This window comes from Chelonia mydas, chromosome 18 (assembly GCF_015237465.2).
Source record: "Chelonia mydas isolate rCheMyd1 chromosome 18, rCheMyd1.pri.v2, whole genome shotgun sequence".
Classification (NCBI taxonomy): Eukaryota; Metazoa; Chordata; order Testudines; family Cheloniidae; genus Chelonia; species Chelonia mydas.
Window position 1 is genome coordinate 3,672,382 of NC_051258.2, and position 288,358 is coordinate 3,960,739.

The following is a 288,358-nucleotide window of genomic DNA, read 5'->3' on the forward strand; positions in this document are numbered from 1 at the left end:
GGTCTGTCCCTCCAGCAGATTCACAGCCCCCTTTACAAAGTCTCCCGCAATGGTTTTGAATTTAAAATCCTATTAGTCTTAAATTAATTGCCTTTTCTTGCTGAGCAACGGGCTGGAACTGGCAGCCGAGGTCTGCAATCATTAACTGGGACAGGGATAGCGCAGAGAAAAGCTGCCTTTCTCATGCTGGGCTTTGCTCCATAGTCTCAGCCTTCTGTCCTGCTTTCTTCTTTATCTTTTATTAACCAGCTCGTCCCCTTTTGCTGATCACCCTTTTATCTGGCCCGGCACCGGGGAGCTTTGAACCTTGGAATTAAATTCTCTCCAGAGCCATGACGAGGGGGCAAGTTTTGGTTCATTTCACTCTCCAGGAAAAAGGAAAAGCCCCACAGGGAATGGAGCCCTGTTTGTAGGGGCCCCTAGGGGTTAATGTGAAGAGGGGTGACCTCAGCACCTGCTGAAATGATCCAATAACTGAGTCTCCACAGGCAAGAAGGCTCCGGGGTCCCCTGGCTGACTCCCAGAGAGCAACCCTGGGTTTACACCAAGGGAACGGCCCCTTGGTATTCCATAGCAACACAGGCACTGGAGACGGGAACCCTTCCACAGCCCTTCTATTCAGCGCCCCGGCTGTGGGGAGCCAAGGGATTGGACGGGTGTCCCAGGGATGGCACTGCTGGGCCAACCACAGAGGCTGCTTTATGTCCTGGCCGTCTACGGGCCACTCTGTAGCACAGAACAGCCTGAGCATAGTGCCCTGTAAGCTGGCCACAGCCCCTTCCGACCCCAAGAGTTCAGAGGTCAGGAGTCAGGCGCCAGGAACTGTGAGATTGGCTTAAAAATAATGAGACTTCTAAAATATAATAACCAGTGAGTCCTTTTTCTTTCCCTTCTGGCTTCTGAACCTTCAGGGCACACCCAGGTCATGCTGTCAGGCTTTTCTCCACAACCAAGAGGTCTAGAAATTTACTTTTTAAAAAATGCAAGCTAAGATTCTCATGTAACCCCAGGACTCCAACAGCTGGAGCTTTAAGAGAAACACCAAATACTGTGAGACTCACATTAAAATCCTGAGAGTCGGCAACACTGCATCAAAACTGTCCTAGAGGCTGAGCAGGCAAAAAAGGAACTTAGAGCCTCCTTTCTCCCCTACTGAGTATGACTGCTCAGAGCTCAAGTATGAAACTGCAGAAAAACCTGAGTCTCTGGATTAAGTTTAGAAGTGTGAGCAATAAGGGTGACGTCGTGGTGCGAGTCTACTATAGACCACCGGACGAGGGGGATGAGGTGGACGAGGCTTTCTTCCGGCAAGTCGCAGAAGTTACTAGATCGCACGCCATGGTTCTCATGGGAGACTTCAATCATCCTGATATCTGCTGGGAGAGCAATACAGCGGTGCACAGGCAATCCAGGAAGTTTCTGGAAAATGTAGGGGACAATTTCCTGGTGCAAGTGCTGGAGGAACCAACTAGGGGCAGAGCTCTTCTTGACCTGCTGCTCACAAACCGGGAAGAATTAGTAGGGGAAGCAAAAGTGGGTGGGAACCTGGGAGGCAGTGACCATGAGATGGTCAAGTTCAGGATCCTGACACAAGGAAGAAAGGAAAGCAGCAGAATACGGACCCTGGACTTCAGAAAAGCAGACTTTGATTCCCTCAGGGAGCTGATGGGCAAGATCCCCTGGGAGAATAACATGAGGGGGAAAGGAGTCCAGGAGAGCTGGCTGTATTTTAAAGAATCCTTATTGAGGTTACAGGGACAAACCATCCCGATGTGTAGAAAGAATAGTAAATATGGCAGACGACCAGCTTGGTTTAACAGTGAAATCCTTGCTGATCTTAAACACAAAAAAGAAGCTTACAAGAAGTGGAAGATTGGACAAATGACCAGGGATGAGTATAAAAATATTGTTCGGGCATGCAGGAGTGAAATCAGGAAGGCCAAATCACAGTTGGAGTTGCAGCTAGCAAGAGATGTTAAGAGTAATAAGAAGGGTTTCTTCAGGTATGTTAGCAACAAGAAGAAAGTCAAGGAAAGTGTGGGCCCCTTACTGAATGAGGGAGGCAACCTAGTGACAGAGGATGTGGAAAAAGCTAATGTACTCAATGTTTTTTTTGCCTCTGTCTTCACAAACAAGGTCAGCTCCCAGACTACTGCACTGGCAGCACAGCATGGGGAGAAGGTGACCAGACCTCTGTGGAGAAAGAAGTGATTCGGGACTATTTAGAAAAGCTGGACGTGCACAAGTCCATGGGGCCGGATGCGCTGCATCCGAGAGTGCTAAAGGAGTTGGTGGATGTGATTGCAGAGCCATTGGCCATTATCTTTGAAAACTCATGGCGATCGGGGGAAGTCCCGGACGACTGGAAAAAGGCTAATGTAGTGCCCATCTTTAAAAACGGGAAGAAGGAGGATCCTGGGAACTACAGGCCAGTCAGTCTCACCTCAGTCCCTGGAAAAATCATGGAGCAGGTCCTCAAGGAATCAATTCTGAAGCACTTAGAGGAGAGGAAAGTGATCAGGAACAGTCAGCATGGATTCACCAAGGGCAAGTCATGCCTGACTAATCTAATTGCCTTCTATGACGAGATAACTCGCTCTGTGGATGAGGGGAAAGCAGTGGACGTCTTGTTCCTTGACTTTAGCAAAGCTTTTGACACTGTCTCCCACAGTATTCTCACCAGCAAGTTAAAGAAGTATGGGCTGGATGAATGGACTATAAGGTGGATAGAAAGCTGGCTAGATTGTCGGGCTCAACGGGTAGTGATCAATGGCTCCATGTCTAGTTGGCAGCTGGTATCAAGTGGAGTGCCCCAAGGGTCGGTCCTCGGGCCGGTTTTGTTCAATATCTTCATAAATGATCTGGAGGATGGTGTGGATTGCACCCTCAGCAAGTTTGCAGATGACACTAAACTGGGAGGAGAGGTAGATACGCTGGAGGGTAGGGATAAGATACAGAGGGCCCTAGACAAGTTAGAGGATTGGGCCAAAAGAAATCTGATGAGGTTCAACAAGGACAAGTGCAGAGTCCTGCGCTTAGGACGGAAGAATCCAGTGCACCGCTACAGACTAGGGACCGAATGGCCAGGCAGCAGTTCTGCAGAAAAGGACCTAGGGGTTACAGTGGATGAGAAGCTGGATATGAGTCAACAGTGTGCCCTTGTTGCCAAGAAGACTAACGGCATTTTGGACTGTATAAGTAAGGGCATTGCCAGCAGATCGAGGGACGTGATCGTTCTATTCGACACTGGTGAGGCTGCATCTGGAGTACTGTGTCCAGTTTTGGGCCCCACACTACAAGAAGGATGTGGAAAAATTGGAAAGAGTCCAGTGGAGGGCAACAAAAATGATTAGGGGACTGGAACACATGAGTTATGAGGAGAGGCTGAGGGAACTGGGGATGTTTAGTCTACGGAAGAGAAGAATGAGGGGGGATTTGATAGTTGCTTTCAACTACCTGAAAGGGGGTTCCAAAGAGGATGGCTCTAGACTGTTCTCAGTGCTAGCAGATGACAGAACAAGGAGTAATGGTCTCAAGTTGCAGTGGGGAAGATTTAGGTTGGATATTAGGAAAAACCTTTTGACTAGGAGGGTGGTGAAACACTGGAATGCGTTACCTAGGGAGGTGGTGGAATCTCCTTCCTTAGAAATTTTTAAGGTCAGGCTTGACAAAGCCCTGGCTGGGATGCTTTAATTGGGGATCGGTCCTGCTTTGAGCAGGGGGTTGGACTAGATGACCTCCTGAGGTCCCTTCCAACCCTGATATTCTATGATTCTATGATTCTACCGTCCCAGGGTTTGCCTCTGCATACAGCTCAGAATTGGGATCACGGACTGTTCTCATGTCATCTGAGAAGGGTGAGGTGTTAAATACACTGTCAGCTGCCATTGCTTCATTCCTTGGAGCTGCCCCCTGGGAAAGCCCCTCATGTAGGCACAGCTGGACAGAAGCAGGGGTTGGGTCCCATGGTCTGGAAGAAGCATGGGTACTTGCAGTGATAAGACAAAAGCCTCCTGGAAGGAGAGTCAACAGAGGCTGAACTGCACTTTGCACATCTCCAGGGAGACAGATCTCTGCTCTGTGCCAGGGTTTCCCAGAGAACCAGCAAGGGTGTGAGCTTGTGCCAGGCACAGAAGGCGGCAAAGGAGAAGCCAGGGATTTGGAGGGAGGAAAGCTGGCGAAGGAGGCTAGAACAGACTTGTAAGTACTGGCCGAGTGTGGGGCACAGGGCTGGCTAATGAGGAGTGGAATGAGAACTGAGCAGTGCAGAGATTTAAGGAGGTGATGGGATCTTGAGGCAGAGAAGGGATGGTGTAGAAGAGTAATTCCTAATGGGAGGATCAGAGAGGGAGACCGGAGGGACTGGGGTGAGTCCTGGAGCTGGTGGAACGATACCTAGGAGGGACAGGGGTTAGTAGCCTGTATATGGAAGTTGCTGGTGCTAATGGCACTGGAGGAAGACAGGCCATAGTGGAGATGACATCTATACAAGGCAGTGAGTTGGCCAGTGGATTATGGGAATGTTTCAGCTTGGGTGTGGTGTTTAAATCAATTCCACTGGCCAGGAAAAAGACATTGCATTAGGGAAGAGCAGAGAAGGGATGCTGCAGAGAGTATAGGGATGGACAGTCTGGCACCATGTCAGGTCCAGTGCAAGCACATGTATGTAACCTGTAGAGAGCAGCTCCACACTGAGAAAACAGTTCAGTCACAGACGGGTTCAGGGCAAACTTTACTGCCATTTTGCTCAGTGTGTAAGGGGAACTGCACCACAGCTCATCATAAGCACCCCTTCAAGAGCTAATTGCTATACATTCAGATAAACCAAACCTAGCCTGCCTATCTGCAAGACCGCCACCTTGTGATCCCCCAAAAGGGGAGCAGCTGTTTTATCAATATACCATATAGGTGAGAGGCAGGTCAGGGGCTGTTTAAAAGAGCTCTTTGATGACCCATTCCTGTGAGTTCCTGGGGACACTCAATTCCCAGTGATGTTAGTGGGAGTGAGGGGTGCTCAGAACCGAGCAGCTTGGCCCTTGGCTTGGAGGCCTAGTGCTGATGCTTACTGCACAGGGCAGCGGGTTTTCTGTTTACATTATCAGAATATTTCAGCCATTTTCATTTTTGGGTGGAGCTGAAGAATCTCTCTGCTCAGCGGGTCCCCTGTTCCCAGCAGTGATGCCAGCGTGTGCCCAGCTGGTGTCAGACTTACAGATCCACACCTAGACAGGGTGGGAGAACAGCAGCTGCTGCTGCTCTGTGCATGGTGAAGGGCTGTGTTAAAGCAATTCCTCCTTATATTTTGTAGCACTTGCTTATAAAATCACAGGGATTTATTGGGACACTGCAAATACTGGGTCCAGCACACCCCACAGGACTCAATCTCTTGCTAACCAACTCCTGATCAACAACTTAACACCAAGATATAGCACCACCTCCTGATGGAGGTGTTGTCTACATTAGTCATTACTAAGGCTATGATTCTGTCATGGAGCTCACGGATTCTGTGACTTTCTGGGGCCTCCTTGGCTTCTTCTGTGGCAGGGCTGGAGCAGCTGTCAACCCTGGGGCTGCTGGAGCAGTGGATGCAGGTCAGATGTTCCGCCAATCAGCTGTTCAACAGCCCCAGCGTCAGATGTTTGGTGGCCCTGGGCCTGGCCGCCAACCAGCTGTTCCAATCGCCAGCCCTGGGGCTGTGGGAACAGCTGACTGGCATTCCAGCAGCTGCCAAACAGCTGATCGCCAGCCAGCCCCACCGCTGGGTGGAGTAGCAGTAGTCAGCCCCTGCTGCAGGAGAAGCTGTAAGCTTCGGCCGCGCTCTGTTTGTCCCTCCATCCCTCCCACAGGGTACTTTCAGTAAAAGTCATGACAGGTCACAGGCTTCCATGAATTTTTGTTTATTGCCTGTGACCTGTCCGTGACTTTTACTAAAAATACTTGTGACAGAATCGTACCCTTAATCATTACAACCTCTGCCATCTAGTGCAGGGGTTCTCAAACTGGGGGTCGGGACCCCTCAGGGGGTCACGAGGTTATTACATGGGGGGCTGCGAGCTGTCAACCTCCACCCCAAATCACGCTTTGCCTCCAGCATTTATAATGGTGTTAAATATATAAAAAAGTGTTTTTAATTTATAAGGGGGGTCACACTCAGAGGCTTGCTATGTGAAAGAGGTCACCAATAAAAATGTTTGAGAACCACTGCTCTAGTGAAATAAGGGTCTCCTGGGAATGCAGGTAGCCTGCCATCCTTGCTGGTTTCCACGTAGGTCTCCCCCTCGAGTGCTATATTCATCCGTGGACATATCCCTTGTGGTTGGATCTAAATGATCAGCAAGTGTCAGGTGCACGTCCTTTCGTCAGACCCATCTGTTGTAGACAGACTGTTGGAAGACAGCAGCGTGTTGAGGTCCTGAGAACACCTCAGAAATTCCTTCTCCACAACTGGTCTCCCATTTCAAGCTATAGGAACTTGCAAAAATCCTTTTTTGCATCCATCTGGGATAGTTGTTGAGCTTCTTCAGTGTTTGCCCTCCCCTTTCTTTCAATGAATCTGCGAACCGGTTCTCGATGCACTACAAAGGGGCAAGATCTTGCTTTCTGTATCAGCAAGGGTAAGTTGTTTAATTTCTAAATCACTGTGCAAGGTCTCCTCCAAAAAGGAGTAAGTTGGGGATTTTTTTCCAGGCTGTTTTTTCTAGTTGCGTAGCCCCCTCTTCTCTCAATCCTGGATGGGCGCATCTTTCTCCTTTTTTCTAGCATCTTGTGCTTGGCATACTTGCTTTCAACTCATCTTCACCTTCTGTAATGCTGTCGTCAGGTCACTGATGTAAGACTCCACCTGCTTTGCTAGTTCTTGGTGCCTGAACATCAAGTCATAAGGAAGCATGGGTTTGCAGAGTCCAAAAAACAATCTCACAAGGAACATAATAGATAGTTGAGTGTTGGCTGGTGTTATATGTGTAAGCAGAGTCAGGATGAGCTCCATCCTGACATCTGGTGGTGAGGTGTGGCAAGTTGTGGAAAAGAACTTCAGGGGCTGATCTCATTTGCATAGGCACTCCCACCCTGCCTAGAATGAGCCCATAGCTGCCCAAATGGTCACTTTGGCTGCTGTGGGATCCCCAGTGTCTCTGTTATTGGGGCAGGAAGAATAAATTGTTATTATCCTGATTATGGGAATCAAGGACAGTGGAACTGTACTTGGCTTTTTATTATGATGGAGGGACTCGCCATCAACTGAATAGCACTCTCTAGGCAAGGGATATCGGTTCCAATTCTCTGTGAATTAAGAGAGGTTGGAGATAGGTATTAGTACCTGGTGGTGTGGGCCCTTTTGTGAGGGCCTGAAACATCAATTGTACCTCTGTCTCTCTCCACTGTGGAACATCAAAACTAATTTTGGGTCTATTAGGAGTCTTGATACAGGTGCTGAGCTGAATTCACTTTGGCTTTATGGTGTACCAGCACTGAGGCTCCCACTACTACAAGCTGAAGTCACTAAAGAGCTAAAATTACTAAGAGCTGAAATCACTGAGCACTATGTTAAGTAATGGGGAGCCTGAAGGCCTATTGCAGAGTGGAGCAGTTTGTGGGATGGCTAGAGAGGCTTGTGGATGGGATGGTAGAGCAGTTTGTGGGACGGCGGGAGCTGCTTGCAGAGTGGTTTGTGGGATGGCTGGTGGAGCGGAGTGGAGTGGAGCAAAGCCCTGTGGGGCAGTCAGATTCAGATTATGTAAGATGCCCCTTACCTCTTCTTCCTGTCCCCCCGCCCTACATTTTCACTCAGACTGAGGAGTAACACTCTGCAGATGAACTTTTGAACTCTGGGGCTGGACTTTTGGGTTGTTGCACTTTTTGGACTTTGGGTGATTTTTGGGTTGCTGGACTCAAGAGACGTTTGGGTTCTGGGACTCAAGAACCCGAGGGAAAGGATGTGGCCCAATTTGCTGGGGTGGGTCTTTGCTCATGGTTTGGTTAATGAACACTAGTTGTTGTGTTTTCCCAATTTAATGCTGATGTCGTTTACCTCATGTTATTAAAGATTCTCTGCTACACGGAGACTCTGTGCTTGCGAGAGGGGAAGTATTGCCTCTCTGAGGCGCCCAGGGGTGTGTGTAAGATTTTCCCAGGTCACTGGGTGGGGCTCGAGCCAGTTTTGCATTTGCTTTGGTGAGAGGGAACCCCTGTGTACTGAACCCTGCCCTTGCTGCTATCAACTTGGCCTGGCAGAAGGGTTACATATGCAATGATCATAAAAGGTGACTTTGTAGCCCAGTCGAGGGCGGATGGGCTCTGGGCTTGGAGCTCCAGCCAGAGCCGAGAGCTTTGCTGCGGTCCCAGCCAGGGCAGAGAGCTCAACCCCGGCCAGGGATGAGCTCTCATCCCCGCCCCTCCCCCTGAGACTCCACCCGAGCTCTCAGCCTCCCACCCCAGGCCATTGTGGGGGAGGGGCCGAACTCTCAGCTGGGACCAGGGAGGTGTGGAGGCTGAGAGCAATAAGATGGGGTGTGGCTTGAACCAAAAAAGATGGGGCCTCGGCTGGAGGAGGCAAGACAGGGGCCTAGCCTTCATCCGCTGGCCACGGATTTTCCTTTACAAAAGCAGTGGTGAATCTTCCCCCAACAAATCATGTTCATCTATGTGTTTGATAATTCTGTTCTGTACTATAGTTTCTACTGATTTGCCCACTGCTGAAGTTATGCTTACCAGCCTGTAACTGCCAGGATCGACTGTGGAGCCTTTAAAAAAAATCTTGCATTATATTAGCTCCCTTCCAGTCGTCTACCAGTGATAGGTTACATATCACAGTTAATAGTTCCGCAATTTCATATTTGATTTCTTCAGAACTCTTGGGTGAATCCCATCTGGGCCTGGTGACTTATAACTGTTTAGTTTATCAATTTGTTCTAAAACCTCCTCTATAGACACCTCAAATGGGACAGTACTTCTGATTTGTTGCCCAAAAAGAATAGCTCTACTGTGGGTATCTCCCCCACATCCTCGACAGTGAAGACTGATGCAAAGACTTCATTTAGCTTCTCTGTTGTGGCCTTGTCTTCCCCAAGTGCTCCTTCAACACCTTGGTCATCTACTGGCCCCATTGCCTGTTTGGCAGGCTTTCTGCTTCTGATGTCCTTAAAATTTTTTTACTGTTAGTTTTTGCATCTTTAGCAAGTTGCTTCTCAAATTCTTTCTTGGCCTGCCTTATTACACTTTTACATTTTACTTGCTAGAGTTTGTGCTCTGTTATCCTCACTAGGTTTTGACTTCCAAATTTTAAAGGATGCCTTTTGGCCTCTAACAACCTCCGTTACTCTGCAGTTTAGCCACGGTGGAATTCTTTTGGTCCTCCTACTGTCTTTTTTGATTTGGGGTATTCATTTAGTCTCAGCCTCTATCATGGTGTTTTTATGCTGTCTGCAGGCATTTTACCCTTCTGACTGCTCTTTTTAATTTCTGTCTAACTACTGTCCTCATTCTTGTGTTACTCTGGCAGGTTTTTTGGTGTTTTCTCCTCTAGAAGGATGCTAAATTTAATTACATTATGGTCACTATTACCAAGTGGTTAAACTATAGTTACCTCTTGGACCAGATTCTGTGCTCCACTTAGGATTAAGTCAAGAATTGTCTCTCCCCGTGTGGGTGCCAGGACTAGCTGCTCCAAGAAGCAGTCATTTATGGTGTCTAGAAATCTGCCAGCTCACAATTTATCTTCTTTTTCACTGCTCTAATATGCCAGGGAATCCAACATGGGGCTGCCTCACAGGAACCCTCCCTGGTTTAAGTACAATCCAATGTTGCACCCGATCATCTCTCCCAGCTCTTTGTTATTCCTGGAGAATACACTTGCATATCATTAAAACAGCTGTTCTAATCACTTCCTTTCACTGTCTTCTACATCTGCTTTTATCAGTTCAACCCCAAGCTCTTTTACTGACTGGGCTGCTTCACAGCTCTTGACCTTGCTCCTTGTGAGAGGCATTGAGTCACCAGTGACATTTGGACACTGTCCCCATTGTCTGATTTTTCGCTAGCTGCACTTCCTGGTCAGTCACATTAAATGCTCTTACCCAAAGCTCCCCCTCTGGTCCTGCTTGAAACAGAGTTCTGTAAACAACAATCCTGACTGGCTATTTGTAGCTTCAAACACTTCTACAGCTTCACTGTAGCAGTCTTTTACATTATTGCATGATGACCCGGCTTCAACACAACTTTATTCTGAGCCACCCCAGGAAATGGTTGTTCTTTGTCACCCTTTAGGCATGGTAGAGGCACCTCTAAAGTCCCAGGAGTTGCTCCCCAGGGTCCACACTTCTTCCTACCCACAACCAGGTAGAGTATCTGAATATGGTCCAGGGACAAGTGGGTTCTATTAACACCCCAGGAGTTCTTGTGATGCTCTTGGATGAAATCCACGCCTCATAAAACAGCACTAGAAATACTGTTCACCACAACAAAAGTCCGTTTAGTTTGCAGAGACCCCAAGGTCAGTGGGAGCTGGATTTCTCCTGCTGTGAGCACTGGCTCATGATTGCTAGTCACCAGTTTAACTCCTGCAGAACTTTTTTCTTCCCCAGAACTGGGTGTTCATCAGCTATCAGACATATTTCAGATCCTGACTCCAACAGCACTGTGATTTTCCAGCTGTTGATGTCTCCAGACACACTATAATAGGTAGCTGGGCAGCTCCTCACATGGGCCATTCTAATATCTACTGGTGGTGGCCATACTGCATCAGCAACTTCTAGTTTCCTTGGCGTGGCTGCCCTCTGCTTGGGCAATTCGATCTCCAGTGGTGTCAGGGTTCCCTCCCCACTCTGAACTCTAGGGTACAGATGTGGGGACCCACATGAAAGACCCCCTAAGCTTATTTCTACCAGCTTAGGTTAAAACTTCCTCAAGTTCTTTGCCCCTGGAGGGTACGCTGCCACCACCAAGTGATTTAACAAAGAATCAGGGAAAGGACCACTTGGTGTTCCTATTCCCCAAAATATCCCCCCAAGCCTTTACACCCCCTTTCCTGGGGAGACTTGAGAGACCTAACCAATTGGTTACAAAGTGATCACAGACCCAAACCCCTGGGGCTTAAGACAATAGAAAAATCAGTCAGGTTTTCATCTGCTTCCTGTTCAGCCTGGAACTGTTCCCTTGATGCTGGAAACATCAGTTCCTCACTGTATTGTAGACTTGGGCTTGGTCCTTCTGGAAGCGATGCAGGTGATGGGGCTGTTTCCGTTGACTGTGAACCGCTCTCTGCTGGGGCACTATGGGGTATTTCAGACTCTGGCTGAGCCTCTTGTGTAGGGTCATCTGCTGCTGCTGCCAGTGCAGGCTCGGTGGTGCCCTCTGGTGTTGGAGCTGCAGACGGGGTTGCAAACGCTGGACTCAGTGCTGGCAATGGTTCTGGTGCTGGTTGCTCCGCCAGTTCTGGTTTTGGGACTGGCTCTGGCTGGGTCTCTGCGACTGGATCCACTACTGCCGTCACAGACATTGGCAGGGGATCCGGTTCCACCACTTCAGTCTGGGTCTCTGGTAACACAGACGGGGCCCTGGTGGAAGGCTCAGGAACAGAGCTAGGCGTGACGGCTTGCTTAGCCTGGCTGCGGGTGACCATTCCCACCCTCTTGGCTAGCTTCATATGGTTGGCCAAGTCTTCCCCCAGCCGCTCCAATGGCTAATAATTTTTTCTTTTCTGCCACCTCCACCCATTTGGTTCCAATCTCCCCCTCCTCAATTACCATTTGAACCGTTCTGTTTCCTCAGGAACACGCTCTAAGAACTGCTCCATTTGCGTTAGGGGAGAGGCAGATCCTCCAGAGATTTGACACTTGCTCCTGATATCCAGGCATCCCAATTTCTTACAACGTGGTCGGCGTGTCGGGAAAATGCCAGGTCCAGTTTCCACTGTAGGGCTCTGACCTGCCGACCGGCCTGCTCGGGTGTTAGCCCCATTCTGATTCTGGCCTGTTTTTTAAAAAGTTCATAACTGTTCATGTGTTCCTTAGGCATTTCAGCTGCCACCTCTGCTAAGGGTCCACGGAGCTGCGGCCTCAGCTCTACCATGTACTGGTCTGCAGAGATGCTGTATCCAAGGCAGGCCCGTTCGAAATTTTCTGAGAAGGCCTCAGTATCATTGCCTGCCTTGTCAGTGGGGAACTTTCTGGGATAGGAAGCGGTACCTGGAGAAGGAGTGCTAGGGTTGTCTGGTATATTTTGCTTAGCCCTTGCCCTCTCTAACTCCAGTTCAGGCTTCCTCTCTCTTTCCCTCTCCTCCTGAGCATGCTTCTGGACCTCCTCTGGGCCTCCATAGCTCTCTCATAAGCAGCTTTTTCTGCCTCCATCCGTCTATCATGTTCTTTTTGTCTCTCATCAGCTTCAAATCTGGCTAATTCTAATTTCTTTTGAACGTCACTGTCAGTCATCCTAGCCTTTCTGTGTTTAATCTAGCCTAACCCAAGGGTTAGAAAGAAAAAAAAAAACTTGTGAATTCCCCTGCAGGAGGTTAACTACCCTGCCCTCAGGCAGAGAAAAAAAACTCCAGTTGCTCACAGCTTAAAAAAAAAATCCTTAAAAAACCCCCTCCGTGCTTTCCAAGCAGCCAAAAGGGAAAAAAAAACGGTCCTTTTAAAATCCTACTGTGCTTTTGGTTCAAAATGATCCTACTGCGCTGTCACCATGTCAGGGTTCCCTACCCACTCTGAACTCTAGGGTACAGATGTGGGGACCCACATGAAAGACCCCCTAGGCTTATTTCTACCAGCTTAGGTTAAAACTTCCCCAAGGCACAAATTCTTTGCCCTTGGAGGGTATGCTGCCACCACCAAGTGATTTAACAAAGAATCAGGGAAAGGACCACTTGGAGTTCCTATTCCCCCAAAATATCCCCTCAAGCCCTTACACCCCCTTTCCTGGAGAGGCTTGAGAATAATATCCTAACCAATTGGTTACAAAGTGGTCACAGACCCAAACCCCTGGGTCTTAGGACAATAGAGAAATCAGTCAGGTTCTTAAAAGAAGGATTTTATTTAAAAAAAAGGTAAAAATCACCTCTGTAAATTCAGGATGGAAAATAACTTTACAGGGTAACAAAAGATTCAAAAACACAGCAGAAGTTCCTCTAGGCTTAGTTTCAAAGTTACAAAAAACAGGAATAAACCTCCCTCCAGCAAAGGAAAAATTCACAAGCAGAACAAAAGATAGCCTAACATGCCTTGCCCAGGTTTTACTTACAATTTTTGTAATATGAGAGACTTTCAGGATGGTTTATAGGAGAAGGAGTTTTCTGACCTGATGCTTCTCTGCTTCCCAAGAGAACACACACAACAAAACCTTCCCTCCCCACAAGATTTGGAAGTATCTTCTTTCCCCATTGGTCCTTTTGGTCAGGTGCCAACCAGGTTATTTGAGCTTCTTAACCCCTTATAGGTAAGGAGGAACTCTAGGCTGTATGGTTATGACAAATGGTCTCCACATTGCCTGTAAATGTCATCTGGCCTCACACTCAGGAAACAGTCTCCTGAGACTTCTGGGAATAGCCGACACTTGGGCTTCTTCTAATTTTGTAGCCACTTTGCTAGCAATCATTTTTTGAAGTGTGGCATGTAGTATAAAGGAATCACCCTGAGGCTGGGAATTAACAGCTCTGATACCTTTAAGGAAATCCCAATTTCTGCTTCCATATTTTGAGCTCTGTGTAAACTCTGAGCCATAGGTTTATCCAGTATATTATCCTTCTTCACCAGCAGCTTATGAAGTTTCCCTGCTAAACTCTTTATAAACTGAGTGTTTACATAAGATTGTCTCATGGCTTGCCATTAGCACATTCCCCTCTCCACATTGCCAGTTTCAGATTTGGCACAGCAGATTCTGTTTCACTCAGACAGGATGGCACAGGGAAAGCCCTGTTGAACAGGGTTCTTAATGTAGGTAAATAACTGAGCAGAGGTTCCCCCTCCTGCCATTTCTTTTGGTACTTTGAAAGAGCCAATCCCCATCATAGCAGTCATATAAGCATTTCCTTAACTGTCTGTAAGACCCATGATCCACACTGGGAAGCTGCTGGTAAAATGCTTTGGCATCACCATCCAAAACCACTATGCTGCTTTTTCACCAGTCCACTCATTCACAGAGAGCAACAGCTCACAGAGCCTCAGCTGTATGACCAGTAAAGTTCTTAGGCAAAAGTGCTTTTACCATCTTGAAGCCATGACCCCCAGTTCTAACCCTCGCTCATTGAGTCACAGGATTTTATTGGGCTACTGCAAGTAGCAACTCCAGCACACCTGGGAAGAACTGAATCTCCTGCTAACCCCCAACGTGCCCCGCCCTGCCCCTCTGGTCAGATCAACAATACCATAACATACAAGACAGCAACTTAACGCTAAGATAAGGACACAGCACCATCTACTGGTGGAGGTGCTGTCTATACTAAACATTACAATTTAAATCCACAGCCTTTCCCTTTGATCCTATTCTCTTGTTGGGGGAAAATAGCAGCCTCCAATGGGCTGTCTCCATTTTTACCTCTCCTCTCACCTTCCCAAGGAAATCATCCTAGTCGTGAAATCTCACCTTGTAAGGACTCCCATACCCCGCCCCCAACACACACAGCTGCCATCCCAGTAGGAAACGGGGTCCTGGCCTTGGAATGACCCAACCTGAACAGTGTCCATTGGGGGAGGGATGTAACATTCATCTATACAAACCCCAGCTCATCCTCTCTTCCCTTCTTGAGGCAGATCTCATGGATGCTGCTCTGGCCTCTGGGGAAGAGGAATTGCCTGGAAGGAGGGCACTGGCCTTAATTCTTCCAGAACTTTTGATCCTGACTGCAAGTCTCACTTCAAGTCTGTGCATGACTGAAATTCATCCTTTCCTGTGTCAGCTTAGTGACTGCAGCCAGGGAGGAAGGGAGGAGATCCCTGGGCAGTGCAGGCTGGTTCACCCAGCCCTGCTGCAGGATTAGGCAGTAACCGCTCTCACAACTGCAGCCGATGGGCAGGGTGAAGTAGGAACGGCAGCTTCCCAGACAAGGTTATTTTGGTAGCTGTGTGTAAACCCCATTGGAAAATGTGACGTGGTTCTTATCCTCTTGTATTTGCTCACAAAACACTAATTAAGGCATGTAATGAAGACAGGAGCATCCATTAATAAAGAATCATTACAGGGCTGGATTAGTGAGCTTATCGGAAACAGGTGGAAGTGATCTGGGCGTCTGCTCTTGTGCGCCACACATGAGCTAACACTTTCCCACTCTTCCAGGACAATGTGCAAATCTGCAGGGAGCCTCCGGCCCAGACTGTGAAATCCCACTGTGCCTCAGCGCAGTGGGGCTTCTGGGGATTGGGCACCCAGTCAGAATGAGAACCTTCTTCTTCTCACTGATCATTAACTGGGCATTGCCAGGACAGGCCCAAACTCTGCCAGTCACTGAGGGGGCACTGCTGGGGTGGGCACTGACCCTGCTTGTCTCTCAATAGCATTGTTAATTTTACAGAGGAGCTGCAGCTATTCCCAAAAGCCCTTTAGCCACTTCACTCTAGCACAAGCACTAGAGTCATGTCTTTGGACCCAGGTTCCAAAACGTGGGGTGGGGAGCAGGGGAGAAACTTGGAGCAATTTTTATGGGGGGTGCTGATGAAAGAAACCATGCATTTGGTGTTTGTTATTACTACCCCTAGTTCCAGCACCACTGAATCCTTTAGGTAGGAGAAAATCAGCCCCTCCAGATGGCGTCTGCAGATGGAGGGAAGAGCTCTGGAGACCTCGTGCCTGTTGGAGCAATGTCCTCTGGGTCCAGGTCTATCCTTTCAAATGTCCCAGGTCCATTACCTATCCTCCCTGAGAGTCCTCTCTCTTGTGACTGACATGTGGGGCACGCCATCAGCAGTCACTTGGGGATGTTCCACAGTTCTTCCCCTGTCTCTTTAGCCCTTGGAAGCCCTGCTACAGCCCCGAACATCTCCAGGGAGATCACAAGGGGAATATGGATTCTGTGGGTTCATACCAAGATGAGCTTCAGGCAGAGAGACAGGGTCGCTGATGCCCTCATGGGAAGCCACATCCAGCCGGTGGAGCAGATAGGATCAGATGGTGGATTAGGGGACAGGAAGGCCTGTCTTGTCCCATGTTGAAAGGGGGCAGGAGCAATGAAGAGGGGGCTGTGCCTGGACATGGGGGTTATTTTATCCTTAAGATATAAACAGAGACTTTGTTACTACAGATGAGAGCAGGGTGTGTTCTGCCCCCTGTTAGCCTCTCATACCTCACTCTCTTCTGCCCCACTATAAATATCGAGCTGAGTCACAGCTTCTGCCATCCCTCGGTGCTGAATATAATCTGTGAGTCTCCTGCAATCGACAGGGACACAGCTGAGTTATTCTACAGTGCGTCACTCAAAGCTATTTCCGAAGTGTTTCATTAGGGGCAACAATGGGGAATGAAGTGTGGCTGCTGCTGGCCTTTGAGCGCGATGGAGGAAATAATCATATGTCACATTTAGGGCTTCTGTTTTACAGAGTTTATTCATTTAATCTTTCAGGGTTAATTTTAGCAATTTTTTTACTTCTGTATCAATGTCCAAAAATTGGAGGGTTTGGGGGCTTGCTCTTTGTCTATCCGTGTGGCGCTGTTTGAACGAGCCCTATGTTAAAGTGCACTAGCAGGGCTTAAATCCAGCTGGAGCTGTCCGAGATGAGCTCCAGTAAATATGTGCAAACCTGTGGGGCAGAAGCCCCGAGATCCTCCCACCCCGCAGCTGAAGCCCAAAGCCTTGAATGGGGGAGGAGGGGGCCTTCGGGAAATCCTGTCTGAGAATTGAAGCCCCGTGCACTAGGGAACCTTTAGTGCACAGCAGCAGACTCGACATAGACCAACTAACGCACAGCATGTTAGTGCTCTTTAGAAATCACCCCCCTGTAGTCTTTGTTACTGCTCCATGTAGACAAGCCCTGAGATACAAGCCAGGGAGCAAGGATATCACCTATATAAACAAACTGCAATGGGAAAGGGATGAAGATAACAAACTGAGTAACCATTTCTGGGGGTTTATTGGCTAAACACAGATTTTTTTTTCTTTGTATTGGGGGTGTTTTATTGGTTAAAACCTAAAATCTGAAGCCCAAATCATATTGTACCCTTCGTCCTTACCGCACCCTCCATTCCTACTGCACTGTTCTGCACCCCTCCTTATTTACCGATTGTCTCCAAAAGATCCCCAGGATTTGAAAAAAGCCAGTATTTGGGTTTTATCCATTTGTTTTATCCGAATTTTGGCTGTTCTGGGACCTGGCAATTTTTCAGAAAGATGGGCAGGGAGCCGGGTCCCGGCAGCCAAGACCGCCTGAGTGCTGCAGCATCAGGCCCATAAGGAGCAGAAGACTGAGTACTGGCCCCCCTGCTGACCTCGGCCCTTCAGCATGGCCCTAGGGCACAGATGCCCACCCGGACAGAGCCTGTACAGGGGAAGTGGACGGACCTTGCTGAAGGGCTGGGGTCAGCAGGGGGCTCTGCTCAGTAGCAGGATCAGTACTCACAGGGTGCAGCCTTCCATCCCCCTGCAGACCCTGACCCGTCAGCACAGCCTCATCCGCTTCCTCTGTGCCGCGGGTGGGGAATGAGAAGGGCAGGGTGCCAGGTCCTGGGCAGCTGAGACTGTCTGATTACTGCAGGGAGTGGAAGACTTCAACTGCCACATGATGACCCTTATGGGTACCGGGCATCCCTCTGCTGCTGAGTACTAGGCACCTCTCCTGTCTTTCCCTGGGGTCCTAGCTTCTGGTGTTATCTGTTCCCACCTTTCTTCCTTCCTGCCCCCTGCACGCTCTCATTCCCTCTGCATTTCCCTGTGACCCAAGTATCTCCACGCTCCTTCGCCATGTGCCCCTCACAGGTATCCCGGCATCCAGCCCATCCTCCTCCCCTGGGGTACCCTTTTACCACCCACAAGACTCCTCCCCCACAACCCACCACTCTTCCCTACTCTCCGGGCATTCTCCCTGCCCAGACCCCTTCACTGCCATCCCCTCCTTTATCCTTTCCTCCCTTTGTCCCCCTGGTGTCCTGCTGTCCCAGGCCTACCTGCCATTTTCCCTAGGACTACTTTCCCAGCAGGATCCCTGGCCCACTGGTATCTCCCACTGCCCTTGGCATCTACATCTTTATGCCTTACCAAAGAATCCCAGTCCGCTTCTCCCTGGCAGCCAATCTCTCTCCTGTTTCTAACAGATTTTAAGGCCAGCAGGGACCATTATGATCATCTAGTCTGATCTCCCGTGTAGCACAGGCCAGAGTGTGGGAGGGGGTGAGAGCTCCAGCTGGGGGTGCAGGCTCTGTGGTGGGGCTGGGGATGAGGGGTTTGGAGTGAAGGAGGGGTCTCTGAGCTGGGGCCGAGGGGTTTGGAGTGTGTGTGTGTGTGTGTGGGGGGGGACTCTGGGCTGGGACAGGGGGTTGGGGTATGGGAGGGGGTGAGGGAACCAGCTGGGGGTGCGGGCTCTGGGGCAGGGCTGGGGATGAGGAATTTGGAGTGCAGGAGTGGGCTCAGGGCTGGGGTAGAGGTTTGGAGTGTGGGCTCCAGGAGGGAGTTTGGATGTAGGAGGAAGCTAAGGACTGAGACAGGGGGTTGGAGTGCAGGCTCCGGGAGGGAGTTTGGGTGTGGGAGGGGGCTAAGGGCTGGGGCAGGGGTTTGGGGCACAGGAGAGGGTCCAGGGTGTGGGCTCCTGGCAAGGCTTACCTCAGGTGGCTCCTGAGAAGCGGCCGGCGTGTCCCTGTGGCTCCTAGGTGGAGGCGCGACCAGGTGGCTGCGCGCACTGAGCCTGTCCACAGGCGCCGCCCCCACAGCTCCCATTGGGTGTGGTTTCCAGCCAATGGGAGCTGCGGAACTGGTGGTGTGAGCAGGGGCAGTGCGCAGATCTCCCTGTGGCTGCCCCTACACCTAGGAGTTGGAGGGAGATGCCGGCCGCTTTATGGGAGCCATGCGGAGCTGACCAGAGCTGCCAGGGTCCCTTTTCAACCGGGTGTTCTGGTCAAAAACCAGACGCCCGGCAACCTTAGTCACCTCTGACCCTGCTGTTGGCTAAACTCGATCAATGGAGTTTCTTTAGGCTCTTGCTGTAACTGAGACGTCGGACGGGACGCTGGAGCCTGAGGGCTAGGTAGCAGATGGTCGCTGTGGGGAGAAGCAGCAGCAGGAGCAGGGAGGTGTTTGTGCCTCAGGGATGATGCCCCATGGAATTCAGGGGAGAGACCGAGACTTTGGCTTCTGGAATCAAAGGAGCATGACTGGAGCAGCGCCAGAGGCTGTCAGGGCTGACAAGAGGGAGTTAACCTTAGCCCCCGCCCCAGCGTCTGCACAGAGCGGAAGGAGCTCCTTTCTCACCAGTCTGCCCCTCCCCCAGGGCCTGCCACAAGCAGAGCAGTTTCCCCTGGGGAAAGGGGGGGCTCCCCGGAAAGGCACAGGGAGCGCTCAGAGTGAGGGCTGCAAGAGGAAGAGAATGGTCCTGACTGGCAGTGCTGGGGAGAGGGTTGGCTTGGGGATTCTCCCTCATTCCTGCCCTACACCAGACATTCTCTCTTGGCTTTATTATAAAGCTGAACAGCCCTAAGCCTGGTTAGCACAGTAGCTGATGTAGACATGTGGCATCTTTGGTGCAGCACTGGTTGCTGACGCAACAGTTAATTGCCAGACAAAAACCATGCTAAGGTGGCGTTGAGAGAACGTATCAGACATTTAGGGTAAAATGCAAGACAGGGGTGCTGTAATGACCCCCAAAACTGTACATTAGAAACCCAGAAAATTCACAGTTAAGGTTAAACTTAAAAATAATCCAAACTGAACATGTTAAGATGCGTAGCAATGAAAAGGGGAGGAAAGGGAGAAAAATGAAAAATTTTGAACAAAATGAAAATTTTCTGCAAAAAAAAATTAGTTTTGATTGTAAAACCATCGTTTGTTGGAAAAACGTGTCACCAAAATTTTATCCAGCTCCCTTAATGATAAAGAACCCTCCAGTATTCTGTCCTGGAACATGTCCTATGGTTTAACGTGACCCTGCCTAAAGCCCTGCTCCTGGGCTTCTCACAGGGGACCAGCTCCCACTGAGTTCCAATGCCTGTGACTATGTGTGAAACTGGGAGTTCTGCAAAAGTACTGCTCAGGCCCGTGGGCTGCAACAACATGAGACGCTGGGGAATAATTACAAACACTTGTCATTTCTGACTCAGTAGTGTGTAAACTTCTTTCATCCGGCACTTTCCAAAATCTCTGAAAAATTCTTCTCTGATTTAGAATAGTCTCTTCTGGCCTTAAAGTCTATGAGCCTAAGAGAATGGAAATCTGGAGTCAGTCCAACATTCTATTGGACCCCTCTGTGCAGTGGTGGAGATGCATTCTGTAACATGCACAGGTACCAGCTCTCAGAAGAGGCTTTGATGTTCCTTGCTATTTTGTTTATTTTCCAAAATTGTTCTGACAGCAAAGAGAGTTTGTTCCTGGGAGACTGAATGGGATCATCAGATCCAACTGCCGGAGCCTGGCTTAATTCATAAACCCTGACTGGTTGTTGCTGTCTCTTTGAGTCTGGAGGACTAAGGCCAACAGGGCAACTTACTGCTTCTCCAAGGTCTGGGACAGATGCAAGGGCTTTTTGCACCAGGCAGAAAATATATTTTCAGACGTATATGGTTTCAGTTCAGGTCCCCTGTTCATTCAGGAATCCTTAGTCCTGGAGCTGTGTGTAGTTTTGATTCACACCAAAAAGTGAGGATGTTACCAGGAGATAGTTGAGAACTGTCTGATGAGGAATCCTGGCTGAACTTTCTGGGAAAGCATGGACAATGAGAATGTCATCAAAAGTGCAAGAGCTTCAATGATTTACTGACTTTCTTTCGTCTCTTTGGGTGGATTTCCCTTTCTTCCTCTTGATTGTTGTTTTACTCCTTCTCGCCTGTCTGTTGGTGGTTTGCGGTTTCCCCCCGGCGTAATCTGAGGAGATGATGTGTTTATCTGCAATTACACGACATGGTCTGGCTGCCTCATTTGTTTCCGAATTTATTTTCTGATCCTCAGTCCAGGCCAGCCCCAGGCTCGCTGAGGGTCTCTGCATGCGGCATCCTGGAACGTTATTAAAGGGTTACATCAGCTAATTTCACAGTGAACAATTCTGTCCGACATCCCTTTTCTAAGCGTCTGTGTTGTGTTCATGCAGGAGACCCAGTGACATCCAACAGCTTCGCAGGCAGGGTGCATTAAGGTTAAATAGACCCAGATCCACCACAGTATCAGGGCCCCCCCCACTCCACTCCTCTCCCAGACAGACTCTTCCTCCCAGTCTAACCCCTTCTCCTCAGACAGACCCTGATACTCTCAACTTAACCCCTCCCCTCAGAAAAACCCTTCCTCCCAGCCCCCAAGATGGACTGTTGTCTTCCTCCCACTGCTCAGAGCTTGATCTCCCTGCCAAGTGAAGCAGCTGGCTGACACTACTCAGCTGTGTGCTGCATTGCAGCCTGCTGCTGCAGCTCTGTCTCATGGCTGCATCTATCTCCCTCCAGCCGGAACGCAGCCCTAAAGTGCCCCAGTTTTCAGGCAGGTAGTTGAGGCAGTTTGCTGCGGCATGGGTCCTGAGCCGGTGTGAGTGGCAGTGGCTGCCGGTAGGATGAGGCCGATGCCATGGGCAAATGGTGTGTGCTGCTTTGGGGAAAACACTGAAACAAACAGCACTCTCCCTTAGACTGCACAGAGCCATCAGCACCCCTATATACAGACAAGGAAACTGAGGCACAGTGGCTTGCCCAAGACCAGTCGGAGGCAGAGCCTGAAGTCTGATCCAGTGGCCCACACTCCTTGGCTGCTACAGAGCCCTGTGTTGTCAAGGACTGGTCCCATGCCAGTGCCAGGCCATGCTCCACAGCAGACAGTTGCTAATGGCTTCCCAATCCCATTGGTAGCCAGTTCTGCCTTGTGCGCAGCGAGGGGAAAGCAGCCTCTGAAATGCGTTTCCTTGCTGAATCCTTTTCCTAGCGCAGGTGGAGTCTTCTTTAAAGGAGCACCTGGGACATGCCCTTTGACTGACAGCTCTCTCACCCAGTCAGCCAGTCACCCCAAGCCCAGCAGGGGTGGAGCCTCACTTCCTGCACTGCCTGTTGAGGGGCAGCTCGCTCGCCCAGTTAGGCTGGGCCAACAGCCCATGGCAGTGAGCCTCCCGGCTGAGGCCGACGCCTTGCGCTTGGGGGGCTTGCGCTAGAGCTCTAAAATATCTCTGTAGAGAGCACTTCGGAGTTGCGGCTCAGGCTGGACCTCAGGCTCCGACACCTGGGAGGGGGATGGGCTTCAGCTGCAACTTCCAAGCACCAGCCCCGCTTCCTCACGTCTGTCGGCCGGGCTGGGAGGCTGCCTAGACAAACCCAGGAGCAGCCCACAACCCTCACCTGGGTCATGCAGTGCCTGGGTGCTGAACCCCGTCTACAGGAGGGCAGCTTGGACATTCCCTGCAGTTATCAGAGAGAAGGAGGCACTGCAGCACTGTGACAAGGAGGGAGTGTTTATACTGTGCTTGGCTATTCAGGCTTTGTCCAGGAGGTGACAAAGACACCTGTGGTGAGGCCTGCATCATTTTGTGGCATTGCTCATGCTACATTTGGATCAGCTTGGGGCCCTTTAGATCTTCATGGTACTTCGAAGGAGTCTTCAGGTCTCAGCAGAGAAGGGTTGTGAAGCAACTGGCAATGGCTCTTTTACGCCACAACCCAGCTAGTTAAAAAAGTTAAAGAAGTATGGGCTGGATGAATGGACTATAAGGTGGATAGAAAGCTGGCTAGATCATCGGGCTCAACGGGTAGCGATCGATGGCTCCATGTCTAGTTGGCATCTGGTATCATGCGGAGTGCCCCAAGGGTCAGTCCTGGGGCTGGTTTTGTTCAATATCTTCATTAATGATCTGGAGGATGGTGTGGATTGCACCCTCAGCAAGTTTGCAGATGACACTAAACTGGGAGGAGAGGTAGATACGCTGGAGGGTAGGGATAGGATACAGAGGGCCCTAGACAAGTTAGAGGATTGGGCCAAAAGAAATCTGATGAGGTTCAACAAGGACAAGTGCAGTGTCCTGCACTTAGGACGGAAGAATCCAATGCACCGCTACAGACTAGGGACCAAATGGCCAGGCAGCAGTTCTGCAGAAAAGGACCTAGGGGTTACAGTGGACGAGAAGCTGGATATGAGTCAACAGTGTGCCCTTGTTGCCAAGAAGACTAACGGCATTTTGGACTGTATAAGTAAGGGCATTGCCAGCAGATCGAGGGACGTGATCGTTCCCCTCTATTCGACATTGGTGAGGCCTCATCTGGAGTACTGTGTCCAGTTTTGGGCCCCACACTACAAGAAGGATGTGAAAAAATTGGAAAGCATCCAGCGGAAGGCTACAAAAATGATTAGGGGTCTGGAACACATGACTTATGAGGAGAGGCTGAGGGAACTGGGATTGTTTAGTCTGCAGAAGAGAAGAATGAGAGGGGATTTGATAGCTGCTTTCAACTACCTGAAAGGGGGTTCCAAAGAGGATGGCTCTAGACTGTTCTCAGTGGTAGCAGATGACAGAACAAGGAGTAATGGTCTCACGTTGCAGTGGGGGAGGTTTAGGTTGGATATTAGGAAAAACTATTTCACTAGGAGGGCAGTGAAACACTGGAATGCGTTACCTAGGGAGGTGGTGGAATCTCCTTCCTTAGAGGTTTTTAAGGTCAGGCTTGACAAAGCCCTGGCTGGGATGATTTAGTTGGGGCTTGGTCCTGCTTTGAGCAGGGGGTTGGACTAGATGACCTCCTGAGATCCCTTCCAACCCTGATATTCTATGATTCTATAGTCACACATCTGCAGCAACGTCAGACCACGTGACCCTGGCTTCCTGGAATAAAGGTCCGATTATCTTCAGACCTTATGCTGAGCACCTCCTGCCACAGCATGCCACCCTTTCACTCCCCAGAGTGGCTGCTAACTCATTGCTAGCAGCTTACATGTTTGAAAACCAACAGAAGTAGGGAAATATTTAGTCAGCCACGGTGATTCTGTGGCAGTTTTCTGCCAGTGCTGCTTCCTGAATCTTGTTGGGACTCCAAGTGCAAGCAAAGTGTCCTCTCAGTTGCTGCTGCTCCCTGGAACTAGAGGAACAACCAAAGATCCCAGGTGAAACCCCCTTAACAAAGGGCAGAGAAATCTCAGCCAAAGGAGCTGGTGCCTGTTCCACCCTATCCTCTGGCTCTTTCCTCCACTCAATCAGCAGCACTTGTGTCTTACCTGGACCAAGTCTCCGCTAACTGGCTCTCAGCCAAGTCATTTATCTCGAGTGGCCAATGGGAAAGTCAAGAGCCAGCACCCTGCAGATCTGTGTCCCCCAGCAGACTCACCTGAGACCAAGAGGAACGCACCCTATGGCGCCTGCACAAGGCAGCTCTGAGCAATTGACCACCAACACCGTCAGGGACGAAAGAACAGAGACACTTGAGCAATTTTATCTGTCCCTGCCAGGGTGCACGGACATGTTGACAAGTCATGGTCAGTAGTGTCACAGGCTATTAACAGCTGTATAAGAATCACCATAGGCACCTGATCTTTATCCATCACCAGAAGGAGATCATCAGCCACTGAAATCTCGCACACCCAGGTCTAAAACTGGACTAAAAGGGGTAAAGGAACCCTGAAGATTCTAGACAATAGCAGGGCTATCACCTTCCCTAAAAGAAGAAGGTTTAAAGCTGGTCATAAAATGGCAACATTATTTTGTGAAAAGATCAACTGAATAATTTCTACAGTAGAGCCTCAGAGTTACAAACCCCAGAGTTATGAACTGAGCAGTCAACCACACACCTCATTTGGAACCGGAAGTACGCAATCAGACAGCAGCAGAGACGAAAAAAAATAAAAAAGCCAATACAGAACAGTACTGTGTTAAATGTAAACTACTAAAAAATATAAAGGGAAAGCAGTATTTTTCTTCTGCATTTTAAAAATCAAAGCTGTATTAAGTCAATGTTCAGCTGTAAACTTTTGAAAGAACAACCTAACATTTTGTTGAGAGTTACAAACATTTTAGAGTTACGAACAATCTCCATTCCTGAGGTGTTCGTAACTCTGAGGTTCTACTGTATTGTTTTTTACAGAAAATTTTACCCTCTGTGGGAGGGTTGGAGCCTAAGCAGTAACAGGTAAGGTCATCAGCCTCCAGAGACAGTTTGGGCCCAAGAATCCAAAGGAGATATTGCATTTATCCTCCTTGATGTGGATCTGCTGCCAAGAGGCCAACAACCTAGCTCAAACCTTGACCACAAACATAGAAAACTCACTGCAAGAAACACTCTCATCTTGAGCAAAGGCAGACGTTTGCAGATGGTGCTGATCATCAGGACGTCTGCATGCCCACAAGGGCCAAGAGTGATCTAGAGGTTAGAAATACAGACAGGAAATCACAGTGTGGGAGTCAGGCTGGATTGCACACACCACTGTGAGCTTGACAGCATGGAGTGCACTGATGGTTGCCACACTATCTCACCGCACATAGATGAGTGTGCCCACACCCTACAGAAATGGCCGCCTCTCCCCCGCACCCAAAAATGTGACTACTTTCTGTCTCCAGATTGATACTCAGCATGGCCTGATTGTGGACTCACAGCTGATTTTTCTTTGGAAATGTCTTTATTTTATGTCTAGGTATTCGGGCTGTCGATTAATCACAGTCAACTCATGTGATTAACTCAAAAAAATTAATCATGATTAAAAAAAATAATCGTGATTAATCGCACTGTTAAACAATAGAATACCAATTGAAATTTATTAAATATTTTGGATGTTTTTCTACATTTTCAAATATATTGATATCAGTTACAACACAGAATACAAAGTGTACAGTGCTCACTTTATATTATTATTTTTTATTACAAACATTTGCACTGTAAAAATGATAAACAAAAGAAATAGTATTTTTCCATTCACCTCATACAAGTACTGTAGTGCACTCTCTTTATCTTGAAGGTGTAGCTTACAAATGTATATTTTTTTGGTTACATAACTGCACTCAAAAACAAAACAATGTAAAACTTTAGAGCCTGCAAGTCCACTCAGTCCTACTTCTTATTCAGCTAATTGCTAAGACAAACAAGTTTGTTTACATTTATGGGAGATAATGCTGCCTGCTTCCTATTTACAATGTCACCTGAAATGAGAACAGGCATTTGCACAGCACTCCTGTAGCTGGCATTGCAAGGTATTTACGTGCCAGATATGCTAAAACATTCGTATGCCCCTTCATGCTTCAGCCACCAATCCAGAGGACATGTTTCCATGCTGATGATGCTCATTAAAAAAATAATGCATTAATTAAATTTGTGACTGAACTCCGTGGGGGAGAATTATATATCCACAGCTCTGTTTTACCCTCATTCTGCCATATATTTCATGTTATAACAATCTTGGATGATGACCCAGCACATGTTGTTCATTTTAAGAACACTTTCTCTGCAGATTTGCCAAAACACAAAGAAGGTACCAATGTGAGATTTCTAAAGATAGATATCGCACTTGACCCAAGGTTTAAGAATCTGAAGTGCCTTCCAAAATCTGAGAGGGATGAGGTGTGGAGCATGCTTTCAGAATTCTTAAAAGAGCAACACTCAGATGCGGAAACTACAGAACCCGAACCACCAAAAAAGAAAATCAGCCTTCTGCTGGTGGCATCTGACTCAGATGATGAAAATGAACATGTGTCGGTCCACCCTGCTTTGGATCATTATCAAGCAGAACCCATCATCAGCATGGGTGCATGTCCTCTGGAATGGTGGTTAATGCATGAAGGGAAATATGAATCTTTAGCGCATCTGGCACGTAAATATCTTGCAACGCCAGCTACAATAGTGCCATGCAAACGCCTGTTCTCACTTTCAGGTGACACTGCAAACACGAAGCAGGCAGCATTAGCTCCTGCAAATTGTAACCAGACTTGTTTGTCTGAGCGATTGGCTGAAGTAGGACTGCGTGGACTTGGCTCTACAGTTTTACATTGTTTTATTTTTGAATACAGTTATTTTTTGTACATAATTCTACATTTGTAAATTCAACTTTCATGATAACGAGATTGCACTACAGTACTTGTATTAGGTGAATTGAAAAATGCTATTTCTTTTGTTTTTTACAGTACAAATATTTGTACTGTAATAAAAAATAAATATAAAGTGAGCACTGTACACTTTGTAATCTGTATTGTAATAGAAATCAAAATATTTGAAAATGTAGAAAACATCCAAAATATTTAAATAAATGGTGTTCTATTATTGTTTAACAGTGCGATTAATCACAATTAATTTTTTTAATCGCTTGACAGCCCTACTAGGAATGTAAAGCCACTTCCATAGAGAGGCTGACCCGTATTGTTACTTAATATAGCAGACAAAGGTATAGCAAGATCTAATGGCTGGAAGTTGCAGCTGGACAAATTCAGACTGGAAATAAGGTGCAAATTTTTAACTGTGAAGGAAAGTAACTAGTGGAACAACTTACCAAGTGTCCTGGTGGATTCGCCATTACTGACAATTTTTAAATCGAGAGTGGATAGTTTTTTAAAAGATCTGCTCTGGGGATTATCTGGGGGCAGTTTTCTGGCCCGTTACGCAGGAGGTCAGACTATGGCCTGTGTTATGCAGAGGGTCAGACTATGGCCACGCTAGATGATCACAATGGTCCCTTCTGGCCTTAGAATCTATAAATCTACAAGTATTTCTGGGAACACAGGCAGATGCAGAGCCCACAGGTCCGTGTCACCTAGATGAATCTGGGTGCAATTTGCTACTATGATATTAGTACTTCTATGAGGTCAGAGAAACCAAGGTGACAGCAAAGCAAGGAGTTGCCTCATGCACATAGAAGAGAAATTATACAGGCTGGCAGTCCCTATCTAATCCCTCTCCCCAGTGCCTGGGGCAGGGCTATTTTCTCGGGGTGCTTGTCACAGTATGTGAGCTCCCTGCATCAAGCTCACAGTCACGCTGCCCTGTTCCCTAGAGGACTCTAGTGCTCCTTCCAGGCCTGTTTTAACGGCCCTGAGGGATGAGGTGGCCCTCACCCTGGGGAGACGGTTCTGCCCTCTCACAGAGCTCACTCCTAGGGAGTTTTACCTCTTTCTTTTCACGTAGCAAGAAAAACTTCCTACCCATCACCCAGCTCCTGTTGTCAGGGCATGGGTTCTCTCTGGACTGCCAGAGGCTTATCTCCCTAGCCTTTCAGACCTGCCATTTCTCCCTCCTCCCCCACCCGCTCCTCTTTGCAGCCTGAGCTGCCTCTGCCCGCACTTTGAGGGTAACTACCCAGCTTTCCCCACCATGCGTGTGGCAATACAGGTTCTGCATGTAAGATCAGCCCTGGCGTGGGCGGAGGGTGAACCCTGCGCTTGGGGAGGCTAGCCCCCCTGCCCGGCCCACCCCTTCTGTCCAAGCCCCCCGCCCATGGCCGCCAGCCCTGATTCCAGCCACAGGTGGCTGGCACAGCCCCCAGCCCTGGAGCGCTGGGAGGGTGGGTGGCGTGGCCTCCCCACCATCCCCTGAACACCGGGCAGGCAGGCCACATGAGCACTGGCTCCAGCTGCCCGGACTCCCCGCAGGCCAGGGCTCCGGCCACGAGGGAAGAGTGCAGAGCGCCAGCGGGAAGCAGAAGGGGTCCTGGGGGCAGAGTGTGGGAGGGACCACACAGGGCTGTTTGGGGAGACACAGCCTCCCCCAGCCTTTGACACCTGCTGCCCATGAGCCCTGGCATCCTCTCTGTCCTGGGATGGCTCTGAAACCATTATAACGTGTGCTGCTGATTGTAAAGTATGTGCCACTCTGTGCTCCTAATCCCACAGCTCACAATAGTGTAACTCCGGGGCTTGGGGCCACAGCTCCCAAATACAGCCCCTCCCCCATCCCCCGCACTGCCTGAAGCAGCAGCTGCCAGAAGGAGGCGCTGCTGTAACAGCAAGGCTCTGGACCAGTCTAGCTGTCCCCTTTCCACCTTTAGTGGCATCTCACACTGCTCTGCTAGGTAACTGCAGCCTAGGGTGGCAGCGTGGCTGTCGCCCACCGTGGCAGGGGCCTAGACCCGAGAGAGGCAGCAGAGGGGATCTGTTCATTGGGCCTGCGAGCATGGGGTCTGCTGGGCATCACCACACAGCTCCACCCGGTAGGGGGTTGGGCCCCCACAGCCCTGACAGGCCGTCCCTCCACCTACCTGGAGGATATGGGCCAAAGAAAGACCAGCAGGACGCCTGAGCCCCGAGACAGGACATTCTTGGGTTATGTGCCAATCACACAATGCAGTGGCTGAGTGCCTGGGATCACCTCTGTCAGTGGCTGATACCTACACTAACTACAGGAGCCTGGAGGTATGCCCTTAGCTTGACTTGGGTTATAAGCACTCAGCTAGTCACAGGGTCTGTGTAGGTGGCCATGGTGGTGTACCTCATGGCGCTCCGGGGCACACTTGAAGCCCTGTGTCAGACCCTCAGGCCTGGCAGGTCCATCTCTACCCTCCAAAGGTTGCCCAGAGACATAAAGACACACCAAGCATCAACACCCAGGGCCTTCAGCACAAGTTACACATTTTTCCATAGGATGGTCAAGTCAAAATTTGCTTGGTGTGAATAGTCAGGTGCATCAGCCAATTCTTCACCTTGCAAAGGTTGGCCCACCAAAGTGAAATTCCCTTTGGAGTTCCAAGGAGAGCCGTAGATGGGGTTTGGCTGCTCAGCGCTAGGAAGAATCCATCTTCCATCTAACAGCTTTTCCTGCACTTCAGCATTTCCGTTATTCAGTTCGATTATCCAGCCAAAACCACAAAGTGCTGCCGGAAGTGCTGGGAAGAGGACCAACATGTGATGTGTGCGCTCACCACAGTTCACTACGGGACGGCAGGGCTCTCCTGTGTCCTTTGGGAGGCTGTCAGATTTTCATGGGCACCATGGATTTCACTGAAAATGTGAAATTGACCTTTCGCTGGGAGAAAAATTAAATCACGTGAAAACCGTGAAACTGAAACTTTTTTGCCCGTTTTTCACGTGATGGTAGTTTGTGTTTGGCTTTTACACAGATGCACAAAGAGGAGGGAAGGATATAGGGAGCCTCCTCCATCTTTGTGTCCCTTCTGCAATGAGACCAGTCACAATTCCACCCCGTATTCCTCCTCTCCCCACCTTCCCCACAATGCACACCAGCTGGTGTAGCTGGAGGAGCTGCACTGTTTAAGAGAACACTCCTTTGTGCGCTGTGGGATCCAGGAGGCATCGTGTCTCCTGGTGTTTGCACTGGGGTGGTGCAGCTCCCTCCATCCACCAATGTGGGCAATGTGAGCAAAATTGAGTGTGGATAAAACTGGCTACTGCAGTGTATGGATGTAGGAACAGGCATCTCCACTAAGGATACAGGGTATCAGCTCAGTATACAGCACTGTGGGACCATTACTGGACACTGTGTCCAGTTTTGGTGTCCACACTTTTAAAAGTTGTATGGAATTCAGAAAATTCCGAGCTGCGGGACTGATCTGAGGCCAGCTCCTTATGTTTCTCCTTGTAAGGCCAACAGGCTGTCATGTGTAGCCAGGGCTCTGAACATCTCGGAAATATTCAGACACTGCCCAGCTCCCAGGAAACCCTATTGGCACTCCCCATTCCCTGCCCAGGAGAAGATGGCTCGACTGCCTCGAGACACTAACCTAGGAAGAGGCAGAGACTAGAGCCGCCTTCTTGAGAGACCCCACGCTCCTCTACAGACTTCCCCTCCCTCCAGCAGACCACTTGCTCTTCCCTCCCACTATTCTGAGGACAGCAGGAATCTGGATGCCTTTTACCCCTCCTGATGTCTTCAGTGGACTGGCGCCTGGCCCCCTCTTATTGCTGGGCTATTCAGGAGCAACCACAGATGCACGCCTCTCATCCCTCACCATTGGGGGCAGCATTGGTCTCTTTCTCTCACTCATCGAGGTGCATGAAGCCGGCTTTCCCCCGTGCCCTGCCATAGCTGCAGGAATCGTACACTTCTGATCCCACTATAGCCACTGTCTCTAGCCCTGGGCATGAGACACCCAAAGCACCTGGCCACCCAGATATGCTTGGACACTGATGATTGGGAAGGTCCATCCTTGGCTGCAGCTGCCTGCTGCAGAAAGTCCAGGAGGAGCAGACACCATAGGTGGGAGTGGGTGGGCGGTGGAGACAGCCCTAAACTTGCCCAGAGCTCCATGTGTCACTCTCCATTACAGCAGCTACAAGATAAGACTCCCAGACTCTCCTAAATCCTATTAGAGGCACCTTGGTTAGAACAGACACCACCTTGTGACACACACAGGGCCTGGCTCCCAGGGGACGGTGTTACAGTGAAGGCAGAGTGCAATACCAAACAGCTGAGGCCGGAGCAGAGATGAAGGATTGTCATAACTAATAACTCTGTGGAGGTATAAAATTACTGATGGCTTTGGCCAGAGAAGCGGATGATTAATTGCACAGTGCTGCTTATCTGCTCCTGGAGCCCTTACTGCCCTCTTATTAAAAACATCCCCTGATCCAGCATGTAATCAGTGCCGGGGAGATCAATGCACACAGCGGGATGGGGAGAGACTGCCTGGGAAAAGAGGTGTTTATCACAGGCTGCATGGTGCAGCTTGCCTCTGCTAGGGCCCCAGATCTGGTTCCTGGGTTTGCGGGGAACACAGAGCTGGTTGGTGGCGACTCCACTGGGAATAATTTCAGACAGTTTCATGCTGCAGCCAAAGCAAATATCCCTTAGACAGCTGTACGGCTCCCATTGGTTTATATTGCAGGAACTGAGACGCGTAGTGGCAGTCTCTGATGCACTCCGTCTAGGGCAGGGAGAGCTCTTCCCCTGGAAGATGCAAGGCGCAGTACCCAGTTTACAAGGGAGTCACATGCGGGATACATATATATAAAATGCAGCCAGGTGAGGCCCAAGCACTTGGGGGGACGGCCTAGATGGAGGTGCAGGGCCTGGGTGCTGGGCCGTTCTCTGCTCTGCAAAGCTGCTGTATAAACAGGGGTGCCAACCCTCCAGGATTGTTCTGGAGTCTCCAGGAATTAAAGATTACTCTTTAATGAAAGATTATGTCATGTGATGAAACCTCCAGGAATATGTCCAACCAAAATTGGCAACTGTATGTATAAATGCCTTTAAGGCTGGATAAACGGCAGACAAAGAGGGCTTGGGTTTTAGTGGACCGGGAGCCAGGCAATGGCCAGAATAAATACAGGCAGCAGTGGGGGGCCTGTAGAAGAAGTGCTTGTCCTGTGTAGTCTTTGCCTGATGGAATTTAAGGAACTTTGAATACATCTCCTAAGCTGTGCACCAGAGGAGCTCTGTCCTCGGCAAGGGGAAGCTGGCTGGCTGGGGCCAGCTCTGCTCCGGAGTGCTTTAGGGCCTCTGCAGCTGGGATGTGCCAGACCTGAGGATTTCCTAGGCTCTGTCTAGGGTTGCCAACTTTCTAATTGCACAAAACCGAACACCGTTGTCCTGCCCCCTTCCCCGAGGTCCCTCCCCTGCCCTGCCGTTCTCTGAGCCCCCCTCCCTCCATCACTCGCTTTCCCCCACACTCACTCACTTTCATTGGGCTGGGGCAGGGGGTTGGAATGTGGGAGGGGGTGAGGGCTCCAGCTGGGGGTGCAGGCTCTGGGGTGGGGCAGGGGGTTAGGGTGTGGGAAGGGGTTCTGACCTGGGGCAGGGGGTTCAGGGTGCAGGGTCTGGGAGGGAGTTAGGGTGCTGGAGGGTGTTCTGACCTGGGGCAGGGTGTTCGGGGTGTGAGCTCTGGCTGGGCAGCGCTTACCTCAGGCAGCTCCCGGTCAGCGGCACAGCGGGGCTAAGGCAGGCTCCCTGCCTGCCCTGGCTCCATGCTGCTTCCAGAGGCAGCCGCCATGTCTGGCCCCTAGGTGGAGGTGCAGCCAGGCGGCTCTGCGTGGCACACGCAGCCCGTGCCTGCAGGTGCCACCCCTGCAGCTCCTATTGGCCACGGTTCCCAGCCAGTGGGAGCTGTGGAGGCAGCGCTAGGGGTGGGGGGCAGTGCTTGGAGCTTTCCTGATTGCTCCTGTGCGTAGGGGCTGCAGGGACATGCCAGCTACTTCCGGGAGCTGCGCAGTTAGCCCTGCTGCGCCGCCAACGGGACTTTTAACGGCCTGGTCAGAGGTGCCGACCAGAGCTGCCAGGGTCCCTTTTTGACTGGGCAGTCTCGTCGAAAACCGGATGCCTGGCAACCCGAGCTCTGTCAGAGCAGGGCCTTTGGCTTTTGGGAGCCCCACATGCTCCTGAATACTGCCACAAGCCCCTGGAGAAGGCTGGGCACATAGGGCTGGAGCTGCAGTGGGAGTAGCATTACTAGGGCCAGTAGAGCATTTTCCATCAACATTATTTTTCAACAGAAAATTGGGTTTTCAGTTAAACAACATTTTTCATGGACAGTGTCTGATTTCGATGAAAGATGATGACTTTCTGCCTGAAAAGTTTTCAGTTTTTCAATGAAAAGTCAAATATTTCCCTGGGTAAATGCACATTTTCTGCCCAGCTCTAGTGTCTAGACCTATGAATGGGTCCCTCTGAGCGAGTCTGTACCTTGCTAGTGCCCAGCTAGTAGGCAGGGGAACACGTCCCTGCTATCCCGAGGGTTCAGGCCAAGAAGCAAGAGGAGGGGAGAGGGGCTGGTCTAGGCTCAGGGAGCTCCCATAGTGTCTGGCTTTCCCTGAGTGGGAGTCTGGGGAAACCGATATTCCCTCAGACGAGACTTACATTTATTTTCAGGGAGATTCAGGGAAAAGCTGACTTTGGCCTTTGGCTGCACCAGCCATTTCAAAGCCCAGAGAGGTGACTCTGTGTAGTTAAGCAGAACTGTGGGCTGGACAGTAACCAGGTGTGTTAGAGGGGGCAGCTAGAACCAGCTTTAGGGTTTGGGGGAGATTATATTTTGGGCTCCCACATTTAACTGTTGGGGGGGGGGGCATTTCCAGCTGGCCCAGCCCCCTGTAGCTCAATGGCTTGTGTGATTCAGGCCTTGTGGTAGGTACAGCCAGGCATACCTAGTACAGCCCTCGACACCCAGCACACAGCAAGGGACGCCTACTACACAGCCATTGCACACCTACCACACACCTAGCACATGCACCCACACACAGGGCCACTGCACACCAGCACATGCACACACAGCCACCACACACGAAAAACTGCACAGCTAAACACATGCAAACAGCCAACACACATATCTCCACCACACAGCCATCATATACGCAGCACACGGGCACTGCACACTTAGCACACACACATGCAGTTGCACACTCAACCCAATGCACTCACCATACCACTACCACACACCCATCTCCTTCCTTCTCTCTCTCTCTCTCTTGCTCACACACACACTCACAGATCCCCTTCCTTTCCTCCCAGGGGGTGTGCACGTGTGAGAGAGGAATTCCTCTCCTGAGCTCCTGGCAAGCTCTAAGTGCCTGAAAATTGAAAGGACACGTCCAGAGAGATGCTTCCCGCTGGAGATTAATGCCACTGAAAAATGTAAATACGGGGCGGCTAATGCAGGCCCCTCTGGTGCACATTATGTGCGTGCAGCAAAGCAAGAGGGAGCTCCTGTTCTCAGTTCTGGGGTCCAGCTCTCTGGCTACAGAGACCACAAGCAGGAGGGGCCGGGCTCTAAGCTAGGAGAGCGGGCAGGCCTACCCCCTGTGCAGGAGAGGCTGTGAGCCATGAGCAGGAAAAGGCTGGCAACCTAAGCAGGGGAGCCTAGGAAGGTTGGGTGCCATAAGCCATGGGAGCCCAACTTAGGCCTAGTGAGGGAGGGAGGGGAGGCGTTGCAGACTAACTGTGTGTGTCTGTTTTGTGGTTCAAACTTCTCGGGGGTGGAGGGCCCTCACTGCTGACCCCTGCTCCTTGCATCTCAGCCACAGGGGAGAGCGTGAGGTCTCTGCTTGGTGCAGGCTGGTGATTGAGCCTGGCTGTTCATAATGCTGTTATGTTCTCATTATGGCCAACATCTAGTGTCCGGAAATTGAGCCAGGCCCAAAAATCATGAGATTGGTTTAAAAAATCTCAAGATTTTTGGAAATAATCAATTGTGGGTTCTTTGCTACCATCTCAAGACTCCTGATAAAATTGCAGGAGTCAGTAGCACTGTCAGTTCTGCTGATGGGCAGTAGATTGGCTGATGATGTATATTGCCCGTGCAACCTTGTGCATGTGAATAATTAATTACATGACCACAGACTATTTGTGCACAGGCCCCTACAAGGGGACATTCCACAGGCAAACTTAATTCTGATATTTCCAAACTTTGCAATCTTAGTAATGTTCTTTTAAGGTAGTTTGTGTGTGTGTAATAACAACAGTTGACTAAAGGCAGTTCAGCTCCATTTTAAACTGTCTTTGGTTGCTGTTCAAACCCGGCAGGTCTTGTCTATAAAGAACAGCCAAGCTGTGTTTAAGTAATTTGAACTAGTTCCAAGTGAGCGTTAGAAGGCGTTTGGCTAATTCAATTAAAGGCCTAGTGCAGATGGATCTAAGAGAGGGGAAAAGCATGAAAGAAAACAGAGAAAGAGAGATGCAAGTGATCCCAGCTAAGGTGGGGAGCGGTGCTTCTTGGATGCTAAATCCATCACCTAATTGCCCTCTGCTTGGCTGCACTGTGCTTTGAATCAAAGGGACAAAGACTAAGGAGGAGCTGCCCTCTGCCTCCTGCCCCCAGCGCAGCCTTTTGCAGGAGCGGGATTCAGTCGCATCCCCTTGGTGCATGCAGGGAGAGAACTGCTTAACTCCCCTTTGGTCTGAAAGGATTTCCCTCTAATCCGGAGCTCTCCGATCGCAGCTCAGACCACATTGTTGAGAGAGGCTGCGCAGAGGCCTGCTCTAATCCCAGCCCCGCCACCCTCCCCTCAGCAGGGGCACCCGCCCCTTTTCAGGCTCTTCCTTTGGAATTTAAAGGCTTGGAAATGCTTTTAGAGCTCAGTCAAGAGCCACATTCTTCATGGCAGAGCCAGTCCCTAGGGAGCCGGATTTCAACCGACAGGGTGGAATTCTCCTAGAAACACTTCTCCACTGTCACTTGGATACACACCCTGGCACTCACCCCACAGTTCAGTCTGGGGTTGGTTCTGAGGCCATCTGAGAGTTATGCCTCATGTGGGGCCTCAGGTGGCTAAGAAGCTCAAAGCAAGAGACGCTGATGTGGCCATGCCCACGGCAGACCCAGGCAGGGTTGTCTCAAGAGGAGGCCCTCGAGCACATGTAGTGTGGTTTCCTTCAAGCAATGTGATGCCCTTGTTCCCTGCATCTGTGCCGGTTGCATGCAGCTTACTTCCAGGATGTACAGGATATTAGAAGTTTTCAGAGTGAAGAGCTCCCCTTTGATTCCATGGGTTGTAAAGTCTTGTTCTAGACAGCCTCTCGCTGGGCTTGCTAGTGATATGGCCAGACCATCTCAGCTGTGCCTTCACGAACAGGAGCTGGGGGTGCAGGCTGAATGGATGGAATTGGCAGGGTTTGATTTCAGGATGGTCAGCTCCAAAGCACAGACCACATGAGTGATGGATTATCTCCCTTAACTGGCAACAGAAGATCTGTTCTCCTCTGTATGGGCTGGCCACTACAGTGGAATGGGGCATGCACTTTCCAGGTGTGTTACACATGCAGTGTCACAACGTGGCACCAACATGTTAATCCAAGTTTCACTGCCATCCAGCAGAGAGTACAAAAGCAGACAACAAAGAAGGCTGTTGTCTTGAAGCTCCTCGTGCCATGAACACCCCACATTCTGCTGCTGAGCAGCCAAATGCCCTGCCAGCCTTTGGATTCAGTGGGTCACTTTATGGAGGACTGGCTGGAGAAAACATGGGTTCAAGAAACATCAGCCCCTGTTTTTGCCCCAGGGCTAAGGGCCAGACTATGCCTACCAACTGTCAGCCCTAGCTACCATCACAGACTACGGTCAGGTTAGGTGATAAAACCTCAAACTCTTTTTGGAAAATAAATGTGGAGGTTTTCACGAAGGATCTTGGAACAAGAGGTACAACTCTTTCTGCCTATGCTACTGCCCTGCTTCTGCCGCTGCACATCCACCTGGTGCCAGCCCAGCCAACATCCTTGCCAGGGCTCTCCCACAGCTGCCTGTTCTGCCTCTACCGCTACCCCTGCTCCTTCCACTCCCCCATGCAATCAGTTGTGATGTTTCCATGAGTCTAGCTGAGCGCCATTGCCACCAGGTAACAGTCCACCACGACCAGGGGAGATGGCACCATGCTCCCTGGGACCAGCTGACTCACTTAGCATTGCAGGCTGGATGGGATGACCGACACATATACAAAAGGCATATCCTATTCTGAAAAAGGGAAAGGGACAGCGATGCGGACGGCTTGGACGATTTCCCGTTGGTTCTACAGTGGCCAGAGGACTTAAAACCTGCAAGATCAGCTTGCAGAGTGGCCAGTGGGAAAGCCTGCTTCCTCCAGCTGGGTCTATGGCTACGTGAGCACTGTCCAGGTTTCCAGTGCAGGCCCAGCTCATGTGGGTGATAAACTCATGGCCTCCATATTTCCTTGGGATAGTGCTTAGCCACAGAACACACATGCACATCTAATGTTCTGTGACTCCCGTTGTATTGCACAGTGGGTATTCTGTAAGTTCACAGGTTTGGGATGTCCCAGTGCAGGGAGGAATCCCACAAGAGATGTGTATTGCACCTTGTAGTGCAGGGGTGGGTAAACTACGGCCCGCGGGCCGCATCTGGCCCCTCAGGACTTTGGATCCGGCCTGCGGGATTGCCCCCTGTGGTGCTGCAGGCCCCGCACCGCTCTCAGAAGCGGCCGGCACCACGTCCCTGGGGCAGTGGGGAGGGGCAGAGGGCTCCGTGCGTTGCCTTGCCTCCAGGCACCACTCCCCCCCACAGCTCCCATTGGCCGGGAATGGGGAACCGCGGCCAATGGGAGCTTCGGGGAAGATACCTGGAGGTGTGGCAAGGGCAGCGCGGGGAGCCTGCCCTGGCCCCGGTGCGTGCCGCTGCCACCCCGGAGCCGCTTTAGGTAAGCGACGCGGGGCCGGAGCCTGAACCCCTCCTGCACCCTGCCCCCCAACTCCACGCCCTGAGCCCCCTGTCGCACCCTGCACCCCTCCTGCACCCCAACCCCCTGCCCTGAGCTCCCTCCCACATTCCGCACGCCTCCTGCACCCCAATCCCCTTCCCTGAGCCTTTTCCTGCACACCGCACCTCCTCCCACACCCCGCACTCTCTCCCGCACCCCAACCCCCTGCCCTGGCCCTGCATATAATTTCCCCATCCGGATGTGACCCTCAGCCCAAAAAGTTTGCCCACCCCTGTTGTAGTGAATGATGGAGCCATCATTAAACAGCAAAGTGTTCTGGCTAAATCTGGGGCGGGCTCCCTGACTGCAGGCCAGCAATCCAGATGAGAAGGAATCTGTAGGCTGCTGGCCAGTCTACTTCAGCCCAGGAAGGACCAGTGCCATGCCCAGAGTCTGCTTGGCTCTTCCTTCAGGGCAGTTTTATTCTTCAAACCCAACACTCATAAAATAACAAAGACAAAACGGTTTCCTGGATCAAAGCAGGCCTGCCATAACTTCTTCCTTCAACTGAGCTCCTCCAACCCTGTCTTGGAATCACCTCACCCCTTCCCAGCTGCATCTGATCATCACCTCTCCTATCCCAAACACCTGTTTTTAAAGGGGCTCTGCCTCCCCACTGGCTGGCTAGCTCCAGGCCCTCTGACCTTAAAGGGGCAGACCACCCTGTTACACATCCTTCACATGTGGAGGAGGCAGATGCAGGCTGAGGCACTCTGAGGTTTCCCTCCAAGATCCTGTAGGGTTCTGAGATGGTGCTTCCTGCTGGAGGGAGAGGTGGCTGGGTAATTCATCAGACCCAGGCTTAGAGGCTGCTCTGATTAAGAAACCAGGAGGAGCTGAGCACAGCTGGCAGACATGCCAATGCAAGAGGACTCTAGGGTGCATCATCTGCATTACTAGAAGCAGGGGCAGGTGAGCAGGGCAGTTGACTCAGATGGTCCAGGGGGCACCATCCTGCTGCGCAGCTTGGCTTTTCCCCCTTTGGCTCCCTACCAGTTGGCTGGCCTTTTTTTTTTTTTATTTAGTCTTTTTGCTTGGCTGTTCAGAGCAGGGAGGAAGAGAGGGGACACTGAAAACACTTTCCACCCTGTCTGGGGAAACGGCTAAGGACCGCCTAGCTGGGAGGCAGACAGTTCCCTTCAGCTGCCCCTGGAGTCTTCAAGTAGCATCTGGTTATATTGAAACACTGGATCAGAATCCTAGTTCCTTACAGTCGGGTTACAGTGCCAAGCAATCTCCAAGGCAGTTAACTCCCTCCGTGTGAAACATGAAGGTTGTTTCGCCTTCAAATTTATGAAGGAAAAGGCTCATCCTGTTATGGTTGTTCTTGCCAGAGCAGTGTAATCAGACGTCCTTGCTCCCACACAGACATGTTTGCTAAACCGGGGAATCTTCCCTGCAGAGTTTGGCATGAATTGTTCTGGTCTGTGAAACAGGAAGTGCAGATCAAAGTCCCACTTGCTCTTCAGCACCTTCTGTCATCTTTCTCCTGGTTTATTCCCAAATCTGAGAGCATTCGAAGCACTGGGGAGAGTGCTTTCATTTCTAGGAGACATCTGTCAGTCCCAGCGGCAGTCACACAGATTAAAGACATAGACACCAATACACACACGTACGCCCATAGATGGGTGGCTAAACATTTGCTATAGCTGTGCATGTTAGGAGGAAAACTGCTTCCAGGTCCATTCCTGGTAGTTTTGGCACATGAAAGGCATGGGGAGCCATGGTAAAGAGGGCATTCTCCTTACTGGTCCCTGATGGTTTGAGGGTTTTTTTTGTGTGGTCAGCTTGCAGGTACTCTACGAGGAAGAACCTGACTGCTAGCACTTTGTCTGCCTGCATCTGTGCATGCTCTGGCCACACAGGCATCCTGACCCTGGAGGCTTCTACCCCTGTTTTGGTCTTGACTTGCTGGGAAGGTGGCCTGCATGCCCCTGCTGATGAAAGCTAGGCAGGGGGACTCATCTGGTGTGAGAGGTGCCTGTTGGTGGAGTCCTTCAGAAAGTGGGTAAGGGAGCTGCAGAAAGTGGTGGCTCATCTGCACAGCATCCAGGAACACAAGGGCTCATCAACAGGATGCACATTGAGACAAACGGGATGGAGGATGCTAGTCAACTACAGATGACTACAGCAGGACCAGAGGAGAACTGGCTTCTCTATGGGGAGGAGACTAGCTGCTGGCCACTTTGGGCAGTAGATGGTGCTCCTCGTCCCATCTAGAGCCCCCATCCATTGAGGTAAAGAACTGGTATGCTGTACTGGCAGGAGGAGGTGGGGAGCAGACCCCAATGGGAAGAGGATCCACCTGCCACCAAAGCAGGGAGGCTCCTGGTCACCACCCCCAAGAGGAGAGGATGTAGGGTTCTGGTGGCTGGGGACTCCCTTCTGAGAAGGCATCTGTCTGCTGACCTCCATCCCGGGAGGTGCGCTGCCTGCCTTGAGCCCATGTCCAAGACATTATGAAAAGCTTCCCAAGATTCATCTCTCCCTCTGACCACTACCCCATGTGGGCTCTAGTGGTACTGCCAGGTATGACCCCAAGCAGATTGGCAATGACTACTGGCTCTGGGGCCAGAGGGGGAGGAGGCCCCTGTAAGACCAGGAGGGGGGCTGCTGTTGCCGAGCCTTCCGTTGCACCCCCTGATGAGGCCCAGCCACCAAATCTGGCTGGGGAAGTTGTGGCAGCAGCAAGGGGCAGTACCGCCCCCCTTCTGGAGCCTCCCCCTGTGGGGTCCTAGGATGGAGCCCCCCCACCCTCTTGTCATCTGTGCCCCCTGTTGGCACCCAGGCGAGTGTTACCTCGGTCGCTGGTGGGGATGACTCCAGGGTAGCGGGTGGGGATTTCTGCTCCACCTTTGAGGAGATCGAGGCCCTGGGTCTGACCCCGCTCACCTAGGGTGAGGACAACCCCCTGCCGGCAGGCCTCGATCTGGGCGGTGGTTACTTCACGCCGCTCCCTCCTCCCCTCTCTCCCCTTCCTTTGCCCACTGCCCCCATTCTGACTCCTGGGTGCCCCCAGCCTCATCCACCTGCCCGGCTGTGGATGGCACCTTGCTCATGGCTGCCAAGCCCACTGCACCGGCCGGGCCCTGAGCCACTGGGAACGCCCCCTATTGATGCGGGGCAGCTGTCTCTCTGTCCGTTTGGGGGCCCTACTATTGACATCCCGTTCCCTGATGCTGTGACTGCAGTTGCTCAGTCTGTTATGGCACCCGAGCCCGGCATCACCGAGGACCCCCTTCTTGTTCCTGTTCTCTTGACCCCATGCCTGGTCAAGAGGTGCCTCACCCTGGTGGCTTGGCTGCTGGGGCTCCTGGACCCGACCCAGACCCCGGCCCCATCCCCGATCCCAGTTCTGCCCCTGATCCCAGTTCTGTTCCCATCCCCAACAACACCCCTACTTCCTCTCCTTCCACCTTCCATGTTGTTGCCACCCCCGGGGTCATTTAGTTTCCCTGTTCACTAGATGATCCTCGGGAGGCGGCTTTAGTGTTCTCCCATCCTGACCCCTTAGGGGCTGTTATTTTCCCGCCATTGTCCCCTCCCACCCCTCTGCACTGGGGTCTGAGACGGCCTGGGTGGTGCCGGCAGAATTGACGCTGCCCTGGGGGTCTGCCCTCTGCCTGCCCATCTCAGAAGGCCACTGGGCTGTCAAGGGGACCCAACTGGGGCACGCCTGGGGCTCTGCGACTCCAACCCCGATGCACTGCGAGACGAGCTGCGCCTTTTACTCCTGAACACTTGTAGTTCTAGGAATAAAGTGCAGCTCACTCTCCAGTGCTGGGGGGAACTTCTATAGCATCCTCCTGGGGCACGAGGGCCATTTTGAGGGAGTGTAAAGGGACTGGGAAGCAGGGCGCTGTCGCCTACTAGCGGGCCCACAGCTTCCATGACTCCCTGATGGCTTTTGGGGTCGGTCATGGATTGCTCTGGAGCCCAATGGCAGCTGTTAGCATCCCTGCCCACAAGGATCCTCCCCAGCCCTCATCATGGCACCGATCACCTTTGCCGCACTAAACACCCGGGGCTGTAGGGTGGGTCTCCGCAGGTGCCAGGTGCTCTCCTTCCTTCGGGAGAGGGGTACTCCGTGGTCTTCCTGCAGGAGACCATTAGGGATCCAGCCGCCGATGCTAGCTGGCAGCTGGAGTGGGGGGACAGGGTGTATTTTAGCCACCTCACAGTTAGTATGACTGGGGTGGCCACTCTGTTCTCCCATGACCTATGGCCTGAGGCGCTGGGGGTTGCCAAGGTTGTGCCGGGTCACCTGCTGCACCTCCAGGCCTGCGTGGAAGGGCTGATGTTGAACCTTGTCAATGTCTACACCCCAACATCGGGCCCAGAGTGGGTACGTTTCTTTCAGCAGGAGTCGGCCTTCTTCGGCTCCTTGGATCCTCGCGAGTGCCTGATCCTGGGCGGGGACTTTAACACCACCCTCGAAAAGTGGAACCAGGTGGTTCCCAGCCACCGCAGGCCTCCTCCAGGAGATTGTGGATCATCACTCCCTGATGAATGTCTGGCATGACTACCACCTGGGTGATGAGTCCACTTTCACTTCTGTCCGGGTGGAGGTCGATCGGTCGCGCCACTTCTGGTTGGATCGCATCTATTGATCTCATCACCATCTCTCGTGGGCCCAATCCTCCAACATCCATCCGGCCCTGTTCTCGGACCACCACCTGGTGGCCATGACGGCCTCAACACGGTCAGAGAGGCTGGGGCCAGCCTATTGGCATTTTAACAATAGCCTGCTGGAGGATATGGGCTTTGTGGCTCCTTCTGGGAGTTTTGGCTGGCCTGGCGAGGGCAAAGGGGTGCCTTTCCCTCAGCACAGTGGTGGTGGGATGTGGGGAAGGTGCGCACCCGGCTCTTCTGCCGTGACTACACCTGGGGTTCCAGCCAGCAGAGGGATGCGGTGATAGAGCAGTTGAAACGGGAGGTCTTGGAGCTGGTGAGGCATCTGGCTGTCAGCCCCGGAGATCCATCCCTCTGCAGAGTGTGCCGGGAGAAGTGGGAGGAGCTCCAGGCCCTCAAGGATCATAGGACCCGGGGCATGTTCGTTTCATCCCGCATTCGTCTCCTTTGGGAGATGGATTGCAGCTCCCACTTCTTCTATTTCCTGGAGAAAAAGAGGGAGGCTGAGAAGCATGTCACCTGCCTCTTGGCAGAGAACGGTGCCCCCCTCACAGATCTGGAGGAAATGTGTGGAAGGGCCAGGGCTTTCTACGCCAACCTCTTCTCCCCAGATCCGACCAACGCCAATGCTTGCAGGGTGCTCTGGGATGCATTCCCGATGGTCAGTGAAGGCGACCAGGATGGGCTGGAGTTAGCTCTCATGCTGGAGAAGCAGCCATGGGAGGGATTTACACCTTCTTCAGGAACTAACATTCTGGACTTTGTAACCAACCTACAAAACACCCTCCGAAGCTCTTTAGCCCTTGCTAAAGAAAAACTACAGGATGCTCAAAAAGAGCAAAAAGCCTGGTATGATAAACATGCCAGAGAGCGTTCCTTCAAAGTAGGAGACCAGGTCATGGTCTTAAAGGCGCTCCAGGCCCATAAAATGGAAGCATCGTGGGAAGGGCCATTCACGGTCCAGGAGCGCCTGGGAGCTGTTAATTATCTCATAGCATTCCCCACCTCCAACTGAAAGCTTAAAGTGTACCATATTAATTCTCTAAAGCCATTTTATTCCAGAGAGTTAAAGGTTCGTCTGTTTACAGCCCAGGGAGGAGACACTGCTGAGTGGCCTGAAGGTGTTTACTGTGAAGGGAAAAGTGCTGGTGGTGTGGAAGAGGTGAACCTCTCCATGACCCTTGGGCGTATGCAGCGACAGCAGATCCAGGAGCTGTGCGCTAGCTACGCGCCGACGTTCTCAGCCACCCCAGGACTGACTGAATGGGCATACCACTCCATTGACACAGGTAATGCTCACCCAATTAAAGTCCAACCTTACCGGGTGTCTCCTCAAGCTAAAACTGCTATAGAACGGGAGATCCAGGATACGTTACAGATGGGTGTAATTCGCCTCTCTGGAAGTGCATGGGCATCTCCAGGGGTTCTAGTTCCCAAACCAGATGGGGAAATACGTTTTTGTGTGGACTACCATAAGCTAAATGCTGTAACTCACCCAGACAGCTATCCAATGCCACGCACAGATGAACTATTAGAGAAACTGGGACGGGCACAGTTCATCTCTACCTTGGACTTAACCAAGGGGTACCGGCAGGTACCGCTAGATGAATCTGCCAAGGAAAGGTCAGCCTTCACCACACATGTCGGGCTGTATGAATTTAATGTACTCCCTTTCGGGCTGCGAAATGCACCCGCCACCTTCCGAAGACTTGTAGATGGTCTCCTAGCGGGATTAGGAGAATATGCAGTCGCCTACCTTGACGATGTGGCCATATTTTCGGATTCCTGGGCAGAACATCTACAAAAAGTCTTTGAGCGCATAAGAGAGGCAGGACTAACTGTTAAGGCTAAGAAGTGTCAAATAGGCCTAAACAGAGTGACTTACCTTGGACACCAGGTGGGTCAAGGAACTATCAACCCCCTACAGGCCAAAGTGGATGCTATCCAAAAGTGGCCTGTCCCAAGGTCAAAGAAACAGGTTCAATCCTTCTTAGGCTTGGCCGGTTATTACAGGTGATTTGTACCTCAATCCAGCCAAATCGCCACTCCACTGACAGACCTAACCAAAAAGAAACAGCCAAATGCCGTTCAGTGGACCGAAGAGTGTCAGAAGACCTTTAACCAGCTTAAAGCGACACTCATGTCTGACCCTGTACTAAGGGCCCCAGACTTTGACAAACCGTTCCTAGTAACCACAGATGCATGCGAGCGTGGTGTGGGAGCAGTTTTAATGCAGGAAGGACCGGATCAAGAATTCCACCCTGTAGTGTTTCTCAGCAAAAAACTGTCTGAGAGGGAAAGCAACTGGTCAGTCAGTGAAAAAGAATGTTACCCCATTGTCTACACTCTGGAAAAGCTATGCCCATGTGTTTGGGGACAGCGTTTCCACCTGCAAATCGACCATGCTGCACTACGGTGGCTTCATACCACCACGGGAAATAACAAAAAACTTATTCGGTGGAGTTTAGCTCTCCAAGATTTTGATTTCGACATACAACACATCTCAGGAGCTTCTAACAAAGTGGCTGGTGCACTCTCCCATGAAAGTGTCCCAGAATCAACTGGTTAAAATCGTCCTTGAGATGTGGAAAATATTGTTAGTCTTTATGTACTTCATAGTATATTTAGAGGTGCATGTGTCTTATTAACTCTGTTTTTTCCTAGAGCTCCAGGAAGAAATCCCAGCCAGCGTTTCACCCTAGCTGTGATTTGGGGGGGCATGTCATAAATATAAAGGGAAGGGTAAACCCCTTTAAAATCCCTCCTGGCCAGAGGAAAAATCCTTTCACCTGTAAAGGGTTAAGAAGCTAGGATAATCTCGCTGACACCTGACCAAAATGACCAATGAGGAGACAAGATACTTTCAAAAGCTGGGAGGAGGGAGAAAAACAAAGGGCCTGTGTCTGTCTGTGTGATGCTTTTGCCGGGGACACAACAGGAATGGAGTCTTAGAATTTAATAAGTAATCTAGCTAGATGTGTGTTAGATTATGATTTCTTTAAATGGTTGAGAAATTAAGCTGTGCTGAATAGAATGGATATTCCTGTCTGTGTGTCTTTTTGTAACTTAAGGTTTTGCCTAGAGGGATTCTCTATGTTTTGAATCTAATTACCCTGTAAGGTATTTACCATCCTGATTTTACAGAGGTGATTCTTTTTTACCTTTTACTTCTATTAAAATCCTTCTTTTCAGAAACTGAATGCTTTTTCATTGTTCTTAAGATCCCAGGGTTTGGGTCTGTGGTCACCTATGCAAATTGGTGAGGATTTTTACCAAACCTTCCCCAGGAAGTGGGGTGCAAGGGTTGGGAGGATTTTGGGGGGAAAGACGTTTCCAAACAATGCTTTCCTAATAAATAAACCCAGATAAACGTTTGGTGGTGGCAGTGGAAGTCCAAGGGCAAAGGGTAAAATAGTTTGTACCTTGGGAAAGTTTTAACCTACGCTGGTAAAAGTAAGCTTAGGAGGTTTTCATGCAGGTCCCCACATCTGTACCCTAGAGTTCAGAGTGGGGAAGAAACCTTGACAAAGGCTAACAGCATTTTGGGCTGTATAAGTAGGAGCATTGCCAGCAGATTGAGGGACGTGATCATTCCTCTCTATTCGGCATTGGTGACGCCTTATCTGGAGTACTGTGTACAGTTCTGGGCCCTACACTAAAAGAAGGATGTAAAAAAATTGGAAAGAGTCCAGCGAAGGGCAACAAAAATGATTAGGGTGCTGGAGCACATGATTTATGAGGAGAGGCTGAGGGAACTGGGATTATTTAGTCTGCAGAAGAGAAGAATGAGGGGGGATTTGATAGCTGCTTTCAACTACCTGAAAGGGGGTTCCAGAGAGGATGGATCTAGACTGTTTTCAGTGGTAGCAGATGACAGAATGAGGAATAATGGTCTCAAATTGCAGTGTGGGAGATTTTGGTTGGATATTAGGAAAAAACTTTTTCACTAGGAGGGTGGTGAAGCACTGGAATGCGTTACCTAGGGAGGTGGTAGAATCTCCTTCCTTTGAGGTTTTTAAGGTCGGGCTTGACAAAGCCCTGGCTGGGATGATTTAGTTGGAGATTGGTCCTGCTTTGAGCAGGGGATTAGACTAGATGACCTCCTGAGATCCCTTCCAACCCTGATATTCTATGTTTACAGGCTTTCTAAATCTCAGCGACTAAGCATGGCACCAACATAACTCACCTATAAATAGATGCAATCTGGGGAAAGCAAAGGTGGTTGTGATTCTTCAGCAGCATGTGCAGACACTCCCATCCCATGGGCCAGGGCCTGCCCCGCTCTCTTCCTTTTTATTTCTGTGTCTGACAAACCCCCTCCCTTGCTGTGACATGTTGAGCTTCTAAATGCAGGAGAAATGCTGCAGGTAACATTCTTCATCCAGTATATTTGTTTAAAGCAGCTGGGAGGGAATAAGTCTCTGACTAATTCAATACAAATAGGTGAATATTCTAAAGAATGCCATTATGGTGAAGAACAAATATTTAAATATCTGAGACACATGGAGCTAACATTAAAGTACAAGCAGTATTTCTGGGGGCAGCTCAAGGTGACTTGGCCCCACAAGGCCCATTCTGTTTGCACCAGGGGCTCCCTTAGCAAGGCTCCTGAATAAAATCCAGCATTTCTAGTCCAAAAGGGATGACCTTCTCTTCTCTGTAGGTCTTTATACAGTGGTCATCACCATAGTATCTCAGCGCCCTCCAATAATGCATTAAAGAACATGACTACACATGTAATGTGTTTGTTCTCTCATCCTCTCCCCAAGTGGAGAAATATGTGGAGTGGAGTGTCTTGTTTTGGTAGAGTTGATTTTTTTGCTTTGTGTGTGTGTGTTAACTGTACCTATTGCTATGTGTTTATATTAGAGAAGGCAAGATCAAAGAAATGTGCCTTGCACTTGGAGTGGCAAGTGACGAGGTTTGTGATAGTCCTTAGTTCTCTGGGGCAATTCATTCCAGTCTCAAACCACCTCTGGAGAAGGTTCTGTCTCCTGCACTGATGAGCTTTATCCCTAGAGTTCCATTGTGCCAGAGGACCGAAGTTGTCAGTCATGACAGTATTTGTCCCAGAGTTTTAAATGGTCTTGTAAGTATCCTGGCCCAGGCAATGGAATGCTTTGCAGATAAGGACGGGGCTTCCTGGTTGGACTACATCTCCCATGATGAACCATGGGCAGGGACTCCCATGATGCAGCCTCTTCCCCTTTCCAGGAGGGGAGATCATGGGAGATGTTGACTAGGAGCCCAACCTATACAGGAGAATGAGAACATGAGGCACCAGAACTACAACTCCCATAATGCATTTCCAAATCAAAATACAACCACGCTGCATAAATCATGTGTCATTTTTGGGCTGAATGTTTCCAGTTTTCAGCCAATATATTTCAGCATTCAAATTTTCACAGTAAAAATGAAGTTTTCCATGGGGGGGAAAATATTCTGACCTGCTCTAATAACCTGTCTCAGTCAGGTCCTCAGTGATATTCATAGCGTGGGTTAGCAAAGTAAACAGAGTTGCTCTATGAACTCCTGCATGGTGTATTGTGGGAGAACTTATGGGCACTGTACTTTCTGAGCACATGGACTGAAGTGGTATTAGTCCAGCAACTGTAAATTAAAATGAAATTAAAATGAAGTTTTAATGTTACACAAATGTTACACACCCCTGTGTGGAGAATGGGAGGTATATGTATTATTTTTACAAACATTACATGTTCCTCTGTTATCTGATTGTTATTACACTGTTTGTTACATAGTTCAAAGGGTTAACTCCTACAAGAACTCACTGCAGGTCTCCAGGAAGACAGACATTGCTTTAGATAACTTTAGATAACTGGCACATAACTGACAATACAGGTGCCAATCTCTGTCTATTTCTGATGATGCTGTGCCTAACATCCCTGGGGTGGAATAGGAGAGAGGTTCTGCAGGGAGGAAACCTGAAAAAAAGAACTCCAGGATAAATAAAAATCTGAGCCGTGAGCTCAGCAGGGGACAGGGTGTGTTTTTAGGGCTCTGACATACACGGCTAGACCTTGTGGAATGGGTCTTAAACAGCTGAGCCTGCTTAGGTTTTGAGGGAAATGCTATGCTTTAGATAAGCCATATGTGTGTAGACCTTTTGTTGTTTTAACTCTTCTCTCTGATTGTGATGTCTTTATGGATAAATAAATAGCATTTTGTTTTGAAGAAGCTATTTTGAGTGAGTTACTGCATTTACCTACTGGTCACAACTCTCAAAGGGAAGTCTCTTTCAGGTGCCAGACCCAGTTGGACCTGCTGTGGAAATATGGAGGTAAACAGGGTGCTGTAGCCTGGGAACCCAACCCATGAGTGGGAGAATCACAGGATTCCACCCTGACAGGAGTGAAGGTGCAGGAGCTGCCATGTGAAAGGCTGCACTTGAGAGAGACAAAAGAGGGCTCAATGGGGCGGTTAATCCTGGGACTGTGACACCAGATGACTCTCTTTTTGGAAAGAGGAGGCTGTTGCAGGGCACGAGATGTGGTGGCAGGCATTTGGGCAGTGGCTAGTCGTTATGAGAAAGCAACAGCATTCATGCAGAAGTGGAGGAGTGGAAGGAGCTGCGGAATTGTGGGAAGGCTTTGGAGGACTAGAATCACTTGAGTGGTGCTAGCCTGCATCTACACTGCAGAGTGGCCATGTTAGCTGCAGACAAGTTGTGCTCACTTCTGTTTTAGCTAAAATCCCTCTTGGGTCAACCAACCTAAGTTGAGAGCACCACTGTGAATCAGAGTGAGGGTTTTTTTGTGTGTGCACAGGACTTGTGTTAGGGGCAACATTTGAGTTATAACTTGAGTTAACTTTGTAGTGAAGAAAAACACTGAGAGTGGAGAGAGGTGTCCCTAGCCTTTGTTTGCCAGAAGCTGGGAATGGGTGACAGAGGATGGATCACTTGATGATCACCTGTTCTGTTCATTCCCTCTGAAGCACTTGGCATTGGCCACTGTCAGAAGACAGGATACTGGGCTGGATGGACCTTTGGTCTGACCCACTAGGGCCGTTCTAATGTTTGGCCCCAGGAGGCCAAACTGCAGCAGGAAAGATTTAATATTAATAACTGTGAGGGGAGTGGGAGAGGTGATGTCTGCTGTGACCCTGGGCTCCAACCCATACAACTGTAAAGAACTGGGAGAAACTCCAGCTGATTGGAGGGTGGGGGAAACTGTGCAGGGCACAGGAGTGTCCAGTTGTGCATGTTGGCAAATACAGCCTGAGCTCCCCATTAGCGCTGTTGGGCTCGCAGCTCCTGGGATCTTCTTAGGAAAAGGCATGGGAGTGGTGGGTGTGAGTCATCTGTCTGGTGCCCAGCAGCAGCTAAGCGAACGAAGAGATGGTTTGGGGACATTAGAAACAGGAGAGAGAGGAATAAACTTATTGTAGCAGTGTGAAATCACACAGCTGGTGCTGCCGTTGGGTGCCTCGTGCCCAGGTTTGGGCACCTCACGCTACAAAAGACCTAGTGGAGAGAGTTGTCGTGAGAATGGTAGCAAAGAATCAGGGATCTGAGCAGAGCTGAGGATTATTTGGCCACCAGACAAGGAGGATGACAGGACATGATTTAAACAAGGCAGTTGAGATTCTGAACAGTCCAGCAAGCCCAGATGAGTCTCCCAAGAGAGTACTGTTCCTGGGTATGAGAACAAGGGGTCCTACCAGGTTCCTGGAGGGCAGTGAAAGAAGGAAATGCTGCTGCCCACAGCACAATGGTAGCCTGTAGCATCTGTTGCTGCTGGGAACCATTGAGTTAAATGCAATGGCCAGATTAAAAAGCCCTGTATGATTTGCTGAGACCACTGAAGACAAGCAACTGGTGAACCATGAGTCAGAGGATGATACTTTCACACTCCTAAGCCATCTCTCCCCCGCAGTGCAGTCCACAGCAGAGACATCCTCGACCAAGAGGCCTCCATATCAGAGAGCGGAGCATTTACCACACACCCTGATGCTGTCACATCCTGTAAACGGCTGGGGCAGTACGTAGATGAGGGCCCTGCGGTGTGCTGCAGGTGTTTCTGATACTGGTGGTTTGAGAGGTGGTGCTCTCCCCTAGGAGTCAGTCTGAACCAGGGCCCCATCAGCTGCCCCTGAAGAAGGGTAAGCAAGTCCTGGGCTCAGGTCTTGGCCATTTTTACCGTAGACAATTACATTTGCCCTGTAATGTCCACCTGCACTTTCTGTAGGCTGCCTGTAGAATTCATTGTCCTGTCCTGCTCTAGAGGATGAGGGCTGCTGGGGTCAGGTGTTGGCAGTGATGTGGGGTTCAATAACAGAGCCCTACATACAGAGTTGCTAGAAGCAGTGTAATTCTTCTGATGCCAGCTACACATTACTCCAAGAGAGCAGACCAGTAGTTAGAGACCCTGGGATTTTGGACCTGCTCCACACGGGCACAGTCAGCCGCAGATGGTTACAGGAGCTTTAAGCTGCCGAACAGATAACTGGTCCTGCAGAAATTCCAGGAAGCCTGATCCTCCTGGAACATAGATCCTATTCACATCGTCTGTAACCTGAGAGCAGCTCTCCGGAGCTGGGATTAGCAAAAGTATTTGGCTTCACCTGCCCTGCTCATACAGAGCTGGTGGGCCAGTGCTAACCCAACTGCCTCTGCCAGTGCCCAGCACAGCGCAGGAAATGTGCTTCAATGCAATAGCTGTCTGCAGGCTCAGCTACGGGCACGTACTAGGGGACAGGCTCTGCTCCTGTTCCTGTTCCTGTTCCTGTTCCTGAGGCTAACTCCCACTGAAGGCAAGAGAGGGTTTACCAGGAATTAACCCATTGTTTATAACCATGGTATAAAATCTTCCTTCCTCTCTCAACATGCAACATACACATGCTCTTGCAAAGACACACGTGTGCATTCGCAAACAGGCCTGCATGCACACATGCCTGCACATACATGTGCACATACACTCTCTCTCACTTCACTCCCTCACCACGGCCCATCTCCTCCAAAATGCCGACGCAATGACCTGTTCACTTGCTCATCACTGGGGCTCTGCCCAGCCCCTCTGAATGCACCTCACACCCACACCCTGCCTCACCTCAGCTTTGGCTCTCTGGACCACAGCAGATGTTGCTGGCTTTTGGAGAGAGGCTTCCTGCCCCGGCTCCAGCTCCCCAGACTCCCCTTAGGGTCTTTGGCTGGCTGTCGTGGTGCATACAGCCAATAGCTGAGACCTCTTAGCAAATCACCCCCACAGAAAACAGCCTGTTTGTGCAGCTCCTTTGCTCATTTCTCCTGCCGCTCCCTGGATTCTCCGATTTGAGTCTCGCTCATTTCTCCTGCCGCTCCCTGGATTCTCCGATTTGAGTCTCACTGGAGTCTCTGCATAATTAACTTGGCTCATCTGATTTGCTCAGTTTGTTGCTCTCGCAGCAGCTTAACCGCCACATATCTAATCTGCTGCGAGGTAATTAACTGTTTATCTCCTAGCTAGTCACTTATTCTCCATCTGATCATCTGCAGTCCTCACTGGCTGATTATCTGCCCTAGTCACCTAAAGAACGATCATTTGCTTAACTAGGTAATTCATTGCTTCCTCACCATCCTATCTGAACCCATCATCACGCTCCTCAGCTGCCTTGCTCCTGCCCCATATTCACTTCCCATTTGCTTCTTTCCTTACCTCTCCCCTCCACGCCTTTCACTGCCTCATAGAATCATAGAATCCTAGAATATCAGGGTTGGAAGAGACCTCAGGAGGTCATCTAGTCCAAGTCCCTGCTCAAAGAAGGACCAACGCCAACTAAATCATCCCAGCCAGGCCTTTGTCAAGCCGGGCCTTAAAAACCTCTAAGGATGGAGATTCCACCACCCTAGGGAACCCATTCCAGTGCTGCACCACTCTCCTAGTGAAATAGTGTTTCCTAATATCCAATCTAGACCTCCCCCACTTTAACTTGAGACCACTGCACCTTGTTCTGTCATCCGCTACCACTGAGAACAGTCTAAATCCACCCTCTTTGGAACCCCGCTCAGGTAGTTGAAGGCTGCTATCAAATCCCCCCTCACTCTTCTCTTCTGCAGACTAAATAACCCCAGTTCCCTCAGCCTCTCCTTGTAAGTCCTTCTCACCCCCTCCCTCATGCCACCTCAGCCTGTCCATATCTGGCTCCGCATTGTCCTCTGCATTCTCCTTTCAGCTGGTAGCATTTCCTCCAACCGTGGCCCTCCCTGTGGCATGTCAAAGCCAATCACACCCTTCCCCCCTCCCATCGCATCCCTGGGACCCCACAATTTTCTGCCTCAACCCATTCCCCACCCCTTCTATTGCTCCTTGTGGAACGTTCACTCCACACCATTCAGACCCTTTGCACCTCTCTCCTTGCACTCACTGAAACCAGGACCACTGCCGCACACTGCCTCTCCACCTGCTCTTCCTTAGGCAGTCTGTCCTTGCACACACCCTGCCTTGAGATATCCCCACAGGACCATGGGGGAGGTGTGGGACTTCTCCTGTCCTGGTGCTTCCAGTCTCCATTCCTTCTTCTCCTTTGAGCACCACACCATCCAAAACTTCTCTTCTCTGCCTCCACACAGTTATCAGCACTGTCCCCTGGACTCCTCCTCACCCATCTCTGAAGACCTAAGAACATAGAAACATAGGAACTGCCAGACTGGATCAGACCCAAGGTCCATCTAGTCCAGGACCCTGCCTCTGATATTGGCCAGCACCAGATGCTTCAGAGGAAGGTGCAAGAACCCTATGGTTAGTCGATTCCGCAGGGATAGTTTCCTCCTGACCCCACTAGCCAGAGGTCAGCTCACACCCTTAAGCAGGAGGGTTTAGATCCCTGCCAAAACTCTTGGTTATTTTAAATATTTATTAATATAAATCTGGATATTCATAAAATCATAGAGAGTAGGATTGGAAGGACCTCGATAGGTCGTCTAGTCCAATCCCCTACACTGAGTCAGGACTAAGTATTATCTAAACCATCCCAAGAATAGGTTTGCCTAACCTGTTCTTAAAAACCTTCAATGCCAGAGATTCCACAACCTCCGTTGGTCATTTGTTCCAGTGCTTAACTACCCTACTATTTCAGAAATGTTTCCTAATGTCTAACCTAAATCTCCCTTGCTGCAATTTAAGACCATTATTACTTGTCCTATCCTTATTGGTTAAAGAGAACAGTTTATCACCCTCCTCTTTATAACAATTTTTTGCATACTTGAAGACTGTTATGTCCCCCCTTGGTCTTCTCTTCTTCAGACTAAACAAACCCAATTTTTTCAATCTTTCCTCGTAGGTAATGTTTCCTAGACCTTTAATTATTTTTGTTGCTCTCCTCTGGACTTTCTCCAGTTTGTCCATATCTTTCCTGAATTGTGGCATCCTGAACTAGACACAGTACTCCAGATGAGGCTTTATCAGTTCTGAATGGAAGAATTACTTCTCGTGTCTTGCTGACAACACTCCTTCTAGTACATCCCAGAAGGATAGTTGCTTTTTTTACAACAATATTACATTGTTAACTTTTATTCAGTTTGTGATCCACTATGACCCCCAGATCCTTTTCTGCAGTACTCCTTCCTACGCAGTCATTGCCCATTTTGTATTTGTGCAATTGATTATTCCTTCGTAAGTGGAGTACTTTTCATTGAATTTCATCCTATTCATTTCAGACCATTTCTCCAGTTTGTCAAGATCATTTTGAATTTTAATCCTGTCCTCCAAAGTGCTTGGAACTCCTCCTAGTTTGGTATCTTCCTCAGACTTTATAAGTGTACTCTCTGTGCCATTATTCAAACGATTTATGAAGATTTTGAATAGAACCAGACCCAGGACAGATCCCTGTGGGACCCCACTTGATATGCCCTTCCAGCTTGATTGCGAACCATTGATAACTATTCTCTCAGTATGCTTTTCCAAACAGTTATGCACTCCCCTTATATTCGGTTCATATGGAGTGGGCTATATTTCACTAGTTTGTTTATGAGAAGGTCATGTAAGATAGCATCAAAAGCCTTATTAAAGTAGAGATATATCACATTTACTGCTTTACCCCAACTGCAAGGCTGGTTACCCTGTCAAAGAAGGATACTAGGTTGGTTTGACATGATTTGTTCTTTACAAATCCATTTTAGCTGTTACTTATCACCTTATTATCGTCTCGGTGCTAACAAGTTAATTGTTTATTTGCTCCATGATGTTTCCGGGTACTGAAATTAAGTTGACTGGTCTATAATGTCCTGAGTTGTCCTTATTCCCCCTTTTATATTTGCCCTTTTTCTGTCCTCTGGGATCTCTCCTGTCCTCCACAAGTTCTGAAAGATAATCGCTAATGGCTCAGAGATCTCTTCAGCCAATTCCTTAAGAATTCTAGGATGTATTTCATCAGGTCCTGCCGACATGAAGACATCTGTCTTGTTTAAGGTCACGTCTATATGTACAGCACTACAGCAATACTGCAGTACATCTGGAGAAGATGCTCTGTGCCGATGGGTGAGAGCTCTCCGGTCAACATAAAAAAACCCACCTCCATGCGTGGCAGAAGCTATGTCACTGGGAAAAACTCTCCCGCCCACTTAGCAATGTGCATACGAGCACTTATATCAGTGTAACTTGTGTCTCTCAGGGGTTTTTCACATCCCTGAGCACCATAACCTATGCCAACATAGGCTATACGCACACTACAGCCTAAGTAATTCTTGACTTGTTCTTTCCCTACTTTAGCCTCAGATCCTACCCCGTTTATACTCATGTTCACTATGTTAGTTGCGTGAGCACCGCTACACTTTTGGTGAAAACTGAAACAATAAAAGCATTCAACAGTGCTGGGTTTTCTGTTATTGTCTTTCCCTCCTCATTGAGTCTTCCTCTTGTTTCTAATATATTTGCAAAATGTTTTCTTGTTACCCTCTATGTCCCTAGCTAGTTTCATCTCATGTTGTGCCTTGGCCTTTCTAATTTTGTCCCCACACGCATGTGTTTTTTTAATATATATGCATCTTTTGTAATTTGACCTAGTTTCCATTTTTTGTAGGACTCTTTTTTGAGTTTCAGATCATTGCAGATCTCCTGGTGAAGCGAGGGTAGCCTCTTCTATACTTCCCATCTTTCCTGTGCATTAGGGTAGTTTGCTCTTGTGCCCTTAATAACGTCTCTTTAAAAACCTGCCAACGCTCCTGAACTTTTTTCCCTTAGACATACTTCCCTTGGGATCTTACCGGCCAGTTCTCTGAGTTTGCTGACGTCTGCCTTCTCGAAATCTATTGTCTTCATTCTGCTGTTTTCCTTTCTACCATTCCTTAGAATTGTGATCTCTTGTCATTTCATGATCACTTTCAACCACGATGTCTTCCACCTTCAAATTCTCAACCAGTTTTCCCCTATTCATTCGAATGAAATCTAGAACTGCCTCTCTCCTAGTTGCTTTCTTCATCTTTTGCAATAAAATGTTGTCTCCAATGCCTCCCAAGAACTTGTTGGATAATCTGTGCCCTGCTGTATTATTTTCCCAACAGATATCTGGGGAGTTGAATTCCCTTATCACCACCAAGTCCTGTGCTTTGGATTATTTTGTTAGTTGTTTAAAAAAGCTGCATCCATTTTTCTTCCTGGTTCAGTAGTCTATAGTAGACCCCTACCATGACATCAACCTTGTTTTTATCCTTTTATCCTCACCCAGAGACTGTCTCCCATCAAGTCTGTCTCCCACTTCTATCTCAACCTCAGTGAAAGCATATACATCTCTGATATACAAGGCAACACCTCCTCCCTTTTCCACTGCCTGTCCTTCCTAGGCAAGCTGTACCCTTCTCTCCCAATATTCCAGTCATATAAATTATCCCACCAAGTTTTTGTGATGTCCAATATATCATAATTGTGATTATACACTAGTATTTCTAGTTTTTCCTGTTTATTTTCCATATTTCTTGCATTAGTATTCAGACATTTGAGATGTTCATTAGATTTCCCCTCTATAATCCCTCTTGTATCTCCTTTGTCCCTGCTGTGGTTGTCCAGGTTACCCACAGATTCTGACCATTCTCCCAGGTTTCCATGTTTTGGACTTACCTGCAGACTTTTGTCTCCTGGCCCCATCGAACCTAGTTTAAAGCTTGCCTCACTAAGTTAGCCTGTCTGTTATGTGATACAGCATGGCCAGAAGGCAGCAGGAGAGTGGTTTGTTTTTTTTGAAGCAAAAAAGATGTTTTTATTTGCATAACACACTTACAAAACAAAAACAACAGCATATGTAATGTGTAACACAGCAACCAATCACAATTGTTTTCTCATTAGCTTCAGGGGAGGGAAGTGTTCAAGCTTGCCTGGGCCCAGAGCGGGGGGCTTCCTCGACTCTCGTGGTCTTCCACCCTTCCAAGTTACCTGGTGGCCCAGAGCGAGGGGGCTTCATCGACTCTCAAGGTCAGCCACCCCCTCGAGTTACCTGGTGCCACGCCCAGTGTCACCAACAATTCCCTCCTTTGAAAGCACCCAACAAGAGGGGCAGGCTGTGGGGTGGACAATCCGGGGCGGGGGCACGTGCACCCACGTGTGAAAGGACCCCTCTAAGGTGGTGGTGTCCGCAGCAGCAATGGCTGGGGCTGGGGTCCCTTACTCTCTCCCCCAATCAAAGGGTCAAAACAAAGGGAGCCAGATGGGGACACCGAGCAGAGAGCCTCGGACAGCGCCCACTGCTCCTCAAAAGCACCAGAGGAACTCCGCCCGGATACGTGAACGGACCGAGGATCGGAAAACGGCCCCACAGTCACACGAAACTCCATCGGCCAACCTCCTCTCTCTGGTTTTATCAGCAGGATAGTGTTTTGTTTTGTTTGTTTGGTTTTTTTGAAGCAGAAAAGAATTTTATTTGTATAACACTTACAAAGAATCACCAAAGAGGATAAAGCAAAACTATGCAACAAAACAAGAGCAAACAGAAGGTATAACACAGCAGCCTTCAGGAGAGAGAAGTGTTCAGGCTAGCCTGGGCCCAGAGCGGGGGGGCTTCCTCGACACTCGTGGTCTTCCACCCTCCTGAGTTACCTGGTGGCCTAGAGCGGGGGGGCTTCCTCGACACTCGTGGTCTTCCACCCCCTCGAGTTACCTAGTGCCACGCCCAGTGTCACCGATTATTCCTCTCCTGAGAGTGCCCGACAAGATGGGCACGGCTGCGGGGTGGGCGGTTTGGGGTGGGGGGGGATTACACCCACGTGTTATAGGTCACCTGCTAGGTGACAATGATGATGGTATCCACAGCGGCAACAGCTGGGGCTGGGGTATCTCGCTCTTCCCCTCAATCAAAGGGTCAGACGGAGGGAACTGGACGGGGTCACCGAGCAGAGAACCTCGGACAGCGCCCACCGCTCCTCGAAGGCGTCAAGGGAGCTGGTGGACACCACCCAGAGGAACTCCGCCCGGATACGTGAATGGACTGAGGATCGGAAAACGGCCCCACAGTCACACGAAACTCCATCGGCCAACCTCTTCTCTCTGGTTTTATCAGCACGATAGTGTTAGAAGGGAGCCTTATTTCCTGTAGAGGGAAGAAAGTTTGCTATAGATTAATTAAAGCACCTGAAGCCAATTAGAGCACCTGAAGCCAGTCACCTGATAAAACCCCCCTGCTTCAATCAGACAAGGAGATGAGTTGCAGCAGAGTGGATTGGTGTTGGAGCAAAGAGCAGTTTGGAGGGAAGCCGAGAAGAGTTTGAAGAAGTGCTGTGGTGGGCTGAGAAGACCAAGACCCTAGGTAAAGGGACACCTGGTTTGTGCGGGGGGGGGGCAGGAAGCCCCACAAGCTGAAGGGCAGGAGAGGGAAGTAGCCCAGGGGAAGGAACCGCTAGTTCAAGTGGTTTACTGCTATCCCTAGGGCCCCTGGGCTGGGACCTGGAGTAGAGGGTGGGCCCGGGCCCCTCCCTCTCCACTCCCCTCCTCTAGGACACTAGTGGGGCAGTTAATACCCTAGTTCAGGGCCGAGAAACGGTGCCCTGAACCCTCCCCAAGAAGACAAAGCGCGAGACCCATCAAAGTAGTGCCGGCAATTTGCCACGGTATCCAAAAATACTCTTCCCCTTCCTTTACAGGTGGACCTCATCTCTGCTCAGCAGTTCTTCTTGGAACAGCATCCCATGGTTGAGGAAGCCAAAGCCCTCCCTGTGACACCATCCACACAGCCATGTATTTACCTCCAGGATGCCTCTGGGCCACTACCCTTGATCAGAAGGATCGATGAGAACACCACTCCCTAAGCCCTATAGTCACTTCTGATCTGCTCAGGGTCATACCTTGCAGTATCATTTTGCCCACATGGATGAGCAGCATGGGGTAGTTGTCAGAGGACCCGGTGATCCTAGGCAATCCTTCTATAATGTCTCAGATATGGGCCCTTGGCAGGCAGCACATCTCCTGGTGTGCCAGGCTAGGCCAGGACAGAAAATGGATGCCTCTGTTCCCCTTAAAATGGAGTCACTGACTACTAACAACCTTTGTTTCCTTTTGGGAGTGGTGGCCACAATCCTCCCAGCCTTGGGGGTATATGGCTTCTGTTCTTCCACCTTTTGGAGAGATTCTTCATCCCTTATTACCAGGGCAGCAGATTAGTTTTTTTTATTTCTATGGATGCTGGGTTGGGAGCAGAGATGGAGCACTACCTGCTGCCAGGAGTAACCAGCAGTCAGCTTCCTCCCTTTGCAGGAGCGATTTACTCCTCCCCTGGTGGTGCTACTCCCATGCGCTCAAGCTGGATTACTTCCTCAGCCTTGGAGGTCTCCATACGCAGGTTTTCAGTGAATTCCTTGTGTGCACAGAGGCTCCTCAGATCCACCTCCTCCCCTAGCTCTCCCACCTGCTTCCTGAGAGAATCTACCAGCAGGCACCTCTCACACTGGATGGTCTCCCCAGCCTGGCTTTCTATGATGGGGAGATGCAGGCCACAGTCTCTGCAAATCCACACCAGGACCTGGGTAGAGGCATCCATGGTCTGGTTCTCTGTCTGGACACAGGTGCAAGCGGAGGACCCAGAGCAGTGTTGGCATTGGCAATGAGGCCTGTCTGAACCATGATGATTTTATTCTTTCTCCCTCCTACAAACTCCATCTCAAACTCCCCTGTTTGCTGCCACCTGCTTGCTACCCCCCCTTGGTTGCTTAACGTTTGGCTTTTAAGCCTTTCTGTCCTATGTCAGCCCTGCCTCCTCAACACACAGGGGAAGGGCGATTACAAGGATGATTAAGGGTGATCAAAAATCAAGGGATCAAAGGACAGGAGGTTAGAGCCTTGATAGTGCACACTCAACTAGCAGGCCTCTGGCCCCCACTCTCACATAGTCCCTAAACACACAGTCCCCAACAGACCAGACTGTAAACTTTAAGCAAGGCAAAAGGAAAAAAACAAAAACAAAAAACCACAAACAAGCATGCTCACTCACCCCAAGAATTTGTGCTCACTCCAAGAATTTGTGCTCACTCCTTCTTCACCCTAGAGACTAACAAATGTATTAGAGCATAAGCTTTCGTGGGCTACAGCCCACTTCATCAGATGCACAGAATGGAACATATAGCAAGAAGATATATATATACATGTAAGCAGAGTCAGGATGAGCTCCACCCTGACATCTGGGGGTGAGGTGTGGCAAGTTGTGGAAAAGAACTTCAGGGGCTGACCTCATTTGCATAGGCACACCCACCCCGCCTATAATGAGGCCATAGCTGCCCAAATGGTCACTTTGGCTGCTGTGGGATCCCCAGTGTCTTTATTATTGTGTCAGGAAGAATAAATTGTTATTACCCTGATTATGGGAATCAAGGACAGTGGAACTGCACTTGGCCTTTTGTTATGATGGAGGGACTCGCCATCAACTAAGTAGCACTCGCTAGGCAAGGGACATGGGTTCCAAAACTCTGTGAACAGGTATTAATACTTAGTGGTATGGGCCCCCTGGTGAGGGCCTTACATGCTAATTGTACTGCCTCCTCTCTCCACTGTGGAATATCAGAGCTAATTTTGATTTTATTAGGAGTCTAGTTACAGGCTGCTGAGCTGAATTCACTTTAGGCTAATGGTGCACCAGCACTGAGGCTCCCCTACTACAAGCTGAAATCATAAAAGAGCTGAAATCACTGAGTGTTGTGTTAAGTAGTGGGGGAGCCTGAAGCTATATGGTGGAGCAGTTTGCGGGGTGGCGAGCGGAGCAGCTGGTGGAGCGGAGCCCCAGGGAGAGGTGGGACCATCAGTGTTGGACCATGTAAGATGCCCCTTAAACCCCCCCCCCCCCAATCTCCGCCCAGGTTGGGAGGTAAAACTCTGCAGATAAACTTTTGAACTCTGGGGCTGCCCTGACCAAGGACAGAGACTTTTGGGTCATTGGACTTTTGGGACTTTGGGTGATTTTGGGTTGCTGGACTCAAGAACCAAAGGGAAAGGACGTGCCCCAAATTTGCTTGGGGTGGGTTTTGCTCATGGGTTGTGTTATGAATCCTGTTGGTGGTGTTTCCCCAACATAATGCCACATTGTTTCTCTCTGTTATTAAAAGGCTTTTTGCTACACTCAGACTACGTGCTTGTGCGAGGGGAAGTATTGCCTCTTGGAGGCGCCCAGCGGGGGTGGTATATATTTGTCCCAGGTCACTGGGTGGGGGCTCGAGCACGTTTTGCATTGTGTTATTGGAATGGAACCCCTAGATACTGAACCCGGCCCTTGTTGCTGCCAACTCAGAAGGGTTACATACATACAGAGAAGGTGGAAGTTGCCATACAAACTGTAAGAGGCTAATTAATGAAGATGAGCTATAGCTATAGCTCATCTTCATTAATTAGCCTCTTACAGTTTGTGTGGCAACTTCCACCTTCTCTGTATGTGTGTGTATATATATGTGTGTGTGTGTATATATATCTCTATATAGATATATCTTCTTACAATATGTTCCACTCTGTGCATCTGATGAAGTGGGCTGTAGCCCACGAAAGTTTATGCTCTAATACATTGTTAGTCTCTAGGGTGCCACAAGTACTCCTGTTCTTTTTTCAACCTTTAGTTACTGTTGTAACTATTCATGCCATTTCTGCTCCCAATTTCTGCTCTCAAGTGGCTTGAGGGGAGAAGCTGGCACATGCCCCTGGCTTTATCCTTGCCCCACCCAGCTATTAGTAACATGCAGGGAGCTGGCACATTCACCCTGGAGCCTGCTTGGATCCCTTCATCTAGTTGCAGATGTTTTTGCTGCACAGAATTTCCCCATCACTCTGACATCTCCTCCGTGCATCAAAATTGAGGGTCTTGTCACTGCCTTCAAAGTACAGCATGTCTCCGTCCCTGCAGTTCACTAGCCCTTGTCTCATTTCACATCATTCCTTCTGCTCCACCAGCTACACCAGCCTTGTCTAAACATTTTTCAGCTTGTCACACAGATGGTTCCATGCCTTCTCCTATGCTGCCCCCAATGAATGGGATTTCCTCTCTGAGCTCATCTGTAAGACCACTGCCTTCTCCATGCCAAAGACCCTCCTTTCTTGGAGACTCATCTCTGTAGAATGCTGATGGGGGGCCGACCTCCATCCATCCATCCCTATGCACACCCTTCTGTCTGTCTGTCTATCTACCCAACACATTGTGGGCACTACTGGAAATAAATAACAATCCCCATTTTATATATAGCTATACATCTACTTACACGGAGAAGAGAGTTCTTATAGCAGAGGTTCCTTAATCTAGCAGTCAAAAGCAGAACAAGATCCAGTGGCTGGAATATGAAGTGTAACAAATTCTAATGAGAAATCAGGAGTCCATTTTTAGCAGAGAGGGTGATTAACTACTGGAACAATTTATCTAGGGACGTGGTGGATAATCCATCACTTGGAATCTTTAAATCAAGACTGGATGTCTCTTTCTACAAGATCTGCTCTAGCTCAATCAGAAGTTACAGGCTGAATCCCTGGGTGAAATTCTCTGGCCTGTATTAAGCAGGAGGCCAGAGTAGATTACCACAATGATCCTTTCTGGCCTTAAAATTGATAACTCTGTATAAATACATGTACACAAGCACATACACAGAGAGAATCCAAGATGGTGTGGTACAAAGGTTGCATAAGCAAAACCTTTATCCCACCACTACATAACTTCTGAAAATGCCACAATTCCAGAGAAAGTAGTTTTAGAATTGCTTTCCAGTTTAAAAACAATGGCATTGGGACATTTTCCTGTCCCTCTGTCTGCAAAGCTGGGTTCCCTTTGCTACACAGAGGCCACAGAAAGAGAGAGCAATAAAACAATTAACATTTTAGAAACCTCTAAAAGAGAATGCAAGTAGCTTTGTCATGCAGAATAACGCTGTCATTTTAAGAGCCACTATCCTGGGAGCTTCCTGCTCTAGAGACAAATGCTGGGTGATCCCTCAGCAGGTAAGCTGGGAATCTCCCTTCCCATTGGTACAAAGTCCCTGTTTCTAACCCTAAAGGATAATGAGATCTGACCTCTGACTTTAAATCTGTCAGAAGTCCAGACTGGGTCTTGCCCATCCTGGGCTTGAGGCCAGTGATATTCTGGGGAGAAATGTCACATTTGGGGGAGCAAGAAGGAGACATTTCTCTGGCACGTTGTTTTAACAAATGATAGCTGCTATTGGAAGGTGCCCAAGGGTTTGCAATGTTCAGACAAGTCTTGCACAGGCCTCCCAACTGTCGAACCTGGAATGCAGGGCAAATGGCTGAGATGTGGAATGCCTCTGTTTTGCTGTGCACCATGCAGTAGATCTAATATACTTCGACTTCACTAAAGCACACACGGCACCACAGGGAAAATTATTAGTTAAATTAGGGAAGATGGGGATCAGTACAAGCATTGTAAGGTGGCTAAGGAACTGGCTAAAGGGGAGAAGCCAACGGGTTGTACTGAAAGGTGAATTATCAGACTGGAGGGAGGTTGCCAGTGAAGTTCCTCAAGGATCAATCTTGGGATTAACCTTATTCGATATTTTTACTCAATGTCCTTGGTGAAAAGAGTAGGACGTGAGCTAATGAAATGTGCTGCTGATATGAAGTTTGGAGGCATAGTCAATCCAAAGGGGGATCGGAATATTACACAGAAGATTTGGAGGATCTTGATGACTGAAGTGACAGAAATGGGATGAAATTTAATAGTACAAAATGCAAGACAAAGCCCTGGCTGGGATGATTTAACTGGGAATTGGTCCTGCTTCGAGCAGGGGGTTGGACTAGATGACCTTCTGGGGTCCCTTCCAACCCTGATATTCTATGATTCTATGATTCTAAGATCATGCACTTAGGGTCTAATAATAAGATTTTTTGTGATAAGCTGTGGGCTCATCAGTTGGAAGTGACAAAGGAGGAGAGAAATCTGAGTGCATGGGTCGATCACAGGATGACTATGAACCACCAATATGTTGCTGCTGTGAAACAGGCAAATGTATTGCTAGGATGTATCAGGCGAGGCATTTCCAGTAGAGATCTCTATCTCTATTAATGCCATTGTACAAGGTACTGGTAAGACCTCATTTGGAATACTGTGTACAATTCTGATCACCCATGTTCAAGAAAGATGCATTTAAATAGGAACAGGTGCAGAGAAGAGCTACTAGGATGATCAGGGGAACAGAGAGCCTATCTTATGAGAGGAGACTGGAAGATCTTGGCTTGTTCAGTGTAGGAGAAAGAAGGCTGAGAGGGGATAGGATTGCTCTCTATAAACATATTAGAAGAGTAAATACCTGGGAGGCTGATGAGCTATTTAACCTACAGAACAATGCTGACAAAAGAACAAACAGATATAAACTGGCCATGAACAAATTCAGGCTGGCAATGAGAAGGTTTCTAACTATCAGAGGAGTGAGGTTCTGGAATAGCTGCCCAATAGGAGTTGTTGGGCAAACAATTAATTTTAAGAAAGAGATGGACAAATTTATTAATGTAATTGTATGATGAGGCTGTGATGGTGGGGGCAGGGCTCAGCAGCTCTGGGACTCACTTCCTGTTTATGTCTTATGCTCCTAAAGCACATGCTTCAGGGTTTTGGTTGGCCACTGACAGAGGTCAGGAAGGAATTCTCTCCCTCAATGCATTCTGGGAGAGTTTTTTAATATCCTTCCTCTGAAGCATCAGGTATGGCCATAGCTGGAGATGGGACATTGGATGAGGAGGGCCAGGCTCTGAGGTGGCACCGAGCATTCTCCCTCTCAGGTGCTTCGCTGGCTGGTTCTTGCTCAGGGTCTAACGCTCGCCATTGTGGGGTCAGGAAGGAATTTCCCCCCAGGTCAGTTTTGCAGTGAACCTGGCGGTTACTCACCTTCCTCTGCAGCATGTGGGTGCGGTTCACTTGCCAGGAGACCTGTGTTGCGAACTGGAGGGTTCAGGTCTCAGACCCAGCTGATGATCCGCAATGACAACCCTTACTTGTGCAAAGGATGGAATTTGTTTTTTCAAACTGATTTATTTAATTCACACAGTGAGAAAATAGCTTTCACCTCGTGCAAGCCCTTCCTTTTCACTTTGGGCGTGTCTTTGTTCCGGTGGTGATAGCGAACTTGATGCGAAAGCTAGTGGCTGTCCCTTTTGAAGGAGTGTTCCCCCAAGGCCTGTCTCACCGAAGAGGTATGGCTCTTTGTTTACTCTGTAGTATTTCAGCTTTCGTATGTGTGATGGTAACATCATCTTCACACTGCATTGTCCTCAGGACTTTCCACACATCCAAGGAGCTTGGAGGAAATTTTGTCAGATAGTTTACAAGTCCTAATAGTCTTTGACCTGATCTAATAGCTCTAGCTGTGGGCATCTGCTATATTGCTTTTACCTTCTCAGGGTCAGGTCATGGCCCTTGGGAGGTCAGCCAGTGACCCAGATGTGATGCTGCAGTCAACTGCAATTTTATCTTTTAGATTTACTTCCCTGGTTCTTTCTAGCTGACAGATGAGGCTGTGCTCATGATCTTCCCTGACTTTTGCCATGCTCTCCCCGTGTCTGTACACCAGAATGTCACCAGTTGTGGCACTGATTTCTGTGAGTCCGGTTTGTACATCTTGCTGTGGCTGCTGGTATTCTTCTGCAGCAGGTTTGGTCCCAAAGGGCATCTTCAGCCATCTGTATCTACCTGCTGATGTCCTAAATGTGGCGAGGTGGCAGCTTTACTTATCCAGTAGCACCTTCCAATTATCATCTTTGGCATCAAATGCTGGGAATGTTTGTGTTTTTGCCAAATCAGGTCATATTTCTTCAATTGTAGGAATTTGGTCGTGGGCTCTTTTAAGTGGTTTGTTTAAGTTGCTTGGGTCTATGCAAATTCTCAGTGGCTGCCTCGCTGCTCATCCAACTTATGGGCTCTGTGAATTTAGCAATGAGGCCTAGTTTTTCCATTGGCTTTATTGCCCCCATTAGTTTTTGTCTTAATGCAATGGGTATTTCTGCAATGCTTGTGCGGTCCTGGCTGAATCGTTTTATCTGTTTCCAGGTGTAACATGCCTGGGAGACATCCCAGTCCTTCCAAAACATCCTGGTAATTTTTAGCAACTTTTCTGCAGGGATGTCACAGGATATTGTCTGATCGGGATTATGGTTTTGCTTTTGCCTTTTTGTTTATTGTGTGACTCATTTGTCCCAGATTTAGAGTCATTAGGTTCATGAATTTACCTTATGTTTTAGCTGAAAGAGTGGCTTCTCTATTGTCTGTACTACCTGAAATTTCAGCCTTTATACTTTCACTTGGTATTCTGCTTGTCATTTACATTGCTTTAGTGGTATCATGACTGTATCATCATATAATTTTAATTTGGCTTTGCTCGGTTGCAATTTCACTTTCTTCTCTTGCATAATGTTGAGGAAATGTTTGTAGCTTAACATATTCACTGCCTATTTGGAATCCTATTTGTTCTCAGGTGCTGTCTTGTCTTTGCAGGGACTACTTGTCTGAGCTTTACAATTCATTTATTTTTGCTATTTTGCACTGCATTAATCTCATATGTGTGCTTGCTTCCTCAATAGGGAGCATTTGTTATTTTGTTTTTCTTGTCTGGAAGCTTTGGCATAACGATTTATCTTGCCACAGTTATACAGTGACTCCATACACAGGGCATTTTCCATTATCATGTTTTTTCCACCCAGTACCCACAGGCCTTCCTTTGCATTTTGTTTGTTGCCTCTGCTTTATATTTGTGCACTGGCTTTTGCACACACTTTGGTGTATTTTTTCCCTGCATTTTCATGCTTTCTCTGTACTCTGTGGTGTATTATCTCTGTGCCTGCTTCGCTTATGCTCTGCATTTGGATGTGATTTTGTTCACTAGCTTTGGGAGAACATTCTCATTCCAGATCCTGCATCTTTCATCCCTATTACTAATCACAAATTAGTTCATCTTTTAAGTTTTGATAATTGCCCTGAGTCAACCATTTTACGCAGTTTGGCACTAGACTGATCTGTTGATTCTCCAGATTCTTGATCACACTTGTTGAAACAATACTTTTCATATATGACATTTTTGTGGGTTGAAAATGCTTTTGTAGCGCTTCTAGGATTTTACATGGGTCCTCCCAGTTGGCTGCCAACACATCCAGATGCTGTTGGAGCATGTGGCAATCTTTGCCCATTACAGCGAATAGGGTGGCTGCTCTTATTTTGTTTTCCTTTTTATCCTGCCCTGTTGCAATTTTGTAGTTTTCCCAGTGTGATCTAAAGAATGTCCAGTTGCTGAACACATCCCTCTTCACATCCATCTGCTCAGGAATCTGGTATGCCACCAGGATTAAGATGAGGCTCTTTGTGTGGCTGTTGTTGTGGTGGTTGGTTTTTTGATGTTGCAATATTTGTAGTTTCTGCGTTCACGCATCTGGAAGAGCCAACTCCCTGCTGACACCACGTTCAATATTCAAACATGAAACGGGAGAGCGCAGGCAGTGCAATACCAGGCGTGATCCATTCCTCCACATGTACTGTCCTCTCTCCACAAGCACTCTGGAAGGTAGCACTCTCTAAGATCCTGTACGTAACCATATTATAACACCCCTTTAGGGAACCTGTTTGTCATAACAGCAGGGTGCACAGCTCCTGTGTGAAGGGCTCAGAAAGCAGCTGACTGAGAAAGCTTTGGAGGTAGCTAAAGCAATGGCAGCTGGAACAGGAGACACACATCAGCCACACTATCAGAGGCTCATTCACCTGCACATCTACCAATGTGATATATCATAGAATCATAGAATATCAGGGTTGGAAGGGACCTCAGGAGGTCATCTAGTCCAACCTCCTGCTCAAAGCAGGCCTGATCCCCAATTAAATCATCCCAGCCAGGGCTTTGTCAAGCCTGACCTTAAAAACTTCTAAGGAAGGAGATTCCACCACCTCCCTACGTAACGCATTCCAGTGTTTCACCACCCTCCGAGTGAAAAAGTTTTTCCTAATATCCAACCTAAATCTCCCCCACTGCAACTTGAGACCATTACTCCTTGTTCTGTCATCTGCTACCACTGAGAACAGTCTAGAACCATCCTCTTTGGAACCACCTCTCAGGTAGTTGAAAGCAGCTATCAAATCCACCCTCATTCTTCTCTTCCGTAGACTAAACATCCCCAGTTCCCTCAGCGTCTCCTCATAACTCATGTGTTCCAGTCCCCTAATCATTTTTGTTGCCCTCCACTGGACTCTTTCCAATTTTTCCACATCATTCTTGTAGTGTGGGGCCCACAACTGGACACACTACTCCAGATGAGGCCTCACCAGTGTCGAATAGAGGGGAACGATCACGTCCCTCGATCTGCTGGCAATGCCCCTACTTATACATCCCAAAATGCCATTGGCCTTCTTGGCAAAAAGGGCACACTGTTGACTCATATCCAGCTTCTCGTCCACTGTAACCCCTAGGTCCTTTTCTGCAGAACTGCTGCCGAACCATTCGGTCCGTAGTCTGTAGGCGTGCACGGGATTCTTCCGTCCTAAGTGCAGGACTCTGCACTTGTCCTTGTTGAACCTCATCAGATTTCTTTTGGCCCAATCCTCCAATTTGGCTAGGTCCCTCTGTATCCTATCCCTACCCTCCAGCGTATCTACCACTCCTCCCAGTTTAGTGTCATCTGCAAACTTGCTGAGGGTGCAATCCACACCATCCTCCAGATCATTTATGAAGATATTGAACAAAACCGGCCCGAGGACCGACCCTTGGGGCAGTCCACTTGATACCGTCTGCCAACTAGACATGGAGCCATTGATCACTACCCGTTGAGCCCGACAATCTAGCCAGCTTTCTATCTACCTTATAGTCCATTCATCCAGCCCATACTTCTTTAACTTGCTGGCAAGAATACTGTGGGAGACAGTGTCAAAAGCTTTGCTAAAGTCAAGGAACAACATGTCCACTGCTTTCCCTTCATCCACAGAACCAGTTATCTCGTCATAGAAGGCAATTAGATTAGTCAGGCATGACTTGCCCTTGGTGAATCCATGCTGACTGTTCCTGATCACTTTCCTCTCCTCTAAGTGCTTCAGAAGTGATTCCTTGAGGACCTGCTCCATGATTTTTCCAGGGACTGAGGTGAGGCTGACTGTCCTGTAGTTCCCCGGATCCTCCTTCTTCCCGTTTTTAAAGATGGGCACTACATTAGCCTTTTTCCAGTCGTCCAGGACCTCCCCCGATCGCCATGAGTTTTCAAAGATAATGGCCAATGGCTCTGCAATCACATCCGCCAACTCCTTTAGCACTCTCGGATGCAACGCATCCGGCCCCATGGACTTGTGCACGTCCAGCTTTTCTAAATAGTCCCGAACCACTTCTTTCTCCACAGAGGGCTGGTCACCTTTCCCCATGCTGTGCTGCCCAGTGCAGTAGTCTGGGAGCTGACCTTGTTCGTGAAGACAGAGGCAAAAAAAGCATTGAGTACATTAGCTTTTTCCACATCCTCGGTCACTAGGTTGCCTCCCTCATTCAGTAAGGGGCCCACACTTTCCTTGACTTTCTTCTTGTTGCTAACATACCTGAAGAAACCTTTCTTGTTACTCTTAACATCTCTTGCTAGCTGCAACTCAAGGTGTGATTTGGCCTTCCTGATTTCACTCCTGCATGCCCGAGCAATATTTTTATACTCATCCCTGGTCATTTGTCCAATCTTCCACTTCTTGTAAGCTTCTTCTTTTGTATTTAAGATCAGCAAGGATTTCACTGTTAAGCCAAGCCGGTCGCCTGACATATTTACTATTCTTTCTACACATCGGGATGGTTTGTCCCTGTAACCTCAATAAGGATTCTTTAAAATACAGCCAGTTCTCTTGGACTCCTTTCCCCCTCATGTTATTCTCCCAGGGGATCTTGCCCATGAGTTCCCTGAGGGAGTCAAAGTCTGCTTTTCTGAAGTCCAGGGCCCGTATTCTGCTGCTCTCCTTTCTTCCTTGTGTCAGGATCCTGAACTCGACCATCTCATGGTCACTGCCTCCCAGGTTCCCACCCACTTTTGCTTCCCCTACTAATTCTTCCCGGTTTGTGAGCAGCAGGTCAAGAAGAGCTCTGCCCCTAGTTGGTTCCTCCAGCACTTGCACCAGGAAATTGTCCCCTACACTTTCCAAAAACTTCCTGGATTGTCTGTGCACCGCTGTATTGCTCTCCCAGCAGATATCAGGGTGATTGAAGTCTCCCATGAGAACCAGGGCGTGCGATCTAGTAACTTCTGCGAGTTGCCGGAAGAAAGTCTCATCCACCTCATCCCCCTGGTCCGGTGGTCTATAGCAGACTCCCACCACGACATCACCCTTGTTGATCACACTTCTAAACTTATCCAGAGACTCTCTGGTTTTTCTGCAGTTTCATACTTGAGCTCTGAGCAGTCATACTGCTCTCTTACATACAGTGCAACTCCCCCACCTTTTCTGCCCTGCCTGTCCTTCCTGAACAGCTTATATCCATGGAGTACATGACAGTACTCCAGTCATGTGAGTTATCCCACCAAGTCTCTGTTATTCCAATCACATCATAATTCCTTGACTTTACCATCATGTGCCAGCAATGCCCCTCTGCCACGTACATGGGCCAAACTGGACAGTCTCTACGTAAAAGAATAAATGGACACAAATCAGACGTCAAGAATTATAACATTCAAAAACCAGTCGGAGAACACTTCAATCTCTTTGATCACTCGATAACAGACCTCAAAGTGGCAATTCTTCAACAAAAAAACTTCAAAAACAGACTCCAACGAGAGACTGGTGAATTGGAATTAATTTGCAAACTGGATACAATTAACTTAAGCTTGAATAAAGACTGGGAGTGGATGTGTCATTACACAAAGTAAAACTATTTCTCCTTGTTTATCCCCCCCCCCCAACTGTTCCTCACACGTTCTTGTCACCTGCTGGAAATGGCCCACCTTGATTATCACTAAAAAAGGTTCCCCCCCCCAGCTGGTAATAGCTCACCTTACCTGATCACTCTTGTTACAGTGTGTATGGTAACACCCATTGTTTCATGTTCTCTGTGTATAGAAAATCTCCCCACTGTATTTTCCGCTACATGCATCCGATGAAGTGAGCTGTAGCTCACAAAAGCTTATGGTTAAATAAATTTGTTAATCTCTAAGGTGTCACAAGTCCTCCTTTTCTTTTTGCAGATACAGACTAACACAGCTGCTACTCTGAAACAGCTGGGCTTGTGCCCGATGGCCAGTGCCTCAGAGAGCTGCCAATCAAAGAGCCAGGGTGTCCTGGTTCCGGCCCATGATGGGGAGCCCTGAGTGTGGGGCATCTTCAGAGGAGGGATTTTTACAGATCCAGCCAGAAAAAGGGAATGCGAGCAAGGCAGCCGCTACATCCGTTAGCATGTGAGGGGATTCCAGAGTGAAGGGAATACTGAGCTCTGTGTGATGGATTTGCAGTGGCTTGTGATGGTTGATTAATATGAAATGCACTCGATGTTTGTCTGATTACAGGAAAGGTGTTTACTGTATGAACACATGGAGTTAATTCATACAGGGGGCTGTCGCAGCAGGCAGGACAGAGTACAATGGCTTCCAATGACCATCCATCTGCCAACACTTAAGAGACAATGCCTGGACAATTGGCTTCGATGTTTCGACCTCTGACCCCTGGTGAGCCCACCAAACTAGTGTGTCAAGAGGGCCCAAGCCTGTGAACTCCAGAGAACAAAGAGCCCTTCTGGATTTAAAAGGACACAATCTCTCAAGCCAGGGGAGAGACAGTTACGGGGCACAGGCTGACTCAGGTCCCCTGAGGTTAGGGGGGTTTGGTCAGATAGACTTGCCTAGGCCTTTAGGTAAGATAGATATGGGTAGACCTGTTGTTTTGAGATCCTTTTCTCTTAAATGCTTTGTTCCTATGGTTAAATAAACAACACTTCTGCTTTGAGTAGTCTGGTTTGGATGACTATATTCCACTAGTTAAAGCTCCTAAAGGGAAGAGCCACAGGTACTGGCCCAGTTGGACCTGCAGGGTAAGCATGGTGGGTACACAGTGTATTGTAACTGGTCTGACAGTGGGGGAATTGCAGGATTCCACCTCAGAGAGGTGAAGACATGAGGCCTGAGACCTGCGGGGGGAGTGGGGGGGGTGGTGCACTTGGAGATACCAGAGAGAGGCCAGAGGTATAGCGAGCCCTAAAGAGTGACAATGAGCCACAGATAAGAAAAAAACCCTGGAGTTAGGAGGCAATGGAGGCCCTGTGTACCTGTTACTAAAAAGCAGATAAGGAAATACTTGGAAAAAAATCCATGTAAATGGCTGGGTCTGGGTGAAATACTGTGGGCTCGAAGGTGATGGGAATTAGCTGGTTAATGTAGAGAACATCATCAAATCAGCATCCTCATCAAACATGCATAGTCTACTGGGGCCCAGAGTGACAACAGTTGATGGTGTCGCACCAAACATTGTGTAATGAAGTTCCCAGATCTGGCTCAATCTTGCAAATCCACACATCTCTGGAGCGGCCCTGACCCAGGTAGGGTCAGGCATGCACCACTTCATGCATTGATGGAGAGATTCAGAAAGGGTGACCAGGCAGCAAATGTGAAAAATCGGGACAGGGGGTGGAGGGTAATAGGAGCTTATACAAGAAAAAGACCCAAAAATCGGGACTGTCCCTATAAAATCGGGATATTTGGTCACCCTAGTTTCAGAGCACAGTGTGCTGGGGTGTTTTTGTCCATCTTGGTGAATGGCCGAAGGGCGTGTAACGTCACTTTTGAATAGAGTGAGTGATTGAAGGAAGGCCAGATCTCTGTGAGATTGTGACATTTTGCATAAAATAAAACACCTTATGCTCAGGATTTGGTGCTGACAGCACATGTGGAATACCTCTGCTCCAACTCATCTATAAGAGGAGCCAGATTTCTGATCCATATAGCAATACAGGAGTACACAGGTTTGATAGATCCTGAATTTTGTTTCAGCACAAAGATGTTTTTGCATCCATAAGCACGACATAGACTTTATACAGGAGGTAGTGAGACCTATTTGTTGAAAAAGTCCCATTTGCTGTAACTGTTTGAAGTCTGCTTGCAGCCTAGGTAGATCAACTTGTCAACATTCTCCACGGTACTCAATCCCACCTGCACTGGGAGTTCTGGTGGCCCAGCTTCAAGGTTCTGGACCTTGGTCTTCTGCCATGAGACATTCAGTTCCATAGTACAGGCCATGTCTTGGAGATCTTGCAGTGTGGGACTGAAATTGTCTGACTTCCCCACAAGCAAGGCAGCGTCATTGGCATAGTCTTGGTCAGTAAACACTTAACCGCAATCAGGTTTTCACTGTTGGGCAGTCAACAGTGGACCCTATCCTAACCCCCTGGCTTCTGGGTGAGCTGCACTGAGAATTTAACTACCTGCTACATCAGGAATATATCAACATCAAATCAGGTCTGGATTCAGACCACAGATCAGCACTTTGGCTCCCACTGACAGGAGTTGGTGTTCCAGATGTTCTGCTAAATCTGTTGTGCAATTTTTACACCAGTACTGGTGTGAGAGTGTGCATTGGTCGTGACTTTCGCTGCATTGCAACACAACCTCAGGTGTGTGACTAGAATGAATTCTCATCCTGGCACTATTGTGTCAAGCTATTGCTTTGACATGAAGACTTCCCACTCCACATACCAAAATGTACTGAACCATTGCAGATCATTTTTCAAAATTTATTAGAAACTTGAGAATTGCCAGAGGGCAGAAAAAGGACAGGTAGCACCATCTTCAATGAAGGCAGGCAAGCTCCTTGCCTGAGGAAGCAGATATCTCCTTCCAGCCATCTCCCCCAGGGTAACCTCACTTGTACTTGATTGAATCTCAGCCTGGATTGCTGCTCCCCAACCCTGGTCTCAATTCTGGCAATGCACTGGGTAAGCAGCTCATCTGCAGCTATGGGGTCGGATGCAACAGACATGAAGGGCTGGGTGTCTCCATAGCTCATAACTGCCTCACTGTCTCACAGACTCAAAGAGAATCTGAGGAGAAACTAGCAAAAGACACAAAAACTAAACAGCAAAAAATATTTTTTAAGTTCATAAGAGGCAGGAAGCATGTCAAACAATCAGTGGGGCCGCTGGACAACCGAGGAGCTAAGGAAGACAAGGCCATTGAGGAGAAGCTAAATGAATTATTTGCATCAGTCTTCACTGCAGAGGATGTGAGGGAGAGTTCCACACCTGAATTATTCTTTTTAAGTGAAAAATATGAGGAACTGTCACAGATTGAGGTGCGAATAGAGAAGGTTTTGGAACAAACTGATAAATTAAACAGTAATAAGTCATCAGAACCAGATGGTATTCACCCAAGAGCTCTGTAGAAACTCAAATATGAAACTGCAGAACTACTAACTGTGGTATGTAACCTATCACTTAAACCAGATCTTGTGTCAGATGAATGAGGGATAGCTAATGTGACACAGATTTTTTTTAAAAGGCTCCAAATGTGATCCTGGCAATTACAGGCCAGCAAGCCTAACTTCAATACCAGGCAAATTGGTTGAAATGATAATAAAAACCAGAATGATCAGACACATAGATGAACACGATTTGTTGGTGGAACAGTCAACATGGCTTTTGTAAAGGGAAATCATGCCTCACCAATCTATTAGAATTCTTTGAGGGGCTCAACAAACATGTGGACAAGAGTGTCCCAGTGGATACAGTGTACTTGGACTTTCAGAAAACCATTGACAAGATCCCTCACCAAAGGCTCTTAAGCAAAGTAAGCAGTCATGGGATAAGAGGGAAGGTCCTTTCATGGATCAGTAACTGGTTAAAAGATAGGAAACAAAGGATAGGAATAAATGGTCAGTTTTCAGACCGGAGAGAGGTAAATAGCAGGGTCCCCCAAAGAGCTGTACTGGGACCAGTGCTATTCAACATATTCATAAATGAGCTGGGAAAAAAAGTAAACAGTGAGGTGGCAAAATTTGCAGATGCTACGAAATTACTCAAGACAGCTAAATCCAAATCAGACTGTGAAGAGTTACAAAGGGATCTCACAAAACTGGTGACTGGGCAACAAAATGGGACATGAAATTCAATGCTGGTAAATGCAAAGTAATGCACATTGGAAAACATAATCCCAAATATACATACAAAATGATGGGCTCTAAATTAGCTGTTACCACTCAAGAAAGAGATCTTGGAGTAATTGTGGATAGCTCTCTGAAAACATCTGCTTAACATCCAGCGGCAGTCAAAAACGGTAACAATATGTTAGGAACCATTAGTTCCAGGTGAGCCTTGAGTGGGCCTGACTGTTATAAAAAGCCAGTCAGCTGTGAACCAGCTGAGCGGTGAACAGCGGAGAGGCTAACAGAGGGAGTTTGCCTGGGAGTTCGCCTGGGGAGAGCCCACTGAGGCTTTCATTTTGCAGGCTTCTCTGAGTAAGTTACTACAACACCTGAGGAAGCTCTTAGAAGGAAAATAATATGGATGGTGAGTGTTCAGCTGTTGTGACCTGCACAGGATGTGCCATGTTTGTCTTTCTTACACAGGACAGAAGCAACTTTGTCTGTACAAAGTGCAAGCTGGTCTCCATATTGGAAGAGAAGGTTCAAGGTCTGGAGAAAGAAGTATCAACCCTGCGTTGCATAAGAGAAACTGAAGATTTCCTGGACAGACGTCAGGATATGCTTCTACGGACACAATGTTCTGAAGATTCAGAGCAGGCTGCGCAGCGGGGACAGGAGGACGGTGAAGAAATTTGGCAGCATGTGACCTCCAGAAGAAGAAAGGGGAGCGTCCATGTACCAGCAATGGAGATACAGGTAAGTAACTGTTTTCACGTTCTCTCCACAGGTACTAATGCGGAGAGTGGACCAGATGATACATCTGAGGGAAGGGAACAGAAGGAGACTCTGCCAATTGGAAGGCATGAGATGCACTGTCCTAGGGTTGGGGGTTCCACGACCACCGCTCCCAAGAGAAGAAGGCAGGTGGTGGTGGTCAGGGACTCTCTCCTCAGGGGGACTGAGTCATCTATCTGCCGCCCTGACCGGGAAAACCGAGAAGTCTGCTGCTTGCCAGGAGCTAAGATTCACGATGTGACGGAGAGACTGCCGAGACTCATCAAGCCCTCAGATCACTACTCCTTCCTGCTTCTCCAGGTGGGCACCAATGATACTGCCAAGAATGACCGTGAGCGGATCACTGCAGACTATGTGGCTCTGGGAAGAAGGATAAAGGAGTTTGAGGCGCAAGTGGTGTTCTCATCCATCCTCTCTGTGGAAGGAAAAGGCCTGGGTAGAGACTGTCAAATTGTGAAAGTCAACGAATGGCTATGCAGGTGGTGTCGGAGAGAAGGCTTTGGATTCTTTGACCATGGGATGGTGTTTCAAGAAGGAGGAGTGCTAGGCAAAGACGGGCTCCACCTAACAAAGAGAGGGAAGAACATCTTCGCAAGCAGGCTAGCTAACCTAGTGAGCAGGGCTTTAAACTAGGTTCACCGGGGGAAGGAGACCAAGCCCTGAGTTAAGTGGGGAAGTGGGATACCGGGAGGAAGCACGAGCAAGAGAGCGCAAGAGGGGAGGGCTCCTGCCTCATACTGAGAAAGCGGGACAATCAGCGAGTTATCTTAAGTGCCTATACACAAATGCAAGAACACTGGGAAACAAGTAGGGAGAACTGGAAATCCTGTCACAGTCAAGGAATTATGATGTGATTGGAATAACAGAGACCGGGTGGGATAACTCACATGACTGGAGTACTGTCATGGATGGATAGAAACTGTTCAAGAAGGACAGGCAGAGCAGAAAAGGTGGGGGAGTTGCATTGTATGTAAGAGAGCAGTATGACTGCTCAGAGCTCCGGTATGAAACTGCAGAAAAACCTGAGAGACTGTGGATTAAGTTTAGAAGTGTGATCAACAAGGGTGATGTTGTGGTGGGAGTCTCTATAGACCGCCACAACCCAGCTAGTTAAAAAAGTTAAAGAAGTATGGGCTGGATGAATGGACTATAAGGTGGATAGAAAGCTGGCTAGATTGTCGGGCTCAACGGGTAGTGATCAATGGCTCCATGTCTAGTTGGCTGCTGGTATCAAGCGGAGTGCCCCAAGGGTCAGTCCTGGGGCCGGTTTGGTTCAATATCTTCATTAATGATGGTGTGGACTGCACCCTCAGCAAGTTTGCAGATGTCAATAAACTGGGAGGAGTGGTAGATATGCTGGAGGGTAGGGATAGGATACAGAGGGCCCTAGACAAATCAGAGGATTGGGCCAAAAGAAATCTGATGAGGTTCAACAAGGACAAGTGCAGAGTCCTGCACTTAGGACGGAAGAATCCAATGCACTGCTACAGACTAGGGACCGAATGGCTAGGCAGCAGTTCTGCAGAAAAGGACCTAGGGGTTACAGTGGACAAGAACCTGGATATGAGTCAACAGTGTGCCCTTGTTGCCAAGAAGGCTAATGACATTTTGGGCTGTATAAGTAGGGGCATTGCCAGCAGATTGAGGGACGTGATCGTTCCCCTCTATTCGACATTGGTGAGGCTTCATCTGGAGTAATGTGTCCAGTTTTGGGCCCCACACTACAAGAAGGATGTAGACAAATTGGAAAGTGTCCAGCGGAGGGCAACAAAAATTATTAGGGGACTGGAACACATGGCTTATGAGGAGAGGCTGAGGGAACTGGGATTATTTAGTCTGCAGAAGAGAAGAATGAGGGGGGATTTGATAGCTACTTTCAACTACCTGAAAGGAGGTTCCAAAGAGGATGGATCTAGACTGTTCTCAGTGGTAGCAGATAACAGAACAAGGAGTAATGGTCTCAAGTTGCAGTGGGGGAGGTTTAGGTTGGATATTAGGAAAAACTTTTTCACTAGGAGGGTGGTGAAGCACTGGAATGTGTTACATAGGGAGGTGGTGGAATCTCCTTCCTTTGAGGTTTTTAAGGTCAGGCTTGACAAAGCCTTGGCTGGGATAATTTAGCTGGCAATTGGTCCTGCTTTGAGCAGGGGATTGGACTAGACGACCTCCTGAGGTCCCTTCCAACCCTGATATTCTATGATTCTGTGATTAGGAAAGGGATAGATAATAAGACAGAAAACATCATAATGCCACTATATAAATCCATGGCATGCCCACACCTGGAACATGACATGCAGTTCTTGTCATCCCATCTTAGCAAAGTTATATTAGAAATGGAAAAAGTATAGAGAAGGGCAACAAAAATGATTAGGTGTCTGAAACAGCTTCCGCATGAGAAAAGATTAAAAAGACTGGGACTTTTCATTTGGGGAAAGAGGTGACTAAGAGGTGATATGATAGAGGTCTATAAATCATGAATGGTGTGGAGAAAGTGAATAAGGAAGTGTTATTTACCCTTCCATATAACATAAGACCCAATGAAATTAAGAGGCAGCAGAAATGGATAAAAGGAAGTACTTCTTTACACAATGTCCAGACAACCATTGTCAGGGGATGGTGTGAAGGCCAAAACTATAACTGGGTTCAGAAAAGAATTAGATAGGTTCATGGATGACAGGTCTATCAATGGCTGTTAGCTAAGAGGATCAGGGACTTCACTTGACCCCGTGCTCTGGGTGTTCCTAAGCCTCTGACTGCCAGATGCTAGGACTGGATGACAGGATGGATCACTCAATGATTGACCTGTTCTGTTCATTCCCTCTGAAGCACCTGGCACTGGCCACTGTCAGAAGACAGGACACTGGGCTAGATGGACCACTGGTCTGAGCCAGCAAGGCCATTCTTATGCTCTGTCTCCCCTACTGTCCTTACATTGAACAGGCGAGGTGACAGGACAGGCTCCTGTGTCCTGTGACATCTTGCATGGGAGAGTTCTCAGGGCAGATGAGCACTAATCCAGCACTGCTCTCTGCAAGGACAGAACAGAACCATTCAGCTCCATCCATCCGCCCACCTACCCACCCACAGCAGGGACATCTGCCAGGGGTCTCATAGCCTCTTTACCATGTGAGAACAATGTAGTCGGTACACAGGACAGTAACATCAGCAACAGCCTTGCTGTGTGACGATACCAAAGTGCAATTGCCTCTCCCTCTCCGAGGGCAGGCATAGACAGTTACCGAGGCATAACTGTACAGTTCTTCCTGCATTCTGGTTGACTGGAGGGGTCTGATTTGCATGAATTCTCTAGTGTTTTCTTGACAACCATACAATATGTGAATCCCTGTACTCTGATTGGCCAACAACCATAATGCGACTAGTGCCAGGATTATCACTGCAGGATTTTCAATAGTCAGTATGCAAATCTTTCTACACTGATTGGCTACCGTAATCTTTCTGCTCTGATTTGCTCCTGTACTCAGCATTTTCAAGCTGTTTGTTGTCAACAAAGAGGCTACCCCAGGGTCTCCCACCAACCCTTCGCCCTCACCAGCTGAGGAGAGAGCATCTCCTGTCACAGCCAGGGGGCTGTGGCCCTGACTGAACTTCCACAACTGTGCTGCCCTCTCTACGAGGTTCTGGACTGGCCAGGCCGGCTCCTGGCAGCAGCCACTCCATTGGGAGGGCTTGGGTACCTGCTGGGCTGGGACTGTGGGGTCCTGTGCGGACTGGGACTGACACCTTGTTTGGCCCCAATGTGGTAACTAATGCTGGCTTTCTTGTGCCAGGCAGCCCCCTGGTGTGGATGCACTAGAGCAGGGAGGCTCCTGCTGGCCTGACACCGCTTCACACCCCGCTTGATACTGGGGAAGGAGACGAGAGGAGGGTGCGTGAGGGAGGGTCTGGGGACTGAGTGGGGGAAGGGAAAAGAGAGAAAGGGATGAAGGTAGGGAGAGGAGGAGAGGGAAGGGAGGAGTGAAGAATGGGAAGGAGGAGGGGGAGGGGATAAAACTGCTCTCTTCCTGACACTAAGAGCTCTGTGGGTAAATCCCACCTGGAGGAGAAGTGCTGGAGGCCGGTGCACTTTGCAGACAGTTCACACAGGGTCCCAGGGCCCGGAGCCTTGTGTTGGGGAAGACAAAGCAACCCCAAGCTCTATCCCAGTCACATGCCTGCCACCCACTGCTCCCTCAGTAACTGCCATGTGCCACGCCATGGGAACCCGCGGGCTGCTGAATGCCCTCTGCGAGCTTCCTTGGATCTGGGAGATAATCCCTGGTGTGTCCTTGGTGCGGGAGGGGGACAGGCTATGTCTCTACCTGCCGCAGCTAAATTGGGGCGGGCGCGGTGCCACTGCCATGAAGCAAGCAGAGAATGTGTCATTGTTTGCTGAGGGCGTTAGCCTGTCACCATGATAATCCCCAAGTTCAACAGCTCCCTGCATGCAGGCTCAGGAGCTCCCATCCCACCCACGCCGACTTTCCCAGGACCCTCCTCCTCTGTCTCTCTCCTGCCCATTCTCAGCTTGTGATGCATCTGCTGCTCCATGAGGTGAACTGGAAAGTTAGACATCAAATTAGGGCCGATAGTGACCGTGAATGCTGCCTTGCTGGCCTCTGCCCTGGGGCTGACGCTCATAGGTAAAGGCCAGGTGAGTTTTCTCCAAGGGATTAGGGCAAGGGGTACCTGCTCTAGCCCAGTCCACGTTGGCTTTGATCTATGAATGGGCTCTCGGCGTGTCTGCTCATTTTTCTTCAGTAACTCAGGACATCTCTGGGCACATACTGTCTATTCCCAATATTGCTGGTGGCAATCACTACACAGACTAATTGCTGTTTCACTTGGAAAGCTCCAGACATTGCCCCGCAGTGTTAACATTACAGCCCCACACAGGGCAACACTGCACTGGGCGTAGCAAACAGGGCCTCTTGAAAAGAACAGGGGAATTTTCCATTCTCCCGGGGACACCAGGCAGAGGCCAGCGCTCAGACACTATGGTGATGGGCATGTCCCAAAGGCACAGTGCAGATGGGGAGTGGAGCCAGTGGCAGACAGAGGGGGCAGTTGGGAGGTACTTGAGCTAGGAGTAGCGGCTGGTGCAGTTTGGGAAGTCGGCAAAGCACAGTCAGATGCTGGGCAGCGGTTTGGGTGCTGTGAGCAGAGGGTTGACCTGAGTGGGAGGTTTGTAGGCCATGGTGACTTGGCTGGTGGCACGTGAGCGTCCCACTGCAGACCGACTCTTTAGGCTAGTGAGAGAGGCTGGGCAGCTCTCTCACCCCTGGGCGGCTAGGGACAGGCCAGACGGGTCCTGTAGCCGGAGGGCTGGCTGCAACTGTCTTCACATGTGGGGGCCCCAGACACAGCACTGCGAAGGAAATGAGCAGAGAACAAGCACATGGGATCCCACGGAGGCACATGTGAAGAAAAGAACTATCCAGTGTTCACACACAGACTGGGGTGCTGACTAGGCCGTCATATCACAGAGACAGGCCTGGGGGGGCCAGACTGGGTGGCAACTGCATGTGAGACAACAATGGGACACCACTGCAAAACAGGCAGCTGACTGGCTGAGTTGTATTAACAACACCATCTGCTGCCATTTGCCATCCACCTTGGGCTGTGAGACCGATCCAGGTGGTACTCGATTATTCGATGCAAGGAGGCTACCTCCTATGTGGATTTCCATGGTGGTGATGGTTGGTCTGTGAGAAGAACACTGATATGGCTGCACCATCAGGTCTCTTGCCTGGTCCCTAGAATCATCTTTGATTTTATCTCCTTTCCCTTCCCTCATATGATCAGTCCCTTTATGAACATAAGAATGGCCATACTGGATCAGACCCAAATGTCCATCTAGCCCAATATCCTGTCTTCCGAGAGTGGCCAGTGCCAGGTGCCCCAGAGAGAATTAACAGAACAGGTAATCATCGAGTGATCCATCCCCTGTCGCCCATTCCCAGCTTCTGGCAAACACAGGCTAGGAACACCATTTCTGCCCATCCTGGCTAATAACCATTGATGCACTTATCCTCCATGAACTCATCTAGTTCTTTTTTGAACCCTGTTATAGTCTTGGCCTTCAAAACATCCTCTGACAAGGAGTTCCACAGGTTGACTGTGCGTTGTGTGAAGAAATACTTCCTTTTGTTTGTTTTTGATAGCAAGTGGGAATTGCCCAACTTGTTTAATTAATTATTATTTATAAAGGACCCAATCAAATGTTGGGTCCTCCCTGTGCTGGGCACTGTACAGATACACATGAAAAAACAATCCATGCCCCACAATGCTTCTAGAACATCATTCTCTCTTGGCATTTGACAAGCAGCAGAGCACCTTGTTCTGGCTGGAAGGCGACCTGGCACCTCTGGGCGCCTTCCATCCCAGGAGCGTGACCCTTTTCACAGGTGAACGAATTGAGCCTTTGAATGAGAGCCAGGCTGCTACTGCAAATAAAGCACCACAAACCGTCGTGGTTTGGAACGCGTTTGCTCCAACACATGCTCCAGAGACCGAGTGTTACTTGACAGATGCTCACAAATCCACACGGTACATTCTCTCTCTGAAAGCAGATCTCAAAATATGTAACTTACCAAGAACAGGCGGAGTTTGGCTTTTGGCTTGGAGATGTCTTCCAGAAAAATTCCATTTGAGATCAATGCAGTTGGGTAGGAGCCAAAGTCACCCATCCGGGACCAGATGCGACACTATCTGATTGGAGAACAATTCAGAAAAGGCCAGAATTTTCCATTAGGTGGGACACTTTGTGATGAGACGTGGCAAATATAATCAAAGGAATTGTGAAATGTTTGCCAACTTCCACTGCCAGCCTATGAGGAAGGCAGTGGTGGGGAAAAGGCAGCACTGAGAGGATAAGGCCCCAAATTTCCCAAAGTTACTACTAATTTTGGGTGCTGCCCCCTCTGGGTGCTAGTCTGTCTGTCCCAGTTCCAGCTTGTCCTATCTGGACACTGGTCTGTCTGTCCAGCTCCTCTCTTTAGCCAGCCTCTTCTTCCTCCACCCCTCCCCCCCCTCCCTCCGCCACCTTGGATATGACACCTCAGCAATCCCCCTCAAGCTAAGCCCCTAGCTAACCATGCTCCCAACACCCCATCCCCTCGTGCCATAACCATCACTGTCTGCTGACCACCTCTCACTCATTGCCCCCCAGCACCCTTGCCCCATGGCAATAATTGCAGATGACACCTTCCTACTTTCTTCTCAATCACACTAACTTTTGAAGTTTCCTTCCTTTCTTGATAGATTTGACCTTGACCGCCCCCCAGTCCAAACTGTTGCCCCAGGAGCAGGGGAAGGAGGCCAGTTAGATAAACAGGAACTAATTAGGTCCAGAGCCATCTCTGGAGGGGTCCATCTTCTCCAGCTGCTTCCAGACAGGAGGTCACTCACTGCAGGGTCATCTCCACTGGGCTGGGTCAACAAACTTCTCCCCAGACAGAGGCAATAAGCAGAGTCCCATGTGCAGTCTCTGCCAAGCCCATCCCGCTCCCAGAGCTCAGGGCACCCCACAGCCCTGGGGTGAGGGGAGCTGGGCTCTGTGTAACCCCAGGGGTATCAATGCTGGTACTGGGGGGAGGGGGGACTAACCTGGGATCCTGGGGGCCATGGGGCTGCCCTGTCCCAATGCACAGCAGCCATGGCACAAAGGGGCATTTCCACCGAAGGCCCCAGGGGCTGGCTCTCAAGCCCACAGCGCTGCTGTCAGGGCTGTACAGTATCCAGCCCTGCCCCACGGGGGACGTGTGACCTTGTGACTCTGCACAAATCCCAAATTAATTAATCCCAGGGACGCTGGGGCAGCATGAACAGCCCGTTTGATCTGATCCCTGCCGTTTTTTCCTGGGGACTCAGAGGGATTAGTGCAGGCGAGAACAGTGAAACACAACAAGGGGCTCAGCTTTCAGCACCGCCTCCCAGCCAACACGCTCCTGTTCTTATGAGCAGCATTAGCAGCACTAATCCATAATGTCTCCTAGTGTGATCAGTGCGAGACTCACTCTCACGCCTGCTCGTGTGCACGGACACCCCACACATGCCTACATGCACTGACACCCCTCCACACCCACATGTACTCACTCCATGTAACCCAGCACACTGACACCCACATGCCTGTATGCACTCACACATGAGTGCACTGACACCTCCCCCACATACACTCACACCCCATGCCCACCTGCTCGGGCTGCCACCCCCCCACACCTGTGTACACTCACACCCCTGCGTGTACTGACACCCCCCCTCACACCTGCCTGGACTCACACACCACACATGCCCATGTGCACTCACGCCCCCCCACACACCGTGAGCTGACCCCCCCATGCCTGTCTGCGTACACTAACATCCCACACATATCCACATGCTCTGTGCGTGCACTCACCCCTCACAGTCACACCCCAGACCCGCCTGCATGTGCTGCCACCCTCCACCCGCCCGCATACACTCACAGCCCTGCGTGCACTCATGCCCCACATACTGTCAGCACCATACATTCACAAAGCCCCACACCTGAACAGACAGCACAGCACGTGCCTGCATGTACTCACCCTACGTGTGCCCATTGCCATTCACCTCTGACCCCACACATACCTGGGTGCTATTGCACATGCCAAAGACATCTTTGGGGCATCTCCAAGGGGAAAGCTGTGGGTTCTGAGTGATTCTCACTTCCTGGCCATTGTTCACACTTAAATTGACCTCCCACAATTGCAGAAAGCATTGGCTTGGCTGGCTATGTTGGTCCCCAGTGAGAACCAGCCTGGGGGACTGGTCTTACCCCAACCAAGCTGTGCGCGTTTGAGTTATTAACACTCGAACACTTCCTGATGGGAACTCGATCAGGTCCCGGGTAGGGACTGGCAATTGGAGATCCCTCCCTAGCCCCCAGACAGGCTTCCATTAGGGATGGGTAGGCTTTGCATCCTTGTCATTGTAAAAAGCCTCCAGGATGTAAACTGATTGGGAGTGTCCCCAGTCCACTCCTAGCTCCCTCAGGTTACTACTGCACTCGCTCTTTGTTGGCATTGCTCTCACTTCCCCCGGGGTAACGGAGAGCAGAGTGGGCCGCGATGACTCTACAGCATTGGTGACTTTGTCCCATTCGTGGTGATTCCTGTGAGTGGCCCTTTCCTTCCCTGCATGCCAGAGGCCCCACCCCAGCTGCCACCTGCACATGTAGCCCTGCTGACAGAGAAGAGGTTAGGACAGAATCCAGTCCCACTCAGATTCCTGCTTGTGGCTTCTCCAACTTCCTGGGCCCTGCTGCTTCCCCCAGCTGGGAGTGTGGGAGGGAGTCCTGAGTGGCAAGGTTCTCCACCATGAGAGTTTCCCTTTTCCCACCAGCACAGGGTGGAGAAGCAGCACTCCCCACTTCCAGGCCATTTCTTCTTCTTCTACCATTCACAGTGTTTGCCGAGCCACCCCATAGCAACGAAGGGCCCAAAGGCCACCACGAAATCTAGTCAGCTGATGCTCGTTGACAACACATGCCATTGATGGACGGAGGCCACACTGATACAGTGGGTCATCGCCCAGATCCCATGTGTAGAGGTTGGCTGCGCATATTCCTTGGCCAGTTCAGAGCCTTTTCAGAAGAGTCCAAAGATGACGAGGCAGGTAAAATCCTGGCAGTTGAACAGTGGAATCACCGACATGGAAACCATTCCAAACATCGTCAGCCAACCACTCATCGCTGCTGACAGATTACAATCGGGCAGTTGAGACTACAGTGGACTCCTTGACACAAGTCATGCTCTGGGGTGACTGAAAATGTCCATGTGCCATGGGAGACCTGGATGGGCATGTAGCTTTTACACCAGTCTGGCTGCAGACTCTCTGAAATGAATGTGTGGAGGGGCTGTGTTGCTCAGAACCGGTAGCCATGGGATAGGAGTGGGACGCAGGGTGCCTATGATGATGCACATGCGAGTTCAATTCGACATTGTCCAATTTAGTGTGAGGTGAACGATGCCACAGAGGGGCACAGTATTCTACAGAGGAATAGCACAGTGCCAGAGACCAGGTACGAAGTGTCTGTGTGTCTGCACCCCATGTCGAACCGGTTAATTTGCTGATTCGATTATGCCTGGTCCTGACTTTGGCAGCAGTCTTTTTAAGATGGTTATGGAAAATCAAAGAGCAGTCCAGTGTGACACAAAGGTAGACCAGTTTGCCTCATGTTTCAGTCGTTTTCCTTTGAGGAAGATGTCTTACTCACATTCAGCACTTGCATTGTGGAGGTTGAAGACACTTGAAACTGTCTTGGCCACACTTAGTTGGAGGTGCCAACTGCTACAGTAGGCTGCCATCTTGTCCAGGTTGGCATTCAAGATGTTTTCCAATTCAGTGAAAGACTACGACTGTGTATCACAGCAGATGCCATCTGCATAAACTTGCGTGACTGAATCTGTGGCAGGTCATTTGTGTAGAGATTGAAGAGGGTGGGCGCAAGCATGGAGCCTCGGGAGAAGCCCTTGAATTCTCTTCTCCATACACTTGTGGTTCTGTCTCGCATGTGTGCAGGAAACCACTGAAGTAGAAGTTCAACAATGTCCACCACCCATGCTAGGTGAGCTCTTGACAGTTTTACCAGAAACGTACTGGTAAACAGTTTTACTTCCATGCCACCAATGAAAAACATCTATGGCCAGTAGGGTTAAGGAGAATATGAAGGAAATTTTTAAAAACATCAGGAACAAAATAAAATTAAATTAAATTAAAAAAAATCCTATCGATATAGATCCAATACTTGACTAGGATGATATAATAATATTATGATACAGAAAAGGCAGAAGAATTCAATAAATATTTCTGTTCTGTATTTGGAAAGAAGCTGGATGAGGTAGGAACATCTTAGTGATCATGAAACAGAAGGGAGGATGTTAAGCAGCAACTATTAAACGTTTTTCAGTCCGCAGGACCTGATAAGTTGCACCCAAGAGTATTAAAAGAATTGGCTGAGCTCTCTGGATGATCAAAGTTGCTTTTTAAACACTTTTTAGTGCATTGGGGAAGTTTCAAAGGACTGAACAAAGCTAATGTCATGCTAATATTTAAAAGAGGAAATGGGATGACCTGGGTAACTAGAGGACAATTAGCCAGATATTAATCATGGGCAAAACCAGGGAAAGACTGACATAGGATGCAATCAGTAAATAATTAAATGATGGTATCATAAATAAGGCTAATAAACATGATTTTATGGAAAATAGGTATTCTCAAACAAACCTGCGACAGGGTTTGAAGAGATCACAAGTTTGGTTGATAAAGGCAGCTAAGTATAGATTTCTGTAAGGCATCTGACTTAGTCTTGCATGACACTATGATAAAAAAGTCAACATAGTCAACAAAGACAATATTAAATTGATTGAAACTAATTAACTGATAGGTCGCAAAAAGCAAATGTAAATGTGGAATTGTCACCCGATGGGGGTGTTTCAATATAATTATCAATGATCTGAAAGAGTCATAGAATCATAGAATATCAGGGTTGGAAGGGACCTCAGGAGGTCATCTAGTCCAACCCCCTGCTCAAAGCAGGACCAATCCCCAACTAAATCAAATGTAAAATGATTACTGGTGAAGTTTGCAGACAACACAAACTTTGGTGGAGTGGTAGGATGGGGACAGATCTGTGCCTAGATGTTACTGCAATACAAACAAATAAATAAATAATAAAAGTTCTACAGACTGACCTGGATCACTTGGTAAGCTGGGCTTATTTGAACATGTGTTTTAATACAAACAAATGCAAGGTCATATATCTTGGAATAAAGAACTTAGGTCACATTTGCAGGATGGGGACTGTATCCTGGAAAGTAGTGACACTTAAAAGGATTTAGGCATCAGGGGACATAACCAACTGAACATGAGCTCCCCAGGTGACACTGTAGCTAAGAGGGAAATGTGATCCTCAGATGTGTAAGCAGGGGAATCTCATATAGGAGTAGGGAGGGGGTATTACCTCTGTATATGGCATTGGTGAGATCATTACTGGAAACTGTCTCTAGTTCTGGTGTCCGTACTTCAAAACAAATGTTGAAAAACTGGAAAGGGTTCAGAAAAGAGCTACAAGAATGCAGTGAGGTCTGGAACACCTGCCTTACAACAAGAGAGGCCCAAGACGCTCAATGTATTTAATTTATCCAAGACGTGACTTAATCACGGTCTGGGAGTGTTACGCTTATAAGAAGCACATGGGATCTTTTTCAGGGGAAAAGGCAATAAGCTGCATTTATTGCAAATACAACAATTAGCATATGCTTTCAATCACACACACACACACTCACACACACACACACACACATACTCTCTCTCTCTCTCTCTCTCTCTCTCCTGCCAGTCGATGTTATAGTTACTAATCCAGAGTCCAGATCAATCTAGGGGCCAGCTAGGTTGATCATGGGTGGAGAGGAGCCGGGTTCTGTCGGTCATGACACGATGCTCCGGGGAAGTCTTGGCAGGACGAACCCAAAGTTTCATGACAAGGCCCCCTGTTGATCTAGTGATTTTCCTTCCTTGGGACCAATGAGTTCTGCACTGTCATGCTGTAATCAATCATCATTTGATGAGTGCTTGTTTTCTTACATTGTTTTTATTTTTTATTTTGTTTTTTATTAGTTTCTTAGGGAGTTACCCCATGCTGGTTTTGATCACAGTTATCTTGTCCCCATTGATAGGTGCCTGTCTCATTTTTAGAGTCGTCAATCTGACCTCCTCTGACATCTCAATAGGGGCGTGTTGCAATCTCCTGGTGCCTCCAGTCTGTCCTCAATTCCTCCCTAGAACATTTGGTCTGGAGATGGCCTTTACACTTATCTTTGGACACACACATTCCTTATTCACACACAAATCAGGATTGATTTACACAGATCATTTGAACAGGAACATCAATTTGCAGTGCAGAAGAAAACAGTTGTATTTCTTTACTTATTTCAAAATACTAAACCTATAACAAAGTAGTGCCCTAAAGGTCTGTCAGTGCCTTGAAATCAGCTTCAGACACAAGATTCTGGCTGATGAATCTTTACCAGTGGCACACTAGGCCATTCCTGTCTGCTTTCAGAAAGGGTGGCTGGCAGGATATAATCAAATCATACATCAATACATTTAATGCATGCGACACAAAATTCTTTATCCTTCATTCTAAATTATACAAAATACGAACATAAAATCCTACTACTACATAAGCACTAATATGGGGCAGAGATTTCTGAGAGAAGATGGCTCTTTAATCTATCAGAAAAAGGCAGGAAAGATTCAGCAGCGGGAAGCTGAAGCTAGACAAATCCAGACTAGAAATAAGGTGTACATTTCTAAGAGGGGGTTAATTAACCATTGGAACAACTTACTTAGGGATTAAACAACTTCATAGATTTTAAGGCCAGAAGGAACCATTGTGATCATCTGGTCTGACCTGCATACCCCAGGCCCGTAGGACTGCCCTGAATTAACTCCTGCTTCAAGCCCAATAGTTGTGATTGATCTAGAACATAGAACATCCAATGCCAATTTAAACATTCCCAGTGAGGAAGAATCCACCACTGGCTTGGTAAACTGCTCCAATGGTTAATTATTCTCACTGTCAAAAAATTGTACTTGCAACGCAGTAGCTTCTCCATAACTGGGCGTCTTTAAATCAGTGCTGGGGGTCTTTCTAATAGATCTGCTGTTGCTCAAACAGAAATGACCGGCGGGATGCAGAACTCACGGGGTGAGAGTCTCTGGCCTGCTAAAATCAAGAAGCAGGTCACCAGCAGCAGCACACTGTAGAGCCCAGCCTGCTCCAGGCAGCGGGGCTCTGCCTCCCTTCAAGCGATTTTCATGTTTGTCAGTAACATGTTGTATGTGAAAGGATACGAAAGGGCCTGGGTACGCTCAGCTTTAATGCAGGGTTAAATTAACATTGGAGTGCATGGTCTACAAAGAGCTGCAAACCTTCCTTGGGAGCTCTTGTCCCAGCCCTAGTTGCGATGTGGGAATGTCAAGGCAACATATAGGTCCCACTGGCCTTAGATATGGTGGGCAGTTAGAAGGGGGCTGATTCAGCTGTTACACTGGGGGAGACCCTGGGAAACCAGTCAGGTGGAATCTATTTTATTCAGCCTTGTGCTCTGCTGGCTTCACTTGTGGAACATGTAACTCCAGCTGCATTTGTGGCCATGCTAGTCCTGTGAGCACAAGGCCAGCAGGGGCTGGGATCGCTGGGAGCTCCACCAACTTTGGGGAGGGCTGAAGAGTGAGTATTAGAGCAGCTACAAGCTCCAGGATTTTTCCTGGAGTGGCATAAACCACCCTTCCATAAGGCCTAAGCATGGCTGGGTCCACATCCAACAGAGGCTGAGCTACTGCAGCTGACTGAGACATAGCCCTTCCTGGGAACCACATCACGTTGGTGGTGCCCTGGGTGTTGGAAGCTCCACCCGGAGTGTCAGCAGAGCTGCTAATGCTCAAAGAGTCACCAGAGAATTCTCCTCAACAGTTGTAGGGTCATGAGCATGACAAACAGTGTGTGTTCCCCACTAAAAGAAAGCCAAGGAAATTCCTCCAGAAAAATTGTAGCCAACAGAGCTTGGGATCGGGATGGAATTGGTGTGATTCCAGCAGCAGATTTTTATACTAATGCAAAATCTTCAGCTCTCCTCTCTTCCCTGCCCACTGGAAGATACAGCATGGTGCATGTGTAACGTCGTGTGTGTGATCAGAGCTAAAACCCTCATAGTCTTTATGTCTATACCTTCTTCTGTGGACTAAACAACATGGTGCAAACAGTGAACCCAAGATTCTAAATAAATCATATCCTCTTCACGTTTACCGTTTCTTGTGTGTGCCCCCACCCCCAGCTTCAAATCGGCATTGGACAATGTTAATAAAACAATAGCTACTGGCTACAGAAATGTAAAAACACTCTTTCATATGAAGGGGTCATTCAGAGATCGAAGCGAAGTCAAAAGTTGATGGGATGCTACTCACCATGTACTTACCGTGCCCTTTCCTGGGGACTCCTCTTTTGCCCCCTTCCTCTGCCCTTTGTGGAAGCTGCCCCCATTCCCGTTCCCTGCTAGCTTCTCTGACCTCCTGCCCCCTGTCATGGTGGCTGCCTCCCCACTATCCCTTTTCACTCCCAAGGTGGCTGACTTGGAGCCATGGGGATGCAATGAGGAGTCATGGGATGGAATTAAGAAAGAGGACGTGTAGATTTGGAAAAAAATCAGGGAAAGCTCTACTGGTGAGGAGTTGGTAGAGGTGGAGAGGGCTCCCAAGGGAAGGGATGAATGCCCCATCACTGGAGTCATTTAAAACCAGACTGTGAGAGGTAACAGGCTAGACTCTAGAACTAGGCCTGCACTGGCCAAGGGTAAAGGACTAGATGACCTAATAGGTCCTTCCCATCTCTAGCTTCTAGGGAAACCAGGCACACGAGAGACGCACAAGTCGGTTGCTTCTGTTAAACTGAACAGCAGTGAGATAACCAGCTATGGGTGGGGTTTTCAAAGGGGCCCAAGGGCTCGAGAAGCCCAAACCCTAGTGAAAGTCAGTGAGGTTTGTGCTCCTGCATCCTACAAGGGCTTCTGACAATTGCACACAATGCTGATGTTCCACTCTTTGTCCTTATGCACCAGAATAAACCCACCAGGAGGGTGAATTGGCCCCGTTTGTCAAGAGAGTCTGTGCCTGTTTTACTACGAGTTTGCATTGCTAGTGTAACCCTTCTGCCAGGTGGAGTCGGTAGCGATGAGGGCCGGGTTCAATATCAAGGGGTTCCTTTTTAACAATACAACACAGAACCGGCTCGAGCCCCCAGCCACTAACCTGGGAAAATCACACACCACCGGGGTGCATCTACAGGCAATACTTCCCCTCCCGCAAGCACTGAGTATGAGTGTATAAAAGAGGAAAAGTAACCCGGCATTAATTTGGGAAAACACCGCAAATATGATTCAGAAGCACACGAGCATGACCCACCCCCAAGTACATTGGACAGTGCCTTTGCCTCAGGTTCTCATTGCAAGGTCCAACAAACAAAAGTCCAACAAAAATTCCTTCAACGTGCCACTCCTCTCTCCCTCCACCGCACCCCACTCACAGCTGCTGTCCTTGGTCAGCAAAGACCCCAAGTTCAGAGATGCATTCACGTGAGTTCACTTCCCACTTGGGCAGAGCAACCGAGCAATGCCTCAGGTGCCATTTGGCCATCCACTCGCTCCGCTATCACCCGGATGCTCTGCCGGCCGCTTGCTTGCTCCGTTGGCCGTTCGCTCGCCCCATCGCTTCGTCAGCTGCTCACTCCGCTATTGCCTTCTCTACTGCAATCTATGGGATGTCTTGAGGTCCCACCACTTAACACAGCTCTCGGTGATTTCAGCTGTTTAGGGGGGAGCCTCAGGCTGGGCAATCTCTTTCACCAGAAACACTGTCCCCCACAGGAGGTCTAATGCTTAGACCTGCTTATCAGCGATGTCAGCTTTAGTGATATACCACACAAAAGACTGTCAACTGAGTCTTAATCAGCTCTGTCATTAACCAGTCTAGAGAGGGAGGGTTAAAGGGTGTCTGGAACTTTTAGGCAGAGCCAACACCACCAGGTAGAAACACCTCTCCCCACTCCCTCTCATCTCCCCTGGGCTATGGCATCCCTACCCCCTGGTTGGTGAGCGCAGTTCACAGCTTGCTATCAAGAGCACATAACAAATTAACTGCACCAGGCTCACCAGAAACATAGAGGAGACCCAGACTCTGGTCTCAAGAGCGAACAGGCCAAAAAGACCAAGAGAAGGGAGAGATGGGGGAAGCGATACAGCCCCCCAACAAAATGAGCACAGAGATAAGTGGGATGTGGCTGATCAGCTACCTGTGTGGTGGTGGTGTTTTACAAGTTAAACACATGCAGGCCATGTCTACACTACGGGCAGTACAGCAGCCCTGCTACGGTGCTGCAGCTGTCTCCCTGGAGCATGGTAGTGTAGATGCTTCCTGCAGTGCCTGAAGAGGCGTTTCCATTGCTTTTGGTGACCCACCATACTCCCCGCGGCATAGCTAGGTTGATGGAAGAATTCTTCTGTTGACCTACCTGCATCTACACTGGGGGTAAGGGCAGCTTAACTATGGCACTCAGGGGAGTGAAAAATTCACACCCCTGAGCATCATCGCTACGTCCACCTAACTTTTAAGTGTAAACTAGGCCTAAGTTCCCCATCACCCATTCCCACACCCCGTTGCAATGGCCAGTACCCATGTCAGTGTCCTAATGCCCCACCCTGCAACCCCTTTCCTCCACAGAAATGAGCCAATCACATACCATAACTACATGAACTAGCTAAGCAGATGGTTTAGGTCCTGATCCAACACTTAACCACATGCTTAACATTAAGCCCACGAATAATGCCAGTGGATTGGATTTAGTCACCTCAGTTCCTGTAGAGAGCTCAGAAGAAGTATGTCTTGAGGAGGGATTTAGCTGAGAAGCGGGGTGGGGCTTTACAGAGTGGGGTGCAATTCATCCACAGGGTGCAGCAGTGACGGTAGGGAGAGGAATGGACACATGGCTGGCATCACTGGTGGAGCAGAGGGCTGGGGACAAGGAAGGATAAGGGGCAAGATGGGGTGGGAGTCAGGAAGGCGAGCTGGAATGGAGAGTAGGGAGCCAGTGCGGGGATTGGAGGAGCCAATAAGATGGTCCAAACAACAGACAGGAAAGATGATTTCTGAAGCGTTGCTGCGTATGGACTGGAGGTGGGCAGTGAGTGGGGGGAGGGGCTACAGTAGCCCAGACAGGAGGTGTGGAGGCCTCAGTGGGAGATTTGTGTTGAGGGCTAGAGTGAAAAGGGCAGCTCTGAGTAATGTTGTGGAGGGTGAAGCAACATGATTTGGATACTGCCTGAAGGCGGGGGCAGAGGGACAACAGAGAGGAGGGTCTCTGCCTAGGGCACCAGTGACTCACTGGTAACCCAACAGCTGGTGTGGGCATGGCCAGGGCCAGTGAGTTTGTGTGTGTTCAGAAGTGGCCTGCAGAACAAAGGAGCTGGACAGTCACTGACACATCCAAGTGGTGTTTTGTTTTGTTTCATTTAGAAATTTTGAAAAATTTCTAACGGAAAATTTTCCATTCTAAATTCTGTGCAGGAAAAGGTGGGTGTTTCTCCCAGCTCTTCTGTTGATGGACTGTCCAGAGTGATGGAGAACTGCAGAGTTTTGGGGATGCCGCTGGCAGTTGGGTTGCTGCTTTATGTCCAAAATAAGTTGATAACGCACGTAAACGTGAATCAGTGACATCCCCTCACTGACCTTGTGGGGCTTGGTGTCTATACACAGCAGGGCAATGTCCAGACTAGAAACCAGCTGGGGTTAACCACAGCCAGCTTGCCTTGTCTACACTGGGTGCAAAGTCCTGTTTAAAGTGTTCCCCGACACATTTCAAAGCATGGCCCATTTTCCTAGGCCAGACAAGACCTAGGAGTGAAGGCACTTGAGAAACCAACTCTGCTCAGCTCCTCCCACCCAGCAGAGAGAGAAACAGCTGCAGCTTTCCTAGGAATTTTCCCGGGTACTTAGTGCTGAAGGCTGGCAAGAAAGGGTTAAAGTGTTTTCAGTTAGGCAGCGCCCAACAAACAAAAGGGATGTGGTAATCCCGGCTGCCACAGAGTGAAGAGTTCACTTGATATGCTACTTTACACGGATTCTCACAGACTCTGGGATTAAACCGGACACACTCTGAGGTCCAGGTTTTTTAGCGCGGGCTCCAACCCAGCCTGCCACATTCACTTCATATTTGGGAGCATTTTCTCTGAAAATCCTGCTGACAGATGAAGAGCAGGAAGAGAGCCAGTTTCCCATGGAACAATAACTCCATGCAGACTGCGTTGCCCGGTGCCCAACCTGGGCTCGGGTGGGGGCTGGCCACGATATCGGCTGGAGTAACATCTCTGGGCCCAGGCCAAGGCACAGGTGCTGTCAGCCAGGATGCTCCTCCTGGTCAGTGCAGCAGGGATTCACTTTAGACCCTGGCTCCAAGCCAGGTTTCAGGGCTCAGCATTTCACTGCATTAACAAGTTATGTGCTAAGGAGTTTCATGGAGCTCAGGAAAGAGGTCTGCTGAGTTCACCAAACAAAATTGCAAGGAACATGGGAGGCAACCCAGGCCTGGCCCAGAATGTCGCAGACAAGCCGCCCTACCAGGCAGCGTTAAATCCCCAAATTACCCTGGCGCAAGGCTAAAGTTAACAGACTCATGTAACCATCCAGACGCCACAAAATGGATGAGTCCAGCAGCTGAGATGTGCACTGGGACCCGAGTTCTCACTCCCACAATGCACTCACATCACGTTAGCATTGTGGCAGGGCTAGAGGCCAACCAGGCTGGGCCCCAGTGTGCAAGAGGGAAGGATAATCCTTGCCCCAATCAGCTTGCAATCTATTTCTGATTACTAGCTGGAATGTTAAGTGTAGCATCATTAAGCACTATTGTGACTTGATTATTAATGATTAATTAACACACGCACAGTTCTAGCACACTGTTGTACCCTGGTACTCTGGAGGTTGAGGGTTAGTTCTCCCACTCCCTGCTCCTTTGTCCCTTCCATGCAGTGAGGTGTCAGGATGACTAGTTACCAGGAGGGCCGTGTCTGAGAAGTGGCTGTTTCAGGAAACTTCTTCCTGAACTGGTGCATCTCACAATGTGGCACGATTTGGGCTCAGCCTGCTACCTGTGGAATGGAGTCAAGTTATCGTGGTCACTCCATGGGGCACATCCTATCCCCGACCTACACACCTTCCAGCCTTGGCTCCATCAGCAGACACAGCCCCATTGTACAGCAAGTGGCAAAGGGAAGGGGAAGCAGCTGAAAGAGCTGGACCAAAGGGAAGCTGGGCATGGGGAGACATGCTGGGGCTTTCAGTGCAGCTTAAATGACTTGGCTGCCCAAGTCTGACCGATGTTCAACAGGATCTGGGCTCCCGCCTTCCCTGGGCTCTTTGGAAAGACCCAGCCAAAGCTGAGGGACATGCAGTGACCTGCAGTTTGAGTGGCAGCCCCTGCAGGATGTTGCGCATGTGATGTGCTCCTGTCTGTGTGCCCTGCACCATCTGCCTCAGTGTACTCTGGGGTCAGGCTCAGGCAAGGCCAGCTGCAGTCGCCTGCTGGAGGGGACAAGTCATAAACCGCATTTACTGGGTCCACGGCAGGGACAAGTATCCATCGTTTCCTGTTGATGATAAAAGGAGGAATTTCTGCCCATTAGTGCATCCAGGAGCAGTGATGACATCAGAGGGACTAGGCACCACCTTAACCACTGGGAAGAGTTGTAGATTCCAAGGCTAGAAGGACCTTTGTGATCATCTAGTCTGATGTCCTGCAGAGCCCAGGCCAGAGCCCCTCCCCCAGTAATCCCTGCTTCCAGCCCAGAACTGCTGGCTGAGCCCTTCAGGGTTTTAAAGGCTCCAAGTGAGGGAAACTCCCCCAGGCCCCTAGGCAAGTTGTTCCAGTGGCTGATCACCCTCCCGGTTAAAAATGTGCATCTTGTTTTAAAGGGTTAGAAAACATGCTCCATAGTGATAGGCTCAAGGAGCTCCATCTATTCAGCTTAAAGAGAAGGTAAATGAGTGACTTGATCACAGTCTGTCAGTGTCTACATGGGGAACAAATATTTAATAACGGGCTCTTCAGTCTAGCAGAGAAAGAACGCTGCCCAACTGCTGGAAGCTGAAGCTAGACAAATTCAGATTGGAAATAAGGCATACATTTGACAGTGAGGGTAATTAGCCATTAGAACAATTTACCCAGGGTCATGGTGGATTCTCCCTCACTGACAATTTTTAAGTCAAGATTGGCTGTTTTTCTAAAAAGATCTGCTCTAGGAATAATTTTGGGGGGATCTTTGGCCTGTGGTATACAGGAGGTCACAATGGTCCCTTCTGGCCTTGGAATCTATTACTCTGTGTCTCTGGGCTGTAACTGCAGTTTCCTCTTGCCCCAGATATTAAAACAGGGTGGATTTTCAGAGGATTTTCCTGTGTGTTTGAAGAATGTTAAAACCCACTCCTCGCTAGCTGCACTACCTGCTAAGCAGGGTAGAAAGCATGTACTACCATTTTCCAATCACTTCTACACTTATTGTTAAATTCCTCCCTCCCTCCCCTCAAATCTAAGTCAGCAGTTCTCATTAAGGAATGATTTCCATGCAGATGAGCAGGTTTCTCACTGAAGCTGTTTAGGTGGGAGCCAGGACAAAGTGAGCATGGGAAGAAATGTTTCAGAAATGGAACCTGTGTTTTACACCCTTACAAAGGGCTGAAGGGATTTTACTCAAATTTGCAAAATCAAAACCCAGCTTCTTTCAGGCTGAAAAATCATTTTGTCCCCAAGTCAGGTTTGCAAACCGCTCTGAGTATGAGAAGCTAGGTAGTTCTAATGGAACCAGTTTTGCAACCTTAGCTGTAGCCTTCAACACCGAGTGAACACTGCAATCATAGCAACGACACTACCATCACCACTGACCATTTTGATCTCCAGAGCGGTGCTCGCTGATTCACAGGGGGAATAGGAAGGTCTGGGTTTTACGGGATCTCTTTTTCTCTAGATCTTTGGAGCATGGTACATAGTCTGGCATTGGGTTACTGTGTGGTGCCTCCAGACATCGTATATCCCCACAGTGGTCATAGCCAGAAAAAGAGACATAAGGAGGTGACGAGAACCACGTTTATATAGAAGGAAAGCTCCCTGGTTTTCTCAGGCTGCCTTCACTCACGGGGCACAAAGGAGATCCTGAAGAAGTACCGAGAAATGCTCTTGTTCGTGTTCCCCACACGCAGAACCCTGCAAAAACCATAACATGTCAAGGCCTTTCTTCCAAAGCAAATCCACTCTGCACTGAGCATGCCCAGCACCAGGAATTAATACAGGGAAGACATATGGCCTGTGCTATGCAGGAGGTCAGACTAGACAGTGGTTCCTTCTGGCCCTAAAGATCTGTGAAGCTAGACACTGGCTTCCTCATGGAGCATGGAAAGGCCTGAAACTGACACATGAGAAATACAACCTCCACTCCCAAATAAAATCACGCGCAGGTCCTCCCAGCACCAGCAAGCGGGGCCCATGAGACACACAGCCCTCTTGAAACACAAATAGCTCCCCACGCAGCAGAGGAAAGGGGGACTTGGGGTCAAAGAACTATGGCTCAGGAGAGCTAGATTCAGTTCCCTGCTCTCCCCTGGGGAAACTCACACAAGACCAGAGGATTAAATGGTCCTTTTAAAAATCCCACCCTATCGGCTTCCTTAGGCATCTAAATATCTTTAGCCTCTGGCCCTCAGTCTCTCTGGGCCAGATCTCGACAGGTATTTATGTGCCTATTTCCCCCTGAAATCAATGGACGTTAGGCACCTAAATACCTTGTAAAATCAGGGACCCAATGCCTTAGTTCCCAACCTGTAAACAGGGTAATGGTGCTTCTGTCGCTCCACCAGGGGAGCTGAGGGTACAGCAGGCAAGTGCCTAGACAGACAAACACTAGGCCCAAACCCAACAAGCTAGTTTAGTGCCTGCTACTGGGGGAAACCAACCAAACTCCCAGCTAGCTTGGTTCAGTTTCCTGTGGAGACAGTTTGGTAGCAGAGGGGCTGCTGCAGGCAGATGCCCAAGGGCCAGGCCTGAGAGCAGAGCAGGTCAGTGATATGCCCCCACCCCACCTGAACTTCAGGCAGGTTCGGCTCTAGAACTAGGTCTGCCTGGGGCTATGCAATATAGCGAGCCTGTGCTGGCCCCCCACATCTCGGCCCCCCAGAACTCAGAGCAAGGCTGGATTAGGTTAGCGCCCGCAGTGAACTCCATGGCTCAGGCCCATGTCACCTGGGAACAGAACCCAAGAGGCACGACACCCACCATAACCTTCCACAGATCCTGCTCTGCAATGAATGTGAAAAGGGCCATGCAGAGCGGTGCCCCTGCTGAGGTCGATGGGATGCAGGAGCGGGGCCCTTCCACCCAGCAGCCGCCTCCCCGTGCAGTAAGCTCTCCCCACGCAGCAGCCTCCCTCACCGTTTGCTGCTCCTCTCTTCATTCCAGTCAAATATGTCTCTGGTTACTGGGTTACTGAAGCAATGAGTTGTAAAATGCAACAAACCACCTGCCCTGCCCCCCTCCCTTCGCCTTGAGCCAGACCTTCCCCCTTCACGTAGCACTAGTATCACCATTTCCTCCTCCTGTCCTCTGGCAACTTCCCTCTCTTCCCTGAGGCTCCCCTCCCTACCATGTCTTCCCATCCCCCCCTACTCCTCAGGTCTGCTGCTCAGTCTCTCCTCCTGTCCCCCATGGTGGTCTCTCTCCTCTTGCCCCACTGCAGAGCTGGGACTTGGAGGGATAAATGGGCAGCAGGGAGGGAAGGAACAATGGGAGGGAGACTCTGGTGACTCCTAGCAAAGCAGGACCCCTTTCAATAGGGCCACCCCTGGGGGCAGCCAGGGAGCACTCCAGGGAGGACTGGAAAAAAGCAGGATTTGAAAGGAACCCACAAGGACACCCAGGGTTTCCCCAGCTCAGAACAGGCCTAAGGGATTGGATCAGCTCCTAGCAGCGGGGCCACAGACAGAGGTAGGGATCAGAAATGCCCCCATGCAGCGCTTGTGCGCAATCAGATGCACTGCATGATCCCGGGGTTGCAGACAGCGCCTCTCTGTGTCCATTGAGGCCGCTGCGGGGGTGGGGAGGGGAGCGGGGATTCACTCCCAGCTGGAGCAGATGTTTTTGTATTTTGGACGGGCCTCAGCAGCAGCTCTGCTGGCAGAGACTGTCTGGGAGATGCACTGACTCCCCCTTGGTGGGGAGTGCCAGTCAGCTCCAGGGCCCCGCAGAGCCACTTGAGCTGCTGCATACCGTCCCTGCCAGCCAACCGGGCACCCTGCGCTGGCACGACAGCAGCCAGGCTCCACAGCATCAGTGCCGCATCCGCAGGCAGGTGAGTGAGTTGGATCCCCCCTCTGGCACCTCATGTCTGTCTGTGTTCACAGCACAGGCCCTTTGCCCAACTGTCGCACTGGGGCGAGGGGTGGACACAGGGTAAAGGGCAGGGGGAATTGGGCCCGGCAGAGGGGAGGCACCCCGCCCACCCAGTTAGAGCATTGCTCACGTCATCACCAATGACTGCTGTTCAGGAACAAGGAAACTTTCTATCTCCAGGGCAAAACTCTGTGCAGAGGACAGAGCCCCGTGGAGCCATCTCAAACGTCCCCACCTCTCGCTCCAGCTGCCAGGTGCGGCTCTGCCTTCGCTGATATGCGCACAGCAGCGTGGACCATGTAAACAAAACCCTACCAAAACAAACCACTCCACTGCACAGACAATTCTTCCCTTGGGGAGAGGAGAGAGAACGAACCACCCAGGACAGACACTCATCAAAACACGCCTTGGCTCTGGAGATGAGGATGGGAGAAGAACCCGGGCAGAACAGACGAGAGCACGGCTGGGTCCCAGCACCGGGGAACAGAGAGAGCAGCAGCACCCACCTTCTGACACCCTCTGCTCCGTTTCGGAGGGAGCTGGGAACAGCTGTGGGACAATGGCCTAACAGCTGTGTGCGTTTCACGCTGCGTAATGCACCAGAACCAGGGCAGCCCTACTGACTCCAAGGGGCTGTTGTCATGTTTGCTACTATGGTAACAGTTCAAAGAGAGAGAGACCCACCCAGAGGGAGAGACAAGACCTGGTGCTGGCCGACGGCTGGCCCCGGCAAGGGGAGAAGGGGTACAAGGTGCAGAGGGACTGGGCGTGTCTGCCACCCTCGTGCACCCTATGTGCAAGGAATGCTCTCGGCCAGTGCTGTTCTCTGCAGTAGCCACCATGACCCCAGAGCGGGTGGGAAGAGCCTGGGAGCCTGGCCAGTGGAACTGAGCCAATGCAGCAGAGAGCCGACAGACGGAGGATATTCTCCCTGTGGCCGCCTGCGCTCTCTGGAGGGAGTCCTGCTGAACTAACTCATCTGTGCTGCATGGCCTCTCCACAGCGACCTAGCTGGCTGCAGCTCCATGTGTGGCATGTAGCAAATTATTTAATGAGTTATTTTGCATATTTGTAAATAATTTGCACAGAGCCATAAATGCACTTTAGAGCTTTGTGGCAGGTGAAAGGAGTTGGCCCGACTGCTCCAGGGCATCAGCAGCACAGCATGGGTGACATCCCCCCACTGGGCCCCATACACGGTCCCTCTGGGCAACAGGAGCACAACTCCCCTCCTCCCAGAGGGGCCATTATGCCCTTGCCACCCCCCATTCCCGTATCCTGAGTCAGCCAGTGCTCATCTGCCACAAGTGTTACCACCTGGCAGGTATTTGACCAGCCTGGCTGGGTTTTTTTATGGCTTTGCCAGTTGCCAGAAAAATAATTTCATCTGCCAGGATTTTTTTTACATGGGTCTAAAGATTTGCATTATCACCGCAGTGTGCTGGGATAGCTAATGGTAAAGGTTTCTGTGTCCAGCTGAAGACGCTGCAGGGTTCCCACGTCCACAGTTTAAGCAATAACAGAGCAAAACTGTTGAAAATATAGCAGCTGCCTGGTCACCAACACGCAAGTGCACCGTGCGAGTGTGTAAGAGGGGTTGAGTCAAGCAAGAGCAAGGAGACGTGCGAGGCACATTAAATAATGGAAGATGAGGGTGATCGGGCGAGTGATCCTACTACACCCCCGAAAAAAGGCTTGCATCTGAAATTGCACATTCAGTGACAACTGGCTAAACAAAACAGATTACAAAGACTGGCTGGCAAAATGTGCTGACAAAACAAATGCTGGTTTGCTATCAATCTTGTCTGCATGGTTTTCTCTCTAGATACTATAAGTGGCTGTTGAAGCGGTGGGGGTGGGGGGTGTTGTGGTGGGCTTGCCTTATAGGGAGGGAGGTGCTGGGTTTTTTTGCATTTCAAAGGTGGTAATGCTACCTTCCACCTCTGTCCCTGCTGCTCCCACAGAGCTCTTGGCTGGGAAGTGAGGGACGGCCTGAATCACAGAATCATAGAATATCAGGATTGGAAGGGACCTCAGGAGGTCATCTAGTCCAACCCCCTGCTCAAAGCAGGACAAATCCCCAATTAAATCATCCCAGCCAGGGCTTTGTCAAGCCTGACCTTAAAAACCTCTAAGGAAGGAGATTCCACCACCTCCCTAGGTAACCCGTTCCAGTGCTTCACCACCCTCCTAGTGAAAAAGTTTTTCCTAATATCCAACCTAAACCTCCCCCACTGCAACTTGAGACCATTACTCCTCGTTCTGTCATCAGCTACCACTGAGAACAGTCTAGATCCATCCTCTTTGGAACCCCCTTTCAGGTAGTTGAAAGCAGCTATCAAATCCCCCCTCATTCTTCTCTTCTGCAGACTAAATAATCCAAGTTCCCCCAGCCTCTCCCCATAAGTCATGTGTCTCCAGTCCCCTAATCATTTTTCTTGCCCTCCGCTGGACTCTCTCCAATTTGTCCACATCCTTCTTGTAGTGCGGGGCCCAAAACTGGACACAGTACTCTGGATGAGGCCTCACCAATGTCAAATAGAGAGGAACGATCACGTCCCTCGATCTGCTGGCGATGCTCCTACTTATACAGCCCAAAATGCCGTTAGCCATCTTGGCAACAAGGGCACACTGTTGACTCATATCCAGCTTCTCGTCCACTGTAACCCCTAGGTCCTTTTCCGCAGAACTGCTGCCTAGCCATTCGGTCCCTAGTCTGTAGCGGTGCAAGGGATTCTTCCGTCCTAAGTGCAGGACTCTGCACTTGTCCTTGTTGAACCTCATCAGATTTCTTTTGGCCCAATCCTCTAATTTGTCTAGGTCCCTGTGACCCAAAGTCCCTTTCTCAGTAATTGCTGCTCCCTTCCCCTCCCTCACCAAACACCTGGAAGTTCCCCTCCCCACTCAGGCCTGGGGCATCACTCCCCATAGTGGGCAGGAACAGTGGGGACAGCAGGAGGCGCGGGAGCCCTGGAGACTCCTTGAGAGCAGTGGCAGTAGCCATGGGAGGAAGGGGAACCCTGAAGCTGAGAAAAGGTGGAGGGGCTTATTCCTTCATGCCTAGGGATCATGCCCCAGCTCACTGCCCCAGGTCTGGGGGAGGAGAGGAGAGGTGAGGTGGAGCTGAAGACCCTAGGGAAGCCCCTCCAGAGTTTCAAGTGTTTCCCCTGCCTATATTTGGGCTTTCCATTTAGTCAATCCCACACTGCTGGGGGTGGGAGTTGGCTGGGCTGGACCAGCAGGAGGGGAAGGGCAGGGATCCCTTTCTGAAAGGGGACTCAGCAGCAATATGGATGGGAGTGCAGCATCTCCCCTTAGTGGCCCTCTGTAGCCAGAATGTGGGGGCTGGAGCACCGAAAGGTGTAGGAGGATCTGGAGGGCTGGAGCATCAGGCTATCAGGGGGTTAGGAGCCGGGAACACAGCGTCAGGGGGTAGCAGCTGGCTCAGGGACTGGGGGCGGGGGTCCTCTCCAACTGGGCACAGCTCACTGGAGCTACTGCAGCTCCCCCCCCCAGGTCAGCCCCCCAATAATACATCACACTGCTCTGCAGGAGTGCAGGACAGCAAAGGGAAAGCAGGAGCGTCCCAGAAGATGGATGGCACCAGGCAGGCTGGTCCCTGTGACCCAGCCTTAGGACACAGGCCACGCTTGGACCTCAGCATGCAAGCGCCTGCACTCAATCCCCAGTGACAATCTGAATGCAAGACAGAGCACACTCCTCCCCAATTCATGGACTGAGGTTTGGCATCATGTGTAGCAGGAGGAGGAGATGGGGATTAAGGCTCACGTTTCCACCTTGATCCCTCCCCTCAGCCTGAAAGAGAGCTCCGTGTTCCCTGCAGCCTGGGGAAAGCGGCAGGCTTTGGCCACCTATTACAGCAAGAGTCACCCCGTGGCGCTAGGGAAGTTCTCTTCCTAGCGGGTGCGTGCTGGCCAGCCTGTGACAACATGCTGCGGGGCTGTCAGCATGTGATTGGTTCTTCTGGGGGAGCTGTGGCAAGCAGTGGGAGAGTGTGTCGACTCCCACTTGGGAAGAGGTGAGGTGCGTTTCCTTCCCCCATTGCCCTTGGGTTTAATTACATCTCAAATCGCCATCTTATACCCCTTTCCCCCTCTCCAGCATCTACAGTTCCCACAGCGGTTGCTTTATACCCAGCTGGGGGTTTCCCACCCTTCACCAGGTAGCAGGAATTTGTCAGCACTTTTACCAGCCAGGGACTCCCTCATTCCAGGGGAGCTCTGACACTGCACCATAGGGCTGTGCCTAGCTGGGTTCTGGCCCTCAGCATTTCCTAGCTGTACCAGGGGCTCACCACTCCCAGCAGATTCTGGGCCTCAGCCCCTTTTAGCTGTGCCACAGACACATTCAGCACTGACTCAATTTCCCCAGCCTGGGGAGACAGTGAGCTTGTCCCCTCAGCCACTGAATCTGACAATGTGGGGTTCGTACCTGAGCCCTCGGGGGTTTAACCCTGTTACATCAGTACAGAAAACACCACACCAAGAAAAATAACCTCCCATAACCAGAATCCCCAAACAATCTTTGGTGTCCACATTGACTCAGGCTACCAGCAGTGTGATGGGGCCCACCTATCCACCTCTGTTTGTCTGCCAGCACCTGGTCCGGCACAACCTTACGTCCTTCCTCTTCGGTCCCATGGGTGTGACTTAACCTTCTTCTGCCTGTGTGTGTGATAGAATCATAGAATATCAGGGTTGGAAGGGACCTCAGGAGGTCATCTAGTCCAACCCCCTGCTCAAAGCAGGACCAAACCCCAATTTTTGCCCCAGATCCCTAAATGGCTCCCTCAAGGATTGAACTCACAACCCTGGGTTTAGCAGGCCAGTGCTCAAACCGCTGAGCTATCCCTTCTGGTCAGCCAGCTTCTGTAGCTCCAGCTCTGCCTCCCCACTCTGATACCGGCCTCCAGCTCCATCGAACGCTCCTCTGTTAGCAGGCTTTGCCACTCAAGCCTCCACCGCTTGGCACCTCTCACCATTGCCGCTGGATCATCTGGGGACCTGTCTTCTTTGTCTCCTGCATGCCCAGTAGGGGAAAAGGACCCACCCCCGGCCCCTGGTTTGGAGCAGGAGCCCCATCCTGCCTCATGGCATGACAGCAGCACGGCCACCAGCTCCAATTGCTTCTGCTCAGCAGCTGACAGACCTCGCTGTGCCCACAGCTCTGCTAACTGCTTCTGGGTAAGCTCAGACATTTCTCTGCTCAACCAGCCTTTTCTGCTGCTTGATTCATCTTATACTTCCCTTAATTCTATTTTCCTTACCTCAAATAGACAAACAAAACAACAAGCTGGCCTTCTCTTGGTTTGTTCCCAACCTTCTCCCTTGGGAGTCTCTCAGGATCTTGCATGCCAATGCTTGGAGGGTGATCCTGAGCTAACCAGCAAACTGGGTGTAAACTCAGCCACACGGCACCATTGGGAGGGTCCTCTGGGTACCCAGGCCTGTGAGTCCCCTTGTCACCACCCTGCCTCCAGGGAGAGAAGACTTGCTGGTGCTTAACTGGCTGCCAGCTCTGACACCACCAGCCCAGTAGCCACCCAAGCACTCACCTCTGGGCTCTGTCAGCCCTCGCTCTGCCAGTCAGGTTACCATAGATTCACCCCAGTCCCCAAGCCCCTTTGAAGCATCCCCTGTAGTGTCCAGCCCCTTATTCACTGAAATACCAGGGCTGTTGTTCCCAAGGGACCAATGAACATGCCAGCTTGTCTGATTCAACTCAGGATCAGCTCCTTATACAACACCACAGCGCTGAGTGAAACCAATCATAAGTGTATCAGACACCAAGATGTAAGAGATGGTGATTAAGGACAATGGAAATAGAAAGGTTACATCTAAAACAAAATAAAATCACAATTTCTAGAGACTAAACTTAAACTGCTTTACACAAAAGGTTAGCCCCGCTCACCCCAAACATCCTTTGCAGACTTTCCAGCAAGCCTGGTTGACATCCCATCTTCAGGAATGTAATCACACTCTCTGGTTACTTCCTAGGTGCAGGATAAAGGGATGTCTCCTTGTCTTCTCTCAGGGTCCTGGGGTAGGGTGTGAGCAGCTCAAGGTCAGATTTCCAGGCTGAGGTCAGTACCAGAGGACAGTACTTGTGTCAGAGGTCCAGAGCCAGGTTCAGAATCCACATCAGAACCAAAGTCAATGCCTAGAGCAGTCAGTCATAGCAGCACACGAGGAAACCACATTGTTGCCCAGACAATTTCAGGTCCCTGTGGGCTTATATGGGTTCATGGGGGAGGAGAGGAGCCTCCAAGTCGGCAACTGGGAGCCTCCAAGTCGGCTGCTGGGTCTCTCGGTTAGGACTTCCCATAGCGTGTGAAGGTGTTTGTTACCTGCTGACATGGGTTCAAATGCTACCAAGCCTTCTGCTTACATCCCCCAAAGTTCATCATCTAGCCTCAGTGACAGCACAACCTCTCTTGCTTGTTTTTCCTGTTGATTTCACATTCTCCTATTGACTCCTAATGGCTTCCATTGTATTGGTTTACAATGCTGAATTTACATTTTGACAGAGAGGGAGAGGGAGAGGAATTATTCGGAGAGGGAGAGGAATTATTTAAGTTCAGTACCAATGTGGACACAAGAACAAATGGATATAAACTGGCCATCGGGAAGTTTAGACTTGAAATTAGACGAAGGTTCCTAACCATCAGAGGAGTGAAGTTCTGGAATAGCCTTCCAAGGGAAGCAGTGGGGGCAAAAGACCTATCTGGCTTCAAGATTAAAATCGATAAGTTTATGGAGGAGATGGTATGATGGGATAGCAGGATTTTGGCAATTAATTGATCTTTAACTATTCATGGTAAATAGGCCCAATGGCCTGTGATGGGATGTTAGATGGGGTGGGATCTGAGTTACTACAGAGAATTCTTTCCTGGGTATAAAGAAAAGGAGGATTTGTGGCACCTTAGAGACTAACACATTTATTTGAGCATAAGCTGCAACTCTGAAACCTTCCCTGGGTATCTGGCTGGTGAATCTTGCCCACATGCTCAGGGTTCAGCTGATCGCCATATTTGGGGTCGGGAAGGAATTTTCCTCCAGGGCAGATTGGAAGAGGCCCTGCGGGTTTTTCGCCTTCTTTTGTAGCATGGGGCACAGGTCACTTGCTGGAGGATTCTCTGCACCTTAACATCTTTAAACCATGATTTGAGGACTTCAGTAGTTCAGACATAGGTGAGAGGTTTATTGCAGGAGTGGATCGCTGAGATTCTGTGGCCTGCATTGTGCAGGAGGTCAGACTAGATGATCATAATGGTCCCTTCTGACCTTAATATCTATGAATCTATATCTTTCTTTGCTCCTGTCTGGAAGAAAACCTGTTTTCCTCCTTGGTTGATAACGGACTGTAAACATATTCAGTACATATACACACCTCCTTAAATATCATCCGTACATACATCTCACGAGTGTGTAGATTAGCATGACATAAGCTTTTATTAGAGACCTCACATGACCTTCTTTGGTGAACCAGAATGTCCATGCCAAACTCAGGAGATAACTGTAACCTCTATGCACCACCACTGAGCCCCTTTGCCTGCTGGCATTAAGAGGTTCTTGCGTCACAGTGATTTACCTGGATCACTTCAGCTAGAGTCATTTCTTGGGGCAGAGTAGCTCCCTGGGAACCAGGCACCGGTGTCTGGGCTAAGATTCCTGACAGGGTTTGCTGGTGTGCTGTTCATGACACCTCCGTGGCAGGGCTGGCAACTCTAGTGTAAACAATAAATGAGATACTCTAAGCAAATACCCAGACTCCACAGCATTGATTTATCCTTCAGTGGGGAAACATACCTGCAGGGCCCCAACATCTGCTCCAGCTTGGCAGAGAGTCCCAACTCTGTCCCTCTTGAAATGAGATGAGGGTTGGATGGCCTCAGTACAGGCCCTTCTCATAGCACTGAGGCTTCTGAGCCAGTTTACTCGGCTGCAGCTTTCCTCTGTTGAGATGCGATTGGTGCTGGTGGTCCTGTTACTGACGCCTCAGCAGAAGAGGAACATGGCTGCATTTGCATCCCACATCTGCCTCTCCAGAAGTAAAGAAACATTCCGTCTTGGTGTCCTGCATTGGGCTCGGGCCACTGGCCAGTAATTTATCTCCCGCTCTCACTTATTCTATGTCAAGGCAGGGAATGTATCTAAGCAGAGTTAAGGTTATAAACATGGCACTTACCTGCCCCTTCGGAGCCCATAGGAGACGCTGTCATGGTAGGAACTCCAAAATAAGGCCTTTTGAAGTTCAGGTTTCCCAGACATCCTGCACTCTGCCCCCTTCCTCTGGCCATTGTCCAGCTAATGGAGGAGACGGGGGGTACAGCAAGGGTATCAAAATATGACAGAGACAGGAATGTCTCATCACTGACCACATGGGCCAGCGGATGGGTGTGTTGGCTGCTCCGCCTCCTGGGAGACGCACTGTGGAATTGGCCGCTGAGGTGTATAACTGGATAATCTGACTTGTGTCTGTAGCGCGGGACCTCAGGACCATGGGGAGGAAGTGGAGTGAGAGAGAGAGAGAGACATTTGGGTTTGTAGCTGACTGGGGTAGGCTGGGTCTTGGGCTCCTAGTGATGTGGTGGATATGGAGGGGCTGTCTTTGGACCCCCTGAAGGTGCTGTAGAGCAGCAGGATGGGCTATGGGTCTGCAGGGCACGGAGGGTGAGATATATTGTCACCATGTTCCTAGTGTACACCAACAGGCACGATGCCCTGTAGGGTCAGCATTATGGGGACATGCCTGCAGCATGATCCTGGCAGAGAGCAGGATTGGGGGTATGGTGCCCACATGGCAGGGGCACTCCATGGCACCTTGCAGGGGGATTGGGTATGGCACCTCACTCAGGAGAGGATAGTGTCTGTTGGGTATTTCTGAGCTCCCTAAGTCAGGGTGAGCATGTCCAGTGAGGTGTGTGGCACAGGAAGCCGTGCAGTGGCACATGCCAGCGCGAGGGCCCAGCATTGCTCGCTGGTGTCACCGCAGGGCTGTGGTATGAAGATGAGGAGCCATGTCCCTGCCAAGTGACCCTACTGTGCTGGCTGGGGGTGGGAGGGTGGCAGCACCCAGGCCACAGGGAACTGCCCTGCGCCAGCAGAGCTGGCAGGTGCTTTGCCATGTGGGAAGCTTTAGTTTCGCACCAGCACTGGGGGCTCTGCAGGAGCCTGGGAGCCCAAAATATCCCCAAGAGGATGAAAATAGCCTAGCAAGGGTCTGTCCTGGGACAGAGACCAGCCCTGGAAACAGCAAGGAATGAATCAAAGGATTCTGGGGTGTCAGTGTGAGGGGTTCTACAGAGAGAGGGGAGCTGGGATGTGTGCGTGCGTGGAGACAACTGCCTCAGGGTGGGAGGGGGTACCTGTGGGGAGGGAGCGGTATCTCTATGCACAGGGCTTGTCTGTGGGTGGTGTAGGTCTCAGGGCAGGGCTGTCTGTGTGGGAATGTATAAGCCATGTGCCTTTATTCTCCCTCGTTCTCGGGCTCTAAAGTTAAGCAGCCCCCCCCCCCCCCCCCCCCCCCCCCCACACAGCTGCCCCTAATGACATTAGTGAGCAAGGCATGGCACCCAAAGCTGTGCCTTGCAGGCTGGCTGGTGGAATGCAGGGCTGAGTCCCCTGCCTCCCACACTGAAGCCTGGGCAATTCAGTCTGCAGTGCAGTACAAGACCCTGGGGAAAGCTGGTCCTGGGGAGGGCTGTGCCCCATGGAGCATGCCTGCCAGCTCTTGCTTAGCCAGCTCCCCTGCCTTGTGCATCCTGCCCAGAACAGCTGCTGCAGGAGCAGTGGCATTGCGGGAAGCTTCATGCAGATCCAGGGAGGAAGTGGGATTTTAGCTTGCTCTGCCAAAGGAGGTCACTGCACAGGGTCATTGGGCAGGACTTGACCTAGCCGAGATCAGTATCACCACAGGATCTCTGGGACAGCTGGCAGATTCTGGCTGCTGGGAGCTGATTGAGGGGAACCACTCAAGTCACCTCACAGGAAAGATGCCTTCCTTGGAGTGAGGATGGAGATGGCTCTAGGAGATTCCTTCCCCTACCAATTCCCTTCTGAGATCTCCTTGTTGGCCTCTGTTTTCTCTTATCTTGTGGATCCACAAGACAAGAGAAAACAGAGGCCAACACCTGGGGGACGGGACCGCCCGATGCTCATGGTGGATTTAAAAACAGCCAGTGCCGGAGAATCAAGACTGGATGTTCTGCTACAAGATGTGCTGTAGTTCCAACGGGAATTGATCCAGGGAATTCTCTGGTCTGAGTTATACAGGAGTTCAGATGAGATGATCAGTTGTCCCTTCCAGCCTTAGAATCCATGAACCTCCCCAGCCAGCCTGCCCTGTCCTAACAGCAGCATCAACCTGTCACACCTGGGAACCTCTGCCTGGCTAGCAGGATGCAGGAGAATGGCTGGGAGCAGACATGGACCAAGCTCTACAGGTCAGAGGCTGCAGGGCACAAGAGCCAGGTGCCGGGTAGAGGTGACAAAGCAAGAGGGTTGAGAACTGCGTCTTGGAGCACAGAGGGGACAGAGAGACCCATGGGACACAGAGCAGGAAGGAGAGCTGTGAGAGCTGATCTAAGTGCTGATATGAAGAGAGAGATCCACAGCAAAGCCTGGGACAAAGGAGTTTCTTCTCTTCTTTTGTCCTGGTGCCTGTCACACACCCAGGGGATGCTGCACCACCTTAGAAGGAGCATTCAAATGACCCCAGCCAAGAATGGGCCACCACTCTGCTACTTTGATCCAACAAGGTCATTTGGCAGAAGGAAAGACCAGCCACACAGGAGAGGTCGAAAAAGCCAGGAAAAAGTCAGATCCAGGATTCCCTGAACAGAAAGGCCTGGATCTGAGTCCTACAGCCAGTCAATAGGGGTTGCTGGTGATGAACCTCAGTGAAAACATTCCCTGAACTGAGAAGGCCTGACCCTGGCATCAGCCTAGAAGACCCATGGGAGAGAACAAGGACAAAACAGCAGCCTCAGTTGCCCTGCAGGGCGGTAGGAGGAGAGACCTTAGGGCCTGGCATGAGAAGGTGAGAAATATGAAATAACTGATCCTTCCCTGGTCCCACCTCCAAGGCCCCTAGGCTGTAGATGCAGCAGTGTGAAGGCTGGTCTATGCAGGAACTCGCACTGAAGTAACGCATCCATATTGAACTCACACTATTAGTTGTCTTGGAGCAAGTCTGTATGTGGATGCTCTTGCATTGGAACAAAATTCTCCTATTTTACTGTTATTTACTGGGGGGAAAACAAAGAGGGGAGGTGTTCAAACTGGTTTGGTGATTTCAGTGCAAGTCTCTGTGTAGATAACACTCAAGGCTTCTGCTCTGGCAGCGTAAAAGGGAAAACAGCCCCCTGAGTGCACTCCTGCTCCGGGGGCAGCCCCAGCTAGTGGAGAGCTGGAGTGAGGTCTCTGCTGGGGCTGCTGCCAGCCTCTGGCACAGCAGGCACACTGGGGTGTGGGGCGGATGGGAGGGGACCGTAGCAGATCTACCCATCAAATGCAGTAGTAAGGGTGCGCAGCTAGTCCTACCTACAGCTAGAATCATAGAATATCAGGGTTGGAAGGGACCTCAGGAGGTCATCTAGTCCACCCCCCTGCTCAAAGCAGGACAAATCCCCAACTAAATCATCCCAGCCAGGGCTTTGTCAAGCCTGACCTTAAAAACTTCTAAGGAAGGAGATTCCACCACCTCCCTAGGTAACGCATTCCAGTGTTTCACCACCCTCCTAGTGAAAAAGTTTTTCCTAATATCCAACCTAAACCTCCCCCACTGTAGCTTGAGACCATTACTCCTTGTTCTGTCATCTGCTACCACTGAGAACAGTCTAGAGTCATCCTCTTTGGAACCCCCTTTCAGGTAGTTGAAAGCTGCTATCAAATCCCCCCTCATTCTTCTCTTCCGCAGACTAAACAATCCCAGTTCCCTCAGCCTCTCCTCATAAGTCACGTGTTCCAGTCCCCTAATAATTTTTGTTGCCCTCTGCTAGACTCTCTCCAATTTGTCCACATTCTTCTTGTAGTGCGGGGCCCAAAACTGGACTCCAGATGAGGCCTCACCAATGTTGAATAGAGGGGAACGATCACATCCCTCGATCTGCTGGCAATGCCCCCACATATACATCCCAAAATGCCATTGGCCTTCTTGGCAAAAAGGGCACACTGTTGACTCTCATCCAAGTGCTCGTCCACCGTAACCCCCAGGTCCTTTTCTGCAGAACTGCTGCCGAGCCATTCCGTCCCTAGTCTGTAGCGGTGCATGGGGTTCTTCCATCCTAAGTGCAGGACTCTGCACTTGTCCTTGTTGAACCTCATCAGATTTCTTTTGGCCCAATCCTCTAATTTGTCTAGGGCCCTCTGTATCCTATCCCTACCCTCCAGCGTATCTGCCTCTCCTCCCAGTTTAGTGTCATCTGCAAACTTGCTGAGGGTGCAATCCACACCATCCTCCAGATCATTTATGAAGATACTGAACAAAACTGGCCCCAGGACCGACCCTTGGGGCACTCCACTTGATACCGGCTGCCAACTAGACATGGAGCCATTGATCACTACCCCTTGAGCCCGACAATCTAGCAAACTTTTTATCCACCTTATAGTCCATTTATCCAGCCCATACTTCTTTAATTTGCTGGCAAGAATACTGTGGGAGACCATATCAAAAGCTTTGCTAAAGTCAAGGAATAACACGTCCACTGCTTTCCCCTCATCCACAGAGCCAGTTATCTCGTCACAGAAGGCAATTAGATTAGTCAGGCATGACTTGCCCTTGGTGAATCCATGCTGACTGTTCCTGATCACTTTCCTCTCCTCTAAGTGCCAGCCTGTCCTGTGCATTAAACTAACCCCACCTGCACATACCACCAGACACGCTGGCTTTATACACAGAGCCCAGCTCTTTCTGTACCACCCAGAAAGTGCTGGCACTCAACCCAAAGACAGAAAAGACAGAGCAACCCAGGGGCCAAGCCCAGCGAAGTGGATGCACTGGCTGAGCTGCTCAGCTCGCTGCCTCTCCGTGGCTTTGATGCCATCACTAGGACTCCCCTAGTAACTCCCCTTCCAATAGAGCAGCTGCGTAGAGCAGGCCCAGTTCATCTCTGAGCCCGTGCCACAAGCCAGCCAGCACCTGCTCAAATCAGAGACCTCCCCTTACACTGACCCTGGGGAGGGCGATGTGCTGCCTATGGGGCACGTCTCTCACCCCCTGCTCCTGGCTCAGGAGGGCCCATCTCCAGCCAAGGAAAACGTCCCAAACAAGCTCCATTAACCAAATCCCAGACCCCGCCTGGGGCAATGACTTCAGGCAGCTGCACACAGAGGGGTGCTGAGGCTTTGCTGGGCTCTGGCCCAGAAGTGATGTAATTCCTTCTCCGGCCACCGGGGGCGCTGCGCTGCGGGAGCCACGTGGGCTGCCGCCTGGCCCTGGGCACGAGCCCTGGTGCTGCTGCTCCCCCGATCCCTGGCCCTGGGGCTCCTGCTGCTGCCGGGTGGGTCCCCGGCTGCTCTGCTGGGCCGGGGCTGCGTCCTGCTGCTTGGGCTGCTCCGAGCCGCTCTGCCCGCCAGCACCCACCCCCCTGCCCGCAGCCAGCCCCTGCCGCACCCCTGCACCCCCTGCCTCCAGCCAGCCCCTGCCGCACCCCCTGCCCTGTCTCCAGCCAGCCCCTGCCGCACCCCCTGCACCCCCTGTCTCCAGCCAGCCCCTGACGCCTCCCCTGCCCTGCCCGCAGCCACCCCCTGCCTCCAGCCCGTCTCCAGCCACCCCCTGCCCTGCCTCCAGCCACCCCCTGCACCCCCTCCCCACAGCCAGCCCTTGTCTCCAGCCACCCCTGCACCCCCTGCCCGCAGCCAGCCCCTGCCGCACCCCCTGCCCGCAGCCAGCCCCTGTCTCCAGCCACCCCCGCACCCCCTGCCCGCAGCCAGCCCCTGTCTCCAGCCACCCCCGGACCCCCTGCCCTCAGCCAGCCCCTGTCTCCAGCCACCCCCGCACCCCCTGCCCGCAGCCAGCCCCTGTCTCCAGCCACCCCCGCACTACCTGCCTGAAGCCAGCTCCTGTCTCCAGCCACCCCCGCACCACCTGCCTGCAGCCAGCCCCTGCCGCACGCACCCCCTGTCTGCAGCCAGCCCCCATCTCCAGCCACCCCCGCACCCCCTGCCCACAGCCAGCCCCTGCCGCACCCCCTGCCCTGCCCGCAGCCAGCCCGTCTCCAGCCACCCCCACACCCCCTGCCCGCAGCCAACCCCTGCCACACCCCCTGCCCTGCCGTGTCTCCAGCCAGCCCTGCACCTCCTGCCCGCAGCCAGCCCCTGCCACACCCCCTGCCCTGCCTGCAGCCAGCCCTGCAGCCCCTGCCCGCAGCCAGCCCCTGCCGCACGCACCCCTGCCCTGCCCGCAGCCAGCCCCTGCCGCACCCCCTGCCCTGTATCCAGCCAACCCCTGCCAGACGCACCCCCTGCGCTGTCTTCCGCCAGCCCTGCACCCCCTGCCCGCAGCCAGCCCCTGCCGCATCCCCTGCCCTGCCCGCAGCCAGCCTGTCTCCAGCCACCCCTGCACCTCCTGCCCTGCCCGCAGCCAGCCCCTGCCACCCCCCTCTGCCCTGTATCCAGCCAGCCCCTGCCACACGCACCCCCGTCCTGTCTCCAGCCAGCCCCGCACCCTCTGCCCGCAGCCAGCCCCTGCCGCACCCCCTGCCCTGCCTGCACCAGCCCCGCACCCCCTGCCCTGCCTGCACCAGCCCGTCTCCAGCCAGGCCCACACCCTCTGCCTGCAGCCAGCCCCTGCCGCACGCACCAGCCCGTCTCCAGCCACCCCCAAACCCCCTGCCCGCAGCCAGCCCCTGTCGCACGCCCTGCCCTGCCTGCAGCCAGCCCTGCACCCCGTGCCGTCTGCACCAGTCCCGCACCCCCTGCCCTGCCCGCAGCCAGCCCCTACCGCACGCACCCCCTGCCCTGTCCGCAGCCAGCCCCTACCGCACGCACCCCCTGCCTCCGCACGCACCCCCTGCCCTGTCTCCAGCCACCCCCACACCCCCCTGTCCGCACCAGCCCCTGCCGCACCCCCTACCTCCAGCTAGCCCTGCCCCACGCCCCTGTCTACAGCTGGCCCCATGTCCACTGGTGCCCTGCAGTTCCCAGGGCAGCAACCCTACACACCTGCTTCAATGAGGGGGGAGGGAAGCAGCTGGGACCCACACATGTGCACACCCCAGGGTGACCAGACAGCAAGTGTGAAAAATCAGGACAGGGGTTGGGGGTAATAGGGGCCTATATAAGAAAAAGACCCCAAAACCAGGACTGTCCCTATAAAATCTGGACATCTGGTCCCCCTAGTACACCCCCAAGGAGTGGCGGGGCCCCACACCTGTAAAACGGAGCTCATTTCTAGCTCAGGCCCATCTTTTTGGAAAAGAACTTTAGGCAGGGTTAACACACACCCGTATTTTCCCGGACAGGTCAGGCTTTTTGGTTCTTAAATCGCTGTCCGGGAGGAATTTTAAAAATTCCTCCCTGGAAAATACGGATGTATGGTAACCCTGTTGGTACAAAAAATACATACTGGGGCACAGCCCTTACATCAGAACTTTTTACAGGGAAGCAGTTGTTAAGATTTTGGCAGCTCATGACTGGCTCTCCCCATATCCAGCCTAGGAGTCACAGCGAAGCGCTGGGGTGCCCAGCCCTGCCCTTGGAGACAGCAGCCGGCTCGCTCTCGTTGTTGTGGGACGGTCAGGCCTTGTCTACACTCAAATCGTGACACTCCAGTTAAACTGGTTTCATTAGACCAGTGCAACCCCCCTATGGAGATGTGCTGATTTCAGTTTTGCTGAAATCTGTCCCCGGTTGCCTTGAGTTAAGCTGCAATAAACCAGGGTCAAAGGGAGGTGGTAGAATCTCCTTCCTTAGAAGTTTTTAAGGTCAGGCTTGACAAAGCCCTGGCTGGGATGATTTAATTGGGGATTGGTCCTGCTTTGAGCAGGGGGTTGTACTAGATGACCTCCTGAGGTCCCTTCCAACCCTGATATTCTATGATTCTATGAAATGTGAGTGTCCACACGGCCCTTTGAACCAGGCTAACTACACAGGTTTATACCAGCCCTTGGCTAACTGGTGCTGCTCATGCTTGGACGCCCCTTGTGGCCCTTCCCTCACCCCCACATGCTCGCTGTTCTCCAAGCAAACCTCACGGGTCTGGGACTGGCCCGCACCCCCTTGCGGTGCGGTCTGAGCAGAGCCCCCCACGTAGGGACACAACGGGATACTCCTGGTCTGCAGCCTGCAACTGCCACTGGTTCTGCTCATCAGCAGCCCTGCCTCTGCCCCGCCCTGTCCACATGCTGGGATTGGGCCCATGTCTCCCCTGGCTCAGGTGTGGGGGCGCAGGAGGGAGCTGCCCGCAAACCCTACTCCAGCAGGAGCCAGAGCCAGCTCAAGGGGGGAGGGGGGTGAGGCCAGGCAGGCTGGGAAGGCCCTAATTCAGTACCCCCAGCCCCCGAGGCAGGTTGTGTCAGAGTGGCCCAAAATGGAGCCCTGTCCTGAACCGTTATTGTCGTACTGCCTGCTGCTCCACCAGGACAGATCCCTGTCACAGGGCGCATCTCTCCCTGCTGGACTAGCACCTCCTCCTGGTCACTCTGGGGATTAGCTCGAGGCCAACCCCCCACCAGCAGCTGTCTGCATGCAGCGTCCCCATGGCTCAGCCCTCCGGCCATGTCACTATCCGTGTTCCCCCCTCACTAGCCCTGGGCTGCCTTTCTGCTCACTGCCTCAGTGCCACTCATCCAGCTGGGGAACTCAGGTCCACCCACTTCTCCAGCTGCCAGCCTAGGGACCCTCAGCTCAGCTCAGCTCAGCAGTCTGCGCCTTCTCTCTCTGGGGCCTCACAGCCCTGTCCCTGGGCCGCTTGCTGCTACTGGGCCTGCCAGTTCCCAGAGCTGCCTCCCTCTTCGCAGGGAGTGACCTCAGTCTCCACTCACTCCTCCCTTTCACCTGGGAGCATCTGCCTTTCCACAGCAGCCCCTTCACCTTTCAGCTCCTGGGCTTTATAGGCCCCACCTAGTCCTGCCCAGCTGAGCCTCCTTAATTAGCACCCTGATCGGTTAATAGGCCCAGCTGGGCTGGATTGAACCCTGCAGGGTGAGTGTGGGGTAAACATCCCATCACACTCCCCCCCCCAAACACACACCCACAGGCTGTACCACCCCAGCACCCCCCTGGATGGGATCACCACCTTTGAAATGCAAAAAAATGGCACCCAACCCCTCCGCAAGGTGAGCCTGCCCCACCCCCAACCTCCACCCCCAACCACAAGGCAACTCCACAACCCCCCCTTCAACAGCCACTAATGGCATCTAGAGAGAGATCACCTATAGATAAGATAGCATCGCATTTCTCCTCACAATTGCATGACTCAAACCCTCTCACACACTTTTGCAGTACACTTGTGGGTTGGTGGGCAGACAGCTACTCTGTTTTCAACAGTTTAGATCTGTTATTGCTTAAACTTCAGAAGTGGGAACTGTGACGAAGTGGGACTGTTCTTAATGGTTCCTCTGAATTGTGAGTGGGTGCCTCAGTTTCCCCTAGGCAGTTCTTAAGTATCTAGGGGGTGGAATAAGGGTGTATGATCATTGCAGAGCCCTAGAGGGCAGGTGTGTGCAGGGGTCTGGACACAGAGAATGGCCGACACCCTGTTTCCTGGCAACTGATGGCCTGGCCCTTCCTCCCTGCGAGGTGAGAGCTAAAGGGTTGGAGAATAAAGGAATCCAGTGACCTCCTGGCCTGGGAAAGGGACAAAGCCCAGAGGAGGAGGGGCTGGAGGGAGTTTCAGTTTGGGGCTGGTTGGGGACAAGGAGTGAAGTGCAGACGGGGTTGTCTGGCTCACTGCCCCCCCAAAATGGACCCAGCTGAGGGGTCCTGTTCTCTGCACCGACAAGCTCTGTGTTAGACCATGTTCCTGTCGTCTAATAAACCTCTGTTTTACTGGCTGGCTGAGAGTCACGTCTGACTGCGGAGTTGGGGTGCAGGACCCTCTGGCTTCCCCAGGAGCCTGCCTGGGCGGACTCACTGGGGGAAGCGCACGGAGGGGCAGAGGAGGCTGAATGCTCCGAGGTCAGACCCAGGAAGGTGGAACCTGTGTGAGCTTCTTGCCCTGCAGACAGGCTGCTCACAGAAAGGAGACTTCCCCATAGTCCTGCCTGCCTTCGTAGGGAGCAGTTCCAGAGCATCGCCCGGGGACTCCATGACAGGAACACTGCAGCATCTTTAGCGGGATGCAGAAACTTTTAACACTAGATATCCTAGTGTATTGCGATAATACAGCAAATCTTTAGACCCATATAAAATGCCCCCAGCAGATTAAATTATTTTTCTGGCAACTGGCAAATCCATTAAAAAAAAACAGTCAGGCTGGTCAAACAGCAGCGAGGTGGTAACCCTAAGGCAGTACCATCCCTGCCCCTCCAGGCCGAGTCCCCCTCCCCGGGCAGTACCACACCTGTCTAGGAGGCTGAGTGCCTTGGCATCTATCACACCAGGGCTCAGATTACCAGTCAGTCTAGCTCTACAGTGCATGCAGGAATGGGGCTGGGGGAAAGTGGCCTTTGCATTCTCCAAGTTCCAGGGCTGTGGCCCCAACCACAGCATCAGAGCAGCCTCAGGGCTGCTGTAACTTATGGGCAGCTACCTATGGCCCTCTCTGGGCTCTGGAAATGAGAGAATGGTCACAATGCCACGCCTTCTTCCCTCCCACTCCCCACCCAACAAGTCCCCCATGGCAAGGGCTAGGAGTGTGGCCAGTGATGGGCTGCTCCTGAGCTCTGTGCCGGAGTAACCCCCAAGGCAGGGGCTATCGGGGGCAGGGCTTGGCATAAGAGGGCTTTGGTGGAGTGGAGAATCAGCACCATGGAGTCACCTGCTGCTCACAACGCAGCACTGATGAATGGGTCTAGGCACAGATGTCCTGAGAGGCAGCCAATTCCTGTCTGCCAGGGAGATCTTGTTAATAAAGCTAGACAAAGAGCTGCGAGGGCGAGAGGGCGGGGAGAGGGAGTGAGAGCTTGGCAGGGAGGGGGTTGAGGGGGGAGAGGAGCCTTTCGATCAAGATTCAGCAGGTTTTGGAAAGTGCTGTGTTTGCAGAATTCAAATGGCGAGTGAAACAAGCAGTGAAAGGAGGGGAGGCAGCAGCTGCCAGGGAGTGAATGTCCCACTCCCTTCCCCTTAGTCTGCCTTTGTCACCTGCCCACAATTAGCCACAATTTATCACCCCAGGATTCTGCAATAAGTCACTCAGCAGCCTGAAACTGGCCAGCCCCTACATTTCCAGTGCCTGGAAGCCAGGCAGGCAGACAGGGAGTCTCTTCTTTCCCAGGGAAAGGCAATTACCCAAACTCAGACACGCTGGTGTGTGTGCTGGGTGGAGAAACTGCTCCTTCCCAATGGGCCGAGCCTCCCATGCCAGCAAAGAGCTCCCATTGTCATCCCCCTCATTGCAGAACAGAGAGTACTCTCCAGGAGAGATGGACAAGAACTAGCCCCAGAGGCCACTTGAGGGCAAGGAGTGGCCCAAATAGCCACTCAAGGGCAAGAACCAGACCAAGCCACTAGCTGGGGGCAAGAACTGGCCCAAGTGGCAGTCGGAGGCCCAAACAGGTCCCTCATCCTTGTCTGAAGTTTGACAATGCTCAAGATGTTGCCACACTTCTCCATGGTTCTGGTCCTGCAGGGTCTCCCAGGGCTAGAGGTGCTGAAGCAGCGTGAGGGCAGCTCCTGTGAGTTCTCCAGACTTGTGAGGCTTGCTCTACATTTGCCTTCACCCCCCTCCCAGGTTTCAGAACATCCCAAGGTGTTTTGTGACTACAGGAACTGCCAGACCCCATGAGACCCAGGGCCCATCCTGCTCAGTATCCTGTCTCTGAGATTGGCCAGGACCAGCTGCTCGCCGAGAAGGGCAGGAGAGCCCAGGAAAGGAGGTTCTTCTTCCATGCCCGAGCCCACTCCCCCACCCGCTGCCCAGGTGTTTCACAGCGTCACTGACTGCGGATTTGGAAGGTTGTATCTGACTGTAATGTGTGCGATTCAGACTCTGTCCATTGGTTCCATAAGGGAACAGAAACAAACTTCATGTACCGTATGTAAACGCCCACCCTGGGCAGGAATGGTGAGGCACAGGCTTCACCCATTTGCACCAAACCCTCCCTGAGCTTGTCCATCAGGGAAACACCTTCGCAAGTGGGACATTTCTAATTACAGACCAATCAAGGAATTTTGCCCTGTGCTCGCAAACATCTGATGGGCAGGGGTGATCTCCAGTGGATACACAGTTCTTTTACATCATTTCTAGGTCTCAGTGAGGAAGCAGAGAGGCCTGGAGGATATACTTTCCTTTCTGTCTTGTTCAATGAGTCTTCTGGACATGGTCATTTCTATAGGCAGGTAATCGCAGAAAGAGAAACTGGGGACAAGGAAGAGTTATTGGTTGGGCTGGGTGAAGAATTTGCAACAAATCATCGTTTTAGAGAAAGTAGCTTCTGTGTTGGCCCACGATTCTCTGTGCAGATGGGCATTCTCTCTGCATTTCTCGTTCTATAGACGGAAAGTAATTATTCCAGAGTCAGGCTGTGTTCCTTAGCTGTCATTGGCCATAGCCACATGGCATCTTTTCTGATTCCTGATTGGATGGGGTCTCAGACACTGCTGGCATGCATGCTTGCATATGCAAATGTAGAATTCGGTTCCTGCTAGTACTCAAGCAGGGGACTTCAAAATTTGCTTTCCATGAATGTTTATGCCAGTAAAACTGGATTGCTCCTGAGTTCCTGGAAATTGAGCTCAAATAGGGCAAAGCTGGGCCAAAGCAAACACTTTTAAAACTAGGAGCTAATAGTCACAGAAAAATGTGCATTGTTTGCCTGGCTCTAGGGCCCAATCTAGCTTCCATGGTGCCAACAGAAGCAGAATCAGACCCCTCACTATCAGGATGCATTATCTACTCATCTCCCTGTTGGTGCAGAATTGCTCCCAGGGGTATGCAGTGGCAGGTATGCCTGCTTGGAAATGGTTCAGGCAATGGGATTGTGTCACTTCCCTTGGGAGGGGCAGGAAATGATCCCTGATATTCACCTTCATTCTGTCTCTGCTCAGCTTTGTCCCATTACCATTAATAGTGGTCCCTTGAATTCCCTAACAAAGTCCACTCCTACCTTGCTATTATTACACCCTTCAAATGCTTCTCATGCTTCCCCTCTTCACTGTTTACCCAAGATCCATACTTAGGGCCAAATGCTGTTCTCAGTTACACCAGTGTACATGCAAAGTAACTCCACCGACTTCCCTGGGGTTCCTCTAGATTTGCACTGACATCATGATGGGATGAGTTTGGCCCTTGACTCTTCATACCGATCCCTCCAGGCCTGGGCTATTCTTTTTGCTCTTCGCTCCGTATTTCCCTGGTTGGCTGGTGTCTCTCTCTGGCCTGATTGCCATGTCATCAGAGCACCTGAGTCAGTGTCGTTCCTGTCCTGATGTGCCAGAGCTCATCAGAGCTACAGAGAGGGACTCTTGTCTCCCTGCCCTGCACATACAGCCTTTCTCCCCTTGTAATCTCTCACCCACTCTCACGCCATAGCCCCTCTCCTCTCTGAGCTTCCCTGGTTCCCCCTCCGCTGAGGAGCTGGGGTTTAGCTGATCTTGAGGTGCATTAGCTGCATCTTCCCTGGCTTTTATTCATTTGCCACCTGATCCAGCCTCCACTGACATTAGCAGCAAGATTCCTGTTGATGTCACTGGGCCACGGAGCTGGTAATTTCCTATAAAGATCTCTCCTACAAATGACAAAGGAGGGACGGCTGATCTCACAGGATCTGATATCCTTGGGCTGGGCCCAGCATGATCTCCCTCTTTGTGCACCTGGCGTTCTGCTCCTACCAAATGAACTGTGGTTGTAAATAGGAGTGCCCGCCTGCCAACAACATGGTCTATGCTTCAGCCAGAAAGTTCCCAGGCACAAGGACTCCAACTGGTGGATACCGACCTTGTGAACATGTTCTCCTTGATGTCGCCACAGAACGGACAGCTTCTGAGATTGTGTCTGAAACTCCCCCACTCAGTTTGTGGCACTGGGGATGTGCCTTCAGGGGCTGAGTTTCCCAGACAGAGAGTCTGGGAGAGGTGCTGTGAAACTCTTGTTCTTATGTACAGCTAGTAGGAACCAGACACTGAATAAAACAAAGCTCTGGCAAGCACGTAACCACTGTGTGATCACTGAGCAGAACGCGGGACCAGGAGTAAAATGAACTCAGAAATACCCTCAGTAGAAGAATGGAGCAGTTAAAAGCCCTACCAGAGCTGAAACTCTCTGGAAATGCAGAAGGTTTAAAGAGTTAAATCTTGACTCTGTATCAGCAAGCAAGCAATGGGTGTCAGGAAAAAGGAAGACAATCAGATGACAGCTTGATTCCTGAAAATAGCTGATTCCGAAGCACCTGATGTGTTTAACAGTTCTCAGTTCACTCAGTCAGAGAAGGGTAAATATGAAACTATAGTACAGAAATTTGAGGAGTACTGCACTCCATGTACAAATGAAACATTTGACAGAGATATTTTTAAACAGCAAATACAAGAAGAAGGTGAAACCATGCATGAGTTTGTTACTGATCTGAGGCTGAAGAGCCAATCTTGCAATGTTGGAGGGTAGCTGAGGCTTGGGCTACAGTTAAAATTTAAAGCTACCTAGCTATGCTGCTCAGGGGTGTGAAAAACTCACTCGTTTGAGCACCATGGTTAAGCCAAGCTAACCCCCAGTTTAGATGCGGCTTGGTGGATGGAAGAATTCTTTCATCGACCTAGCTACTGCCATTGGTAGAGGTGGATTAACTATGTACAATAGTGTTGGAAGGACACTAGCGCTGCACAATTTCCTTTTCGTGTGTAAATGTATCTTCTCGCTCTTCCAGATTTTGACAAAATAGAAAATGATCCACTGGCTTTACTGAGTCTTGCCTTCACTTCTTTAGTGAGCTGGCCATTAGAAAATATTGCACTTCCAAGATAAATGAAGTCATCAACTCTTTCGTAATCTTCTCCATCAATCGCACCTCCACGAGTATTGAGAACATTACCCCCTCTCTCCATGGTCTTGGTTTTCTGCATACTGATACAGTGTCCCACTTTAGCGGCGAGTCTTCTCATTCCATCCAAGTCGGTATCCAGGATGACTCTGTCATCTGCAAAATCTAAGTATAGCCCCTTATCTCTTGCCCAAACAATACCACTGTCTTTGGCAGCAGCCATCACTCATCTCATCACAAAGTCTAGGACAATGCGGAAGAGAAGTGGGGATAATATGCTACCTTGCCTTATGCCAGTAGCAATCTTAAATCATCTCTGCTGTCTGCCCTGACAAAGCATGCAGAGTTGTCATACAAAGCTTTTATCAAATTAACAAACCTTGCTGGAATTCCATATTGTCTCAGGAGCTTCCAGTGGGTTTATCTGTGGACGCTATCAAACACTTTGATAAAATCATGGAAGTTAACAAACATCTTCTGCTGGTACTCTAAGCCTTTCTCAATAAGTCTTCTCAAGGTGAAAAACGGCCCTGAATATGATCAGCTGATCAAAATCCAGCCTGTTCTTTCTTGTGAACTTTATCGACAGCAGTTTTCATCCTATTCAAAATGATAATGTATTAAGATGAACCTGGTATTTTGGTATATTTTTTGTATTTGGAAAAATTATTAAAGATATAAATATGAAAAAGTGATAATGCAAAATATATTTCCAGCTACAGACAGGTGTGTCATCCCTGACCAGTTATCACAGATAAGGTGTTCTCCCATTTTAGAGATTTTACAGATGACACCTCTTCTCCAATCTTCAGGACAGATCTCTTTTCCCCAAACCATTCTGCACAACCTGCACTGGTAATTCACCATCACTTCCTCTCCAGCTTTTAACATTAGGGCACCGATCTTATAGCCTGCTCCTTTGCAACACTTCATTAGGTTTATGGCCTCCAGTTTCTTCCTCAAAGGTGATTACTTCTAGTAATATGGGTAAGTCCACTATTTCTTCACATCTCTCAATGTATATTAGTGGTTCTAGCTGGCTGAAGACAGCCTGGTAATGTTCCATCCAACAGGCTATCTATCTTTTCTCTGTGGTTAAAATTGTACTGTCTCAATTGTACTCTTCACAATGCCACCATTCAAGAATCGTGATGTCAGTAGTTTAGATACTAGAAAACTCTTTTTAGACTTCCCTCTCTTGTATGCCTCCTCAGCTTCTCTTGCTTTGTTTTCCAGCCATTCTCTCTTCTGGCTGACCTTTTAACTTCCTTGTCAACATATTCTTGTTGCAGAACAGCTGTTTTACTGCTGTCTCTCTTCTTTAATTCTTTCCTCTCGTCAGCAAGACTCCATGTATTTGATTGGGCCCATTCTTCTTTCTTTGCTCTTCTCACCCCCTCTGTAGTCATGGCTACATAGAATCATAGAAGATTAGGGTTGGAAGAGACCTCAGGAGGTCATCTAGTCCAATCCCATGCCCAAAGCAGGACCAACACCAACTAAATCATCCCAGCTAGGGCTTTGTCAAGCCAGGCCTTAAAAACCTCTAAGGATGGAGATTCCACCACCTCCCTAGGTAACGCATTCCAGTGTTTCACCACCCTCCTTGTGAAATAATGTTTCCTAATATCCAACCTAGATCTCTCCCACTGCAACTTGAGACCATTACTCCTTGTTCTAACATCTGCCACCACTGAGAACAGCCAAGCTCCATCCTCTTTGGAACCCCCCTTCAGGTAGTTGAAGGCTGCTATCAAATCCCTCCTCACTCTTCTCTTCTGCAGACTAAACAATCGCAGTTCCCTTAGCCTCTCCTCATAAGTCATGTGCCCCAGCCCCCTAATCATTTTTGTTGCCCTCTACTGGACTCTCTCCAATTTCTCCACATCCCTTCTGTAGTGGGGGGACCAAAACTGGATGCAATACTCCAGGTGTGGCCTCACCAGTGCTGAACAGAGGGGAATAATCACTTTCCTCAATCTGCTGGCAGTGCTCCTACTAATACAGCCCAATATGCCATTGGCCTTCTTGGCAACAAGGGTACACTGTTGACTCATATCCAGCTTCTTGTCCACTGTAACCCCTAGGTCCTTTTCTCCAGAACTGCTGCCGAGCCATTCGGTCCCTAGTCTGTAGTGGTGCATGGGGTTCTTCCGTCCTAAGTGCAGGACACTGCACTTGTCCTTGTTGAACCTCATCAGATTTCTTTTGGCCCAATCCTCCAATTTGGCTAGGTCACTCTGGACCTTATCCCTACCTCCAGCATATCTACCTCTCCCCCCACCTTACTGTCATCCGTGAACTTGCTGAGGGTGCAACCCATCCCATCACCCAGATGATTAATGAAGATGTTGAAAAAAACCAGCCCCAGGTCAGACCCCTGGGGCACTCCGCTTGATACCAGCTACCAACTAGACTCGAGCCATTGATCACTACCCTTTGAGCCTGATGGTCTAGTCAGCGTTTTATCCACCTTATAATCCATTCATCCAATCCATACTTTTTTCATTTGCTGGCAAAAATACTGTGGGAGACCCTATCAAAAGCTTTGCTAAAGTCAAGATATATCACATCCACCACTTTCCCCATATCCACAAAGACAGTTATCTCATCATAGAAGGCAATCAGGTTGGTCAGGCATGAGTTGCCCTTGATGAATCTATGTTGACTGTTCCTGATCGCCTTCCTCTCCTCCAAGTGCTTCAAAATGGATTCCTTGAGGGCCTGCTCTGTGATTTTGCTGGGGATTGAAGTGAGTCTGTAGTTCCCTGGGTTCTCTTTTTCCTCACATGTGCTTCTTTGAAAAACTGCCATTGTCCTTCTACATCATCCATCAGGGTCTTTAACTCTTCAGATCTATTTCAAAGCTGTTTGGAAATGCACCTTCACTGCTGGATCTACTACCTTTCTAGAATCATACAAACCCTCTGCCTTGCATAGTGCTACCTTCTTTAGTTTTATTTTGATTATCTTAAGAGCTAACAAGAATAACTAATAACACTTCCAACATCAGCATTTGCATACACCCTAGCATCCAACTAATGACAACATGATCAAGCTGTTTTTGTGTGAACCCATCATGTAATCTCCATGTCAGCTTATGTCTTTCATGGTGTGGAAATAGTGTTTCCTTGAGGCAAAGACTGCATAGGCCACAGAGTTCAACAAAACATTCTTCATGGTCAGTCTCAGAAATGTGGCCCATGATGGAATTGCATATAGATTCAGAGATTCCAAGGCCAGAAGGGACCAATGTAAAGTCTGACCTCCTGTGTAACACAGGCCAGAGACCTGCCCCAAAATAATTCTTAGAGCAGCTCTTTTAGAAAAACACCCAATGTTGACAGAAGCGGAATGCATTCCACCCCTGCTGTTTAAGAAGACTCTTGGGCATTCATTGGAGAGATTGTGTCAGGATGAGGCCTTTTCCTGTAGCCATATTGTAAGGCCCAAGGCCTTTGTCTGCCACCATCTTAGGAGAGCAGCAGCCATTAGCTAAGAAGCAGGAAGTCATAGCCTCACATGCCATCTAAATTACATTAAAACAATGTAATATCAGCTGATAAGAAGGAGATCCTGTCCTAATAGCACCAACCATCACCAGATAAAGAAACAGATCTTAAGATGGTTAAAGAAAATGGAGTTTGATAGCGTCTGTCTGGCAAGAAATCACTTATCAATAGTTGTGGTTGTGAAATCCTCATTTCTTATTGTTGTATCTTTATGGTCCCCACTTCTCTATTGTTTGGCTGTATGATCTCTGTCTGGTTCTTTGATTGTTTCTGTCTGTTACATAATTAATTTTGCTAGGTGTAAATTAATTAAGGTGGAGCGGTATGATTAGTTAGAGAATTTTGTTACAATATGTTAGGATTGGTTAGTAAAATTTTAGTATAATGATTGGTTAAGGTACAGCTAAAAAGGACTCAAGTTTCACTATCTAAACTGGGGTCCAAAAGGAATTTCTTTGGGAACCAACTCCAGGACACAGCCCCAAGATCAGAGCTGCCAGACCTCAACACTCTGCCAATGACACCGTGCAGAAACTGATCAGATGAACCTGATCCTCACTGGCCATCAAGAAAAGTTCATCTGTCTTACCAGGAGTGGTGAGCACTGTAGCGTGTGCCTTCTGGTCTGGTGATTGTTAATAAATAGAGGTTAAGTAGGATATTACTGTGTAAGGCTCTTTCACTGGTAAAAGACCCCGTAAACCCACAAAAGATTACGCTCTGACTCCACAGGGAAGGGGTGTTTACCTAGAACCCGGAGGAGTAGAGCCTGGAGCCCATGGAGGGGTAAAGTTAGGTGCCCTTCGGCTGGAGCCCTAGGAACTGGGAAAGGATGGGGGTGCCTAAATTAACCGAGTTACACCTTGAGCCCCAGGAACTAGGTAGAGGTGGGTGCCCTAGAATGTGCAAGTGACAGAGAATTTTGAGTGGCTAACAATTGTGTAACCAATGTGGAAGTGCTGTCCTGCATGGGTCAGCAGACTGTAGACTCAGTAATTAGACAGAGACATCTATGGTGGTTTGGCCATATCACCAAGCTCTCCTGTGATAGAAGGCCAAGGTATGTCTTAGATTGAACTGGAACAGAAGTCATGGGACAAAGGAGGAGGATGGAAGAGGATGCTGCCATCCTGGAGACAATTTATGAGGGAGTCTTGCTCTGCATAGCAAGATTGTGGGGAAAACAGGCAGCCTCATTGCTACCAGCCACAGGAGATGCTAAGTCTAAGGTTAAATTACCGACAGTGATGGAAATACTGTCGGGAGCATCACCACTGGAGCATCCATGGGGTAAACATGACCTGAGTCTTTAATAAGGAACCAGATTAGGATTGGGATTTGGAACAAAAAACTCAGACAGAGACAACTGGAAGACCCAGAATTAACCCTTGACAAAACAAACAGAATTTGCCAAGCAAAGGAAGTCACCCAGTCCAGAGTAAAGCTTAAGGAGTGTGGACAGTGCTAGATAATCCAGAATATCATCTGAAAAGACTTGAGGCAGAAAGGCATGCAGATCTCAGTGGTGGAATTCAGCAAAAACAACAAATGGAGCTGCACACACTGTGACAACCAGCACAGGCCAACACACTGCCCAGCATGTGGGAAATGCAATGGATTACGTCACTTTGTAAGAGTCTGAAAGCCCAGGCACAGTGCGCACAGTCTGGACAAATTTGAGAGTAGGAGCCGTGTTAGTCTGTATCCGCAAAAAGAACAGGAGTACTTGTGGCACCTTAGAGACTAACAAATTTATTAGAGCATAAGCTTTCGTGGGATAAAACCCACTTCATCAGATGCATAGAATGGAACATATAGTAAGAAGATATAAGTCTCTGTCAGAGCAACGGACAGCGTTGCAGCAGAAGATGAGTGGGCTGTCACCCTGAAAGCAAATGGGACATTTATTAATTTTAAGTTGGTCACTGGTGTACAAGCCAATGTGTTGCCAAAAACACTGTTAACAACCCTAAAGGAGAAGCGACAGGCAGTAAAAGGTAAACAGGTGAAACTCAGGGATTACAGTGATGAGTTTATCCCCATTAATAGAATCTGTAAACTACATGAATGGCTAATTAATAGCTTGGGAAAGATACAATTTGTAATATACCAGAGAGGAGAGTACCCATGATTGGGTGAAAAGTGTGTCAAGCCCTTGGTGTCCTCAAGAGGGTGCACACATTAGAGAGGCAGGGGACCGAAGCTATTGAGGAAGAGTTTGAGGACATCTTCCAGGAGATAAGGAAAGCTCTCAGCAGAGTAGAAGATAAAGCTGAATGAGCCCAAACACCCCACAATTTATGCCCCCAGGAAAGTCCCCCTGTCCCTAAGGCAGAGGCTAAAAGAGCACCTGTATAGGGTCATTGCTCTGGGAATCATAGGGCCAGTAGAAGAACCAACAGATGGATACACTTTTTGGTCATGTCAGAAAAAAGACAGACCCCTCACTTGTGCATAGACTCAAAAGAATGAAATAAATATGTAAAAAGGGAACATTTACCATTCCTGCAAGGGGGAGATTTGGGGGGCATTTGGCTGATTTTTCTACGTTGGATGAGACAGCAGGGTTCTGGCAGGTGCCCTTAGTAAAACAGGGCACATGTTTGCACACATTCAACACGCCTTTGGGAGACACGGTTCCCGCAGACTGCCGTTTGGGTTGTGTTTGGCACCAGAGGTGATTCACCGGAAAATACAGCCATTTTTTGATGGTATAGAGAGTACTAAGGTTTACACAGAAGATGTTTTGATCCAGAGAAAAACAGAAGAGCACGAGCAGAGTCTCTGAGCTGCTGTGGAAAGAGCAAGAGCTGCTGGGCTAAAGCTAAACAAACAAAAATGTAAAAATGTAAAACATTCCCTGTAACAGAAATAATGTACGTGGGAGAGAAGGTAACCCAGTAGGCGGTACAGGTCAATCACAGTAAGGTTGAGGCCATCACCAACATGCCTGTCCCAACAGACAAGAAAAGGATATAATGATTCCTTGGAATGGTGGACTATGGAGTGAAATTTGTGCCTAATCTGCTAAAACCAACAACCTCAGAACACTCCTGTGCAAAGATGTCCAATGGCCATGGGATGCAAATCGTAGCAAAGAGTTTGAGAAACTGAAGGAGTTAACTGAAGAGGCCCCCGCCTGGAGGCTCTGTGACAGCAAGCACCAAACTAAGTTGTCCTAAGCAGTGTGGTGGTGCGGTCGTCTAAAAGGAGTATGGTCAAAACCGGGGGACCAGTGAATTATGAGTCAGAGTCACCCCGCACACAGACGCAGTGAGAGGAACACCTTACAGAATATAAGAAACATGCACTCACAGCCACACACCCATCTAATCAGAGATACACATACACATATACATCAACACACACGGGGGTGCACACACATGCACAGAAGAGTGGAGCGGCAGCTCTGTTACAGTTAAGGTTGAGCGTTACTTTCTGCTTAAAGTAGGACTAGTCAAGTTGTCTATAATCCACAGGCTGACGCGGATTGTCTTGAAATTTGCTGGGCCTCATGGGAGTGGTGGGTGCTGTTAGCATCTAAATTTACAAAATCTGCAATGTACAAAATCATCTCATGCGTCTGATATTTTTGATGCGCACCCGGCTCTGATCCTGCCCAGACTGAGCTCAGTCGTTCAGGATTCATTTCAGCTAGTGCATGGCACCCAAGGCATTAGTCAGACTGATAATGGAATGCTGCATCCACGCCTGGGATCCACATTTCTTAAAGGATGTGGAAAAATTGGACAGGGTGCCGAAAAGAGCCACAAACATTATTCAGGGGCTGGAGAAAATGCCTTACAGTGACTGATTTAAATAGCTCAATCTGTTTAGCTAAACAAAAAGAAGATTGAGAGATGATTTGATTACAAAATATAAGAACCTTCATGGGGAGAAATTACCGGACTGATATGCTGCATGATCAGAGGGTGCGAAGGATCACTTGACTTGGCCTGTATTTTTGGCCACATGCCTTAACAACTGCCTCAGTGTTGCTGTTCAATTGAGGCCAGTATAAAACATCTCCTGCCCTTCCCTTAGATTTTTCAGTCTCTAAATTAGCGTCTTCTGTGCTTGTTAAAGGATTATTCTGTAGCACCATATGGATCACCTTCCTGGTTCCTCTTAAGAAACTCCCGACTAGTACTGAGCTCTCCCCCTTAACTTGATAATAGGGACTGGGCACACGCTGTCCCAGCAGCACTGTGATAACAGCATGCTTTATGTTCTGCAGGGTCTCTTCCCAGGCAGTGCCTCCGGCAATCACAGTCCACATTTGGTCTGCGACTAGGCAGCTCTTTTAAATCAAATTGACGTGCAAAATCTAGCTGTGGACTTTACTCCACTGCACTGTTGTCAAATGCTCTAGAGAGTGTGTCTGCAACCACCACATCTCTCCCAGGTTTTATGCAATTTGCAAATCATACATTTGTAACTGAAAAAATTCTCTCTGTATTCTCAGTGGGTCCGGGTGGGGGGCAGGGTGTTTGCCAGGTCCCTTTTGGCAAAGGCAGTGTGTGGTTTATGGTCAGTTTCAGCTAACGCTGGCCTCCCATAAATAAAGACATGAAACTTTTTACACCCATGGACTAAGGCCAAAGCCGCCTTCTCTGTCTGAGCATATTGGCACTGAGGAGAGGGGAGGCCAGACCCCACTCAGTCCTTCATGCCCTCCTCAGAACTGCTCCCTGGCCTCCCTGTCAGTTTCCAGTGCAAGGGCCACTGCCTGAGCTGGTGTCTCTGCTCCCCCTCCTTTGGTTACGAAACACCAGAAAGATGTGCATGAGTTCAATTCCCGCACTGGATCTGAACTGCTCTCAAGTCTGGGGGCACAATCCAGGCCTCCTTTCAAAGGCCTTCTCTTTCATTGCATCAAAGGCCCCTCCTGCCCTGCCCTGTAATGGGTTTTATCATCCTCAGGAGCTGAGGAGAGAGGTTGGTTGAGAACCTGCCTCTCGCTCTCATTTCCAAGCCTGCTCTATAGGAGGAAAGTTGCCCTGGGTTAGCTAGATGGATTTTCAGTTGATCTAGTGACAGCAGCACAAACCCCTTAGAGAGGGGCTCTTAAGCTTGTTTAACCCTTTCCTTGCATCGCGTTTGTTATGTTCACAGCATACACACAGGAAAATTAGATAAAAACATTGCCTGGAAGGTTGCCACATAACATGACTACATCTTAGAATTCAGAACGATAACACACAAGAACCGCAAAACAGAGAGAGAGAAACCAGGCTGCTCCCTAAGGCCCCAAAGCACCACTCACTTCACCTTGCCATAAGCTGGGTCTTTCCAGACTGACCCTGTTCACACACTTTGCTCCAGAGCCTCCTAGCCTGTAAGCAGGACCAGGGAATGAAACATCCCCGCTTCTTATAGTAATAGCTTGCAATTCCAACACACTGGCTTCTCAGAGCCCCTGGGGCATTTGGCTCTGCTTAGCAGGGTTGGTGGTCCTGCCTCTGTCTGACTATTCAGTGCCCTGCAGCTGGAGCTAAACCGTCACAAGCAGAAGTGAGATAATTGCTTTCCAGTCATATCTGAGCATCAAATGATATTGGCACCAGCAGCTGATGCTATTGGCACCTGTTTGGGCTCTCTGAAGCTCGCCCCCAGGCTGCAGAACCTGAGCTCCAGCCTGAGCCACAGTGTCTCCACAGCTAGGTTGAATGCTGTAGTGTGGGCCCCACAAGCCTGAAGCTGCTACCCCGGGTTGCTGCCATGGGCTGTGTAGAGGAGCCCTGTGTGACTTGTCCCCGTCCCACAAGGAGTCTGGGATGGAGTGGGGAAGATCTGAATCTTCCCTTCCCCATGGGGTGGGGGTGGGCACATGGCTGCCCAGTGCCGCACATTATTCAGCAGATGTGCCAATGTCCAACCCCCTTGCTTACTGGTTAGGCCTCTGCGAGGGGAACCCCAGTGAGAACGGGGCTACGGAGAGATCTCAGCACAGACAGTAGGGATCCTGGACATTCCTGGAGGCTTGGGAGCTTCCCCTTCCTTCCCCTTTCTGCCCTGCCCTCCTGGGGAAGTCAGGCCTGGCTGCACCTTCCCTATGGGTGGGTCCCAAGTGCAGAACTGGGGGTTGCCTTGGGAAGCAGGCAAGCAAGGCCAGGCCAGGCAAGGAGGGTGTTGGCAGCTCATTCTCTCAGCCCTTGCTCCACCTGCCTCATTCACACGCCCTGATTGTGTGAGAGGCTTGCGGGGTGGGCTGGCTCCATTCAGCCCTTTCTCTCAGGGAGTGTGAGGGGCATTGTCTGCCGTGCCGGAGCTGGGCAGCTTTGGCTGGCTCCCTGCAGGGGGTCGGGCTGTCCTCCCTGGGATTAGACACCAGAGAACCAGGAGGTTGGCTTCCCACCCCAGCTCCTGCACAGGGAGCTGATTATCCCGACCTGCCGGGGTGGTTTCCCAACACCTGCCTCTGACAGCCGGCACCAAAGAGAGCAGTCGGCCTATTGTTTGCGCTGCCATTCGAGCTAAGAGCCAGGGCAGGTACAAAGGCTGCCAGCACTGCAGCCCATCCTCCCCGGCGGCGACTCCGGTTACTAGCACTGCCCGCTTTGAAATGATACCAGCCTCCTTGGGCCTAGGCGCTGGCGGATGGAGACCAGGGGTGGGTCTGGCGGTCACAGCTCCCAGAGTCCTGGGTTAAGGTAAGGCTGATACTCAGGTGTGCTCCAGCAATTTGGCTAGTAGGGTCCGTGCTTCCCCCCATGGGGTCCAAGGAACATGTCCCCTAAGAAGGGGGGCTGTCACTGCTGCCTGGGAGCCCTGGGCCTCAAAATAAGCTCCTGCAGGTTAGAATGTCTCCCTTGCTCTTACCCTGCCATGCTCTCTATGGCCAGCCATAGAAATGGCCCAGCCACTGAGCCCCCAGGTCCCCAGCACCCCACAATGCCTGCTGCCTCCTGGGAAGCCTGCACATGCCATGCTCTTTTCTGCCTGGCCAGTTGCCAGCCTGAGACTGCTGTCACGGGGAGAGGTTCCCATAGAGAGGTACAGGTGCCTGGCATGCTTCATGCCCTCTCCTTTGGGCAGTGCAGGGGGCTGCCTACACACAGATCCTTGTTGGCACTTGCTTTTGGGAGGGGCAGCTGGCACCCTGCACCCTGGATCCCTGTCAGGCTGTCTTCCTTCATGGATGGGATAAGTAACCAGTTCTGGGCTGCTGGAAACTGCTAGGAGGCCCCTGTCCCTACCCTGCTGCATGAGAGGAGATCTCTGAGCTGGGGGAGATTGTGTGGACATGCTGCCACCCCGTCCACTGCCATATGAGAGTGACGTGGGCAGGTACACGGGGGGACCTGGAAAGCGCTGTCTCACTCATTGTGAGATAGGCAGGGCACATCTTCTCTGCACTGGCTCTGCACAGCTGCCCCGGGCTGTTGTTGCTGTCAAAGCATCTGGGTGGGTCAGAGATTAAGAAGCAGCCTGCGTGTGTGAAACCTCAGGTGAGATCTGAGAGCCAGACCCTGTCACATCAGTCCTGCAGGAAGCAGACATCGATGTCTGGCTGCACAGACAACTGTGAGGGGCACACTTGGGGGACGGTGGGTGGGCTGGGGTGCTCTGCCCTGGCAGTAGAATGTCTCTGGGAAGGCCCTGGATGGTTGAAATGCATGAGGGATTTCTTCTCCTGAATGAGGCCTCCCTGCTCTGAGCCCTCCTGTCCTTCTGCTCTCCTGTCCTGGGTCCGCTCCACCTGCTGCTCTGGGTTTTCACCTACCAGTCATCTTCTGCGCCATGCCTGTCTCCTCCCTGAATGCAGAGCTGTGAACTTTGAATGACTCTATATTGACAAGAAAGTCTACATAGTTTTAAAACTTCCCTTTGGAGCTGGAGACAGGACCAGGTCTGAGGAGCAAACTTTGGCATGGCAGGACTGTGACATCAGAGATAACCCTGGGTAGCAGAGTAGTGCCTAGTGGTTAGAGTCAGGGCTCCTGGGTTCTGTTATGGGCTCTGTTAGGGGATTGGTTGTGGGTTATGGAGTCTTCATTGTAGGTCAGACTAGATGATGGCTTTTTTTACCTTAAAATGTATGAATCTATGAATAATTCAGCCAATAAGCAGACAGTTGACTCTAGGGTATTTGCATATTATAATCCTATTGGAGGAGAAGCTATACAAGCTGTATTTGAAAAACACCATTTCCTGCCAGTGGCATCCCATGTATGAGATCTCAGCCTCCCATGTTATAGCAGCAAGAGGTTTCCCCCTGCGGCTAACTAACAAGCCACACAAGGCACAAAGACACGAATGCAACATTAAGGACACAGCGTGAAAATATGTGTTAGGTGGTGCAAGAGTGAAGGTTGCAACAGTAACATTCATTTGGCTGCATCACACCTCCTTGGTATCCTATGGTATACATGCAACAGCATGAACACTAATGCCCCAGTCCTACTTCACACCGGGAGAGCCTTACACCAGGGCAGAGTGTCTCTGAAAGGAACAAAACAGACATTGGACAGGAAAACATGAAAGAGACAATACCGTGCACTGTGTGTGTAAATTACTGTACACTGCGTGAGCAAAATACCATGCATTGCAAGAGCAACCTGGGCAAGGCCATGCTTCTCTAGGAGTCTTAACTTTTGCATTTCCTGACTTTTCCCCTCACTATCTCCAAATTAGAAGCAATTTCAGGAGAATATGTTCTTCAGGATGGGATAATTAGGTCAACAAGAGATGATGTTATAAAGAGAAGAGAAGAAAAGGGGAGTGGCCTCTTTCACCTTGGGGATTCTTCCAAATAAAAACAAACAAAAGTGTCTGATAAAAGGCCGTGTGGCAGATAATCAAATATAATTACTCAACACATCCCCTAGCGGGGCCATAGAACTAAGGCTGAGAAATCAAAAGCTCAACAGCTAGGAGAAGGTACAAGCAAAGTGTCTGAGGATCATCTGTTCTTGTTTTTGATCATTGTTTTAATGTATTCCCTTTACCTTGTTTAATGTGTACAAAAAATATACAGAATGGCACCAACAACCTGAATTGCTCTTGCTACAGATACCTTGGTTTTGGGAATTTCCTGGGGTCCTTCTTGTACATTTCTGGAACTTAATGAGGCCTATATTTTAATCTTTATGTTAAGGCTCTACATATATATATAAAACAGGGTTAAAAGCAAGGTTCATGAAAGCAATTGAGTATCTTTCATTCATACCTACAAAGACCAGAAAACCCCTTCCTATTCATGTCAAGCAATCTTCCTGAGAAATCCATCCTGCATTGTTTCTTGCTGACATCTGTACAGCCCCAGGTATGATTAATTCCTTGGCTCACAATAAAATGCTTCTCCTTGACTTTGGAGCAGCCTGTAATTTCACAATTAGCTGGTAAAACACACCGCACATTCACCTTAAGAAGCAACGTGAACCTGACCAGCTTTGCTTTCGACAGCAAGGAGAGAGCTTTGCCCGCAAGGGAAATTTCTTGGCACTTGAAGCTCTCTGATGAGGGATGTTCCTGACAGAGTTCATAGGTGTTGGAGAAAGTGGTTTAAGGTTCTCAAAAGGCTGGTTGTTTTTCCCCTCCTTTGCGCTGGGCTCAGTGCGGGGCTTGGTGCTGGGGAAGGGAAGGCGGCTGCATTCAGGAAATCACCGTGGGCTCAGGTTAGGACCAAAATAATCTCAGTGCAGGCATCTCTTTGCCACCTCCCCCGCTCTTCATTTTAAAACATGCCTTTCATTCTTCCAGCTTCACTCCCTTTCTGACTGCAGCCGTCCCTCCCTGCAGGGCCCCAAGGTCACAGACACACCTGCGGGTAATGACTAGGCTGTGCTGGGGTCTCTAGTCCCTGGAGCAGTTAAATGGCCTTGCTAGACCCCCCAGCTCTCCTGTCCCAACCATGCAACTCTTACAGTACCTTCCCCACCTCCTCGTTCTCCCAGGGAGCGGGTGCAGCACAGAGTGAGCTGTGCTCACCCACGGTCTCAGCGCTGACGAGGCAGGACCAGCTCTGGGACTCAGAGGCTCCATGGGCCAGTCAGTCCTTGGCCTCTGCTGAGTCTGCCCACAAGGGGCCCAGGTAGAGTCAACGCTGATTCCTGCCCACTGGGCACTGGACCCATCGATTCCTTTCGCACACATGGCCACCAAATAGCCAGCTGCTGGGAATGGCTCGGGCGTGTCTCCACCTGAGCCTAGATCATGTTCACCAGAGTCCTGAGGCAGTGACTCCGCTTGCCCGGGGGGGCAGGGATGGCCGTGTTGTACCGCCCAGCCCAGCTCCGTCCCTAGTATGGCCTCGTCACATGGTTACACCAACAGCCTTCCCTCGCCTCAGCAAAATGCAGGCAAGGACCAAGTGCAGCAGTGATATTACTGCTAAATAAACACAGCAGACCATGGAAAGGTCTCTGATCCATGGCCCCTTACCAAGCAGGCACATCCCCCAAATGCCAGTTCCTGATGTTTCCTCCCAGCGTGTCTGCTGATTCCCAGCTCCACAGGAAACTCCAAGGACTGGGATTTCTGCATCCAGAATCTGCAACTCCTTGGGGAGACTGAGCCTGCCCCTACAGCTTGGCTTTGCTTTCTGCAGAGTTTACAGCTGGAGGTAGCATGGAAGCTCCTCAGATTATTGCCCACGTTCTCCTCTGACTGTGCAGCTGGTCTCAATCCCATTGCAGCATGTGTTGGTTTGATTCCATCAGCCTCTGCTCCAGCATCTCCCGACACTCTGCTCCATTGCTTCGTACCAGTTCCAGCAGGGGAGCTACCATGGGGTGTGACCAAGGGCCTTGGTGCTCTTTGGGCATGAAAGGCATCGGTGCAGCTCCAGATTTGTGCAAGAAAACAGGGCCCCAGCCCGAAGAGTTTATCTTAGAACCGACATGGTGCTGGGGCAGGTCAATGATGGAGGGCAGTAGGGCACAAAAGGTGCGAGGCTGCAGTTTAGCCAGAGTCCTGCTAGTTCCATGGCTTTTGTGTTCATTTGTTTGGCTCTGGCTCCAAGGCTTGCTAAGTCCTTGCTTTGCTGATGCTTCCCTGTGTGTGTGTGTGCGTGTGTGGGGAGGGGAGTGACTGAAGTGACTTTGGAGGAGGGATTTGAAGGTGGTGGGGGTGGCAGGGCAGGCCAGGCCAGGGAGGGTTACCACCCATGCAGAGGGGGCTGCACTAAGAAGGCAGGAGTGGGGCAGGCGAGGAAGGGAGCAGGAAGCCATGCAATTTGTCGGGAGTAAAGGGCAAGGAGCTTCCATCTGGTGCAGAGGGTGAGGAGATCTGGGCAGGGCTGGAGCCAGTGGCTAAGGGGCGATTGCACTCTGAAGGGAGGGGCAGAAAGGGGGCAAGGGTCAGGGCATTTCAAGAGGAGGCCAGGGGTGCTGTAGGCTTTGGTGGTGGAGAGAGGGGAGGAGGCTGGCGGGGAGATGCTGTAGGACAGACCCGGCAGGAACGCACAGGAGCATCAATGTGCAGGGACGAGGAGAAGGAGGGACATGGCCTGAAGCCACGGCTCAAACCCGAGGGTCAGGGGAGGTGGGGGAGCCATACCAGGGGGGGCAGAGAAGGCAGGAGCTCAGCTTTCACTGAGCTGCGGCGGGGGTTGGGAAGGCTGGAGCTTGGCAGGGAGTGATTCCCGCTGGATTCCAGTCCGGCATCACTGATATTTTACTGTGAGCTCAGGATTGACAATTATTAAGCCCATTTCCATCCGAACAAACCTCTGCCCAGAGGCCACCTGTGGACCGTGTCCATCCCACCCTCCTTGTCACTGACGGGTGACCTCACTCACATGGGATCAGTTCCCCTCCTGGGCTGGATGCGTGCGACTGCTGGAAAGCGGTGGATGGGGATCAGCTCACCGGGCCCAGAGTGCTCTCCCTGGGGCTCGGGAGTGGGCTGCTGGAGAGTGACAGCTTTCCTGCCGCAATGGACGGGCGCACACTTAATGGTGGGAAGTGTACCAAGGATTCCCAGGGGACGAGATGGCTGAACTGCAAGTCAGGTCTATCAGATCTCTGCCAGGGTATCCTGTGTGCTCTGTGCCCCTCTCTTGGGGTACTGTGTAGGGTTTGGGCCCTTCTCCCTGAGGGCCATGGCAGGTTTCTGCCCCTCCAGCTCTGGGCTCTGTATGGTCTGTACCCCCTGGGTGGGGGAAGGTCTGTGCCTCATGGGCTCAGTAGCTGGGAAGGGAGTTGCTTCTGTAAATCCTGCTGGAGTGAACTTTTGTTCCTCATGAGGTTTTTCTTGGGTGGGTTTTTATCCTTCTCACTGATAAAAGGCTCTTGGGATTGGGGGCTGGGTGAATATTGCCCAGGTACTTCTGGAACTGGAGCATGTGTCCAAGGCAAATCCATCTGGAGGTCTTCTTGTGCAGCGCCGTGGGGTGGGTTGGAGGAGAGTTAATCGGGTTAATGCTGGGAGGTTTTGCTGCAGGGCTGTGGTTTGGCCCGGCTTTGCAGCTTTGCTCTTGGTTGATAATTTATCACCTTTGCTAACTGCCGAGAGCAGGGCTGATGAGGGAGCGGGTGCACAGAGCTGGCAGGGAAGCCCAGCCTCTCACTGACTGGGGCTCACTGTAAAGCTCCCTGATGAAGCCCGACACTCTTGTTAAAATGTTAGGACTCTCCCTTTCTCCTCCAGTCGCCATGTCTGAGAGCGCAGCCCACTCCCAGGAGCAATCTGAGCTGAGAACCAGCAATCCCAGTTGTGCTGCAGCTGAGCTCCACTGAGCTGGGGACCTGCTAGGGACATGCCAAGGGGCTGGCCATAGGCTCTCCTGGGGAACTCTTGGCAATGAGGTGGTGGGTGGCAGCAGTGCCTCTCCCAGCAACACCACCAGTCACTCCTGGCTGCAGAATTGTGCTTCAGTATCTCAGCTGCCATCAAAGACACTTAATAACATTCCTGGCCACGTGGTTGTGGGGAAAACCTGCAGAAAACAAACTGCAGCGTCGCCTGCCGGACTCTGCAGGCAGCCTGACACAACGGCTTGGCGAGCTGTGAGCTGCCCCATTCAGGACCCCGTGGAGGCTGCGATGCAACAGCTGGGCAAAGGGGCATTTTCCGGAGTCGCCATTTTGCTGCAGCCAGCTTTCCCCAGCAAGGGGAGACGCTGATTTACAGGGCCTGCTGCTTGCACTGGGCCGTGGAGCCAGAGCTGGAGTCCAGGGAGCTGAGGAGTCAGCTACTACCTCCTCCCATCCCTTGCACACATGCTAGACTCCTGGAGATGCAAGTCTGGGCAGCCTGTATTATTCCCTGTGGACAGGGCAGGCCTCGTCTGTGTACAGGTGTTATTTTTAATATCAGCCTCCATTACACGCAGCCTTGTGACCCCACTGACCACAGGGGATCCCCTCTGAGGAGGGTGGTGTGGATCCCACATGGCCACCCTCACGGTGTGACCCACCCATGACCCCAGGGGAGTCACTTAGAATCATAGAATCATAGAATATCAGGGTTGGAAGGGACCTCAGGAGGTCATCTAGTCCAACCCCCTGCTCGAAGCAGGACCAATTCCCAGTTAAATCATCCCAGCCAGGGCTTTGTCAAGCCTGACCTTAAAAACCTGTAAGGAAGGAGATTCTACCACCTCCCTAGGTAACGCATTCCAGTGTTTCACCACCCTCCTAGTGAAAAAGTTTTTCCTAATATCCAATCTAAACCTCCCCCATTGCAACTTGAGATCATTACTCCTCGTTCTGTCATCTGCTACCATTGAGAACAGTCTAGAGCCATCCTCTTTGGAACCCCCTTTCAGGTAGTTGAAAGCAGCTATCAAATCCCCCCTCATTCTTCTCTTCTGCAGACTAAACAATCCCAGCTCCCTCAGCCTCTCCTCATAAGTCATGTGCTCTAGACCCCTAATCATTTTTGTTGCCCTTCGCTGGACTCTCTCCAATTTATCCACATCCTTCTTGTAGTGTGGGGCCCAAAACGACACAGTACTCCAGATGAGGCCTCACCAGTGTCGAATAGAGGGGAACGATCACGTCCCTCGATCTGCTCGCTATGCCCCTACTTATACATCCCAAAATGCCATTGGCCTTCTTGGCAACAAGGGCACACTGCTGACTCATATCCAGCTTCTCGTCCACTGTCACCCCTAGGTCCTTTTCCGCAGAACTGCTGCCTAGCCATTCGGTCCCTAGTCTGTAGCGGTGCATTGGATTCTTCTGTCCTAAGTGTAGGACCCTGCACTTATCCTTATTGAACCTCATCAGATTTCTTTTGGCCCAAACCTCCAATTTGTCTAGGTCCTTCTGTATCCTATCCCTCCCCTCCAGCGTATCTACCACTCCTCCCAGTTTAGTATCATCCGCAAATTTGCTGAGAGTGCAATCCACACCCTCCTCCAGATCATTTATGAAGATATTGAACAAAACCGGCCCCAGGACCGACCCCTGGGGCACTCCACTTGACACCGGCTGCCAACTAGACATGGAGCCATTGATCACTACCCGTTGAGCCCGACAATCTAGCCAGCTTTCTACCCACCTTATAGTGCATTCATCCAGCCCATACTTCCTTAACTTGCTGACAAGAATACTGTGGGAGACCGTGTCAAAAGCTTTGCTAAAGTCAAGAAACAATACATCCACTGCTTTCCCTTCATCCACAGAACCAGTAATCTCATCATAAAAGGCGATTAGATTAGTCAGGCATGACCTTCCCTTGGTGAATCCATGCTGACTGTTCCTGATCACTTTCCTCTCATGTAAGTGCTTCAGGATTGATTCTTTGAGGACCTGCTCCATGATTTTTCCAGGGACTGAGGTGAGGCTGACTGGCCTGTAGTTCCCAGGATCCTCCTTCTTCCCTTTTTTAAAGATTGGCACTACATTAGCCTTTTTCCAGTCATCCGGGACTTCCCCCGTTCGCCACGAGTTTTCAAAGATAATGGCCAAGGGCTCTGCAATCACAGCCGCCAATTCCTTCAGCACTCTCGGATGCAACTCGTCCGGCCCCATGGACTTGTGCACGTCCAGCTTTTCTAAATAGTCCCTAACCACCTCTATCTCCACAGAGGGCTGGCCATCTCTTCCCCATTTTGTGATGCCCAGCGCAGCAGTCTGGGAGCTGACCTTGTTAGTGAAAACAGAGGCAAAAAAAGCATTGAGTACATTAGCTTTTTCCACATCCTCTGTCACTAGGTTGCCTCCCTCATTCAGTAAGGGGCCCACACTTTCCTTGGCTTTCTTCTTGTTGCCAACATACCTGAAGAAACCCTTCTTGTTACTCTTGACATCTCTTGCTAGCTGCAGCTCCAGGTGCGATTTGGCCCTCCTGATATCTTTCCTACATGCCCGAGCAATATTTTTATACTCTTCCCTGGTCATATGTCCAACCTTCCACTTCTTGTAAGCTTCTTTTTTATGTTTAAGATCCGCTAGGATTTCACCATTAAGCCAAGCTGGTCGCCTGCCATATTTACTATTCTTTCGACTCATCGGGATGGTTTGTCGCTGTAACCTCAACAGGGATTCCTTGAAATATAGCCAGCTCTCCTGGACTCCCTTCCCCTTCATGTTAGTCCCCCAGGGGATCCTGGCCATCTGTTCCCTGAGGGAGTCGAAGTCTGCTTTCCTGAAGTCCAGGGTCCGTATCCTGCTGCTTACCTTTCTTCCCTGCGTCAGGATCCTGAACTCAACCAACTCATGGTCACTGCCTCCCAGATTCCCATCCACTTTTGCTTCCCCGACTAATTCTACCCGGTTTGTGAGCAGCAGGTCAAGAAAAGCGCCCCCCCTAGTTGGCTCCCCTAGCACTTGCACCAGGAAATTGTCCCCTACGCTTTCCAAAAACTTCCTGGATTGTCTATGCACCGCTGTATTGCTCTCCCAGCAGATATCAGGAAAATTAAAGTCACCCATGAGAATCAGGGCATGCGATCTAGTAGCTTCCGTGAGTTGCCGGAAGAAAGCCTCATCCACCTCATCCCCCTGGTCCGGTGGTCTATAGCAGACTCCCACCACTACATCACTCTTGTTGCACACACTTCTAAACTTAATCCAGAGACACTCAGGTTTTTCCACAGTTTCGTACCGGAGCTCTGAGCAGTCATACTGCTCCCTTACATACAGTGCAACTCCCGCACCTTTTCTGCCCTGCCTGTCCTTCCTGAACAGTTTATAACCATCCATGACTGTACTCCAGTCATGTGAGTTATCCCACCAAGTCTCTGTTATTCCAATCACGTCATACTGCCTAGTGTTTTCCATCAAAAGACCTCAAAGTGCTTCCCTTACCAGGGAGATGAGCAACATTCTCCTCCTTGTCTAGATTGGGAAACTGAGGTCCAAAGCCGGCAGGAGTAACCTATCAGGCCCCAGTAACAGTCCTCTCCAGACGGCCACTCTGCCCAAGTCACAACAGGCTTCTGCTCCTTTGGAAAAGAAGAGCCGAAGGTGCAAAATGCGGCCAATGTTGGCTTATGGGTGTCTCCGCTGAGGGCAAGACAGCCTGTCCTGTATATAGAAAGACTAGGCAACCCAAGAGCAATACTCAGGACAGGGGGGAAGGGAAAGGCAGCCAACACACTGTTTGAGCTAGTGCTGCCAAGGGTTAGGGAGGCCTTTAACAATCAGAACCCCCCAGGAGAAGGAGGTCAAAGGAGAAGGGAAGGGGGTGAAATGACTGATACAGACAATTCTATTTAACCAGAAAGATAACACCCAGAGGTGAGAATGCAGCGAGTAACGAAGACCTTGTAAAGGCACCTGTGGGTTTTAACATTAAGGGGATCCTGGGGAAAGGTGGAGAGGTGCGAATTGGATGGCACAGGCCCTGTGAGTGTCCGAGGTGATGGAACAACTGACAATTCTTTGGGACAGTCCTGGTGGAGGGGAGGCCTGTCTGAACGCAGTGCTGACCTTCAAAAAGGGAAGAAGAGGGATCCTGGCAATCACTGTCCCATGCATGTAATCCCTGATTCCAGCAAGATAATGGTGCAAATATCTACAGTTAAAGCAGGCGATAGAGAGAAGGGAGCAACAGCAGCACGAGCTTATAAAGCACCAATCATGCCAGAGCAACGTGACAGAATGAGCATCCCAGGGGAATATGGTACAATTCACCTCCCGGGAGTTAATAATGAGAACAATGGGTCCAGTGTCTCACAAAATCTTACTCAAAAACTAATTCCAATTCCCTGGCTCTCAGCACTATTGTATGGATTGAATATTACCTTACCGGAGAGTAATGATGCTCGCCAGTCTCTGGAGTTGGGAGAGTGGTAAGAGGGTGCAGTAGGGGCTGGTTTAGGTCTGCTCTTATTCGTAAACTTCCTAATGAGCTGGAAGAGGGAGTAAACCACTCATTAACTCCAACTGTTGAGGATGCTGATTGGGAGGGGTTGCAAACACCAGTGAGACCAGAGAGAACAGAGGGACTGACAGGGGTTAGAAATGCAGCGAGTTGAAGTCCAGCCTGAAGAAATGCAGCTGGTGCACCTAGGGAGGCTCAGCTAGTCTGTGGGGAAAGCAGAGTGAAAGATCTGCAAGGACACGGAGGGCGGTAGATCTAGATGTGCAATGTGATATGGCAACAACACTGCGTTTGTAGCGCCTCTCCCTCCATTCTTGGGTTTCCCAGCTTTGTATGCTGGATCCTGTTCACCGTGGCCCTGGGCGGGGAAGGGAGCATTGCAGGGCACGAAGACAGACCATAGTACTGGCTGCTCTCAGCACCAAGCCATGTGCACATGGGCTGAGCTGAGCAGCGTCCCTGGCCTGCCCCTCCACCCCACTCCCCATCTCTGGGCTTGCTGTGGGAGCTTCCTCTGCAATGGGTCTGACCACTGGAGGCCTGATGGGGAGACCTTACAATAGAGTGATGCCCCGACACTAGGAACATAAGAACATAAGATTGGCCCTACTGGGTCAGACCAAGGGTCCATCTAGCCCAGTATCCTGTCTACCGACAGTGGCCAATGCCAGGTGCCCCAGAGGGAATGACCAGAACAGGTAATCATCAAGTGATCCATCCCCTGTCGCTCATTCCTAGCTTCTGGCAAACAGAGGCTAGGGACACCATCCCTGCCCATCCTGGCTAATAGCCATTGATGGACCCATCCTCCATGAATTTATCTAGTTCTTTTTTGAACCCTAGTATGGTCTTGGCCTTCACAACATCCTCTGGTAAGGAGTTCCACAGGTTGACTGTGCGTTGTGTGAAGAAATACTTCTTTTTATTTTTTTTAAACCTGCGGCCTATTAATTTCATTTGGTGACCCCTAATTCTTGTGTTGTGAGAAGTAGTAACCAACACTTCCTTATCTACTTTCTCTACACCAGTCATGATTTTATAGACCTCAATCATATCTCTCCTTAGCCGTCTCTTTTCCAAACTAAAAAGTCCCAGTCTTATTAATCTCTCCTCATATGGAAGCCGTTTCATACCCCTAATCATTTTTGTTGCCCTTTTCTCCAATTCCAATATATCTTTTTTGAGATGGGGTGACCACATCTGCACACAGTATTCAAGATGTGGGCGTACCATGGATTTATATAGAGGCAACATGTTATTTTCTGTCCTATTATCTATCCCTTTCTTAATTATTCCCAGCATTCTATTCACTTTTTTGACTGCCACTGCACATTGAGTGGATGTTTTCAGAGAACTATCCACAATGACTCCAAGATCTCTTTCTTGAGTGGTAACAACTAATTTAGATCCCAACATTTTGTATGTAGGTAGTTAGGATTATGCTTTCCAATGTGCATTACTTTGCATTTATCAACATTAAATTTCATCTGCCATTTTGTTGCCCAGTCACTCAGTTTTGAGAGATCCTTTTGTAGCTCTTTGCAGTCTGCCTGGGTCTTAACTATCTTTAGTAATTTTGTATCATCTGCAAATTTTGCCACCTCAGTGTTTACCCCCCTTTTCAGATCATTTATGAATATGTTGAATAGGACTGGTCCCAGAACAGACCCCTGGAGGACACCACTATTTACCTCTCTCCATTCTGAAAACTGACCATTTATACCTACCCTTTGTTTCCTATCTTTTAACCAGTTACCAATCCATGAGAGCACCTTCTTTCTTATCCCATGACAGCTTACTTTGTGTAAGATCCTTTGGTGAGGGACCTTATCAATGTCCTTCTGAAAATCTAAGTACGCTATATCCACTGGATCCCCTTGGTCCACATGCTTGTTGACTCTCTCAAAGAATTCTAGTAGACTGGTGAGGCATGATTTCCCTTTACAAAATCCATGTTGACTCTTCCTCAACAAATTATGTTCATCTATATGTCTGACACTATTGTTCTTTATTATAGTTTCAACCAGTTTGCCCAGTACTGAAGTCAGGCTTACTCTGGAGCCCTTTTTAAAAATTGGCATCACATTAGCTATTCTCCAGTCATCTGGTACAGAAACTGATCTAAGCAATAGGTTACATACCACAGTTAGTAGTTCTGAAAATTCAAACTGGAGTTCCTTCAGTACTCTTGGGTGAATACCATTTGATCCTGAAAAAAGAAAAGGAGTACTTGTGGCACCTTAGAGACTAACCAATTTATTTGAGCATAAGCTTTCATGAGCTACAGCTCACTTCATCTGGTGCATACTATGGAAAATACAGAAGATGTTTTTATACACACAGACCATGAAAAAATGGGTGTTTATCACTACAAAAGGTTTTCTCTCCCCCCACCACACTCTCCTGCTGGTAATAGCTTATCTAAAGTGATCACTCTCCTTACAATGTGTATGATAATCAAGGTGGGCCATTTCCAGCACAAATCCAGGTTTTCTCCCCACCGGGAGAGTGATCACTTTAGATAAGCTATTACCAGCAGGAGAGTGTGGTGGGGGGAGAGAAAACCTTTTGTAGTGATAAACACCCATTTTTTCATGGTCTGTGTGTATAAAAACATCTTCTGTATTTTCCACAGTATGCATCCGATGAAGTGAGCTGTAGCTCACGAAAGCTTATGCTCAAATAAATTGGTTAGTCTCTAAGGTGCCACAAGTACTCCTTTTCTTTTTGCGAATACAGACTAACACGGCTGTTACTCTGAAATCCATCTGGTCCTGGTGACTTATTGCTGTTTAATTTATTAATTTGTTCCAAAACCTCCTCTAATGACACCTCAATCTGGGACAGTTCCTCAGATCTGTCATCTAAAAAGAATGGCTCAGGTTTGGGAATCTCCCTCACATCCTCAGCTGTGAAGACCAATGCAAAGAATTCATTTAGTTTCTCTGCAATGTCCTTATCGTCCTTAAGAGCTCCTTTAGCACCTCAATCATCCAGTGGCCCCACTGGTTGTTTAGCAGGCTTCCTGCTTCTGATGTACTTTAAAAAAAATTTGCTATTACTTTTTGAGTCTTTGGCTAACTGTTCCTCAGATTCTTTTTTGGCCTTCCTAGTTATATTTTTACACTTCATTTGCCAGTGTTTATGCTCCTTTCTATTTTCCTCACTAGGATTTAACTTCCACTTTTTAAAGGATGCCTTTTTGCCTCTCACTGCTTCTTTTGCTTTGTTGTTTAGCCAAGGTGGCTCTTTTTTGGTTCTCTTACTATGTTTTTTAATTTGGGGTGTACATTTAAGTTGAGCCTCTATTATGGTGTCTTTAAAAATTTTCCACACAGCTTGCAGAGATTTCACATTTGGCGCTGGACCCTTTAATTTCTGTTTAACTAACCTCCTCATTTCTGTGTAGTTCTCCTTTCTGAAATTAAATGCCACAGTGTTGGGCCGCTGTGGTGTTTTACCTGACACAGGGATATTAAATTTAATTATATTATGGTCACTATTACCAAGCGGTCCAGCTCCTGTGTTCCACTTAGGACTAAATCAAGAATTGCCTCTCCTCTGGTGGGTTCCAGGATCAGCTGCTCCAAGAAGCAGTCACTGAAGGTGTCAAGAAACTTTATCTCTGCATCCCGTCCTAAGGTGACATGTACCGAGTCAATATGGGGATAATTGAAATCTCCCATTATTATTATTGAGTTTTTTATTTTAATAGCCTCTCTAATCTCCCTGAGCATTTCACAGTCACTATCACCATCCTGGTCAGGTGGTCAGTAATATATCCTTACCAATATATTCTTATTATTAGAGCATGGAATTTCTATCCATAGAGATTCTATGGTACAGTTTGATTCATGTACGATTTTTATTTCATTTGATTCTACGCTTTCTTTCACATATAGTGCCACTCCCCCACTAGCACGACCTGTTCTGTCTTTCTGATATATTTTGTATCCTGGTATTACTGTATCCCACTGATTATCCTCATTCCACCAAGTTTGTGTGATGCCTATTATATCAATATCCTCATTTAATACTAGGCACCCTAGTTCACCCATTTCATTATTTAGACTTCTAGCATTGGTATATAAGCTCTTTAAAAACTTGTCTCCTTTTAGCTGTCTGCCATTACACAATGTAAGTGAATGGGACTTTTTTTTATTTGACTTTTTCTGATCAGACCCTGCCTGTATTTTATCATTTTCCATCCACTCGTCCTCACTAGGACATAGAGATTGTCTATTAATAGATCCTCCCCTAAGGGATGTCTCTGTCCAAACCACATGCTCCTCCGCACCTGTTAGCTTTCCCCCAGCCCTTAGTTTAAAAACTGTTCTACGACCTTTTTAATAGGAGAATTAGAGGCAACAGCATTCCAGCTCTGGCCAGCAGCTTCCCACCCATCTTCTCCAGCCCAGCCTGGCTCTCTCTGCTCCCCTCCCACACTCCACAGTGACACTCATCAGTTGCTTCCTCTTTAGGAAGGTGGTGAGCATTGCCATGGGAGTCACAGAAGATTCAGCGGGGCTGTGGCTCGCCAGGAAGCCTGATACCAGGCCCACTCCCCTTCCCAGACCCTCCCAGAGCCCAGTGCTGCCTCATCCACTATTTATAGCTCCTGGAGCAGGCCAGCTTGTTTGGTTTGGGATAAAGCACAGTCAGGCGGGGCCCCTCCCTGTCACCATGGGGCACGTGGCTCTCTTATCTTCCGGGACAGGCACTTTCCAAGAGCCCGGGGAGCCAGGCTGCTCTCTCCGGCCCCACAGGGTGGGGGTCTGGGATGGGAGTGGGAGAGAGACTGCACAGGGCTGGATTAATCATCCAGGATGTGCTGAGAGGCTGGGTGGGCAGGACTGGAGGGGCGGAGGTACAGCTGTAGAGATAGACAGACAGCTGGGTTGGAGTGGGCTGTGGGAACACGGTGCAGGGCTCTCAGATCTCACAGGGGCTCAGAGGGAGTTAGGGAAGAGCCAGGCCTGGGAGCTATCTTGGTATTGGTGCTGAGGGCGAGAAGTGAAGAGAGGAGAAGTCATGGGAGCTATTGTAGCCTCTGCAATGGCTGTGTCCAGAAAGCTAACGAGTCTCGGTGCGTGACTGAGAAGGCAGCACAGTCAGGACTGGTCCAGCTCCACATGGGAAGGGCTGCGGGAATGAGCCCCCTTCAACCATCCAGGACCTGAGCTGCTGGCACCAAGACTGTCTGGGGTGCCAGTGCGAGGGGCTGGGAGTGTCCCTCGGGTTAGCACTGCACATGCTGGGAAGGCAGGCGAAGGGACCTGCCAATGCCGGGGAGGAGAGCTGCACCGGGTGGGGTGGAGATTTCAGCTGAACGACCTGGGGCTAGCCGGGATGCTGAGGTGGGCAGGAGCCACAGCACAAGTGCAGGAGTTTGACCTCTGCCCTGGCCTGGCTGGGCTGCTTGGGGAGGAGAGAGGCGCTTACAGGCGCATCCGAGATGAGGTGGGGGACAGAAATCGCTATGATACGGGGATGCTAGGACTGGGGTGACCTGAGGTCCTGGGTGGGATTCCATTCAGGCTGGAAATGAGGCACAGCTTTTCAACAGTGAAGGTGATTGTCCATTGGAACAACTCACCAGGGGATTCTCCTGCCCTTGGAGTCTTTCCAGCTCGACCAGCAGATCTGGGCTGGATGCAGGGGTCACTGGAGGAGGGTCTCTGGCCTGGGCTATGCAGGTCAGACTGGATGGTCAGAATGGTGCCTTCTAGCTTTGAAATCTATGCATTTTTTCTAGGGCACCCTCTGGGGCAGGGTCTGTCTCTTAGTATGCGTATGTACAGCACCTTGCACCATGGGCCCTCTCGGTGGAGAGTGTGATAGAAATACAAAATACACATACAAAAATTATCTTCAGAGAATATTACTAAGGTTGCAAATTCAAGTCCTCAAAAGTTAGGAAATGTCAGAATTAAGGCTGCCTGTGCAACCTTCATTTGGCTCCCTGGTGCGGCTGCATTATGTTAGGGCCCTATCAAATTCCTGGCCATGAAAAACGTGTCATGGACCGTGAAATCTTGTCTGCCCCCATGAAATTTTGTCTTTTGTGTGCTTTTACCCTATACTATTCACATTTCATGGGGGAGACCACCGTTTCTCAAGCTGGGGGTCCTGACCAAAAGGGAGTTGCAGGGGAGTCACAAGGTTATTTTAAGGGGGTCGCAGTATTGTCACCCTTACTTCTCCACTGCCTTCAGAGCTGGGGTCTAGAAAGTGGCGGCTGTTAGCCGGGCTCCCAGCTTTGAAGGCAGCGCCCTGCCAGCAGCAGTGCAGAAGAAAGGGTGGCAACACCATACCATGCCACCCTCACTTCTGTGTTGCTGCCTTCAGAGCTGGGCGGCCGGAGCGTTGCGGCTGCTGACTGAGGGCCCAGCTCTGCAGGCTGCAGCGGAGCAGTCAGGGTGGCAATAACATGCCGTGCCACCCTTCCTCTGCGCCGCTGCTGGCGCAGGCTCTGCCTTCAGAGCTGGGCTCCTGGCCACCGCCTGCAGCAGCGCAGAAGGGTAGCAGTACCGCAGCCCCCCTACAATAACCCGGCAACTGCCCCCCAACTCCTTTTTGGGTCAGAACCCCTACAATTACAGCACCGTGACATTTCCGATTTAAGTAGCTGAAATCATGAAATTAATGATTTTTAAAATCCTATGATCGTGAAATTGACCAAAATGGATCGTGAATTTGGTAGGGCCCTAACTATGATACAGACTTTAATTCCACGATCACATGCTATTGTTTCCACAGGACTCTGCCTCATTCTGTGCACAGGACGGATGGGGCTCACTTAATGACCAGCTTTGCGATATTTTGTTTTTCCTTGTTGTTCAGTTTGTGGCCCCAGGCCTTATTTACTGCACCCATCCAAACCCTGTTCTGAAGATAGGATTAATCATTTCCTCAGGGACTTTTCTATGGCGCTCAGCACTGGAGTGTCTGAGTGCATCACAGACATGAATGAATTTATTTTCAGAACACCCCGGTGAAATGAAAGGGCATTATCCCCATTTTACAGGGCACAGAGAGTTTAAGGATTAAAGTTTACACTAATTTGGGGTGCCCAATTTGAGGCCCTTAGAACCTTACTTAGCACTAGATAGCATTTAATATGGTCAAAGCCCATTTACTTCATTTGGACCTATGAGTGCTCTGCACTTCTGTAGGTCAGACTGCAGGCTCTCACGTTGGACACCCAGGAAATGAGGAACACCCAATTAGTGACCACCTGTGACAACGCCAGGGTGACTTCCCCAGCCTGACACAGGAACTCAGTGCCAGAGGCAGTGGTAGAATCCAATTCTCCAGGGCAGCATTCAACTGCCTTCATTATGAAGCATCCCTTTCTCTTCCTGCAATCCCCTGTCTCGTTCACTGTACACCTCCCAATTTCTGCAGCAAATGAGGCAGGGACCCTCCAGTCAGCAGCCTCTCTCATTACACAAACCTGCCCCACAGCTGGAGCAATGCCTTCCTGAGCAGTGAATGAGGCAGGGGTGCAGTGTAAGCAGGCTACCCCAAGTGATCCTGCATTGTGAATCCCATTCCCAGTTGGCGCAACACATTCAGACCCCGATCCTGAGAGGTGCTGAGAGTCTGGACTCTCACTGCAGTCAGTGGGAGCTGAGGGCGCTGACCACCTGGCAGGATTGGACCCAAAGTCTCTGAGCTCCATGGATCATCTTCATTCCGGTGTGTGACTAGGCGGGGAAGCAGCCTCTGGCAGTACACCTGCGGTAGCACGTCTTGGGGCCGAGAGGTGTCAGCTTCCACCCTCCTATGCCCTCTGGGAGATAAGGGCCCCCCTTCTCTTCCCAGGAGCTGCCCCATGCACCCCAAATGTGGAACTGTATCCTGGGGTCTGTCTGTGCTGCATGTGGGGCAGGGATTGAGGGAAGATGGCAATGGTGATGATGCAACCCCCTCCCCAACCCCCCCATCATCTGGGAGGGGGTAGTCCACAGGCTATGCCACATGCAGCTGCATTGCAAGGAGGGAACAGCCCAAAGCAACCGCAGTGGGTCCAAGAGCTGGCCCTCCTGGTGTACGGTGATGGGTGCATGTTCCTGCTCTGCACTCTCTGCAGTGTGAGCGGGGGGTGGGGGGGCAGCAAGGGGTGCTGGTGGGGGCACGTAGTGAACGGCCCTGGAACAGGGAGTGTGCAAGTGCTGCGCAGCCTGACGGTGAAGGCCGGGGGTGTGAAGAGCGGGGGTGCCTGGTGGTGGAGAGCCCTGCCAATGTGCTGAGCGCTGCAGGGGGGTGTCTGCAAAGAGGAGAGCAGGGTAGCAGGCAGCAGGGAGTGTTATCTCCAGGATAAACCTGCACCTGTGCTTCCCCTGGGAACAGAGTGGGAAGGGACAGTCTCATGGCTTCACTCTGTTCCCGTTAGCTGATAGCAGCCGGGAGGGAGCCAGCCAGGTGCCCTGACATTTCTGCTGAGTCAGCTCGTCCAGCTTGGACTCTCAGCAGAAAAAGCCCCACAACTCGCCAGCTGTGTCCCTGAGCTCAGGGAGCCTTCCAGGCCCTCCCGGGGTGAGGGGTGGCTCTCGCTGGCGAGGGAGCCGGTGCCTCTGGGCATGGGTAGAGCGGCCTTCAGCCCAGAGGAGCGGGCAGCAGAGCTAGTGAGGGGAGCCTCTGGATTCTGCTCGACGTGGCTCTGCACCAGGCAGGCGGCCTCAGCGGGGAGGAGAATCAGCGGCTGGGCAGCTTGGCCTCCCCTCTCCCCCCCGGATCAGCACCCCAGTGAGCGTTAAAGTGTAATGAACTATTCCCTGGCCAAAGCTCGCTGAGCCAGGGAAGGAAGGAGAGCAGAGGTGCCACCAGCCCTCCAGGGAGTCCCCAGGCAGAGCTCCCTTCCCCAGCAGGGAGCCGTGCACTCTGGGGCCCTGTGGTAGGGGAGCAAAGAGCCTGCCTTCCACAGTGCCATCAGTAAAGGCGGGGCAGCACTTTGGGGGCCCAGGGTAGGGGTCAGAGAGCGGTGGCTGGGGGAGGAGGATGGCACCAGCGAGGGAAAAGGAGGAGCAGACAGGGACACTGAAGGAAGGCGGGAGAAGCAAGGTCGTGGGCAGGCGGGAGACGCGAAGTGGCCTGGCTCAAGGGTGCACCATTGTGAGTGACCAGGCTGTGAGGCCATAACTGGCTTTGATAACTGGGCCCAAAAAATTGCGCAGTGGCCTCTTCCGTGCCTGGCTGGGTCAGTCGCACAGCTTGTGAGTGTGCAGGGATGGAGTCACGTTGGCACATTTGGCCTGGCTATGTGGGGTTTGCATCCCCGGCCTAGCAGGTGTTGTTTGCTTCAAAGCATTATTCGGCGCCCTAATCCATGGGCCGAGCTGCTCCACTGTCTCTTTCCTTTGGAGCAGGCGGCTGCTTCTGGAGGTTCCCCTGCGTGTATGGCTGGGCGATGGGGCATTAAAGGTATGTGTGGGGGATGGAGGGAGACAGATTCCCAAGCATGCTGCCTCCATGAGTGGGGCTGATGGGGAAGATCACAGCTCTCCCCATCCTTAACATTGCTCTGCTGGTCTCCCTCCCCCACCAACAAATGCCCCTCTCCCATCCCTGGAGGATGGACGAGACCTCCCCACTGTCCATGGCGGGCGAGTGAACGGCTTATTGCCAACGCCCAGGATGCTATGAGCAATGCTTCTGGGAGGCCAGACAGCCTGCTGCCCCCTCCATCCCTGAGCTGCTGCGTTCTCAGACCCTTAGGCTGGGTTTCCAGCTGGCGATGTGGCCTTGTTCTTCCCTCCTTTCCCAGGCTGGCAGAACCGTGGCTGCTGCCTCCTTCCCCATTATCAACACAGGGCGATAACACCAGCTTCCTGTTTTAGAAGAACCTTTTATCATCTCCCACATGAGGCTGTGGACAATATTCGGGACTAAACAACGTTTAACCCCCCAGCTCCCTGGCTCCCCCTCCAGCTTGCTAGTGTCTCTGTCTCCCACCCGACACTCCCCACTAGCTGCCCTCCCAGGAAGTTTGGGCTCACATGGTGTTCTCACTGGGCATGCACTTGGAGGGGCTGGGCCCGTGCCCACTGGGCTCGCTTGCTGAATGATAAGCACAGTGACTGTAGGAATCAGGATCCCAGGGCCAGCAGGACTCTGTGCAGGCAGGGGAATGATAAGTGACCCCTGGTATGTCACTCACAGCCCCAGTGTGAGAGTTGGACTAGCCTTTTCTGATGCATTGTCTATTATTCACAGGTTATTAGACTGAAACCAGCTAATTGTATTCGCTGCTGCTCAGTCAACTGCAAATGCATATGCCATCCGTCAGAGGGGATCCCTGTCTCTTTGTCCATCAGGCCATGAGGCTGTACTGTCCCAAACAGCCCCAAGAGGCTAAAACCTGGTTAAACCCAACTCTATCATGAGGAGCCTTCTAGATTAGCGGTCGCTCTAGTAAATGCAGGGATTCTGAATTGAAACGGTGGGTTCCTTTGCAAACTGGTTTTTCTGACATACACCATGTCTATGGGCTTGGGCTGGGCTGAGCTCTTGGGCTTGTTTTGCAATCCTAGAAATGTAATTGCTGGGATTTCCCAGGCCCACAGATTTCCAGAGAGCTCAGCACATTGTATGCGCGTTGCGTGCTGAGCTGCCTTGAGAATTTGGCCACTAATGTCGCCAGAGGAGCTGCTGGGGAATGAGCACTTTTGGCAAACTGTGGTTGCTGAGCCCTTGAAACTCTGGCGCTGAGTTGTCAGGGGATCTGGCCCCAGGTGTTTGCAATAAATAAACCTCATCCTGTGTTGGTGCTTTGGGTTCTGTATGGGGCATGGGATGAGCAACATGCTGGGCTGACCAAGGCCTCTTTTCCGGCTGCTGAGCAGAGCTCATGGGAGCGTCCCCAGGATGTGCGATCCCATTCACAGTGCCTGTTCCTTTAATGCTAGTGTCACCTCCCCTGGAGTTCCTGTGACAGAGTTCTCCTCTGGATACCCCCCAAGTTCTGGCCCTAACACCAGCTCCTTTGGAGCTCTCTGGGCTATCACAGAATGAGTTGTGCTGTTTGCCTATGGTTTGCACCCAATTCTTTCACTGACATTAGCAAATCAGTTGCAAAGCATTTCCTTGCAGCTGCAAGATAGAGTGGACAAGCCTAGCAGGCCAGTGCCCACTCATGTCACTTCATAGCAATTGCCAGATGTTAGAGATAAAGCAGGAAAGACCAGCAAGAGGTGTAAGAGCTCTCCCCCCGGCCCCAGACAGCAACAGAGAAGTTGAAGCAGCTGTGGCAGGAAGGCATGGCAGAGGAACATAAGGTGAAGCAGGGCTGGGAGGTCCTGCTGTGGCTGGTCTCAGAGACACACAGTGGCTGAAAACCTTGAGCAGATGTTATCAGAGCTAGACTGGAGTTGGTTTATGGAACAAACAATGCAGCCAAGACTAAAAACACATCCAAGCAGACGAGGGGTTGGGACAAACGTGATTATCAGTGATTCAGGCAGGACAGTGTGGTGCAAACAGAATATTAAACACCACAACTAACACCTGTCCTCATGGACAGATGGGACTCAGCAATTCATGGGCATAACAGAGAAACTAGGGTCAATTCATTCCCGTCTAACCCTCACTGATAATGCCCAAACTAGTTCTCTCAGAGCTTTACTGGACAGAATAAACACCCAGTGTGACCTGAATAGAAAACCCCGGGAGGGTGAGAGATATTGGCAGGGTGCTATTACCCGCAGTTAGCAATGAGGAGGGGGTGCACTGAGGACAGGAATGCGGAAAAGGCAGCTGGGCATCGCTTAGAGTAAAAATAGCTCAGAATGGCTTATTGGGGGACAGTTGGGGATAAAAATGGAATTAACAAGCCATGTTCCACCCATTCCCCTGACGGCTTCTCTTCTGTCTCCTCTCCCTCATCCTTTGTGTGTTTCTTGTCTGGGTAGGATGTAAGCTGTTAGGAGCAGGGACCATCTCTCCAGGTGTCTGTGCAGTGTCCAGCCTGTCCATAAATACAAGAAAATTATAAAAACACCATTGTCACCCCCTCCGCCACTGCATCAGTCACAGACTTCTTGGCTTTACTGTCCCAGCTTCACCCACCCTGCTCACCCCAGCTGTTATCTCATCACAAAGGTGACTCCTGCCTTTGTGCCACCATCCACTTCTCTCACAGCCTCCTTCACACCCTCACCCAGGCTGCACCTAACCCACAGGGAAAGCTTCCAGGCAAAACCCATGAAGCCCCCATCCTGTCCTCTTCCAAGTCCCTCCTCCAAACTTGTCTCTTCTGTCATGCAGACAGGAATGTGCAACCTGAGAGAGGCTCAGGCAGCAGAGCTGGTCAGACTGTTGTGACTGAAAAATGGTCCTGCTAAAAACTGGGGTTTCATCAAAAATATTTTTTTCATGGTGTAGCAAAGCGAAGCCTCACCAGTGCAGCACCTCCTGCGGGTTGTCTTGGGAATTAGCTCTTCAGCCTCCAGAGTACCCTCTGCTGGCCTATGTCATGCTTGCCTCAGGCCCCCATGTCCCTCCCAGACCCCTGTGCCCCTTACCCTGGGGTTCTGCCCTCCACATTACCCCCACTCTGGGTCTCCCCTCCCAGGGGAATCCCCAACCCTCTCACCCACATTGCCTCACTGGCTACTGCTAGTCATCATCTAACCCCCACTCATCAGGGCAAACTGCAGTCTGTCATGGCTACTTAGCACTGGCAAGGAGGTTGGACCAGCTGCCTTTGCCTATCTCTGGGCTGCATCTCCCAGTCCCAGTACCTGCATAGGTCATTGCCAGGCTGGCGCTCCCCAGCTCCTCTGGCCTTTCTCCAGCCCAGCCCTGCTTCAGGTACCCTTTTCTCCAAGGGAGCCACATCCTTTTCTCTCCACGGCTAGAGAGAGACTGACCTAGCTCCTCCCTGCACCCTTATAACAGGGCCAGCTGTGACCTGATTGGGGTGTGGCCCCAGCTGTGGCTGCTTCCCCAATCATCCTGGCCCTTTCTCTCAGGAGTGGGGTAACTGCCCCGCTACACATGGGAAAATGTTTTTTTTACTATATTCTTCAATATTTCAATGGGAAACTTCAAAATGAGAACAGGAGGACTTGTGGCACCTTAGAGACTAACAAATTTATTTGAGCATAAGCTTTCGTGGGCTACAGCCCACTTCATCAGATGCCTGCAGTGGAAAATACAGTAGGAAGATATATATATATATATATATATACATATATATATATATATACAGAGATCATGAAATAATGGTGTTATCACACACACTATAGTGAGAGTGATCAGTTAAGGTGAGCTATTACCAGCAGGAGAGAAAAAAAACAAAACAACCTTTTGTAGTGATAATCAAGACGGGCCATTTCCAGCAGTTGACAAGAACGTGTGAGGAACAGTAGGGGGGAAAATAAACATGGGGAAATAGTTCTACTTTGTGTAATGACCCATCCACTCCCAGTCTTTATTCAAGCCTAAGTTAATTGTATCCAGTTTGCAAATTAATTCCAATTCAGCAGTCTCTCGTTGGAGTCTATTTTTGAAGTTTTTTTGTTGTAATATTGCGACTTTTAGGTCTGTAATCAAGTGACCAGAGAGACTGACATGTTCTCCAACTGGTTTTTGAATGTTATAATTCTTGACGTCTGATTTGTGTCCATTTATTCTTTTAGGTAGAGACTGTCCAGTTTGGCCAATGTACATGGCAGAAGGGCATTGCTGGCACATGATGGCGTGTATCACATTGGCAGATGTGCAGGTGAACGAGCCTCTGATAGTGTGGCTGATATGATTAGGCCCTATGATGGTGTCCCTACTGTATTTTCAACTGGATGCATCCGATGAAGTGAGCTGTAGCTCACGAAAGTTTATGCTCAAATAAATTTGTTAGTCTCTAAGGGCACCTCACAAGTCCTCCTGTTCTTTTTGCGGATACAGACTAACACGGCTGCTACTCTGAAACCTTTCAAAATGAGACAACACAAACATTGTAGTTTTGTTTCAAATTGAAATGATTTTGTTTCAATTTTCAAATTTTTTTCTTAAATTTCAAATGTTCATTTTCCCTCTTTTCTCCCCGTTATTTGCCACCAAATGAAATAAAATGAATCGTACCCGTGTCTGGTTGGTTTTTTCCTTCACTTTTTCATCTTTCCTTTTTCCACTCTGTAACTTTTCAAAACTTCTCCAACTTTGGAAATATTACAGAGCGGCAAAAGAAAAAATGAAATGTCACCAGTCTGCCATGGGGTAACTCTTCAAAATTTGAGGAAATTTTGCAAAAATGCAGAGTGAAGGAAGAAAGGAAAGAGGAAATAATGGACTTCCCCCCTGCCCCCCGCAACCCTCAGACATTGTTCATTTGATTTCACTCAGTGACAGAAAAGGAAACAAGGGGGGAAATTGAAATGCCAAACATTTTTCAGTTTTTAAAAACTGAATCAAAATTAAAACTTCAAATCATTTAGAAATGTTCCCATGAAAAATTTTAAACAATCACTGGAAAAAAATGTGTGTGTGTGTATTTATGTGTTAACCAGTTCCATCAGACAGGCATCACTGCTCCTGACTGGCTAAGAAGTGTTCATGGCCTGCTATCTTTGCTGCCCTGAGTTCCTGTGATGGGGTGTTCACCCCACACTAGCCTAGAAGGGGTTAATGGAGCCGAGAAGGGGCTCATTAACTGGATAGGCCACAGCTGAGAGGAATTAGGTGGCCTAAATAACCCCTGAACGATAGAGCCAGCTGAGAAGGAAAAGGCAGGGCTAGTATAAAGCCAGGAAGTGGGTAGCAGATAGGCACTATAGTGAAGGAGTCTGTAGCTACTCTCTGGGCATTAGAGAAGGAAACTAGCTTAGCTAGCTGCCTATGGGGAAAGGATGCAGGAAAAGGCTCAGGGAAATGGCAGCAAAGTTAGTGACAGTTCAGACCTTGGCTGCTGATTAGAGGTTAAAACTGATTAAACTGGAACCTGGAGTAGAGGGTTCCCCTACCAGCCACTTTGGTCTATGCCACTGCCCAGCAGTGGAGCAGCAGACTGCCTAGGACAGTTGTCCAGTGGGACTTTAGTACCTCAGAAGAGGAGGACTCTAGTGACCTGGCCAGAGGACTAAGGTGCTGAGGAAGGAGCTAATCCACAGAGCAGCCAGGAGGAGGCTCCCTAGGGGTTAATGGATCCTGTGACACTGCCTCAGCTTATTTGTACAGCTGTTAAGTCTTGTGTCTTAGCCTGTAAACTCTTTGGGGCAGGGACTATCATTTGCTTTGTGTTAGTACTGCTCCTAGCACACTGGGCCCCAGTTCTGGTTGGCTTCTAGGCTGTACAATAATATAATGTTAAATATTAATTAACCCCAGAGTAAGATCCTCCTAGAGAGGGTCCTTGGCTAACACAGAATAAAGGGTACATCCATCATGCTGGGTGCCCAGATTGAACTAATTCAGCTTTACAGTTTGGAGCAAGAGGAACGACTATCATAGAAGCAAACAGAACAGCTGGATGTTTAGAGGTGTGCTCATATGGGTGGAGGTGATCTGCATAGGAAAAAGCAGCAAAGACTATGGGGGAGGCACTAGGACTTAACTGAGATGGGGCAAAGTAAGAGTCTTCCAGGGTGCCACACTCACTCTTTTCTGTAGCAATTCTTTTTCTGGGCAATAAATCCTGTGTTTGAGGCTGAGCTGGGAGGTTTAATATTATTTGTCCAAAGAATAAATGGTAAGGGGAGAGCCCACAAAGAAAAGAAAATGCTTGATTCCCAGCAGAAGGAAACTACCTTAGACTACAGTTAAGATACATATGGGGCAGAACCCACATATGGAACTGGTTTGGTAATTGAAATCCCAGCCCTGGTGCTAGCTAGAAGGAGCAGCCAGACAATAGGGTTGCCCACAAGCTGCACACTCCATGGAGTTTCTAGGGAAGATCTCAAAGGGAATGACCCAACCAAATATCTCTTAAATTTTGTTTTGTACCTAAGGGCAAGGTCTGATGGTCAGAGCACGGGACTCAAAGTCAGTTAACCTAGGTTCTGTTAACAATACCCATTCGTTCTCTCTGTGGTCTTGGATAAATCATTTCCTGTTTCAGTTTCCCCATATACAAAAAGCTGATAATCTGTACTACCTTTGCAAAGTGCCTTTAGATCGCAGGATGCAAGGGGTTGTAGAAGTTTACAGTAATAGTTGTCTGAAGGTTTCTAACCATCAGAGGAGTGAAGTTCTGGAACAGTCTTCCAAGGGGAGCAATGGGGGCAAAAAACCTAACTGGCTTCAAGACTGAATTTGATAAGCTTATTCGGGGGGATAGTACAATGAAACTGCCTACAACAGCATGTAGCTGATTTGTGACTGCTAGGAGCAAATATCTCCAGTGGCTGGTGATGGGTCACTAGATGGGGAGACTCTGAGTTACTACCGAATATGCTTTCCCAGGTGTCTGGCTGTTGGGTCTTGCCAAAATGCTCAGGGTCCAATTGATCACCATATTTGGGATTGGGAAGGAATTTTCCCCCAGGTCAGATTGGCAGAGACCCTGGGGGGGCGGGGGTTGTCTTTCTTTGCAGAGGGGCTATGGGTCACTTGCAGGTTTAAACTAGAGTAAGTGGTGAATTCTCTGTAACTTGAAATCTTTACATCATGATTTGAATACTTCAGTAACTCAGCCAGGGGTTAGGGTCTGTTACAGCAGTGGGTGGGTGAGGTTCTGTGGCCTGCAGTGTGCAGGAGATCAGACTAGATGATCATGATGGTCCTTTTGGCTTTAAGGTCGATGAGAAGTGCACAGTATTAGTTGTTGATAGCTCTATTATTACCCTTCCTGCCTGCACTATCAGTCTCTAGGAGTTAGTTTCAGAGATACATTTTCTGTATAACACCCTTTTATTTTCCTGTTTCCTCTTGAAGGTTTTGATTTTACAAAAAGTGACAGATACATTCGGATTTCTTTTCTAACTGCATGCAGTATGTTTCACAGGAGTTTCACTCTTGTGATAAATTAAGGTGAGGGGGTAGCTCCCTTTTATGGACACCCAGCCAGCCAGTTAGCTATAAAATCCCTCTTAGTAGCTGTTCTCTAATTGCTCTACCTGTGAAGGGTTAAAAGTCTCACTGCTATGCATAGGTAAAAGGAAGCGAGTGGGCACCTGGCCAAAAGAGCCAATGGGAAGACTAGAACTTTTAAAAATTGAGAAAAACACTTCCCCTTTGTCTGTCTGTCTGTTGTTCTCCCGGGGAGAGGCAGACAGGGCAGAGCTCTGCTGTAAGAAGCTTGGGCCAGCTATGAAAAAACCTAGCAATAGCCTGAGTTTCCAGCTTAAAGGTTGCAAGCAAAACAAAAGCACCTGGGGTTAGCACAGAGTTGTCCACAAGCCATAACGAAATAAAAGCAATAAACCTAATCTCATCTTCCTGACATTTCCTGACCTACTTACATATCTGGGGTTTTAAATGAGGAGTTTCTAGGTATGATACTGATGATGTTTTTCATTCCTGGCCCAAGCTTCTTACAGCATAGCTCTGCCCTGTCCACCTCTCCCCGGGAGAACCACAACCCAAATTAGTTTCTGCAGTACATCTGCCTAGTCAGTTATTCCCCATTTTTTATTTGTGCATTTGATTTTTGCATTTGTCTCTGTTGAATTTCATCTTATTGATTTTAGACAAATTCTCCAATTTATCAAGATCATTTTGAATTCTGATCCTGCCCTCCGAAGTGCTTACAACTCCTCTCAGCTTGGTGTCATCACTCACAAATTGGATAAGCATGCTCTGTGCTCCATAATTTGAGTTACTAATGAAAATATTGAATAGTACCAGATCCAAGACAGGCACCTGCAGAGCCCCACTAGATGCGTCCTTCCAGTTTGACAACAAATCATTAAGTATTCTTTGGGTATGGGTTTGCTGGGCACCCACTTTGTAGTAATTTCAGCTAGACCATATTTCCTTAGTTTGCATATGAGAATGTCATGTGGGACCATGTCAAAGCCTTACTAAAATCAAGATCTATGACATCTTCTGCTTCTCCCCATCCACTACACCAGTAACCATGTCAAAGAAGGAGATTAGATTGGGATGGCATGATCTATTCTTGACAAATCCATGCTGGCTATTACCTATCACCATATTTTCCTCTTGATGCCTATAAACTGATTAATAATTTGTTCTAGTGTCTTTCTGGGCATCAGAGTTAGGCTGATTAGTCTATAATTTTTAAAGATGGTTATGTTTGCCCTTCTCCAGACCTCTGGGACCTCACCCGTTCTCCATAAGTTCTTGTAGATAATTTCTAAAGGTTCAGCGATTGCTTCATCTTAAGTACTCTAGGATGAATTGCATCAGGCCTTGCCAACTTGAATACTGTACATCGAACTTATCTAAGTATTCTTAAGATTCCACAAAGCAAGCAAAAGTGGAAACTTCCTAAATGTTTCTTTTGGAGTTTATTGAACCTCACCCCCTAGTAAAGACAATGGAGCAACATGTTGTTTTATGGCAGTAACCCATCCCTATGCCAATATGATAATTACATCTATGACAGTAACTCATCTCCATGGCAGTGTGGCAATTGTATCGATAGCTGTAACTAGTGCATATCCCTTCTGATTTCCCCCAGACTGGGATAAAGGGAGACAGGAATGTCGGTGAGAGGGGATAAGTTCCATGCATCAATGCTGTCAGCAGCCCTGACCCTAAATTTCTAAAGGTCACTCATTCTATGAAATGGGCTGTGACTCTGGCCTGGAGTCTGCTAGATTCTGATCCGCAAAGAGGCTAGAGGGAAAGTCACCCGGAGGCAGAAGGACATAGGGACTCAGCTCACACTACTCCATCCCATACAGATCTTGGCTGGCCAGCAGGAATGGCTAATAGTCACAAGGGAGGGAGCCTGATTTCCAACCAGAGTAGCCATAGTGCTCCAGCAATGGAGAGGTGGGCAAGGGGTTAAAAATGTTGGCATGCAAGAGGATTTACCAGTGAGGATGCTGTAGGGAAATGACCCCAAACATCTGCAAGCAGCTACTTGTCTTCTGCAGCCAGGCTTACGAAGGAGTCACAGACACAGATCCTGAGCTTCTCTGCCATCTGGTAGTGACATGGTTAATGCTGGAATTCTGTGCTTCCCTGCACTGAGGCTGTTCCTGGAACACAATGAATTAAGGCACCTGGGCAGCCTTTTCTAGCCTTCACTGCAGAAGGTGGGAGGAGACTGATGGCAGCTGGCACGCTTAACAGAACAATAGAAGCAGGGGTTGGGTTGGGCAGGGCTGGGGCAGTATCCGGACGGGAGATCTCCAAGGCAGGTGCATAGGTGGTTCGGTAGGAGGCACTCTTCCCTCCATGTCCGAATAAAATCAATGCCCCGGCGAGGTGCTTTGGAGGTGCTGTCTTACAGACCAGGTATGAACCCGCAGTCCTGAAATGTGTGTCCATTCAATACCGGGGTAGTTTTCATAAAAGGAGTGTTAGTCCAGCATTTTGGCCAAATTCCAACTTGGGTAATTAACTTCTCCCTGTAGCTTCAGCTGGACACAGGATTCTTCACTGCCTGCCTTGTGTTCTGAAGTATCTGCTACATTCCCGAAAGGTGGCTGCATTTCTGGAATGTGGTGATTTCTGTGTCTGTCTCTGATGACTATTCAAAAATCAAGTGCTTGATAGTGATAGCCTTTCAACACAGGTGAAGTTGAGCATCTTTCCCCAGCAATACATCCACTTACACGAACTTTACAAAGGGTTTTGGGGTTGTTTTAGTGAGAACCTGTCTGAATTTTTCCAAGTTGGAACTTCAGTGAGCCCTAAACCTGAGCAGATGTTCAGGTTTAAAAGGGGGAGTGTAGGGAGCCAGGGTGGCTCCCCTCCAAACCAGAGGGTAAGGAGCCACCCTCTGGGTCTGAGAGGGCGGGGCCAGGCCAAGCTTCCGCCAATCCTCGGAAGGGGAAGGGTGGGACGGGAAGTACAAAGGGCAGGGCCCTCTGCCCAGCGAGGAGAGCACCAGGGAGGGAGACAGACACAGGCTGCTCCCTCGTGATCCTGCTGCTGACCCAGGCCAACCCCTGGGCAAGGAGGAGCCTGACCAGGGGGAAGGCCTGTGGCAACCAGGGCTGCCGGCTGCTGAATACCCGGAGGACCTGGAGGGGCCTGACTGCAGCCCGGGCCAGCGTGAGTCTGAGACCGAGGGGGAGCGGGGGCTGCCCGTGGCGGATTACCCGGAGGAGATGGAGGATCCGGAGCGACCTGCCTGAGAGAGACCGGGTAGGAAGTAGCCCAGGGGCCCAACTGCACCGTGGGGTGGGTGTGTTTGGCCAGCGGGTGCGGATTGCCCCGCTGACCCAGCAGCGGGACCTTCGCCCCCCGCCACTGTCAGGGCCCTGGGCTGGAACGCAGTGGAGTTGGGTGGGCCCACGCCACTGACTCTGGCCAGCGCCCCCCGGCCCGAGGGGCGCGCGCCACTGACTCTGGCCGGCGCTCCCCGGCCCGCTAATTCCCCAATGCCCGGGAGGTGGGGCCGAGGCCTGCCACGGAGACCATTGCTCACCATCACCCTTAGGGGCTCGGAGGACTGACCGACACCTGTCACAAGGAGATAAACGTGTAATTCTAAAGCCCTTCATTATTTTAAGCTTCTGAGTTCAGGCAGGATGAGACACGAGACCCCAAGTGTTCTTCCTATGACATGTCTGTCCTGGCCAAAATCAAGATTTATAAATGCAACGAGAGATGAATTTGACAGAAATCTCAGCAGAGAGCCTACACTTGGGACATTTCCAGACCAAGGTTTGTGGACAACCTTTTCAATCATGGGCACCTAAAATAAGCACCAGCATCCATATTCAGGTGCTTGAACTCAAAGAGTCCTGACTTTCAGAAGTGCTGAGCACCTGCCACAGCCAATAGAAGCGGTGGTGCTTAGCACCATGGAGAATCAGGCCCTTTAACTAGTTAAACAAATAAGGACTTAACCTAGCGACCCTCATTTGAAACACTTGACCAAAGGATTTCCCACAGGACAGCTTTGTTTGTTGTGGCTGATTTATTTTTCTGAATCCTTTTGCTTCAAGTAGGCTTCCTGAACTGGCGCATTGTGCAGAAACCCTTGGGCACAGAGTTGCACCCTATCCCCTGCAGGCAGGTATCCTAGGAGTGTCACATGCCATTGCTTGGTGCAACTGCTGCAGGAATCTCCAGTCTATAGGTTCTCACCTGCTTGTCCTCACATCACCTGAAATGACATGGCCTGGTCTAATGACTGCTTCTCAGAGAAGCTCGTTCTGGAACCCATGAGGGGAGAGGCAATTCTTGATTCAGTCCTCAGAGGTGCACAGGATCTGGTCCCAGAAATGACTAAAGTGGAACTGCCCAGTAATAGCAACTATAATGTAATGACATGTTACATCCTTGTAGGGGGGAAAATACCAAATAAACACACCACATTAGCATTTAACTTCAAAAAGGGGAACTCCAAAAAAGTGAGGAGGCTAGTTCAATGGAAATTGAAAGGAACAGTCACAAGAGTGAAATGCCTGCAAGCTGCACGGAAGCTAAAAACACCATAATAGAGGCTCAAACTAAAGGTATAGCCACACTAATAATAATAGTAAAAGGGCCAAAAAAAGCCACCATGACTAAACAGTTAAAGAGGTGGTTAGAAATAAAAAGGCATCCTTCACAAATTGGAAGTCAAATCCTACTGAGGAAAATAGAAAGGCACATAAACTGGCAAGGCACGTGTAGTAGTATAATTAGGCGGGCCAAAAAAATAAGTTGAAGACCAACTAGCAAAAGCTCCAAAATTAACAGCAAATATTTAACTACATCAGAAGCTGAAAGCCTCCAAACAGTCAGTGCGGTCAAGGAACACTCAGGGAAGACAAGCTGCATGCATTCTTTTCATAAGTCTTCATTGAAGAGGATGTGAGGGAGATTCCTGCACCTGAGCCATTCTTTTTAGGTGACAGGTCTGAGGAACTGTCCCAGATTGAGGTGTCACTTATGAAAGTTTTCGAACAAATTGATAAATTAAACAGTAAACAATCACCAGGACCAGATGGTATTCACCCAAGAGTGCTGAAGGAACTCCAATATGAATTTTCAATACTACTAACTGTGGTATGTAACCTATTGCTTAGATCAGCCTCTGTACCAGATGACTGGAGGATAGCTAATGTGATGCTGATTTTTAAAAAAGGTTTCGGAGGTGATCCTGGCAATTACAGGCTGTTAAGCCTAACTTCAGTATCAGACAAATTGGTTGAAATAATTATAAAGACCAGAATTATCAGACACATAGATGAACATGATAAGTTGGGAAGAGTCAACATGGCTTTTGTAAAGAAAAATCATGCCTCCCCAATCTAGTCAGATTCTTTGACAGTTGCATTAGGGTTGTCAACTTTATAACTGCAGAAAACCCAAATATCCTTGGCCTGCCCCTGGCTCACCCCTTAACAGAGGTTCCACCCCTTCTCCAAGGCCCCGTCCCCATTCACTCCATTCCCCCGCCCCGCCACCGTTCACTCTCCCCCACCCTCTCTTACTAGCTCATTTTCACTGGTCTGGGGCAGAGGGTTGGGGTGCGGTAGGGTGTGAGGGCTCCGTCTGGGAGTGCAGGCTCTGGGGTTGGGCCGGAGATGAGGGGTTTGGGGTGCAGGAGTGGGCTCCAGGCTGGGGCTGAGGTGTTCGGAGTGTGGGAGGGGGCTCAGGGCTGGGGTAGGGGGCTGGAGTGCAGGAGGGGGTTCGGGGTGGCACTGACCTCAGGCGGCTCCAGGGAAGCAGTCACATGTCTCTCCAGCTCTTAGGTGGAGGGGCAGACAGGTGGCAGTGCTGACCAGAGCCATCAGGGTCCCTTTTCGACCGGGTGTTCCAGTAAAAAACTGGACACCTGGCAACCCTAGGTTGCATGTGGACAAGGGTGATCCAGTGGATATAGTGTACTTGAACTTTCAGAAAGCCTTTGACATGGTCCAGCACCAAAGGCTCTTAATTTGCTTAAGCAGTCATGGGAGAAGAGGGAAGGTCCTCTCGTGGATCAATAACTGGTTAAAAGACAGGAAACAAAAGGTAGGAATAAGCAGCCAGTTTTCACAACGGAAGGAGGTAAATAGCAGGGTCCCCCAAAGAGCAGAACTGGGATCAGTGCTGTTTAACATATTCATAAATGGTCTGGGGAAAGGAGTAAACTGTGAGATGGCAAAGTTTATAGACAATACTAAATTATTCCAGATAGTTAAGCCGAAAGCTTACTGCAAAGAGTTACAAAGGGATTCTGACATTTTACCCCATATTCTTCATAGAAATATGGTTATGATATGAATATGGCAAAACTAAGATATGTTTAATGCAAAATGGGTCATGTGAGATACTGAATATGATTATCCAATTTGTATGCATGTATAATTTCTATATCTGATGTTAGAAATATCGACTATGTAATCACCCTGATATCTGCTGGGAGAGCAATACAGAGGTGCACAGACAATCCAGGAAGTTTTCGGAAAATGTAGGGGACAATTTCCTGGTGCAAGTGCTGGAGGAACCAACTAGGGGCAGAGCTCTTCTTGACTTGCTGCTCACAAACCGGGAAGAATTAGTAGGGGAAGCAAAAGTAGGGGAAGCAGAACTGGATGGGAACCTGGGAGGCAGTGACCATGAGATGGTCAAGTTCAGGATCCTGACACAAGGAAGAAAGGAAAGCAGCAGAATATGGACCCTGGACTTCAGAAAAGCAGACTTTGACTCCCTCAGGGAACTGATGGGCAAGATCCCCTGGGAGAATAACATGAGGGGGAAAGGAGTCCAGGAGAACTGGCTGTATTTTAAAGAATCCTTATTGAGGTTACAGGGACAAACCATCCCGATGTGTAGAAAGAATAGTAAATATGGCAGGCGACCAGCTTGGCTTAACAGTGAAATCCTTGCTGATCTTAAATACAAAAAAGAAGCTTACAAGAAGTGGAAGATTGGACAAATGACCAGGGATGAGTATAAAAATATTGCTCGGGCGTGCAGGAGTGAAATCAGGAAGGCCAAATCACAGTCGGAGTTGCAGCTAGCAAGAGATGTTAAGGGTAACAAGGAGGGTTTCTTCAGGTATCTTAGCAACAAGAAGAAAGTCAAGGAAAGTGTGGGCCCCTTACTGAATGAGGGAGGCAACCTAGTGACAGAGGATGTGGAAAAAGCTAATGTACTCAATGCTTTTTTTTGCCTCTGTCTTCACGAACAAGGTCAGCTCCCAGACTACTGCACTGGGCAGCACAGCATGGGGAGGAGATGACCAGCCCTCTGTGGAGAAAGAAGTGGTTCGGGACTATTTAGAAAAGCTGGACGTGCACAAGTCCATGGGGCCGGATGAGTTGCATCCGAGAGTGCTAAAGGAGTCGGCGGATGTGATTGCAGAGCCATTGGCCTTTATCTTTGAAAACTCATGGCGATCGGGGGAACTCCCAGACGACTGGAAAAAGGCTAATGTAGTGCCCATCTTTAAAAAAGGGAAGAAGGAGGATCCTGGGAACTACAGGCCAGTCAGCCTCACCTCAGTCCCTGGAAAAATCATGGAGCAGGTCCTCAAGGAATCACTTCTGAAGCACTTAGAGGAGAGGAAAGTGATCAGGAACAGTCAGCATGGATTCACCAAGGGCAAGTCATGCCTGACTAATCTAATTGCCTTCTATGACGAGATAACTCGTTCTGTGGATGAAGGGAAAGCAGTGGACGTGTTGTTTCTTGACTTTAGCAAAGCTTTTGATATGGTCTCCCACAGTATTCTTGCCAGCAAGTTAAAGAAGTATGGGCTGGATGAATGGACTATAAGGTGGATAGAAAGCTGGCTAGATTGTCAGGCTCAACGGGTAGTGATCAATGGCTCCATGTCTAGTTGGCAGCCGGTATCAAGTGGAGTGTCCCAAGGGTCGGTCCTGGGGCCGGTTTTGTTCAATATCTTCATAAATGATTTGGAGGATGGTGTGGATTACACCCTCAGCAAGTTTGCAGATGACCCTAAACTGGGAGGAGAGGTAGTTACGCTGGAGGGTAGGAATAGGATACAGAGGGACCTAGACAAATTGGAGGATTGGGCCAAAAGAAATCTGAGGTTCAACAAGGACAAGTGCAGAGTCCTGCACTTAGGACGGAAGAATCCAATGCACAGCTACAGACTAGGGACCAAATGGCTCGGCAGCAGTTCTGCAGAAAAGGACCTAGGGGTTACAGTGGGCGAGAAGCTGGATATGAGTCAACAGTGTGCCCTTGTTGCCAAGAAGGCCAATGGCATTTTGGGATGTATAAGTAGGGGCATTGCCAGCAGATCGAGGGACGTGATCGTTCCCCTCTATTTGACACTGGTGAGGCCTCATCTGGAGTACTGTGTTCAGTTTTGGGCCCCACACTACAAGAAGGATGTGGAAAAATTGGAAAGAGTCCAGCGAAGGGCAACAAAAATGATTAGGGGGCTGGAACACATGACCTATGAGGAGAGGCTGAGGGAACTGGGGATGTTTAGTCTATGGAAGAGAAGAATGAGGGGGGATTTGATAGCTGCTTTCCCCTACCTGAAAGGGGGTTCCAAAGAGGATGGCTCTAGGCTGTTCTCAGTGGTAGCAGATGACAGAACAAGGAGTAATGATCTCAAGTTGCAGTGGGGGAGATTTAGGTTGGATATTAGGAAAAACTTTTTCACTAGGAGGGTGGTGAAACACTGGAATGCGTTACCTCAGGAGGTGGTGGAATCTCCTTCCTTAGAAGTTTTTAATGTCAGGCTTGACAAAGCCCTGGCTGGGATGATTTAGTTGGGGATCGGTCCTGCTTTAAGCAGGGGGTTGGACTAGATGACCTCCTGAGGTCCCTTCCAACCCTGATATTCTATGATTCTAAGGTTCTATTCTATAAATAATTACAACTGTGTTTTTACCTGGGGAATGCCCACCAGACAGTATGCAAACAGCCTGGATGGGCCATTAGGAAAGGCAATAGGACTTTGAAGATACTAATCTCCCTCCTTCCTGAGACGTTTCCAGGGATGCTGCTTTAACACTGCAGGGTCAGATGATCATGTCACCTGGTACTGGACATCATTTTGGACTTCTGGTATTTTTCCACTGGAAGCGGGTGGGGGTCAAACTAAGAAACAAAGGATTCCTGCCATATGTAAATCCTATTTAAGTCTGGGAGTCAGTTAATCTAGGCTCTTCTCCACTGCCACCCCACCCAAGAAAGAAGACTGCTGAAAACACCTGAGTCCAAGCAAGAAAGGGCAGCCTGTGAAGGGAATATCTGGAGATTTAAGCTTCAAGCAGTGCAGTTTACCTTCAAGAAACTCTGCAACCTGCATAAAACAACATTTAGGGTGAGAAATTACTATTTGTAGCCAATTTCTTTAATGTATTAAGCCTAGTTTGTGTGTTTGTTTCATTTGCTCAATAATCTGCTTTGTTCTGTTTGCTATCCCTTATAATCACTTAAAATCTACCTTTGTAGTTAATAAACTTACTTTTTGTTTATCCTAAAACCCAGTTTGTGCAATTCATAACTGGGGTGAGGGTGGGGGTGGGGGGAAGCTGTGCATATCTTCCTCCACATTGAGGGAGGGAGCGAATTTCATGAGCTTATGCTATATAGATCTCTATACAGGGCAAGACAATATAATTTTGTATTTACCCTGCAGAGGGTGTGTGCACAGGAGTGATGGGCAATTCCCCGAGCTGAGTCTCCCCACACCGAGCTGATTGCAGATTCTGTGTGATTGTACAGGTGGCTGTGTCCCTACCTGTTTGTGTGTGAGCAGCAGGACAGGTTGAGCGAGCCCAGGCTGGTGGAACAGGCAGGCTCAGTGGGACCCCAATATATCAGGTGGCACTGTGGAAGGGGGGTCCAACCCGCCACAGGGATCTCACAAAACTGTGTGATTGGACAACAAAATGGAAGATGAAATTCAGTGTTCATAAGTGCAAACTAATGCACACTAGAAAAAAATAATCCCAACTATCCATACAAAATGATGGGATCTAAATTAGCTGTTACCACTTGGGAAAGAGATCTTGTGGTCATTGGGGATAGGTCTCTGAAAGCATCTGCTCAGTGTGCAGTGGTAGTCAAAAAAGCTAACAGAATGTTAGGAGCCATTAGGAAAGTGATAGAAAATATTATAATGCTACTAATATAAAGTCATAGTATGCACACACCTGGAATACTGCATGCAGTTCTGGCCACCCTATCTCTAAAAAGATATATTAAAATTGGAAAAGGTACAGAGAAGGGCTATGAAAATGATTAGGGGTGTGGAACAGCTTCCATATGAGGAGAGATTAAAAAGACTGGGACTGTTCAGTTTAGAAAAGAAACCACTGAGTGGGGATATGATGGAGGTCTATAAAATCATGACTGGTGCGGAGAAAGTGAATAGAGAAGTGTTATTTACCCCTTCGCATAACACAAAGGCTAGGAGTCACTCTATAAAATTAAGAGGCAGCAGGTTTACAACAAACAAAGACGTACTTCTTCACACAACACAGTCGACCTGTGAAATTCATCGCCAGGGGATGTGGTGAAGGTCAAAAGTATAACTGGGTTCAAAAAAGAATGAGAGAAGTTCACAGAGGATGGGTCCATCAGTGGCTATTAGCCAAGTTGTTCAGGGATACAACGCCATGCTCTGAGTGTCCCTAAACCTCTGACTGCCAGAAGCTGGAGCTGGACAACAGGGGATGGATCACTCAATAGTTGCTCTGTTCTCTTCATTCCCTCTGAAGCATGTGGCATTGGCCACTGTTGGAAGACATGATACTGGGCTAGATGGATCTTTGGTCTGATCCAGCATGTCCGCTCTTATGTTCTTATAGACAGTGAGGAAATGATGGTGTAGTTTCCAGAGCATGGGAGACTCCATAGGATAACAAGGCTTCCCAAGACATAGCAGTGGAATCTGGTGTTTTCAGAATTACTTGGACATTTCAAGGGGATTATTGCAAGGGATGAAGATGGTAAATGTCCCCTGAAGTACAGAGCAGAGGTTCTCAAATTGAGCTTGGCAGGTCACTGGAGAGTTGCAGATGATATGCCAGAGGTTCCAGGGGAGGAGGCTGATCACAATACAATATAGGAACGTAGGATTGCGTCATTGAGTCAAGTCCCCTACTCCACAGGCAATCTTGACATAGAAACCTGTTCACAAACTTATCAAGCTCCATCTTAGACTTATGCAATATGTACATTAATAGTGCCCTGATGTTACTGTCCCCTCTCAGTAGGTGCCACAGGGATGGCGTGTGATGGAGAATGGCAGGGGAAGTGAACATGTGGTCCACACAATGAAAGCCTTTGAGGAGCCCTAGTGTAGAATGAGTGAGTGTGTGTGAATGTGTTTGTGTGGCTAGGGCTGGGGGTTGTGTAGGCGGGCCCTGGACATTGCTACTCCTATTTCTTTCCCAGATTTCTGCATCTAGATTCTGCAGCATTTGCTCACTGGGACATTAATTCAAACACAAACATTACTGCTTTCCCTCGTTTTCTGCAGCGCGGCCAGTGCCTTCCATCACTCTGGCACCATGTGTTCGTTTCATCAGCTTTCACCCCATTCTTCATCACACAGTTGATCGGGATCTGGACACCACGCTTGCTAGAGGGTTTATGAACTTCCTACTTCATAAACTCTCTCTGAGTCATTCCCTTTCTTACCAACACTTCCAAAGTGTTACCTTATTTCAAAGCTGGAGTGAGTGTGGCAGTGCCTCCACATGCATGAGCAGGGGTTCTGCTCCTGGCCAGCAGACACAGCTTATTGCAGCTCTTGTTTTTGTTAGCGAGCCTCTGATTTTCAGTATTTATTTTGAAACTGCTCACAGCTATTCCCGTATTCAGTACTGTTGGATTTCTGCACTTAAACTACCTGCAGGGATTCTCAGAAGCTGCACAGGGTAGAAAAGAGCCAGTGTAGCAGGCATTTAACTCTGCTAGGGAGTATTTGTCCTTTCTAGCTCTGTGCTGGAATGTTTCACGCTGTCTGGGTAAGGCCAAGGCCAGGGCATGGGAACATGGGGGTTTACCAGACTTTACCTATTAGTGCCTCCTCTCAGCTCCACTCCCTCATCCCTCTGCCAAGCTGAGTGCAAGAGAAGAGAGCTGCAAAGAAAGCCAAGTCAAGAAATGGCCTCAATAAGTCAATGTATGACTGAGCTTTAAAGGGGAATCTGAGCTGGAGCAGGTTAAGAAGGGAACAATTAATACTCAAGCTTTATGGAAATCCCCAGCATGAGAGGGACATCCAGTCACCTGCCAGGTCAGACAAGCCCATGCTATTTCAAACAGCCATGTTATATGCCTTCTTCTAGCATGCACTGGGACCTGATTAGCTCTCACAGGCTAAGCAGGAGCAGGCAAGCAGAGGTATAAGTGGATGGGGGAGCACCAAGGAAAGCCCTGGATACTGTAGGAAGTGATGCTAGTGGGCCAGGAGGTGGTCCTCCTCCTCCTGAAGCTGCAGCTTCTCAAAGCCACGGACCTGCCCTTTGGTGGTCATTCAAGAGGCCAGAGCCCTGTTTTTAACAGAAGGGGTGTTCAACCTGGTATCCTGGCTGCACTCCAATGAGTGTGATTGCACACACCGCGCCTGAGCTGCTTACAGCTGTTGTGCACAGCCCGTGGGCCCACAGGGAGGTATTTTGGAGTCCCCAGGGGAATCCTGTAATTTGTGCCTGCCCAGCTGGGGTGGAGGGTGCTGCAGTGTCTAACCGAGGTAACGATCGGTGATCGGCGATCGCGGTGGCTCTGTGCTCACGGTGGATGCAGCTCCTTTGTCAGCTGAGCTTGTAGAAGATGAAGGCAAAGTTCAGCTAGAACTGACTAAGGAGCAAGCAATGATCTAATCCCCCTGGGCTCCAGTTTCATGAAGGAAACACAGAGTTTCAACAACTGTGACCTGAGGGGCAGGTGTTCAGAGGGATGTGCTGTAAGATGGTGGCTATCCGTGCAAGGTCCAGGAAGTACTTCAATGGGGGAACAGAGTTTTTCTATTCTGAATGTGAGGGAAATCCAACCAGTGGTTCTGACCAGCTGGGCACAATATATGTGCCCACCTGAAAGATAAAGCTGGGTGTCTCAAGCTGCCTTCTCTTCATGGAAACTCCTTCCCTGCAGCCTTCAGGTCGAATGGATAAAACAGCACCCGAAGCAGCTCTCTGATTAAAATTCAGTTTACACTGACATGGAAATTCAGTGCGGCCCTCTGGCTTGTGGCATGTTGCCAACATCGCACCTTCAGTTGTGCAAAGGTGGTGGACCACTGACCTGCGATCCCCGCCACATGGGGTGCTTTTCTCTTCCTGCCCACACTGCTGTGGTGTTTGCCATACACTGGTACACAGATGCTGACTTCTACCCCAGCAGCAGCTGCAGGAAGTGATCCCCAGGTACTTTACCCAATCTGCAAAGGGCTTGGTGAGCTGTTGGGATGAAGGTATAGAAATATAACCAGGATCATGACCATCTTACCATGCAACTTGCCATAGGGCAGATTTCATTGGCGCCATTTCTGACCTATCTGTGCTCACTGCAAGGTTGTAAACTCCAACTCTTACAGGTTTCAGAGTAACAGCCGTGTTAGTCTGTATTCGCAAAAAGAAAAGGAGGACTTGTGGCACCTTAGAGACTAACCAATTTATTTGAGCATGAGCTTTCGTGAGCTACAGCTCACTTCATCGGATGCATACACTCTTACAGGTGCCAGTGAGCAGGGCCATCTTGCCAGGAAGTGACCAGAGAGCAATGGGGAAATACTGGACAGCAAAAAGGTCTGTAACTAGACAAAGGCCCCCAAGCAGGCTGAGGGGTGAATGCAACAACAGAGAACTCGCTGCACATGCACTGGATTAATTATTCTTCACAGTGAGGTGAAGAAAAAATCCCCCCACTGCATGAGTCCTGGGGGCAGGTTCTCCAGCCTGGGCCATGCAGGCGGTCAGACTGGATAGGCATTATGGTCCTTTCGGGCCTTGAATCTAGGAAGTGTCCGGCACCTGTATCAGCCCCCAGATGAGCAGCCGCAGTTTCAGGAGCTCAGTATGTCGGGCACAGAGCATGCGTGAAAATCTGGCCATAAGGATCATGATGAGAGCTGCTGGGTGCTGAGCTCAGTGGTGGGCGCTGAGCCCCAGCAATCCTGCCAATCTCTCCCTGCAAGGACAAAAGGAAGGGACGGGAGGGGAGAGGGTGGCAGGAGGTATGAGAAGAGGCCTGGGGTTGGAGGCAGGAGAGAAGTGGGTCCATATTAGGAGGGATTTAAAGTCATCTGAGTCCCCCACCTCAGCCAAAGACCCAGCAGCATGGCTTTGAAGAAGGGGGTGCTGCCACACAGGGGGGTTCGCTCCTTTCGGGGTGCCTGTGGGGACCACACCCTTTGCTGGGGGAAGGTGGCTGCTGCTGCTGGGGACCAGGGGAAGGGCAGCACAGAGGGGACAAGGACAGGCCAAGGGGAGGGCAGCGGGGGACGCTGCACCTGCAATAACAAGCTCCGGGCGCGGGGCCTGACAGCAGGACTTGGGCCGAGTTGGAGTTACAGCCCCCAGGGGAGGCCCTGGTGGCTCAGTGCCCAGGAACCACCTCCGGGCCCAGCCTCCCTCTGTCCCTCCCTCCAAGGAGCTGAGCGGGGTCAGGCTAGCCCAGCAGTTCTCCTGCCAGGGAGGAGCTGAGCCCTCCATTGACTCCTGCCACAGACCTAGAGACCCCAGAACGACCCACAGCTGCCAGCCCCACTACACCCTGCCATAGCCCCACAGAGACCCCGGAACCACCCACAGCCGCCAGCCCCACTACACCCTGCCACAGCCCCACAGAGACCCCAGAACCATCCACAGCCGCCAGCCCCACTACACCCTGCCACGGCCCCACAGAGACCCCAGAACCATCCACAGCCGCCAGCCCCACTACACCCTGCCACGGCCCCACAGAGACCCCGGAACCACCCACAGCCGCCAGCCCCACTACACCCTGCCACAGCCCCACAGAGACCCCGGAACCACCCACAGCCGCCAGCCCCACTACACCCTGCCACAGCCCCACAGAGACCCCAGAACCACCCACAGCCGCCAGCCCCACTACACCCTGCCACAGCCCCACAGAGACCCCGGAACCACCCACAGCCGCCAGCCCCACTACACCCTGCCACAGCCCCACAGAGACCCCGGAACCACCCACAGCCGCCAGCCCCACTACACCCTGCCATAGCCCCACAGAGACCCCGGAACCACCCACAGCCGCCAGCCCCACTACACCCTGCCACAGCCCCACAGAGACCCCAAAACCACCCACAGCCGCCAGCCCCACTACACCCTGTACAGCCCCACAGAGACCCCGGAACCACTCACAGCCGCCAGCCCCACTACAGCCTGCCACAGCCCCACAGAGACCCCGGAACCACCCACAGCTGCCAGCCCCTCTACACCCTGCCTCAGCCCCACAGAGACCCCAGAACCAGCCACAGCCACCAGCCCCACTACACCCTGTACAGTCCCACAGAGTCCCCAGAACCACCCACAGCCGCCAGCCCCACTACACCCTGAACAGCCCCACAGAGACCCCAAAACCACCCACAGCCGCCAGCCCCTCTACACCCTGCCACAGCCCCACAGAGACTCCAGAACCACCCACAGCCCGCCAGCCTTATACACCCTGCCACAGACGCACAGAGACCTAGAATCACCCCACAGCCCTCGAGCCCCTATGTCTCTTCCCAGAGACTCCCCAGACCCCATACAGCCCACACAATGCCCTCCAATTCCCCTTTACATCCTCCCACAGACCTCCTCCCATGCACCCTCCAACAGACCCCTTCACAGATGCTCATAGACTAACCCACTGATCCCTATATATCCCAAGGTCAGACCTGCATATGCCCCAAGGGCCTACCCCTCATAAACTCCCTCACAGCCCCCCACAGAGCCACATAAACCCCCTATACATTCCATATAGACCCATACACCACCCCGACACTCCCCACCTGCAAACCCCTCACTCTCACATATACCCTCGCAGGCTCTGACGCACTCCAGAGACACCGCCACCCCAGACCTCCTACACGCTCACAGTCTCCTCACAGACTTTAACATCTCCCACAGACCTAGACCTCCCATGGGACCCCCATGTCCACTGCTGCTCCACTCACCACCCAGCAGAACCCTATACGCTGCCAGCTACCACAGCAGCACCCTCTGCAGCCCCAGTGCAATCCCCCCAACTCCCCACAAAGCCCCTGTGGCCCTAATACATCTTTGACACCACCCCGGCATCCTCCTCTACGTCCTCTGGCCCCCGACTCCCCATTCCCTGCACACCCCTTAGTCCATGTTCTTTCCGGTCCCCAGTCCCTGCCTCTTCCCAGTGCATCCTCTCATGGTCCATCCGCTCCTTACCTACCCCCAGTACACCCTCTGCCCCGTTCCATCCCCACACCGCTTGCCTCCCTACAGCAAGGAGCTGGGGGTCAGGTCTCCTAGGTTCTGTTCCAGCTTTGCCATGGAGTTGCTAGCTGTGATGGCAGAGATGGGGACAGTGAAAGGTCAGGCAGGCCGAGAGCATGGTGCATGTGAGCGGTAAAGAATAGGAGAGCTGGGAGGATGTTTCCCTGCAAGTGAACCCAGTCTCTAAAGCTGCTTCTTTCCCGTCTGTATTCTCGGAGTCCCTGGAGCCTACAGAGTAGTTATGGGCAGAAAAGTGTCCACAAAAATGTCACCATCTTACTCCATGAACCTATTCTGGGTGCCCAAGTGCCCATCTGAGCTTCACTCCCGCAGCTCATGGCTGCCCTGTGTGCTGACCTAGCAGGCATGTTTCCACCAGGCACCACCCAGCTCAGAGGAGGATTTAAGGCCTGGCCTGATTTCCCCATGCGAAGAGAGCTCAGGCTTCGGAAATCCTGTCTCCGTGACTCATTCCCAAGTGCCAGAGCGAGTTCCCATGAGACGCGGGCGCTGGCCCGAGCCATGGGCACTGAAATAATCCATTTCTCTCACACCTTTGCCATAGCTGCCTCTTCAGCACTGCTCCTTGGCTGCCTCCGCCAACCGCTGGCTCTTCCCCGGGGCAGAGCTCCACTTTCCTCCACTCTGGAGGATGATGAAGTGTCACTGATTTCGGGCCCAGCCTGCCCTGCTCTCCGCAGAGCAGCTTGTTGGTCCTGCAGCCAGACAGGCAGGTATCCAGTGCTGGCGTTGACCTGGCACTCTATGCCACGCTGCCATGGTATTGAGCAAAGCAGATGCCAGGAAATGGTGCCAGCCCAAAAGTGCTGACCTGCTGGAATCGGCACCAGGGCCCTTCTGAGCAGAGTGCTGGGGACTGCATGGCCCGGCGCCTGTCAGGAAGAGGAGCACATGTCTGAGCAGCACCTGTTTGCTCCTAGGTGAGCCCGGCACAGGCAGCCTTGCTCCTTCCATCCTGAGATGGTGTATAGGGCCATGCAGGGCTGGTAGGGTTGGGCCCAGAGGGCTCCTCAGAGGCAGCTAGAGCAGGGGGAGAAGCAGCTGGGGAGGCAGGGTCTCCTCTACCCAGCCCTGGTAACACTTTCACTGCCTCAACCTGGGCTAGCCACAGCCCGCAGCGGAGGGAGACCAGGCGCGAATGCATTGCACTGATCCAGCTGCCATGTCTCAGAGCAGACACAGAGCAGAGCATGCTCACTGGGCGGGGGGGGGGGGGGGGGGGCGTGGGTGAGAGTGAAGCCCCCCCTAAGGCTGATGCTGCTCTCTGCTAGCCCACAATCATGGGCCGCGACGGCCTGACAAAGGATCTTTATGGGGGTGCCTGCATCTGGGGCCCAAAACTTCCAGCCTCTGGGAGTTTTGCCATCAACTTAGTGGGAACAGGAGCAGGTCCTCGCGTGCTCATATGCTCGTGTACCTGTTCTTGGTGCCTACGTGCCCACTGAGCAGCCATGTATAGGAAAGGGCACCTAGGGTATGTCTACACCGGGTCCAGTTCAGACAAGCTACTGGCGCTGCTGTCAGTGGAGCTGCGTTTGCTCACGTTGGCTCCCCAATTCCCTTCCCAGCTGGGACAGTCACTGCTCCGGAAATGCCACGTGATGACCACCACTCATTTGTAGCGTGGGAGCACCAAGAGGCCCTGAGCCCTTTTGGGTTAAGCACTAGATACACGTGTAACAACAGCCCTGTCCCGGCCCCAAAGAGTTTGAAATGGGCACACACCTGGTTCTCAGTCACGTGTGTAAATAATTAAACTCTCTGTGTGCAGCACCCAGTAATGGGAGCAGGAACCCAAGAGTCACCCTAGTGTTCACAGTTCACCTACTGAGAAAGCAGGAATTCACTCTGCTTTGCAAAGCCTGACTGGAAAATGTTACCCATGGGGCTCCCCCTCCAGGCCCTACGTGCGCCACCTGCAAGCTGCCCTCAGGATCACACACGGCTTGTTGCCAAAGATTGGTGGTGCACAGGTTTCACGAGAGTTAGTGGATCGAGGCAAAGGCTAGGCTGCCCCATAGGCTTCCACGTGACCTGCTAACTCATGGGAAAACAACAGGCTGCAGCTAGTGATGCCTTTCAGGTTAGCCCAGCTGCAGTGAGAGCAGCCGAATGGCGAAACCGCCCTCGAACCGCTGTGTGTGCTTGGGCGCGGCACTCTCTAGTGCGTGGCACAAAAGGTTCTGAGGCACATCCCCGTTCCTTAGTGCTGCTGACAGTTCCTTAGCACTGCTGTGAATTCTTTCCCCATGAATCAGGAGGGAACTTGTCTGTCCTTTCTGGGCACATGGGGAGAACTATGGGAAGGACCTGGAGGATTAGTGGCTCTTGAGTGGTTCTAGCCTGTCTGCCTGCTGCCAGATCAGGCCCCGCCTGTCGGGCACGGCTGCTCCCTACTCAGCTTGTGGGAGCGAGCATTCCCCAGTGAAGTCTCCAGCTTGGGAGCTCTTTTCAAAGGAGACTTGGCAAGTCCATTCTGGCGCTGAGGATGAGCTCTCTGGGAGGGGAGGCGGGGGGATTATGTGTTCATGGTTTTGCCCCCTACAAGGTGGTTGGGGAGCACCCAGTGGCCATGGTAACCTAGCTCAGGGTCCCCTTTTGCCTTTCACCTAAAATGTGATAGAAATCTGTTCTCCCTTGGGCCCAGAAGGAGCCTGCTGATTTTGAGGCAGATTTGAATTTTCTGGTGTATTTCACTGGGAGGGCCAAGGAGCTGCTCCTTTGCTGGTAGGGGGTTTACCCTGCTGTACTACCTGTGAGCACGGCTGCACCTAGAGCGAGTGAAAAGGATCAGGGCCAGACCAATGCAAGTCCTGAAAGAAGCAGGCGGGAGAAGTTGTGTGGATCTCTGAATTTGTGTCTGAGGCATGGAGGGTTTCCTGGGTCTAGACGGGAGAGGGAGAAAGAGAGAGGTGGAAAGGGAGAGAGAGCTGATTTATAGCTTAACATCTTCTTTTGATCTTGATCTCCCCTTTTTCTTGGAAGTCTCTCTCCTTACCCATGCATAGAGATGGGAGGAGGGATCTATTTCAGAGATGGCTGAACTCTGGCTTCTTGCTACTTCCTGGAGATCTTTTGATGTTCTCTTTGCTTTAAAACATTGTAAGGTTACGTTTCTGTCTCCCGCTGCCCCTCGGCTGTCGACATCAGAGCGTGTGTGATCCATCACGACTTACCCAAACAATCTCCAGCAAGATGAAACCTCCCCGTGTGCTGAGCCAGCGAGGGGAACCCACCCCTCAGCCAGCAGCCGCACAGCTCCCAGGGTAGGTGCCTGTACCTGTCCCTCTTCCCCCAGCCTGCGCACACAGAATGTGCTGGTACAGCCAGGCTGTAATGACTGGGAAGTCCGGACTCTCTCAAGTCAACCTCACCTCTCAGACCATGGAGAACAAATTCTTGCACCCCCAACACCTTGTAGGTGATAAAATGACAATTTTGTATTGTGTCTAGCAGTGGGACTCCAAAGACTTATAAATGGAACCCTCTGGGCTTGCGACCCGAACCCTGAGGGGAGGGGAGTAAACTAGCTGCTGTGCCCGGGGGGAAAGCACCATGGCAGGCCTGCTCCAGGATTGTCACTGCATGGAGCTGTCTCCGGAGCACATGCTGTTCGTGCTGCCAAACCTCCACGAAAACACCATCTGTCTGGCCCAGCCTCACTCCTCAAATGCTGGAGAAGGAAATGTTAGCCAGAAACTGCCCTGGGTAGCAGATGTGAGTCTACATCCCTGGCTCTTTCTCCAGGGTCATTACACGGGGCAGAGGACATTTCACCAGGAGGACAACTCTGGTCTTTGAAAACATGCCCCTGTGGGAAGACGGAGTGGGCTATGTACCTGCAGCGTCATGGGAGGCAGAGCAATGATGGGGGAGGGAGGTACAGAGTGGGGTATCAGACCCCAGCTGAAGGGTGTAGGTTGGTCTCTTGTTCAGTAAGATCTGTCTCCTTTCTTATTGGGAACATGCGTAGGATGAAACTCAGCTCTCTGAAGAGGGATAGCACAAGAACTATGCACCTCTCAAGTGCTACTTGAGCCCTGTAGTGGGGTTTAGCTCAACCAGAAGTTAGGGCTTGATGCAGGAGTCACTGGCTGAGGTTCTCTGCCTTTGCTATGCCATAATGGTTCCTTCTGGCCTTGAACTCTATGGCTCTGTGAACAGGCCTTCAGCTGGCCCCCTGCATCTCACCTGCTGTGCTCATGGAAACTGCTGTTGTGGTTTGGGACCTCCAGGCCAGTGGTTAAAAGAAAATCCTCGACCTCTGTTCCCTGAAACTGTTCTCAGCAATGTCTGACAACGAAAATTGATGCGGTTAAACTGGTGCCATTGTCTAGCATAGCCCAGGCAAAAGAGTAAAATCCTTCTTTAAACCAATCTGTTTTGTTCCATAAAATTAATTTGCTTTGTTTGACTTTGGGGTTAATTACATGGACACTGGCCATAAACTTCAGCTGGGACTGACAACACTGCAAGCTCTTCCCATTGTATCGTGAGATTTAGTGATACTTATTGTGTGTCTTGAAATCGTGACTCGAGTGCACCCTAAACACCCAGAAACCGGAAGAGAAATAACAAGAACTCAACATTTATCATTTTTATAAAAAACGTGTGAGTTTGAAGCCAGTCTCATTATTTCGGGGGACCTGACTCATGTTTTTTGAACATTAGGGGTTGGTAATGCTGGGTTGGGTCCTCACAAAGATCATATGCCCCAAATCCCCAAACCTTTCTGGGTGCCCGGGGTGGGCATTGGATGAGATGGCGCCAGTTTATGGTTTTCACACAGCACTTTCCGAACGACCAGGCTATAAAGGTGAGAGCGTGCCAGAACCGCTGGAGGTGTGTTCCGTTCAGGAGGCGTTTTCAGGCAGACAAAGGTGAGAACTCCTGAACTTTCACTGCATGTTACGACTGAAAAAAACATGTAACCAAAATATCTCTTAAGCCGTCCCTCTATTTTATAAATTGGTTTCTTTTAAAAAGAAATGGCTATAGGCAGCTATGCTACTTGTAACCCAGCCAAGAATAATTTGTGGCAGGAAAGTTTGAGCATTTGTAAAAATAAAATAAAATAAAAAAACCTAAAACACTTTAGAGTATTTTAACATGAACACAAACAGAGAGTCAGGTATTTAGAGGGCGGAATAACCCCCAATGGCACTGGCATTTCTGACCATGTGTTGAAATAGAGATTTTTCATGTGTTTGTTTTAGTAATCACACGACAGAACTCGGCAAGTCACTTGCTGCTTTTCTTCTTGTTAACATTTCTCTGTCTTGCTGCCATGCCAGTCAGCTTCCCTTTGCGTTCTACACCTGCTGCCCTTCCAATAGATAGAAGCCTCACTTGCTGAAGGGGCAGAAAGCTCTGAAATCCTGGAATGCTGCCCTGGGGTGTGTTTCTAACCTTTTGCTGTGCTGTTTAATGGTTTCTCTGACACCACAGCCAGGTGATGTGTAGGAACCATTTAGGGCTAGATTGTGCAATCCTTCCTGATGCTGGTAGGTACTTGTTCATGCCAGTACTGTCAGGACTTCACTGGAACTGCATAGGTGAGTAAGTGCTCACCAGCTGCCCCTGTGGATCCTCAGGCATTAGGGCACAAGCTGATCACTAGTTTGGATCACGAAGAAAATCATACCCCCTCTAACCTCAGTGGTGTAGCATTGAACAACACAACAGGTAGATCAGGGTTTTTTCCCCCCATTTTCCACATCTGTGGACTGGGATAGAGAAGATAGCCTGGGAACGTCTGTTCTCCCTGTCTCATCACACAGAACAAGGGGCTATTTCATTCAGTGAGAAGGTGGTACGTTCAAAACTGGTGACAGATACTCTTGCCCAGTGCCCAGCTAGACTGTGGAACTCTTTGCCATGGGATGTAGCTGAGGCCAAGAATCTAGCAAGATTCCAACAGGGATTTACATGGATAGCAAGAATATCGGAGTTATAACAGTTAATGCGAACACATGTTTCGGAAGAGATATTAAACCTCCTACTCAGGGCTTACGCCAAGGGTTAAGAGGAGGCCAAATGTGGTGACACATTATCCATCATGCAGGTACCCTGCACCTTCCTCTGAAGCATCTAGTACTGGTCACAGTCGGAGTCAGGATGCAGCACCAGCATGGCCATTCCGATGGTCTTATCCAAATGCTGCTCTACTCTTCCATGGATTCTTGTACGGTGCCCATCACTGTGGTATCTGAACCCCTTCCAGAGTTACAAAAAACCACAGTGACTGGCCCAATCCAGGGTTCTTGCTCCCTGACAGAGATTGCATTGGCATGTGTTTTTCTTAATGATGATTGTTATTGGCTGATGGCTTCATGTTGTTATTTGGGAAGGGCAGGCAGAAGGCATGGGCTTTGCATTTGGACCAGAAAGCGGTGAGGTTTGTTGTAGTTCTTAATAGCCACACAGAGCCAGCCAGGAGGATGCTGGGCTAGCTAGGTGCTTAAGGGTAGGGCAGCCCAGATGGTCCTGCTCTAGGCATCTCCTTTTCCGTGACAGGAACTTCATCCCCATCACTAACACTGGCATGGAAAGGGTTAAGGCGCGCAGGCATTACCGCCTTTCTTTCTTTTCCTCTTCCATTCCCTCGCCAGCACTGGGCTGAGTTCTGTTTCGTAATACTGCAGTGTTTCGTGTACTCTATCTGGCATCTCTTAGTGCCCACGACCTTTGGGGCAGGTCACCCGGATTTCTCTAGGGTGCAGAAGTTTGTGGGAGAAAGGAAGCATTTCTCTGGGGCAGCAGCATGTGGGTTCCTAATTCATCCCACTCATGGGGGATTAGAACTGGGTAAAGACATTAGGAATAAACCCAGGATGGATTCCAGCCTGGAAAGATTGTATGGTACCTCTGCTGTCACACAGAGTCTGTTAGTACACCCTTGTGAGTATGATTTCTCTGTGTTTAATGCAACTGTTTGAAATGCTAATCTGTCCATGATGCAGCCTCCTTCATAGGAATATCTGCCGCCAATAAAATTAATCAAAACAGAAAATTCTTTGGTGTGCAGACAACTTTGCTCAGAAGGAATGTGGCTCATGTTCTGGACCCTGAAGAAACTTGCAACCTCCCAAGCAAAGCCGAAGATAAATGAATACAGGGCTGAATTTCTGCAGTGACAGAAAACACTCAGGCTATTACAGTTCTGGAAATGGAAATAGAATCATTTCCAAATTGTGCGGAAATCTTTGCTTAAACATGATGACATTTGAGTGAGAGAATGTTTTGTACACACTGCCACCTAGCTCTGTAGGGTGGAAATGCATCATCCTTCACTGGTGTCTGTTCAAAATACCATGTACTCTGACCCTGTAACAACTTTAACTGGAAGTGATGAGGAACAAAAGTAATCTTGTACCCCTCCTCCCAGACCAAACCTGATTATTCCAAGATAAATGCAGTATGGATTTCAGAAGATCTCTAGGTTACGGATCTTCCCTTGTTGTATGGTTAATTGTAGTCAATAGCACCTGGTGGATATATTCCTTCTCACGTAGACATTGCCACATTTTATTTGCAATAAAGTTTATGTTATCAACAAAGCCTGCCTGAAGTCCCAGTGTGTCCTGAGGATGGAAATAGCCAGGCCTAGAGGCTTTCCTCCATGGTCGACAGGTGCTTCTCTCTTGCCATACTCCTGTCTATAAACCTATCCTCCTTCTATCTTCCATTGTAATTTACTTACGTGGCAGGCAGCTATACTAAGAAAAGTGCATTGACTAATGCAGATACCTTTCCAGGATATCTGGAATGTCCCGGGGCAGTTCATTTTCTTTTGTTCTTAGCCTGGTAATTTCTCAGGTGTCAAACTATGGAATTTCATTAGAATCTGGAGAAAGCGGCAGATTCTAGGATTTCACTAGCACTTAGAGATGAAGCCTGAAAGAAACTGGCTACAGTTCAGAAATCCTTCTGGGTTTGGGTCAAACTCTTTTCTGGCTCTTAATGATCCTTGGAAGCCTAGAGCTCCCCTGAAACTGGGTGAAAAATAGGACAGTTCCACAACTACTGAACGGGGAGGAAAATGTAAGAGATTCCCAAGAGCAACTGCCTGATGAGATAAACCCAGCAGAACTAGATTCCCAGCTGGATGATGTGACAGAACTGCTGCCTTCAGACCCTCCATGGGTCTTCTTTGAGTCTAGGCTGCATGGACCATACACGTAATCCAGCCCCTAGGCAGCAGGATCTTCTAGCTGGTGAAGTTCTCTCTGAAAATATCTGACCACCAGCTGGCAATCACACACTGGGGATTATCTCCAGACCTATCACTCCGATTGAAAGCGGAGAGATAACAAGTCTCGGGATTCTTCTGGAACTTTAGGGCACCAGAGCTCATCGGACAGCCTGGCAATACTGTTACTACCTACTGTATTGTGAGGTGAGTTGAGAATGGGGAAGCAGTCTTGAGAATGCCAGGGTTTGGTTCTGTGCCCAGAGATGAAAATCCCAAATCCTGGAGCCACCTTTGAGCCTTCAAGGGTTTCTGGAACCCAGAGGTAGTCAGAGACCTAACACAGACCTGGGCTTAATCCTGCAGGGTGCTGAGATCATGGGTTTCCTGTGAAAATGTCTGAAGGTCCTGGAATTTTAAGGCAATCTAGAGTCCTGTGGAGCTCAGCAATGGTCTCTGAAAGTTGGAATTCTCTGGAAATGTGGAGATTGTTACTTTGAAATTCCTCAGCTGGGGTGCACAGAGTCAGACTGCAAGCATGGCGCTGAGCACCAGACAGCTTGGGCCATTTCCGCCTCCCCAGGCCATTACCTCCTCTCACCTGGCTCCTGCAGCTCCCTTGTTATCGCTATGCCTTCGATGGCTCCACAGCACCCATCCCTGTGTATGTGGGACCTCTCCAGGGCTGCTCCAAGCCCTAGATCTCCAGCCCCTGGAATAAGTACAGTGCTGAGGTCAGGTTCCCCACACAGACAAAGAAGTGCGACAGGCTCCCCCCACCCCTCGGGCAGCCCCTGGCTCCATCCTCAGCCATTTCAGTAGCCAGCTGAAAATGTCTCTTTGTTCGTAAAACTCTCCCTGGAGAGCCACCTCACGCAGGGCTCTCCTCACACAGAGTCCCCGTCACATAGATCCGGCACAAACACAGCTCCCTCCTCACATACACAGAGCCCCCATGGAGTCTGGGGAGTTCTCAATGGGTCTTCTCTCCCAAACCAAATCTTCTCATTGCATTTTCCACTGTGATGCTTTCCCAGAGCTGAGGAAGAGCTTTGTGTGGCTCGGAAGCTCGTCTCTCTCATCAATGGAATCTGGGCCAATAAAAGATATTCCCTTCCCCACCTTGTCTCTCTATGCACAGAGTGTAATTATACTGTGGTAGTCTGTGAGCATTGCTACTTTAATCCAATATACCTTAGCAAAGCTTGTGTGTTTATGGTTGTAGAAGACACTGTATGATGTTCCATAGGATCTGAGAGCATGTAACTAGAAATGATATAGAGACAATGGGGTTTGCTGATTTACACCAGCTGGGAATCTGGCTCTGTGATCATTATCACACACACAAAAACTACATTCCAAGAGCATATTAAGGTAGCAATTTTCTCCTCATTATTTGATGTGCGGCCCCCAGACCTTATTTACTGTTCACGGTTCACACTCTGCTTTGAAGATAGAATTTTTCATTTCTTCTTGGGCTTTTCTATGGTGTTCTCCATGAGAGTATTACCACTGAGAGTGCCACAGAAGTTCATTCATTTATTTTCACAACACCCTGTGAGATAAGGAGTTTTTATTCTGATTTCACAAATGGGAAACTGAGGCACAGGGTGATGAAAGTCAAAAGTGCCCACTAATTTTGGGTGCCCAATTTGAGACACCTAGGACCTGATTTTTACAGAGCACGTAGCATTATATACCACTTTATATGTTTAAAGCACAGCTGCCATTGACTTCAGTTACATATGTGAGTGTTCAGAACGTCTACAAATCAGACGCCAGGGTCTCAAGTCATGCATTCAACAACATTAACCATGAGACCCTTCTTTTTTTTCCTGCAACCTCCTGCCTCATTTATCCTCCGCCTTCCAGTTTCTGCAGGGATCCTACAGACAACAGCCTCCTTTACTACACAACCATGATTTATCGGCAGACAAGGCCCATCCTGTGCACTTGGCCCATCCTGTGGCAGGGATTCTGTGGAAAAACAGTCTCTGATCATGTAGTTAAAGACTGAATCATAATGCATAGGCACCAGGGGACCGAATGAAGGTTGCCTGAGCAATTTTTGAGCACTTGACTTTGCAACCTGAATGTTCTTTTAATGTAGTTTTTTTATGGGTAATTTCCTAGGATTTTAAAAAAGCAAACTGAAAAAACCAAAATTCCATCACATGGCATCATATTGACACCCAAGTAGTTCACCAGCAGAGTTAGCACAATTAGGTCCACTGCCCAACCCTCTGCCACTTGAGCTAAGGAAATAACTGATAGCAGTAGTAGGTTGTCATCCTTCATGTAGACAAACTGTCTATTTCACAGATACTGACAGCAGAGGAATGCAGACACTCAGGAATCTTGGATTCCATTCCAACTCTTGAGGGGGGGAATGCTGTGCTGGTCACAGACACTTGTGCCATCTCCCCCCAAGCTTCACCCCTTCTGCCCTGTCCCCTTCAAGCGGTCACTGTCCCCCTTCCTGTCTCTTCACCACCCCTAGTTCCTTCACTCAGTCCCATTCTACTCAGCGAGCAAGTCCCAATCACCACTCTTCAGGCTTCTCATCCCAGTTCCAGTTTCCTTGCCCAGCTGGTCCCAGCTCCGCCCCCCCAAACTCCATCTTTCCCTTTCTTCCTCCCCCACTGCCAGTCCCAGCCTTCTCCACCACCCTCTGGGATCCTTGTCCCAATGTATTCTGCTCCACACCCGCCCCCAGGTCTGGCTCACACCCCTTGTGCGTTTGAATGAAGTAGCTTCCTCCTGCGCGCTGCCTGGGTGTCAGCAAGGAGCACCAGAAAGAGAGGCTCCCTGCCCTGACCACAGCCTGTCCCACCCCAGCCCAGAGATGCAATTACAGGGAAAGTCCTGTCAGCCCCAGGCTGGAGCATGCTCAGTGGGGATAGAATCTTCAGGGAATTTAGCTCTGAAGCTCTAGCAAGTCTCTACTGAGCATGTGTTGAACTGACCTTTTTCAAAGGTTTGTAACTTGGCCAATTTGGGGCAGACTTTCCCGGGGATGGCAAACAGCACATTCCTGCCAAATTTCAGGTCCCTGCTCCAAAGCACAGAGTGGGGGGTTCGCAATCAAAGGTTGCTAGATGTTTGTAACATGGGCAAAACAATGTCTTTTCCCTTCTCTTCATTCTGAGAAATGGCTGAACTATTCACTGGGGGGGAATAAGCTAGTATGGGAAAATTTCAGCCCAAATGGTTAAAATTTGGCAAAGATAAACACAAGTGAAAACTGGATCTTCCAATGGGACGTGTCTGAGCCTTAATTATAGGCATGGTCACTGATTGGGCCTATAAAAATGTACAAAGGGGCAGAGCACAGGGTGGGTGTGTAGCCATCGACTTTGTACATTTGGACTTTTCTGTATTTAAATTCACAATCTCAGTTACCGTAAGTTTTGTGTTTTAATTCTCCTCCCCAACATCTTTTTTAAACCAAGAACTTGTTTTTGAGAAGTGTGCAAACTAGGCAGAAAAATGGCTCCCCCTGTTGGACCCTGCAGTCTTCGTAAAGTAGACCCCTGGGCCAAGAGACCGCATGTCCCAAAGTTAACCCAATGGTCTGCGTAAAAGTGAGTGTGAAAGCAGATCACTTCGAGAGTTTTGTAGCCATTGAAAGCTCCTTGTGCTCAATGAGGAAGTAACCACCCTGAAGTGGTCAAATGTAAACCTCTGCCAGTTTTAAGGTGTCTGAACAAAAAGGGTCTTAACATTTACTTCCAATGGAGGAAAGTAGAGTTTTCCACCTGTCTTTTACTCAAAACTGGCTTAACTTTTTTGCTCAAGCATAAAAAAAAAAAAAGCATCTCTGGGATTCAGACCAAACTGGGAAATTTCCAGGTGAACTTCTGTGAAAGTTCTGAGAACCTGAAAACCCTGAGAATTAAACTCCTGCCTGAACCCTAATGGTATCATCGGCTGTAACAGAGCTGCAGTCTAAATCAAAGCCCCTGAGCTGAGCACTCCTGCCTGAACCCTAATGGTATCATCGGCTGTAACAGAGCTGCAGTCTAAATCAAAGCCCCTGAGCTGAGCACACTTTGGTGCAGGGTTGCCACTGTTACGATTTCATCTTGATTCTCATGATAATTGGTGTTTTCCTTAAAGTCCTGGGTGCAGGAGTCTTGTGAATACATGAGAATCGCAGTTTTCATTTAAAATAAAGGTAAGTTTCCAGCCTTCACAGTTGCAACTTGAAAACATGGCCTGAGTGCAGCCAAAATCTGAGAAACGAGAAGGCCCAGACCACTCCCCTCCTCACTCCATTTATTATTTTCTAAAAATCACATGAGCTTTAAGCTAATGTCATGATTTTTGGCAGCCTGACTCAGGAACGTTTCGGATTGGCAGTGCTGGCGTGAGTGGCGAAGATGAGACGTCTTGTTTATTTTGCAGCCTGAGCCCATCTCTGAGTGCACATCCCAGGCTGTTATCGCAGCTCTGAAGCCATCTGCAGAGCACTGTTCCAAAAGCCATTACAGAAGGGAACGTTGATGGCTATCTGTGGCTAGCGATGGACAAATGGTGGAAATAATTGCTCAGTGAAGATTTTATTTGGAAAATGTTGCGAAATGTGCAGGGTAAATGGTTTGATGGATAATGTTCAACCAGCTCCGCGTGACACCTGGAAGGGGGATGCTGGACAGCTTGATTTTTCAGCAGCTGGGACTGAGCAGGTCTCTGTGGCATGTCCGGTGGGTGTCTCTGCCACCATTCTGAGCTGCCTGCTCTGTGCACTCAACCTGACACTGGGGGGAAGAGCCTTGTGCAGATGCTTTACTGACAACACACTTGAAGACAGGCGTTTGGAAACAATTAGGAGCTTCCTTAACTGGATCCCCACAACTGGCTCTGAGACACCACTGGCAGCCAAGCCCACAGACGCAAGTTCAGGAGGAGGGCAGGTTAAAAATACACACACACACACACACACCCCCCCAAGTCACAGACACAGCCAAAGCCAGACTCCGATGGAGACATACATGCAGAGGTACACACAGACGAGACTTAACCTTGCACCAGCACACATGCTCACAGAGTCACTTTGCACACAGATATGTGAACCCAGTGTAATTGCAGCACATACACTTTCACACGCAGAGATGCATGGATAGGCCGGCAGAGATAGTGTATGCTGGATGTGCCTATCTATGCATCACATTCACAAATGTAGTGTATCCCTGTGATCCACTCCATGAATGCTTGAGCCAGGCCTCGATTCAGGCTGACCTGTGGTCACAATGTGAAGTGCACCATTTGGCAGCTAGACGAAGAGTACCAGGCAGCTCCAGGGTCTGTGGGTCTGGCTAGACAGCAGTCACTGGGTGTGACGGCAGCTCCAACTGACATACCTGAGCTAGTTTTAATTTGGTAGCTCAGGACCTGGAGCAGCGAAGCCGCGGCAGCATGAGCTTCAGCACAGGCTAGCTCCAGGAGGAATTATCCAGGATTCGGGCAGGTTCATGCAGCCTGTGCAGCAGCGTGCATTGCCACAGCTTTCTTGCTCCGGCATCCCTATTAGCTCAGTATGTCCGCAGAAGCTGCGGTCACACTGTGTGATTGCAAAATAGACACGCTCCATGTACCCGAATAGACTCCCTATTGCCTTCACCACACTTCCATCCCGGAACTACTTCAAGGGCGATGACTCAAGCCACACAAGCACACACTCCTGGTTCGACAGACATGCACATGCGGACACACGGGCATGTCCAAAATATGCCTGCAAACACTTGGAGGTAATGACCATTGTCGTGACTGACGACTGAACCAGGGACTTTGGAACTAGAAAGGTAAGTCTCTTGTTTGAGCTACAGCTGCGCACTATAACGTACTCTGGGAAGGGATGTGTAACGCACACAGGCCCGCTGATGGAAGGGGGCAGGACAGGACAAAAGGAGGCAATTGCCCAGAGGGCCAGGCGATGTAAAAGGGCCTGGGGGCCCCTGGCCCTTTTACATCGCCTGGGCGGGCCGCAGGGCTCCTAGGCACGCGTGGGGTGGTACCAGCGGCGTCGAAGGAAGCCGGGTGGGCGTGTGAAAGCCCTGGCTGTGCCGGAAGAGCGCCCATCAACTGTTCTGCCCTGGGGCCCAAAATTGCTGTTGGTGGGTCTGACCGCGCACAGACATGCTGGTCCATGTAGATTTGTTCATACTGAAAGGGAGGAAGTCGGTAAACAAATTACTGCACAAATACCCCATCTTTCCCTAAATACAATGGAAACGTGCTTCCTAACTGCCTGCCAAACCACCATGGTCCTGCCAGCGCTCATTCCTCTTGTTCAGGGGTTCCTCTGGGGACTGCATTCATCTTCAGAAATTGACTAGAGAGGGGAAACAAGAGAAGCAATTTGCCTTGGGAAACAAATGTGCTTCTTGTGGCTCAAAATGGCAGGTAATACACGGCAGCGTTCTTTTACAAACTCAGCTCTCCCGGCTCCCGGTCCAGTTCCCTGCCCACTAGGCTGTGCTGCCTCCCGAGAAACACTTGCGCCGCTAGGTACCTGACTGGTGCCCATAATCAGATCTGCAGCCACAATTCAATGGCAGGCAAAAGGGAGGCTGTTCTTGGGAAAATATGCTCCAGAGGCGCAGGCCCGGGCACAGAGAGCTTTACAGCTGCGACTTTAAACAAGAGGAAGACGGGGCAGAGGAAGCGAGAGACATGGAGGCTCCCCTGCAGAGGCCAGGCTGCAGCAATACAAACAGTGCCAATGGCTAAAGCAGGGGTAGGTGCTGGTGAGCTGAGGGAGCGGGGCAGGGGATGGGATGCAGAGAGAGATGAGGTGGAGCATGTGGGTTTGAGCCAGGTTGGGAAAGACGCGGAGGGGCAGTGGAGATGTCTGGGGATTCTCTGGGCACAGGGAACAGCAGACAGCAGCTTTCTGCATACAGTGGCCTCTGGGGACCTGGGGCTGCGAAGGAGACTGGCACCAAGGGCTGCCCCAAAGGAGGAGTTGAAGCAGCAGCACTTACACAGGCGATGGAGAGTCCGAGATGATGGGCAGAGTCACATGCACAAGAGATGTGGAACTAGAGGGGAGTGGAGTGACGATGATCACCCCAAGGTTACAGGAAATGGGAGATCTGGGCTGGGCAGGGAAATAGAGGAAAGAGAGACTTAAATAGTAGAGTAAAAGTGACAGAGAAAGGACAGGAAAAACCACAACAGCTGATGGCGGGAGAAAGTCAAAGAGGAAAGAAAGTCAGGAAAAGAGAGCGGGAATAAACCAAGGGAGGTGCTGTGCTTCACCTCACTTACTGTAGAAAATAGTGCTTAAACGTTACAAAAAATAAATGTGCACAAAACACTGTCATTAGCACTCTGTGTGCACTACTGTGAATGTGCAAAGCGCTCCCTTTGTGTCCTCAGCTCACCAGCACATGCACTAGTGTGAATGTGCCCAGGTCCCTTTGTGTTCTCAGCTCACCAGCACGCTGTGCGTTGATGAATCGCAAGTTCTATTGTGAATATCCGACTGGCCAGAATGTGCAGGAAGGCTGGAGAAAGAGCAGGGTGTGGCTGCACTGACTCAGAGACAGCCCAGGGCAGGATCTGAGAGGGTGGGATGGCACTGAATAGGCTGGAGAAGATTGTGCAAGCCGTGGGAACTGGTGCTTCCCAGCCCTGCTGGCGATTTTCACCCTGTGCCATGGCTGTAGGCTCCCTGCAGCTGTATACAGTCAAGAAACTGCAGAGGTTCACTGTTAGCAGCCAATCCCAGCCGCAGAAGCAAACATTAATGAGCTGAAATACAGAGATGAAAAGATCTCAGTTTCCCAATGCTAGAAGCAGCAGGGTCACATTTAACCCTGCAAGAAAGGTCCCCGGACAGAAAGGCATGGGATCCTCTACAGTCTACCCAGCCATCATCCAGCTACGCAGGGGATCAGAGAGCTGAAGCTGTAAGATCCAGATGAGATGTGTTGGACAAGGAAGCTGAATGAACCTTTACCCAAAGGGCTGGGTCAGGGAAGGAGAAACTAAGCCCAAACCATCCCAACTGAGCAGCCCGTCAAGATGCACGCATTACTCCCTTTGCAGCCACCTAGCTCTGCCGTAACCTTCACCAGCCTTTCACTGTCCCAGCTACCTGCGTTTCCCTTCTATCTGTTTGCTCTGTTGATTTTGATGGATCGCTGCACAGGCTAAGGGTCTGTCTGTGTGGTTCCCATTGCAAGACTGGGGCATTGGCTTCTCAGGCTTTCCATGGCAGTGTCCCCTCTGGGTTCTGTATGTCAAATCTTTTTTTAAACTTTCCCTTTATTTTTTTGACAGTTTACGTTTAAAACAGCACTGTTCTGTATTGGCTTTTTTTTGGGTCTCTGCTGCTGCCTGATTGCGTACTTCCGGTTCCAAATGAGCTGTGTGGTTGACTGGTCAGTTTGTAACTCTGGGGTTCGTAACTCTGAGGTTCTACAGTATTTGACAGTTGTCAGCAACAAAGCTCAATGAACAAATATTTCAGGGAATAGTGTTTGGCGATCAACCCAGGTGTCAGATCATAGGGGAAAAAGTGAATAATGCTCTTTCCCTGGGTATCCCCAGGTGGCAAGGCGACGCACAATTTTCCAAATCCTTTTTCTTAGTTTTGAGTCCTGGAAAGACAAGCTGTGTTGCTGTTAGTGTGGGGTTAAGCAGGGTGTTGTGTATAGGCAACTTTGGGAGAGAGGGTACTGTGTGAGCAGCAGGAGACTATGATTAGTCAATTCTTCAGGCACAGTTACTCCCTGGGAACTGGCATTGGTGCTGAGCTGAGATCCTTGGAAGAAGGGATTGCCCTGCCTGCTGTTTGGCCACCGCATTTCAGCACTGGTGCATGTGGGCAAATAAAGCAAGTTAGCCAAACTTCCCTAATGAGCTGTGCTGGTTTGCATCTGCGGCGGATGTGGGCCACATTCTCCTGATACGGTACCTCAGCCACTAGCAAAGCTTGGCTGAATTGCTGAGTCTGCTCTCCGTTCCAAAAGACTGAATGCTAGCCATTCCCTGTTACACAGCTGGACTCTCATGTACTTAGCAGCTACTGAGCATCTTTCAATGCATGCAATATTCGTAGTGGATGGAGACCTTTTTTCTCTGTCCACACCAATTCCGCTTTTTGGGAATGTTTTTTTGTTATTGCAATGGGTTGCTGACTAGTTTGGACAAACAATTTCTAGGGTAGGAGGGTTTGCAAGTTGTTGAATTAAGCTGTTAGATATTCACTGTTTGTGATCTGCGGTTGGTCACCTAAGTCAGATGGTATTGTTTCTGCTCCCTGACTGAATGACTGCAAGCTGTTAAACAGCAGAATGATAAGGAGGGAGAAGAGTGGAGCATGAATGCCATTGTTCCTGCGAGGATACGAGAGCTTGTGGGAAGAGCAGCCATGCCCTGAATACTGGTCCAGACAAAGACTCATTGCCATGACCTGAGCAGCAGAAATGAATATTCACAGACATTGTTTGAGCAGCTCTACTAACACGTAGTCATTGGTTTAGCTGTGATTTGCAAAGACGCCTAAGGGAGTAGACAGCCAATGCATTTGGGCACCCAACTCCCTTGGGCTCCTATGGAAATCCCAGCCTTAGCAGACTGTCTGAATCTCCCTAACCGGCCATGCCCTCCCTTGAGCAGAGTGTGATGGAGTGTGCTAAGGAGGGTGCCTCACGACTGCCTGCTCTGCTGTGAATGTGGTAAGAAAAGGAAAGTGGTTCATTATCTTGGCTCTTGCTGAGATCTCGTTAATTTTAGTTCCTTTTTCATGTATTAATGGATTGACTTACTCCCTGTACTTGCTTTTTCTCTGCTTTATATTATAGAATTCCTTCCTATTCCCACTAGCGCCTTTGTCAGCATTAATTCATTCTGCTTTTCTCCAGCCCCTCGCATTTCCCTGCAAGCCTCAACCGATTCTGCCTATTCTTGTTTGGTTCCCCCAACTCTTCTAGTTTCAGTCTAGGTACTTTTCACCTTCAGACCTTCAAGTCAGCTCCCCCGCCCCCGAAGCCTCCTGTGTCCTGTGCACGTTTTTCTGAGGAAGCAGAGAGTGTTGTGTCTGGAGGGCTCACCAGCCTTTCTCCACCGTGGTGGGTTTTAAGACTTGCCACTGCACCATGCACCCTAGATTTCACCCCTTCCTCCCCCTCCCCGCTGCACAGTGCAAAGGGAAGCGAGACAGCAGAGACTGCCGCAGTGGGACCATGCAGGGAGGAAAGTCGGTTACCCAGTTCTTGTTCACTCCAGAAGCAGAGGTTTGTTGTCATGGAGAATTTCAGTGTCCAAGCAAATGGCACTTCCTGTGGCTGGCTCTGGAGCTCACAGCCTCGATCACAACTGCAGCGCGTCCCCGGTCATTGTTGGTTCTATGCACAGGGCTGGTGCAAGGTTTTGGAGAGTCTCAGGGTGACTCCCCCTGGCTTATGGCCGAGCCTTTACTTCTTTTGCTTTGCTTGGCCTGTGGAGCCGGAGGTACCTAACTGGACTTGAGACACCTCTATGGCCTGTGCTCCATGCTAGCCATGGCCTGACAGGACGCTCTCACAAGCTTTTCTCTAGGTGCGGATACAGGAGCCCCTATGCAGCCTGTCTCTGCTATGGTGCAGTCCAGCCCATGCAGCCTGCACAGGACCACACCTGATGTCAGGGGGAAGAGTCTCTGGCCTGCTTTCCCAGGCAGTGCCAGGGGAGACTGGTGTGGGAGACTCCGCCATGTGTGCAGAGTCAGTCTATTTGGCACAGATGCTGCCCTCTCCCCAGCTACTGGCACAGGGGGATAGGGATGAGGAGGGGAATGGCAGAGGTGGGCTAGGGGGGCTGGAGTGCATGGCGCTCTGGCCATCTCCACCTGGTGCATGGTCTCTTGGGGGCTGTTGCTAGCTGGTGCAAGTTAGAGCAGCCCCCAGGCTGATCTACCCTGGCCTGGGACAGAGAGTCAGAGGCAGGAGCTGGATGATAATTCTCAGCTTCTCCTCCCTTTCCCCGTCTCCTGCTTGGTGTCTGAGCTCCAAGGAGGTGCTGTCTGGGTAGGTGAACATCCCGGGGTACTGTTTGGTATCTGAGCATCCGAGGGGACACTGCTCCGATGAAGTGAGCTGTAGCTCACGAAAGCTTATGCTCAAATAAATTGGTTAGTCTCTAAGGTGCCACAAGTCCTCCTGTTCTTTTTGCTCAGTATCTGCGTCCATCAGAAGGTGCTGCTTGGTGTCTAAGCTCACGGTGTCGGAGTGCCCGGGGGGCGTTGGTAGGTGACTGAGCTCTAGGAGGTGTGGACTGACCCACTCATTTCAATCCGGGCGCCGCGGTTTCTTTGCTTCTGCTGCAGCGGGATTCGGTATTTTTCCCAGAGGCCACAGAATTCAGCATTTTAGGCCTGGAATTCGCCATTTGCTGCAGTGAGCTGCCTGACATTTCATTTGCTGTGCCTGTCCTTCCTGGCCTGGCCTGCAGCTGCCTCTCGTTCTCCAGCTTTCCCCACCAGGTGGAAGCATTGACTTACAGTGCCTGCTCCCTGCGCTGCACTGCGGAGCCAGTGAGAAGGGGAATCCAGCCTGCGGCCAGGGAGCAGGGGACCCAGAAGTGCAGGCTGGGGAGCCGGGTTGCCTGAAGAACAGCGCAGTGAGGATCCAGGGAGACGAGCTCCTGAAGTCGACTTACCAGTCCCCCCTTCACTGGCAAGCACCTGTCTGGGGAACTGGAGGGAGGCTCTCAGCAACCATTGCAGGAGCTGAGCCTGGGGAATGGAGAACACAGAGTAAAACCCATCGTCGAGACCAATCCTAGATCCTGCACACCAGCTGTGAGCATCCGCGTGGGGGTGGGGAGGAAAGGGGAGTTCATGGAGACACAGCACAGTCTTGCCACGCAGTTCTGGGGCTGGTGCAGCTGACCTGGGCAGCGGAGCGCAGGGCCCTGGGGCTGCTCCATTCCAAAGGCACGGTAGGAGCACCTCAGCGGGGCGCCTGGGACCATGCCTCACTGGCGGAGCTGGGGAAGCAGCATCCAGAAAAGAAGGGAGACTTTTCAGAGGCAGAAAAACAACTCCTCCCCTCCCCCCGCCCTGCTGCAACTAGGACTGTCTCCTGGCAGCTCCCCCAGCCGCTCTCTGAGCCAGGGCAGCTCGACCAGAGCCAGTGATGCTGATAATCCATCATTCGCATGCTCCCCAGTGTGGGAGCCATGTGCTGGAACGACTTTCCTCTCTGCACTCTCATGTTACAGGCAGCAGCATGCTGCAAATGCACCCATGCGAGTCCAGGAAAGTGCACCAATCCCACTGCCCGCCCCCCAAAGCTTCCATCAGCCTTCTATACGGGTCTGGCATGACCCCAGCCGAGAGCTAACACGTGTGGTGCCTTCCCAATGCTGACAGCTTCCGAGCACGGAGCCGATGAGCACAACCCCCTCCCACCCCCCCCCACCCCACCCCCGCCTGCTAGGATGCCCTCCCCGGGAGCGCTAGCAGAGATGCAGGATGTACTGGGTGCGCAGAAGCACTCTACTCACATGGCATGCGCTCAGCATGCAGCGAAGGTGCTGTGAGTGGTAGATTGGGGATGTTGCGCTCTCCAGCCAGGCAGGAGGAATGAAGTAAGAGACAAGCTGCTCAGGGGGGCCAGAACCATTGTCCTGAATCTGGACCAGCTGGGCAAATCGTTCAGTCATCCCCACTCAGTCCCCAAATAACACAACAGTCAAAGGCAAGAGCTTTACACAGAAGGATCCTGGTGTATTAATTTCCGGGAATGGGCCCAGGTCTGCGAGGGACCCAGCGGCCTTTCCCAGCCACTGAGAGCCAATGACACGAAAATATTCCAGAGCTGCCAAAGGCCAGTCCAGCACCATGCTATACGCACTCCCATGTGTGATTATGTAAAAGGGGGGGGGGGATATGATTCCATGGATGGGGGAATGCGATGGACATAATATACCTGGACTTCAACAAGGCTTTTGATAAAGTCCCACATGACATTCTGATGAGTAAACTGGAGAAATGCAGGCTTGGTAGAATTACCATTAAGAGGATAAATAATTGATTAAACAACCAAAAACAAAGAGTAACTATTAATAGAATGATGTTGGATTGGAGGGAGATGTCAAGGGGGGTTCCATGGGGATCTGTTCTGGGTCCGGTGTTGTTTAACATCTTTATTAATGACCTGGATGTACGTATACAGAGCACACTGATCAAATTTGCAGATGACACAAAGCTGGGGGGATTGCCAACACATTGGAGGACAAAGCTAAAATTCAGAAGGATCTTGATAATTTGTAGAACTTGGCTATAGACAACAAAATGAAATTCAACATAGATAAATGTAAGGTGCTACACTAAGGGAAGAAAAACCAAATGGACACATACAGAATGGGGGATAACTGGCTTGTCAGCCCCACTGCTGAGAAGGATCTGGGAGTTGTGGTGGATCATAACCTCAACATGAGTCAGCAATGCAATGCTGTTGCAAAAATAGCAAATGCAGTTTTAGGTTGCATTAACAGAGGCATAGCATGCAAGTCGCAGGAGGTGATACTGCTCTACTCAGCACTGGGTAGGCCTCAGCTGGAGTACTGTGTCCAATTTTGGTCACCAAATGTATAGAAATGATGTAGAGAAACTGGAGAGGATCCAGAGGCGAGCAACACAAATGATCACAGGGATGGAATGCAAAACATACGAGCAAAGGCTGAAGGAACTGGATATGTTTAGTTTGGAAAAGAGGAGATGAATGGGAATATGATAGAGGTCTTCAAATACTTGAAAGGCTGCCATAAAAAGACTTAGAAAAGTTGTTCTCTCTTGCCACAGAGGGCAGGATAAGAGGCAATGGGTTCAAACTCCTGCAGAGCAGATTTAGATTAAATCTCAGGAAATACTTCCTAACTGTAAGAACAGTCGGCCAATGGAACAGACGCCTTGGGAGGTCTTGGAAGCTCCTTCACTGGAGGCTTTCAAAAGGAGGCTGGAGAGCCGTCTGTCTTGGATGGTTTAGACACAATACATCCTGCACAATGGCAGGGGTTAGACTGATGACCCTTGTGGTCCCTTCCAACCCTCTGGGTCTGTGATTCTATGATGTAAGGTTTGCTCACGGTGAATGTGCTGTCTGGAGAGGAGGTAGCCTCTTCCCTCAGAGGGAGGGGAAGTAACAATCGGAGGAGAAGAGGGGGACAGTGGAGGGACAGAGGCAGGTAGCGGAGGCAGGTAGCGGGGAGCCTGAGAGAGAGACGAAGAGAAATAGAGAGTCTGTGAGAAACAGGAGAGAAATAGGATGAGGGGAGAGGGCAGCCAGAGGCTAGGACAGACGGAAACCGGGACTGAGAGAAAGAGAGAGTAAGTGGAGAGGCTGAGGCTGAGCAGGACAGACAGATGTGCAGAAGAGGATCCCTTTGGTTTAAAACTGACAGATGAAATCAGTCCATGTTTGATGGTGTGTTCCTGAGTATCCATTCCTATTTGTTCCTGATTGTTGGATCCGATCGTGTCCTGCCATTGATTCATGTTGTCCCGAAGATCCAGAACAGGAGAACCAAAGGTCCTTCAGATCCAGGGGGCCTTGTTTAAGTGCACCACCAAAAAGCAAGCATCACTGCAATCGAGTCCAACTCTTCAGGAAGTACGAGAGATGCTTAAAGCTCAAAGACTGACTTGGGCATTAGACAAAACCCAGTGAGAGATCTGGGGAAAGGGGAACCTTGAACTAATAATAATAATAATCTCTAAGGTAATCATAGAGTCATAGGACTGGAAGGGACCTCGAGAGGTCTTCTAGTCCTGTCCCCTGCACTCCAGGCAGGACCAAGCATTATCTAGACCATCCCTGACAGGTGTTTGTCTAATCTGCTCTTAAAAATCTCCAGTGATGGAGATTCCACCACCTCCCTAGGGAATTTATTCCAAATAATAGCCTGTGCATACAGGGAGAGATAGATAGATAGATAGATTTTATTTAGAGGGTTATATTTACTAAGTACATTTAATAGTAAGTTAGACTCTCTCTCTGTCTCTGTGTATATATATTCAAACAATTATATATCTATATCTATCTATTCTTCATTATTGTATCATTTGTTCTGGTTTAAATAAAATCCCTGTCATGTTTTCTGTTTCTTTGGTTGGTTGGTTGGTTGATTTTTGGTAGCCAGTTGTATTATCTTGGCTACCATTAAATAACATTTTATCACTGTGTAACACACACACACCCCCAGCTCTCTCCTGTCCGTTAAATCCTACCACCACTGTGATGGATCGTGACTATATCTTGGTGGTTTGGGGACGGGGTGACCCTTGGATGTATTTCAAATGATAACACAATAACGCTTCTCTGCGAGGTCTGTTTACACATGCTCCCCACTCATATATTACCACGCTCAGTCCCGCCAACCCTAAAGGATCAAAAATCATGAGTCAAGCCCCCAAAATTGTAAGTCTGGCCACAAAATAACACTGCTCAACATGGGTGACACTGCCAGTACTGCCCGGCGTGTGGTGATGCTGCCAGTGCTGCCCGGCACCAGTGTGCGGTGACGCTGCCAGTGCTGCCAGCCTGTGGTGACGCTGCCAGTGCTGCCGGCCTGTGGTGACGCTGCCAGTGCTGCCCGGCACCAGTGTGTGGTGACGCTGCCAGTGCTGCCAGCCTGTGGTGACACTGCCAGCGCTGCCCGGCACCAGTGTGTGGTGACGCTGGCAGTGCTGCCGGCCTGTGGTGACACTGCCAGCGCTGCCCGGCACCAGTGTGCGGTGACGCTGCCAGTGCTGCCGGCCTGTGGTGACGCTGCCAGCGCTGCCTGGCACCAGTGTGTGGTGATGCTGCCAGTGCTGCCAGGCCTGTGGTGATGCTGCCAGAGCTGCCCACTCTCCCAAATTCAGGGAGGTGATTTGGCGCCTGTTGCAGGAGCTCTCACCCACACACCTGGGCAGCAATTAATTCACCCCCAACCTCCAAATCAATCCTGCATCTTTCTGCCCCCACAGCCTCCATCCAGCCCTTGTATCAGTTCTGGCATTAGCTCCCATCAACTCTCCTCCCACTCCCCACCAGCCTCACCACGGCTCTCTCCCAGGCCTGGGGGGCTTAAGCAGGGCCCCGTCTCCTCCTTCCCAGGCCAGCTGTTGCAGCGAGGGATGGGGAGCAGCAGAGGAGCTGGCCTGGTGCTCACAAGAGGGGATGGGGGAAGAGGAAGCACAGCAGCCCAGAGCCATGGGGCTTTCTGCTCCATCCTCCTCCTGCCCCGCTTGTGGGAACAGTGTCAGTTCCTGGGGGTGTGGGGAGGGGTGTGTGGAGAGTACTGCCTGCCTTTGCAGAGCCCTGATTGGCTGCTCTACCCCAGGAAGCAGGACAGTGGGGCAGCAGCCCATCAGAGGGAGGTTCTCCCCCAGGCAGGGCTGAAAGTCGCCAGGGACTGGAGCTTCGCCCGTCAGTGCCCCATGGCTGCAGCCTTGGCTGAAATCCCATAGCTGGTGAGAACTGGAAGCACTGCATACATGCCACACGTACGGCACAACGTCTCAGGCCAGGGTGGAACTCATGATCTCTGGATCTAGAAGCATGAGGTTCTGAGGCTTGAGCGAAAGAACCAGCTCTGTCTAGCCATGGGGAGCAGTGGGCAGGGGATGCAGCACTGCTTTGGCCAGTGGACTTCTCAAAGGCACCAGAAGGCAGTTTTGAGGATCTAAACAAAACAGGCTTTTTAGGGCCTGATTGTCAAAATGTCAGCAGTGCAAACTCCTGCTGTATAAATAGACATAGGAGCTGCCGGGCACCCATTTTGTGTGTGCAGCTGCCACGTCTGCTTGCGCAATTGTGTCTCAGCACATGCAAATGAACACAGGCACGGCCTTGGCCATTTGCACATCCAAATGCATAATGCAGACAGTAACAAGCACATGCAATTATTTAAAAACAGGCCCTTTGTACAATATATGCTACAATGGAGAAAACACACCAAAAGGGAAAGATATTTGACAGCGGCTTCATTACGCTCAGACCCCAGGCAGGTGTGTCAGGCTGCACAAAAGTGCAATTACCAAACATAGTTTAATAGATTCTAAGGCCACAGGAGATGCCTGAGATCATCTAGCCGGACCTTTTGCATCACGCAAGACTCAGGACTTCCCCAGAATAATTCCTAGTTAAACTGAAGCACATAATTTAGAAAAACAGCTGTTATCTAGGGCTAGCTGCCTCTTTCTGACCTCATCTGCCCCTGTGCAGTTCCAAGAGGCCTGGTCATGCCCTTTAGTCTCAGCTGATAGAGGAGCTAACTGTTTAGGCCTTCCAGGTAAAAAAAAAACACCTCTAAAATCCACGCGGATGGTCCATTCAGATTGGAGATTTGAAAACTCGTAAATGTGAATCATAGAATCAGATAGAATCAAAGACGATTAGACTTGGAAGAGACCTCAGGAGGCCATCTAGTCCAACCCACTGCTCAAAGCAGGACCAACCCCAACTAAATAATCCCAGCCTGACCTTACAAACTTCTAAGGAAGGAGATTCCACCACCTCCCTAGGTAACCCATTCCAGTGCTTCACCACCCTCCTAGTGAAATAGTTTTTCCTAATAGCCAACCTAAACCTCCCCTACTGCAACCTGAGACCATTACTCCTTGTTCTGTCATCTGCCACCACTGAGAACAGCTGAGCTCCATCCTCTTTGGAACCCCCCTTCAGATAGTTGAAGGCTGCTATCAAATCCCCCCTCACTCTTCTCTTCTGCAGACTAAACAAGCCCAGTTCCCTCAGCCTCGCCTCATAAGTCATGTGCCCCAGTCCCCTAATCATTTTCATTGCCCTCTGCTGGACTCTCTCCAATTTGTCCACATCCTTTCTGCAGTGGGGGGCCCAAAACTGGACACAAAACTCCAGATGTGGCCTCACCAGTGCCGAATAGAGGGGAATAATCACTTCCCTTGATCTGCTGGTAATGCTCCTACGAATGCAGCTCATTATGCCCCATTAGCCTTCTTGGCAACGAGGGCACACTGTTGACTCACATCCAGCTTCTCGTCCACTGTAATCCCCAGGTTCTTTTCTGCAGAACTGCTGCTTAGCCAGTCAGTCCCCAGCCTGTAGCAGTGCATGGGATTCTTCCGTCCTAAGTGCAGGACTCTGCATTTGTCCTTGTTGAACCTCATCAGATTTCTTTTGGCCCAATCCTCCAATTTGTCTAGGTCACTCTGGACCCTATCCCTACCCTCCAGCTTATCTACCTCTCCCCCACCTTACTGTCACCCGTGAACTTGCTGAGGGTGCAACCCATCCCATCATCCAGATGATTCATGAAGATGTTGAACAAAACCGGCCCCAGGACAGGCCACTGGGGCACTCCTCTTGATACCGGCTGCCAACTAGACATCAAGATGTTGATCATTACCCGTTGAGCCCAACAACCTAGCCAGCTTTCTATCCACCTTATAGTTCATTCATCCAATCCATACTTTTTTCACTTGCTGGCAAGAATACTGTGGGAGACCATATCAAAAGCTTTGCTAAAGTCAAGGTATATCACATCCACCACTTTCCCCATATCCACAGAGCCAGTTATCTCATCAGAGAAGGCAATCAGGTGGTCAGGCATGACTTTCCTTTGGTGAATCCATGTTAATTGTTCCTGATCGCCTTCCTCTCCTCCAAGTGCTTCAAAATGGATTCCTTGAGGACCTGCTCCATGATTTATCCAGGGACTGAGGTGAGGCTAACCGGTCGGTAGTTCCCCGAATTCTCCTTCTTCCCTTTTTTACAGATGGGCACTATATCTGATCGCCATATTTGCGGTTGGGAAGGAATTTTCCTCCAGGGCAGATTGGAAGAGGCCCTGGAGGTTTTTCGCCTTCCTCTGTAGCATGGGGCACGGGTCACTTGCTGGAGGATTCTCTGCTCCTTGAAGTCTTTAAACCACGATTTGAGGACTTCAGTAGCTCAGACATTGGTGAGAGGTTTTTTGCAGGAGTGGGTGGGTGAGATTCTGTGGCCTGCGTTGTGCAGGAGGTTGGACTAGATGATCATAATGGTCTCTTCTGACCTTAGTATCTATGAATCTATTTGCCTTTTCCCAATCATCCAGGACCTCCCCCGATCATCATGAGTTTCAAAGATAATGGTCAATGGCTTTGCAATCACATGAGCCCCCTCGGATGCACTGCATCCAGCCTCATGGACTTGTGCATGTCCAGCTTTTCTAAATAGTCCTTAACCTGTTCTTTCACCACTGAGGGCTGCTCACCTCCTCCCCATACGGTGCTGCCCATTGAAGCAGTCTGGGACCTGACCTTGTCTGTGAAGGCACTGAGTACTTCAGCTTTTTCCACATCATCTATCACTAGGTTGTCTCCTCCATTTGATAAGGGTCCAACACTTTCCCTGACCTTCTTCTTGTTGCTAACATATCTGTAGAAACCAATCTTGTTACCCTTCACATCCCTTGCTAGCTGCAGCTCCAGTTGTGCTTTGGCCTTCCTGATTACACCCCTGCATGCTCGAGCAATATTTTTATACTTGTCCCTAGTCATCTGTCCATGTTTCCACTTCTTGTAAGCTTCCTTTTTGTGTTTAAGCTCACTGAAGATTTGTCTGTTAAGCCAAGCCAGTGACCTGCCATAGTTGCTATTCTTTCTGCACATCGGGATGGTTTGTTCCTGTGCCCTCAATAAGGCTTCTTTAAAATACAGCCAACTCTCCTGAACTCCTTTCCCTCTCATATTAGCATCCCAGAGGATCCTGCCCATCAGTTCCCTGAGGGAGTCAAAGTCTGCTTTTCTGAAGTCCAGGGTCCATATTCTGCTGCTCTCCTTTCTTCCTTTTGTCGGGATCCTGAACTTGACCATCTCATGATCACTGCTTCCCAGGTTGCCACCCACTTCTACTTCCCCTAACAATTCTTCTCTCTTTCTGAGCAGCAGGCCAAGAGGAGCATGGCCTTTAGTTGGGTCCTCCAGCACTTGCTTAGGAAGTTGTCCCCAACACTCTTCAAAGACTTCCTGGATTGTCTGTGTACTTCTGTATTGCTCTCCCAGCAGATGTCAGTCTCCCATGAGAATCAGGGTCTGTGATCTGGAAACTTCTGTTAGCTGTCCAAAGAAAGCCTCATCTACCTCATCCTCCTGGTCTAGTGGTCAATAGCAGATGCCCACCACAACATCACCCTTGTTGCTCTCGTCTCTAAATCCAAAGACTCTCAACAGGCTTTTCTCCAGTTCCATACCGGAGCTCTGAGCAGTCATACTGCTCCCTTACATACAGTGTAACTCCCCCACCTTTTCTCCCCTGCCTGTCCTTCCTGAACAGTTTGTACCCACCCATGACAGTGCTCCAGTCATGTGAGTTACCCCACCAAGTCTCAGAGTAGCAGCCGTGTTAGTCTGTATCCGCAAAAAGAAAAGGAGTACTTGTGGCACCTTCGAGACTAACAAATTTATTTGAGCATAAGCTTTCGTGAGCTACCACATCTGTTATTCCAGTCACATCTGAGGCTATGTCTACACTATGTCGACCTACGCTACGCAACTCCAGCTATGTGAATAACGTAGCTGGAGTCGACGTATCTTAGGTCGAGTTACCACGGGAGTCTACATTGTGGGGGGTCTACGGGAGAAACTCTCCTGTCAACTTACCTTGCTCTTCTCGTTGTGGGTAGAGTACAGGGGTCAATTGGAGAGCGATTTGCTGTCGATTTGGTGGGTCTTCACTAGACCCACTAAATTGATCGCTGGTGGATCGATCCCAGAGCCTCGATCCCAGGTGTAGTGTTGACTTGCCCCATAGTTCCTTGACTGTGCCAGAACTTCCAATTCTTCCTCCTTAAAAAGAAAAGGAGTACTTGTGGCACCTTAGAGACTAACCAATTTATTTGAGCATGAGCTTTCGTGAGCTACAGCTCACTTCATCAGATGCATACTGTGGAAAATACAGAAGATGTTCTTATACATACAAACCATGAAAAAATGGGTGTTTACCACTACAAAAGGTTTTCTCTCTCCCCACCCCACTCTCCTGCTGGTAACAGCTTATCTAAAGTGATCACTCTCCTTACAATGTGTATGATAATCAAGGTGGGTGGCCATTTCCAGCACAAATCCAGGGTTTAACAAGAACGTCTGAGGAACGGGGGGGGGGGGGAGGCGGGTAGGAAAAAACGAGGGGAAATAGGTTACCTTGCATAATGACTTAGCCACTCCCAGTCTCTATTCAAGCCTAAGTTAATTGTATCCAATTTGCAAATGAATTCCAATTCAACAGTCTCTCGCTGGAGTCTGGTTTTGAAGTTTTTCTGTTGATTTTTTCCTTGTTTCCCAGGCTTCTTGCATTCGTGTTCAGGCACCTAAGATAACTAGCCAATTGCCCTGCTTTCTCAGTAAGAATCAGGAGGCCTCCCGTGTTGCACCCTCCTCCTTGTGTTTCCTCCTGGTATCCCACTTCCCCACTTACCTCAGGGCTTAGGTCTCCAACCCCGGCGAACCTAGTTTAAAGCCTTCCTCACTAAGTTAGCAAGCCTGCCTGCAAAGATGCTCTTCCCTCTCTTCGTTAGGTGGATCCCATCTCTTCCGAGCAATCCTTCATCCTGGAACAACATTCCATGGTCAAAGAATGCAAAGCCCTCTCTCCGACACCTTTCTCCGTAACCACACATTTACCTCCACAATTCGATGGTCCTTACCTGAGCCTTTTCCTTCAACAGGGAGGATCGATGAGAACACGACTTGTGCCTCAAACTCCTTTATCCTTCTTCCCAAAATGCTGTGGATCCGAGAGTTCTGCTCAGGTGCCTGCATGGTTAGCCTGAGGTTCTGCTCAGGAGATACAATGGGGGAGAGGGGCAGGGAGAAATGGCTCCAGTGAAAATAGCAAGGTGGACATGGATTAGCAGGCAGGCAAAGCAGAGGGGTGGTCTTTGAGTTAAAGCAGTGGACCAGGACTCAGGTTTCAATCCTAGCTCTGGTTAGGTGACTTGTTCCCTCAGTGCCTGAGCTCCACATCTGAGGAATGGGAACAATAACCGTCCCTTTGTCTGTTTAGGTGGGGCTGTCTCTGCTCTGTGCCGGGTCCTGAGTTGGAGAGGGGCCTTAGGTGCTCCTGCAATACAAATCCTCAAAATAAAAGCAGAGCAGAGGGGGGCTAGAGGAGATCAAATAGGGGCTGTGCCCCATTCCCCATTGCAGTTCTTTGAAGCCATCTCGAGGCAGCTGCCTTCAGAGCTGGGCAGCCGGAGAGCGGCGGCTGCTGGCCAGGAGCCCAGCTCTGAAGGCAGAGCCACCGCCAGCAGCAGCACAGAGTAAGGAGGGCACAGTGTGGTGTTGCCACTCTGACTTCTGCACTGCTGCCTGTGGAGCTGGGTGCCCAGCCAACAGCGGCCGCTCTCCAGCCGCCCAGCTCTGAAGGCAGCACAGAAGTAAGGGTGGAAATATCACAAGCCCCCTAAAATAACCTTATGACCCCCTGCAACTCCCTTTTGTGTCAGGACCCCCAATTTGAGAAACGCATTTCTACCCTCCCCTATAGCACAGGTTTCCCTTTGCTAGGAGAACAGGATGGTTTTTAATTGACTCTCCTGTGGAGGGGGTGAGGATGAGTTTTGATGAGAGGGACTGGAACCCTTTGTGAACTCAGATTTCGCCCCCCGACGAGCGTGTGAGGCCCGGGGGTCACCAGCCCTGTTTCGAACACAACCTTCCTGATCCATGAACTGTCGTGAAATAGTGCCAGGCCCCCAACTCCTGACATTCCTGCCCAGGAATAGTATTTGGTGTTAGATTTCAGAGTAGCAGCCGTGTTAGTCTGTATCCGCAAAAAGAAAAGGAGGACTTGTGGCACCTTAGAGACTAACAAATTTATTTGAGCATAAGCTTTCATGAGCTACAGCTGTTAGTTTTGCCTGAGTAAAGTCTGCCCTGTGTTGGTAGCTGCCCATTAACTCCGCAATATTGGAGATGGGGTCTTTGATCTGGCATCACGGTAACTGATTCATCACGTGGGGCTCTATTTACATAAACACTGTCCCAGCTCTTCTAGACTTAAAGCGGCTCCCTTTGAACTTCAGCCATTTCAGCAAAATCAACTTCATCCGCTATCCCCTCGGCCCCTCTCCCGTCAACTAGATAAACAAACAGGGGTCTTGGCAGCACTTTCAATTCTCTTCCCTTGCTCTGGCTAAGGCGTCGTTGTAACATGCACACAAAACAACGTTCCACGAATGTCCAAGGGGCAGGTGCACCTCGCTGTCCATCAGGCAGAGGGTCAGCACTCACCAGTGCCTGGAGTTGAGCAGTTCTTAAGCGGAACCAAAAGGGAGCTGGGGGGAAGTAATGGGAATGGGAAGGGCATGTTGTACACTGTTAGCACAGCATCCTCCTAAGTGCTGCAGTCAAAGTCGGGCCCTGGGGGCCTGAGTCAGAGGAGAGCTAAATGAAGGTGTAAAGTGATGGATCAGTGCCAGTGAGAAGACTGTTCTGGCTGCAAAGGAGAAGGGAAAGAGATGATATAGGAAAGGGATGTAAAAGGCCAAACAGTTCAGAGAGGGCCATTCAGCTGCCCCTGTTTGCCCTGTCCTAGGGAATGAGGGCTCTCAGTGAAATGAGAAGGTGGCACATTTGAGAGAGAGAAGAGGAAGCACTTCTGATGTGTAGTTTACTCACAGGAAGCAGCTCTGAGGGACACTGGTGAGGCAGATTACTTAGCAGGGATCAAATATGCTTTAGACACTTAAATGAATGAGATTCGAACCTGCCATTACATGAGTGAGGATCAAATCATATGGGTGACCAACCCCCATGCTTCCAGGCATTGCTGAAATATGAAGAGGATGTCAGGAATAAATCCCCTTCCCCTTTGACGTACTATCATGTAACAGTGCATTACAGGGCCTGTGTGCCTTTCTGGAGAGCATTGTGCTTTGGCCATGTCTGGATACAGGATACGGGACTAACAGACTCCTGCTGTGTCCAAGTACGGCTCATCCCACGTCCTACTAAAATGCTTCCTCTCTTTCTAGTGTCTGGCTTGGCCATCTTTGCATTAGAAACACAACAACCATGGCAAGATTTGGACATCAGCCAGTGGGACAAGGAGAGAGAGTCAACACTGGCCTTAGCACTACTGGGACTTCTTCCCTTATGATGTGAATCTCACCTCAGCTCCCCAGGAGAACGGCTTTTGAATGGGCCCCTGCCACCACAGCTACAAGCCAAAGCACACCCGCCTGGCCTGGGCATTTGTGTTTGTGAATTTTGGTTACACATGTGTGCTTGAGGAGGTGCACATGGGGACACAGGAACTGTCATAGCACGTCAAATCAGGGGTCATGACCAGCTGCTTCCGAGAAAGGTGCAAAGGCCCTGTCAAGGTTCCTTCCCCACTCTGAACTCTAGGGTACAGATGCGGGGACCTGCATGAAAACCTCCTAAGCTTACTTTTACCAGCTTAGGTTAAAACTTCCCCAAGGTACAAACTATTTTACTCTTGGACTTCCACTGCCACCACCAAACTTTATCTGGGTTCCTGAAAAAACGTAGTTTGGAAACGTCTTTCCCCCCAAAATCCTCCCAACCCTTGCACCCCACTTCCTGGGGAAGGTTTGGTAAAAATCCTCACCAATTTGCATAGGTGACCACAGACTCAAACCCTTGGATCTTAGAACAATGAAAAAACATTCAGTTTTCTTACAAGAAGACTTTTAATAGAAGTAAAAAGAAATCACCTCTGTAAAATCAGGATGGTAGATACCTTACAGGGTAATTAGATTCAAACATAGAGAATCCCTCTAGGCAAAACCATAAGTTACAAAAAAGACACACAGACAGGAATATTCATTCTATTCAGCACAGCTATTTTCTCAGCAATTTAAAGAAACCATAATCTAACACATACGTAGCTAGATTATTTACTAAGTTCTAAGACTCCATTCCTGTTCTGTCTCAGGCAAAAGCATCACACAGGCAGACACAGACCTTTGTTTTTCTCCCTCCTCCCAGCTTTTGAAAGTACCTTGTCTCCTCATTGGTCATTTTGGTCAGGTGCCTTTAGCTTCTTAACCCTTTACAGGTGAGAGGATTTTTCCTCTGGCCAGGAGGGATTTTAAAGGGGTTTACCCTTCCCTTTATATTTTATGACAGGCCCCGTAAGAGACAGCTGAGGACTGGCCCCCACACAGGGGAGATTCCTCTCCAGCCTTGTCAGTTAGTTGTTGCTCAGGCCCTGAAGCAGGAGGGGTTTTTAATAACTTGTTTTAACCCCACCTGATGTGAGGGGAACGTTCTCCCATGTACATGGAGCACAGCGGCTCGCACCGACTGTGTGCTCTTGGGACAAGACTTCAGTCTGTATTTGCCATGGGAAGCATCATGCACATCAGTGATGCTATCTGCATGTACCACTTATCATTATCACTACCCTCTGTCGGTATGTGTGAGTACACAGAGTCACATACAGATGTACGCACATGCACACACTGTCTGTGCACGCCCAGGATAGACATCGGCAGCTCCCCCCCAGTGACAGAGACGCTGTGAGTAGAAGACTCTGCCTCCCGGCTCAGCAGGTCTGCTGACAAATGATAAATCTACCCGCAGCCCCCAGAACAGATGAGCCGAGTTAGGGCTCCTGCATCTGCTTCCTCTCGCGCGGTGCTAAGCACTGCCTGATCCAGTCACAAGCTGAAGGATGAGATCTAACAGCCTTGAAAAGCCCTGGAGCTTGGCCTGGTTATTAACGTGGCTTTGCGGCCGCCACATCCACACACCTGGTTCCTTCAGGTTCCCAGATGTGACCAGCTTGCCCAGCACATCACACTAGCACTCAGCTGTGGGAGCAGAGAGGGGCTTTGCTCAAAGCAGGTCCAGATGGGTCTGTCTGGCCTGGTGGCTGGGACTGAAATGATTTCCACACGACGTCTCGGCAAGCAGCTCTGAGCAACGTGGGAGAGCCCCACAGCTAGGGCCGTCTGTCCTTGCAAGCGCCTGGTCAGAGCAAATCTATCCTTGCCATGCGCGCAGCTCCTTCTGGTGTCACTGCCCATTGTCCTGCTGATACTGTCTTTTAACCTGTCCTGGTTAAAAGCCAGGGAACAAAGGGTAGGAATAAATGGTAAATTTTCAGAATGGAGAGGGGTAACTAGTGGTGTTCCCCAAGGGTCAGTCCTAGGACCAATCCTAGTCAACCTATTCATAAATGATCTGGAGAAAGGGGTAACCAGCGGGGTGGCAAAGTTTGCAGATGATACTAACTGCTCAAGATAGTTAAGACCAAAGCAGACTATGAAGAAATTCAAAAAGATCTCACAAAACTAAGTGATTGGGCAACAAAATGGCAAATGAAATTTAATCTGGATAAATGTAAAGTAATGCACATTGGAAAAAATAACCCCAACTATACATACAGTATGATGGGGGCTAATTTAGCTACAACTAATCAGGAGAAAGATCTTGGAGTCATCATGGATAGTTCTCTGAAGATGTCCATGCAGTGTGCAGCGGCAGTCAAAAAGGCAAACTGGATGTTAGGAATCATTAAAAAAGGGATAGAGAATAAGACAGAGAATATCTTATTGCCCTTATATAAATCCCTGGTACACCCACATCCTGAATACTGGGTACAGATGTGGTCCCCTCATCTCAAAAAAGATATACTGGCATTAGAAAAGGTTCAGAAAAGGGCAACTGAAATGATTAGGGGTTTGGAAGGAGTCCCATATGAGGAGAGATTAAAGAGGCCAGGACTTTTCAGCTTGGAAAAGAGGAGACTAAGGGGGGATATGATAGAGGTATATAAAATCATGAGTGGTGTGGAGAAAGTGAATAAGGAAAAGTTATTTACTTTTTCCCATAATATAAGAACTTTTTCCCATAATATAAGGGGCCACCAAATGAAGTTAATAGGTAGCAGGTTTAAAACAAATAAAAGGAAGTTCTTCTTCACTCAGCGCACAGTCAACCTGTGGAACTCCTTGCCTGAGGAGGTTGTGAAGGCTAGGACTATAACAGGGTTTAAAAGAGAACTGTATAAATTCATGGAGGTTAAGTCCATTAATGGCTATTAGCCAGGATGGGTAAGGAATGGTGTCCCTAGCCTCTATTTGTCAGGGGTGGAGATGGACAGCAGGAGAGCGAGGGAGGGAGGGATAGCTCAGTGGTTTGAGCATTAGTCTGCTAAACCCAGGGTTGTGAGTTCAGTCCTTGAGGGGGCCATTTAGGGATCTGGGGCAAAAATTGGGGATTGTGCCTGTTTTAAGCAGGGGGTTGGACTAGATGACCTCCTGAGGTCCCTTCCAACCCTGATTTTCTATGAGAGAGATCACTAGATCATGACCTGTTAGGTTCACTTCCTCTGGGGCACCTGTTATTGGCCACTGTCAGCAGACAAGATACTGGGCTGGATGGACCTTTGGTCTGACCCAGTGTGGCCATTCTTATGTTCTTATAGGCAGCAGCACCAGCTCAGCACAGACACTGCTGCTTTCCCGAGGAGCAAAGGCAGGGCAGGGGATGGAGGGAGGGCGAGCATCTCTGCACTGTAGGGCATGCTTTTGTCTCACTTGCATCAGGCCCAGGGCTCTTGGAGCTGAGCTATTTCACTGCCCTCCATGTCCACTCGCGACGGAGACTCTGGTTGTTCACTAGCCACACCCCCATAGCTCTTAATTTCGACAGCCCTGCCTGTTCCAAACCCTTGCAGAGACAGGGCCATAGAATCATAGAATATCAGGGTTGGAAGGGACCTCAGGAGGTCATCTAGTCCAATCCCCTGCTCAAAGCAGGACCAATCCCCAACTAAATCATCCCAGCCAGGGCTTTGTGAAGTCGGGCCTTAAAAACTTCTAAGGACGGAGATTCCACCACCTCCCTAGGTAACCCATTCCAGTGCGTCACCACCCTCCTAGTGAAATAGTTTTTCCTAATATCCAACCTAGACCTCCCCTACTGCAACTTGAGACCATTACTCCTTGTTCTGTCATCTGCCACCACTGAGAACAGCCGAGCTCCATCCTCTTTGGAACCCCCCTTCGGGTAGTTGAAGGCTGCTATCAAATCCCCCCTCATTCTTTTCTTCTGCAGACTAAATAAGCCCAGTTCCCTTAGCCTCGCCTCATAAGTCATGGACCCCAGCCCCCTAATCATTTTTGTTGCCTCCGCTGGAATCTCTCCAATTTGTCCACATCCTTTCTGTAATGCAGGGCCCAAAACTGGACGCAATACTCCAGATGTGGCCTCACCAGTGCCGAATAGAGGGGAATAATCACTGCCCTCAATCTGCTGGCAATGCTCCTACTAATACAGCCCAATATGCCCCGTTAGCATTCTTGGCAATAAGGGCACACTGTTGACTCATATCCAGCTTCTCATCCACTGTAATCCCCAGGTCCTTTTCTGCAGAACTGCCGCTTAGCCAGTCGGTCCCTAGTCTGTAGCGGTGCATGGGATTCTTCCGTCCTAAGTGCAGGACTCTGCACTTGTCCTTGTTGAACCTCATCAGATTTCTTTTGGCCCAATCCTCCAATTTGTCTAGGTCACTCTGGATCCTATCCCTACCCTCCAGCGTATCTACCTCTCCCCCCACCTTACTGTCATCCATGAACTTGCTGAGGGTGCAACCCATCCCATCATCCAGATGATTCATGAAGATGTTCAAAAAAACTGGCCCCAGGACAGACCCCTGGGGCACTCCACTTGATACCGGCTGCCAACTAGACATCAAGCCATTGATCACTACCAGTTGAGCCTGACCATCTAGCCAACCTTCTGTCCACCTTATAGTCCATTCATCCAATCCATACTTTTTTCACTTGCTGGCAAGAATACTGTGGGAGACCATATCAAAAGCTTTGCTAAAGTCAAGGTATATCACATCCACCACTTTCCCCATATCCACAAAGACAATTATCTCACCATAGAAGGCAATCAGGTTGGTCAGGCATGACTTTCCTTTGGTGAATCCATGTTAATTGTTCCTGATCACCTTCCTCTCCTCCAAGTGCTTCAAAATGGATTCCTTGAGGACCTGCTCTGTGATTTATGCAGGGACTGAGGTGAGGCTGATCAGTCGATAGTTCCTCGGATTCTCCTTCTTCCCTTTTTTACAGATGGGCACTATATTTGCCTTTTTCCAACCATCCAGGACCTCCCCCGATCATCATGAGTTTTCAAAGATAATAGCCAATGGCTCTGCAATCACATCAGCCAACTCCCTCGGATGCATTGCATCCAGCCCCAAGGACTTTTGCACGTCCAGCTTTTCTAAATAGTCCTTAACCTGTTCATTCACCACTGAGGGCTGCTCACCTCCTCCCCGTACTGTGCTGCCAAGTGCAACAGTCTGGGAACTGACCTTGTCTGTGAAGATCGAGACAAAAAAAGCATTGAGTACTTCAGCTTTTTCCACATCATCCGTCACTAGATTGCCTCCCCCATTCAGTAAGGGTCCCACACTTTGCCTGACCTTCTTCTTGTTGCTCACATACCTGTAGAAACCATTCTTGTTCCCCTTCACATCCCTTGCTAGGTGCAGCTCCAATTGTACTTTGGCCTTCCTGATTACACCCCTGCATGCTCGAGCACGCTGGCATCTGGCTCGCCATTGCTGAATCCAGCCTCCAGCTGGCATCTGGCTTGACACTGCTGAATCCAGCCTCCAGCCCTCTCCCCTTGCTGGCCCCGGCCGGGTCCTTCAGCCAGGGGGCTCTTAGTGAGGGCAGGGAATTCAAAGGGCCCATTTTGCACCTGATTCCTAGCACTGCTTTCAACTGGCTTCGTTTCCAGCCTCACCCCCTCTTACCCTTCTCCCTAATCACGAGGCAGCCACGGGAAAGGGAGCGTGTGTTGGGGCCACCCTGGAAGTGACTAGCATTTGCGTGGGGAGTACCGTGCAGTGCACAGAGGGGAACCAGGACCCTGCCCAAGGAGTTTGTCCACTGACAGAGACGGGCAGCCCAGTGCAGACCCCACACAGCCCCAGGGCTGGAGTAGCAATAGCATGAAACAAGGGAGGGAGAGGAACGAAGGCCAGAAGGGAGGGGAACAGACTCAGAGCAGGGGAAGGGAGAGGGCCTGAGGGCTGGATACTGAATCACCTGGATTTACACCACTGCCACTGAGCTCAGAGTCTGGCTGGCCCTGGCTGCTAAGCACTCCGTGTCCAAGGTGCTGACGTTGTGTGTGGTATTGGGGACCAGGCCTCTAAGGGCTGAGCTTCCCAGACAGGCCGGGTGGGGGGCTGTGCTGTTGTGCACACAGCCAGTTGGAACTGGACCCAGTGAGATTACAACAGAGCTCCTGCAAGCTCCATAAGTGCTGAGTGTCACTGGGCAGCACATGGTTGATGGGATTCGAATGGGCAGCATGGGGCAAAGGGAGTTGTTAACATGTGACCTAATATGTCCTGATGCTAATTATTGCAGCCTATGCTAGTCTGGCTGTCAAAGACACTCCCCTGTGCTAGCATCCAGGTTTCCATAGCCCAGGGGGAAGGGCTCTTCACACTGCTCCCAGCGTCTTGTGCTTCAGAGAGTTGCCCTGTGTCCTCATTCTCTGCCACTGAAACCTTGTGGCTCAGAGAGAGAGACCAGTTAATTGAGAAGGAATAACTGAGCGGATACAAGATGGCTGACAGAACATGGGCCTGCTCCAGAGGGGAAGCATGCTCTGGAATGTCAGGTAGAGCTGCATGAAGAGAGTTTGGGGACAAAACGAGAAACGACTAAGGAGGATTTGTACTCAGCACCCTCTGCCTGTGGATGCCAAAGTGTCCCAGCACATGAGGTGGATCATGATCGTAACCCCCATTTTAAAGATGGGAAATTGAGTCCAAGCCTTACAAACTTGGTGAGGATGCCGAGCCTTTAACACAGGCTTGCTTTCGCCAAAGTGTGGGTCAGTCATTGGCATTACATAGGTGTTAAGACCCACGAACAAGGAGTAAACCATTGTGAACAGTCTGATTACAAACCCTTCCCTAGGTGTAACTAGAATACAGGTTGGGGGTCTTTAGAAAGTGATTAAAAATCACCTTTGATCTTAGTCAAAACAACCCCTCCATTGCTCAACAGTCACTCTTGTGATGTCACCATTATATTCTCCAGTCACCAGAGTCCAGGAGCTGGTGGGCTCTTAGGAAAAAACAAGCAGGAAACCCCTCCCCCCCGGCAACAAATCATTTGGTGCCTTGCTCTCTGTTATACACAGGCAAAAAAGGGCAGGCTCTTTGAAGGTGGCCTGTCAGTCATCTCTGAGAAGAGAAAAAGAGAACCAACTTAAAAGCACTTTGTCATAAGAACGGCCAGACGGGGTCAGACCAAAGGTCCATCCAGCCCAGTATCCTGTCTACCGACAGTGGCCAATGCCAGGTGCCCCAGAGGGAATGAACAGAACAGGAATCATTAAGTGATCCATCCCTTGTTGCCCATCCCCATCAGGCAGATGGCTCCTTCTCACTCCGGTGAGCTCTCCAGAGCCAGCCCAGGGCTTCGGGAGGGAGCTGGGCTCTACCCTGTTGGTCCCAGCCCAGCTATGAATGAAGCAGCTGGATTCCCCTCTGGCTTCAAGCATCATCAACACAATGGTTAACTAAAGTGCAATCCAGAATAATTCTGTCTAGTGACATCCACACCAGAAGGACCCTGGTTTGACATAGACCCCGGGCTGAGCGGGTAGTTAGCAAAATCATCGCTATATTTGTAAACTGAGCACATTGGATGTGAAGTCAGTGAGGCACAGTAGACCAGGGACCCTACAATGGCACTGTCAGAGTCAGAACAGCTCTGTAATAAAGGAATTGCTGGCTAACCCGTAGCTGGTGTATCATTGACTTGAAAATGTATTGCGGGTCCAAATACAGCAGGGAAGGGTCAGGAACAAGGTGACAGTGAGGAAAGAGAGCAGAGAAATGGGGAGAGTAGTGGGGTAACAGGGGGGCTGGGGAAATGGGCAGCATGAAGGAATAGAGAATAGGGGGAAGGGAACGGAGAAAGAAAACAATAACGAGAGGAGGAACAGGAGGGTGGGGAGTGAGGGGGAGGGCAGGAAGCCCAAGTCTCTTGCCCAGCTTTGGGAGGTACAGGAGCTGCAGACAGTAAGGAAGTCTAACGGGAGAGGAGAGGAGCAAAGCCCGGAGCCACCCAGCTGGGGCTGCGGGAGGGTTTGTGTGTGGAAGAGCCCCTCTATGTCTGCTCCTTCCCCTGAGCCCTTAGGAGCCCCCCGTGGCCTAGCTGCACAGGCTGGGACTGTGCCATTGTGAATGGACTGGGGCTGGCGCAGCTGCGGGTGGCATTGACTGCAGAGCCAGGGGCGTTTCCTCCAGGCAGTCGAGGCTGTCGCTGGGCTACGATTTTGTCACGGTGGTCACGGAAATCGTGGGTTTGAACAGTCTGTGAAATGTTGTAAAACCACTTTGGGTTAGGCCCCCAGAGCGAGTGGCATTGCGATCGGGCACGCGGGCAGCACGGCACTGCTCAAATTTGGCCTACATGCCCCTGCGTAGAGAGAGACGGAGGTGTGCCCAGGCCAAACCCGAGTGGCACTACAACCCCCGGGGCGCCAGGTTGCAACATCTGGATTGAGGCACCATGAACCACCCCGCCAGGACAGATCGCCGCTGCGGGGTGAATGCGGGTTGGGTGTGCTTTCCAATACCCCAACCTCAACCCCAGGGCCTCCCCTCTTGTGTATCTTGATGCAGCAAAACCACAGTATTTGGTGGCCTTTCCATGACTTATCTTTTTTTCCTGCCCCTCTGCTGTGAAATTTACTAAAAAATTCTGTGCTAATATTGTAGCTTTAGCCCTGAGTTTTGTTACCCTGCTAGGGCCCCTTGCCGTGGGGAGTGACTGCCTAGCAGAGAGCCAGGCTGCCCTGGACAGGGAGGAAGCACTGGAAATGCCCCCACTCTCGGAAAGTGACCAGGATTTCCCCAGGGATCTTGACCCTCAGTGGGTCTCCCCTGCTCCATTGTGGTCACCTCCCAGAGGGCAGGTTAGTGAGTTCTCCTTGCTCCGCTGTGAGCCCTTCCATTCAGCCTCAGGTGTCTGACAGCTGCTAGGATGACGGATCTGGAGCCCAAGTAGAGACCAGCTTTCCCGGCTGCTCCTGCCTCACGTGGCGTGATGCCCTCTCCCGCCCCGCGCCAGGTGTGAATGAGGCACATAGAAATCACTTCCCACATGCCACTGCTGCACAAACCCTGCCCTGCGGGGCCTGGCCTGAGCTGGCTCCAGGGACACAGCAGCATATTCACGCCCGTCTCACTTGGTGCCAGCACTTGGCACCAATGGGAGTGAGCGTGATATGGGGAGTAGGAGAGAGACCTGCTTCCGCTCACTCCTGGAGACAAGACGGTTACAATGTCAACACTGAGATTGTAAGCTTGAGCATCCCACTGCCCCTTACAAAGCCCCAGTGGCCACCTCTTGTTCCTGCAGTCACCTTTTCACAGCAGATATCCTCTCTTGTGCCATAGAGGGCCGGATTCTCAGCGGGTATAACTCAGCATAGCTCTATGACTTCAAGATATGGCCCAGTGCCTTTTCAGACTCCTATCTCCTTCCAAAGAGGTGGCTATTAATGAATGAAGTCCAGGGTCGTTTAAAAGGTTATACATTTTAATTAGGGTTATATAATGAGTAGGAGATGAAATCAAGGATAAGAATTACAATCCCCAAATAGAGCTTCATTAACAATTCAGATTACCCAGGACAGGATTAAAGGGCTAAGCATTTCACTGTGAGAGGTTACGTTGCCCAAGGGGAAAATTCATAGATTTCAAATAGCTTCTTAACACTCAGTACCTAGCTTTGAAATAAGATTTTTTTAAAATGAGTAAGGCTGGGAGAATCAGGCTGTTCAATCAGATTTCTACATATGTTTCAATGTGGCGTGGAGACAGGGAATAATGTGTCCATGTCCTATCGCCCAGCAGAGTGCTGAGCAGAGACGGGCTCAGAACCTGGTCTGTGCAGGATGCTGAGCTCATGACCCCCAGACTCTGCTCCTGTCATTGGCTCACCATGGCATCCCAGCTCAATTTCAAGGCTTCTCTCTTAATCTCTATCCCATGGCGGCCACATTCCACTCCATGCCAGCCTTCACGTGCCATCTAAGCAGGCAAGAGGCAGGTCTTTCTGGGTAACCAGCTCACAGACCAGCACTCACTCCTGGGAGACACTGGGAGGGGCAGGAACCTGAGCTGTTTCAGAGCACGCTGCAATCCCCACATCTGGACTATAAGGTGGGTAGAAAGCTGGCTAGATTGTCGGGCTCAGCGGGTAGTGATCAATGGCTCCATGTCTAGACGGCAGCCGGTATCAAGTGGAGTGCCCCAAGGGTTGGTCCTGGGGCCGGTTTTGTTCAATATCTTCATTAATGATCTGGAGGGTGGTGTGGATTGCACCCTCAGCAACTTTGCAGATGACACTAAACTGGGAGGAGAGTTAGATATGCTGGAGGGTAGGGATAGGATACAGAGGGCCCTAGACAAATTAGAGGATTGGGCCAAAAGAAATCTGATGAGGTTCAACAAGGACAAGTGTAGAGTCCTGCACTTAGGACGGAAGAATGCCATGCACCGCTACAGACTAGGGACCGACTGGCTAAGCGGCAGTTCTGCAGAAAAGGACCTGGGGATTACAGTGGATGAGAAGCTGGATATGAGTCAACAGTGTGCCCTTATTGCCAAGAATGCTAACGGGGCATATTGGGATGTATAAGTAGGGGCATTGCCAGCAGATCGAGGGACGTGATCGTTCCCCTGTATTCAACATTGGTGAGGCCTCATCTGGAGTACAGTGTCCAGTTGTGGGCCCCACACTACAAGAAGGATGTGGAAAACCTGGAAAACGTCCAGTGGAGGGCAACAAAAATGATTAGGGGACTGGAACACATGACTCACGAGGAGAAGCTGAGGGAACTGGGATTGTTTAGTCTGCAGAAGAGAAGAATGAGGGGGGATTTGATTGCCGCTTTCAACTACCTGAAAGGGGGTTCCAAAGAGGATGGATCTAGATTGTTCTCAGTGGTAGCAGATGACAGAATGAGGAGTAATGGTCTCAAGTTGCAGTGGGGGAGGTTTAGGTTGGATATTAGGAAAAACTTTTTCACTAGGAGGGTAGTGAAACACTGGAATGTGTTACCTAGGGAGGTGGTGAAATCTCCTTCCTTAGAAGTTTTTAAGGTCAGGCTTGACAAAACCCTGGCTGGGATGATTTAGTTGGGGATTGGTCCTGCTTTGAGCAGGGGGTTGGACTAGATGACCTCCTGAGGTCCCTTCCAACCCTAATATTCTATGATTCTATGATCTGCCAGCCAGCCCATGGCACCAGCACAGAAACCAGCCCACCAGACACCTCGGGTGAAATCCTGGCCCCTTTGAAGTCAATGGAAAAACTCCCATTGATTTCCATGGGGCCAGGACCAGTCCCTGCTGACTGGAGGAGAGGCAGGTAGCAAGGGAAATGTATCTCATGTGTATGCTTCCTGATCTTGAGAGCCTCTCAGATATCCTGGGGATAAGTGCCATCCGGGGACATAGCCAGACAGACAAATGGAGTAAATAGGCCTGAGGATTTGGTCTCTAATGAGGAGACAGGCCTGTCTTGCAGCCCTTACTCTCACAGAGTCCTGCTGAAGTCAAAGGGGGTTGGGCTCTGCAGGCTGTCCCCTCACTGCTCCGACGGGGAGGATGGTGCTACTTGACTACACAGCAGTGTCTGACCACGTCCGTAACTGGGTTATAGCCCAGGTAGGGGCAGACGTGGCTGCAGCGCAGCATCCTCCTGCTCGCAGTGCGGCCACACACCATGTTGGGAAGGATCTGTGCCCGTGAGTAAGGCTGACGCTGGCTCCCTGCTCAGGCCTCCTACCGGCACACTGCCAATCCACACCCAGTGTGAGTGGGAACCCAGCATTTTGCATTGGCTTTGGAGCGGAAACTGTTGTATCAGCTGTCAGTTCATGGGGGTGGGAATGGGGAGTGTGATAGGGAGGGGAGGTACCAGGTCCATTGTGGTGGCAGCTAGGAGTGGGAGACCCATTGCCTGATTGCTTGCCAGGGAACAGACAGGCAAATCTCCAGACATTCCAAGGTGGGATTCTGAGATGCCCTGAACATTTCAGATCTTCAGCCCAATTTCCTGAAATTTCCTTCCTCTTCCTCACCCCCTTCTCCACCTGACTCCCTTAACCAATTCCATGTTATCTTGGACCTGCTCTCTCCTCCTGGCTCCCAGCAGGTCTGTTTCGGGAAATGACAGGTTCTGGCTGGTAACTCTCCAAACACCAGTGTGGTGCTGAGCTCCAGGCCAGCACAAGGATTTGTAGGGAACCTTCTATCTGTACTTGGCAGGGCTGGTGAGAACTTTTTCATCTTATCTGTTTTTGATGGAAAATTGAGATTTTTGATTAAACAAAATTTTTTCTTAGCAAGTTTCTGCTTTTCATGGACATTTTTAACCTTTTATGGAAAAACTGAACACACACAAATTTTCAGCTGAAAATCAAAACTTTTAATTCAGAAATGATGAAACATTTTGTTTCACCTCTGTTCAACATTAAACTGTGTCCTTCTGCACGGCCACAGTGCCTCCCTGGTGTCTTCTTTATGAGCTGGGCTCCCAGGCTGCACCACATCTCCCAGGATGCACCAGAGCCATGCAACTCCCATGATGAACCATGACATGTCAGCAAATGGTGACACTGTGGTGCATCCTGGGAGATGTAGTCTGGCCAAGAAGCCCAGTCCATTGGAAAGAAATGGGGCATGAAGCACCCAAACTACAACTCTCCTAAGGCACCGCTGCAGAGCAGTTGGGCAGTTTAATGGTGAATTGATCCAAAACATGTGTGTTCAGTTTGACAAAGCAAAATGTTTCAATTCCATTTTCTCAGAGGAAAATGTTTGGTTTTGGGTTGAAAATTCAGTTTTCATCTTTTTGATTAAAAGTCAAAATTTTCTGTGGAATTTTTTAAATTGTTTACAGGAATTTTCTACAGGAAAACCCCTAACCTTCCAACCAGCTCTAGTAGCAGGTTTCTCCTTGAGGAAGCCCATCTGATTTGCTTCTTCAGGGTGTAAGCAGACTGGACTCAGAGCCAGAAGCAGTTGGATGATCCATTTCTTTTCAGTGGAAGGCAAAGTCCAAATTCTGGCCTCACTGAGTGGGTTCTGTGTGAACCTGCTTTCTTTCTGTCTGGAGCAGGATGCGTTACCTAGGGAGGTGGTAGAATCTCCTTCCTTGGAAGTTTTTAAGGTCAGGCTTGACAAAGCCTTGGCTGGGACGATTTGATTGGGGATTGGTCCTGCTTTGAGCAGGGGGTTGGACTAGATGACCTCCTGAGGTCCCTTCCAACCCTGATATTCTATGATTCTATGATTCTAAGAACTGCACCGTCGAATCGTGGAAGTCAACGAATGGCTACGCAGGTGGTGTCGGAGAGAAGGCTTTGGATTCTTTGACCATGGGATGGTGTTCCATGAAGGAGGAGTGCTGGGCAGAGACGGGCTCCACTTAACGAAGAGAGGGAAGAGTATCTTTGCGAGCAGGCTGGCTAACCTAGTGAGGAGGGCTTTAAACTAGGTTCACCAGGGGAAGGAGACCAAAGCCCTGAGGTAAGTGGGCAAGCGGGATACCGAGAGGAAGCACAGGCAGGAACGTCTGTGAGGGGAGGGCTCCTGCCTCATACTGGGAATGAGGGGCGATCAGCAGGTTATCTCCAGTGCCTATATACAAATGCACAAAGCCTTGGAAACAAGCAGGGAGAACTGGAGGTCCTGGTGATGTCAAGGAATTATGACGTGATTGGAATAACAGAGACTTGGTGGGATAACTCACATGACTGGAGTACTGTCATGGATGGTTATAAACTGTTCAGGAAGGACAGGCAGGGCAGAAAAGGTGGAGGAGTAACACTGTATGTAAGGGAGCAGTATGACTGCTCAGAGCTCCGGTATGAAACTGCAGAAAAACCGGAGTGTCTCTGGATTAAGTTTAGAAGTGTGAGCAACAAGAGTGATGTAGTGGTGGGAGTCTACTATAGACCACCGGACCAGGGGGATGAGGTGGATGAGGCTTTCTTCCGGCAACTCGCAGAAGCTACTAGACCGCACGCCCTGGTTCTCATGGGTGACTTTAATCATCCTGATATCTGCTGGGAGAGCACTACAGCGGTGCATAGACAATCCAGGAAGTTTTTGGAAAATGTAGGGGACAATTTCCTGGTGCAAGTGCTGGAGGAGCCAACTAGGGGGGGAGCTTTTCTTGACCTGCTGCTCACAAACCAGGAAGAATTAGTAGGGGAAGCAAAAGTGGATGGGAACCTGGGAGGCAGTGACCATGAGTTGGTCGAGTTCAGGATCCTGACACAGGGAAGAAAGGTAAGCAGCAGAATGTGGACCCTGGACTTCAGGAAAGCAGACTTCGACTCCCTCAGGGAACTGATGGGTAGGATCCCCTGGGGGAATAACATGAGGGGGAAAGGAGTCCAGGAGAGCTGGCTGTATTTCAAGGAATCCCTATTGGGGTTACAGGGACAAACCATCCCGATGTGTCGAAAGAATAGTAAATATGGCAGGCGACCAGCTTGGCTTAACGGTGAAATCCTTGCTGATCTTAAACATAAAAAAGAAGCTTACAAGAAGTGGAAGATTGGACAAATGACCAGGGAAGAGTATAAAAATATTGCTCGGGCATGTAGGAATGAAATCAGGAGGGCCAAATCACACCTGGAGCTGCAGCTAGCAAGAGATGTTAAGAGTAACAAAAAGGGTTTCTTCAGGTATGTTGGCAACAAGAAGAAAGCCAAGGAAAGTGTGGGCCCCTTACTGAATGAGGGAGACAACCTAGTGACAGAGGATGTGGAAAAAGCTAATGTACTCAATGCTTTCTTTGCCTCTGTCTTCACGAACAAGGTCAGCTCCCAGACTGCTGCGCTGGGCAACACAGCATGGGGAGTAGGTGACCAGCCCTCTGTGGAGAAAGAGGTGGTTAGGGACTATTTAGAAAAGCTGGACGTGCACAAGTCCATGGGGCCGGATGCGTTGCATCCAAGAGTGCTAAAGGAATTGGCGGCTGTGATTGCAGAGCCATTGGCCATTATCTTTGAAAACTCGTGGCAAACGGGGGAAGTCCCGGATGACTGGAAAAAGGCTAATGTAGGGCCAATCTTTAAAAAAGGGAAGAAGGAGGATCCTGGGAACTACAGGCCAGTCAGCCTAACCTCAGTCCCCGGAAAAATCATGGAGCAGGTCCTCAAGGAATCTATCCTGAAGCACTTACACGAGAGGAAAGTGATCAGGAACAGTCAGCATGGATTCACCAAGGGAAGGTCATGCCTGACTAATCTAATCGCCTTCTATGATGAGATTACTGGTTCTGTGGATGAAGGGAAAGCAGTGAATGTATTGTTTCTTGACTTTAGCAAAGCTTTTGACACGGTCTCCCACAGTATTCTTGTCAGCAAGTTAAAGAAGTATGGGCTGGATGAATGCACTATAAGGTGGGTAGAAAGTTGGCTAGATTGTCGGGCTCAAAGGGTAGTGATCAATGGCTCCATGTCTAGTTGGCAGCCGGTGTCAAGTGGAGTGCCCCAAGGGTCGGTCCTGGGGCCGGTTTTGTTCAATATCTTCATAAATGATCTGGAGGATGGTGTGGATTGCACACTCAGCAAATTTGCGGATGATACTAAACTGGGAGGAGAGGTAGATACGCTGGAGGGTAGGGATAGGATACAGAGGGCCCTAGCCAAATTGGAGGATTGGGCCAAAAGAAATCTGATGAGGTTCAACAAGGACAAGTGCAGGATCCTGCACTTAGGACGGAAGAATCCAATGCACTGCTACAGACTAGGGACCGAATGGCTAGGCAGCAGTTCTGCGGAAAAGGACCTAGGGGTGACAGTGGACGAGAAGCTGGATATGAGTCAACAGTGTGCTCTTGTTGCCAAGAAGGCCAATGGCATTTTGGGATGTATAAGTAGGGGCATAGCCAGCAGATCGAGGGACGTGATCGTTCCCCTCTATTCGACACTGGTGAGGCCTCATCTGGAGTACTGTGTCCAGTTTTGGGCCCCACACTACAAGAAGGATGTGGATAAATTGGAGAGAGTCCAGCAAAGGGCAACAAAAATGATTAGGGGTCTGGAACACATGAATTATGAGGAGAGGCTGAGGGAACTGGGATTGTTTAGTCTGCAGAAGAGAAGAATGAGGGGGGATTTGATAGCTGCTTTCAACTACCTGAGAGGTGGTTCCAAAGAGGATGGTTCTAGACTATTCTCAGTGGTAGAAGATGACAGGACAAGGAGTAATGGTCTCAAGTTGCAGTGGCGGAGGTTTAGGTTGGATATTAGGAAAAACTTTTTCACTAGGAGGGTGGTGAAACACTGGAATGCGTTACCTAGGTAGAATCTCCTTCCTTAGAAGTTTTTAAGGTCAGGCTTGACAAAGCCCTGGCTGGGATGATTTAATTGGGGATTGGTCCTGCTTTGAGCAGGGGGTTGGACTAGATGACCTCCTGAGGTCCCTTCCAACCCTGATATTCTATGATTCTACGAATGCCCTCAGGGCCAATGTGCTAAATGCTCCAGAGATCCAACCATGCAGGGAGGCTCATAAGAACATAAGAATGGCCATTACTGGGTCAGACCAATGGTCCATCTAGCTCAGTATCCTGTCTTCCAACTGTGGCTGATGCCAGATTCTTCAGAGGGAGTGAACAGAACAGGGCAATTATTGAGCGATCCATCTCGTGTCATCTCGTCCCAGCTTCTAGCAGTCAGAGGTTTAGGGACATCCAGAGCATGGGGTTGCATCCATGACCATCTTGGCTAATCACCATTGATGGACCTATCCTCCATGAACTTATCTAATTCTTTTTGAACCAAGTTTTATTTTGGCCTTCACAACATTGCCTGGCAACAAGTTCAAACAGGTTGACAGTGAGTTGTGTGAAGAAGTACTTCCTTTTGTTTGTTTTAAGCCTGTTGTCTATTAATTTGAATGGGGGACACCTAGATAGTGTGTTATGTGAAGGGATAAATAACACTTCCCTAATCACTTTTTCCACACCATTCAGGATTTTATCGAGCTCTATCATATCTCCCGTCTGTGGTCTCTTTTCTAACCTGAACAGCCCCAGTCTTTTCAATCTTTCCTCAGATGGAACCTGTTCCATAGCCCTAATCATTCTTTTTGCCCGTCTCTGTACTTTTTCCAAATTCTAATATATCTTTTTTGAGATGGATCAACCAGAATTGCACACAGTTTTCAAGGTGTGAGCGTACCATGGATTTATATTGTGGAATTATGGCATTTTCTGTCTTATTACTTGTGCCTTTCCCAATGGTTCCTAACAATCTGTTTGCTTTTTTGACTGCCACTGCACATGGAGCAGATGTTTTCAGAGAACTGTCCACAATGATGCCAAGATCTTTCTTGAGTGATAAAAGCTAATTTAGACTCCATCACTTTGTATGTATAGGTTTTCCAATGTGCATTACTTTGCATTTATCAACCTTGAATTTCATCTGCTAGTTTGTTGCCCAGTTACCCAGTTTTTTGAGAGCCATTTGTAACTCTTCACAGTCAATTATGGACCTAATTATCCTGAATAATTTAATGTCACCTGAAAATTTTGTCACCTCACTGAATATGTCCAGCACCAGTCCCAGTACAGATCTAATTCTCTCCATTCTGAAAACTGACCATTTATTTTTACCCTTTGTTTCCTATCTTTTAACCAGTTACTGATCGATGATAGAACCTTCCCTCTTATCTCATGACTTTGCTTAAGAAACTTTGGTGAGAGACCTTGTCAAAGGTTTTCTGAAAGTCCAAATACACTCTAGCCACTGAATCATCCTTGTTCACATATTTGTTGGCCCCCTCAAAGAATTCTAATGGATTGGTGAGGCATGATTTCTCTTTACAAAAGCGATATTGACTCTTCCCCAACATATGGTGTCTGGTTTCAGAGTAACAGCCGTGTTAGTCGGTATTCACAAAAAGAAAAGGAGTACTTGTAGCACCTTAGAGACTAACCAATTTATCTGAGCATAAGCTTTCGTGAGCTACAGCTCACTTCATCGGATGCATCCGATGAAGTGAGCTGTAGCTCACGAAAGCGTATGCTCAAATAAATGGTTAGTCTCTAAGGTGTCACAAGTACTCCTTTTCTTTATATGGTGTCTGATAATTCTGGAAGTCAGAGGGAGGATGGTCAGAGGTTCATTCCCAGTCAGCGTGAAGTGGGCGGTGGAGGGTCCTAAGGTGCCTCCCAGCAGCACTAGGAGTGCGCAGGAGGAGAGCCATCCCAGAAGGAGGTGTCCAGCCGGCATTTTGCTGCAGCGCTAGGGCTGATCATCTCATTTCCCCGCAATTTCAACCAGTTTGCCTGGTACTGAAATTAGGTTTACCATCCTATAATTGCCAGAATTGCCTCTGGAGCCTTTTTAAAAAATGGGCATTACATTAGCTATCTGCCAGTCATGTGGTACAGAGGCTGATTTAAGCAGTAGGTTACATACTACGGTTCTGTAATCTCGTATTTATGTTCCTTCAGAACTCTTGGGTGAATACCATCTTGTCCTGGTCACTTATTACTGTTTAATTTATCAGTTTGTTCCAAAACCTCCACTAATGACACCTCAATCTGGGACAGTTCCTGAGATTTGTTACCTAAAAAGAATGGCTCAGGTGTGGGAATCTCCCTCACAGCCTCTGCAGTGAAGACCAATGCAAACAATTCATTTAGCTTCTCCGCAATGGCCTTGTCTGTCTTAAGTGCGCCTTTAGTATCTCAAATGTTCAGAGCCCCACTGATTGTTTGGCAGCTTCCTGCTTCTGATGTACTTAAAACAAAAGTGTTGTTAGTATTTATGTCTTTTGCTAGTTGTTCAATTTTTCTTTTTCTTTCCTTTTGTTTTTTCCGGCCTGCCTAATTACACTTTTACACTTGACCTGCCAGAATTTATGCTCCTTTCTATTTTCCTCAGTAGGATTTGACTTCCACTTTTTAAAAGATTTATTTTTGTCTCTAATCTCCTCTTTTACTCTGTCATGGTGGCATTCTTTTGGTCCTCTTACTAGTACTTTTTAATTTTTTTTTTTTTGTAATTTGTGGTATACATTTAGTTTGAGCCTCTGTTATGGTATTTCTAAATAGTTTCCATGCAGCTTGCCGGCATTGCGCTCTTGTGACTGTCCCTTTTAATTTCCTTTTAACTGGCCTCCGCATTTGTGTGTAGTTCCTCTTTTTGAAGTTAAATGATAGAGGGGTGTCTTTGGTGTTTCCCCGCTAATGTAAAACTTAATTACATTATGGTAACTATTACTGTGCAGTTCAGCAATAGTCACCTCTTAGACCAGATCCTGTGCAGCACGTAGGACTAAATCAAGAATTGCCTCTCCCCTTGGGGGTTCCAGGATTAGTTGCTCCAAGAAGCAGTCATTAATGGTGTTTAGAAATTTTATCTCTGCGTCAACATAGGGACAGTTGAAATCCCCCATTATTATGGCTTTTCTGTTTTTGTAGCCTCTGTAATCTCTCTAAGTCTTTTACAATCACCATCCTGGCCAGGTGGTCGGTAGTATATTCCTACTGCTATACTCTTATTATTCAGACATGGAATTTCCATCTATATTCTATGTTGCGGTTGATTCATTTAATATTTTTACTATATTTCACTCTATACTTTCTTTCACATATAGTGCCACCCCCTCACCAGCACAACCTGCTGTGTCATGCCTATACATTTGGTACCCTGGTTACCATGTCCCTCGCTCTGCCTGATTCAGAGCAGAGTTTTTCATCCCAGATCACTCAGTCAGGCAGAGCAGGGATGTACCTGATTCTCCCCCTTTCCCACCCAGGGCCCTGTCCAGCCAGATATAGGGCAGGAGACAGTCTTCCCCTCAAACGTAATCAAAACATCTCCATGGAATGGTTTGGCTTTGTTGAACCGTCTCTGACGTGCTCTGGTTGTGGTCACACAGGTGTACCTCCTGTCTCACACCCAGAAGCCCCTTTTGGATGTAACAGGTTCAAAATGAGTTTGAGACACAGTGACCCCAACAAGTGACAGCCAGGCACATGTTCCCCCAAAGGGACCCGAGGGGGAGGTTTGAAAAGCACTCAGTGTTGGTGTAACTTTGCTCACATGGATGCCAATGGAGGGATAAAAACTGACTTCACTGGGAGCAGCACTGGGCCAGTGTGGAATGCTTTTGAAAATCCCACCTGTTATATGGAGGTGAAGTTAAGACATGCAGGGTTAACCCATTGTGCATCTGATGCACAGTGTGTGTATATGTAGTTTGTGCATGTGTATGTAGGTCTGCAGTGTGTTATGCATGCATGTCGTTTGTGTCTGTGTGGCTGGACCTTGCAGCTACAGCAGTGTCGTACTGGCCTCTACATGTGCTGTTACTGCTGTGTACATTCTGCAGCTGCTTTTCTGTCCTGCCCACCCTTGTTCAAAGGGAGCTGAGAGAAAGAGTCCTGGGTGTGTTGCACACACTGCTGGGGCAGCTCAGACTCTGTAGAGTGTGTGTCCACTCACTCCTTTCCCAGCCAGGCATTAACCTGCCCCAGTAGCCAGACTCTTCTCTCCATTCAGAAATTGGACCTCTCCCCCTGGTACTAAATTACTCTCACCCTCACTACAGTACTTTCAACTGACCAGTGACACCCCACACACCTGGGGTGCAGCGGAGAGCTGTCCCATTCCATTCCCAACCAGTTCCATTTCCCACAGTTCTGAATGCCTTGTCACATCCCCCTCCTTTAGCCAGTTCGAACGGCGATCACGCCCAGGGCTATTCTTGGACCGAGAATGGACTCCTCCGGGACTCCACGCAGTCCCTCCTCCCGACACAGCAATGAACTACGCTGTGGTGCTTTCTAGGTCCAGTTCCATTTTTGATTCCATCAAACCTTGTTGGTGCAATCATCAGAATAGCACGTGAGCCTGTCTCAGGGATCTTGCTGCTGTCAAGTGATGCTAACTTTGATGATGATCCTTTTCGTCTGTAAGATTGGGGTTGACACAGATGCTCAGAATCAGTGCTACGCCCCAGTCTTTAAACAGTCCCTTGGAGGAACCTCTTCAGTGTGTCAGACCGTCAAGGGATCCCACTCTCCCAGAGGGGTAGGCCACGTGGCTTCAGCGCCTCTGAGACTGAGCCTCGGGGCTCCAGCACGCCTGTTTCACACTGTGAGCTCTGCCCAGTAAGTCCAAGTGAGACAGACTCTTTGTCAAATATGTTTACACTCTTCAGGGACCAATGCAGCTCAGCAAGGGATTGTAGTGACACCAGGCAGCCTTTCCAGGTTTATTAGTTAACTGGAACACAGCATCGGCAAGTCCTTGCATTAGCACAAAGACGCAAAGGTTAAGGCACAGTCCGTGCTGGCCAAGCCAGCGCTCCACATAGCCTAGCTGTTGTGGAATCCTTTTGTGGGCTCTCTTCTTTGTCAGTCCCAGGTGAGAGCTGCGTGTCTCCAAAAAGCCAGCTCTCATCCCAGCCCCAACACCGCTCGGTCCATTGTCCTCCTCCTGCAGGCCCATGTTAAGTTCATGCTCCACCTGGTTTCCTGTTGTTAGGTGTTAAATTGTTCAGTCCTTGAGGCTCCCATTGTTTTTTCTGGATCCTCCATTGGTCTGGATCAGTTTCAGCCAGTCCTTAATGATGCGTTCATACCACTCTAGACAGTTATGTGACCCAGTGCCTCATGTGTCCTGCTCTTCTCCAAGGGCAGGTATAACCCTTTGTGCAACCACTGGGTAGCAATCCCTAGTCAAGTGTATCACTCAGCTCTGCCTGGACAGGGATGGGATGGGGATGGGGATGGGCACTGGGACCTTGCACAGCTCTGCCTGGGGCAATTGCACGACAGGAATCGCTTTGTTACTGGAGCAGGATGTGCTGGTTGAAGGCTTTGAGATGTTTATTGCAAGGCAAATCAGTAATACAATTATTCTATGTTCATTTATTCTTTATATGTCTTAATATAAATAACTTTCTTGTTAAATAGTGCCCTAAATCATTGGTCTCTAGATGCTAATATATCACTGCAGTCTCTATACATCCCTGAAGCATTAAGCTTCTGTGTGCAGCCTAGAGCCTGTTAGCAGCCCTCCAGTAAGGAACCAGCGTACATGTGCCCACAGCCCAGGACTCATGAATGCCTCAGAAACAAGCCCATGTGTGTGTGTGCCCAGGTGTCCGTGTGTGTGCGCCCAGGGGTCTGTGTGTGTGTGTGTGCGCTGAGGTGTCCATGTGTGTATATTCATGCAAGTATGTGATTGTGTGGGTGCACGTCACACGTGTATCCATATGTCTTTGTGTATCCACATGCATATGTGTATGTTTGTGCTGCCAGATAAGCAATTGCTGTTTCAAACCCCCATGTGGGTACAGGTGTGAGACTGAACCGGCCTGGTGGTGGTTGTGTGAGAGGCAGACCCGCCTGGCTCTGGGAGCAGTGCAGACAATAGTTTCGTCTCTGCAGATATCTTGGGCGCCCTGCCTTGTCCCTTGGCGGGGAGCTTTGCTCCTCAAGCTTTAGGGACTTTCAGATGAGGAGAAAGAGGCTCCCTGGGGCAAAGACTCGCTGACCCCTCCCCCCCCCCCCCAAGCAGCGAGCTGGGGCCTGCTGTGTGCTTGGAGCCTCATGCCACACGCAGTGGCACCCGCACACTGCACAAGCTCGAGGCTGAAAGATCTCAGTGCCACAGCTGTGATGGAAATGAAGTGAAACTCCCCAGGGATGGGGACGTGGCTCCCACCGTCGCTGGTCCAGCTCTCTGCTCTCTGGGCCTGACACCCCACACCGCCCCTTGGCCAGGGCAGCTGGGTGCTCCCCCTGCATGCACTGAGCTTGGCCTGGTATTGGTCAGACAGACAGACAGGTTTGTCTGATAAGCAAGCTCCCATCTGGAGGTAGGAGCTGCCCTCTCTGGCGGGGTGGCTGGCTCAGCGGGCTAACTGCTCTTGACTGCTTTACGTTCAAGATCCTTCCATAAATCCTGTGCTGTCTGCAAATGCCACCCTCCTTCACACATCGGCCCCCTCTCCTGGGGAGCCCTGACACACCATCTGTCATCCCGAAACGAGATCCGTCAGCCAAATGAGCTGGGCTCCACACCAGGCCCATAAATCGGCTGGGAGGCAGGCCCAGACACATAACTCCCTGATTTATTCACCCGGCGCTTTCTGCCGCGAGGGCTCCTCTCTACTGAGCCATGTCTCCAGACAGACTCTCGGGTTTCTATGGCAATGGGGGAGGGCGCTGCGCCAGTATCTGTTGCAGACAGGGAAGATCTGGCAGGAGGCGCTAACCTCCCTCCCTCCCTTCTCTGCTCAGGCCATCTTTTACAGCTGGCAAGTCAGACACGGCTCCCACCGCATGGAGAATGGGAAGGGCTCTTAATAGAAGCCAGGTCCTCGCCTGGCTGTGCAAGCGAGCGAGCATGGAGCCCGCTCCCCCTCCCCGCCCCCGCTGGGCAGGGTCAGACGACGGGACAAACTCCATCCGTTATGTGGGGCGCGGGGCTGGCACTCGCAGCCAGGGCTGTGCTTAATAAAACATAGCGCCTCGAGGCCGCAGGGGGCCAGGGTCGCTCTAGGGACAGCAGGCGGGGCCCTGGCCCAGAGGGAGCATGGGGGGGGGGTGATGGATGGGGCGTGGTGAGCCAGGAGCCTGTGATGAGTGAGGTAGAGGATCCCAGAGAAGTGGCAGGTGGCTGCAGTACCCAGAACGGGCCAGGCGCTTTCCAAATGGTGAGGAGACAGGCCCTGGCTTGTCTGCAGACCAAGCCTGGCGAGGGTGGAGGAAAAGGCCCCAGCACACAGGCAGAGCGAGCAGGGAGGTGGCACACCACTGGCTGATTAGTGACAAGACTGGCTGGTCGCTGTCTTTTGCAGAGTTCATAGAATCTCAGGGTTGGAAGGGACCTCAGGAGGTCATCTAGTCCAACCCCCTGCTCAAAGCAGGACCAACACCAATAAGTTAACCTCCCAAATCCTCCCCGCGCCAGCAATCCACACCGCCACCCTCCACACCAACTCGCAGCTTCAGTTCTGGGCCTCACACTTCCTCCAGCGAGGAGAGAGTCGAAGCCAGAATGATTGAACTGTGCCAGTGGGTGACTCAGTCAGCTGGTTCCCGGGGGTGCTGGCGGGGTGGGGGCAGCATGGAGGCCAGTGCGGAGATGGCAGGGAGAGGAGTGAACAAACACGCCCTGGAGACAAACGTCATGAGCAGAGTGCACGGGACAGGAGGACGCACTGAAGGCAGGCATGCAGTGGGATCAGGGGGACTTAGGACCGAAATGCTGGCCACAAGGTGCTGGGACTTGATGCAGTGGAGAATAGGGTTGCCAATTTTGGTTGGACGTATTCCTGGATGTTTTGTCACATGACAGAACCTTTAATTCCTGGAGACTCCAGAATAATCCTGGAGGGTTGGCAACCCTCGAGAATGGGATTCAGGGTGAGGGGTGGCACGTTCAGAACAATGGGCACAAACCATCACTTTAGCAGCCGTGTCTGGTATGAACCAGAGGGGACTGTGGGGATGGGGGAGGATGGAGGGCTGTGGGTATTGAGGTGGGGGCTGGGGGACTGGGGGGGCTGGGGAGGTGGGGGATGGGGGGACTGTGGGTACTGAGGAGGTGGGGGCTGGGGGGCTGGGGGTACTGGGGAGGTGGGAGATGTGGGGCTGTGGGTATTGGGAAAGTGGGGGATGGGGGGATGCGGGTAATGGGGAAGTGGGGGATGGGGGCCTGTGGGTACTGGGGAGGTGAGGGGCTGTGGGTATTGGGAAAGTGGGTGATGGAGGGCTGTGGGTACTGTGGAGATAGGGGATGGGGGGCTGTGGGCACTGTGGAGGCAGGGGATGGGGGACTGTTGGTACTGGGGAGGGAGATGGGGGCTTTGGCTACTGAGGAGGTGGAAGATGAGGGGCTGTGGGTACTGGGGAGGGGAGAAGGAGGGCAAAGAGGGCTGTGACCCTGCGGATGGGAGTGATCGGGGGCTGTGGGTACTGGGGAGGCGGGAGGAAAGGCTGTGGTAATCAGAAGACAATGGGGCATGGAAAAGAGTTTCAGTTGTGTGGACAATGCAGACAGGTCAATCTCAGAGCTGTTGTTCTGTAAGCTGTGGCCTGGTTTGGGCACAGCCTGGGTGTGCCAGGAGTAGGCAGAGGAAGAGTTCAAGGGATGGGGATAGGGCCCTTGCTCACAGCGGAATGGAGAGGACTTGGGAAGGAAGGTGAGGGAGTCAGTCTTGGCCATGTTTAGCTTCAGTTGATGGTGCAATATCAGAGGGACAGGCCAGGGTTCATGACTGGAAGGAGGGAGATGGGTCAGGGATGGATCTGAGGGTCATCAGCATAGAAATGGCAGGTAAAGCTGTATGAATGATGAGGAGACCCAGGGATATGAGGAGTGGGACAGGGATATAGCTCTGTGGGACTCCCACAGAGAGTGTTGGAGGGGAAGGGGGATCACCATGTGAGATGCTGAGGGAGTGATCAGAGAGGCGGGAAGGGACCAAGGAGAGGGCACAGTCCTGAAAACCCAGGGACGGCAAGATGTCAGGCAGGAGGAGGTCACGGACAGCGTCAAAAGCAGCAGGGAGGTGAAGGAGGATGAGGATGGAGCATAGGCCCTGGGCTGTGGACAAGAAGAGGTCAATAAAGAAAGTCAGACAGCTGCTGGGCAAGGATGGACGGGCTGGGAAATCACTTTTCCTTGGTGCTTGGCTTGATCTGAATTCAGTCACTGTTCATTGTATTTACTCCATCAGAGAGGCAATGTGTGAAGTGGTTAGAGGAGGAAACCGGAAATCAGGATTCCTGGGTTCTGAGGTTAACTTCTTGTTTGCAGTGTTGTTGTAGCCAGGATGGTCCCAGGCTATGATAGAGGCAAGGTCGGGGAGGTAATATCTTTTATTGGTCCAACTTCTGTTGGTGGAAGGGACAAGCTTTTGATCTTCACAGAGCTCTTCCTTAGGTCTGGAGAAGATAACCAGAGGGTCTGAGCTAAATATGAGGTGGGATGGATGTTAAGCGTAAGGGGTTCCCACATGCTGTAGGAAACCACTTACAATAAAGTGGGCAACTAAGAGTTACCAGGCAACAAGGTGTATGACAAATTGAGGTCATGAGTCATAATCCCAGCGTCTCTGTTAAGTCCTTGGTTTTTAGAGTCCAGTAGAGTTCTGCAGCGGGCGATGTGATCCCTGTCCACGTCGCTTGTAAAGTGTTTAGGCTCAGAGATTCTGTAGAAAGGTCAGACATTGCTAATACTGATTGCTGGGGGTACTGCGTCCCCATTTGCTCATTTGCGTTAGTGATCCTGCTCTGGCTATAACGATAATTAGCACTAAGGATAGCTTGCATTGCTACAGGCTCCCTGGTTAGGAAAAATCCCAAAGTGCCTCACAAATTACACATGTGCAGGGATTGCTTTATCTGCCCCAGTGACGCAGCCACCTCTCGGGTCTGAGACGGCAACGGTTCTGCCCCAGCAATGCTGACTCTAGAATTCTCTGACCTGCTCTGGTGGTTCCCACAGCCCCAAGGTGTTAGGGTGATTTCACTGACTCACCAGGCCTGCCTGAGGGGGTGGAGGGGCTGGCACAGCTGTGACTCCGGCAGGGTGGAGTTTAAAACCTATCAGTCTGTAAGTTCTGAGGGAGGCTGCATTTGCTGAAATGTTCACTGGATTTTTCCTGTCTGCTGGGGCCTGTAAATCTGGCTGTGCAGAGGCCATTCCTGCTTCAGTCGCTCAGCAAGCAGGGCTGCTATTTTTCTTGGAGGGCTGCACTGGTGTAACCCTCCTTCCAGCACCTGCTGCTACAGCTTTAGCCACATTCCAAAGCAGCACTAGAAAACGGGCCTGTCTCTAGGTGTTTGGGACGCTGGCCGCTCTGTATTACTGCAGGCTGGGGAGCCAGTCCCATCCCATCTCAGCTCCTCTGTGGCCACCAATCCTGATATTCTAGGATCCTATGATTCATACAGCAATGATGCAGGACAAGACCGTGGTCTTCCTTCAAGACCCAACTGCTACAGAGAAACAGGCCGTGGTTAGGGACTGGCTTTGGGGCTGGGGCGTTGAACCAGACTATTGTTACCGAGTAGAATCATAGAATCATAGAATATTAGGGTTGAAAGAGACCTCAGGTGGTCATCTAGTCCAATCCCCTGCTCAAAGCAGGACCAACACCAACTAAATCATCCCAGCCAAGACTATGTCAAGCTGAGCTTTAAAAACCTCTAAAGATGGAGATTCCACCACCTTCCTAAGGAACCCATTCCAGTGCTTCACCACCCTCCTAGTGAAATAGTGTTTCCTAATATCCAACCTAGACCTCCCCTACTGCAACTTGAGACCATTGCTTCTTGTTCTGTCATCTGCCAGCACTGAGAACAGCCGAGCTCCATCTTCTTTGGAACTGCCCTTCAGGTAGTTGAAGGCTGCTATCGAATCCCCCCTCACTATTCTCTTCTGCAGACTAAATAACCCCAGTTCCCTCAGCCTCTCCTCATAAGATATGTGCCCCAGCCCCCTAATCATTTTCATTGCCCTCTGCTGGGCTCTCTCCAATTTGTCCACATCCCTTCTGTGGGGCAGGGGGGGGAGGGAACGACAAAAACTGGACACAATATTCCAGGTGTGGCCTCACCAGTGCCGAACAGAGAGGAATAATCACTTCCCTCGATCTGCTGGCAATGCTCCTACTAATACAGCCCAATATGCTGTTGATCTTCTTGGCAACAAGGGCACACTGCTGACACATATCCAGCTTCTTGTTCACTGTAATCTCCAGGTCCTTTTCTGCAGAACTGCTACTTAGCCAATCGGTCCCCAGCCTGTAGCATGCATGGGATTCTTCCATCCTAAGTGCAGGACTCTGCACTTCTCCTTGTTGAACCTCATCAGATTTTTTTTGGCCCAATCCTCCAATTTGTCTAAGTCACTCTGGACCCTATCTCTACCCTTCAGCGTATCTACCTCTCCCCCCAGCTTAGTGTCATTTGCGAACTTGCTGACCGTGCAATTAATCCCATCATCCAGATAATTGATAAGGATGTTGAACAAAACTGGCCCCAGGACAGACCCCTGGGACACTCCTCTTGATACCAGCTGTCAACTAGACATTGAGCAGTTGATCACTACCCGTTGAGCCCGACAATCTAGCCAGCTTTCTATCCACCTTATAGTCCATTCATCCAATCCATACTTTTTTCACTTGCTGGCAAGAATACTGTGGGAGACAGTGTCAAAAGCTTTGCTAAAGTCAAGATATATCACTTCCACTGCTTTCCCCGTATCCACAAAGACAGTTATCTCATCATAGAAGGCAATCAGGTTGGTCAGGCATGACTTGCCCTTGGTGAATCCATGTTGACTGTTCCTGATCACCTTCCTCTCCTCCAAGTGCTTCAGAATGGATTCCTTGAGGACCGGCTCCATGATTTTTCCGGGGACTGAAGTGAGGCTAACCGGTCTGTAGTTCCCCGGGTTCTCTTTCTTCCCTTTTTAAAGTATGGGCACTATCGCCACGAATTTTCAAAGATAACAGCCAATGGCTCTGCAATCACATCAGCCAACTCCCTCAGCACCCTTGGATGCATTAGATCTGGACCCATGGACTTGTGCACATCCAGCTTTTCTAAATAGTCCTTAACTTGTTCTTTCACTATTGAGGGCTGCTCACCTCCTCCCCATAGGCACACACCGTACGGTAGTGTGTGCCTCTTCAGCCAGCGCTCCAGAGAAGCAGTGGTATCTGTAGTAGAATCTCTGAGGGCCTCTGCATGGACAGAGGGGCAGATCTGTGGTGTCATAAGCCATCCTAGTATGGCCAAAGGGAAGAGACAGTCCCCTCAGATATCCATAGCGCCGTGGTCAAGTGGGTGTTTTTTATCTGTTCTTCTCAGTGACTCATGTGTTATTATTCTAGGCTTTGGTCTAGTGTTTTCAACCCCTCTCAGTCTTGGATGTGTTCCATTGAGCAGTTTTGCTGAGGCCTGAGAGTGCTATTCTATTGCATAGGGGTGGATTGTGTTTCCATGTGGATTTCATTTGTGACCCTCTGGTGCTTTGCAGTGTCTGGGAAGGGGGAGGGCTCTCTGGTTTGATTGAGCTAGCACAAGAAGCTACACGCTCTGTTTAGTGCATTGTTCAGAAAGGGGAGCCTGCTGAATCTAGAAGCCCATCCCTTGCTGAAGATCGGTGAAGATTTAAGCTGATTTGCCTCAGATCGGCTGCGCCATGCTTGCATATTTGAATATGTGCAAGCCAAGTCCGGTGTGGGTTTCCCATGCAGCTGGCCAAAGACCAGCATCATGAGATATGGGCAGAGGGCAGCGTAGCACAGTCTGGCATGATTTACTTATTGAAAACTACTCGGGCTGTGTGGTCAGAGCAATTGCTTGAACGGGAAGGAAATGTCCATCCTGACAGGACAGCACTGAAATAGTAGCTGCTGGGCATGTTTTCCTGTCTACAGGCTCAGTGAATGGCTCCCAAGTCAGACCCCTTTCTTGCACTGGGTATCATAGAACACTCCCTGTAATAGGCCTTTAGGGTCCCTTCCAGAATGAGCAATGGTGCTGATATCAGCCAGAGCAGACTAACGGCCATGTGAGATTGGCATGGGAGGAGGAGTGAGAGGGGTTGTAAAATCAGACCTCCCTGACCCATGGCCACCATTCATCAAAAGGAAATTGCCTGGCCAGAGGGAAGGGTTTTAATTGCTTTGCCCTTGATTCTGTTTTCTCAAGTGAAATTTCAAGTATTCAGGCAGCCATGAAAGTGCCCATGTTAAGACACGATGTGGCACATTGCCATTTACTGCCAGCTTTTCTATGGTCACTGCCAGTAGCATCCCCGCATCCCCGCCTAGAGAGGTCACTCCCAAGCAAACAACACCCCTGTCACTGAGGTACTGAGCGTTTGTGTCATGGTGCCAGAGCTAGGGTCATGTTCTGAAAGAGGCTTAATGTGAGACATAAATCCTGTTTTCGCTCTACACGCAAGTGGCCTTTCTTTGTGACATTTCACACAGGGCTAGTTTTTACACCCCTTGTGGATTTTCTGTGTGGTTTTTGTTTGGTTTCTTCCCATGAATGTTTTAACAAGAAGTTAAAGTCTGAAATTGGGCTCTGACTGAAATTAGTCAATGGCAGCCAGTCTTTGTTGTTGACTGATCTCTTTTAAAAACCATTGTCCATCTACAGGCAAACTGGTAGACAGGTGGCTCCTGAGTGGATCTGGCATAACAGGAGAGTTTTATAAAGAAATATTTAGGACCAAGAGTCAACTTTTAGCCTTTATTCTACACAATAGCAAGTTTCCCCTTCAATGGAGGCTGGTGCACCATCTTTTTCTTCAGAAAAACTCTCTAAAGTACCTTCTTTCAAAATGGCCACCATGACCGAGTGTTTCATTAGTACAGAGGCCACAGGCTGGTCTCAGTTAAAATGATTTTGCTTTCCCTCCAGACTGAGGGGGAAGTTCAGGCTGCCCTTAGTAAAGATGGCCACTGCCTCCCATTGTTCCCAATGGGAGTGAAGGCAAGCAGTCCCCAGGGAAAATGTCTGCTCCATATGCTGTCATTAGGCACAAAGGGACAGTGTGCAGAGCAGGGGAATAGGAGACACATAGGGCAGGAAGGGGTTCTAGGGCAATGTAGGGGATGTAGGCTAGAGCCTGAGGGGCAGGGAATAGCAGTGGTAGATGGGGAAGGTTAGGAAACTGTCTGAGCAAATGTGGGGCAGGGGCACATGAAGGGCTGGAAATCATAGGGAAGCAGTGGGAAAAAACATGAGAAGGGCGGAAGGGGCAGGAGGGAGCCCGGACAGTGAGGAGAGGGGAGAGGAATGGAGAGGTAGGAAAGCAGCTCCTCCAGCCCTGCAGTTAGGAGTGGGGCGGTGGAATCCCTCTGGAGCAGCTAGCAGAAAGGTGGATGTTTCTGAGAGGGGAATTATAGTTCAGTTCTGACGCAGATACTGTCACATACTTTTGGGCTGGGTGGCTTCCCCACAGATTCTCAGTAGGCAGATTTTAAAACATGATTTCAGACAGTTGTGTAAATCTCACGATTTTAAGCCAATCTCATGAGTTTTGAATACTTGTGGCTGGCAGTAGCATTCTGTCCGAGCAACATAACCCTCCCATGGATGGCCATCTTTAGGGACTGGCCCTATGACCTTTAACAGCAGGAGCACAGACCCCCTTGCTCCCGAACGAAAGGCTCAGTTCTCTTAGCTATTGATAGTAGCAGGCTGATCCTTTCTGTGGACCACCCCCTAGGGCAGAACATGCTTAGATAACAAGAGCACATTATTATTTGCTTCACTCTAAGGCTACATCTACACTACAGGGCTTACAGTGGCGATGCTAGTGCAGACGCTCTCAGTCCACCCCCAGCGAGCAGCGGTAACTACATTGGCGGGAGAAGACATAGCGCGGTCTACACCGGTGCTTAAATCGGTGTAACTTACATCGCTTGTGGGTGGCTTATTCATATTCCTGAGCGACGTAAGTTATACTGACGTAAGCTGTAGATAGACAAGGTCTAAAAGTTTTCCCCAGCGTTCTGGCTCCTCCCATTACAAAGGGAAACACTTTAAAAATTACTGTAACATATTTTCACCACAAATTACTTAACAAAATGCAAAAACCATGTTGGTAGCTTATGACTTGCTTTGGTTCCTATAGCATGATTTACAGGCCCAGTCCAAGTCTAGGAGCTGCAGAGGAGTTGCAGGTCAGCACCCAGGTGCATTGGCAGAATTGTGTGTAGGGAACCCAGCACTGGACTAGCAGGACTGGGGTACATTGTACAGCTGTGTTTCACGGTGGCTGGCCAAACTGTCTGCTTCTAGCCTTTTTTCTGCCACCGTTTTCAGAACTAAGCAAATAACCAAATAATAAATCTAGAAGGGGAAAAAATGTGAAAAGACCTGGAGGATTTGGGGGTTTTAGCTTCTGAGAATCAGGAATTATTTTTGGGAAGGAAAGTGGAGCAGAGTTGTGAAAGGCAGCCGATTGCCGTGGGGTCTGAGTCCCACAGGGTTGTGGATGCCATAAGGTCAGCCCATCTCTTAGATTTAATTGGGAAGATTCCCAGGGCGCAGAGCCAGCAATCTGATTTATTTCATCAGTTTCATATTATTAGAGTGTCCTGCTGGAAAGGCACAAACATGCAGCACAAGGAGTTTTGAAACATTATTTCCTCACAGAGCACATGGCAAGTGCACATCCCAGACTTGCCCCAGGCTCGCTGAACCTGCCATGGGCCCAAGCATGCAGCCAGACGGTGCCAAAGGAATATCACCTCTCCTGCAATGCTTCAGACACTGACAAACACACCCACACGCCTATCCTGTGCGTGCACATTCCAGCAGGGACATGCAGTCAGCCATAATACACACACCTACATATGCAAGATCTACGACTCTGCACACCCACGTGTATACTCACATGGCACACAACCTAGTCACACACACACACACACACAGCCATGGTGCTGTGAATGATACTCCAGACAACGGATAGTCACATCCCAGTCCAAGATCAACAGAGGAACTGTAGCTCCCACGTGGTGTCAGCAAGAGGTTAGGGGACTTCCTGGCATGTGGGAGGAGGCGGTGACCCTGCAGAGGGAGAAGAGAGGATCAGGCTGCCCTGAACACAGAAGGTGGGGGAGGGGAAGCTTGCCAGCTTGTTGTCTCCTCCAAATGGCAGAAGAGGTTTGGTATCTGCTGGGCTTTTCTTTCGACCTCACTGTCTGCTATGCCGGAGGAGGGGCACAACGAGCTGGGATGCTGGGCGTGGTCACGGCTTTGGGAGCACAAAGATCCAGCTGGCCCAAGCCCTGCCCTCCAGCAGTCACTGAACTGTGGGGCCCCACCTGTTACAAAAAGGCAAAGCAGAGTCAACTTCCAAGGCAGCCAGCACCCAGTGCCCTCCCCTATTGCACCCACCCTGGGAACCAGGGCAGCCAGCCCCCGGTGCCCTATTGCATCAAGCCTGTACTGTACCTAGTCCAGGAGCAAAGGCACTCCAGGTGCTATCAGTCCCTTGTTTGTTCTACCCTCATACACCAGTTTGTCGCACCACATGTCTGGCTGGGGAGACAACGGGGTGGGGCAGCCAGTCTAGTGGCAGAGGAAAACATGTTTCTCCGGGAGCCCCTTAGGAAGGAGATCCTGGGAAAGAGAGTGCTGCCTGCCCCCCTTGCCCTAGCTGTGATGAGCCTCTTCTGCTCCAGGAGTGCAGTTCTCAAGCAGGCTGCCAGGATCTTTGCGCAGTAAAACGCAGCCAGAGGAGGGAGAGAGAGACCCACCCATAAATGGCAAGCTGGAGGGAATTAAGCCATCCCAGCCCAAAGGGAGGGAATGTTTGGAAAAGTCAGTTCCCTCTCAAGGCTGAGCATGATGGGAACTAGCATCTGGCAGTAGGTGGAGGGGCCACGTCCTCCTCCTGTTCGTTTCAAGCCGTACAGAGCAGCACCCGTAGGCCTGCAGAGCTGTGTGCTCCCCAGAAGTCATGCACATGGGGCTGGAGCCATGGGCCATTTAGACATAGGGAAGAGCAGGCCAAGGAGTTCAGAGCTGACAGTAGCCAGCAGCCATCCATCATGGGCATAGAAGAAGCTCTCTCTGAAACTCAGAGGTGACTCCTGCCCTCGGGTCCCTCTTCCCTCCCCTCTGCCAACCCTGGGTTCCTCTGTTTATCCTTGAGTGTTTGTCTAGCCATTCCTCTTTGGTCAAGTTGACACAGGCTCTTTGCTGGCAGGCCCCCTCTCCCCCCGAGCCCTGCATCCTGTGTGTCTGAGATGCCTCCACAGCGTGCTCGCTTCACAGTGGAGAAGCTGGCTGGGCATCCCCCCCCTGCCACACTCATGCCCTGCACACACAGTGCACACGCTGGCCCTTTGGGAGGCATGGGAGGCAACAGACCAAGGGGAAGGAGATGTTTGGTGAACCCCGAAAGCCAGACCCTGGTTTCCAGATTACAGTTAGCTGGATTCTCCTTTACATTAAGGCTCTTTCCTGACACTACAAAGGAGCCGTGCAGTGGGCATGAATTCCACAGATAAAAGTACATTTACACCAACTGTACTTCCCTTTGCACAGCCAGTGTGGTGCAAAGGGGCCTAAGTGTAAATGAGAACCCATGCCGGGAGGGATGGATCTGGGACTGCCTTTACTGAAGCATCACCTTGGAAAGCAGTGCTCAGCTTCCCGGGGGGTGGGGGGGGGGGGCTGCAAGGGGTCCTATATCATGCGCCGTTTAACTCAGGCCTTCCACCTCCTCCTGAGAGTAGGGGGCAGTCTGATCAATGAGCGATACTCCCTCAAGTGGAGGTTCCTTTTAGGTGCTCAGACATTTTACTACCCACACAGCTTCTCATCCTGCTGAGGTATGTCTATGCCTGTGCTACCTCATATCATGTTCATTGGTTTGCAAAGACATACATTTATGGTGCTTAAGAAGTAGTACCGAGTGGTGGCCGTCAATCCATAGTTAAGTTTGTGGCAGGCTTTCCATTGTGATTGTATCTTGTCCCCCACCCCAGTAATGCCCTCTAGCTCTAGGGGGGATCTTTGTCAGTCTCACCCTCCTCTGCTCCTGCCTGTTGAACCTCCTCTGGTTTTGCAGAACAGGGCTCCTTGCTTCCAAACTCCACAGGCAGTTAGGTAATCAGGGAAGAGGACGCAGGAGCAAAGCTGGTGCTGTGGGCCTCCAGCAGTTTCAGCTCCATGTCTCCCCATTGACCAGTTACAAGAATAATGGCAAAAAATGACCATTGATCCCCCCAAAAAGGTTTTCAACAGTTGCACATGCATGAGATTTCAGTGACTTTGCCTACAAGGGAGGGCAGAAGGGTTTGCCTTTCTCTGTGCTTGGAAGTTATCCTAGGACAATTAAATGGTCTGACACAGGTTGCTACATTTCTTAAAGGAGCCACATTGTAATGAATTTTGACTCCAACTGATTGACAGACTGACTTGTAAATTCTCAGAAGCCATGGAGATCTGCTGATAAAAAGCCCTATATGGGAGCTAGGGTTTTGGTTTTTTGTTCCCCCCCTCCCCCATCCAGTGCCTTCATAATCCAACAGGATATTTTTCTTTTGCACACAGCCATACCTTGAGGCCATAATTTATTGTAGTATCTCTCAAACTGCTTCCCAGAGAAATATAAACAGAGTTGTTTTAGCAGGGTATTACTTACAATGCTGTACTGTCTCTTTTGTATGATAGTCAGTTCACATGAAAAATGCAAATTGAACAATCCTCAAACTTGTTTAAAGTTCATCTATTTCTCTGACTATTCCTCTCCCAGACCAGGTGCTCACCTTGATTTGCTCCCACCTCCATATGAGGCTGGATGCATACCCTAAATTTCCCACTCCCAGCTTGTGTGCTCACATAAACCAGGCCTGCTCTCCCAGCCCTGCTGCTGAACCTAAGCCGTCCCTCACCCAAAGCACCAAAACACTGCATACACTAGTCTTCCCTCCAGTATGGGTGCTGACTCTAAAAATGTCTCGCTTCCTTCTCTCTAGGTCTGGGTGCTCACCACAGATTGTTCCCTGTTTCTTAGCCTCTGCCAAATGCGGCCAGACCTATGGGAACATCTCTCCCTTCTGCTACTGCAAAGCCAGGATCCTGCCCATCCATGAGGAAGTCTCTGGGCCTGGATTTCCAGCCATGGGAGCAACTAATAGAAGCTGCTGCTGCAGGCGATTATTGAAGGCTATTCTGAAGCTTCAGCCACTTGCTAGGGCAAACTTTGCCAGGACGAACGTGGGTGTGACTCAGGGCCTTGGATTATGTACAGTTTAGGTGTTGACCCTTGTCTCTCTCCATTCAAGTCAGTTCAACAGCTGAGATCAATGAGAGCTCTTGCTAACAGTCCCTAGATTAGCTGATCTGGGAGCTGGCATTTGCAGGGGGAACTCTTGACACTTGAACTTCCTTCTTGACTGTTTGTTGGCGACTGTCTGTCTCAAAAGGGGAGGGTGTAAGTGCCAAAGCAGGGGAGTTACTATGTGTTGTGCTGCAGAACCAGGAGTGGCTACAAAGTCCAATTCTCCAGTGACTGTCCTCTCCACAGCTAGTGCAGGCACAAAGCGTGGGGCCAGAAGGTGAAGCCGGCACACTACTAGCACTTAAGGCCTGCTTCACTTTCCTCTTCACTCTTCCCTGTCCACTTTCAACCCCCTCTTCTCAGCCTCTCCGATTCTCTGGCCAGCACAGCCCTCCAATGGAGCCTGTTGGTAGCTGCATCTTTCCAGTTTGTGGTGTTGATGTTGAAAGTTTTCAAGTCCCTCTCAAACATCCTTGAACCTGTGCCTAGGTCAGCCCAGTAGCCTTGGAACATCTTCAAGTTCTCCATCTTGGAGATCCACTGGAATGCTGCCTGCATGAAATAATCGCATCCTGGATTATTCAGATTCTGCAATTCAATTCACCTCAGATGGGCCAATGCCCTGCTTCCATCCTGTCCTGGATGATGCAGGTGTTGCTGTTGCACCCATAATTCATGCTGTCACTGCTGGCTTCACCCACCTTGGTATAGTCAGGTCTCTGATTTCATCCTTCCCAGCTGCAGCCCCATTCAACCCAGAGGGATTTTGGGTCAGTTTTGTGCCAGCTTGTGCTGGTGGGTAATGCCCTGCCAGCTAAAGCCAGGGAAGCTGCAAGGGGTTTTAAAGGCAAAGTGTTAAGCCAGAAGGAGGGAAGATCAGCAAACGCAGTAGAGACCAGAGACTTTTTCCACAGTATGTGAAGGAAGATACAGGCAAAGTGAGAGGCCCTCCAGCACCATCTACCGGCAAATAATAGGTAGCACTGTTCACAGGTTTATAGAGTCAATAAAGTTGTTATTCAGAGCCATGGTTTCCCAAGTGCAGCTCTGAACAACGTCAGCTCTGGCCAGCATAGCACTGATACCAAAGGAAGAGGATGGAAAGCAAAGGAAAAAGAAACAGCTTTCAGCATGCCTACCTCTTTTCAAGTGTTTTTCCGCCCCAGCCTAATGTACAGGGAACTGGAACATGGAGCATTTTTTAGCTTGGTAAAATAAACTAAGCAAGGTGCTTAATACAGGTATAGCTATTCTCCTACAGGAAAGGGAACAATAATACTGGTATAAGGCAGCTTTATACCAGCATAATGGCATCCACACTAGGGCTCCTAGCAGTATAACTGTGTCAGTAAAAACTCACCCCCCAGCTCACCAGTTATACCCTGTACAACTTTGAAGTGTAGACCAGGCCTGACTGTAAAACTCCTTGTCTAATTTGTACCAAACTTTATGGAAAATTTCTACCCTGGTATAAGGGGCAGTATGCAAAATCTTAGGAAGATCGGTGTCTTGTTTTTGCAACATTAGGGCCCAGACTGAAAATCAGAAATACACAATGGGAAACCTGCAACAACTTTAACAATACTGTGAGTCGGCAATAATATTAATATTTCAATTCTAGAAAAAAAAATCTAATCATTCCCACCACTGGGCTTCTCAATGCGCCCATTTTGGCCCCGTCTGACTTGTTTAGATTGTAAGCTATTTAGTGCAAGAACTCTGTATTTTCTAGCTTTTAAACACACCCACTACACTGTCAATGTTTAATAAGTAACAAATAATAATCACAATACATGACGACAGGTTTCCTTGTAGGACATTACATATAAGAATGTCAAGAAGTCTCTCTTTCTGTTGGAGTGCAGCTCTTATTTCAGCCAAGTGGGGGGTCGTCTATTCCTGAGAAAGTCCTTAATCTGGCAAGGAATTCAAAGCAGGAATAATAATAATTCCGGCAGGTTCCGGGTGAAGGATGGGAGAGATGAATATGCCTTTCTGGAAGGCAGCTCAGCTGAGAGGATCTTAGTGAAAACAAAACAGGCTTCTTAACAAGAATCACATCCTGAGTCATTATTCTCAGATACTTGAGTGTCTGCCAAAGGCTCACGGTGAGCATGTTAGCTATGTGAGGACGCTGGATCCAGTGCAAGCCACAAGTGTTATTGTTGATTTTATCACTCCGGTCTTCTATTGTACATTGGGTTCCTACCTATCCCAGATTGTGTGTGATTTGTCCAATTCTGCTGGGACAGCCTGATTTCTTATAGGATCTCAGAGGTGATCAGACAAGTCTTTTGGGCCAGCTCAGTGTTGTTACATTGGAGGCAGCTGATGTATTGAAGAAACGTCATCAGATCCCAAAGTATTGATGTCTGATTGCAACACTGCTTTGCGTCCAGCATGCTGTACTTTCACTGAGACTCACAGAGTTTTCCTGCTGAGAAGGCTCCGGATAAGAACAACCTTAAGGAACTCTATGGGCATCTGAGTGGCTCTTAATGTTTAATCCATATCAAATGGCAGAAAATAGTTTCCTCTTTTCCATCCCCTCTGTGTGTGATGCAGAAGTGAGGTTTATGCCAAGACTTAGTCCAAGCTCCAGTGTTTGCTGCTCATTAACAGGAAGCTACAACATGGATTTCTAAATATACTTGTATGGTGCAATGTGTCTTTTTAAAGCACCAGAAGAACTTTTCAGTGAGCATTTTCCTACAGTCCAATGGGTCTTCCCTCTGGATGTGGATGCCAATGTGAGCTGATGGATATGTGAGACTATCATGCATAGATCAAGACCCAAGACAATATGATAAAGGAGCAGGGATGTTTCTCTTTGTTTCTGGGCTCTTCCATCTGTCTCCCCAAGGCAAAGGAGTCATTGGCAGCACCCTGTGAATGCCAGAGAACAAGGACCAAACTGAGCAAGGTGCAATTCCCTGCCCTTGGCTAGAGCTGGTTGGCAGATTTTGGTGAAAATGAAATTTCAATGCAATACAACAATGAACATTTTCAGACATTTTCTTTTCATTTTCTAATGGGCTCCACTCCTGATAAATGGCTCTTGGGTACAATATAACTGCTCGTCTCAAAGATCAAGTTGGCTGTTAGCTTCAGAATGTAGCCCCAGGTGTGAATGCTGGGACAAAGACTAGATTGGGCAGGGACTGGGTGAGTGACCGTCTGCCATGCTGACTAGAGACTTCCTAAATACTTCAGACATTTTATGCTAGATCTTCAGCTGGTGTAAAGCAGCATAGCTCCATTGACTTCAGTGCCTTTGACTTTACTAGAGCTACGTCAGTTTGCAGCACGTGAGAATCTTGCTCTTTAACAAGTGCGCATGTTCTGCTTTCATTCAGGGTCTGCCCCCTCTTCCTGTCCCTCTCTGCACTGGCCTCCTCTCTCCCTCTCCTGCTGTGTCTCCAGTTCCCGGCACTCGCCCCTTTCAGGTTTGTCGTTTGCTGACATGGGACTGGAATGGGCATCCTGAGCCATCAAGTCCAGGCCCCTGCTATCACAGGCTCCGCTGTCATGTAAACTCATTCAGAAATGTATCAAACTCCATTTTAAACCAATTCAATTATCTGCCCTCACTGCTCCTATTGGGAAGCCGTTCCAATGCCTGTCTTCTCTGATGGTTAGAAACCTTCTTCTCATGTCCACCGTGAATTTGTTCAGGGCCAGTTTATCTGCATTGGTTCTGTGCCACCATTGTCCTTTAGCTTAAATAGCTCTTCACCCTGCATGGGGTTCACCCCCCGCTGGATTTATAGAGAGCAACCAGAGCCCCTCTCCACCTGCGTCCTGCTAGGCTGAACAAGCCAAGCTCTTTTAGTTGTCTTCTAAGAGAGGATCTTCATTCCTCTGAACATTCTGGCAGCTCTTCTCTGCCCTGTTCCAGTTTTAATTCATCCTTCTTCAAACTGGGTGACCAGGGTTGTGCACAGCGTTCCAGATGAGGTTTTACCAATGCCTTGTACAACAGCATTAATACTTCTCGGTCTCTACTGGAAATATCTTGCCTGATACAGCCCTTTAATGGAGAGGTTCCTTTGCCTTCTCCTCTCTGTTTACCTGCCTCTCAGTGTCTTTCAGCCCTGCTGCGTCTTCTCTCTCTCTCCCTCGCCACCCGCTGCACTAGCTGGGGGACTCAGCTCTGTCTTTGGGCCTGTTTTATCTCATTTGCTCAGGAGGGAAAGGAACTGAGCTTCCCTTCTGTGCCTGGCTGAAAAGAGCAGAGGCGCCAGATGGAGTGAGGCTGCTGCCTCATGCTCTGTTCCAGAGTCTGGGCCAGCTCCCATTACATTTAGGATAAGCTTTGTAATGATGGGAGCATCACTTCTCATCTGCTGAGTTAGGGCTTGATCCAGTGGCCTAAGTGGATGAGTGGGACTCTCTTCTTTAGAGAAGAAACAATAAGAGGGGACATGACACAGGCATGGGAAACAATGGGTGGTATAGAGGGGGTACACTGAGTGCCCCTACTTGCCCTTGCTCATAGCACAAGAACTAGGAGACATTGAATGAAACTGAAAGGCAACACATTTAAAGCGGATAAAAGGAAATAAATACTTATACACAGGACATACTGAATCTGTGGAACTCACCAACACAAGATCTCACGGAGGCCAAGAGCTTAGCAGAATACAAAAAGCAGACTGGACATTTAATGAGAACATCTATAGCTATACTAGACAGAATACAAAATATATCAGGATTATAAACCTGCCTGTTACAGGACATAAGCTGCAGAATGAGCGTGAGAAAGGAACTTCCTTTGGGGGCAGGTTGTTTCATAAGGGCTCATTTCGGGGTTCTTGCACCTTCTTCTGAAGCAGCTGGTCTTGGCTATTGTCCAAAGCAGGATACTGAGCTAGATGGGCATCTGGATTGGTCCAGTGTGATAGGTCCCACGCTCCTGTGCTCTCTCAGCTTGTGACTTGAGCCTATAATGTTAATGTCTAAATGGACACGAATGCTTATGAAAGACACTGAGGTTGGCTTGGGCCCTTGGCTCTGGGCACCTCTGATTTGTTACTAATTAACATGACTGTTCTCAGCTGCAAAGAAACAATTCACATGGTTCCTTCTACCCTAGGAGAGTGAGGAAATGAGACCGCCTCCTGAATGGGAGCCCTCCCTCACCGCTCCCCCCTACCCAGAGGTCCCCATCTCTCTCTCCCTCTTTCTCTCTCTCTCTGCTCCTTCCTGCTGAGCCAGAGGGAGAGGGAAAAACCCTGCCCAAGAGTGTGTTGAATTTTCACAGGATCCCCCTCCCCCCCCAAGCCACCGCTGTGTGTAAGTGTTTTATTGTTTGCCTGTTGAGGTGTGAATGAAGTAATGGGCCTTCTCTGTCACTTCATCCGTCTCCAGCTGACAGCTCTGCTTAGCCACATTGTGCTGTTCTGTATAAACCCTGTCACCTTGCCATCTCTGAACAGGCAGCTTCCTCTGGGAACCTGTAATCAAGCCCTCCTGGGCACTCAGCTAGTGCTGTCTGCGGCTCATAAATCACAGCAGCTTTCCTGGAAAGCCAAGCAAGGAGACAGACAGACTGACACACATGCACACACAGCCCTAGAGCCACGTGCGCAGAACAGAGCTCCTGAAGCTCAGGACACAGATGAAGAGCAGGGCACCGCAGTGCAGGACTGGGCAAAGAAAGGGCAGCAGGGAAACTCACTGGAGAATGCCAGCACCCTGAGTTAAGAACTCTCATTCTCTGCCACTGCCTGGTGGCTGGGGCCTTTGAGCAGGGCTCTCTCACAAGGGGAAACTGCTAGAGTGGCAGGGCTGAGAGAACCAAAGCAAGGCAGCGATGCTGGAGTGATGATATCACACATGTGATCCCCGTTGCTGCCCCACACCAGGCTGGTGCCTGGATCCTTCCCCGACTTGCGGGGTATCATCAGCACCACTTCCTGGCGCACCACAGTGTTGTCACCCAAGCACTGGCCCAGCCTGACCCTGCCAGGATCCCAGCATGGATCAGGAACCCCAGTGTGACATCATGATCTACGTCCACAGTTCACGAGACTGGGAAATGCTGAGTTCTTCAATCCCTGTGGGCCTTCTTCTGTTCGCCATGGACCATGTGAGGGGATATCCCTCCCCATGGATCCCTGCAGGCACTGGAATGCCCAAGAGACAGGCTTCTCTGTGTCCACAGTCGTACATGTGGAGTCCCCCTTTCCCCAGCCAGTGCCTGGCCCCGATGACTCTGCTGAAACCCAGGTTGGGTCTACACTGAAAAATTACTTTGGCACAGCCAGGTTGTCAGGGCTGTGCAAAGCTACACCCCTGGCCAAGGCAGCTGTGCCAACAAACCCCCCAGTGTAGACACAGCCCCGTCAATGGAAAAGGGCTTCTGTTGGCATAGCTAACACTGTTCACTTAAACTCCTTCTGTCTGTATATCTTGCATCTCTGCTAGGGGCTATGCTGGCAGAGCCACACCAACAGAACTAGGCCAGCGTAGTCTCCCCAGTCACCTTCTCACACAGGCAGAGGGGCACGTGTAGCACTGGGAACCCAATTCTGTATTTGGCAGCAGATCTAGCCCCAGGTGCTTGTCACTCGGCTCATCCATAGGGCCCTAGCCTGTTCCTGCCTGTGAAGTGCCCTGTGAGATCTTTGGACTCTGATGGTAGCTGGGTTGGGCCCTGGATGCTGATCCCTGGACACCAGATTCAGGTACAGGCCCTGAACACTGAACCTCCGACTCCCGACAATATCAACTGCAAGGCCCGGGTGCTGGACTCTACACACGGACCTTACAGCACACCTGCCCCTCAGCCCAGACGCAGCATCACCCCAAGTCCCGCGCACTGGATCTCTACAGGAAAATTCATGAGCTCAGTATTGCCAACGCCAAATGCTCAAAAGTCATGAGTCAGGCTCATCAAAAATCCCAAGATTGGCCTTAAAATCCTGAGATTGTGTAAGAAGACTAGATATGGGGGGGGTCTTTTTATTTGCCTTCTGCTTTTTGAGCCTTTAGGGTGCTCTGGGGTCACATTTTGAAACTTTCCCTGCAGCTATGAGGGATAGAAACTTCCAGGCTGAAATCATCACAGACCAACTTGATTCCAGGAGCCACGGCTTTAGGGAAAAACAACGATTGTCATGAAACTCATGGACCAAATCATGAGAGTTGGCAACCCTCTGACAGAGCCACTTAATTGTTATGGGGAAAAACATCCCCTTTGAAACAGTGCTTGGACCCATGGTAGACAGGCAGATCGCCCCCCCCGCCCCGTTTCCCCTCCCAACAGCCATGCCATCAACATGTCACAAGCAGAGCTGCCATGTGAACCTCTCATCAGCAGACGAGCAATACAGGAGGCTTTTCATCATCCACCTGGGCTAAACAGCATGTCAGGAAGCAGGCAGACTGCTCCCATTAACAACCCATAACATCAGGAGTCACTCAGTGGCCTGACGGGGCCTCTCCAGGGATTTCCAGGCCTCATTTATTTTGGGGATGATACTAGACCAAGACCAGCTTCAATGAAAGTCCAAGAGCCCAGGGCTAGTGGGAGGCTAAGGGTATGTCTACACTGCAAGTAGACACCCGCAGCTGGCCTGTGCCAGCTGACTTGGGCTCACTGGGGTCAGGCTAAGGGGCTGTTTAATTGTGGTGTAGGCGGGCCATCCCCGGGTGTCTAATGGTAGTGTAGACATACCCTACGGATCCTCTCCAAACAGCTACCAGAGAGGAGAGTTCTGTGTGTGCCCTGGAGAGCAGTTTTCCTTCTGGGTCTATGGGAGAATGACTAGTGTTGCTGGGTCAATGTACCCCGGGCAAGAGGGGCCCTCCTGGCACCAGGAAAATATTTCCAAACCCTGCATGTACTGTAATCCTCATGTCAGCCTCCTTTTGATGCCAGCCATGCACTTTCTCCTGAGAGGTCACCCACATGCATGCATTCCACACAGAAGCTGGCAACAGAGCCAAAGATGTGTGTTCAAAACCAGGGCATTCCTAGAGCTTGGGCTGGGTGTTGACTTGATCTGTTCTTGCCAGCAAGAGGCATATTTCGTAGGTTATATATTTTAACAGAGGAAGTGCAAGCAACCCATGCCACCCGTAAACAGTCACACACACATGTACATATGTAAACATGCTCAGATGTGTGCATGTGTCTACTATCCATCTGTGCACATATGCACGCACAGACATGTTCTAAGATGAATACATCTGCACACATACTGGGCACTGAAATCACACACACACACACACACCCTTCAAGGGCCCCACTGGCCTCTGGTAATTTTCAGTCATGGTTTCTCTAGCCTCCACTTTCTGCCTGAGGAGTGAGCAGCAAGTTCCAGTCTGTCTAGGGAAGAGCTAGTCAAATAGGATGAAGAATGCCGAGTTTGTGGCCTCTGGTCATTTGGTATCTGTGAATGTCTGGCCAGCTGCCAGGTAGAGATGGGAAACTTTCAGGATTCATGAAGGTTTCCCAGGTTTTAGTACAAGTGTTTGTGCCTCTGAAAATTTGTAGCAGAAAGTGTGCGAGTGCATCATTTACTATTCAATTGTAAACACTGAGTAGCATCATTATCATTATGATTGCCCTGCTTTAAAAGTTTTGGCCATCCAATCAGGCAACAGAAATAATAGTATACGACCGAGGTGATCACCCAGAGAACACAAATAACGAACACCAATGAACCAAAGCCATTGGCCGGAGATGGTTTGCTCATGTGTTGATTAGTAGCGAATCCATTTGAAGGGACCAGGATGGCATCTGGAAGCACTCGCTCACCAGGAACGAGATCACACTGTAAAGTGACCAGCTCGAAGACTCCCTGATCTTGAAACTACTGGCAAAGGTGCCAAGCCAGGTCTGGCCCCTGATCATTGCCCAAGGTGGGGGCAGAGAGATTACAGTCTAGCTCTGAATTATCATTGTCTGCTTTTCTAAAACACTCGTCACTGCTGAATCTGATCTTCCCTTTGCCGTGCCCTCTGCATGCTGAACGGGCCCACAGCAGGCACTGGGCTGTGGCAGAGGTGCTGAGGTCCAAGTCTTCAGGCCAGGAGCTGTATCAAAGCCATGCGCCTCAGTCTGTGAATGGAGGGGGAGGGAGACCTTGCTCCAGGACAGCTGGCTGGGGGGCGGGAATTGGCTCTGTGATGATGGAGCTTCAGCTACTAACAGAAATATGAGGAAGACAAGGGGGCTGCATGGGCCGCTCAGTGTGGCCGAGAAACACAAGAGGACATTATGCCTCAGTTAGTGGCCAGCTGATATTAAACCAGAGCATGCTGCATTAACCTGGGATTACGAGAAGAATAACGATCAGCTGTCCAGCCCTGTCATCCCTCAATGTGACAGGTGCTTAAAGAATTCGCCTTATGATCCTGGAAGCTCAGCCAGGTCCCGTGAGGGAACGAGGGGTTACTTGAACACACCCGAGAAGGCTGTCAGGAGAGGAGCCAGTCAGAGGAAGTGAACCCAGGCCCTGGATCCCCAGCTTGATTCAGGAAGCCATCAGCGTGGTATGCAGCCCTCATTAAAGGGGAAGAAACAGAGCAGAGAATTCAAACATGCCTTTGGCTTTGCTGAATTCAAACTTTGCCCAAGCTGTCCGGGTGGACGGGTCCCCCAAGGACCCATGTCTGGCTCTGCACTGGCTCTGATTTATAAGGTCCTTTTGGATGTGTTAAATATAGTATTAAGTGTAATAAATGTAGATCACTTTCCTAAATAGTCCATGATTTATACCCAAATCCCTTCCCCGTAGTGCCGGGCTCATAAATCCTCTGCGCAGAGCTGTCGCAGGGGGCACATTTGTAAAGGCAGGTTGTAGAGTTAATGGCCAGGGAAGGGAGCAGGAGTGTGAGAGGGAGCAGAAAGGAAAAGCTCTGTGGGGGAAGGGCAGAAGGGGGGACTGCAGGGAGTGGTGGGGCATGGACGGAGCGTTCCTGACCCTCTCTCCTTGACTAGGCCCTGGTCTACACTACGAGTTTAGGTCGAATTTAGCAGCATTAGATTGATTTAACCCTGCAACCGTCCACATGACAAAGCCATTTTTGTCTACTTAAAGGGCTCTTAAAATCGATTTCTGTACTCCTCCCCGACGAGGGGATTAGCACTGAAATCGACATCGCTGGGTCGAATTTGGGTTAGTGTGGATGCAATTCGACAGTATTGGCCTCCGGGAGCTATCCCAGAGTGCTCCATTGTGACCGCTCTGGACAGTGCTCTCAACTCCGATGCACTAGCCAGGTACACAGGAAAAGCCCCGGAGACTTTTGAATTTCATTTCCTGTTTGGCCAGCGTGGCACAAGTGATCATGCAGAGCTCATCAGCAGAGGTGACCATGGAGTCCCATAATCGCAAAAGAGCTCCAGCATGGACCAAACGGGAAGTATGGGATCTGATCGCTGTATGGGGAGATGAATCAGTGCTATCAGAACTCTGTTCCACAAGACAAAATATTTGAAAAAAATCTCCAAGGGCATGAAGGACAGAGGCTATAACAGGGACCCACAGCAATGCCGCTTGAAAATTAAGGAGCTCAGGCAAGCCTACCAAAAAACCAAAGAGGCAAACGGCTGCTTGGGGTCAGAGCCCCAGACATGCCGCTTCTACCACTGCCCCACCCCTGTACATGGACTCCTGCGAGGGGGGAGTCTCACTCAACAGGGATGAGGATTTAGGGGATGAGGAAGATGATGAGGAGGAGGAGGATTAAACCGTTCTCCCCGACAGCCAGGAACTGTTTATCACCCTGGATCCAATACCCTCCCAAGGCGGGCTCCCAGACCTTGAAGGCGGAGAAGGTACCTCTGGTGAGGGTACCTTTGTAAATATAATACATGGTTTAAAACCAAGAGTGTTTAATGATTAATTTGCCCTGAAGACTTGAGATGCATTTGTGGCCAGTACAGCTACTGGAATAGTCTGTTAACGTGTCTGGGGATGGAGTGGAAATCCTCCAGGGACATCTCAATGAAGCTCTCCTGGAGGTACTCCTAAAGCCTTTGCAAAAGGTTTCTGGGGAGGGCAGCCTTATTCCATCCTCCATGGTAGGACACTTTAGCATGCCAGGCCAATAGCACATAGTCGGGAATCATTGTGGAACAAAGCATTGCAGCATATGGTCCTGGTGTTTGCTGGCATTCAAACAACATCTGTTCTTTATCTCTCTGTGTCAGCCTCAGGAGAGTGATATGATTCATAGTCACCTGGTTGAAATAGAGGAATTTTATTAAGGGGACATTCAAAGGTGGCCGTTCCTGCTGGGCTGTTTGCCTGTGACTGAAAAGAAATCATCCCTGCTGTTAGCCATGCGGTGGGGGGAGGGGTGAAGCGATCATCCCAGAGAATTTGGAGGGGGGGCGTTAGTTGGGTTTCTGCTGCACGTTAACCCGAGAACCGCAGCCCCTCCTTTTAAATGGCCAACCCACCAGGTGCTTGGTATGGGAAAGGAGGGTGCTGCTGTTTGAAGCCATTCCCACATATTACGAAGGTTAAAGAAGCCAAAAGACTGTGGCGTACCATGGCTGCCTGCAAGCCAAATTCTGTTGCTTGGCCCAGTGTGTGATCTCTCACACCAAACTGACAGGCCCTCAATATAAGAGGCAAAATGCGACCTTGTACCAAAAGCACATATACTATGTAATGTAAACAGCTTGATTCACCGTGAAAGAGTCTACCCATTGTTCTCTAAAATGTGTCTTTTTAAATACTACTCTCCCTTTTTTTCCTCCCGCAGCTGCAAATGCGAGGACAGGAGGGACGCACGAGAGGAGAGGTGGCGGGATCAAGAGGAGAGGTGTCGGCAGCATGATGAGAGGAGGCAGGATGCAATGCTGAGGCTACTGGAGGATCAAACTGATATGCTCCGGCGTATGGTTGAGCTGCAGAAAAGGCAGCAGGAGCTGTGACTGCCACTGCAGCCCCTGTGTAACCAACCACCCTCCTCCATAAGTTCCATAGCCTCCTCACCCAGATGCCCAAGAACATGGGGGGGACACCCCCTCCGGGCACCCAATCACTCCACCCCAGAGGATTGCCCAAGGAACAGAAGGCTGGCATTCAATAAGTTTTGAAGTGCAGTGTGACCTTGTCCTTCCCTCCTCCACCACCCCACCTGGTGCTTCCCTCCTCCTCCACCCCTCCCAGGCTACCTTGGCAGTTATCTCCTGTGATAGGGTTGGGACTCACCACCACAGCGCCTCCTGTTGGTAACTCTGGAATGTGGAATGCCCTCTGCTGGTGGTGTCCCATCTGTCTCTCACCCTCTGTTGGCGTCCGGACCCACGTTGCTCCCTTCTTGCAGCATCCTCTTCAGGACACTGCCCTCCAGCAGTGCCCCCTAGTCCACACTCACCCCCTTCAGGGAGGAGGGGATTAACAGCAGCCTTTCTGCTTTACGCCAGCCACAGTGGCCAACCACACCCCCAAAGTCTAACCTCTTCTGTCAGGGGCCGGGTGCAGTCCGCTATGGCCACTTCTAACAGCTGGGTGTAATACAAGGGGGAAAGGGTGGGACCCAGGCCCAGCCCCTACTCTGGGTCCCGGCCCAGGGACCCTCTGGCAGCAACCTCCCTGCCCTCCTTCGCTCACCTTGTCCGCCTCTCCTCCCTGGGCCACTTCGCACCTTGTAGGCCCTTCTACCAGGGCCTGCAGCCTGGCGGGTATCAGGCTGGAGTTCCCTTCTGCTCCCCCGAACCTGCCCTGTGCTGTGCTGTGCTGTGCTGTGCTGTCTCAGGTGCTGGTCTGCTCACTCAGGAGAGAGACCTTCCCCTTTGAAGGTCTGGGAGAGACTCCCTGACTCTTGCCTGGGCAGCCTTTATATAGGGCCTAGCCTGGCACTGATTGGCTGCCTCTTGCTCGGCCCTGATTGTCTCCCCACAGGCCCTCTCTGATTGGCTGCCTATCTGTGCAGCTGCTCTGACCTGCTGTAGCATAATCTGTAGCCTGCTGTAGCACCGCCCCACCACATCCCCCATTTTTTCTGTGACGAATTAATAAAGAATGCATGAATTTGAAACAACAATGACTTTATTGCCTCTGCAAGTGGTGATCGAAGGGGGGAGGTCGGTTGGCTTACAGGGAAGTAGAATGAACCAAGGAGGTGGGTTTTCATCAAGGAGAATCAAACAGAAGTGTCACACCGTAGCCTGGCCAGTCATGAAACAGGTTTTCAAAGCTTCTTTGATGCACAGCACACCCTGCTGTGCTCTTCTAATTGCCCTGGTGTCTGGCTGCATGTAATCAGTGCCCAGGCGATTTGCCTCAACCTCCCACCCCGCCATAAATGTCTCCCACTTACTCTCACAGATATTGTGGAGCACACAGCAAGCAGTAATAACAATGGGAATATTGGTTTTGCTGAGTCAGTAAACTGCGCCTGCGTGCTTTTAAATGTCCAAATGCACATTCTACCACCATTCTGCACTTGCTCAGCCTGTAGTTGAACAGCTCCTGACTACTGTCCAGGCTGCCTGTGTATGGCTTCATGAGCCATGGCATTAAGGGGTAGGCTGGGTCCCCAAGGATAACTACAGGCATTTCAACATCCCCAACAGTTATTTTCTGGTCTGGGAATAAAGTCCCTTCCTGCGGCTTTTGAAACAGACCAGAGTTCCTGAAGATGCGAGCGTCATGTACCTTTCCCGGCCATCCCACGTTGATGTTGGTGAAACGTCCCTTGTGATCCACCAGTGCTTGCAGCACTATTAAAAAGTACCCCTTGCGGTTTATGTACTCACCGGCTTGGTGCTCCGGTGTCAAGATAGGGATATGGGTTCCGTCTATGGCCCCACCACAGTTAGGGAATCCCATTGCAGCAAAGCCATCCACTATGACCTGCACTTTTCCCAGGGTCACTACCCTTGATATCAGCAGATCTTTGATTGCGGGGGCTACTTGCATCACAGCAGCCCCCACAGTAGATTTGCCCACTCCAAATTGATTCCTGACTGACCGGTAGCTGTCTGGCGTTGCAAACTTCCACAGGGCTATTGCTACTCGCTTCTTAACTGTGAGGGCTGCTCTCATCTTGGTATTCTTGGGCCTCAGGGCAGGGGAAAGGAAGTCACAAAGTTCCATGAAAGTGCCCTTCCGCATGCGAAAGTTTCGCAGCCACTGGGAATCGTTGCAGACCTGCAACACTATGCGGTCCCACCAGTCTGTGCTTGTTTCCCAGGCCCAGAATCTGCGTTCTGTTAGGGGGCTTATTCCTTCACCCTCTTACTTCCCTGGTCTTTCTCGCATGAACAGAGAGCAACAATACCCGAAGTCCAAAGGTGCAAACAATTCGATGTTTATTGGGGTGAACTTCCAGCAACCATGGTTCCAGTTTCCTTCCTTAGTGTCTCCCTTCCCAGCTCTGACACCACAGAGCCTTACCTGTGGCCCTGTTCCCATTCCTGTCCTTAGCTAAACATGATTCCAATTCCCCACCCCCATTCCCTGTTCCCACATCCCCACCAACCCACTCACTCACTTCCTGATTGACTGCAGACTATATAGTAAAACTTGAGTTCTGCTTAGCTATACTTTAACCAATCATTTTACTGAAATTTAACTAACCAATCCTAACATATTGTAACATGATTATTTAACCAATTATATCCCACCACCTTAATTAGTTTACACCCAGGAAAATTAATTATACAGCAGACAGAAACAATCACAGAACCAGACAGAGATTATGCAGACAAACAATAGGGAAATGGGGACTACAGTGATAGAACAAAGACAGAAATGAGGATTTTACATCCCAGCTATTGATAAGTGAGTTCTTGCCAGACAGGATGCTACCAAACTAAGTTTCCTTTTACATTGTCTAGGCACTTCCCTTTCTCTGGAGGCGATAGGCATCATCAGGACAGGATTGTATTCCTAACAGCCCAATAGCACCTTCTTTCAATGTGACTAGTTTGGAATGTGAGGATGTGACCGGTCGCTTCCCAGCTTATGGCTGCCTCTGCTGCTTAGCCAAAGATCTTAGCCTAAGAACAGGGCCTCAGACTGTCACAGTAAGAGAAGGCCCTTACACCGGCAGACAGTGATTTTGATTGTTTCTTTTATACCTCTATAACTAGCCAAGTGATAAGAATACACTTAAATTCTTAGAGTCTAAGCCTTTACAGACAGGCCTGAATATCTATATCCTAACACGTTCCACCGCATGAACCTGCCCCATTAGCACCATCATGCCCACATTGCCAGGGCCCATGCTTTGAGAGAAGTCTGTGTCCATGCTCTCCTTCCCTTTGTGCCTGTATCTCCCTCCTGGTTACCCCCTAACAAACAACAACAGGTGTGAGGGACACCGTTTACGTCTGGCTGCTAATCACAGGTGGGATGTACAGCAAGCACTGAGGCCTGCATAAAACCCCTTGGTGCATCGTTCACATTGGCCAGTACAGAAATGAAATCCACATCTCGGGAGTTCTTTGGGGCCTGTCAGGAATCCCCTCACAACTGGTATTTTAGTGCTTCTTCCATTGTCCCTTAGTTGTGAATTTCCCTAACTGGCTTTCCTGAATTCTAAGTACAGGCTGTGATCCCATCCATTCCACTGCCTTGTGGCCACTGAGTGCATGGTACTTTGTAATTCCCACCTTGTCACAACTGGAACATGGGTGGTCTGACCTAGTGGTCAGAGCTGGAGTCAGGCTAGGTCAGATACCAGCTGGCCAGAGTCTGAGACAGGCCAGACGGCAAACCAGGAGGCAGATGTCAGGAGGCAGGTAGGGTCAGGTTACCAGGAACAAGTGGTGCAGGGGACACAGTCCTGAGCAGGGAGAACTCAATTGCATGGACAACTTCCTGTTCCTGGGCTTAGGTTAAATAGAGGTTGGGAACAACAGGACCTCCAAGGTTCCACGAATCAGAGCCCAGGACTGGAGTCCTCTGTTAGAATTTAACTGCTATTCTAGCAGCTGTAAGCAGGTGCCTGGTTGATGGCCTCCTGCTTAAGAGTACTGTGGAGCAGAGTGCAAGACCTGACACACCTTCTCGCTCAGCCCCTTAGTGAGCGGCAGATCCAAGATGAGTTCCTGCGTCTCCATTATGAAGCATAAAGTGGCCACTGTCTACTGGTCTTAGGAAGCCCTTGGCTGTTTCCTTATTGGCAGAGTGCTGATCAGAAGATAGCTGGATAATAACAATCCCCATGAGTCTTCTCTGGCTTGGGGCACTTTAAGAGTCAGTCATTCGCTGCCCCAGCGACAAGCATTGTTTTACCTCCTGTTGGGAGCTGAAGGGAACCCTCTGCTGTGGTTCTGTTCTAAGACCCCTCTGCTTCTGAGTGACCAGTATCTGCAGTTTGGGAGCAGCCCCCCTGCCTCTGCTACCCATTCAGGCTCCATCTCCAATTAGAAAGAACAGCCTGAGTGCTAGACTTGGCTTTATTTCAGTGCATTGTGCCACACTGAACCTGACAGCACTGAATAAAAGAAACCAGTAAATAATAAATGTCTTAAACGGAACACTCCAGTGAGCCAGTAATTCAGTAGTTGGATGGCTTGGAAACTGGATTTTCCATCCCACACAAATTTCAAGATTAAAAAAAAAAATTGTCCTGAATCAGGATGAAAAACAAAAATTTCAACTATTTTCATTGGGTCAATCAGAATGTTTTGTTTTGATTTTGTCTGATTTAATTTAAAAAACATTAACTATCAAATAAAGTAAATTTCTAAACAAAAAGTAATTTCCATATGAAAAATGAAAACTTTTAATCAAAATGGGGCATTCTGACATTTTCAAAATGTTTTTCCCCAGTTTTATTTATAAAATGAAATTCTGTTGAAACTGATACAATTTTTGGAAAAAAAATTAGTTAAATCAAAATTGCATTTTCCAGCAGAAAATTGTTCCAATGAAAATTTTCTAACTAACTCTGATCAAAACCTTGAGGAAGAGATTGTGAGTGATAGCTGGTTTCAGGTCCTGGACTAAGACAAAGTCTGTCACGTTGGGCTAGTATGTGGAGATTCCCAGACCTCATCAACTTGCACACGTCACATAGCACATCCATAGGCATGTAGCCACACTGAGTTGGATAAGGAGCCTGCTTAAGGAAGGAGCATGTGGCTGGCCTCACGTCTGGGATGCAGTATGTGCATGATATGGGAAACATACATAGTTGAGATTTCATGAAACAAGTGGAGGACGTTCATCAGCCAGTTCAGCAGCATAAAGAACATTGGATTTGGTTACAGGGATTTTATTTGTCCGCAGAGGGTGGATGAATATATGGGAAGAGTAGTGTCACATGATGGGTCCTAAGGAAGCAGTGTCTCCAGAAGCAAACACTGAACATTCTTAGGGTGCTGCCAGAACTCTAATCAGGATTGTCCCCAGATGATCCAGCCTTTATACCATTTACTGAAAGTGACAGCTAGGGGACGGAAAGCATTTTGGATCAAAATATGCAACAGAGACTTTAGTGCCTAGTAGTTAGGACCCTGGCCTGATATAGGGGAAACCAAGGTTCAAATCCTTCTTGTGCCTGGCTGAGAGCAATTATTCCAGGTCACACCAAATCAGAATAGGGACTGGTGCTCCCATAGTGTAGGCCATAGTCTCTCTCCCTGATTCCTTGTGAAAAAATTTCAGAAGGTCTTGTTTTGTTCTGCGTGGGAACAGAAAACAAATTGCAAACTCTCAAAATGTGTTGCAAACGGGATTGCTATTTTCCAGCCAGCCCAAGCTGTATGATTTTTTGAAGCTCTAGCACTTCACGGCTTTGGAGCAGGAACATGACATTTGGTAGGGGAATTGGCCTGGTGTCAGAATGTGTCTTTTGCTCTGCTTGTGAAAATCAGCTCAAATTTGGCCAAGTGACGAGCCTCTGAAAAATACCAGTTACACACACTCAGTAAAGACTTGTTAGACCTTCACAGCTAAATCCCCTGGAGTCCATCTGCATTGAGCATGCTCAAGGCTCTCTCAGATCCGACGTCTGACTAGACTGTGCATATGCCATCCCCACAGAGCAACTGAGCATGCTCTAGCCCAGGGCTGCAGGGGCTGGGCAGGACTTCCCCTACTATTGCTTCTCCTGGCTACTGTGGTCCAGTGTGGTTTCAGGCACCAGAACTGAGCATAGGGATTCTGGCTCTACTGTGCTTTATAGGTCTCCCCCCTTTCTCCCCAGCACCCACACAGCAGGGAGGAGAAAGAGGAAATTATCTGGCTTGAATGCAGAAGGAAAAAGACCCAGAGCTGGATGTTGGGAGACAGTGGAGGGAGTAGGGTGGGACTGGGAGCTGGTGGGTGAAATAGGTTTGTCAGGGAGGCTGGAATTGGGAACTGGGGGGGGGGGGGGAAGGAATGGGAGTGGAGTGTGGGGCTGGAAGCTCAGGTCATTGGGGAGACTGTGTGTGGGAAGAAGGGGTCATTGGCCATTGAGCAACCAAGGGAGGGAGGAAGACACAGGACTGGGACAGAAGGTGTCCAGCTTGCAGGGAAAGGAGCGGAAGGGTTTATGCCTACTGGAGCACATGCCTCTCCAGAACCTGGAACAGAACTGCGGTTTTCTAACTCTCACTATTCTTCTGCTATAAATACTGTGAAACCCACTGGCAAAGTGTGTGTCCCATCCCACTCTAGTGGTCATTCACATAGCAGATGACAACCTACTACTGCTATAAGATACTGGGGGAGGGGGGGCGGTCTAATCGTTCCAGACCTGCTGATGGAGCAATACAATTCCACATTAGGGATTTTTTTTCAGTTTGCTTTTATAAAAACAGAAAATTTACCCACAAAAATATGTTAAAAGAACATTATGGTTGCAAAGTCAAGCACTCAGAGAATGTCAACATTGAGTTTGTCTGAGCAACCTTAATTCAACTCCCCTGTGCATGCGTAATGCCAACAGACCCCAGTCGTCAGCGGGTGGGATTAAACCTGGAACCTCTGGAGTTTAGTGCATGAGCCTGTACAGTATAAGCTTAGTATAAACTCAAAGCCAACTGGCTCTTAGCTAAGGCTGTAGAGGGACTTCAGTATTGAGAGAGATTTCCCATTCCATCAAATGGAAATAGACACAAAAAACTATGTTAAAGGAACGTTGAGGTTGCAAAGTCAAGCACTCAGAAGTTAGGAAATCCTTGAATTAGCGTTGCCATTAATTCAGCCTCTTTGTGCACATTGATTATGATACAGTCTTGATATCACAGATTATTTTTTCCACAGGACCCTGTTCATTCAGTGCACGGGATGGACAGTGCTCACTTAATGAGCAGCTATTCAATATTTTGTTTTCTCATTGTTCAATATGTGGCCCCAGGCCTTATTTACTGCACACTGTTCAAACCCTGCACTCAATACTGAATTATTCATTTCCTCCTGGACTTAGTGACCCTTTGTAAAAAGTTTGATTTAAGTGAGTTGCCCAGCTTTCGCCTGCCTCAGCCATCCTTTCCCTTCCTGAAATCCCTTCTCTCATTCACTACACACCTTCCAGCTTCTGCAACAAGTGAAGCAGTTGTCCAACAGACAGCAGTCTCCTTCACTACAAAACCCCATATCATCCCCAGAGGAGCTCCATACTGTACACTGAATGACACGTGGCCCTGTGGAAACTATAGGTAAGAACATAAGAACGGCCATACTGGATCAGACCAAAGGTCCACCTAGCCCAGTATCCTGTCTTCCAACAGTGGCCAATACCAGGTGCTTCAGAGGGAATGAACAGAACAGGGCAGTCATTGAGTGATCCATCCCCTGTCATCCACTTCGAGCTTCTGGCAGTCAGAGGCTAGGGATGTTCAGCGCATGGGGTTGCATTCCTGACTGTATTGGCTAATAGCCATTGATGGACCTATCCTCCATGAGCTTATCTAGCTAGTTCTTTTTTGAATCCTGTTAAATTTTTGACCTTCACAGCATGCACTGGCAACAATTTCCACAGGCTGATTGTGCATTGTATTAAGAAATACTTCCTTTCATTTGGTTTAAATTTGCTGCCTATTAATTTCATTAGGTGACCCCTGGTTCTTGTGTTATGTGAAGGAGTAAATAACACTTCCTTATTCACTTTCTCCACATTAGTAATGAATTTATAGACCTGTATCATATGCCCCTTAATCATCTCTTTTCCAACCTGAGAAGTCCTAGTCTTTTTAATCTCTCCTCATACGGAAGCTTTTCCATACCCCTAATCATTTCAGTTGTACCTTTTCCCTCTGTACCTTTTCCAGTTCTAATATATCTTTTTTGAGACAGGACGACCAGAACTGCACGCAGTATTCAAGGACCGATAATACCATGGATTTGTATACAGGCATTAGAATATCTTCTGTTTTATTATTGTTTCAAACATTCTTTTAGCTTTTTCACAACCACTTCACACTGAGTAGATGTTTTAAGAGAACTATCCACAATGACTTCAAGATCTCTTTCTTGAATGATAATAACTAATTTAGACCCCATCATTTTATGTGTATAGTTGAGATGATGTTTTCCAATGTGCATTACTTTGCATTTATCAACATTGAATTTCATCTGCCATTTTGTTGCCCAGTCACACAGTTTTGTGAGATCCCTTTGTAACTCTTCGCAGTCTGCTTTGGACTTAACTATCCTGAATAATTTAATACCATCTGAAAACTTTGCCACCTCACTGTTTACCCTTTTTTCTAGATCATTTGTGAATATGTTGAACAGCACCAGTCCCAGTAAAGATCATTGGGGGACACAGCTATCTAATTCTCTCCATTCTGAAAACTGACAATTATTCCTACTGTTAGAGAGCTTATTCCTTCACTCTCCCACTTCCCTGGTCCTTCTCGCATGAACAGAGAGCAACAATACCCGAAGTCCGAAGGTGCAAACAATTCGATGTTTATTGGGGTGAACTTCCAGCAAGCTTAAATACAAGTTCCTTTTTCCTTATTTTCGAATCCCAACTTACTTCCTGTTTGCCCCTAATTTATATAGTAATATTCTTAGCTATACCTTAACTAATCATTCTACTGAAATTTAACTAACCAATCCTAACATATTGTAACATGATTAGCTAACCAATTATATCCCACCACCTTAATTAGATTACACCCAGCAAAATTAATTATACAGCAGACAGAAACAATCACAGGACCAGACAGAGATTATACAGACAAACAATAGCAAAGTGGGAAAACAATACAGAAGTGAGGATTTCACATCCCAGCTATTGATAAGTGAGTTCTTGCCAGACAGGATGCTATCAAACTAAGTTTCCTTTTACATTTTCTAGGCACTTCCCTTTCTTTGGAGGTGATAGGAATTATCAGGACAGGATTGTATTCAGGACAGGATTGTATTCCTAACAGCCCAATAGCACCTTCTTTCAATGTGGCTAGTTTGGAATGTGAGGATGTGACTGTTCGCTTCCTGGCTTATGGCTGCCTCTGCTGCTTAGCCAAAGGCCTTAGCCTAAGAACAGGGCCTCAAACTGTCACAGTAAGAGAAGGCCCTTACACCAGCAGACAGTGATTTTGATTCTTTTATACCTCTAACTAGCCAAGTAATAAGAATACCCCTAAATTCTTAAAGTACAGGCCTTTACAGACAGGCCTGAATATCTATATCCTAACACCTACCCTTTGTTTTCTTTATTTTAACTGGTTACTAATCCTTCCCTCTTATCCCATGACTGCTTACTTTGCTTAAGAGCCTTTGATGAGGGACCTTGTCAAAGGCTTTCTCAAAGTACATCAACGGGACTTTCTCAAAGTCCATCAAAGTCCACCCTTGTCCATATGCTTGTTGACCCCTCAAAGAATTCCAATCCATTGGTGAAGCACGGTTTCCCTTTGCAACTCTTCCCCAACAAATCATGTTCTTCTATGTGTCTGGATCATCTCTGGTGCCTTTTTAAAAAAACTGGTGTCACATTAGCTATCCTCCAGTCAGCTGGTACAGACACTGACTTAAGTGATAGGTTACCTACCACAGTTAGTAGTTCAGCAATTTCCAATGTAAGTTCCTTCAGAACTTGTGGGTGAATATGTGAATGAATGTGATCATATAATTAAAGACTGTCTCATAATGCATGCACACAAGGGGGTGAATTAAGGTTGCACAAGCAGCCTGGCCTTCCTAACTTTTGAGTGTTTGACTCTGCAACTTTAACAGTGCTCTTACTATTACCATCATTTTTTGTGTGTAATATCTATATAAAATGGCGGAAAGGGGGGACAGTGCAGACTGAATGAGGACCAGTGCAAGCTCAGAGGGAGAATCTCAGGACTGGGAAAGAAAAAGGCCTGGGAGAAAAGAGCTGTAAGGAGAGACTGAGAGTAAAGCAACCACGGCAGGAGTAAAACAAGCAGCAAGTTGTAATAGCCTTTTAGAGGAAGGCTCACTGGCAATCACAGGCTGCACTTCTGCAGGAGGACGAGAGACTCATTTATCTGTGATGGAATAAGGAGGGGGCCACTTAGAGAGAGGATGGGGTGTAAACCTGGTGAAAGGAAGATTCCATTGGCCCCAAGGGAAAGGAGAGAGAGGCCTTTGCATCACAGGGGTGACGCAGGAGAGACCAACAAAACCAAGGTGCCTGATCACCCTAGATGGCCCTCTCCTGGAACGCAGGGATGGTGTGCACGAATCTAATCTCACTGCACTAAGCTTCTGAATTACATTCACTCAGCCTTGCTCCAGGAAGGAGAAACTAGAGCAGGGCACTGGGCCACGTCTTTAAGACCATGCTCTCCATTATGGATACTCAGTAAAAAATCTACCTCAATTAAAGTGCTGTGTTCATCACAGACATGACAAAAACCATGAGTTCTTGGGTTTTCTTCTATCTAGTCATGTTCTTTGTAACCCACTGAGCAATGCTCCTCCATGAACCTCTACAAACTTGGCTCCGTTCGTTTCCACTGGAGTCACAGATGGGAGAATGAACAGGGTTAAGAAATGGTCACATGTTATTAGTTGATTTTTAGTAAACAGTTTACAATACTTTTTATTGCAAACCAAAGGCCATTTGGCTCCAAAGGATGTGAGCCATAGACTCTGCATGGTATTAGCTGCATCTATGTGATTTCTGCATGTTTTTCTTTCGCAAAGCCATGTGCCTTAGGACTAATAAATTAATCTAAGAAACGGCTATAAGAGATAATACCTGATTGTTAATACATAACAAAGTAGGTTACGTTTTAAATCTGAAATGCAAGAAACCTACAGGCTTAAGCCTGCAAGATATTTATCTTAGCCAAAGTAGGCTTTAGGACTTGACATGAATTAGCCGTATTATAAAGATAAATTAACACAGGTAAGTTCACAATAAACCTGCTGAGCTTGGGTCTATGTTTGTATGCTGATGTTTTGAAAAATAACTACTTCTTCTTCTTCTTGTGCCCTTGTCACAAACTACATGTTTTTCCAGAACCGTGCACAAGGGATGGCTCTTTCCATCACTGCCGCAATATCCTCCTTCATACAGGCATCCCCAAAGAGTCAGCAAACAAGCAGTGCTCCATGATCTGCGCCTCACCACACTTGCATATATTCATGTCATTAGAATGGATCATATTAGTCTTTGGATCATATTAGTCTTTGATCTGCCAGTTTGCGTGCCCAGGAGGTTCAGGTATCGTCACGTTGATCATTCTGTATCAGCCCCTCTGGGAAGCTCCTCCTAGGATTCCAGAGCTATTTCAAAAAGAAAAGGAGGACTTCTGGCACCTTCGAGACTAACAAATTTATTTGAGCATAAGCTTTCGTGAGCTACAGCTCACTTCATCGGATGCATTTCAGTGCATCCGACCGCATGTAGTCTTTCATTCCATAACCTCAGTTGTGCCTTGCCAGCTGTCATAGCCAAAGGCACAAAACTAGTTATAAAACTCTTTTGCGATTTAAGGTGTTTGGTTACTCTTGTGTGACCATGTAATGGATATAGTGATCTTTCCTTTTGGCTGGCTACCTTCCTCCTGAGATCAGGTGGTGCACTGCCACAGAGTGAGTACGGGCTATCCTTTGGTGTTGGCTTTAGATGCCTTGTCCTTAACAACTTGAAAAACAACTGCTGAGTTTGGACAGTAATGTCTAGGAGAGATCAGTAGACACCACAAGACGCCCATTGGTGGCTAGGCTGAAATATTAGAGACTTCCTTGAGGTAACTGAATGTTACTATGGTGATAAGGTGACGTACATGCTAATAACTTAAAAGAAAAACGATCCAAGTGGCCTACTGGGTGAAAAGTCCCCCAGCAATACTGGGGTAACACTCCCAAAGGTGGGCATGGGGGGTTCCTATTAATGAGATTTGGTGGGCGTATGCATAATTTATACAGAGGGCCCGGCAGATGGCTGGAGGGCATCACTTCCTGACCTTCAACACGATCCAGCCATGTCTATTCTTCTTCAGGATTCCACCTGGAGATGTGAGTGTGAGAGGACTGGCAATACTGGTGCAGCACATGATAAGACTTCTAATAAAGGTACATCTGATTAAATGTGACTGTTGTTTCTCACATGCTCTGCAAGACTCCAGCAATGATGCTCGCCAGCATGGTGGCAGTAGCCCTAACGTTTTAGATATCAGAGTAGCCATGGAGACCAGACTTTTCTCTGACACAAGAGTTGTACGGGGTTATCAATCTGATTCAATACCATAACCAATAAGGGCTCTGCCATGACTTTTCCTGTATTTTACCCTGACAATCAGACAACCTTAATGAAGATCACGGTAGAGAATCGGAGATGTTCCAAGATCCCATAGGCTGCATTCCTGAGCTACCTTTTGTCAACCAATGGGAAACCTGGAGGAGAGTTTTATTTACTTATTTGTAACACTGGTAGCACAGATGTATATTTAACAAAGAGCAGCAAAGAAGTTGCCAGGTATTGAAAGCCCTTTGTGCTCTATCATGCTTCTCATCCGGGGAAGATGGGAGAGAGAATAAACCCCACGTGTCGGGGATAATTTGTGTTGCTTAAGTCATGACTGGAAATTGTGGAGATACGACGGTGGTGAGGGCAGGATAAGAACCTATAAAGCACAGAACATGTTGATCAGTAGCATCTTGGCTGTGTCATTCATTGACATGACACCTCACTTTCCTCTTCCATCTCTTCCCTTCTGCCTCTTGCCTCCTTCTTTGCTTCCTGTCCCAAATTACTTTGTCAGGACAGCACTAAGGCCTTCTTATCTGTATGAGGGGCGCCTGGCACTCCCTTGGGTCTTGTAAAACAATAGAAGAGCCCAGGCATTTCTAAACTGGAAGTAGAGGGAAGCCTTACATTGAGATTTGCATTAGAACATAAAATGTCAGCAAATTACATCAGCTAGAAAGGAGTTGCCTCAAATAAGTGTGCAAATAGTTATATGCCCTTTTGTCTCACATTGACCGTAGCCCTTGCAGGGTTTATTTATATATTTATTGCAGTCGTGGAGGGGGTTCAGAGAGAGGTGATGAGAATGATCAAGGACGTGGAAAAACTCTCCTGTGAAGACAGATTGAGAAGGCTGGGATGGTTACTTGAGAAAGGAAATGAATAAGAGGAGACATAGTAAAAGTAGAGAAGGTAGATCGGGGACTTGTTTTCTCCCTTTCGCATAACATCAGAACAAGGGGACATTCAATTAAAAGTTGGAATATTCACAATAGATAAAAAGAAATACTTTAGCAAAACATGTGAGTACACTGTGGAACTCATTGCCTCAAGAAATAATCAAAACCAAGAACTTAACAAGAGTTGAAAGGGATTGAACATTTATTTGGATAACAAGACTATCCATAGTTGTCATAATTAATGATGATAAAAATTTTGGGAGAGATATTGAACCTCCTGCTCAGTGCTTAAGACAACCTCTAACAATTAGGGATGTGGGGGATAGATGTAGGTGACAGATTATCCCACATTTGCTATTAAGGGGCTCTTACACCTTCTTCTGAAGCATCTGGCACTGGCCCCTGTCAGCGACGGGGCACTGGACTAGATGGACCTTGGGTCTGCTCCAGGCTGCCAATCCCAATGTTCCTATATTCTCTTGTGAAGTCATTGGAGTTGCACAGCTTGTATACAAGACCAGATAACAGTGTGTTAGGGTAGGTCCATAATAGATAGGGGAAGGTTTTCCTCTCTTGGAAGGGGAAAGGTAGAAAAGGTTCCTGGGGAGATCAGAGCTGGGAAGAGTAGATTATATAGCAATGAGCATACTCCATCAGTCAGTACACTGTGACAGGAACAGGCCAGATGGCTACAGGAGAGTGATCCTATTGGGATCCGGGAAGCGGGCAGACCCGGAGGTGCAGCAGGCGGCCCGGCGCAGCCTCGGCGACCCCCAGCATCTCGGGCCGTAGGTTGGGGGAGAACAGGGTTGCCACTCCAGCTGTACGAACTGTGAAATGCCTAAAGTAGACCCTGTCCCCCAAGTCCAGCCGCCAGCTGTCTTCAGCGGCTGGATCCGTATGGGTCTCCTGCAGGAAGACCACAGAGTACCCTCCCTCCCGAAGGAAGGAGAGCACCTGGGACCTGCGGAGACCCATCCTACAGCCCCGGATGTTCAATGTTGCGATGATGAGCGGTGCCATGAGGAGGGCTGGGGGGGATCCTGGCCGGCAGGGATGCTCACAGCCCCCATTGGGCCACACAGCAAACCGTGACCTACCCTGTAGGTGAGCAACGAGTCATGGAAGCCACGGACCCGCTGGTAGGCTGAGGCGGCCTGCTTCCTGGTCCTTTTACCCTCCCACATAAGGGCCCTTGCGGCCCGGAGGATCTGATGAAAATCCCTCCATCGCTGGAGAGCAAGGTGTACCTTGTTGCAGGAGCCATGGACGTCTTCTAAAAACTCCTGCAGCTCCTCTCGCAGTGCATGAGGGGGTGGAATTACTGTCTCCTGGTCATCCCCTGACGGGGCCCACGGCACAGCCCTGTGGTCCACTGAGATGGGCAGGCAAGGGGCGGACCCCCGACAGGGCGCCCGATGGGCTGGCGCCACGTGGCCCACCTTGAACCCTGGGGCAATAGGGGGCGGTGGAGGGACGATAGCAGCCCCTAGTGGGTCGGGACAGGGAAACACAAAGGCCGTTCCATGGGGGTCATTTTTCGAAAAAGGGAAGGGGACATCCGGAGGGGCGGCAATAACATCGCGGGAGGTGGAAGGGCTAGGGACAGGGTCAGCATCAAGGGCAGGGCCAGGATCAGAGACAGGGGCAGGGGCGAGATTCTGTGCTTCAGAAGCCGAGCAAGTGGGTGGTGGCACCTTCCAGTCAGGCTCAAGGGTTGGGGGGATGGGGAGGGGGCTCTTAGCGATGCCGGGCGCAGGCTCTGTGGTGGATTTGGCAGCCACGGCATCAGGAGGTGGACTGTCTTCTGTAACGCCCCCGCCCGGGAAGGAGGTTGATTGCTCCACACCAAAGAAGGGTGCCCCTGGTGGCTCGGGTCCCTGCCGCGTAGCACTGGCTGTCACCTGAACAGGCTCGGTGGCTGTCAGCTGGGTGCATTCTGCGGCCGGGTTGATGGAGGAGTCCAGGGGCTCCTCGGAGGTGGGAGCGGAAGCAACGGTTAAGGGGAGGGAGCATGAGAAAAGGGGGGCTGGAGTGAGGTCGTCCAGATCGAGGCCCGCTGGCAAAGGGTCGTCATACCCCTGGGTGACCGGGGTCAGACCCTGGGCCTCGATCTCCTTGTATATGGAGGGGAGATTGCTTTCCGCCACCCCGGGGCTCTCCCTGCCGGCACCCAACACGACGGTCACCTCGGGGCTCACAGGGGCTTCGGATAGTACCAGGGCAGGATGGGCTCTGTTGGGGGCCTCGAAGGGGTGGGACTCCCGTGGAGGGGAGATACTGCCTTCCGGTGCTGCCACGTCTTCCCCAGCCGGCACCGGTGGATGGAATACACCCGTGGGCAAAGCGGACGGCTCGGCATCGGTGCCCCCCTTCCTGGTCTTCCGGGGGGCTCCTCATTGGATGGGAGGAGCGGAGCTCGAGGCTTCCGCTTCCCCTGCTTCCCCTGGACTAGGGCCCAGCCCTCCATGGCATCATCCGGGGGCTGGCTAGCAGGGGTCGTGTCAGGGGGCAGAGGCGATGGCTCAGGGACTCGGGGGGGTAATGGTGGGGCAGCACGAGGGAGGGAAGGTTCCCCCTGGGGTGGGCCCTCTCACATGCTCGGCGGTGTCCTTGCTGTACCCTCCTCCACAGGCCCCGCCAGATTGCAAGAAGCGGGGGCGGGGCTCTCCCGCTCGTCTGGGCGTAGAGGGGGAGCTGCCCCTTGGGCCCGAGCGGGAGCAGTGGTGGACTGGGAAGGAGGAGGGGTGGCTCCGGGCGCCGGGCAGCTAGGGGCGCTGGCGATGATGGGGCCGGCACCCTGCCGGGGCTTGGGGGTCCCAGATGCCCCTCCTTGCCGGGCCAAGGGGCAGTCCCTCCGGATGTGCCCCATTGCCTGGCAGAGGTAGCACCGGGCCTCCCCCGTGGAGTAGTGCACCCGGGAATGGGCCCCCTGGTAAGGGACCAGGAAGGACCCCTCAAGTGCCTCTCCCTCACGCGCCGCCGGCGGCAATAGAAGCTGCACTTGCCGGCGGAACGAGAGGATGTGACGGAGGGTGGGGTCTTTGCAGCCCAACAGGAGAGGGCTGATGACAGAGATGGGCTTCCCCATGGTAGAGAGGGCGGGTAACAGGGCGGCATTGGGAAGAAAGGGAGGGATGGAGGTCAGGACCAGGCAGATGCCCAGGTCGTCTAGCGGCTCCAGGGGGACGAACACGCCTCCCCCCCAACCAGGCCCTTCTCCACTGCTAAGAAGAAGACGACCTTTCCGTACATTTTGGAGGCTGCCACAATGGCCATGGGACCCACCACCCTCGCCAACGCCTGCACGTAGGTCTCCACGTGGGGCGAGGCGGGCACCAGGAGGCAACGGACACCGTGCTTCCCGGTCATGGTGGGAAAGGGGCCCCGGCCGCTATAGATGGTAGCGGAGGCGGTGGGCGGGAGAGATGACGGAGCGGCAGGCGGGGGGGCTGCCGCCACCTGGGCATACGCCCTGGGGGCCGGGGGAGGGGCATCCGCAGAGCTGATGGAGGGAACAGTGGGGAGGGACGCCGCGGCCGGTGGTGGGGCCGCGGCAGTGGGGGCAGCCCCTGCCATGGAGGGCCTGGTCTTTTTAGCGGGGCCTTTCCCCTTCTTCTTCCCCTGGCCCTTCCCACCGGCTGGGGGGGCTCCCCCCGAATCTGAGGGGGGGAGGGACGCGGCAGCAGCGGAGGTCACCGCGGGGGTGGCGGCAGGTGGTTCGGCAGCGGAGGTAGAGGCTTGGGGGGGTGACGAGGGGCAGGCGGGGGAGGGGCAGCTGGGGCTGCTGAAGGGGCCCCACCCATCTCATCCCCCACCATCATGAGCAGGGAGGGGAGGGGAGACACCAGAAGGAGGAGGGGAAAGGGGAAGCAGGTCGACCACTCCTCCCCGCTAGGCTGCGGGCAGGGGAGGAGGGCGCCAAAAGGGGTGGGCTGGGCACAGGGACAAAACAGCGGTTATGGGTCAGTCGCCGACATGGGGTGGAATTCCGGCTCCTCTAGCTGCACTAGGGGTGGGGGGGATACAACAGCATTGGGGGTGCAGTGAAGAGGGTTGAAACTAAAATGGGGAGTGGCACAAGCACATGGGAGGGGGCATGGGCACACGGAGCAAGGGGCTAGGCGGGCTGGAGTTAGGGCAGGGAAACCAAGCAGCTAGCTTCAAAGGCTGGGGCGGGGCAAACAAACAAAGTCTGCAGAGGGAAATGGGTGGGGCAGGCAAACAAACTGAAGCTAGTAAGGGGGGCTGGGGCAAAAGGGGGGGGCAAAAGCTGCAAAGGGCAAATGGGGCAGGTAGCAAGGGGAAAAGCTGTGAGGTGGGCAGTCCGGGGGCGGGGGGCACGTGCGCCCACGTGTGCTTGCACAAAGTCAATTTGGCTGGCTGCTGCTTCTGGCCCAAGGGTGGAATCAGGGCGTGGCAAGCCAAGCAAGCAGCTGAGTCCAGAGGCAGGAGCTGAGGCAGATGGTAAACAGCCAGTGGGGCTGGTGGAGGGGGCAGTGGTGGTGGTTGGGGGGGACACAGATGGATTGGGGGGCAGCTCCATGCCACACCCCCTGTGTCCCTGCAAACACAGTCAAGACCCCCACAAGAAGAGCACAGTTTGAAAGTTACTCAGTCTTAAGGCCCCCCTCCACGGTGGTCTGCAAAGTCTCTAGGTGCTCCCCCACTGGTAGATGGTCCTCTTCTTCTCCTCCTCGGGGCTTCAGCAGCTCCAGGCAGTAAACTTCTGCAGCAGGAGCTCCAGGAACTCCAGGTGGTGGTCCAGGCAGGCAGAAAGGACCCCTCTCAGGTGGTGGTGGTGTCCACAGCAGCAACAGCTGGGACTGGGGTCCCTCACTCCCCCCCTCTGGGGAGTGGGCTACAGGCTCCCCCCCCCCAAGGGGCTGCAGCTGGAGCAGTAGCAGCACCCGAGGGTGGGGGGTCCAGCAGCCGGCCAGCAACCACGTAGCAGCAGAGAAGGGGGGTGGTGTCTGGCCCAGCCAGGGGAGCAGCTGGAGCAGCTGCAGAGAGAGAGCCCAGGGCCTAGGAGCAGGAGCAGCAGCCCTCTCCCTCCTTATCCCTACAGGCCAGAGGGTACAGGAGAGTAATTTTTTTTTTTGCCAGAACGGCCTGTGGGCCCCACCACCCTCGCCAACGCCCGCACGTAGGTCTCCATGTGGGGCGAGGCGGGCACCAGGAGGCAATGGACGCCGTTGTTCCTGGTCGTGGTGAGAAAGGGGCCCCGGCCACTATAGATGGTAGCGGAGGCGGTGGGCGGGAGAGATTTTTAAGCTCAGGCTTGACAAAGCCCTGGCTGGGATGATTTAATTGGGGATTGGTCCTGCTTTGAGCAGGGGGTTGGACTAGATGACCTCCTGAGGTCCCTTCCAACCCTGATATTCTATGATTCTATGATTCTCTGTAGCCGCAGGCAGGGGGGCTGCCGCCACCTGGGCGTAGGCCCTGGGGGCCGGGGGAGGGACACCCGCAGAGCTGGTGGAGGGAACAGCGGGGAGGAACGCCGCAGCTGGTGGTGGGGCTGCGGCAGTGGGGGCAGCCCCTGCCATGGAGGGCCTGGTCTTTTTAGCGGGGCCCTTCCCCTTCTTCTTACCCTGGCCCTTTCCGTCGGCTGGGGGGGGGCTCCCCCAGAATCTGAGGGAGCGAGGGACGTGGCAGCAGCGGAGGTCACCACAGGTGCGGTGGCAGGTGGTTCGGCAGTGGCAGGTAGAGGCTTGGGGGGGTGACGGAGGGGCAGGCGGGGGAGGGGCAGCTGAGGCTGCTGGAGGGGCCCCACCCGTCTCGTTCCCCGCCATCATGAGCAGGGAGGGGAGGGGAGACACCAGAAGGAGGAGGGGAAAGGGGAAACAGGTCGACTACTCCTCCCCGCTAGGCTGCAGGCAGGGGAGGAGGGTGCCAAAAGGGGTGGGCTGGACGGGGGACAAAACAGGGGCTACAGGAGAGTAATAGAAGGCAGATATATTAGCCCGAGATTAAGCAGATCCCTTTTCCCTGAGTAAGGTAATGGGCTGTTCCTGAATAATCAGGAGGTTGCTGGAACCAATTAGGACAGGCTAATTAGGACACCTGGAGCCAATTAAAAGCTGCTAGAATCAATTAGGACGGGCAGGCTTATCACGGCACCTGGTTTTAAAAAGGACCTCACTTCAGTTCGTGAGGAGTGTGCGAGGAGCTGGGAGCAAGAGGTGCAAGAAGCTGAGAGTGAGTAGGTGTACTGCTGGAGCACTGAGAAGTACAAGCATCATCAGACATCAGGAGGAAGGTCCGGTGGTGAGGACAAAGAAGGTGTTGGGAGGAGGTCATGGGGAAGTAGCCCAGGGAGTTGTAGCTGTCACGCAGCTGTTACAGGAGACACTATAGACAGCTGTATTCCATAGGCCCCTGGGTTGGAACCCAGAGTAGAGGGCAGGCCGGGGTTCCCCCCATCCCTCCAACTCCCTATTTGATATAACAGGAGTTGATCTGGACTGTGGGTCCCACCAGAGGGGAAGGTCTCTGGCCTGTCCCCCGACCCATTAGATGGGCCAGCAGAGAGTGTGGGGATTGTTCTCCTCCTTTTCCCCATGCTGGCCAGTGATGAGGTTAGCCGAGTGAACGGCAGGCTTGCGCCACTAACAAAAGGAGCCGAACTGAGGCCTGCTGTAAACCTCTGAGGTGAGCAAAGCGCAAAACCCACCAAGGCAGAGGAGGAACTTCGTCACACTACCTCTGCGTCAAAGAGCCCACGGACCCGAGCTCGCCTGAAAGAAATCTGTGCTGAGCCCACTAAATTGGAGCTGGAAAGGTTCTAAAGTAAATTAAAGAGCAGGGACCCTGCCTTCTCCTATTATTTGACCCAACAGAATCCCGGTAGGTACTGCTCAATAAACTGGGGCACTTAATTTGGGGGTCGCATCAGTCTCTGGGGCAGTGGCATACACTGGGTAAAGTGGGAAGGAATTCTGAGATGTTGGGAGAAAACGTGCTGTTTGGGGGATTTTGCCCTGTGAATGTTGCTGCTCTTGGGTGAAGACCCAGCATTTGCCTGGGTACCATTTATCCAAAACTGATAGTTTTTCCCCAGGGTTGTTCAAGATGATGCTGATGGTAAGAGATGTGCGGGCAAGAGGGGAGAGCTGCCCAAGGAGTGCTGTGAGCTGGGCAGGGCTGTGGTGATTAACAGTATTTACCATGTTGATTGGAATGGTATCAAGGAGTCTGGAGCATTGTAAGTAGTTTTGGCCCTGCTGAGAAATTTAAGGTGAAATCAACAACTTGTGACAGAAGCTGTAATTGTTGGGTGTAATTATGCACGTTGAGAGCTAAATGGAGGAACAGTGACTGCCTCTGGGACCCAAAGTGGGGAAAACCTCTGGTAATGGCCAGCCACAACAATATCCTTCCAATGGTGACGTGTGAGATGCCAAAATAGGCATGGGACTATCAACAAGTCTGTCCATTCCATTGCAGTCAGGGAGTGTAGCTGGAGTATCCCAGGGAGGGCTGATGACTAATGAAGAAATCACATGTGGTTAACCAGCTCAGCTAGGGAAATCTCCGTCCGACAAATGCCAGGGTGACCTTTATGTTGTGAAAAGAAAAGGAGTACTTGTGGCACCTTAGAAACTAACCAATTTATTTGAGCATAAGCTTTCGTGAGCTACAGCTCACTTCATCGGATGCATTCAGTGGAAAGTGTAGAAGATCTTTTTATACACACAAAGCATGAAAAAATACCTCCCCCCACCCCACTCTCCAGCTGGTAATAGCTTATCTAAAGTGATCACTCTCCTTACAATGTGTATGATAATCAAGTTGGGCCATTTCCAGCACAAATCCAAGTTTTCTCCCCCCCACACACACAAACCCACTCTGGATAATCACAACTTGATTATCATACACATTGTAAGGAGAGTGATCGCTTTAGATAAGCTATTACCAGCAGGAGAGTGGGGTGGGGGGAGGTATTTTTTCATGCTTTGTGTGTATAAAAAGATCTTCTACACTTTCCACTGAATGCATCCGATGAAGTGAGCTGTAGCTCACGAAAGCTTATGCTCAAATAAATTGGTTAGTCTCTAAGGTGCCACAAGTACTCCTTTTCTTTTTGCGAATACAGACTAACACGGCTGTTACTCTGAAACCTGTCTTTATGTTGTGGGAAATGATGCTACACCTCAGAGTTCTACTCCCACCTCTGCTTCTGACCCACTGGCTTTATCTTGGACAATTTGTTTCCCCTTCCATTTGGTTTAGCGCTACTTATCGGAGGAAGGGCTGTGGCTCGAGGGGTCTCTGTAATGTTTCCTCAGCACTTTGAAAACATTTTGCCCCTCTGCTGAGCTGCAGTAGATGGGGCCCTGCACGCAGGTTTCCCATTGAAGGGGAATCCGTGATGTGGAGTCTGGGTATTTGCTTAGTGTAACTCATTTATTGTTTGCACCAGAGACACCAGTCCTTGCACAGAGATGTCACAAACAGCACACAGGCAAATCCCTGTCAGGAATCTCAGCCAAAACACCAATGTCCAGTTCCCACGGAGCTACTCTGTCCCAAGAAATGACTCTAGCTGGAGAGATTCAGGCAGAGAACAAACTCTTCCGCTGCTCGCCACAGCCGCCCAAGAGAAACAGTGTCACAAACGAAGGCTGCGGTGTGAGTCCCAGTCAAGCAGAGAGACGTGTGCGAGTGCGCTAAGAACAGTAGTGTAACCATCACAGCCTGGGCTGCAGTGAATGGCTGGCCTGAGTATGTTCCCACCGGATCCAGGTGGGCTCCTCCTCAGCGCAGCTAGCATGTACCCCACTCGCTGCTGCTTGTGCTACCCTGGCTACGCTACTGTTTTTAGCATGCTAGCTCTGTGAGAGTTAGCACGAGTGTCTCCTGTAGCTGGGAATCACACCCCTAGTTCATAATGTAAAAATAACCTAGGAGGGAGGCAGCATTTGTTGGAAGTGCTCACCTGTCAGACTGTGTGTAACAGCGCCATCTGGTGTCTCCCACCAGAACAATAAAAAAAGCACTGTAGACGTGGGAAGTAGTGGTTTTCTTGCCCAGAAACTTGGCCATTCTCAGCTTTGATTCTGTCTCTGAAACAGGCACTAGGGCAAGGCCAATAAGATCATAGAGTTATAGACCCTAGAGACAGATGTCTCATCCAGTCTTTCCTCTTAAGACCAGGGTGGTGCAGCAGAGGAGAAATTTAGGTGCAGCTCCATGACACTGCTGCAAGCTCCTCTCTGACTTGCTGTTTGCTTTCCCTGCTGTGCCATTTTCAGGGTTATTGTTTCCCAGGTTCTCCTTTGGATTGTATAGCTGATTTTCCCCGCAGTCTTGCCTGGCATTTTTCAGGCTGAATCCCCTTTTGTTTTTTTCTGTCCATAATTCGAAACTCACTCAGATCTTTGGCTTTTTCCTGTTCTAATTGGCATTTGCAATTTCTCCCAAATTCATGTCATTTGCATGTTAAATTATTGTGCTGTTACCACACTTTCCTGTTTATTAAGGAGGCTGTGATATAAGACTGGACCTAACCCAGACCACTGCTGCATCACCTGACTGTGCACCTTCCCGCTGACTCAACACATTGCCATTTGTTTTGGATCCTTCTGCCAGTTCTCAGGCCACTGGACAGTGTTCTTGTCCAAGCCACTTGGAATTTTTTAAGGGAAGATAAATGAGATGATGCAAGAAATGCATTACACAAATCTGGATGTATTAAACCTACTGCTTTCCTAGCATCCACTAGGCTGATAATTCTTTCAGAAAAGCAAGCAAGTTGGCATGGTTTGTTTATTAATCATAGAATCATAGAATCATAGAATATCAGGGTTGGAAGGGACCTCAGGAGGCCATCTAGTCCAACCCCCTGCTCAAAGCAGGACCAATCCCCAACTAAATCATCCCAGCCAGGGCTTTGTCAAGCCTGACCTTAAAAACTTCTAAGGAAGGAGATTCTACCACCTCCCTAGGTAACGCATTCCAGTGTTTCACCACCCTCCTAGTGAAAAAGTTTTTCCTAATATCCAACCTAAACCTCCCCCACTGCAACTTGAGACCATTGCTCCTTGTTCCGTCCTCTTCTACCACTGAGAATAGTCTAGAACCATCCTCGCTGGAACCACCTCTCAGGTAGTTGAAAGCAGCTATCAAATCCCCCCTCATTCTTCTCTTCTGCAGACTAAACAATCCCAGTTCCCTCAGCCTCTCCTCATAAGTCATGTGTTCCAGACCCCTAATCATTTTTGTTGCCCTTTGCTGGACTCTCTCCAATTTATCCACATCCTTCTTGTAGTGTGGGGCCCAAAACTGGACACAGTACTCCACCAATGACTTCACCAATGTCGAATAGAGGGGGACGATCACGTCCCTCGATCTGCTCGCTTTGCCCCTACTTATACATCCCAAAATGCCATTGGCCTTCTTGGCAACAAGGGCACACTGCTGACTCATATCCACCTTCTCGTCCACTGTCACCCCTAGGTCCTTTTCCGCAGAACTGCTGCCTAGCCATTCGGTCCTTAGTCTGTACTGGTGCATTGGGTTCTTCCGTCCTAAGTCATGCTGATTATTTCTCCATTATAGCCTCGATGTTTACCTAGTTTCTTTTATAAAATCTGTCCCATTACTTGACTTGGTTTAGAACATGGTAATTATCAGTATCCCTGGTTTTGCCTTTTTGTAAGATTAGTACCACAATTACTTCAGCCAAGACCTTGGGCCACTCCCTAGTTTCTTCCGACTTTTTACAAATCAGTGTCAGTGGTTTGGTGAGTTATGTCACCAGCTCCCCTAATGCCCCACAGCACATGGTTTCCAGACCTTTCTATGTACATGCCTGATTTGTCCAAGTGTTCTCTTACCTGCTGCTGAATACCCAGCGATGCATTGGCTGGCTCTATGTCATTTCCTAATGAGCCAAACGTCTTCTCTTTCCTGTTTGTAAAGAACAAATGTAAAAAGCCCTCCAGAGCCAGAAAGAAGAACTCTGTGGGAGACAGTCAAACTGGTGTGGATTGGCAGAACTATAGGAAGTCAAAGGATAGAGTGTGAGATGGAAAGGAAAAGAAAGTGGAGGGGACAGAAAGCAGCCAGTAGGGTTGGAAGTAGTGAGCAAAGGTGACAGAGTAAGCTAGAAATGTGAAAGTCAGAGAATAGCGAGAGGTGAAAGGCGAGGAGGAGAGAGAGAGGCCAGGGAAACCCGCCCAGCCACAACAGAAACTCACTTCCATGCGGAAAGGGCGAGACCTACTTTGAAAACTTGTTTTAAAGTGGGATGACAGAGGGGTTCACTGGTTTCTGACAGAGGGCTGGCCAGTCTTCAGCCAAAGCCAGGGAGAGAAAGATGATGGACTTCACTTGGTGGCATAGTTGACCTCGCCAATGCATTCATGCTGTATGTCCCCATGCAGTGAGCTGAAAAGCTTTCCCAGTTTGTTTATGCCATAAGGCCCCATGCAGTGCCCTGATGGGCTGTGCCAGTGCATTCGTGCCATTAATGTGGGCTCTGTATCATCAAACCCTGGGGTTTGTGCATGCCTGTCAGTGGAGTCCCCTTAAAGGGAAGACTAAGTTAGCCATTCAGCGCAGAGCAGTGTAACGCATTATACCATGGGGCCTTGTGAATCACATATCTGCTGAAATGAAAAACCCGAGGAAAGGGCGGAAACTGCTGAATGAAAGTGGCTGTGCTCCAACCATAACATGGAAGGTGCAGCTCTGGGCAGGGAGGTGTGTGTGTGTGTGTGTGTGTGTGTGTGTGTGTGTGTGTGTGTGTGTGACCTATTCTCGCTGGACATGCAGTTGCCAGGCAAACTTCATGGCCATTACCAAGCCAGCCATGCTATCAGCTGGGCAGAAGGCCTGACACCACCTTTGTTCTTGAGATAACAGGACACTTATGGTGAGCAGGGATTAACCAGCCTGACAGTCGGAATAACCCAGTGAAGCCCTTGTATCCTACCAGCAGCTGGGAGGGTAAATCCATTCACTGCTGTGACTGTGAGGGAGTCCCAGGAGCGGATCGCCCGTGTATATGTGCATGATGGGATCTCAGGGACCCGCCAGCTGCCACTTGTGTGTGTGGAGGTGATTTATGCTGACATTTCATTTTGTTGTTTGGTAAATCAGGAACTTGGAAATCAGCGTGGTTTCTTGCTGCCTAGCCCTGCTAACGGCTGAGGTTATCACAACAGCTATAAATCCCCCACAATTCTGGATGGGAAATCTCATTATTTCTTCTCTCCCCTTCCCTCCCTGAGCTCTGAGACCTGGCAGAGCCACGGGAAAGAGGAATTGATTCAAACCAGCTCCAGCTAAAGTGATCAGCTATGAATCATTCTCACCAGGAGACCCTCCCTTCGCAGAGCCTTGACTGCTGGGAAAGTTAGATGGGCTGTTTCATGGAGATGTACATCAGCTCCAGTTGGGTGCGCCTGGAGCAGCTGTTACTGTCCATGGGGCATGTGCAGCCTTACTCCCCATGCCCTGCAAAGATGCAGGCGGAAATGAAAAATCTGCACCCTCTTTCCTTCCTCCTCCTCCTCCTTTCCTGAGAAGGCAGCTTGTAAGAAGGGGGTCATGAGCCCTTTCTCCTCCAGCTGATGGATCCAAATGGGGCCTTCCTGTGCACTTATAGGGGCTGAGACCTGGCTGTTAGAGTGGCCCCTAGAGGGCCCTGGGTGATGGGTGGCCCCCTAAAGTCACGGCAGGATAGCTCCAAGGGACAAGTCCCTAGAACTTCCTGTGGCAGGGTACAACAGCCAGTATAGGGTGGAGGACTCCTTGTCTGCCCCATGGCTCCACAGAGGGCAGAAAGGAATCCGGGATATCTGCTTTGGCGGGTGAGTGGGGAAGCTGCAAGAGGCAGGGGAAAGCCTGGGGACTGCGCAGGGTGAACCTCTTTGCTTCGATGCCATTTTTGTGTTTGAACAATAATTTGTGCCCCGAGGCAAGGGCCTGAAAAGGACTCAGGCGTGGCCCTGGTTCCTTCCTGGGTGGATGCTCCCCAGCCTGTACCCCTCCTTCTGCTCCACCTGGCAGGCCCCAGGTGACAAGCCCCTGGGAATTCACCAGCCTGGAGACAGTTCCATCTCAGGGACTGTGCACATGCCTGCCCACCTATGAAAGAAAGGACAGTAGAACCAGCCAGGGGAGCCCACAGAAAGATCTCCAGCAGGCTATGGGCAGAGACTAGGGCTAGGAGAAAAGAGCTGGCTAACAAGCACTGGAGAATCAAGTAGACAAACAACCCTCCACCCCCTCTGAGTCCCCTGCTCCCTGTCTCCTCTTTTTGTTTCCACTCTGACCTAAGCAAGGATAATATTGTCAAGTGGAAGTTTTTCATAGCAACGTAGGAATGGCCAGGTTCGATCAGAGCCATGCTTCAACTGGCCCAGGCTCTTGTCTCTGACAGTGGCCAGTACCAGATGCCTCAAAGGAAGGCGCAAGAAAAGCAGCAGTAGGTGGAGGTGGGGTGATCTGCCCTTCCTTCCCCCAGCAGTGAGAGGCATACTGAAGCAGGACTTATTCCCTTTCCAGAACACATGGATGCATTTTTTTGAACCCTTGATATTGTAACTCTGGGTTGTTCATATTATCTGTAGACATGTCTGACCCTTTACTGAATCCTGCTAGGGTTGTGACCTCAGTGATATCTTGTGTCAATGAGTTCCATAAGCTAACTTTGCTATGTGGGAAAGCATTCTTTTTATCGGTTCAGTTTCATTCAAAGTCTCCTTGTACCATGAGAAAAGGGCAATAGAAGTTTCCAATCTACCCTTCTCTAGCCTAGTCATTATTTTGTATACCTTTATCATGACCCCTTTTCTTCATCTGCACTCTAAATTAAACAGTCCCAATCTTTTCAATCGCTCCCTCTTACAGATTCATAGATTCCCAGACCAGAATGGAGCCTGGTGGAGCCTGTTCATTTGTCTGATCACTGCTCTCCAACCCCGCTTTGTTTCTGCCATATCCCTGTTGCGATGGAATGACCAGAAATGAATGCTCTATTCCAGATGAGGGCATCCCACTGATTTGGATAATAGCTTTATAATATTTTCCATATTAGTCTCCATCCCTTTCCTTCTGCATCCCATCATTTTGTGCTCCTATGATGGCTGCTGAACATTGACCAGAGATCTTCACTGAGCATGTTTTTGTTAGTAGCTCAGGCCCTTTTTCCTTAAGTTCCTACACAGATCTTCAATGAATCATCTGGTCCTAATGACTTATTGCTCTTTAATTTACCAATTTGTTCCAGCACCTCTTCTTTTGACACCACAATCCCTCATTTTTATAACCTGAAATGAATAGATGCCAGGTAGCTTTCTTCCCAGCATCCTCTGTGGTGCTGAATGAGGCAAATAAATCATGTAGTGTCTCAGCAATGTCCTTACCCTCCTTAATAGCTCCCTTTACTCCCTGTCAGTCCAGTGAACCCACTGATTCACTCAGGCTTCCTGCTTCTGACAAATGTAAAGAATTTTTTGTGATTAGCTTCCATGCGGTTCCGTCCTAATTTCCTTCTTGCATTCAGATGATCTAGACCATCCCTGATGGGTGTTTGTCTAACTTGTTCTTAAAAACCTCCAGTGCTGGAGACTCCACAACCTCCCTAGGGAGTTTGTTCCAGTGTGTAACTACTCTGAGATGAGGAAAAATTGATCACCGGCTTCTTTATAACAGCCCTTAACAGATTGGAAAACTGTTATCGGGTTCCCACCTCTGTCTTCTTTTCTTAGGACTAAACACGCCCAGTTTTGTTAACCTTCTCATAGGTCAGATTTTCTAAACTTTTTATCATTTTTGTTGCTCTTCTCTGGACTGGCTCCAATTTATCCCCATCTTTCCTAAAGCGTAGTGCCCACAATTGGACACTATACTCCAGCTGAGGCCTGACCGGTGTCAAGTACAGCGGGACGGTCACCTCCCGGATCTTACATATGACACTCCTGTTAATACACCCGAGAATCATATTAGTCTTTTTCACAGCTGCATTGGATTGTTAACTCACATTCAATGTGTGATCCACTATAACCCCAGAAAGAAAAGGAGGACTTGTGGCACCTTAGAGACTAACCGATTTATTTGAGCATAAGCTTTCATGAGCTACAGCTACAGCTCACTTCATCAGATGCTGTAGCTCATGAACGCTTATGCTCAAATAAATCTGTTAGTCTCTAAGGTGCCACAAGTCCTCCTTTTCTTTTTGCGAATACAGACTAACACGGCTGCTACTCTAAAACCTACAACCCCAGAGCCTTTTCAGCAGTACTATCACCTCACCAGTTATTTCCCCATTTTTTATTTGTGCATTTGATTTTCCTTCCTAAGTGAAGCCCTTTCCACTTGTCTTTATTGCGTTTCATCATGTTGAATTCAGACCAATACTCCAATTTCTCAAGGTAATTTTGAATTCTAATCCTGTGTTCCAAATTGCTTGCAACCCCTCCCAGCTTGCATCTTTTATAAGCACACTCTTCACTCCATTATCCAAGGCATTAATGAAAATATTGAATAGTACCAGATGCAGGACTGACCTCAGCTGTACCCCACTAGATATGCCCTCCAAGTTTGAGAGTGAACCATTGATAGCTATTCTTCAAGTATGGTCTTTTGACCAGTTGTGCCACCCACTTTATAGTAATTTCATCTCAACCACAATTCCCTAGTTTGCTCATGAGAATATAACGTGCAACTGTGTCAAAAGCCTTCCTAAAATCAAGATATATCACACGTACTGCTTCCCCCATCCACTAGGCTCGTAAGCCTGTCAAACAAGGAAATTAGGCTGGTTTATCATGATTTGTTCTTGATAAATTCATTCTGGCTATTCCTTATAACCCTACTATTCTCCAGATGCTTACAAACAGATTGTTTAAGCATCTTTCCGGGTACTGAAGTCAGGCTGACTGCTCTATAATTCCCCAGGTCCTCTTTGTTCCCCTTTTTAAAGATAGGTGCTATGTTTGTCCTTGTCCACTCTTCTGGGACCTCACCCGTCCTCCATGAGCTCTCAAATATAATTGCTAACAATTCCAAAATTGCTTCAGCTAGTTCCTTAAGTACCCTAGGAAGAATTTCATCAGGCCCTGCTGACTTGAATACATCAAACTTATCTAAATATTCTTTAACCTGTTCTTTCCCTATTTTGGCTCTCATTCCTTCCCCGTGTTGTCAATATTAATTGTGTTGAGTATCTGGTCACCATTAACCTTTTTAGTGAAGACTGAAGCAAAATAGGCATGAAACACCTCAGCTTTCTTGATGTCATCAGTAATTAGCTCTCCTTCCCCACTAAGTAGAGGACTGACACTTTCCTTAATCTTTCTCTTGCTCCTAATGTATTTCAAAGAACCTCTTCTTATTGCCTTTTATGTCCCTTGTTAGGTGTAACTCATTTTGTGAATTAGGCTTTCTGATTTTTTTCCCTACAGGCTTATGCTTTTTTATTGCACTCAATTTGCCTATGTTTCCACTTTTTATAGACCTCCTGATGGAGTCATATTGGCTTTTTACTATTCTCCCTATCTTTCCTTCGCATCAGGAGAGTTTAGTATCAGGGGGTAGCCGTGTTAGTCTGTACCCAAAAAACCAATGAGGAGTCCAGCGGCACCTTAAAGACTAACAGATCTATTTGGGCATAAGCTTTCAAGGGCAAAAAACCCACTTCTTCAGATGCAGATGCATCTGAAGAAGTGGGTTTTTTACCCACGAAAGCTTATGCCCAAATAAATCGATCAGGAGAGTTGGCAGTTGTGACTTTAATCTTGCCTCCTTGAGAAACTGCCAGGTCTCTTGAACTCCTTTGTCCCTTAGATTTCCTTCCCATGGGACCTTACTCACCAGTTCTCTGAATTTGCTGGTCTGGTTTTTTGAAGTCCATTGTCTTTTCTTTCCTTAGAACCACAAAATCTATCATTTCATGATCATTTTCACCCAAATTGCCTTCTACCTCAGATTTGCTATCAGTTCCTCCCTGCTGGTCAGAATCAAGTCTAAAATAGCTGCTCCCTGGTTACTACTTCCACTTTCTGAAACAAAAAGCTGTCCCCATACATTTCAACAATTTATTGGAAATGTTATGTTTTGCTATATTACTTTTCCAACAGATGTCTGGGTAGTTAAAGTACCTGTTATTACCACATTATGCTTTCTATTGGCTTCATTAAGCTGGATTTCCATTTTCTGCAAGATACCTTTTTGGCTCAAATACCCTATTGAAACCTTATTATTTCACCTTACTATGGGTTTTTTCCTTGCCTTTCTGCTTCCTGTTCTCTTTTGGAGTCTTCAGCCTTCTGGACCCTGTTACCGAAATTTAAATAACTTCCACAACAAATCTAAGGTTTTCAATTTAGTTTTCACTTCAGGGCCTTTTTCATGAACTTCCTCTTTTTTCTTCTTCTTTGAAGTTTAATGGCATCATGGCAGTTTTTGGTACAATTCCTTCCCCCCGAAGGATGTAAACCTCTACGTAGACACCGTTATATCTGATTATCTACATGGCAACTGGAACCTCCCAGACTGTGGAACTAACATAATGTTTGCTTCCATCACATTGCTCTCC